At 43.7% G+C, this 248,881-nt stretch overlaps 1 protein-coding gene and 1 pseudogene across 2 annotated transcripts; both read left to right on the plus strand.

Annotated features, from left to right (window-relative positions):
- Positions 1–100,290: 100,290 nt before the first annotated feature.
- On the plus strand, positions 100,291–221,594 carry LOC132500635 (uncharacterized; annotated as a pseudogene).
- MYC (MYC proto-oncogene, bHLH transcription factor) lies at positions 221,054–226,213 on the plus strand. 2 transcript variants are annotated; one of them, XM_060116080.1, is made up of 3 exons: positions 221,054–221,590; positions 223,284–224,049; positions 225,266–226,213. In XM_060116080.1, the coding sequence occupies exons 2-3, from the start codon at positions 223,293–223,295 to the stop codon at positions 225,826–225,828; spliced, it is 1,320 nt and encodes a 439-aa protein (XP_059972063.1). In that variant the 5' UTR covers positions 221,054–221,590; positions 223,284–223,292; the 3' UTR covers positions 225,829–226,213. The 2 variants fall into 2 exon arrangements, with proteins under 2 accessions (XP_059972063.1, XP_059972065.1); XM_060116082.1 differs by having other exon boundaries at positions 221,567–221,590; positions 223,281–224,049.
- The last annotated feature ends 22,668 nt before the right edge of the window (positions 226,214–248,881 follow it).

Below are 248,881 nucleotides of genomic sequence, written 5' to 3' on the forward strand. Positions count from 1 at the left end.
GTGACCTCAGGAAAGATGCATATTTTCTCTACATCTCAGTTTTTACATCTGATAATTAGAGGAAAATAGTACCTGCCTCATAGGGAAGTTTATTCATTCTCTTTCAGCGTCTACTATGTTCCAAGCTCTGGGGATACAGTAATAAAACAAGATCCCTGCCCTAGTGGGGTTATGTTCTAGTGGCGGAGGGGAGTGCATAAAATAAAATATGTTGTGTATGAAGGTAATAAGTGCTAAGGAGGGTAAAATAGGGAAAGAGAGTAGGAAGTATTGGGGTAAGAGATTCAGTTCAAGACAAGATAGCCATAGAGCACGTCACTGAGAAAATGAGATTTAGTGAAGATCTCAAAAGGACAATGGAGCAAACCTTGTAAATAACTGGAAGAAGAGCTCTTCAGGCAGAGGGAACAGCAGGTGCAAAAAGGCCTGAGGCAAGAGGATGGAAGAGTGCCTTCATGATCCAGGGACAAGGAGTCCACGTGGCTGCACTGGGGTGAGCAAGGGAGAAAAAAAGTAGGAGACAAGATCAGAGATGTAACTGGAGATCCAGAGGGCAGGGCATAAATTATGTCATGTTTTATGGGGTCATTATAAAGACTTAGATGTTTTTCATCTAAAAGTAATTGGGAGCCACTGGGGGCCTTCACCAGAGAAGTACTATAATCTGACTTTAGTTGACCAGGATCATTCTAGCTACTGTGATCAGACTAGAGTGGAGGGGCCAGGAGTAGAAACAGGACAGACAGTGAGGAGGCTACTATGGGTAGCTGAAAAGAGAGCATGGTGGCTTGGACCAGAGTGGTGATGATGGAGGTGGAAAAAAATGGCAAAAATACATATTTATTTTGAAATAGAGCCAACAGGATTTGCTGATAGATTGTATGCGGGGTATGAAAGAAGGAGTCAAGAATGGAATGTCACCATTTCCTGGTCTGAGTCATTAGAAGGAAAGGGCTGCCTTTCACTGAGAAGGGAAGAGCAGCTCTGGAGAGTAAGGATGACTTGAGAAATGAATGTACATTTTCTCCAGGCACAGTGTCTGGCACAGAACATGTGTTCCATAGCAGTTAGATATTATTAACAGTCTTGAATCTGCCCCAACTGGTTAAATATTTCGGCCGACCTTTGCCCTACATCTAAGCATTCTCAGAAAATACATGGCCAGGCTATGTTCAACCAGTGAACTACAGAATCTTGGTAGCACAGTGGTTTTCAAAGCCCATTGGCCACCCAAAGCCCCTTTGACCCGTCAGGTATGCACTAAGCTCGCCACCAGTGCATCTTTGCATGTGCTGCTCTCTCTTCACTCCCATCTTCTTTCCTCCCATCTTCTCCATCAAGGCAAAGACATGGGATGTGAACAAAGGCAAGAGTTGGAAGTCAGAGCAGACTCGGGCTTTGGTTTTTTTCAGAGGACATCCCTTAGTGCTTGAAGAAAATCTAGCCCAGCCTCCTCACATTACAAGAGGAAGCTGAGGACTAGAAAGGTGACATGGCTTGCAGCTTTCTCATCTGTAAGATGAGAGAATTGCACAAAGTAATTTCTAAGGTTCCTCCCAACTTATGCTTTGAGTTCCTTGGCAAATGCAGGATACAATGAAAGGCAATTATAATAATAACCAAAAACTCAAGAGTCATTTTGATTTTTCTTTCCCTCATCACCCACGTCTAAGCTACCAGCAAATTTTGCTGACTTTACTGCCAAAATATGTCCCTTTCTGTCCTGCTCTTTCCAGGGCTAAGCTATCATCTCAGTACAAGCCATCACCATCTCTCAGTGAACAGCTAGAGTTGTTTCTAAGTGGTTTCTTCACTGTCACTTCTAGACCTCCTACTACCCATATGCATGTGACAGCTTGCATGATTTATTTACAGTTTGAACCAGATACATTTACTTCCCACCAATGATTTCCTATTATGCCTTACCTGGTCCTGTCAAGCCCTGCATGATCCGTCCCCCACCTCCCTCTTTGACCAGTTCTTGCACTGTTGTCTCCCTCACTCACTAAGCTCTAGCCTCTCTGGGCTTCTATCTGTGTCGTTAATATGCCAGGCTTCCTCTTCCCTGTTGTAGTCAGGCTTCTAAGATGTCCCCAGTGATCCCCCCCTACCCTCATATTCATGCCCTTGTATAATCCTCTCCCCTTGTGTGTAGTCTGGACCTGGCGACTTTCTTCTAAAGAACAGAACAAGGCAAAGGTGATGAGATGCCACAACCAGGACTGGGTTACAAAAGACTGTAACTTCCATCTAGCTAGCTCTCTCTCTCTCCTCACTTAGTGACTCTCAAGAAGCAAACTGCCACGTTGTGAGTTGCCCCATGGAGAGTCCATGTGGCTCTGGATGAAGGCCACCCTTCATCCAGAGCCAACAGCCAACAAGGAACCGAGGCCCTCAGTCCAACAGCCCAGGAGAATGTGGATTGTGCCAACGACCATGCAAGTGAGCTTGGAAGCAGATCAGTTCCCAGTTCAACCATACGACGACTACAGCCCTGGCCAACACCTTAATTGTAGCTTGGTAAGGGGCCCTGAGCCACAGGATCCAGATAAACCAGGCCCAGATTCCAGACCCATAAAAACTGTGAGATAATAAATGTTTATTGCTTTAACCATGAAGTTATGGAGCAATGTGTTACACGGCAATAAATAACTAAGACACCAACTCAGAGCATTTGCTTTTGCTGTTCCATCAGCTAGGAATTCTCTTTTCACCCAGATCTTCCAATCCTGGCTTCATTGTTCAGACTTTCAGCTCAGATGACGCCTTTTCAGAATTCTTTCCCTGGCTGTCCCAATACTTAGCCCATTACTCGATTTTATTATATTTATCCACTGTCAACTAGCTGTAAAATTTTATTTATTTACTGGTATGTCTGTTTTCCCCATCATAATAAAAACTCCATGAGAAGAGGGACCTCCTCTGATATGTCCATAGCTGAATCCCAGCTCCTAAAACAGAGCCTGACACTTAATGCCCTATCAATAAGTATGTGTTCAATGAATGAATGAATGAATGAATGATCAAGGAAGAGAAGTTGTGAAAGAAAGATGGAGGGAATGAAGAAGCACTAAAACATGATATTTTAAAGCTCTTGGCCAACCGGCCAGCATTTGTTCTCACGATTCATCCCATCTGTCTGCTCAAGACATTTAAATTTTGAAGGATCCCAGCATTGTTTGTTTCTTTCAAAAAATCACCCCACCACTTTAATTTCCCTACTTGAGTTTCCTGCAGATTTCAGCTGAATTTTAGGGTGGCAAAAACCCACATCCTCTTCCTTCTGGCTTCCCCTCTCTCTTTTCCTCCTCCATAACTCACCAACCAGTTTCAACATATCTCCCCTTTTAAGCAAAGAATGTTTAAAAGGTTGTAAAGCTTATTGAACTCTTACCACACCACATTTATGTTAGTTAAGTGCCAATGACTCAAAAACAGATTAGTCTTTCCCGAAATTCATGTGGTTTTACAAATTAGGGAGAAAGTTCTAGGCTCAGAGTAAATTGCCAAGTTGTAAAACCTTGTTATGCACCTTCTGAAAGGCTCTGTTTTCTTCCTTCCTACTCACATTTAGTCTGTAGCTTGAGGCAATGGAGTGAACTAAATCCCCATATCCTCACAGAAAACAGAGAATAAAAGATCATCCGTTTTTTAAGGGTATCTTGGAGAAAAACAACTTGGGGAATTTTTGTTTATTCTTGAATGCAAAATGTAAATGAGAACATGCATCCCTTAAACAGAAAAAACAGCTGAAACACATCTAGCAAAAGGCAAAGACTATCAAAATGGGTCAACAAAGCAAAATCCTCACTTTGCCATTTTTGAGATACATACCTATAACAAAATACACAAAATACAGTCAAGGATGTTTATCATGCGGTATTCATATTAACATAAAATTGGATCTGGTCAAAGTGGCCAACAAAAAAGAATTGTTTAAGTACATTTTGTTATACTGACATGATACAATACTATATACCCAATAAAAGTCATTCTCAAAGATTTAAGGAAAATGCTCCTGATATCTTGGTAAATGAATGTATTCAAAGTAGAGCATATAAACTGAGGCTTGTTTTTATGTGCTTATACCTTGTAAAGTAAATTTTGTCTTTTCTTACTCTCTTCTCACCCTCCCCCCAGCTTTCTATCTCCTGTCCTACTATTCCCTCCATTGCCCTCTGAGGGGAATCCCATTCTTCCCAGGCATGATTTCTGGCATTTTTGTGAGACAACATCAGGAGAAAGTATAGAGAACGACTGGGATGAAAATGTAGGGAAACGTTAGATATATTTCATTCTTTCTGGATATGGTTGCAGGTACTTCTCTTGTTGAGGTTCCAGGTAATGAGCAAAGAAAAGAGAAAAGTAAAAAGGATGCCCGAGAAGCTGCATCAGACTATATAAAAACCAGCTGCAAAGAGAAGTGGACAGGGATGTGGGAGAATCTCTAAGTTACTATGTAGATTTGGGGTATGGAAAAATAGGAGAATAATAGAAATGAAGGTTAAGGAAGTTTCACTGTGGGTTTTGAGTTGAAACCAGTTTAACACTATTTGAGAACCAGAGGTAAATCCTGTATTTTCCCTAATAATTATCTGTAGCTAATGGAATGGTGATTCTTTGAGTATGACATGAATTGAGACTGGACCACATGAAGCCCTGGATTATATTAGGTCTATAGAGGTAGAAACAGATAATCAGAAAGGATAGTCATGAAAATCCTAACCATGGTTATTTCTCTGCAATGGGGCTAGAATTAATTCATATTTTGTTCATTATCTTTTTCCTGATTTTTTTCCCCTCAAACTTCCTATACTGTGTATCATTATGTATATAGTGAGAAAAAATATATTATTAGGAAAAAAAAACTTCCAATGAGCATAGAGTTGTCCTTCGCAACTGAAGCTAGAGGATGTTGTTTTTTTTTCTTTTTTTCTTTTTTAACATCTTTTTTGGAATATAATTGCTTTACAATATTATGTTAGTAGCAGGAAGTTTGATAAGGAGGCAAAGGAGGCAGAGAGGGAGGGACTTCTGGGTATACAGTGTGGGGAGATGTGGGGAGAGACAGCCAGTGAATCCCCCTTACCATGGCTTTGGTCTTATTCACTGGAGGACATTTTGCCATAGGCAGTTTTATAGCAGACATTTTAAAAATTGCATTGGTAGAACAGCAGATTACAATAAAAGTAGTGATGGCAACCTACTTTACATATAATCAAGAGGCCTCTGCACAGAACTTTGTGTATATGCCGTATTTACAGAGAATTTGTTACTTAAGAACAGTGTTTACTTAGACAGTCTGTATTTTCATAGCATCTAGCCCAGCTACAAGGAGACCCTGGACTGGGGAAGGCAGAGAAACCCTCTGACCATCCCAGCCTCTCAGTCTAGCTTCACCAACTTGTTGCCATTGTTCTCTTCCTCTTGCCCTAGCCTAACACTTCCCCAAAGACTCTAGGGATTCTCAGGCTGCTGTAATTCTTCTCATACTTGCTCCTCTACTACAACACATCCTCCCCAGGGAGGAAATCTCAGCGGCCTCTGTAGAGCACAAGGCAGCAGAAGGATTTGACTCTGTTCTAATTTGATTAAAGGGCTGTGGTTGGAGTTGGGAGGTCAGACACTCAGAGATAACTGCCTTCCCAGAGCACACTCCTGTGGCTGCTGCCCAGGAAGGCAGCAGAATGTCCTGGAGAAAGAATAGACTTGGGTGCTTTGGAGTTAGGCAAGTCTGGATTTGAATCTCAGTTCTGTCCCTTACTGGCTGGATGACCCTAGTCAAGTTACTTTATGTTTTTTCCTCTGCTTCTCCATCAGTAATATAGAGGTAACTGAGCCCATCTCACCCAGCAGCCATGCACAGTAATGGAGAAATAAGATTGCATACTTAAAGCACCTAGCAGAACTGCAAGAAGTAATAGAACTGCAAGAAGTAATAGTAATGGTAACCTAGAGAAGGTTATCCCCCTTTCCACCCCGACTTACAGTGCCTGCCCTCCACATCTCTCCTGTCTCTGCCCCAAAGCTCTCAAAACATTGGAGGGGAAGGAGATTGAGATGGGGAACTGACTGAAAAGGTCATTTTCTCATGGAATAACCTACCCACCAAGCTCCTCCACCTATACTTGAATGTATTTTTCCTTTTGTACACAGACAGATGAAAAATAAGGAAAAACTCTTGGGACCAAACTGTGTTAGTGTATCATTTTCTGAAGTTAGAGACTATTTTTAAAAGAAACCATCCAGTGTCATTATTACATCAGTTCTCACACTCAGCGTTCCAGCAAGGATTCCAAAGCACTGGTGTGTCTAAAGATACACACTTTATCAAACAATCAAAAAATCATAATAACAAACGGATAGAATCTTTATGAAGGACTCGGAACTATTCTCAGGTTTTTACGTATATTAACTCTTCTAATCCTCCCAGGAATTCTGTAAAGTAAGTGCCATGATTATCTTCATTTTGCATATGAGGAAACTGAGGCACAAGTGAGACCAAAAAGACCTGACTGAGTTAATTCATCCAGCCAATGTCAGGGCTAGAATTGAGCTCAGATAACCTGGCTCTAGAGCAGAGTCAGCCAACTACAAATTGGTCTATGAGGCAAATCCCACCTTCTGGATTTTGTGTGGCTTATGAGTTTAAAATATTTTTCACATCTTTAAATGAATGTATATTAAATAGCCAAGTAAGTATTTACCAAAACTTCTCAGTGTTGCCTCTTAGCCCTCGAAATTTAAAATATGTACTATTTGGCCCTTTATAGAAAGAGTTTGTGGTTCCCTGCTCTTGAGTGTCTCAACCACTGTGAAATTGTTCCTCTCTAACTTTGAAACCATCACATGTGGCCACAAATACAATCTGCAACCTACAGCACTAAAATCATTTACTATCAAGTGGAACAATGACATCATCAAACTCTTCCACTGCTGCACTTGATTATGGGTAACATATTATGGGAAATATGTGTGGTGTAATGTGTGTGGTAGTATACACAGGATGGCCTGTCAATCAGGGCCATGAATGCCCTGGGCACTCAGAAGGCACCAACAACTAGGATAGGTGCTGAAGCAAATACAATGGTAGAAGATGCCATCTTCACCCTGGAGATTCACCACCGAATTTTCCTGAATAGTTCATCAAGAGCTATCCAAGTCTTTAGGTGGACTAAGTCCTCAAGAAAACCATTTTCTGGTAGATTATAAAGCCAACTAAAGAGGGTAAATCAGGCAGACACTTAATCCCTGTGAGACTTTGGGAAAAATGTTCACCTGCTCTGTGCCTCCATTTTCTTATCTGTACAGTGGGACTGACTATGGTATCAATGTCATAGGGTCACTGTGGAGTTTGATTGGGATAGTATATGTAAAGTACTTAAGTAAGTTAGCACCTTACCTGGCACATACTCTGCTCCAATAAATGGCTATATTACTATTATTTTTACCCCCAGAATACCTTAACTTTGGGACAAAAGAGCCCCCCTGTAGATGGGCTTCAGCAGGCTCAAGGACATCTAAAACTGCATGTAAATTTTAAATTTAATATGCATTTTTCTGGAGAGAGTTTCCTTAACATACTTCAGATGCTCTAATGGATCTGGGACTCAAAAATGTTAAGAACCACTGTGGCTCAAAATTATACCAACTGGGGCAAGTTCCAGAAAACTCTTAATAGAAGGACATGTGCACCCCTAGGGATACCCACGCCTGGGGCACCACGGGAGCATGTCAGCTGCTTCTTCTCTGTCCTCTTCACCCTCCACACACACATCCTCTTCCTACGCTCAACAATTCAGGGAAAGAGGAAGAGGCCAAGGTTGAGGGCTACAAATTTGACGTCACTGTTCTTGGGAAGCCTCCTCAGAGAGGCCGTGTCTCCCAGCCTTTCTTCCTCGATGCCCACTCATCATCACCCCTTACCCCCTGTAAATTTATTCCAGTGCTTTTGTTCACAGATATCTGAAATCACCCTATTTATGCATTTACTTATGTACTATCTCTGTCTACTACCTGCGTGTAAGTACCATGAGGACGACGATTTGGTCTATCTTGCTCATGGCTGAACCCTCAGCACTTGACTCAATACATATGTAATCAACTAGTAAAGGAACCCCAGTGGTCCTCAGGAAATTTCAATTCAGCCTGAATATAAACCTTAAAAGGTAGCTTGTGGCTCTTGACTGTACTAGGGCTGCCAAGCATCCTCCTTCAACAAGCTTGCCAAAATTCAGCTAAAGGATGCATCAGGACACACGTTATGCATATTTTATAGAGAAACAAGAAGAGTGAGGGTGTACCCATTATTACACTCGTGGGTACTGAGTGTATAACATCCAGGATGTTTTGATACCTGGGCTTCTTCCATCTGATTGCTGCTCCCCTCAGCTAGTACAAACCTTAGGGGTAGAGTGGCTATACTTTTGGAAGTAAAATCCTAGCTTAATGAAAGAATATCTAAATTGAGACTGTCTTTTAAAAAATCTTGGATTTCTTTTTGTTTTTTGTTCATTCAACAAATATTTATTGAGCATAACTATGCACCAGGCGCTGGGAACTGAGCTGTGAACAAGAGAGACAAATCCTTACACTTGTGATGTTTATATTCAAGAGGAAGACTTAATAGAACTCCCCCTCCCCCGGTGCCATTCCCTACAGCCCCTCATATCTGGTTTAATCAACTTCCCCCCAATACTTTTAGCATAAAAATTGTACACACATACATACTTATATACACACAGTGCACAAAACATCTTATGGCCTACAGCTGTGGTTCTTAACCAGCTGATTGATTTTGCCCTCCAGGGGACATTTGGTAGAGCCCAGAGATATTTTGGGAATCACAACAGGGGAGTGGTGCTGTTAGGTAGAGGTCAGGGAAACGGCTAAACAGTCTATAGCACACAGGACAGCTCTTAATAACAAAGAATTATCTGGCCTCAAATTTCAAGAGTGCTGAGGTTAAGAAACCCTGGTCTAATATATACACTACCAAACATAAAATAGATAGCTAGTGGGAAGCAGCCGCATAGCACAGGGAGATCAGCTCGGTGCTTTGTGACCACCTAGAGGGGTGGGATAGGGAGGGTGGGAGGGAGGGAGACGCAAGAGGGAAGAGATATGGGAACATATGTATATGTATAACTGATTCACTTTGTTATAAAGCAGAAACTAACACACTATTGTAAAGCAATTATACTCTAATAAAGATGTTAAAAAAAAAAATCCCTGGTCTACAGTCTAGGTCTAATAGCAGATCCAAGCAGCATTTCTAATTTCCTAATTTTTTTTCAATGTTATCCAGCATTAAAAATCTATAGTAAACACTTGGAGTTTCCCATGATTGAGAATGTCCCACATCTGTCCCATCCTCCCTTGCAATGTTCAACCTCAGCCCCACCAATCGCATGCCCCTAAGGGCTTCACTGAGAACCAAGAGATGAGAAAGCAGATCCTGTGTGGAAACCATTTTTGGCAAGAAATGTCTGACTTTCAAGAGCAGCAGAAGTGAGATTCCTGGCATTCTGAGCCCGGGAGGTGAGCTGTAGTCTCTGCACTCAATGGCAGTGATGTGGTCTCGGCTGGTACATTCTCATGATAATGGTTTGGAAGTGACCTTTGTCCATAGAGCCTCCAAGTGTGACTTTAGCCTCTCAGAGGGCCAGAAGACTATCGAATATAGTTTAGTAAGTTCAGTTTTTCCCCCTAGCTCCACTAAAATGATTCTGTTATCTATTTTCACTGTCTGATAATAGTGAACAGAAAAATGTTCATGGTCAATATATTATCCAAAAGGGATATTCTTGCATTCACTTAGATCTCATTCACAGGCTCACCCAATCATTTTATTTTGAGGTGAGAATCACCTTGACTGCGAACACAGTAAAACATCCTATTGTGCATTGCATGGGGGGGGGGGGCGAATACCACAGCAGAGATTTAATAACTTCATCAACAGCAAAAGAAGAAACCTTGTTCTCAGCTCTATAAAGTAGCCCACAGCTCCATCCAGCCAGGAATCTTCCCTAAATACAGCCTATGTGTTTATGTCTCTACTTTGCAAGCACAAGAAGTAGGAATTGTTAATGATCTATGCAACCTTTCATACCAAATTTAGAAAGGAGGGAGGGAAAGATAATGAAAGAGTGAGTGGAAAAAGAAAACCTCCATAAAGATTTTAAAGCCAGACTGTCTTTGAACTACCTTGACGTTTAGTTCAAGTGGCTTATAACCCCCAGCTCGCTGAGAAGCTGCCCTACCACAGGAAAGGAGGAGAGCCAACCCATGGAAGATGCACCACTTTCATTTGTCTTTGCTACTTTGGGGGAGGGCTGACATATCAATCTCCAGCTCATCTTCTGCTCACCTGTTCATCTTTTGCTAGAAGAGAGAATGGGAGTAGAATTCTGGTCATAGTCCATGCAGAACTAGGATAATCACAGAGGTTGTGGATCTGAGCAGTTAGTTTCACAGCAACACTCCAATCACCCAAGCAATAGGGTCTAAAATCACAGTTATACACAAAGCAATGGCAACCACTTATCTTATGCCTCATATGCACCTGATACTTTCCTTGCATTTTCTCTAATCTCCAATGGTAACCCGATAAGGTATAGCAGCACCATTTTATAGGTGAGGAAACTGGGGCTCTAGGAGGATACATGATTTGCCTAAGATCCCACAGCAATATCTTAGTAGAGTTTGTCTGAATTCACAGCCAATTATTCTTTTGCTATATCATGATTCATCTCTCTTCCTCCTAACTTCATCTACCAAATCCTCTCCTCACCCACTAAATGAAAGCATCACACTTTCAGTCAAAGAATCTAGACAATCATCTCTCTATCACCTCAGCAGTGACTACAAATGACAAGACTACAATGAAAGATCAGTATGGACTTGTCAACTGAGATCCAGTTTCTTGTCTTGGCCCTGGCACCAAACACAACCAAATACATATGTACTTTGTATACTCCAGTTTCCTAGGCTTTAATTTCCTCATCAGTAAAACAAGGGTATTGAAACAAAAGTCTTGAAGGGTCCCTTCAGATAGCTTATTTAAAGTTTATTTGTCTGATAAAATGCTTTTTACTAATTGTGTTGATATACTCCCCAAACACACACCCAAAGAAACACACATGTGCATACACACTAGCCTTACCTAATGGTTTTATCCATTAGCTCAATGTATAAAAACTTTCTCCTTCTGAAAAACTGGTACAAACATTCTGTCTGTAGACAAATGTTCATCATCTCCTTTGCCTAATCATAAGGCAATAGGGAAGAGCTAAGAGAGCCAAGAAAAGGGAACTGTGGCAAATTACATTTGTATTTTTTCCCAAGTATTTAGTCTCTCTTTCCTTTGTATACATAAGAGGATTATCCACCCCCACCCATTGACATGGGCTTGCGGTTGCTTCCCTGGGAGAATAATGGATTGGTCACATGTCTTGCTTTGACCAATAGAATGTGAGTGAGCATAATTTTGTGTGCATATCTGAGCAGAAGCCATAAAATAACTGCCTAGTTTAGATCTATCTCTGACAGGGAGCCGGCATGTTCTGGATAGAACATCAGACTTGACCCCATAGTGAGAAGGCACCTGAGGCAAAGCTACAGCTGACCTGCAGTTGACATATAGCATGAATAAGAAATAAAACTTTTAGATGGTAAGCCACTGAAATTTAGGAGTTGTTTGTTACTGTAGCATAACCTGTCGAAGCCTGCCTGATAAAGGAATTATATTTCAGATACAGTCAATCCTCATCATTCACAGTAGTTGTGTTCTGTAAAGTTGCTATGAACACTGAATTAGCAAATACTAGACAATTGCTCTTAGGGTAAATACTAGGTTGGGTTCCTTCGAGATTCTGGTCAAGACGTTTTCATCAACAAAATAATATATAAGCTTGCTTTATGTGTGTTTCTGTTTAAAGACACCTTATTTAATATATGTTGTTGATTCATTAACAGTGAATTCACAGATAACTGCAGGGTAACTCACGCCTGAATGAAGTTTATCTAACGTGTGTTTTCTCCATAAGGCACTTTACAGCCTTCTTGCACTTAGGAACACTAGACAGCACTTCTGCCCTGTGTGTTTTTAAACAGCAAAATCACCAGCAAGCATAAAAATGCAAAAACCATGACACTAAATAGACTGTCAAAGGGACACTTGTTCATAATGTGAGATTTAAAACAAGAAGGCAGAGGGTCTTCTTGTTTAACCTCAGTCAGGTGACTCAAAGTTTTCAACACTCTGTGCCTGTCCACAAATGACCGTGAAAGCACAGCTGGTATTGACCTGGGAGTTACAAGTCAATTTTAGTAAGGAGGCAAGTTCACAAAAATGAAATCCATGAATAATGAAGATCCACTGTACTGGTATGTGTTTCATCACCTAATTCTCATAACAACTCCATAAGGCAGGTATCTTTATTGCCATTTTACAAAAAATAAAAATTGAGATTCTGAAGGTGAAATAACATGCCCAAAGACATAACTAATTAGCGGTAAAGCCACGATTTAAACTCAGGTCAGCCTGTCTCCAAAGCCATGGTGCTGCTCTTTTTGAGTCACCACATTGCCTTTCAGAAGAACAAAAACCTATATGTGGCACCAGTTCTCAATTCCTCTCCCTAGATTTCAAGACCCTGAATGCTGATTGCTCATGCCCCTTTCCACCCTCTACTTTCTCCAGTCTTCACCAATGACCTCCTTCCTAGTGAAGAGATTCTCTCCTGTTTCTGATCTGCCACTATTATTAGTTCTTCTTCCACACCTAATATGCTCTTGGCAGGCATTTGGTTCACATTCTTAAGGATGCTTAGGAATTTGGGGATTATCTAGTCCAACCTCCTTGTTTTCAGATCAGATCCAGAGACCGTCATTGCTGTGACCATTGCTAATGAGAGTCAGAGTCAAGACTTGAACCCAGATCTTCTCACCATCAGGCAATTATCCCTGGGATTGCTTCACTCTTCCTGCCACCCCAAAAGCAATTACTTTCAACCTTAGAGCAAGGAACTGAAGTAGAGGAGGGGCAGGAAGCAAGAGGAAGCAAAGCAACACCACACTCAGAGGTGCCTTCAAATCATTTCAAAGGGCTGTTAGGAAGGAGAGAGCTAACGACTCTGTCTGTGGGTCAGGCGACCTCCTGCTCTAAAAGAATCCAACAAGCCACTGAAGAGTAATAACAGTGAGCTTCTATGCTTTGAATTTATACAGCACCTTTCATCTCTGAAGCTCAAGGCTCCTTCCAGACATTAGCTCATTCTTCTTTCCAGAACACCAACAGAGAATGTTTGCAAGCATCGTACCCATTTTGCTGAATTTTAGAAAAACTAAACCTCAAAGGCAGTAAGGGATTTTCTCAGAACTAGGCAAAGTAAGAACCTCATTCTGCAAAACAAGAGTCAAATCTTAAAACTAACGCCAAAGCATAGCCTTTTCAAATCCCATCCTAATGCACATAAACAATTATTTAGAAATGAGACAGAAGCAGCAGGACTAACGTTTGTTGCAGACCTGCTATGTGTCAAGTATCTTACGTATAAAGTAGCATTGATACTTGGCATCCATCCTGTGAAATAAGAATTGTTGTTTTCATTCTGCAGACAGGGAAACTGAAGTTGAAGGAAGATTAAGTGAGAAGTTGCTCAAAGTGGTAAGTTGCAGAGGCATGATTTCATCACAGCTTTCCATGACCTCAAAGCTGGCATAATTTATGAAAATCCACACAGTATCTGATATTTACGGAGCACTGTTCTAGACACAGGGGATATACAATGAAGCATGGGATGAACATGTAGCTAGAACATATTATGTGCCAGGCACCGGGGACCAAAAGAGAACTAGGACACCCTACAGAAGCTTACACTCTACTTAAAGAGAGAAGAGAAGCACGCAAGAAATAATTCAGAAAACACTCTTTCATTTATTCAGCAACTTTGTCCTGAGTGTTTCCTATGTGCCAGGCACTGGGTTTGATGCTAGTGATTCATCAAGAAGCAAAAATATAGTCCTTGCCTTCACATAGCTGGGCACACATGATTGCCAACATAAGCCTAGAAACACGACACATCCAACAATTCAGGGCAGTCACAGGAGAAAGAGGAGGACTTTGACTTCATGTGTTTTACCTCAAAATTCATGCAAATTTGTCATCCTACCCTATAACATATTGAGGCCCATTTTAAGATTGCTGTATATTTCCCTATAATTCAACAATTAAGTCCCTTGCCTTTTTTTCACCAATTTCTCAGAACAGTTGAGACTTTGAGATGAATAACTCCTAGCACACCAAACTATATCACAGGATATAAGCCCAATTTTAAATGCCTGATCCATAGTCACAGTTCATTTCCATCGAGGCTACTTTGATTGAGTGTCCTCAGTACCTTATTACGTGCTAAGCACTGGAGAAACAAAAACAAAGCATGGTATCATGGAGAAGACAAACTCAAATGATTTATATCCATTGAGGTAAGAGCCATGCCCAAAATCACCACAGGGGACCAAGGGAAGAAAAAGAGTGGATACCCAGCCCAGGTTAATAAGTTCTGGGTTCCTTTCATATTTGCACACAATAAGGACACAACAAATGTTTTTCACTGATAGGTTCACGTCAATTTTGCCATAAGCTTGTAGAATATTTGTTTCTTGCAAAGGACACGATTACAGCTAACCTTGCAGCTCAATGTAAAGACACAGGCATGGGAGGTCTGTTCTCTGGACCCAGGTGTCTGACTAATTGCTCCTCTGCAAGGCAGCCCAGTCTGCCATCTACCCCTCCCACCTGCACATCATGGACACGCCCTTTGGCAGCACAGTACAGGAGCCATCTCCCTCCTGCTCAAGCAAAGAACTTTTTTCACACTGTGATTGATAGATTTATCTGCTCTTGACTTCTCTGGTTGTTAATCCTATTACATCCTGGGTTGGACCAAGAGCTGCCGAAAAAGGATTTCCTCATGCCCCTGGGAAACAGATCCACTGGCTAGGGCCTCTTTCTACATTGCCATAGCCAGAGCAATTGAAAACACAGCGAATGAATCATCACATTGTATCTACATCCAAATCCTTTTTTTTTTTTCTTCCTGGTTATAAACTGGCCCCAAAACCTCAGTCTCCCTGCATTTTCTACCAACATGTATATTCATATTCAACGAACATTTATTGAGAACCGACTATATGTCTCTCATGTTTTCAAATATTATTTAATTGTATCCCCAGGTAGCCCCAGGAGGTAGATTATTGTTGTCATTTTACAGACAGGTCCCCTGAGGCTTAAAGAAAGTTACTATCCCAGTTACTAATCAGTGGCAGAGTCTCTGTGATTCCAACCCAAGCCTCCATACTCCAGTTCTAGGGTTCCTTTCTCAATGACGTTGACCAGACTTCTGGATGGCTCAATTGATCAATCGATAGATCGATAGATTAATAGATAGATAGAAATAGAGAGATAAATATTTTTTATTCTGGAGGCCCACCCCGAAACTACTGAATCAGAACCTCTAGAGAGTCTTAGGCAGCTATCCCAGCTGCTTCTGCCAACTGGAATTTACGAGCCACCACAGGGCAACACATGCAGGTTTTCTGAAACAAATTCTTCATTGCAAGCACATGGGGCGGGCAATGGCATGAGCAGTGTGCAGGAGAGACTGGCCTTGCCTAAAACTCTCTCTTCCCCGGCCTCCATTAGTATCTTTCACAAAGGCAGGAACCACGGGATGACAAACAGATATAACCTGCTACTCATAATTCAGTTTATTCAGTAAACATTCATTTATTCAGATGCATGCCAGACCCTGTTTTAGATGATGGAGCTACTTTTAAAAAGAGTTACAGTGCCTGCTCCAAGTAAAATAAAATAATAATGATGGCATTACAATTGGGGAGATATGTAAGAGGCACTATGGGAGAGAGGGAGAGTTTGAGAGAAAGAAATCTTTGGGGAATTTCTGTCTGTGTTCTTCAGAAGAGGGCCTGGAGACCCCAAAAGAGAATCTGAGTGGGAAAGAAATTCAAGTGAATGGCAGAAACTTTGCAGAATTCTTTGCATTGACTTTCCCTCATGCTTCTTCCCTGGCACAGGAAGACAAGAACTGGACAGAAGAGATTTCACAAAAGTGGTCAAGAAGTGTTTATTTTTATGCATGGAATTTTGAATGATGAGCTCTTTGTCCCTACCTTTTTCCACCCAAAGTCACTTTCCATCTCAAATTCAGCCCTGGTTAAACCAATTGACTTTTCCTCAGATATTCTAAAGTTACCTCACTGCAAAAGAATGGAACTGACACCAAGAAACTCACACCTTATTCCCAGAGGGCTAGGGTGAGTGCCCGTGGGAGGGGAGTATTAGGGTTGGCACCTCGAGGAAGTGGACCATCAGTCCTGCTACTCAGTGTTGACCCCAAATATTGTGAAGCAAAAATTTGCCTCCGTCTCACACTCAGGCCCTTCTGCAGGCTCCAGTAAGTTCCTGGTGCTTTCTCCTTAACCCCTGACTGTGGAGAGAGATCTGCATCCAGAAGCATCCTTCATCTTGCCATCTGACTCTGCCGTGCTCCTTGCCTCCCCACAGAAGTCCTCCACTCTCCCCCATCATTATTTCTCTAAGAGAGCTATCTCACATCTCTTCAACCCATCTGCCACCGGAGGCCTCATTCTAAATTGTGAGTCTCCCCTGTCTACCATCTTCCATCTGCATCCTTTGCTTGGCATGCTGTACAGCTTCAACTGCCAGTGACACTTGGGCTATGCACAATTCCCAGGGGGCTGCTGGTGGCAAGCCCATGCCTAGTTTAAGTTCGCCATGCTTTTATCCATGTCATTCTCTCTGCCCGGAATGGTATCCTTTCCATCAATACCGGGAGATCTACTGAACACAAAGCTCCATGACTGTGGCTGTCTTGTTCTGGCTGTGTCCCCAGGGACCAACTCTGTATCTAGCAAGTAAACAGGGGTTCAGGAATATATGTTGAATGAGTGAGGGAGCAAGAGAGAAGGAAGGAATCCTTGAAGAGCCAATACCTTCACTAGGAGCCACTCCTGGATCTCTAGGGGTAGTGCCACAATTGTTCCCCTGTGCTTCCACGTCAAATACCCCTCTGCTGTCACCTTATCACCCCACATGGCATTGGGTGCCAGCCTCCCTTCTTGGCGACAGTCTGTGCCATATTTCTGTATCAGCAACACATAATAACCATCCAATACATAATCATTAACAACTTGAATTTAGGCACCCATTTGTTCATCTACTTTTCTTACATTCCCTCACCTCTTTCTACAGCTTTGCCTGAGTCCCCACCTTTCACCTTATTTTTCTTACCTTCAGATGATTCCAGGCCTTACTCTCTTACTCTAGTATTACTGGCTGAAATGTCTTCCCCTGAACCCTTTCCTCTGCTCCTTTAAATCCTATACTCCTCACAGCTAACAGAAACTATCCCCCTGACCCTCCTCACCCTTCAGGAACATTCCTCCCAGGGCACATACAGGTCTCTTTGACAGTGATAAAGATAATCATCGTGGCTACAAGTTCTGAGTATGAATCACAGGTACTTTACATAGTACGTAAATATACGCATTTCTGTCATCTCCCACGCACAATTTGGAAAGACAAGCAACTGAGGCACAAACAGGTTAAATAGCTTTCTCAAAGTCAAGCAGGCGGTAAATAATAGAGCCAGTATTTGAACCTGGCCATGGTTCATTCATTCATTCACTGAACAAGTATTTATTGAGTACCTATGAGGTATTTCTTCCAGACTTTGACATTTTGGGGTGGAATCATTCATTTGGCAAACATACCAATTCTGCATTTAGACAAAATGAAGGCAGACTAAAGAGGGAAAACAGAAGGGATTACAGACTAATTGACTCAGAATCAAAGCAAGGCAGGAAAAGGGGAAGAGTGGGGGGGCAAGTTTCAGTTTCAGGTGAGAGCTCTGAAAAGAGGATAGTTCTTAGGGAGTAGCTTCCCTCCTCCGGGCCTCCTGGTTGAATGAATTCCCTGAACTGAGGAAAGAGTGTCGAGACTTGTTTTATTGGTATTTACAAAAGTAGGTTTTAAAGGATCAGCGATTTGCAGATTCCATTTGGATGCGTCACACCCATCTTTCATTCATCACACCAAAGAGAGCAGGGAAAAGTGAAGGCATAGACTTTGAAAGTCTAGAAATTGTGAAGGGGGTGATCTGGGATTCCAGTGAATGTTTTTTCCAGGACTATGTTTTGTCCAGGCAGCAGCAGTGCCCTGCACAGGGATTTCTTTCTCTCTCCTATCTTCCAGACTGTTAGGTGCTTGTCAGTTAACCCTTTCAGGCTGTACTCAGTCAGTATTAGTGCTGAACAAAGATCACCTGCACTTTTCACCTGTAAATCCTCTTCTTTGGTAGATGCCAACTCTTCAAAAACAGACTGCTCTGTTAATTTTTCACCTGCATCAGTGCCCAGCATGGCACCTAGCACCATGCTGATAAGAGTTTGTGGGAAACAAGGGAGGGAGGGAGAGAAGAAAAGGAGGGAAGGAGAAACAGAAACAAAGGGTATCTATTTGATATTTTATGAGGTAGTATTAATGGAACGCACTCAAGAGTTCTGGGTTCAAGTTTTGGCAGTACCTGTACCTCACAGAGCAGGTCACTCACACTCTAAGAGCCTCAATGTTTTATTCTGAGAAATGGAAATAATAGCACTTGTTTCATCAGGTTGTTTGGAGAATTAAATAAGATGCGTTAGATGACGTTTTGTAAAATTGTCCAACTATATAAGTTAAAATTGTTATTGAAAGATGGTCTGGTAAGAATGAAATCCTCTTCAAGACTTCAAGGAATTGCTGTCAGAAGTTAAAACCGGAGGCTTTACCAGGATGTTTCTGGCTTAGATGCACGATGTTTCTTTTCAAAACAACCTAGGTGACCAGTAAATTCGTTCCCTGCAAGGTGTGATATTTAAATCAGAGATGCTTGGAATGTGGATCAAAGAGAAAAACTGCAGCATACCACTGTCTACAGCAACACTGGTTGTGTTTGACAATGAGTGAATTCTGTCACTTCCACCAACATTGAGCATTTACTGTGTATGGGGCATTCAGAAGCCTACTGATAAGGAACAGAGAGCAAAGATAATTAAGATGCATCTCATCTCCTGTGATGCTCAGTCTACTTCCTCCCCTATGCCTGCTTTCTCCGTGTGCCAAATAAGAAGCTTGGAAGAGCAGTCTCCAAGATACTTTCTACCGTGAACTTTCTCATCTAATTCTCTAGTGCCAGGGTTCAAAGCGTAACTGTGATTACCTCCTTTGGAAGATTCTTCTGAGGTAAAGCTCTCTGCTAGGAATCCCAAACTGATGATACCCCGAAAACAATGGCATTTATACAATCCACAAAGCACTGTCTAATGCATTTGCTTACTGGACCCTCACTTCCACCCTGCACGATAATATCCTTAAACCCATTTACGAGAGAAATAATTGAGCCTTAAAAGGACAAAATTATTTGCCCAGGTCGCTGAGAAAGAAATTAGCTGGACCAGAGCATAAAACCAGATTTTCTATTTCTAAACATAAATGTTTCCATCCCCTCCACCCTCCAAGAGCAATTTTTGACCAAGAGACTGAGAAGCATAGGCTCAGGGAGGCTGAATTTAACCAAAGAAGCAGGTAGGAACACTCCCAAAGCCTGCAGATGCCCCTCAAGCACTCAGGAGCCCAGAGTGGGTTAAGTCTTCCTGGCTCGGTCCCAACAGACATTAAATTCACCTGTGCTTGCTCTGAAATAAATCAGTGTCCCTTTCTGCTGCTGCTGTTGTCTGGAAATAATGCAAATGCAATGGGCCTGCACTGACATTGTGCTTCCCTGGAAGGATACACATAATAAATTGTCCCTTAATACTGTTAAAGAGACATTTTCCTCTTACTCAAGAGCTTTTGAGGTTGGACTGGGCGACTCACCCAGGGAGGAAGAGGCAGTGGTGCCTTGTGAGTGGGCCCAGTTATTCCTGTGGCTTCTCATTGCTCTTTGGCTTGCTGTATTGCCAAGTTCAAGGATGCATCTCCCAGCCCCCTAGTTGAGTCACAGGACTTGCCTGTAACCTCAGCTGGTTTCACCATTTGTGATTTGAATTCATATTACTGTATTGGATGCAGTTATATATTTACTTATTCGGATGCTTGAAAGCTGAGGAAAACTGGCGCTCCTGGTCCACGCCATTCATCATTTAGAAAGATGCCAAGCTGTTTCAGCAGAGGACAGAAGGCATCGGTCTCCACTGCAGGAAGCCACTGCTGCTCCTTAATTGTTTGCTAGAGAAAGAATCAAGGGTAAAATTTAAAGTAAATGGCTGGCCGGGTTGAAGTAATTCATCAAAGCATGTTTCAAGTCGGTAGTCAGAACATGCTTCAGTCCCCAGCACCGTCACCTTCTAGGAGAGGGGAAAAGCCAGCAGACCTCCAAGCGGATGAAATCATTAGGAGGCGTTCAGCAGTGCTTGAAAAGCAAAGGGAGAGGAGGCGGTGATCTCTGTGCCCACTCCCTTTGGCCACATGGGGAAACACCAGTTGTCTGTGACCTAGTTATCTGGGAGAGGAAGCAGGGAAGGGAATTCACAAAACTGTTCACTGCACGGGAACCCCATCCTCCAAGGCACACTGCATGCTGAGAAAACAGTTAGAGCTTCCTAGTTTGACTCTTATGTTTTTTGCTTAGAGATTTTTTTGGTAGCATTAAAGACAAACACACTTAAGATCACTTAAGGAAAGGGATTTTACAAGGATACACCATGGACAGGAAGTTCATTAGAGATGGGAAGTGGGAACTGGAAAGCTTTCAGAAAATCATCAGCATCTCCTCTCTCTCTCTGTCTCCCTCTGTCTCATTACATGGTCTCTCGTCTGTGCATTGCTTCCCTATGAAGTCTTCTTGCTTTTAAGCATGATGTCATTGATTCATTCAGTAAATATTGAATCCTACCATGTGGCCGGCACTGTTCAGGATGCTGGGGATATAACAATGAAAACAATAGATAAAAATCCCTGCCCTTGTGGAATGTAGAATGCAGTGGGGAGCCAGACTCCAAACAAGATAAATAACTCCAGTGTGTTAGAAAGCAGTAAGTGCTTAGAAGATCGAGATGGGAAATGAAAGCCTGGGAAGGCAGTTGAAGTCTTCAATAGGATGGTCACAGGAGAAACCCACAGACAAGGTCATGTTTTAATAAAGACTTGAAGGAAGGAAGGGAAGTAGCCCCACAAATGACAGGCAGAACACACTGGGCAGAGGAAACCGCAGATGCAAATGGCCTGAGGTTGTTCAACGAGCAGCAAGAAGGCTCATGGATTAGGGGACCAATGAGTAGAGAAAGACTAGTGAGAGATGAAGCGAGAGGTCTGGGGGACAGATCGCAAAAGGCCTTGTAAATTAGAGTGAGGACTTCGGCTTTTACCTTGAGTGAGATGGGAAAATCCAGAAAGGCTAACTCAAGCTGCATTACTCCATGGCCCACCCGATCCAGTGGTCGTTTCTTTTCTTTTTTTTTTTTTTTTGCGGTACGTGGGCCTCTCACTGTTGTGGCCTCTCTCGTTGCGGAGCACAGGCTCTGGACATGCAGGCTCAGTGGCCATGGCTCACGGGCTCAGCTGCTCCGTGGCCTGTGGGATCTTCCCGGACCGGGGCACGAACCCGTGTCCCCTGCATCAGCAGGTGTACTCTCAACCACTGTGCCACCAGGGAAGCCCGCAGTGGTCGTTTCTTACTGATAACTTATTACAGAATCAAAATCTCTTTGTCTTCAAAAGAGAGACTCCAAGAGACAATGGCTCACATCCAGTCTGCCTCCAGAGTCATCCTGAGTTCTCAAGCCTTACCCAAATAGTCCCATTAAAGCCCCATCTGGGGATAGCCAGTGTCTGTATATGGGTGTGTCATTTCTGCCTATTCCTCTCCAGAATGCAGAGCAATGGGATCCTCTAGTCAGAGTTTGGGGATATGGAACTCCACATGGGGATATGGAGACCCAGCTATAGCTCTTCATCAGTCTCTCTCTCTCTGACTCTCTCTCTCATTCTACTTCTATCTTTCCTCTCCTCCACCTCCTCAGAATACTTGAGGAACAATGGAGCATATGGAAAAAGACTTCGTTTCTGAAAGAAAGTGCCCATGCCTGGCAAACACTGGGTCTCACAGAATCTTTGCTGAGGGAATGAGTTGGCAGGTGCTAGCGAGCACATCAGGACCTTAGGAAATGGAGCTCCCTTTGGAAAGTTCTGATATTCAGAAAGATTTTCACATCAGATCTTCACACAAAGACAAAATTAGAACATGTATACTCTCAGCAATCTCCTTATCCAGAGAGTCCTCAGATGTGGCAGAAGGACCCACAAGTGTTGTCACAAGCAGTTGTGAGGGGTGCCAGTCGTGTTACTATGAATAGATGCCATTCTGAAGTTGGACACATTTTTGAATAAATTAGAATTAATTAAATATTAACCCCCAAATATCATTATCCTCACTCCCTAGAATTCCAGTATGCTTTTTTGAATGAGAGGAAAATGGTGGGGCTACGGCTGGACTAGCAGAGCTGCACTTAACCCCAGGTGTGTGCCACACACAAACGTGCTCCCTCTTGTGACTTTTGGTGGAAAATAGTGTGAGAGCGACTTCCGTGGGGAACAAGATGGTGCAGGAGGGTACTTAGCTGCAGGATGACTGCCACTTCCTTCTCAGATGCCTGCCACAAGGACAGGCATGTTCTAGAACTTTCTTCTCCCTGCTTCTAAGAACACTGAACTCATGGAATGGCCAAAGAGACAATGATCTTTTCCTAAGATCAATTTCAAAATGGTTTATGGTGCAATTCTCGTAATGATATGCAAGAAAGTTACCATCTGTAGTTCAGCCGTGACTCTTCACATGGAAGAGGAAATGACTAAATATATATTTACATAGCTCTCATGAATATGCATTTTGTAAATGCACAAATATGTACAATTACTTGATAGACTGTTTTGGTTCCTATCTTTCGAATATTTAATACAACTATAAATGTTTAATGCATATTTACTGGGTTGATTGAACAGTTTCAAAATTATGCCAAGTCTTATTAGAAACAAGATTGAATGTTTCTAGCACATTTGTACAACAAGATTTGGCCAGTGGAATCCACACTGACTGGTTAAGTGATGGTATTCTTATAAAGTATATTGAATGAAGCTGCTGGTGAAAATTGATTTGCTGGTTCCGGCTTGGAGAAATGGCACTGGATTTACATTCCCCAGTGGCCTCCAGAGCCCCTTGTGAATTGGCCTCTGTTACCTCTTCGCAGCTCATCACTCAGCCACAAACAACCCATATTCCACCTGAGGTCCTCACCACCAGCTGACCCCTGTGCCCGGAATGCTCTCTGCACAGACATCAAGACTTTGCTGGCCCATCACTCTCTCCACGAGGCTTATCCTTACCAGTGCATTTAAATCGCAGGCACCAAAAGCTCCAACACCCCTAATGGCCTCTATGCGCCTCTATCTTCATTTTTCCTACAGCCCCCCATCTCTCACATACAATATCATTTACTTTTTTTTTTTTTTTGGCCACACCACAGGGCATGTGGGATCTTAGTTCCACGACCAGGGATTGAACCCAGGCAATGGCAGTGAAAGCACAGAGTCCTAACCACTGGACTGCCTGGGAATTCCCTCATTTACTAATTTTTAATGTTTATGAGTTAGGGTCTATCTTTGTCTCTCTGCACTAGAATGTAAAACCATAAGAGCAGAAATCTGTTTTGTTCACTAAAGGACCTGAAAGCCTGGAATGGAGCTAGCACTTCATAGGTGTTCCAGTGGAAAAAGGAAGGAATAAGTTCAAATCCAGCATGGGAAAGAGGCAAGGCCAGAGCAGAACAGCAGCAGAGATCTCCCCTGAGCGCAGGTGGAGACCATCTGGCTGACTCTCCATAGAGCTGGATCACACCTTGTTTAGGGGACAACTTCCGGCTGTACTGCCGGTGTAGAAGGGTTTTGTCATCATATCATGTACATGCAAAGTGGGAGTGGTAACATCTCTTTCCAAGAGTGATCTGAAAATTAAATGGGGTAAAGTAAATGAAAATGTACCCATATATCAGAGCAGAGGAGGAATTAAAAAAGAGCAGATTTCTCATTAAGTAGGGGATTATCTTTTAGGGTAATGCCCATCCATAAATTGTTCAATATTCAGCCAAGAGCCAGGAGAGGCTATAAAACATGGCCCATCACTGCAGTGCAGAGACCGGCACTTTAAAATGCAACTACTGCAGCAGATATATTTTGCAATAAAAGTATTAGGAAAAGCCACCTCTCCTTGGGGTAAAGTGTTGCACGTACCCAACAACAGCAAATAGAAGAAGTTATCACTGCAACTGTAGAATAAGACTAGATGAAGATGTTATATCCTAAAATGTGTATTTTCAGCAGTTTATGAAAGATTGCATCCTATTTGTGACAGAGTGACAATTAATCCAGTACCTCAAACCCAAAGCAAAATCAAGGCATCATTAAAATGTGGAATAGAAAGGTATATGCAATTGAATGGGACATTCAACAGAGAATAACAGAGGCAGAGGACAGAGAATAAAGATTATAAAGAGGGGGCCACCCCCCCCAAAAAAAAGAGGGGCCACCCCAGAACCAGCAGAGATAACCTCCCTAATTCTCCTGTCTATGAATGTCACCAAAGTTCTGGTGAAGAAAATTGGTGGTAATTACCATAACCACACACTCTAGTTATAAACAAATAACATTTATAGCTTGTCATACATGAGTGTGAATGTTTCAGAGGTGTTTAGTGAGCTGTAAATAGTGCGGGTTCTGTTCTACTCAGCTAATCCTATATGATGTAATTATAAAGCCTCAAGTAAATATAAGCCTTTCGATTATCAGGAAGAGGTATCTGAACCAAATGGAAACACCCAGCCAGAACAGCCAAACTCCTGTTACCCACAAGGGCAAGGGTATTTTCATACCCTCTTAGTGGCATTATAAACCGGGTAAAAGAAAGCACACTTCTGGGAAGTAATTTTGCAATTATTTCTCAAAAGCTGTAAAATTGTTCATAACATTTATCCCTTGACTCCTCTCTATCTACTCTCGCAATATAACTTCTGGGAATACAGTCTACAGAAATAATATAGGTCCCCGGAGAAATGAAAGTTATTTGCTCACAGGTATTTGTAACCACACTGTTTTGCATAGTAAAAAATGAAAAACAACATAAACATTTAATTATTATGGGTATAGTTAAGTGGTGTATGATGCTTCTTTTTTGTTTTTATTAAACAGAGTTTATGGAGGTAGAATTTACATGCTGTTTTATAAGTTTTGAAAAATGTATACAGTTGTGCAATCATCACCACTCTCCAGATATAGAACATTTCCATCACCTTAAAATGTCCCTTGAGTAGCCAATACCAACCCCCGTGATCCACTGATATGATTCTTTCCCTATAATTTTGCTTTTTCCAGATCATTATGTAAACAGAACCAGAGAGTGAATAAACTTTTGTGCATGCTTTCTTTCACTTAGCATCATGTATTTGAGATTCATCCAAGTTGTTGCTAAGTAGCAATTCATTATATGAATGCACTGAAATGTGTGTATTCATTCACTATCCATTTCATTTTTTTAACTTTTAAAAATTTTGAAATAATTGCAGATTCACAATCTATAATTATTAATTATCTATCAATACATTAAGGTCTGAAAAGGTCTCCTGTACCCTTCCCCCAGATTTCCCCCATGGTTACACCTTACATAATTATATCAAACTACATCAAAACCAGGAAAGTAGCAGCAGTGCAATGCATGTGTACAGCGTTCCGACAATGTGTGTGCCATGTTATCACACGTGTAGATCCCTGTAAGACCACTGCAATCAAGATACAGAACTATTCCATCACCACCATGACCTCCCTTCTGTTTCCCCTTCATAGTCACACACCGCCACCTTTACTTCCTTTTGCCCTCTCTTATCGATAAAACAATACTTTTTAACTATTTCCTGCTTTGACATCCTTGATAACCGCATCAGGCAGTATTACCATTTTTGTTTCAACCACCAAACATAATCTAGTAATCTCAGGAGAAAAAGGAAAGTCTTCTCATAGTTAGACATATTTTTACTTTTTCCATTATTTTTTCTTCCTTTTTAATTTTCCAAGATTCCTTTATTTATTTTTGTCTTTTACTTTCTGTTTAGAGGAATTCCTTTAGAGAATTTCTTTTGCTGGTAACAAATTTCCTTAGTAGTCTTTCACCTTAGAATATCTTATTTCAACTTCATTCTACGGAGACATTCTTTCTGGATATAGAATTCTGGATTAAGAGTTCTTGTCTTTCAGCACTTAAAAAATATTCTATTACTTCCTTCTGGCCATGGAGATGGTTTCTGATGAGATACGTGTTGTCATTCATATAGCTTTTTTCCCCTATAGGAAAATGTCATATCTCTCTCACTGATTTCAAGATTTTTTCTTTGTTTAGTTTTCAGAAGTTGTATTATGATGTATTTTGGTATGGGTTTCTCTGGGGTTGTCCTGTTCAAGATTTGTTCAGTTTCTTAAATCTGTAGGTTTTTCTTTTGTCAAATTTGGGAAACTTAGCCATTATTTCCTCAAAGGCTTCCTCAGCTTCACTCTCTTTCTCTTCTCCTTCTGGGACTCTTTCGACATAAATATTAGGCCTTTTATGTGAGTCTCACAGATCTCTGAGGTTCTGCTCATTTTTTTTTCATTCTATTTTCTTTCTGTTGTTCAGATAGGGCCATTTCTATCATTTTATCTGAAAGTTTCACTAATTTTTTGTCTATTCCTCTATTCTACTGTTGAGGGGTTTTTTATTATTATTTTAGATATATTTTTCTGTTCTAACCATCCTCTACATCTTTGATTTCTTTGCTGAGACCTTCTAGTTTTTAACTTTTTCCAAACATACTCATGATCGTTCATTGAAACACTTTTATAATGACTATGTTACACTCTTTGCCAGATAACCTAACATCTTTGTGCTCTAGGGGTGCTGACATCTCGTGATTGTCTTTCTCATTCAAGATTTTCCTGGTCCTTTGAATGATGAGTGATTTTTTTCTTATTGAATCCCAGACATTTAGGGTTCTGAAATTCTGGGTCTTATTTAAATTTTCTCTTTTAGCAGGCCTCCTCTGATACCAGGCCAGAGAGAAGACAGATGCCACCTCATTACTGACAGATGGAGGTGGAAATCTAAGTGCCCCACTTGGCCTCTGCTGACACTCAGGAAGGGGGAGCCCCCCTTGTTACTGCCAGCTGGGGGTGAGAGTTCAGTTCAGGCTCCCTCCAGGCCTCTACTGATACCACTCTGGCTGGCAGTGGGGAAAGGCCTAATTACCACCCAGCCCAGCAAGGATGAAAATTCCGGGTCCCTACTTTGCCTTCTCTAACCCCGCACCAGCTAGGGGGTTGGTGAGAGTGGAAGTTCAGCTCCCCACATAGCTTTGTTTAAAAAGTTATTATGGGGCTTTTTATTTTTCCTTGTGGTATATGGTGATCAATGTCTAAAAGTTTTCTTTCTTGCTATGCTGCCCTTTTCTGGTCCTCTGGCTAGAGAGCACACTCTTTAGTTGGGGCTGTTTTTTGGAGTGAACCACTGGCATTTCCAGAATGTTAGCTTCTCCAGCTCCCTAGGATACATGAAGCAAAAAGAAAATCCAGAGAACTCACTGCCAGTGAGTCCTTTCACTGAGTCTTGAGGTTCCTCCCAGTCTCTTCTTTTCTCCACCTTTTAGAGTCCTCTTATGTTTGTCTTATATATAATGTCCAGAGTTTTTATCTGTACTTACCCAGAGAATTAGGGGAAAGTGTCTACACATTTCATTTCAAAAGTTTTTTTTTTTATAAGACCATGTTGGAAGACAAGAAAACAAAGACATAACATCAAGAGAAGAAAAAAGATACCAGATTTTCTGCCTACTGTGGTTACTATTTTTTTTTTAAATTACATGTTCAAGAAAAAAGACTGAAAGGAAATATACCAAATGTCTATGGATAATGAGTTAGTGAAAGAGAATGAAAGAGAAGCTTTTCTCCTCTATTTTCCAATGTTCTATAGGATAGCAATATGACATTAAACATATAAGTTAAAAGAATAACAAAAATGATTCAGTCACCCAGACATGTAAAGCAGATACTCTTTTAAAATGGGACCTGCACAGAGCTCCTTTCCAGGGTGACTGTGTTACACATTTATGAAACTCCATTGTAAACCTCACCCTTTATGAAGTATATAAAAGACAGGTATGGCTTTAGGTTGCTTTATGCATGGCATAAAGCTACATAAAGACAGGTATGGCAGGTTGCTTTATGTTGAACAAATCAGCAGGTATTTGAATGAGGAGAGTAATATGGTCAGTGGAAAGCACTTGAACAGAATCAGCAGAGAAACAAGCATGTATTCTCTGGCACAAACCCACAATAAATTGAAATTGACACCAACAGTTGGCTCAGAAATAATCAACTACAAGTACGTTCAATACACAAGCATTCTCCCTGACAGAATCACAAGGCGTGCTCTGCATCGTTCCTAATAGCTCTATAGAAGTTACCAGATGCAGTTCAAGCTAAAATAACACAGTGAGGTACAAGTTAATTACATAGTTACCAGCAAAACCACACACATTTTTTGCAATAATAATGTGGCAAATAAATATCCGCTCACTCCGTGGGAAATGGTGGCAATTATCAAGAACACATGTTCACACCATCATATTGCTTACTGATAATTGTGCAATTAACAAATGGCAGCATGCTAAAATGGGTATTTATTCTTCTCTGAGCTTCACAAGCTATGTGGGATGCATGTGAAAAGCACATATGGGGAGTTTCAAGGGTGAACCTCAAGTGTGTGTGTGAGCACTTTTTGTGGTACATTCCAGTCCCCAAATATTCCCAGAAGGCAGCTTCTCCTTTTTAATAATGTACGTCTATTTTTAACCAATTGCCTAGGACACAGTTAATGCTCAATAAACTCTGTTAAATGAACTAATAAAAGTTAATAAAAGACTTGTGTGATGTGAGTAATCCAAAAGAAACAAATAAACCTGAAATATTTTTTGTTTGTGTCAGTGTTTCAGGGGGAGCTTTGCATTTGAAATCAGAAGTTCCTAATCTAAACATCAGGTCTACTGATGACTAATTAAGGAATTTCAAGCAAATTACTTCCAGTCTTTGAATTTCAGTTTTCTTAACTATAAAAAGGGAGTAATGTTATGTGGCTCAAATGAGATAATGTGTGTGCAAGCACTTGTAAACCAAACAGTATATATACGTAGAAATAGTCTTGGTAATGTGCTACTATTTCAACAGCAGCAAATACAGACCTATCTTCAAAGAAGTGTATGTTATCTAAGGACCCCTCATTGGTGGCAAGAGACAGAGGGTGAGAGAGTCAGCACAATTATTAATCAGGAAGGTGAGGAGGTAGTATAAAAGGGGTCCATAATGGGTGATCTGCAGAGTGAATGAGTCACAAAACAAATTTTGGACAAGGTGGCTCCAGTCCAGAACCAAGCCAATGGCAGGAAGTTCCGAAAAATATAAAAGCAGTGGGATTTCTGTGAATTTCCATACCCCTATGTCATACACATCAGCTCAGATAATCTATGTTTCTCATTTCAGTGAACTCATTGGGGAGAAACAATACACTTTCCAGATAATAAGGATAGAGGAAGAATAAACATTGGTGGACATTTATTGCTTACAAACCAACAATTTCTATACCTCTCTAAATTTCTACTTCATGCCATCAAGAACAACACACTGATCCTTAGGTTAATTGCAGTCAGAGAAAATGCACCACACCTAGAAGAGGTTTTGCAAACTAGAAAAATTCAGCAACTAAGTTTTCCTTATGTATTGCAATTAACCCACACAACAGAACCCTTTTATTCAATATGAATGCCTCCAAAAGTTGATCGGTTAATTGAAAAATTTGTCAAAATGGGTAAACATCTTGTATATGTTTTATTTCAGTTGAAAATACATAAATGTTCAAGCAGTCACCAATCTTTTAATTTAAGGGCCAAGTTTTCCCTCTATGGGTCTAGCGATTGGAGATTGAATTATGTTTCTTATGTAAAATATACTCATTATGCTTTGTCTACTAGTCTTAATCTTCCCCTGGATTGGAGGATACGTTAAAATACTTGGGAATAAATTTGAGTACAGACTTCTTGTAGGTTCCTTTATAGATTTGTATGGATTCTTTAATTAATTATTTACTGCTGTCTCAATTACACCTAATTCAATGGCAATTTTATCAGCAAACCTTGACTTTCCAGAACATTTAGCTTAAGTTTCACAGACACATCAACTCTCTTTTTACACTCGTATTTCATCAGTTTTTCTAATAACTAACTGATATAATAACAATAAATAGTACAGCTGACATAAACATATGTATGCACAAACACAACCAAGTACAGAATTAAGTCCCAAATCTCCACCTTGCCTTCTCTGACAAGCACAGAAGTACAGAATAAGAAGAGAGCCTTTCTTAAACTCCAGCAATCTGAACCAAATTTTAAACGTTCTTTCAATATCCACTACCCTCTATCAGAACATTTGCTATACAGTTCTTACCATCAACAAGGATGGAGTCTCTCTCTCTTCCACTCCCTTATATGAGGCATATAAGTTTACCTTGTTTCTCTGACAGCTGTGTGATATGCCTTTGAGTTGCTGTAATAGACACACTTTCCTATTGGTGGCTAGTTTTTGAAGACAGATTTTTATTTTATAACAGTCTCAGATTCACAGAAAAATCATGAGGATAGTAAAGAGTTCCCACATACCCCACACCATGTTCCCCCTATCGTTGCCATTTTCTGGCTTTCTGATGTAATATTGCAACATTTTATTTGAAACAGAAGACTTTCTCAATTTTTAGAAGCCAACAAAATGTGCAAAGTTTATTTTGTACTGCTATCATGCTTTTTTGTGTTCTTACCACCAATCCATGACGATAACTACCAAAGGTGTGTACACAGTAGATTGTTATGACTACCCAGCACCTTCTTCTAATGGGGTACAAGCAGCTGACTTCCACTATGGGGAACCACCTTGTCATCCTGGTGGGGTGACCCAGGCCTGGCTAATCAGAGTACCCCTCACTATGGCTTCAGCAATCAAGAAGCTGTCAGAGAACTGTTTTTACCTTGTGGGAGCAGCCTAACAGAGAAAGTAGTCAAAGAGCAACACAATGGAGGGGAGAGAGAGAGAGAGAGAGAGAGAGAGAGGAGAGAGAGAGAGAGAGGGCGGAGTCGGGGATGTTGACCAAGAGAGCATTCTGATGACATACTTTCCCTTTCATTGGGTCTATCTCAGTCTTTACCTGTTATTCTGATGTGATAATTGATGGGATTTTCTTTCATTCTCAAAAGTAGTAAATGACATAGTCAACCTAATGAGGGCCCTGGATTTAACTATGCATGAAGTCAGCTGCCTCCCTAGTTACAGGAACCAATAAATACTTTTCTGAAGGAGAAGATGGTTGGCTTAAAATAGTTTGATAAGCAAAGAGTGTCATTGTTCCTCACCACTCGTCCACGACCACAATTGCAAAGTCTTTCTGGTTGACCCTTCATCTATGCATAACCTGCATAGACACACTTGGAACATTTTTTAGAAGATGTACCTGCAAAGATTCGGAAGCAAAGACCTGGAGGGAACAATGTGTTTTGTGAATTAAAAGGAGATCAACAGGGTTGCAATGGAGAGAGAAGAGAAGTGAGGGGAAAGGCAGGAAGCAGGAAAGATGGGGACTGGCTAAGTTGCACTGGCTAAGGCTTGGATGAGATTCTGTGCTTTATTCTAAGGACATTGAGGAACCAGGAAAAGTCTCAATCCACAAGGAGCATCATGATTGCATGCTCATTTTGGAAAGATCACTCTACCTGTATAGGGAGAATGGAAGACAGATCTGAAGGCAGGAAGCTGACTCAGGAAGCAATGATGATGTTTTAGTTGGGGCCATGATAGTGGCAATATACCTGATGTATTGGAAATATATCTAGGTGGTTCCCACATGTTGAGCTTGGAGTCCTGTTGACAGAAATACTATCTGAGCTTGGTCTCCTTTCCCTGTTCACACCAAATCACTAGAGTTTGGAAAACATTCTTGCACAAATAAATACTTGTTTAATTAATGAAGCTCAAAGATTTGGTAGTTGAGAAGAATTGGAGAAACAAGTCACTTCAAAACTCAACAAAGAATTTTGTCTTGGTTCCCAGGGTAGTAATCAGGCATTACTGGAGGAAGTAATCAGTCATTATATGCTTCAGTATAGCCACCTCAATTTTCTTGAGTAAAAGCACTAAGATTTTCAAGTACCTTATCAAGGGTAAGTATGGATATATGAATATATTCTCTTGCCCTTCAAACAATATAGAATCAGTCTTTTCTCGGGTCCACTGATATTAGATAGAGCTATTGACTCTCTTTTATGGCACTATAAAGCATGTTGTACTGAAAGAAAGGTTTACTTTGCAACTGAGAATTCATGGGCAAGGCTTCCTGCTGACTTCTCAGAAACTTGGACAAGTGTGTCACGGCTTTTGTTGATGGAGGTATTTTTAGAATGAATTAACTATCCTTTCCAGAGGATTCTTTGCATCATAGTTAGCTTCCTCTGTTTCTGTTCTGTGTGTGTACACACACAGACACACACACACACACATACACACAAATGCACATGCTGGGGAAGAAAGAGAAAGTGTACCATGCATACATGAGAAATTGGATTTCTGCTAAATTAAAAGTTTGCTGAAGTTACAATCTGCACTTAGACAATCTGTTTCCATTCTGCTAACTTATGCTCAAAGCAACCGCTGACCATAAAACCATCTTGCTTTCTTATTCCACAGAGAAGTTTTTTTTTTTTTTATTCTGATGGCAGAAGGAACGTTTGTCAATTTTCTCTTGTGCCTGGAAAGAACAGACAGAAGAAAGAGAGCACTCAAATAAAAGATGTTTAGCCAAGGAACCTAAGCTCAAGAGGTTGACTTTGTGGTTCTTCATTCCTCTCACTAAAACCACAGCATTTGAGTTTCAATGTCATCAGATTGTGAAGCAAGAAGAGAATGTTGTGCTCATCTAGGCAGAGAGGTATCATGAAAAAGAGATGGGCTCTGGAGTCAGCAGTTCTAGGCTTGAGTTCTATCATGATCACTGCCTAGCTGTGTGGCTTTGGGCAAGATACTCTGTCTCCTTTGAGCCTCATTTTCCACATCTGTAAACTGGGGACAGCAAACGTTAAGGATAATATGCTACTTTCCCCACGGAATTGTATTGAAGATCGCGTGAGATGCAAAAAAAGTAGCTGTGAACTGTAAAGAACTACAGAAATGGATCTTGTTATTGGTACCCAGTTTCACCCCCTTCTTTCTAAAAAGGAAGAGGGACCCAGAGGAGGGGAAAGGACTCATCAAGTCAGCAACCTGACTACCATCTAGAGGTCTGCTCCCAGGTCAGGAATCTTTCACACAAAAGTGTGCAAAGAAACTTCCAATTATGCAAACCCCCTCCAATGGAACTATGCTCATCTAAGATGTCAAATTCAAGTCTTCGGGGCCAATCTCCTCAAGCCTAGCAGTCAACATCTAGATAGCTAACCTCGGAGTGTCCAGGCTTATGATTTTTTTACTTTAAACCAAATCATTTAACCAAAGAATTGGAGTATTTCTTTTCCCCAGCTTCTCATTCTCAGAATTACAGTTACTGTTATCACTCAAGTGACCAACTAGTTCCAGTTTGTCTAAGACTTTCCATCTTTTAACCCTGAAAGTTCCCAGGAAGCTTTTCAGCCCCAAGCAAACTGAGACAGTTAGTCACCCTAATCTCCACATTTCACTGAATGGCTATATTGTGCCAGACACTTTGCTGAGTTCTTATATTCTTCTTATTCATTCCAAAAAATCTGTGGGGTAGGTATGATTATTTCCACTTCACAAGATGAGGAAACCCAGTTCAGAGTGATCAAAATCACATGTCCCAAGTCACACAGACAACATGTGTTGGAGTCAGGACCCAGGGTGCTTTGAATCCAGAGTCTGTGCTTTGACCGGCACATGACTCCCAATATATCCTGAACATTCTCAGGAAGAGGAGGTGCAGACTGCTTTTAAACTGGATTGCTTTATGATCAGCCAGTCATCATGGCTCTGGACTGACTGGAAACAGTTGTAGTATTTAAACTTGGGTGTCAAGTGTGTTAGAGTAAAGACCAGGTAAGAAGGAGTCAAAATCTCAATTTGAGTTTCTACCGCCTTGCTTCCTGACTTTACCTCTTAAGGTCTTTTTTCCATATCATATGAAGTGGAGATAACAAAACCTGCATCAAAGTGATACTGTGAGACTCAAAGTAAGCGTTATAAAAATATTTTGTAACCTGAAAAACCTAATATTGTTACATTAGTAAAAAGAGGTTAATTTGTTCACATTAGTTTAAATATGGTGTCACTATAGAAAGCTAAATACTCTATCAGCCTCTGCTTTTTAATTTATTTCCCCAAATGTATCCCCACTGTTGGTATCTTTCAAAAACTCTGTATCAGACACCTGTGGTTGCCTACCCAGCAGGCATTCCTCCCTTCCTCATTTTAACAGGATCCTGATTTCCAAGTGGGACCATCACCCTTTCTAATTTTTTAATTACAGGCTTTAGCTAATAATTGTATGAGCCGATTAGAATGAATGAGATATTTGTCAGAGCTTCTGGGGAACAGAAGTGACCTTCACCTTCCCTGGCAAATTTTCTGCTTCCTTCTGGATGTGAGGATGGACAGCTGGAACCTCCAGAGCTAACAGAGGTCTTGGAAATAGCGAGTGGAGGAGAGAAGAAGAGCCCACGTGCCATGGAAGCAAAACCAAAAAATGGAAAGAGAAATGGGATATTGATCCTATCAGTTTAGCCTACAATCAAGTCAAATACAAATTCCCTATCTGCATTTTAATGGCTGAGTGAGCTTGGAAATGGCCATTAATTTCTCTGAGCTTTTGTTTCCTTGTCTGTACAACAGAGGTAGTTATATACTCCTCATAGTGTTGCGGTGAGTGCTCAATTAGACAAGAATTGTCAAACGCCTAGAATAGGAACTGACAATTAGTAAGTGCTCAGCTAATGAAGGCTTTCTCTCATTGCCCTATTCCTAGAGAAGGGGAGAGGGCAGCGATGTTACAAGGAAAGACTCAAAAATAAGATTCTCATTTGGAGTCTGATAAGAGTCAAAGGACTTTGCTCAGGCTACTTTGTGTAATATGACACCTCTGCAAAGTCAGGGAGGTGAGGTGTGCTAGGCTAAATTATTTCTTACTGTCTTATTTTCATATCTGTTTGCACAGTTCAATTTGCATTTTAATTTGCATATTAACTTCCCAAGAAGAGCCCTGGACCAAACCCAGATGCAGCATACGTTTCTGCCTATGCACGTGAGTGTGTAATGCAAGGTGTGTATTTGGGGAGAGGACAAACATGACCCTGATAAACAGCTGATCAGAAGGCACAGTTCCCTGTTATAGCCATCCTGAACCTCCTCATTTCCTATCTCTTTGACCATATACTAAAGCTCTGGTCTCAGTCTAGGACTGTCTAATCTTAACGTAAACCAGAGAGAGAGAGACAGAGAGATTATTATTAGGGGAGACTAGGTCTCCTAGGTCTTCTCTTGCTGTTCAGATGTGTCTTGGAAACCCAAGGGCCCAGCTGGCTTCTTTTCAGCAACAGCAGTAGATAAGGAAGCAACATGCCTGACCCACTGGAACATCATCCAAAAGGAAATCCTCTCTGCGCCTGCAGGAAACTCCAAGACTACATCTGGCAAGAGAATACAGGCAACAAGAGGCAGCTATATTTGAGGGCAGGAGCACAAAATCAGAAACTTACAGCCAGCTCTGCCCCAGCTCTGTATTTCTCCTTCCCCAGCCCCAGGTCCCTACCTGTAGAGTGGTCTCTCCTAAATAATGGAATAAGAAATGATGTCAACGTCAGGCCTGCTGCTTCCAGCACAAACCTGCAAGCATATGTATTAGACCCATAGGATAATAGAAGTGAACCCAGCAGGAGTATAATAAATACCCCAGTATTCCTTCCAAACTCCTCTTTTGTGTCACAGAATCTTTTCTTCCCAACAAAATCCTCCCTATCTCCCAACTCAAATGCTGTCTCTTCTGTGATAGCTTCACAGCACTCATGGTGTGGTGTTACCGAGGTAAACCCAGTCATTCTCTGCTCCTGGTCCCATAATTCTTGGAACATCCATAAGATCCTGGAAGAACCCAGTGTATGATTGTTTTCCATGCCTGTCTCCCCTGCCAGGTTGTGAGTCTTCAGCTGAATGTTTCAGAGTCTTCACCAAACCACCCAAGAATCAAGTTCAAAACAGACGTAAAGCACAGGAGTAGCAGAGAGATGGATCTTAGCCGTGAGCTGCCCCACTTCCTGCCTTTAGAGTAGATGGTTAGTCCTAGGACCTACTTTCCAGCCATGTTATGAACATGTGCTTGCCTTCTCCATCCCCCCGCTCCCCAAGAGGCACAACACACTTGCTGAAAGCTCCATTTGCCTCTTCAGTGCAGATCATTCCAGAGACCCATGTCCGGAGGGAGGGCACTGTCAGGAATATGACAAGAGCTGCAGTTGCATGCCCACAAAACCCCACAGCCATGATTATGTATCACGTGTAACCAGAATCTAAAGGAAAGCAAAGACCTAGAAGCTCCTCGTACAGTCACTTTGTGTCTCCATCACCAGCCTCTTCAATTTGCTACCATATTATATAAATAAACACATATCTGAAATCCCCAATACGTCTTCCATGGGGCCAAAGAGGATAGGAAGATGGGGCTGAGCATGGATGAATGAGAAGATAGAGACATGCAGATATACTCAGGGTGATTATTTCATAGTGACTTGCAGAGATTTTAAAAGTGATGGAATGTTGTAGACTCCATCAGTGCACGGAACAATGCTCGCCTTTGAAATAATGGTCTGGAGCCTCCTACTCCCATCTCTTCCACACGCCTTGCTCTGGTTTATTAACATGACTTTGTGCCAGCACTTTACAGTCTGAACCTCTGTAACTGAAAACAGCCATTCTTAGGACTGGGTTAGCATCAACAGAAATGACAATGTACAGAAAAGGAGCATGATTTCTCTGGACCACCCCTTTTGCCACTTTGCCCTGATGAAAAGCTATGAATATTCTTTGGCTTCTTTTCAGTAAATGTTGGCTCTCGCACCTCAAATGTATAGTCCTGCTTTTCTCCATATCCATGCTTAGTATTTGGGTCTAAGGTGCCAGTGTTCCCCACCTTTCTCCTGCACTTCGGCTCTCACCCTTGTCCCTATAGTCCATCATCCACCAGCAGTCAGAGTGCACTTACAGAAACAGGCAGGAGATAATCACGTCACTCTTCTATGTTAAAATATCTCAATGGCTTCCTGGGAACAAAATCGAAACTCTCTTCCAAGGACTACATGACTTGCCCTGCCTCCCTGACGTCCTCTTGAGCCACTCACCCCGTTTGCTGTGCTTCAGCCACATTGGTTGCAAACATACCCAGTTCCTTTCTACCTCAGGGACTTTGCACTGATGACTCCAGTGCCAAAAAGGCTCCCCACCCTACCTCCCAACCCTCGATCTTCTCTTATTTGACTCTTACTAAGCTTTCTGCTACAAATAGGTTTTCCCTGACCATCCAGTCACTCTCTGTCACATCAGCCAGTTCCATTCTCTGTATGATATTTATTACTAGCTTTTAAATGTATCATTTTATATTGCCTGTCTCCCTCCATAAGAAAACAAAACTCATAAGAGATCAAAAACCTTGACATCGTCATTTAAAGCTCTATCCCCAGAACCTACTACATTGCTTGGCAATGTCAATCCGTATTTCTTTAATGTATTCCTAAGTGAATGAATGAAAGGACAAAGTTCAAGCTTACATGAAAGTCAACATCCCATAGCTACTGTTCTTTAATCTATTACTGAGTGTAACATCCTCCTTATCCCAGATCATCAAATAGTGAAGAAAAACTTCTTAAAGAAGTGATTCTGAATCCCAGTCTCACCACTGATTCTACAATTCTGGACAAGTCTCTTAAATTTTCTGTGCCTCGATCATCGCTTCTAAAATAGAGGAAATAGAAGAAATAGAAATGCCTACCTTATAGAGTTTGATGCCGATGCGATAAATGCTTTGAACAGTACCTGGTACATAAGAAGTTTTATAGAGGTGGTGGTCAGTGTTATCATCACTGTAGTTATATTCTAACCACGTTGACGGCATTGCAGAATAGAAAAAGCTCTTAGTTCTGCCACTGGAAATAGCAGGATATACTACAAGGAGCAATCTGAGCACACGGAGACCAATAAAGAGACTAATGACTCCCATAGCTGTGTGCTAACGAGGCTGGACCAGGGGAGGGCCATTGTGAATGGAAATAAGCTGATGGATCAACAGGGCAATGTGGAAGTAGAATTCATAAGGATTGGGTGTTTCAGATATTGGAGGAGTCAAAGACAAGGATTCGAACCTGGTCATCAGTAGGAAGGATTCCTTGAGGAACTCGGGTTCCAACAGGGAAAACCAAGAGAGACAAAAAATGAGAAGTGATGAGTGTTATCCTGGAGATAGGAACAAAGGGCTGTGATTCACAGAATGGGGTCTGATCCCTACAGTCATGTAAGGTCTGATTGAGCATGGCAGAAAAAGTGACAGCTGCAACCTTTTCATCAAACCCTTACAGCATGTCCCAGAACGTTGGTGAGGATGCCAAAATTACAAAGAGAAGAATCAGGTTCTAAAAGGACAATTTTACTTAGGCAAACACCACATGCATCCTCTTGCTCTAAGCCCCATCTATCTCAGATCTAGCTTAGTCTCCTAAAGTGTCTGTTTTTGTCAGCAGAAGCTAGTTTACAATGCTAAAAGACTAAACTTGTCAGGGTGGATGACAAAACAAACCTCGCTAATCTTGGCTACTGAAAAGACTAAATCATAAATTATAGTCCTGGTTATATTAATTGATTCATTAGTGAACAGCCATTAATTCAGTTCCCTGCATTATGCTGAAAGCTAGTTATACACTTGGAGTAAGTAACTTCCCTGGCTTGGATTTTGTTCTTTTACCAAATCTTTAAGGTGTAAAGTTAATTGTATTCTTAAACATTTTAAAATCCTTCTCAATTGTACAAAACACTTCCTTGCCATCTTTTTTTTAAAGATTTTTTTTAATGTGAACCATTTTTAAAGTCTCTTTTGAATTTGTTACAATATTGCTTGTTTTATGTTTTGGTTTTTTGGCTGGGAGGCATGTGGGATCCCAGCTCCCCAAACAGGGATGGAACCCACACCCCCTGAACTGGAAGGAGAAGTCTTAACCACTGGACCACCAGGGAAGTCCCATCCTTGCCGTCTTAAGGAGAAGATGTGGTCATGATTTTACTTGATCTTAGTGATGCATCATTAAAAACATTAATTTTTCACTATATTTAAATACGGTGCAAGATTATCCTCTCTCAAAGGCCCGCACTGGCTGTGTGCTTACATCTGCTGTTTCAGCGTTTCTGTCATTTTTCACACTATTAGTCTGTCCACTGTCACTTCTCCCAAGGCTCCATGCACCTGCCCCTCAAAACTGGTTCCTTACCTCCAACTGTGCTGTTTCGCTTCTAATCTGATAGTGCTTAGACACTAGATAGGGGTGTTTATGAGAATTGTTTATCAAAGGCAGACGAAATGTCCTGGAATAATCATTAAGAGTTCCCTATCTTACTGTCAAAAGTGTCTAGGCTTGCACAATAAAATATAATCACCCAATGTATAAATAAAAGCTGAGAAGCGAAGAGAGAAGAACAGAGGTGGGAAGTAACTTTCCCAAGTTCATGAGAAGTGACAATCGATTTTCTTTCCTGGGATCTTTTTCAGTTTTGCAGTTATGCTGGAAATCGTCAGGTTGTAAAAGTGCTAAGCATTGGTTAGAAATAAGATTGTCCATAGTAATTTTCAGTACAGCAGGCTGGGAGATAAAATTCCATGTGCAGAACACTTGTTTGAAACTAGCCTACATTAGCCCACACACCCAAAATGAATACATTGACTTGTCTTCTACCCTTATCTGAAAGAGGTTTTTTTTTTTTTTTGATATTTTTCCCCTTCCTTCTGATGCATTTCCTGTTCTTCATCCACTTGTTCTGCCTTGATTGGGAGTCCTTTAACTCTTCTGGAAAGATATGACCCAGAGCCATTAAAAGACAAACCCAGCTACCCAAAAGCTGTCCACCCAAAATGGTAGCCAGCCTGTATCTAATATCTGAAGCATTCCCAGGCTCATTCCTGACTTGGTTCCATGGACTTGAACTTTCAGATTGTCCCTTTCAGGACATGGACTGCAGTGGACTGAAAGCTGGGATTGGAGTCAGACAGATGGAAGCTCTAGTTATAGCAACTTCGCTTGCTAGAGTTAAGACCTTGGGCAATGACACTACTTCTTTAAGCTTCACTTACCTAACTTGAAAAACTAAAATAATAATGCCAACCTAATTGGGTTTTTACCTGTATCCCCTGCCTCTCTTGGGATTCTTAGTCAAGGTGCTGGCTTACTGAACCCATGATTAGGTGCCAGGAGGCCCATGATGGGGTTAGGATTGCTATTGGATGCAGCTCAAGGGGTGAAGACTTGGAAGAGTGAGCTAATTCCAGATCTTTAGGGAAATTTTAGATTTCAGTGTTGGAAAGACCAAAAGGTCTTTAGGGGAACATTTTGTCCTCCTAATCATCCTCACATAGGCTCACCAAGCATCAGGCAGTTGATAAAGAAACACAGAGATCCTAGGAACCCAAAAGAAGGAGAGCCATGGACCCTTAGGATCAGCAAAGTCCTAAGATGCATCAAGAATGAAACCAGATACCTTAAAAGCTGCATTACCCACTCTAGGACTCCCAATACAGCTCAACACCATCCGTAGATGAGGATGCTCTTAAGCCAAGTGTTTGCAAGTCTGAGTTCTCCTGTGTGTAACTGGACAGAGTGGAGATATTCAGAAGTTAAACCCAAAGAAAGTCAGAGAAGGTTGAGTTCCACTGAGAACACTGGGAAGGCAGCGGACTCTGAGCCAACACATTGACATTCATGGGTAGGAAATGACCTCTTAAGGAGTCACAGTCGCTTCAGTTAAACCAACACTAATTTTGCAAAAAAAAAAAAAAAAAAAAGTCTCCGCCCTTAAGTAAGTTACCGTCTACTGGGGGAATGAAAGTCCAGAAGGAGTAACAAATTCAAATGCCTTCAGGGGCTCCAGTTGCAATAATATAAATTGTAACTAAGAAGTTGGGAGGACCTATGAAAAACCAGAGAGTGAACACCCTTTTTAAAGGTCCTCAATGTCAGAAATATTTAAAAATTCATGACTGGCAAATAAACACCATTTGGGTGGTGAATTTTCATAGCCTCACACAGACCTCCTTAGAACAGCGTTTCTCAGCCTGGGCCCTGCTGTCATTTGGGGCCAGATAATTCTTTGTTACAAGAGGCTGTTTCTTGTAGGACGTTTAGCAACATTCCTGGCCTTTATGCACCAAATGCCATAAACACCCCCATAACTGCGACAATCAAAATTGTCCCCAAACATTGCCAAATGTACCCTGGGGGGCAAAATAGGCCCCCGCTCACACCACCTGAGAAAGAAGTGCAAGATGTCACAATAGCAAAGAACAACCCAAGAGAACAGCACCCCCCCACACACCTACAACCCCCATCCCCACAGCAGCTGGGTCAGGAAAAAACAATTATACTCAATGAACAGATAAAGAAACAGGAGCAAAGCCAAGTTACAGTTGGATATGGCAGCATCACTATGTAAATCAAGCTTTTGTCACCCAAAGCTGTGTTTTAACCTGTCTGACATCATGCCTCAAGGAGAGGACGTTTCAAAGGATAGGATGATTGAGCTGAGACTGAGAGAGAGGACTGGTCTTTACGTCTGTGGGAACATCTCTCTAGCCTTTCTCTCTCTGTGCTATCGAAGATGAGCTGGAGAGGGGACACAGCAGTCCAGAGGCTACTGCAGTCATGTTGGTGATAAGTGACATGGCTCAGCACTTGACCACTGAGGGTAGGGATATAGATGATGATATGGAAAAGAGTTTGAAGACAAAATTGTCAGGATTGGTGATTGATTAAACTAGGACAAAAAGAAAAAAGAACGGAGAATCCTAGAATGATCCAGCATTAGTCGCGATAGTTAACAACAGCAGCTTTAACAAACATTCCAGATATCTCAGCAGCTTAACAAAGTCAAGGTTATTTCTCACTCACATCATAGTCCAATCAGGTGTTTGGCCAGAAGACTTAGATGTAGTAACTTGGGGATCCCAAGCCCTTGCATCCTGTGATGCCATCATCCTCTAGGTCAGAGGTCAGCAAACTACAGCCTATGGACCCAATCCAGCCATTGCCTGTTTTATAAATAAAGTTTTATTGGAACATAGTCACATTCATTTGTTTACATAACATCCATGGCTGATTTCACATACAATGGTAGTGTTAAGTAATGGCTACAGATACCATATGGCCAGCAAAACCTAAAATGTTTACTCACTGTCTTTTTACAGAAAAAAAGTTCTCCTTGGCATCTTCTACTGAATTCCCTTCAATCAACCAATGACTGATAAGAGAAAGTAAGAAAGATCACCCAAGAGATTTTATAGCCAGGCCTAGACATTGTGTAGAACATTTCTGGGGCCATATACCTTTTGGCCAGAACTTGTTACATGGCTGCCCTCCCATGCAAGGGAAGCTGGAAGATATGGAGAAGTCCACAGCTAAGTGTGGGAACTACCAGTCCATGCCATTGATCCAGGGCTCTGGAAAAACTTCCTCTTGCTTGATTATCATCCTGTGGTTTCCTTAGAATGGAAAACCCACATATTATTGCAAAGTGCTGTAAACAACCATATCTCACTGAGACACATTAATGACCAACATAAACTACTGAGCCCTCAGTTTAAACAAATGTATTATGTTAGTTGATAATAGTAGAATAAACATGACCCCAATTAATGAATTTTCTCAGAGCTATATACTCTTTATTAGTTCAAATAAGGGCATAAATGGAAATTCAGTGTAACTCAATAATATGAATGTCTACTTCATGGTCAGTGCTGTGCTAAGCAGAAAGGAAAATAAAGACATACCAGGTACCTGCCAGGACCTCATCTTAAGCATGACACAAATACAGAAATAACAAAAGAAGCATTATTTCTAAGTTCAAAAAGGGTAGAGGTTTATCTTTTCACCAGCCCAGAAAAAGAATATACCATGAGCACTGGGGTGGTTGAGATCCACTTTCTGGAGAAGAAAAAAAGCCATTATGATTTGTGTGATTTCCATAAAAATTAAAGTAAGAGTGAAAGTTGATAAAATTTGAAAAATGCTTTACAACTGAGAAGTCATTCTCACTATGTAATATCCTTTCATATTCATCAAAATCCTGTGAATTCGGTGTCATCAGGACTAACTCACTTTCACCGAGAACAAGTAAGTGGTTGGGACTTGCTCTGTGATACACAGCTTGTGAGGGGAACAGTAGGCCTGAAACAAGGATTAGATTTATCTTTTTCCTTTTTCTTTTATTTTTTTTCTTTTCCTGATTTCTAATCCTGGGCTCTTTTAACTCTACCACATTGCCATTAAAAATAAAAAAAAAGAGTGTCCTTTGAAAGACTTACACTGAGGTAGTCACAGAGAACTCATGATGCACTCCAAAGCAAACAGCAGTCGGGAGAAACCTTTCCACACAAAGACAGTAAAATTTCTATTGGCTCAAGGATAACCCAGCCAGGGGCAAGAGAAAGGAAGGCACAGGCTGAAAGGTTTCCCCAAGGATTGCTCCATTCAGTTCTCAGGTGGAAAGCAGCTTTGAAGTTAAAACACCACCATCCCGACAAGTAAAGGAAGTGAAACTGTGAGGGCTGTCAGTTCCATCAGGTTCAGTAAATGAATTAGACATAGAATAGATGACCAAGAATAGAGCGGCCCTTTGTGGATGGCTCGGAGGTATTTTGGCTCCTACCTGGGGTTATGTTCCCCGACTCCCAGGGCCCCTTCTATTTGTCATCTTGACTCATAGACAACTAAGACATTAAGCTCCTGAACAGCAGAAGATATCTGAGTATGTGACATATATGTATGTACACAGCCCACGCCTGCAGCGGGCTCTCCCAGGAGGTCAGTGGTGCAGAGAAACACCATGCCATGGTGGAATAAAGACCTGTTATGGCCAATTTGGCCAAGCATTTCCATAGGATGAACTACAGCAGTCACAAGGACCAGTTGGGCAAGATTCCTCTTTGGATGAGGCTACCAATGGAAATGGGAAACAGAATGAAGTCTAGTTTGCCTTGATCCTAAGGGATAAAGTCCACACCCTCATCATGACATACAGGCTTTCTTTGTCCTGGTCCCTGTCCACCTGAGAAATCTTTCTTTACCTTCTTCCTCCTTCTCCATGTTCCACCAATAGGAGCCTCTCAACACATCACTCACCATGTACCTGGGCTTGCACATGATCCCAGTTTCCACTCTTTGGTATGCCTCTCCCACTTCCTCCACCTGACAAACTCCTATCCATCTTCCATACTCAATGTTCAATCACAGTTCATCTATGATAATTTCTTCAACTTGTCCTTTCAGCCATCAGGAAGCCACTCCCTCCACTTTGCAACCACAGCACTTTATATGCCTCATTGGTATAGCACACATCACATTCCATTGAAATAATATGTGTTCTTGTCTGTCTCCCTCACTGGTCTGGAAAGTCAAACGGGAAGGCATGATGTCTAATTCTTCTCTGTTTTCTCCTCACACTTACCATACTGCCTGCTGTGTTGTAGACACTCAATAAATGTTTGTGGAAGATGGTAAATCCCAGACAAAAATCTGGCTGGAAAGAAACTGTGAGGAAGTGAAAGAAGCCTAGATCTGAAGCTTGAAGTATTCAGGACCCATCTAGACAGTGGGAGTATGTTGTCTATCTCATATAACTCAAGTCAAATTTAAATGATGAAAAGTTGGGGGGATTAGTTGGTTAATGTGTCAGTGGTGACCCAATAAGGACATGAAGGTAATTTCCAACATGTACTTTTAGCTGCACTAATCCATTGCTACAAAGTGATAAATCAAGAGGAAAAGAAGATGGTATCAACTGACAGGATAAGAGGAGGATCTCTCAGTCATTGAGCTGAGCAGTACATTCAGGTTTAGATCCAAATGGTCATTTGGTTCCAGAATGATGAAGACCAGAGAAACAAGAAGGCAGGGAACCAAGTGAATGAAATCATGGCCTCTCTGACTCTCCTTATGCTTCTGGATGCTGTTTAGTCACACCGTTTGTTGGTGCTCACTTTAGTTTATTAACATTTGTATTCACTCAAAGATGCACATGGTGCATTCTCTCAGCTCCAAGGTTGGCTCCTCTGTGGATGGGTTTTCTTTTCCCAACAAGCATTATTGCCTTAGAGTGGAGAGTGTTATGTCTGCTTTATTTACTAGCAATAGCAATGGTAGTGGTAGAAATCCGTGGCAAAGATTGTGCTATGGAAATTCACCTTTATTGAAAGCTCACTGGTGGCCAAGTACTGGGTAGTCATTCAACCCACAACCCACCCATAAGCAATTTACTATCTTTCATTCACCAAATACTCAATGAGATCTTCTAGGCACTGGGTGTATAGCAGTGAACATACTAGGCAAACTCACTGGTCTCTTATCAACTATTGCCTACTGATGTTAAAAGAAAGACAGACAAACAGTAATCACAGCAGATAATGAGTGAGAACTGAAAGGAGGCTTTATGTTAGGTAATAGAAAAATTATTAGTCTAATTTTACCAGTGAGGAAATACAGTCTTAGAGAAATTAAATAACTTGTCTGAGACCACACAGCTACACAATGAGAGAGCAAGGCCTTAAACCCAAGTCTATCTGAATCTAACTCAATGCAATAGCCCACACAACAGAATATAGACAAGAGATAAATGTACTAGTCTCTAGGCCTTTGTGTACTAACTTCTTAGAAATAAGACAAAACTCAGTGTTAGCTGAAATGGTTGTAGTTATCTTCATGAGGGAAGGAAAGGAGGTAGGAGTGAGGAACATAAATCAGGGAAGGCCTCTGAAGAGAAGGTGAAAAAGAAATAATATATGGCATTTTCAGAAAAGGTTTATAACAGGGATCAGCAAACTATAGCCCACAAGCGAAATCCAGACCACTGCCTGTTTTTATAAATAAAGTTTTATTAGAACATAGCCACGCCCACTCATTTAAGTCAAGTCTATGGATGCTTTCACCCTACAGTAGCAGAAATGTGGCAACAAAGACCATCTGGCCCATAAAGCCTAAAATATTAATTATGTAGCCTTTTACAGAAAAGCTTTGCCAACTTCTGGTTTACAGTAAAGGAGCATTGTGCTCTGGTCACTTGAGTAGCTCAAGATAGAAGTGAAATTCTTGATTGAAGCCAGAATCTTGAAACCTTGCAGAGGAGTTTGAACTTTTTTCTACAGGCAATGGAGACGTATCCAAATAACCTAAAGTACAAAACTCTGCTCTACATAAGCATCATTCAAAGTCACCCAAAGAGCTCAACCACTTCAATCAGCGTGGTATTACGATAAGAAGAGTCATCACATGTTTAATCAGCAGAGTTCTGTTCCGATCTCAGTTCATTAAGACTTAGGAACTGTATGCTGGCCACCAGTCTGCCATTTTAGAGCACCACTTCTCTGACCTTTAGTGTTCTCATGTCCAAAATGAAGGAAATAATCTCACCCCCCAGGCTTGTTGAGAAGAATGATGTTAGAAAATAGAGGGAAAAAAATGTGAAATGAGTAAAATCCCTTGCAAATATCAGAGATTATTCATTCATTTGCTCAACCAAAAAGTGTATTGTGTGAACGGGGGTTCAGAAACAAGTGAGGTTAAGATATGATCCACAGTCTAGAAGGAAAGGTGACATGCAAACAAGAGTGCCAGAGCACTGTCATGAGTTCACATATAATACAAAGTAGGGAGAAACCAACTCTGCTTGGGGTGAAGTGGGCTATCCAGAAAGGGTCACAAGGAGGGGTTTCTAACAAGGAGAAAAAATTCACCACAGTGAAGGAGATAAAAAAAACACGTGCAATCGCTGATGACTGTGACATCCTTTGCTTACTAATATGGGAGGCAATACTCCATTTATCAGTTCCTTCTCTTGGTTCGAAATTTGACCAATATTTGGGAGACATTTCATGACCGATTTTTATCCCACAGCTCTGGGAGGCTCATCCCAGGTCAGGTGAAAATTCTTGTTGATATGCCACTTCAGGTGTTAATTTCCGGCAGAGGGAGAGCTGGTGAACCCTGAGGGAACTCAGGAAGAAAAAGAATACCTGCCATCTAGCAGCCATCAGACTGCAGCCATTCCCTAGGTGAGCCATGAGGAAACACAGGATACTGGCCCCAGACAGTTGAGGTGCACATCAAAGGAATGATTTCAGTGAGTGCACTCTTGCATCTTCCCATACATAGAAAAGCGCTGATTTCCTTAACTTGACATATCTGGTTTTCTTTAATTAACAATAATCTTTTGATGTTCAGACTACCTGCCCTTTGTTGCAAAACTCTTATATATCCTGGCTCCCCGCCTTGCCTCCTGGAAACAGTTGTCTCAGGTTTACTTGAGATGCTGCATGCTGGGCTTGAAGTCCTAAAAATTCCCACCAAATAAAACATAACTCTCCAAAAAAAAAAAGCACGTGCAAAGGCCCAGTGTGGTTTGACATGAGCGGCACCTAGGAGCTGACTGTGGATGCAAACAGAAATGAGGCAGAAAAATGCAGTTGGATGTAACAGGTTCTTATATGCTGTGATAAGGAACTTGGACTTGATCCATAGTAAGTGGGGAGCCATTGAAGGATATGGTATCCGGAAAGAACTTGGTCAGAGTTGGGGCTTGAATGCCTCAATGGATCAGGCTATTAGGTGAGTTTCCAGCTGTTCTTTTGTGTAAGAATGAGGTACTGCAGTGTGACAATGGCCCATGGAAGAGCTTCCAGTGGCCTCTTTGTCCCAGGCAAGCCAAGATCACCACTCACAGTCATGGTCCTTGCAGCCAATGCAGAAAAAGCAACTGGACCAGAGACAAGAATAATAGCACACGAAAGACCCTGGAATAATCCCCCTAATGTGACCGCTGACCTTGGGACACCCGCCTATGAGAAAAAACCATGCCTACATCAGTGCCATGTCTCACATTCCCCAAGCCTGGATCCTCTCCAAACACGATATGTGCAGCCAATATATGTCAAGCAGAAGAAGAGATAATCAAGTTATTCAGGAGAGGATGGAAAGAGAAAGATAATTTTCCGATGTGGGCTTACACAGTGGGTCAGGGTTTGTGTTGTTTTCTCACTTCCCAAAACCTCCGTGGTATCTACTTCACCTTAAGAAAAAGGGGATTAGGAGGTGATTAATATAGAAAGAATTGCTGTGGGAAGGTTGTCTTCTGAGACCATGCCAAACTCACTTCCTGATTAATCCCTCTGCTAATGGGACCTCTTGACCAAGGAGGGCAGTTTCCTACTTTTGTTCCTGAAACCTCCAAGTGTCATGGAGGAGGGAACAGAACTGGGCTTCAGTTTGACATGCACAGAAGTCCAAGGAGGACTCATTGCCACTCAGAGGCTGCGTCCTCAAATAGGAAAGTGTGGATCTCACGGGTAGACAGACGGGGATCCAAAACTAGATCTCAAGCCCCACTTCCTGTGTGACCTTAGCCCACTTGCCAAACTTTCTTAAGCCTCACTTTCCCCATCTATAAAATGAGGATAATAATTCTTATGTTTATACAATGTTATAAAGTTAAGTAATATATTTTAAGTGCACAGCACGGTATTTAGCATGTGCCCAGCATATTATACTTATTATTGAAATTAGGCCTCCACCTGAAAGTTTGATGCACAAGATGAGTTCCCAGGTTCCCAACTTGATCAAGTATGATATACTTTAAAAAATAAAAATAAAAACCCTGCAACCTGAAAATCTTAGTGTACTGCAAGAAGTGTTTGAGGAGATAGTTATCCTATTAGTATTCAAGATTTTCCCCAGATTCCCTGATTGGCATCTAATAGGTGCTCAGGACATTTTGTTGAATGATTAGATAACTAAATTTGTTAAGAAATTTAATACACGACACAGGTAGATGTTAAGAATACAAGCCTGCATAAAACAAGTTGTAACGTATAGGAAGTATGTATATAGTGGTAAGACTGCAATAGTGAAATTGCCAAAGGATTGAAAGAACAACTCAGAGAAGAGGAATTTTGAAATCCCCAAAAGTATATGAACAAAACAATGTTCAATGCACCCACAGTTCTATGAACATAAACACAGACTAAAAGCACTATTCACCATCAAATTGGAAATGATTTTTAAACTGATAGCATTCTATGATGGATTGGGTATGGCAAAATGAGGCAATTCATTCACAGTTGGTCAGAATGTACATGTGTTAAGCTTTCTGAAAGGCCATTTATCAGTACAATTAAAAGCCCTAGAAGTACCTCTACATTCTGGCCCACTAATTCTACTCCTAGAAATCTACAATACAGAAACATTAGAGCCATAGACAAAGATGTCTCTGTAGGAATGTTCATCACACTATTATTTATATACTAGCAAAAGAAGAGGAGGAGAAGGAGGAGAGCAGAGTAGAGATGGACGAGATAGAATTAAGACACAGCGTAGCTATGACAAAGGAGTTGGATGGGAATTTATCAGAATTAAAGTGTTATATATTTTTATGTTCTAGGGTAGAGTAAAGATACTAAATTGCGACTTTGTTAACATCACGTTTGTTTTAAAAGAGCTAGGTGACTATTAAAATTACAGTCATAGAGCATATAACTGCAAAATGAGTAGAGGAAAAAATGGAAAGAGAAAAAGAAAAGTAATTGAATCAATCACAATAAACTCAAGATTTTAAAAAGTGAAACATAAAAGACAGGACAATTTGCAAGTGGACAACCAAATTATAAACATAAATCTAAAGATATCAGTGTCTTAGTTGGCTCTGGGTGCCATAATAAAATACCATAGACCAAGTGGCTTTCTAAACAGTAGAAATTAATTTGTTACAATTCTCTATGTTTAGTATCATGTCATCTGCAAACAGTGACAGTTTTACTTCTTCTTTTCCGATTTGGATTCCTTTTATTTCCTTTTCTTCTCTGATTGCCATGGCTAAAACTTCCAAAACTATATTGAATAATAGTGGTGAGAGTGGGCATCCTTGTCGTGTTTCTGATCTTAGCAGAAATGGTTTCAGTTTTTCAGCATTGAGAACAATATTGACTGTGGGTGTGTCATATATGGCCCTTATTATGTTGAGGTAAGTTCCCTCTATGCCTACTTTCTGGAGGGTTTTTATCATAAATGGTGTTGAATTCTGTTGAAAGCTTTTTCTGCATCTATTGAGATATGGTTTTTCTCCATCAGTTTGTTAATATGGTTTATCACATTGATTGATTAACGTGTATTGAAGAATCCTTGCATTCCTGGGATAAACCCCACTTGATCATGGTGTATGATCCTCTTACTGTGCTGTTGGATTCTGTTTGCTAGTATTTTGTTGAGTATTTTTGCATCTATGTTCATCAGTGATATTGGCCTGTGGTTTTCTTTTTTTGTGACACCTTTGGCTTAGACCAATTTAAATGGGCAATCATGTACACTTAAATTCTGGGATCTCAAAATAAAAATTTAGGGTGGTTCCTTTCCCCTTTGGAAGAAAAACAGCAGACGATATCTAAGGAGAAAGGACAAAGATTGTTGTAACCTACTGCCTTCGAAAGCAAGATCAGTTTCGCACTTACACTGAGCAACGTGTCTAATTCCAGTGAGGTCATATCCTTGTCTTATGAAATAGGAGGGGGAAATGGAGGGAGGATGAAGTGCTGTAGATGCTTATCTATATTCCTAGCAAGTCCTATTGTAGAACTCTTTCTTTTTTTTTTTTTTTTTTTGCGGTATGCGGACCTCTCACTGTTGTGGCCTCTCCCGTTGCGGAGCACAGGCTCCGGACACGCAGGCTCAGCGGCCATGGCTCACGGGCCCAGCCACTCCGTGGCATGTGGGATCTTCCCAGACCAGGGCACAAACCCGTGTCCCCTGCATCAGCAGGCGGAAGCTCAACCACTGCACCACCAGGGAAGCCCCTAGAACTCTTTCTTTAGAATAAAATCCACAATACAATAAAATCCAAACTATAGGGGGAAATCTGCACAGAAATATTCATTGCAGAATGACTTATAACGAAAAAAGGAAGGAAGCAGGGGAATAAGTCATATGTGGAATAATTGATGAATTGTGAATACCCATTGTGTGCCAGCCACTGTCCTGGGCATTTTACATATATTTTCTCATACAGTCTTCACACTTACCCTATGAGACACTTATATTCATCCCCATTTTACAGAGGAGGAAACTGAGGCTCTGAGACAGTTAGTCTCAAGTGAAGTGTCTAAGGATGCATGTCTAGACTAAGTCTATCTAACTCACTCCACTATGAATTCTTGCCATATTCCCCAGAGTGTAGGCTTAGGAGAGGGGTCATAGGTGAGACTACCTGTAGTTAGATGATGTGATGGTATCTTCTGTGTGCCCTTTCACCTCCACTCAACCTCCTTCTCTACCTGTTCTCAGCCCATGAGGCTTTCCTATGTGGGCTGCATCAATGGATCTCTTGCCATCTGGCTACCAGGCAGCAAGAGATCAGAAGGAGGAGATAGTGAAGTGAGCACATTGGGTTAAGTGCTGGCTGCATCCAGCAGCTCCTGTCTGGAGATGCTCTCTCTCCATGTCCTAAAAGTACATCTCACTTGTTCAGGCCATGGGATAACACGGCCCCACTGTGCTAGCTCAGGATGCTGCACAGGTATACTGTGGCTTCACACATTTATATAAATAATCCCTTTCTGGAACTCTCTCCAATTACAGAATTAGCACATGCCACTGGGTACTTGTACAGACCCTTAAAGATACAAGTGACAGGAAAATCCAAATAGAAGATGGGCAGAGATCAGAGTAGAACCAGAGCTGGGTGAGGACCTAAGACAGCACCAGGGATCTCCCATGTGGTTTTTGTTTAGCCAAGTCAATACCACACAGATTTATTGATTCTGTATGCTCTAGTCTAAAAGGGGTGTGTTATGTAAGGAGCTCACAGTCTTATGATGGAGACAGAGATGTCATAAACAGGCAATGCAGGACTGTGACAGGGACCACAACTGTGGAAATAACAAAGTAGTGAGAGGGCCATGGGAGAGAGAGAATTTAATTCCACCTTAAAGCAAAGACTTCAGAGAAGATGACATTTGAGGGATGAGGAGAATTTTGCAGGCAGAGTGAAATAGCATCTAACTAGTATGTAGCAGCAAGGATTGATTGCCACCTGGGATCTCATATCTAGGTAGATTCAGACTAGCCTTTTCCAGCTCCCTTTCAAGGAGACATTTAAGTCTCCAGACTTCATGGGTTGACTATGACAGCCTTGTTCTCACTCCTTGGCCCAGGACTACAGGAGGCTAGTTTCTCTGCACAGTGAGATTTATTTGCCTGGCAGTCTCCCTCCCCAGCTGGGAACAGAATCCTAGCAAATGTATTTTATATAGCTTTGAGTCATAAAGACAAGATTCTGTCGTATAACCTGTCTTGTGACCAAAACTCTAGAATTCCGCATTAACTAACACATTAAACTACTTAACGTATACATGCTTCATTAATGTTCAGATATGCAAATTCCACGCAGGGCAAGTCATACTGCCTTCTCTCAAACACAACTCCAGATCGTGAATGAAGATTACAAAGCCAGCTCAATCTTCCAACACATTGAAGTTTCTGCCTCTTCCTCTCTACGCGGTGGTGTGTAACTTTGTGTGCTTCAAAAGCAAAGTGGTCTTGGTTTCCTACATGTCCAGAAAGCTGACCCTCTCTGGAGGATAAAAATGGACACTGATGACTGTGGTTGAGGATTTCTTGAGTTGGTGTGATTTCATTCCCACAATCCCTACTCCAGAAGCTTAAGCAAAACAGTAGGCCTGGTGACCTGTTTTGCAGAGAGACAGAGGTTTCTTTCCTATGGACCTCACAGTGATACAGATGCTGTCATTTGGCTACATTTAATCCCTTAATTTTTACCCAGGGAATGGTAATATTAGTCTAATGAACATGGCAGATGTTTGGAGCCAAGAACAGGATTATGGCTTGTATGTAGCCTGGGAGTCCAACAGATGTCAGCTCGGTTCCCTGACTCACCAGCTGACCTTGGGCAATCCACTTAGCAAATCCATTCCTCAGTTTCTCCAGTCATAAAATGAGGATAATCATAGTTCCCACTAGAGATACTTTTTGTCAGGACCTTTGATGTCAGTTTCCACAGACAAAGGGCTGTTAATAATTATCCTGGGTGCAATAATGAGGAAGGGGAAAAGCCAGACTGATTTTTATAAGACTTCTCAGGTACCAGTTTCCAGCTACTGTTTGTGAGTCATAATGGACCGTGGATCCGCCTTTCATGTAGTGAAGCAGACTCATACTGGTGGGGAACAGAGTGGAAGCTGGGGGATGTTTTTTTCAAGCTTCATGGTTTGAGGGGCTGTGATGATTGAATGGAGCCTGACAGTCATGCATTCATATCTCTTTTCTGTTGCTTATTTTTTCTATGACCTTGAAAAAATCACTTAAATTTTCTGAGCCTAAAATCCTTAATCTGCTACTCAAGGCTTTTGAAAGGATCAATGGAGTAGTATGTGCAAAGTGCCCACCACAATAACTGAAACACTGTAGGTACAAAAATGTTAATTTCTTCTCTTTTTAAAAAAAAAGAGACAATTTTTGAGGAGTTTTAGGTTCACAGCAAAATTAAGTGAAAAGTACAGAAGGCTCCCATATACTCCAGGCCCGATACACCCACGTCCTCCTCCTTATCAACTTCCCACACCAGAGGGGTACATTGTTACAATCTATGAACTTACACGGACACATCTTTCTCACCCAAAGTCCATAGTTTACACTAAGGTTTACTCTCAGTATTACACTTCCATTGTTTTGGAAAATGTATAATGACATGTATCCATCATTATAGTATCACACAGAATAGTTTCACTGCCCTAAATTTCCTCTGTGTTCCATGTATTCATCCTTCCCTCCCCCCCAACTCTTGGCAACCATTGATCTTTTTACTGTCTTCATAATTTTACTTTTTCCAGAATGTCATATAGTTAGAATCATTCAGTATGTAGCCTTTTCAGATTTGCTTCTTTCACTTAGCAATATGCATTGAAAGTCCCCCTCATGTATTTCTGTGCCTTGGTAGCTCATTTCTCGATAGTACTGAATAATGTTCCATTGTCTGGAGGTACCACAGTCTATCCATCCACATGTTAAAGGACTTCTTATTTGCTTCCAAGTCTTGGCAATAATGAATAAAGCTGCTGTAAACATCCTTCTGCAGGTTTTGTATGGACATATATTTTCAACTCTTTTGTGTAAATACCAAGGAGCAAAATTGCTGGATTGCATAGTAAGAGTATGTTTAGCTTTATAAGAAACTGTGCAACTGTCTTCCAATGTGGCTGCACCAATTGACACACCCAACAGTGATGAATGAGAGGTCCTGTTGCTCTACATCCTCACCAGCATTTGGTGTTGTCAGTGTTTTGGATTTTTGGCATTCTAATGGGTGTGTACATTCCCTTTTTAGGAATCACAAATACAAGGAGATCAACCTGAGAATCTCAAACAGACTGGCATTAAGCTAAGAGATAGAGGGCAGAAATACTCCCAAATATTAATAAACCCCTGACCTCTAAATTTTACAGAGTAAATAACCAACTGATATTTATCTCACCTTCTAACCAGTCTGTGTCGATGGCATTGTAATTCCACTCTAGCCACAGAATCCTTGTCCAGTATCAGCAGGCACACTCTGTCTGACCATGCGCAGAGCCAAAAATTGAGCAAAAGTTAGAATTACACAGCCACCTACTTTCCATTTATTTCATCTGAGAGACACTCAGAGTAAGAGTCAGATTCGGATTGGACAAGGGTGGAAGTGTTTCCGTTTGGAGAAAGTCACATAAGCCAAGACACTGAGAAAGGCTTGCTCTTGGGACAAGAAGATGAGGAATGAGAATGTCAAAGAAGACTCTAGCTTGTCTAGTCTGAAATTAGATCATGACTAACACAATCTAACTGGATCAGAGTCCACATGGTTGATCAAAGATAGTTGAGAGGAAAGATCTGTGCTTTGGTCAATACACTTTGCATAAGGACACCTGCTGAGATCTCATGGAACACACTTTAATCTCATTTCCCATGGTGCATTGCTTCCATTAGCCTGCGGCGACTGCATTTTAGAGCTTATTTAAATAAAATGGAAAGCAGAGTTATGTCTATGCAATTTAAGTAAAATAGAGGCCAATTTGGGTGGCCAGCCATTTAAAATATTTGACACACTCTGATTTTCTTTCTTTGTGTCTTTTGTTTGTTGTTTTGTATTTCTCCAAAATGAGGACATCGGGGAGAACAAACTCTTAAGTCCTTATTATTCTATGCATATATGATTTTGTCTTAAGATAGGATAAAATAATTTATCTCATTTGACTACCCAGTTATTTTGGGTGTCATCTGAACTAGCAATTCAGATTAGCGTATGACTCAAGGTCATGAAGGAAGCTCATGACGTAAGCTAGGACAAAGACATGGGTCAAGCTCTTTGTCCAGGTTATTTGCCATATTGAGTATTACTGGCAAAAATGAACAAGTTATAATAGGAAAGATAACTGATTTTGACTGAAAAAAAAGAGATGACTGAAATTCATCTTTCCTCAGACCATGAGAGTAATTTGCCAAGCTTTATTAATGGGCATCTTCACATTCTTAGTAACCTTAATTGCTAATTAATTAAGAGATGATTGGATAAACAATAGATTGTACTACAAAATGAAGATAGTTAAATTTACTGTCATGGTGCCTAATGAATGTTCTTTATCCTATTGCCCTATTAATCTTTCAGCGCCTTGATTTCTGAAGTAAAGAAACCCAAGAGCCATTTTCTGAAAATTAGAGTTAAATCAGATCAACATTAAAGGACTTCTGGGTCAATCATAATTTAATTAAATCAGAATAGGAAAAAAAATCACAGCAAGTGAAACAGTCTGCAATAGTGACAAGAGCCTTGGTCTTAAAATCAGAATACCTATGTCTGAAACATTTATTATTATGGACATTGTTGACAGATACTTTGATTTCCCTGAGCCTCACTTTTCTCCTCTGTAAAATGGAGATGATCAGTTCAGCTGAAAGTGACAGAGACACAAAAATAAGAGTGGTCTATACAAGACAGAAGTTTGTTTCTCTAATTTGTAAAAGATCCAGAGGTAGACAGTTGAGGACTGATGGCAGCTCAGCTCCACAGAAATTTCCAAGCCTCGGTTCATTCTATCTTTTTTGTTTCCATGCAATGAGCCTCTAATTCCAAGACTGCCTCGTAGTCTAAAAAGGCTGCTCCAACACCAGCCTTCATACCCACATTCAATCCAATGGAAATAAGTGCGTAAAGAAAAAGAAGCAAAGCCTCTACACCAGATCTCTATTAAGGAAGCTTCTAGACAGCACTCCAGCTCACATCCCATTGGCCAGAACTTCGTCATGTGGCCACATACATCTGCAAGGGAGGCTGGAAAATTTAGTGTTATTCTGGACAGGATGGGAGGCTTTACCACTGCATGAAAATGGAGAGTGGAAATTGGAGGATACCTAGCTATCTCTAATCCAAGATATAGCTCAAAGGGTTGTTATGGAAGGCCAGTGAAGTAATGGATGTAACATAGCTAGCAAAATGTCTGGCTCATAAAATGTGTTTGGTAACTGCTGACTGAATCTGATGGACAAAAAGAGAAAGTTCCTGAGAATCTTGAACCCTCTAAAGAGTAATGGGGGGGCTTCCCTGGTGGCGCAGTGGTTGAGAGTCCGCCTGCCGATGCAGGGGACACGGGTTTGTGCCCCGGTCCGGGAAGATCCCACATGCCACGGAGCAGCTGGGCCCGTGAGCCATGGCCGCTGAGCCTGCACGTCCGGAGCCTGTGTTCCACAACGGGAGAGGCCACAGCAGTGAGAGGCCCGCGTACCGAGAAGAAAAAAAAAAAAAGAGTAATGGGAGTGTGCTCCCCTAGAACCCACATATGCAAAGGGATCCAGATTCCCCAGGGGCACTGATGAGCCAGGGAATGGCCTGTCTTTGAACCAAGCTTCTGTTCAAGCCTTTAAGGGACCAGGAAGTGCTAACTGCCTTCTGCATCCCGTTCCTCCTCATCTCTGATGGTACAATTTTCTCTTTCCAAAATCTTGTCTTGCTCCCTCTTCACCTTGCCAAGATTCAATTCAAATACCACTTTCTGCAAGAATACTTCCTAACATCCCTGGCTGTGTTAGGTACCTTTTGCTGAATTATCATAAGAATTCGTGCATACTGCTGTCATAGAACTATATGATGGCCACAAGATGCCAATAGCACCCCCCCCACACACATACACATACCCACACACATATTGTGACAATCAGAACTGTCCTCAAAAGTTTCCAAATGTCCCCTGGGGGATAAAATTCTCCCCTATCCCCACCACACATGAATACAGTTGGGAACAACTGTTATAGAACAAGAAGGAAGTGGATTTAAATAAAAGAATACCATAAAATCAGTGAAGACCCCTTGACAGAGACAGACAAAGTTACTAGTTATGGAAAACAATCTACTTCCAAAGTTAAAGTTTCTTTTCTCTCTCAGTCTCGTTTTTTCCCCTAAAAATAAGATAGTGGGTTTTAGAAACTAGTCTGAAACAACTAGCGATCAGCCATGCAAAAAAAAAGTGTGAAAGTTGGAGTACACAAGGAGGAAGGAAAAAAACCTTAGTCATGAGCATAGAAATATCTCAGTATAAGGCAACTACATGATGATTCTGACATAAACACTAATTTGATCTCCACTTAGTTTAGTAAAAGCAAATAATCCAGAAAGAGGGAGGTGATCATTGTATTTTGTGCTATACTCATCAGAGCACACCAGGGAATATTGGATTCAGTTCTGGTAACCTCATTTCAAGAGTAACAGGGGCAAAGGAGAGCAGTCAGAATGGGGTCCACTCCATTCTCCAATAATCCAAGAAATATAACAGGACGCCTGCTATGGCCCATGCATGTGGACACAGAGCTAAATGGGACATTGACCCCTGTTTTTAGAAATTGACATTCTGGTGAAGGGAGCAAATGTGTTAACAATATCACAAAACATAAAGTGTTATTTTGAATAGCAGGTCTGTGTTGTAGGAGGTTTAGGGAATCACAAAATAAAAAGTATAAAGGGGTGACTCCTGAGTTAGGAGTGCTGTTCTGGGCCTCCATAGAGTTATGGTTTAGAAAGATGACCCTGATGGCAGAAGTGGTAAGATCGTGAACTAAAGCAGTGGTAACGGAAATGGAGGGGAGGGATGTGTTAAGAACCAGTTGGAAGGTAGAATCATGAGAAGTCGGTGATTGGATAAATATGACAGAGGAAGGGGAGAGAAAGACATCCAGGATAATCCTAGTTTAAAACGTGAGAAATGGTTGAGATAACATGGGAAGTTTGGCTTCAGAAAGAAGACTTCGGGGAGGGAAGCCTGTTCTTTCCATGTATAAAGGACTTTATCCCGTGAAAAAAGTGCTGGGTATGTTTTGTGTGGTACCAAAGGTTAACTCTAGGACCAGGGTTGGAAGTTAAGAAAAAATTTTCTTGTATGGCAGGAAGAATTTTCTGAGATGCATTGCTATCCAAAAACTACCATGAGTGTTCTGCACGAGGTGGTGAGCTCATCGAGACAGCAACCAGGGTGACACTGGGTGGCTAGCCTAGAGGACATCTATAGAGGTTGACTGCCCCCCTCATCTCACTTCTTCGGGTAGCGTCCTGCTTGTCTTTGGTTAACCACTCCTTCTGCCTCTTGTCCATGGGATTCAGATAAGATGCTCCATCACTCCTGCTCCAAGGGTGGTCCGCGGTCCAAGTCTGCACCGTGGAGAGTCTCAGAAATGGCCGCGAACCTCACCAGTGGGAAGCAGCTGCATAGCACAGGGAGATCAGCTCAGTGCTCTGTGACCACCTAGAGGGGTGGGATAGGGAGGGTGGGAGGGAGGGAGATGCAAGAGGGAGGGGATATGGGGATATGTGTGTTTGCGTATGGCTGATTTGCTTTGTTGTGCAGCGGAAACTAACACAGTACTGTAAGGCAGTTTTACTCCAATTAAGATGTTAAGAAAAAAAAAAAAAAGAAATGGCCATCAAGTGAGCACATACTCCAATCCAGGCATATAAGGGTCTTCATCAGAATCTGTGCAGGAATCATAAGGAAGATTTGCACTCTTCCTGTGGAACAGCTATTGTGGTAGACAGAAAATAAGTGTGGAGGCACCCCGGTGGCCACCCAGCTACAACCTAGGGAAAGTGTCCTGGAAATGAATGCAACACACAGGAAAGCCAAGTGGAGGGGAGGAGAGAGAGACAGAAAGAAAGAGAAGGAGAGAGTGAGACAAAGAGAAAGAGAGATTAGAGATTCAGAGAGAGAGAGGTTAAGAGAGAGGGAGAGAAAGAAATAGAGGGAGGGGAGAGAGAGAGGAAGAGAGAGAGAGAAAAATCCAAAGACCTTTTTCAAGAGAACCCTGTGTATAGCTATCCCTCAGACTGGTTGTACCCCAAGAGTTCACCTCTGTATCTAAAAAGAAAAAAACATTTTTTTAATCTTTAGCCAGCCAGTTTGAGTTAGGTTTATTGTCATTTGCCCTCCAAAGAATCCTTATCATGGACATTGTATAGGAAATTCAAGCATAAAATGAGAGGTGGTTTCCAGACAAAAGAGCAATGTCAATGAAGCTTTGAGACCAGTCTATTTTTATAACAATTGGACATCTTTAGGTTAAAAAAAATAAAAAAATAATATTTGACATGCTAAAAAGATTAAAATAAACCTGGACAATAATAGTAACAAAGAAACCTTTCATCATACTTAGAGAATTTAGCAAGCACCTCCCCAGGCATCAAAGGGGAACACATTTCTCTACTGGTTCCGGTGATTATTTTTAAAAATTATAGTACTTCCTTTCAGGAATACACTAACAAAAAAAGAAAAAGAAAAAAGAGACAGTAAAAAAGTTTCCAAATCTGGAACAACTGAATTGGAAATAGATATGTATATATATACAATGCCTTTCAATGCCTTTTAGCACCTCCCCGCAAGATCAAGAGCATACTAAGTAGAACTGAAATGTTCATTATTACACTACTGGATCCCTTTTAATAGGGGATATAATCTCATTACAAGCTCTAGTAGTCATCCAGATTACAATCTTAATTGCCAGTATAGGTAAAAGTGTAATAATATATGCTTTTTTTTTTGTAACAGCATAATTAAGAAGAAATTTTTTCTGTAAGCAAAACTTTTTGGCCTCAGGTTATGAAGACTTTTCTCCACATTTAAACGTGGAACTTATGTGGCATCAATTCTTGGGAAACTATACAATATTTTAAGGATTTTCTTACATTTTAGCAAAGTCATAAAGTGGACCACTCGCTCCCCTCCCAAATTATCTTTTTCCTCCCTTCTCTTCAAATGTTGCTGTGTAAACAACATTAGAGAATGAACTTTGGAAACAGAAGCTCTGTGCTCACGTGTTGAGGTTTCATCACTTTCTACTTCTGTTGACTTTAAGTAAATCAGTCAGTGTCTCTGAGACTCAGTCTTCATCCATGATACGGGACTGTAAATGCCTACTATACATGTGGACCAAATGGAAAAAAAGTGTGTACATGTTTTAAAACTGTACACTATTATACCATTTTTAAATGACTTATCAAGGGCTTGCTATGAGTAGTGCATTGAGGTGACAAGTGTTGTCTATTTTTCACTCTTCTAATACAGAACCTCAGAGTTGGATCTTAAGTATTCCTGAATACCAGGTACATTCCTTGGAGTTAAGTAGCCATCCTCTTTCAGTATCCTCTTTACAGCAGGTGCCAAGCTGCCATGGAGGAATGGACTTGAGCATGTAGCTAGGAGTAGTATGGCCAGGAATGGAAGCCAACTTTAGAGTCTTAAACAAGAAGGTATTAACAGGTATGAATGAGGGTCAGAGGTGCAGCACACATGAGCTGATGATGGAAATCAGATCAAGATGGAGGAATGAACATACACTCCATACAGAGTATGAGGCTGATAACCCGGAGCTAGGAATGCGTTACAACCAGGGATCACTAGATGACAAGAGACACCATGAATCTGGATGGGAGAGGAAAGTCCTCAAGACTTGGTAAAGTTTTGGAACCTATCTGAGTTATTAAACCTTTGGATACTGAGGGCCGTCAGGTGACTAAGAACAAGTTCTCAGAGTCATTACTACTTTCTGTAGATCCCTAGCTCAGGAAAGATCCATGAGACTCAATATAAATGACTGCATGAACAATTAGTAGCATGATTGCCTATAACTTCAAATTTCTCTAATTTTAACAGCTCTTCTTGCCCTTCCCTCTCTCTGACTGTGATACTCAGTGCAGAGTCAGGATTAAGCACAGCCCCCGTCAGAAGGTTAATAAATGTAAACTTAGATCTGTCGTGTGCCATGCACTGAGCTTGGCAAGGGAAATATGAACTGAAAAGATGGGAATAGTCCCTACCCTCACAGAACTTCTGGCTGGCTGTGAAGACAGGCACTTACAAGTAATTCTTCAAAGCACTGCTGTTGGTAAAGCACTGGGAGTGAAGGGAGAGTGGACACAAAGAGGAGACAATTCACTGGGATGGGACTGATGGACACAGAGGCAGCAGCTGGAGGGAGAGCCTGGTTAGATGCATTCTCTCTACCATTTGAAGAACACTTCCTCTTCCTTCTCTCTATATCCATGTGGTTTTTGATAGGGTTACCCTCCACCTCTTGGCTCCAAAAGATGTCACCTGCCCCAGATCAGGCTAATGTGTAACACTGTATATATACTCTTTGTCTATGACCTATGCCAGGCCAGTTAATGTCCATCGTAACCTTTTCCTAGAAAATCAGACATCATGTTTGTCCCTGGTTACTCAGGTGGCATATGGTAAATTGGAGTTGCTGGTTGCTGGTGGACTTATTAGCCATCAACTGGGGATACTCTGGCTGAGAATTAGGTCGAGACAGATTCCTGATGATCTGATGTGAACAACTTGATCCAGGTGGGCTTGAACATCTACTCTTGATCCTTTCATTATGTGGGTTGATAATTTTCCACTTTTGACATAAGCCTATTTGAATCAGATTTCATCTCGCATAGTCAAAAGACTGTTCACTAATATACAAGTGAATGAATTATCTGCTCCTTACTCTTCAAGTAAGAAAACTTAAAGGAAACAAGCATGGCTTCTCCCCTTGCCCTTGAAATTATTGAGAAGGATATGGTGACAACTGAAAGCACTGATTTGTTTGTCTAAAAATACTTTTCCCCAAATATGCTCCGCAGAATATTAAATTTTCCCATATTCCTACAAGTTTAGGGTAAAACTGTTAAAAGGGTTCTATAGTGCAAAATTTCTCAAACCTTAAGTGGATCAGTAAGAACTGTAGATCTTTCACAAAAGCTGAAATATACTGTATTTTCCCAACTTATTTAAGTACAGGACTCTTTTTGATCCTACATCTCATGGAACTAGAGTGTTGGTGGAAGTGTCGTTCAAGCTGCAACCTAAAGAATGTTCTTCTGTCTGCCTGGAATACGTCCCCGCATGCTCACTTCCAAGCCTGTCCAATTACCACTCAGCCATCATGCCTCAGGTTAAATATTGTTTTTTCCAGAAAGTCTTTAACAGAACCACTACTGTCACTGCCCTCCAACCCCTATAAGAAAGTTATTTATTATTTGTTCTCTTAAACTCTATACTTCCTCTTTTATGGTATTTAACACAGAGAGTTATAATAGTTATCCATACATTTCCCACTTAGAATACATGGAGGCCATTCTACAATATGGCCCCCAGTGACCCTCACCTACTGATGTTCATGTCCTTCTGTAGCACCTCCTGCATTGAAAAATGGTTGGTCCAATAAAATATGGCAGAAGTGAAAATATGTGACTCCCAAAGTTAGCCCATAAAAGGCTTTGGGTCTTCCTCCTTAGGTTCTTGAATTGCTCCCTCTGGGAAAAGCCAGCCACCATGCTATGAGGACACTCAAGCATCCTTGCAGAGAGGCATTAAGGTGCCTGGCCAACAACCAGCACCAACTTGACAGCCCTGTGAGAGTGCCAACATGGACGGAGATCCTCCAGTTAAGACTTCTGAAGAATGAAGCTCCAGCCAGCATCTGACTACAATCCAGTGGGAGACTACAAAAGAGGTCTGTCCAGCTGAGTCTTTCCCAAATTTCTAACCTACAGAAACCATGAGATTCTAAATTCCTGAAAACTGAATTGCTTGGTATTGTGTCACACTCTCCTCAACACACAGGCATTGGGCAAGCACACACACACACGCACACACAGACACACACACACATGCACATGCTCACACAAAATACAAGGATCCTAATTACAGTGCCGGAAACATAGAAGGCCCTCAACATTATAAAATGGATAACTAGTAAACTAATGAATAATATAAATTCTCTCTCTCTCTGTATATATATATGTACATAAATATATACAGATGTAGGGGCTGGCAGATAATTTGGATTATGAAATAAGAGTGGAGAAACACTCCTAAGTTATTCAATACTTAAATCCTTATAAGCCTCTCAAGTAAGAATTCAAATATCTCACTGTGACAATGGCCCCAAACTGGGAAATTTGGGAGCCCTGATGTTAGCATTAGAGCAGCACAGTTTTAGGCAAGTGTCAAAACCTCCTTTGATCTCAGCCTACTGTGTAGGAAACAAAAGAGTTAGACTAAGGTATTTTCAAAGTTCTTGTCAACTCTAACTTCCAATGATGCCAAGATGGTGAGCTTGGTGAAGGTCTGGTACAAACAGAGCAAGGTGGGAATTTAACTCAGCTTGGCTTACCCAGGGGCCTTTTGTGATAGAACCGAGGAAGGAAGACTATGTCGCCTGCTGAAGTCCTGTCTTGGACTGGATTTCATTCTCGGATTGGGCAGAGCTGATAGGTCTCCAGTCTTTAGGGAGCAAGTAGAAGCTGTCAGGACAATCGTCAGAGCTCTGGAGTACGCCACCATCCCAGGATTGTTTTGGTGGTGGTGTGGGTGTTTGGTCATGGAGATGGTGGTGGTATGGTCATCCACAGTCTCTGGAGCCTTAAGTCTCGGGGTCAGTCCTCAAAGAAAGGCTTCTGCCAATCGTCTCACATAGTCAGCTCTTAACAGATACAACAGCTGCTTTCTAAGAACACAGTGTAGATTTTAGGCAGTCTGCCTAGAAATTCTTTTGCACTGAATTCCTGGAAGAGGCTCCTTGATTTTCTCCACGCCCAAGACTCAGAGGAGCCCAGTTGGCCAGAAAGCCAAGAACAACCACACGCTGCACCCGAGGTGATGGCATCTGTACGACCCAGGCTCTTATGGGAGCAGAAGGGGCAGTTCTGCAAGGACCTAGTGAATGCAACCAAGGGAAGGAGAGACCACTATTCTGGCTTCATATTACGCTGGGAGAGTACAGTGGGGACTGCAGTTGGGGATATAATGTTTGCTGAGTACTTGCCTTTTATCAGGCATGTTTCACCTGTATCTCATTTAATTCTTCTAAGAGTCCTGAAAGGTATGCATATTTTTAATTCATTTTATGATCCACAGAACATTGGGTCGAGTACCCAGAATGGTCTTGTCCCAGTCCAAGTCCTCCTTCACCAGTAGGCTATCTTGCTTCCTAAACAGAGTCGCTGAGGGTGTGAGTGCATGTGTGTGTATACATGTGTCATAGAGGAAAGGGTAGAAAAGTAAATACATCCTAGAGCAGGGGCTGGCAAACTATGGCCCATGGGCCAAATCCAACATGCCACCTGATTTTGTAAAGTTTTATTAGAACACTGCCATGCTCATTGATTTACATATTGTCTATGGCTGCTTCCACACTACCGTACTTGAATCAAGTAGTGTAACAGAGACCATATGGTCTGCAAAGCCTAAACTATTGACCATCGTGCCCTTTAGAGGAAAAGTTTGCAGGCTCCTGCGCTATAAGGCCATGGTAATATAAGGTATTAATGCAACTGCAGGTATGAGACTAGAAATATATAATTAACTTTTCTAGAGAGCCTTGCTAAAATACTAAAAAGAATTTGAAAGCTACCAAATAATATTCACAATTAACATCGATTTTCAGGACAAATAGGGCTGCCATAGTTCCTGTATTTGGGAAACAACGAATAGAGCTGAAGCTATGAGTAAACTAAAACCAGACATTAAGTGGAAAGCCATCGTGAGTAAAGTGACTCTCTGAAGGGTTAAGTCTCACACCAAGACCTGAAGGAATCAGTGGCATATTAATTCAAAAGAGCTGCCCCCAACCCATTCTGTGTGGCGATTGAACCAGTCACTAAGGCAAGAAAAAATGCTGATGAGGCTGAATCAGTGGTAAGTATCCCACTGCCCAATCACCCTCCTTCTCACAACCAGCCTGCAAGCTTGGAGCAGGAAGCCTATCATTAGAATTCTTGAGATCAAAATGCAAGGGAAGAGGGGATATCAAAGTTTGGAGCTACTGAAGGACTCCAGAGATCAACATCATTCAGCAGAAACAGAAGCTCTGAGAAGGTGAGTGACTTGCCCAAAATCATGTGGCCATGATGGCACAGAAGTTATCACCCACGTCCCCAGAGCCCAGAGCAGATCTTGCTCCAGTGTGAGTCTGAGCAGCGAGCGAACAAGAGACTTCTCACTGGCACCCTGATCTCTGCCCTAAAAGGACAATACAGGCCTGGATCAGTGTTTCCCAACCTTCAGACATTTCTGAAGCACCTTTACAATTTTGACGGGTCTGTGACCTGCACATACTAGCATTGACTTCATATATTTAATTGAGTCACTTTTGTTTTAATTTACTGTACAAAGAAACTATACCATTTCCATAAATGGAAAATCAGTATCAGCTACCCTAAATAGAAACTACTATGTGACTATAACAATGTTATTCAATTCGAGGTAGACAACACAGTTCGCCCCGTTCCTGAACCCTCTTCTTTCTTCCTGTAGAAAGAATGGAGCAAATGTTGGAAAGGTTTTAGGAACAACACCAAACTGAGGCTCTCTCCAGAAGGATAGAAAGAGAATTTTTAAAAGAGTAACTTTCTCACAATCTCATACCATTAGTAGTAGTCTCCCCAGATATTTGGGAAACACTAAAACCAGAAAATCTGGTTTCATGAGAATTACAAAGCCAGCCAAAGAGTTGGGCATAGGGGGTAGAAAATAAGAAAGAAAGATTCCCTTCCTAAAATGGATTAAATCCCTGTAGTTTCCTTGTTGGAGTCTCATGCATAGCAGACACATGATCGATATTTGTTAGCCCCAATGGAAATGGCACTGTATATACTTGAGTTGGATATCAGAGTCAGACCTGAATTTGGGTCCTGATTACCATTTTTTGACTGCATGACTTTGGGTGGGTTATGTATCCTCTCTGAGTCTGTTTTCTTGTGTATTAAAAGAATAGGCAGATTTTCAGCAACATGGATGGACCTAGAGATTATCATCCTAGTGAAGTCAGTCAGACAGAGAAAGAAAAGTATCATATGATATCACTTATATGTGAAGTCTAAAAAAATGATACAAATGAACTTATTTATAAAACAGAAACAGACTCACAGACATAGAAAGCAAACTTATGGTCACCAAAGGGGAACAAGGAGGGAGGGATAAATTAGGAATTTAGGACTGACATTTTCACACCACTATATATAAAATAGATAAAGAACAAGGACCTACTGTATAGCACAGGGAATTCTATTCAATATTCTACAGTTACCTATATGGGAAAAGAATCTGAAAAACAATAGATATATGTATATGTATAACTGAATCACATTGCTGTACACCTGAAACTAACGCAACACTGTAAATCAACTATACTCCAATATAAAATTAAATTTTAAAAAATAATTAAAAAAAAGAAAAAACAGGCAGGAGTAATTAACGATAGCTATTAGACAGAATTAAATAGATAGCATATGAGAAAGTGCCTGATATATAGGTGGCACCCAGTAAGGTAATTTTCCTTCCTTCTCCCTTGTGCTTTCCCAGCCAGAATTGATTTCTCCTGTTTTTGAACTCCTTCAATACTATCTTTCCTTACCTGTTCTTAGAGCCCTTAACAAATGAGACATGTTCTAATTTTGAAAATGCTTTAGCTATTTTCTGAGACAAGCAAAAACATCCAAAAACCCTCTCCCTACAAGTTCCACAAGCTGTCCAGTTATGAGACTGGGTTCTGTAGTTTGGGTCTGAGGATCCCTGACTGCTACTGACCACCCCACAGTGCCCACCCTCATGGAATTCTAAGGGACTGAAAGAGAATACTTCTTTTCATCTTTAGTGTAGGCCAAGCTCAGCTCTAGGGACTATATATATCCTGTATTATTTAATACTCAAGATAACTTTCAACAATAAGGTTGAAACTTCATTCCCATTTTAGAGATGGAGAAAACAAGGCCCAGACATATTAAGTAATTTACTCAGGGTCACAGACTTTGCAGTGGGCTGTGTAGAGTTTGGACAGAAGTGTATTTGATGTCACAGCTCTCTTCTTCCTTCTCTACCACAGAATAGCTGAATTTTGTCTCCTTCACAATCCCAATTGTCCTGTCAGAGATCAAGCCCCTGCTTCCTGGCTAATGAGAATAATTGGTCCTCATCCCCTTCAGCACATCCTTTCATGTGTCTGAGCACCTCACCTGGCTCAGCCTTTTCTGCAGACCCATGAGGCCCATCTTTCTCAACCTCCTCACATAAATCCAACTCCCCAAACCTTTTATCACTCTCTACTGCTCTCCTTTTAACTGGTTCCAATCTCTCAGCGTCTGCCAGGGTGTCCAGGACCAAAGACAGTCTTCCAGGAGATCCGAAGCCATGCCAGCTTTGAGTTGAGCTGTTACCTGGTGCATCATGAACACGTGTCTCACTGATTCCAGCAATGAGAAGGTGTCAATGAATGGTTCAAGGTAAAAAGAGAGAGCATGTGGGAGACCTTGAAGAAGTGAAGAGTGCCACTCAAGCAGTGGCAAGAAAGGTAGAAAAAAGTAAGCTGTCTTGGGCACAAGTGTGAACATGGAACTCAAACCCATGCAACAAAAGCATCGAATGCTGAGTAAGCAGAAGGCATGTCCCAGGCACAAATATGAGCAGAATTGAGATATAAAGAATAGAAGACCTATCCCTTCCCTTAAGGAACTCACTGTCCAGCTCTCCACCGGCCAGCAAGGAAGCCACTTGCCACAGGTGGTTAGGAGTACCTAAAATGTGGCTGGTTGAAATTGAGATGTGCTGTAAAATATACACCAAAGTTTGAAGACTTAAGATGAAAAAAATATGTGAAATACCACAGTAATAATTTTTACATTGATTACTGGTTGAACTGATTCTTTTTTTTTTTTTTTTTTTTGTGGTACGCGGGCCTCTCACTGTTGTGGCCTCCCGTTGCAGAGCACAGGCTCAGCAGCCATGGCTCACAGGCCTAGCCGCTCCACAGCATGTGGGGTCCTCCTGGACCAGGGCACGAACCCATGTCCCCTGCATCAGCAGGCAGACTCTCAACCACTGCACCACCAGGGAAGCCCAGAACTGATTCATATTTTTAACATATTGGGTTAAATTTAAAATATTATTAAAATTAATTTCATCTATTTCTTTTTACTTTTTTTATATGAGGCTACTAGAGAATCTCAAATTGCATGTGTGGCCTACATTTTATTCCTCTTGGACAGTACTCGTCGATTCAGCAAGGTGGGCATGGAGTCAACACACAAAGCTAGTCAAATGATGACACATATTGAACTAGACACAATTCCCTATCATGGGGGCAGGGGCAGCATTCCAAGTGGGGAAAGTACAGCCATCACTTATTTACACAGTTCACATCGTTTCCACAACATCCATTTCCTGCCAAGTTTTTTTAACCCTTTTCTATTTCCCTTACATATGGTTAGATCAGAGAATAAATTCTTTGTGCACAAGATGACATTGTCTCCCATTTTCCAGTCACCCACCACCACCTCCTAGAAGTTATTACAATCCTAGGCACAGAAGGAATGCCTGTAGAAGTGGATGAATCCAACACGTGTTTATCTAGATCCTATTCCACATGAGCCAGTTTCTGTGTGGACAAGTATCAGAATAGTAGAGAAAGCTTATTGATCTCAATGTAGAAGGAATAGAAACAGGGATATTATCAAAGAGAGAGGCAGGAACATTTACTGCTTACTATACATCAGGCTCTTAGCTGGGTGCTTAATGTATAATAGCTGACATGAACTTTAAAATAAACCCTTTAAGAAAGCTAATCTTATCCTATTTTACAGATGAGGAAACTGAGGTTCTAGAGGTTACATAACTGCCCTAAGTTAATGCAGTTAATAAGAGAGCAGGGCTGAGAAGAGATCGTGTCTGCCTGACTTCAAAGCTCAGAAATTTTCCATGATGGGACACTCCACACAAGGATTTCAGCTTCTACTTTGGATAATACTTCTGACTATTGTACAGAGCAATTTGTCTGAGTGTTAGGGGGATAGGTGTTGTATAAGTACCCACATCCTCTCTATAGAGGGAAAATCCAGAGGGATGCAGGCTGGATGACTCTGCACCCTTCTGGGTCCAATTGCCAAAAAGCAGACTTCCTTTGTGACTCCAAATTCAGTCTTATGCCATAGGTTCATGCTGTTTAGACTCCCAAGCCCATAACCCAAGACTTGGAAACCAGCCAGTGGAGGAGGGAGGAAAAGAATATTTTTGTAATTGTTACAAGAACTTTCCAAGAGCTATTTCGGGAGGTAGGGGGTGTTGACACCAGGCTGTCAGAGAGAGAACAGGGAAGAACTGTAATTTGGAAACATTTTACACAGTGTGCTTGACAATGCATGCTAGGTGTCAAAAAAAACAACAGTGACAGAGGCTCAGACCGGGTAACTGAATACGGACTGGTTCATTGGTGGCCTGGTTAGCACAATAATCCCACATAACAAAAGGTGATGTGGGGGATTGGTTGGTGGGATTGAAACCCCAGCTTTGCCACTTGCTACCCAAGTGACTTTGAATAAATCAAGCTCTGTGTACCTCATTTCCTCATCTAGGAAACGTGGGCAGTAATGATCTCTGTCTCATGGAGTCATTATGAGATTTAATTCAAGTTCATATACACAATGCCTGGTCAACAGTCGAAGTGGTAGCTATTAATCTTATCATCATTTTTAGTGGGCTATCTCAGCAGGTAGCTCTGTTACAGTATATGCAACAAAGACAGGGTAAAACTAGGGTAACGCTATTCAAAAACACATTCTCTTCCCACCAATGTATGAAAGTGATGAGATTTTGTTCTTATGTCTACAGTAAGGAAAGAAGTAGAAAATGTTGGTAGACTATGAAGAAGGCCAACGAAGGCATGAAGGGACAAGAAACCAAAGAAAGGAGTTATTAAGAATGTAAACTGTGGGCTTCCCTGGTGGCGCAGTGGTTAAGAATCCACCTGCCAATGCAGGGGACAGGGGTTCGAGCCCTGGTCTGGGAAGACCCCACATGCTGTGGAGCAACTAAACCCATGTGCCACAACTACTGAGCCCATGGGCTGCAACTATTGAAGCCTGCAAGCCTAGAGTCCATGCTCTGCAACAAAAGAAGCCACTGCAATGAGAAACCCATGCACTGCCAAGAAGACCCAACACAGCCAAAAATAAAATAAATTAATTTAAAAAAAAAGAATGTAAACTTTACATACGAAGGGGTCTCACATTTTCTAAGTTAGTGTGATCACAATCTTTCCCCATCTCCGTAACCCTTTTGGTTCTTTTTTCCCCTATACACCATACTTTGAAATGATGTATCCAATAAACCCTTATTAAGTAATAATTACAGACCTCAATATCATGTGTTGTTTAGAGATGGGACTAACTGCCCAACAGAGCTCCTGAAAAGATTGAAAGCACCATGTCATCTCGAATTGATAGAATTCTCTTCTGAAGGATAGTGCAATAGTGTGAACGGGACAAAATGCTCAGTGGGTTCTTCAAGAATCTGAAGCTGATTAAATCCATCATGAATAGCATATGGGGAGGGGGAAGTGTAAGCTGTGACAAAACAAAAGAGAGGCATGGACATGTATACACTACCAAACGTGAGGTAGATAGATAGTGGGAAGCAGCCGCAGAGCACGGGGAGATCAGCTCGGTGCTTTGTGACCGCCTGGAGGGGTGGGATGGGGAGGGTGGGAGGGAGGGAGATGCATGAGGGAAGGGATGTGGGAATGGATGTATATGTATGACTTATTCACTTTGTTATAAAGCAGAAACTAATTAAAAAAATTTAAAAAAAGAGTATCAGGAACCACCATATCTGGAGGTATTTCTCTTTCCCTGTTTTGTCAGAAAGAGCTCAGACGTAAAGCTCAGAGTAACTGCAGAGCTGGACCACAATTTTCAGATTGATGGTGCTTGGGCCCTAAGCTATAGCTATTTAGCAGGCAATATCTGCACTGAACAGCTATTTTCTTATAAAGTAATTTTATATTACATCTTGCTTGTTTTTAGCACTTATAAGAAAGATAAACAGAGGAGGGAACAAAAAAGAAATCACACTCTCATGACTGTTCCCTCCAAGGACGTGTAAGCCTCTTCTGCATGATTGGGGCTCAGTGGACAAATGGGAATTTCTTCAATGCAGTACCACCACGGCCACTCATCACAGCGTGGCCATAAAATGTTCCATTTCACCATGTGTAAAATGAGGCTAAAAGCACTCGCTCTTGTTATAAGGTTTGTGGATCAGGTCTGCACCTCCAATATGTGCTTATTCTTTCCCTCTCTGAGAGCTACAACTAAACAAACAAACAAACAACAAAGCAATCCTGGTTGAGATCATGAGTTTTAAAGCCAACTTTGAGGTCTGGATCCCGGCTCCATCATCTCATAACTCTGTCACCCTGGGGAAGTTCCTTCTCTGAGTTCCCTCATCTGTAAGGCAGTTGTCATGAGGACTTCAGGAGATGCTAAGTGATGGGCACATGTCTGACAAATAGTGAGCAGTAAATTCGTATCAGCTATATGCTCATTTTTATCTGATGAATGAAGCTCTGAAAAGGTCAACACGTCTCTCATGGGTGTCAGTAGAGAGAATGAACCAAAGTATTTGAGGCATTGTGTCCTAGAGCCCAAGGCAACAGCCCATCAGGCGAAGCCCTTGATAAAAATTCTGCCTTTGAATGTCACAGGTCACCAGGCTATGTGATTAAAGCACAGGCAAGCCAACAGCCTGGCTCGTCTTGTTTGAACTTACCCCATCCCCGCACCGCTGCTCAGGGCACATGGAAGAGGAAAGTCACTCCCAGCTCTGTCTGGACCTCCAAATATGCATGTTGGGAGGAGGGAGAGGTCTCACTTGCTCATCCCTACCTCACTGCAGCCTCTTCCCACAGGACCTGACATCGCCAAGAACCTGATCTCTGATCATCCACACCCACTTTCTTGCTTGAAGGAAGTTGGCAAAGACACTTTTTATCATACAAAGGGGCTCACACCAAAAGAGAGACCTGCATTAGGCTTGGGAGGCTGATTTTTCTTTTTTTTACTTTTTATTTTATATTGGAGTATAGCTGATTAACAACGTTGTGATAGTTTCAGGTACACAGCAAAGGGACTCAGCCATAGATATACATATATCCACTGGGAGGCTGATTTTATTATCTAATTATGGAAGTGCTAGATGCAAAGGAGGCCAGCACGGTTGAGGATGCCAGTGGATTCACCAAGCCAACAGTGGAAACAACTCAAAAACCTCAGGCCTGACCCTGGTGGCCCTCATGCTTTGCATCCACTAATCCAGGATAATCTCCCCACATCTCAAGATCCTTAACTTAATCACATCTGCAAATGCTCTTTTTTCCATGTAAGGTTACATACCCACAGGTTACAGGGAGTAAGATGTGGACATCTTTGTGGGGCCGTTTCTCTGCCCACTACAATTATTGATTACAATCCAGGAGATAAATGAGATCATCTAGAGGGGATGTTTGGATCTAAAAGAGACATGAGTTGAAAACAGAGCTTAAAGAAAGCATATAAATGAAGGGTTAGCAGAGAAAGAAAAAGAAGTTGCAGAAAAGCCAAGTGGGAGTTCTATCCCAGAAGCCTTCAAAGAGAGAATTTCCAAACTCTTAAGGCACAGAGTCAAATTCTCAGAACTTAGGAGAGGGCAAAGGGATGCCATGTCATGTGGGAGCCCACCAGCGACCTTAGCAAGAGGGAGGGTTGGGCAGGGGGTGATGGCAGAAGCCACACTGCATGGTCTGGCTCAGCCCAAACCCACTGCTCAGGGGAAACCTCCCCACTACCTCTTACCTCCACCCATCCCTCCAGCCAGTGAACTCAGCTCATCAGGACACAAAGAGCATGCAGCTGTCTCTTAGATATAATTTGAAGAGTCAGGAGTTAGCCTTTGGAAAAGTTGCTTCAGACAGCAAGAATATTTTAGCTCAGGGAGAAACATATTCATCAGACGAAAGGGGTGGGGACCAGGAGTGGGAGGGAAGCAAGATTCCCTCGGTACCTCCTGGAGCTTCTGCATCCATCGTTTTATTTTATGTGGCATCACTGTCATCTTCTGCCACGAATGGCATGACTGTTCAATGAATATTTAATCACAGAGGGGTTCTCTTCCCTGCCATGCCTTCAGTCCCCTGGCTCAGGTCTTTCTAAAGTCAAAACTCTACTTTTCAAATACCAAAAATGACACCTTCCCATCTCCATGCTGGGACCATGGCACAGACTTTAGTTTGGGCTCTGAGCAACAGATGCCTGGTTAGGCAGCAAAGGACAGTTCTCAAAGATACGAATTGATGGAGGCCTAGATTACCCCCGAGAGGACCATTAAACCCCAGAAGCCATTTGGCGGTTCTGTTGAGGCACCTGTATGCAGAGGCCGCTGCCAACAAAAGCGTCTCAATTAGGTTCACACACAGTGATTTCTCCTTGCTGCACTCACTGACCTGCTGGAAATGCCGGAGAGAAGAGCTCGAGCACCCAATGAGTGACGGAGAGAGAAGCGAGTCTGGGGAGATAACAGGGGAATTCTTTCCTCCACTTCCACTTGGGTGGGAGAGAGGAATGCAACGCCCCTCTTCGTAGGAAGGTGGGAAGGATCACTAACAACAGGCAACTGGCATCATTCTAGCCCTTACTGCACAGCATCCCATGCCAAACCCACCCGGAGATGTTGGGCTACTTTTATCCCATTGTTAGGTAGGTGGAAATTCAGCCTTAGATAGGTTAAGCAAGTCCCTGAGGTCCCAAGAATAATGAGCAACAGCACTGAGGTTCAAGGCTCAAGCCACTTCTGTCTGACTCCAGGGTTGATGTGGGTACTCACCACAGTGCATTGGTCCTTGTAGGGCCAGACTTCCAGATCCTTAAGCACAAGGGCTCTGTCCTGTCTTGCTTGTCATTTTATCTGACAAACTCCCCATCCACCCACCAGTCAAGCAGTGGGCCAGGCACAATGGGCAAGTTTCTTCTCCACTTTGAGCCACCAGTTCTTCATCTGGAAAATGGAGTTAAAAACACCCACCACAGGATGCCATAAATTCCATTCTGTTTCCACGAGAGAAGACAAGGCCTGCACATCTATGCCACAAGGGCTGAGTGAGCATAGCTGTGGGTGCTAGGCTATGCGCGGTGCACAGACAATTAGGGAGATGCAAATAATTAGAGGCTCAGCAAGAAGACGCGCAGCAGTGCTTCTAAGCCCTACTAAGTGTTTTTACCGTGCTTGCTGCTGTGTTAATTGCTTTGCATGCATTATCTCATTTAATAGGTGTTTGTGCGTGTGTGTGTGAAAGAGAAAGAGAGCGAGAGAAAGAGAGAGACAGAGAGGGAACATTCCTGCTGGGTAGACAGCAGGAACAAATGTTCTGAGGTAGGAACGTGCAATGCATGTAAAGAGGACTGAATACGTTCAGAACATTCTTTCACTTCCTTGCTTAACAAATATTTACTGACATCGTCTATGTATCAGGCAGAAGGGAAAGGGCAAAGAATCAGAAACGGTCCAGGAGGGAGCTTGGTAACAAACACTTTGATATCACAATAACTGTGATAAAATTACAAAGTTAGTGAGCAAGAACACAAGATCGTGGCGACGTAGGGGGCTCGCCTTGTCTGGAAGGATGGGGAAAGCTTCTTTGAAATAGAATCTGTGGGAATGACAGTGAGTATGAAAATAGGGCTTCTCCCCTCCTGGATACGGGGTAAACATTAGTTTAGCAATCAGCTCCTGAGGGAGGTTAGTCTTGGAATCAAGCCGCCCCAGCACCGGGATGAAATCAAAAGCAGGAACTAGCCTGCAGCTTCATTTGTAGCCAGAAGATGTGGCATCAATCAAGTGAGACTCAAAACAGGGCTGCGGCTGGAAATCTCAGACCAGGGCCAAGAACACAGAACTCCCAGGAGGGTGCCAGGCTCGGGGAAGAAGCACCGTGCATTTGTGTAGCTCCAGTACCTTTTCCAGACACTCTAACTACGGATGTTTAACATGCATTATCTCATCTGAGCCTCATGACAAACAACAGGGAGGTGGGAGTGGCCAGAAATATCCTCACCTGACCCAGAGGGGCCGGACAGGAGGGCTCTCCCAGACGGACCCAGATCCTGGGATTAGACATGGGACTTTCCACCCTCAACCAAGGCCCCAGACACAGACCATGACCATCAAGCTGCTACCGAAACTCACCTGCTACTTATTTTTCAGTTAATAATAACCATATAAAGAATGCTTGCCTCGTGTTTCATTTTTATTTTCCAAAGCACTCTCCTTTCCATTATCTCATTGAAGCATTCTCAACAACTCTGTTATAAAAACCAAAAAAAAACAACGACAACAACATAACCCCACAAGGCTCAGACATGTCGTTTGCCCAAAGCTACTCAGGTAAAACAATGGAGGAACAAAATCACAAAGTCAGGCGTGCTTCCGGAGAACCCCTTCCTCTCTTTGATACACCCCATCACATTATCCCTTAGTCCATTTATTCAACAAATATTTACTGAGCAACTCCTATGTGCCAAGCACTGTTCCAAGAACTGGAGATGCAATTCTTTTAAGGAATTCACAGCAGCAAACACCCTGACTCATTCTTGAACCACATGGTCTGGGCTATAACCAGGGTGGCAGCAAAATGCTAAGGGTTGGGGTACTCCAAGGAAGCAGCAACAAAGGCTGGGTGATGGGGGTATAGGAAAATGGGGAGGTTCCCTAAAAGAGTTGGCACTGGGGCTAAGACATGACGGAGAGGAGGAGTTTTCCAGGCCAACCAAGAAGCACAAATATTTGAGGCAGAAGGAACAAGAGCACAGATGTGGCCAGGCTTGACAATTCCAGGGAATGTGGCTAGGAGCAGGGACAGGGGACAGATGAGAGAGGAAGCTGGGAAGGAGGTAGCTGGACTTGACAACAGAAGCAAAGGACAGCCAGGGAAGTGTTTCCAGCAAGGGGCTGCCACATTCCGCTTTGCGATTTGAGGAGACAGGCCATGTGGAATTTGGAATAAAAAATGGGGAAGGAGTCTGGAAACTGAAAACTCAGGTAAATGATGAGAGCAACAGTGCAGAAAGGATATTGCTTCTGAGAGAAATCTGAGGCTGCAATGAACAGAATTTAGTGACGAATTGGATGAGGTTATATGAGGTGACAGCAAGCCTTCTACCTTGAGAGGCTGGGAAAACAGTAGGGTCATTGAGAACACCCAATTTCTCAAACACCCAAGCACACACACACAATGCAATAATACGAGACAGACGGAAACATACTCTCGTGTTAGCTGTACTTAGCCTTGAATGACAAAATACTTTCCAGAAATTTCCAAATGTTCTAAAATGAACATGTATCAATATTATAATCAGAAATGGTAACATTTTAAAATTACTACCTATAATAATAGTTGCATTTTTGAACAACTGCTACATCCTCACATTTTTATAAGGTAAGGACGTTATCCCCATTTTACAGCGGAAAACCTGAGGCTCAGAGAAGTGAAGTAACCTTCTCGACCACATACATCTATTAAGCAGCCAAGTCATGATTTGAGCCCATCATCTGTTTGACTCAGACACTAAGGTCTGACTGAGTACCCAGTGCTGCCATAAAAAGGACCTGAAAGTCGCTGAAGAAAGTTTGAAGCAACCGGCAGACAACTGGAGAGGTCAGATGGGCAGGTTAAATTTTGGAACTAGAGGAAATTCCTCACTAAATTCAGGAATTGTCCCCACAACGAAGGGAACAGGAAGCCATCCAGGAATAATGTATGAACAGAGAAGACTAAGAAACTGCCCAAGACCACTCAGTAAGAAAAGAGAAGTAGCAAGGAAGACACAGGTAGCCTGGAAGCTGAGGGGAAGAAGAATTTCGGTGAGCTGAGAGGGAACAAGTGGAATGGAGTGGCCTTTGGGTGGAGTCTTGTGATGAACTTGACAGAGAATGCCCTGTAGCATGAGCCAGACTGTACCGGGTCAAGGTGGGAAGGAAGGAAAGTCCTTTCAAGAATGGAGTTGATAAAGAATAGTGAGGGAAAGACTAGTAGCCTGCCAAAATGGTGGAGACAAGAGAAGGGCTTTTTCCCCTTGGAAATGCCTCAACTAGGCTTGGAGGCTGAGTAAGAGTGAGTGAGAGCATCAGGAAAGGGAGGAAACAAACCCGGGGACAAATTCCTGGAGGAAGTGGGCAGAGACAGAGCCCATGCACCCTGAGGGGTTTCCCTGAAGTGCTTCTCAAACAGAAATACTTGATATCCCAGTGATAGATTCAATTGCTGCAAAAAGAAGCTGCTCCAAATGTAAAATGCACTGCAGAACCACAGGCATGGTATTATGCTCCCTGCTTCTGTGGGTCAGGATTCTGACAGACCACAGAGTGGGTAGCTTGTCTCTGTTCCATAGTGTCTGGGGTCTTATTTGAGATGACTCCAATAGCTAAGGGTGACTCAAGAAGCCAGGGACTGGAATCACTTGGGGGCCTTTTTACCCGAGTGGCTGGTACCTGGGCGGGACTCAGCTGGGATGGTCCACAGAGCATCATATCTTCATACCCCTTGGCTGCCCCTCCAGCATAGTGGCAGAGTTCTGAGAGGGGATGATAATCCTCTGGGTGTCATCACTCCTGTTTTGCTGAAAAAAAACCTAAGCTCAGGAAGTCTAAGCCATTTTCTCAGTTCTACAGAGTTTTACAGCACAATCTCAATTTCATGTAAAAAAATACATTCACACCACATACAGAACAACATCTAGAAGAATACATTTCGAAGTCTTAGAAGTAGTTGTCTTTGAATAGTGTGATTTTTAACTTCTATTAGATTATCCGTATGCTTTGATTTCATCTTATGCATTGCTGATACATTAAAACTATTTTTTTAATAAAGCTTTCTCAAAGCACCTTAATAAGCCCTTGGACATGACCTTTTTCAGGACAAGCCCAGGGGTGTCATCTCCTGGATGGAAGCACAAATCAAATATCTGCCAGGTACGTACCAAGGGTTGCATACTTGGCATGACCTTGTCTGAGAGATGAGATTCCCACACTGTGGGGTTGAATCAGACATCATGCCAAGCAGAGGAACTGACATTGTCTGAGAAGGTCCTGGATATGCCACATCACAGGTGGGGGCATGAAGAGGCCAGGATATCACTGAGCATCATGCCTTGGCATTTGGTGTACAGAACTGTGACCACAAGCCCCAGGTCAAAAATACTGCCTACCTCTTTTGACATAAGAAACTTGATGCTGGTCAAAGGTCCTTTCTATCTTCTGAAACTCCTCTAAGACTTTCATAAACCAATTCATACTTTAAACACATTAAGGGTCTCTTAGAATACAATAGCATCTCTCCTGAGATCACACCCCTAGCTTATGAAGTTTTAAATTGGAGTTTTTATTAATGGAAAGGGAAATGCAATCATCTTAATGCAAGTTGAAATGTTTAAATAGCAGGTCTTGAATTTGCTTTCAAGGAAACATAAATAAAATGTAGGTTCAAGTTCAGCTAACCCTTACTGAGAACAGTGCCTGGCACTGTGCCTAGCTCTTTGCCATAAATATGCATTTCTGTCTTCCCAGTACTCACCCTGCCTTCCTCTGTCAACCACAAACCAGGCGGAGCCAGACAGCGTTGTCTGAACTCAACGGCCAAGTTCACCCAAAATCTAGTTGACCTAGGTTGTGCTGTGTATTGGGGTCACAAGTCAGGAGAATAACTAGCAGAGCGTCTTGGGACCAGCCTCCACTTAGCCACCCATAACACCAGGAGAAGAGGCTGAGGAATGGGACTAGGCACCTCTAAGACCCTTGCAGCCATAAACGTCTGTGTTTCTTCAAGTCACAGATACAGACATGTCCCTTGTTACATCAGAACTGCCCTTCATCTGTCAACAGACAGCCACACACCCACACATTACCCACCGGGAGACACACAAACACACCTTCACATACACATGCTGAGCCCACAGCCCTGCAGCAAATGGCCCCACCCAGGCTCCCACACCAGGAGAAACCAGCAGCATCGGTGTCAGACCCCAGCAGCTCCCAAGTGGTGGCTGCTCTCAGCTCTTCCAGACAGTTTCAGAGATATATTCCCCTCGCTGAAATTTCCTTCTCATAAAAAGAGGGTTGACGCCTCCTCCACTCGTTGCCTCCTCTCTATCTGGAATTTAACCCTATTTATTTTAATTGCCTATTTACTTACTTATATATTCCACCAGATTGTGGAGAAGAGCTGTGTGTCATTTCATTTCGTGTTTCGGCTCCAGTAACTAGCTTGGAGCCGGGTGTAAAGGAGTGTGTGCTGGGCATCCACATCACCTCTCCAGGACCACTCTTGTTGTTGATGAAAGACGGCCCCGTATTCTGAGACTTCTCCCATTGAGCGGGGGGGCAGGCTATGTCCCCTTCCCTTCAGTCTGGGCAGGCAGATGCCATTCTGGTTATTCCTAGTTTATAGAGAAGAAACCGAGGGTCGGAGATGTGAAGGAACTTGCCCAAGGTCACTCAGCTATCAGGTGGCAGAGCCAAGATTTGAGCCAAGTCTGTCTAACTCCAAAGTCCAAGCTCTCCATAACCACTTGTGTATCTCTCCTCCTAAACAAAAGTGCTGAGGGTGCAAGTACATGTGACATGGAGGGAAGTGTAGAAAAAATATATACCTCCTACGGCAAGGGTTAGTGAAGTACAGCCCACCGGCCAAATCCAGCCTGCATTTATAGATAACATTTTATTGAGATGCAGTCAAGCTCATTTCTTTACGTGTTGCCTGTGGCTATTCTCACATGACCGTGGCCAGGTTGAGTAGTTGCGACAGAGACCACGTGCTCGCAAAGTCCGAAGTATTCACTATCTGGTCCTTCATTGAAAGTTTGCTGATGCCTGTTCTCGAGGACCAGGGTAAAGTATCACTGATATCCCAGACTCAAGGACACTACAGACCTCATTTTTTTCCCACCCCAGTGCATGATTTAAGGTGACCAACTTGTCCCAGTTTGCCTGGAACTTCCCTGGTTTTTTCAGGGAAGCCCCCTTTCCTGCCCAGTTCTGGGCAAGCCAGGACAGCTGGCCACCCTAGTTCTAGATCATGCAGCACAGACTCCAGGTGAGGAAACAACCCCGCCCCACATGGAAATGCCCTACACACAGCTTCCCTAAATGCCGATGGGGAACCGGAGGCTTCAGTTGTTGTGGTTCATGGGCTCAGTAGTTGTGGCTCACAGGCTCTAGAGCACAGGCTCCGTAGTTGTGGTGCACGGGCTTAGTTGCTCTGAAGTCTTCATCTTGAAGGAGGCAAAGAAGCTGCCTCTCAGGTGAGTGGATGGGTGGGGGGAGAAATACGGACGACCAAGACGAACACAGGCCTGAGACACAACTCACCTTTAATCAGTGAACAATGGGAATCAAAAGCAGAAGGTAGGGGCTTTTCTGGTGGCGCAGTGGTTAAGAATCCACCTGCCAATGCAGGGGACACAGGTTAGAGTCCTGGTCTGGGAAGATCCCACATGCCTCGGAGCAACTAAGCCTGTGTGCCACTACTACTGAGCCTATATGCCACAACTACTGAAGCCCACGCGCTTAGAGCCCATGCTCTGCAACAAGAGAAGCCACCACAATGAGAAGCCCATGCACTGCAATGAAGAGTAGTCCCTGCTCGCCACAATTGGAGAAAGCCTGTGCACAGCAATGAAGACCTGATGCAGCCAAAAATAAATAAATTTATAAAAAATAAATAAATAAAGTAGAATGTACAAACAGGAGAAGAGAAGTCAACAAAAGCAGAAAGAGACATTAAAAAAATACTCCATGCAAGCCCTTCATTTTATAGAAGGGGAGAAGGAAAATAGGAGAGAATTTGCCCAAAATTATCCAGGCAGTCAGAATGAGATGTTGAAACCACCACATCATCAACCCCAAGAGATGGGAGTTGGTGGCCTGCTGCAGAAACTGAGCCAGAAGACAATTCACTAGCAGGAATGAGCTTTGGCCAGCGGATTCCAGTTCCACTTGGGCAAAGTAGGAGATAATCCCTGAGTCAGAGGCCAAACTGAGACGGATCCACTGCCCTTATTTCCCCAAATTTCCAGGAGATAAAATAAATTTAGTATTTGACCAGTGGAATAATATTTGTGAAATAAATTGTATATATAAAACTGTGATCTGTTTGGAAAGGAAATGTTATGAGAAGGACCCAACTTCAGAGCCCACTGTTTGCAGTTAGAACCCGAGAGCCACTTACCCTCTCTGTGCAAGTTGTACTTTCTTCTCCAGTTTTTTTTTTTATTGAAATATAGTTGATTCTCTTTCCTTCTTAATGCTCAGTAGTATTCCAAGGCATGAGTGTGTGCCCATGTGTTTATCCATTCCCTGTATGAAGGACATTTGAGTTTCATTTCGTTTTTGGCAATTATGGAGAAAGCTGCTATAAAAATCTTGCTCATTTTTTTTGTTTGTTTGTTTTTTCTTTTGTCCACTCCACGTGGCTTATGGGATCTTTGTTCCCTGACCAGGGATTGAACCCGGTCCCTTGACATTGAGAGCGTGGGGTCCTAACCACTGGACCACCAAGGAATTCCCTTTCCTTCTCCAGTTTTGATTGACCAGAGAATCGGAGAGTGGAGGACAGAGAAGAGAGCCGTGTGCAGAGGTTACCAACCCCAGAGCAAGCATCAGTTATGCATCGGGCTCCCTGGGTGCACTGTCATCTCTCATCCTGATTAGGATCCTGACAGGCAAAATGATTCCCATTTTACTCATGTGGAAACTGAGGCTGAGGTTGACTGTACAACCACCCAGTCATGCATCTAGAAAGAACAAGCTCCAGATGCCTCCGCACTGGAGGAGGGTTACAGTGGGTAAATACAGAAAGGACTTCTTTCTCCTGGACCAACTGGATTCCTCTTAGCTTGAAAGACATGGCCAAATCTTGCCTCCCTGGCAGAATGTCCTCAGGACATCTTCTGTCTAGCTCTGATGGCTGAAACCAGATTACTAGCGGGAGCCTTTGGCCCTGGAGAGTTTATGCTCAACAGAGGCAGATAAAAGTCCCATAATTGCCATCAGATGACCCAGATTCCTACTTGAGGTCAAATGTCACCACAAATGTCTTTTTGATACAAGCTCAAGGAGCTGATAATGTAAACCTTAATAACCCAGGCAGGGCACTTTTCATCTCCCTGTGAGCGAGGACACTCATCCTAGGATGAAATGGGCCGCAGGGAAGGGTTTGCAACTCACAGCTCCAAAGGTTCCCGAAAGATAAGCCCACACCTTGTGCAAAGTTATGACAGGAAGCCCCACCAGGCCCTTGCGATAAGCTCTCCAGGCCCATGGCCGGGGACTGACAATTGTTTGGCAAAGGGGTGGTGTCCACTGCTTCAACTGTGACTTTGGACCAGAGAGCTGTAACAGACATAGGTGCCTCAGGCCGGTAACAACAATCTATCTGATGTTAGGGCCAGGCTGAGATTGTTTCAAGAGGGAAATAGATACTATTAAATCCCTACTTGGTGTGAGTGACAACCTAGTGGCAGGTGACAGCCCTGGATACATGTCAGAGGGATGAAGGGACACCCACTGAATTGGCTGTGTTTGAGTTCTGGGTTGGGGCGCCTCCACTTTGAGCTCTATAACCAGCCTTCCACAGAGATTCGGTTCCGGCTTTCCTATTCTACATAACAAATGACTCCCTGCAACTCCTGATATTTGGCTGTGGGTCTAACCATTCCAGAAAACAACTGGGCATGCATTCGACCTGACAGACTGTGGAATCCTATTTTGTTGCCTTCTGGAAAGGAGTTACATTGCGCACAACAGAGAAATGTTGAAGACCCTGCATTGCAGATTGTGGGAGTCTGCCTAGCCCATTTCTAGAAGGCTGTCATAGCTGATCTCGAGGGTTTTGTTCTATGCTCCAAGAGCACCAAGCTGCTAGGAGTTCCCACACGTACATAGCATGTCCCTGGGCCTTTGCACGTGCTGTGCTCTCTGTCCAAAACTCTGTTTCCCTGCTTGTCCACTTGCCTATCGCTTACTCCTCCATAACTTGGCTCACACATCATCTCTAAGCCAACCTTCTCCTGAATCTTCTGGGTGAGCTTGTAACCCTCTTCTGTGCTCTTGCAGCCCCTCCACCATGATCTCTGTTTCTCAGTACTTCTCCTCTGGAACTAAACTGCTTCAGACCAGTCTTCACCACCAGCCAAGCTCGCTGAGAGCAGAGGCCTTGTCTTTACCATCCTTATAGCTGCATGGCAGGCACTTAGCCACAGGAGATGTTCAATAAATGCTTCCCTAATTAAACAACGTGCAGAAATGAACTGAATCTACAGACCAGATCCAGAGCAGTCCCTTTTAGAAATCTCTTCCCTCATTTGTTTAGCAAATGTTTTTGCACACCTGAGAGGTGTGCAGAGAAACAACACAGGGAACACAGTGGTGAGCAAAGCAGGCCTTGTTCCTGCCCTCAGGACGATTATGTGCAGGCAAATCAAACAAGCAACGGCACAGCTACTTACTTCAATGGAGCTGTGATTAGTGCCACCAAAGAGCAGGGCCAAGATGAGGGGGAAGCAAGAGGTACATTTGCCTGGGCTGCAAAATTTAAGGAGTTGCCAAAAAAAAAAGCTACTTCAATGCAATATTTTTAAATCAAAATTGATACAAAAAAATCTATGCACAACAAAATATCCAAAATGTAAACATAGACCATGTCATGCCAAGCAAGGTTAGAACATAAGAGAAAAGCAAAATGTGTAGCCCTGTGCCCATATTCTAGCATATTTTAATGGTTATTTTTTCCATAGAACATTAGTTGAAAACTACTGAAAATTTTAAAAGTGGGTGTATTAAAACTCACAACATTATTTTATGTTTAAATACTTTATGTATTCCAAAACAGTATATATTGTCATTTTACTTCAGCTTGCATTAATTAAAAATCATTAAGATTGTCACTTGGTCACAAGAAGTTGCCAACAATCCTTTCCAATGACAGCAAGAGAAACAAAGAAATAGACACTAAAAATATTATGGAGAGTTTTACGTTCTTTTTTTTTAAGATTTTTATTTTTGATGTGGACCATTTTTAAAGTCTTTATTGAATTTGTTTCAGTATTGCTTCTGTTTTATGTTTCGGTTTTTTGGCTGCGAGGCATGTGGGATCTTAGCTCCCTGACTGGGGATGGAACCCGCACACCCTGCATTGGAAAGCGAAGTCTTAACCACTGGACAGCCAGCGAAGTTCCAGAAAGTTTTACTTTCAACAAAGCCAGGAGCACACATTTTCCCTCTGGCTTCAGGCATCAGCTGGGCTCAGCACAAAATAGACCTTTATTTAGAACTTGCTATTTTGTTCACCGTGGATTGTTTTGTGTTAATTTTGGCATCTTAATGTGTTGCATTAGAATATTATTTATCTCGATTACTGAGGGGTTTGGGGGGGCTCTCACTTATATTTTGTACACAAAGCGGGTGCCTCACTCACACTACCCTAATCCCAGCCTTGCCAAAGAAGATTAGAGGAGCCAGTCTTAGGCTGGGGGTTAAGTAAGTCTCCCCTGAGAATGTGACTTTGAACCTAAGACCTGTAGAGGGAGTGAGACCGTGAGGTCTGGAGAGGGTCCTGCCTGCGGTTAAGGCGTGATCTGGGAAGAATCTCATTAAAGCATAACAACAATAATGGCAAATATATATAAGCCTAATAGTCAGAGCACTGTGCTCGGTGAAATAGACACTCATTTCATCCCCACCACAAACCCTACAAGGTAGTTATTATTGTCTTCATTTTAAAGATTAAAAGCTAGGAAACAGATTAAGCCACTTGTTTAAGGTCACACAACCACGAAGGGAGAGAGCTAGAATGTGAACCCAGGCAATCTCATGCCCACTCCATTATGGAAATCCTTCAGCGTTCTCACCCAGGAAGAAGTTACTTTGGCTGGAGTGGAGTGAGCCATCAGGAGGCTAACGTGAAGGAGGAGAGAGATATGGGGCCAGAGGTTCGAGCCTTGTGAAGGTCTCTGTAGGAATTTCAGAGCCTTGAAGCGGGATAAATGGTGCTGGGTTAAAGCTCTGTTTAGTTTGCCTCTTTGCTCCCACCCTCATCTTTACAAGTGTCTTGTGCCTTCATCTTCGAAATCTGGGACCATTCTGCTCAAGTGGTCCCTGGAAAGAAGTAGAGGAATGGCATTTTATCATAATTTGATTTATAATTCAAACGAGAGATGTCTCAGGCGAGCCAGAGTGGATCCCACACACTGGCAATGCCAGGACCTGCCCATACAGCTGTGAGGCCAAGGGCTCTGCCACAAGTAGGAACCTCAGCATCTTCAGTCACTGACAGCATCCCGTGAGCTCTGATTGCATGTGATGATGGAGAGGTGTGGTCAAGGGTACAGATTCTGGCATCAGACCATGTTTTCAGTCTTGATTTTGTGACCTTGGGTGAATTACTTAAAACCTTTAAACCTCAGTTTTCTCACCTTTAAAATGAGATATCACTACAGAGACTGGTTTAACTGGTCAAAACCCCCTTTTCTCCCCTCCTGACACATAGCTAGACTACATTACACAGCCTCCCTTGCAATCAGGTGCGGCTGTGGCTAAGAATTGGTCGATAGAATGTGGGAAGAAGCAGTGGGTGCCACTTCCAGGCCTGACTCATCACCCTCCATCCCCATCCTCCACTGTCTCGCCTTCCTAGTCTGCTGGCAGGATGTTGAGACCCGGGGTGACTTCGGAAGGTCTGTGTTGAACACAGAGCCTCCATCACCTGGAATTCCTGATCACCTGTGTGCATCAGAGAGCTCCTGTCTTGGGTCAAGTTCCCTTGAAGGAGAGCCTGAGACAGAGGTTAGAGTGTATATGATTCCCTAAAGAAGGGATCTCAGGGGAAGAGGAACAGGGAAAAGCAGGCTAGGACAGGGAAAGGACATAGACAAGGATGAGGTTTCAGCAGGGGACTAACCTTGGCCTGATTGTATGGGGGCCTCTAAAGCATGAATTACCCCACAGATCTGGTCCCGTCTTGGGGGATGTGGGTTGGGTGGTGTGGCCTTTGTACCTGTCATCGACCGAGGATAGCTGCCAGCACCCTAGGAGGTGGGGAGTATAAAGTCCCAGGCAAGGAAGCCTCTTCTCCCCTCCCCCACCATTCTGCAGAAGTCAATTTACTGGAAAAGAGGGCAACCATGAGTCATTTGCAGCCAGCACAGCAGCAGGGGATGGGCATGGAGTGGGAACCAGTAGCACCTACAGCAGACCCCATCTCCCAGTCAGGAATTCCTCCAGAACTTTATGTGAGCAACTGTTAACTTCTTCCTTGTTAAGCCACTGAGATTCCTGGGTTTCTATGCTTCACCGTAATGAACATAAGAAACAATATCTCCCTCTGGGAGTTGTGTGATGATTGAATGAGATGCTATTTGATTGTGGTAATGGTATCACAGATATATGCATATGTCTAAACTCATCTAATTATATACATTAAATATGTGCAGCTTATTCCATAATGATCTATATGGGAAAAGAATCTGAAAAAGAATGAATATACGTATATGTATAACTGAACCACTTTTCTGTACACCTGAAACTAACACAGCATTGTAAATCAACTATACCTCAATATAAAATAAATATTAAAAAAATTGTACAGCTTTTTTGGCTATCAATTCTGCTGCCAATAAAGCTGCAAAAGATCTTTTGGAGAGTAAGTGATCAGAATATTACAATTCATAAAAGCTTTCATTTAAAAATTTTTTTAAACCAGCTGTTGAAAGAGACCCATGTGCCTGGGAAAAATAGACCCAAGACAGCCAAGATAGCAACGTCCTAATAAATCTATTGTTTTACAAGAAAAAGAAAATAAATTATTTGAGCACTTCCCCCCAAAAAAAGAGACGCCATACTCAAACTGTTTAGCACCCAGTATGTGCCCAAGGACCGTCAGCCATTATTAGTGATTATCACTCATGGCAGGTGCTAGAGATGCAGAAATGGCCCCTCTGCCCTGCTCTGAAGGGCTTCACGGTCTTGAGGGCAGAAGACAGATGGAAATAGCTGATTTCAGAAGCACAGGAAGGGCTGTGTCTAAAATCTGTGCAGGGAAGCTCACACCTGAACCTACCTGGGGATGGAATAAAATGCTTCAAGGTGGAAGTGAAGCTTGAGTTGACTTTTCAAGGATGAGCAGGTGCTCCCAAACAGACAAAGAGGAGAGAAGCATTCCCAGCAGAGAGGCTGTGCTTTTGCCATAAGGGCAGGCACGTTTCCTCTGGGCTCCAGAGGTCTCTGCATGTATTTACACAAGTATTCGTATTACTTGTTGTATCGGTGACATCCAGAGTTTGAAGTCCCAATTGCCACTTGGCTGCATGGCCTGGGACAAGTCATGAGACCTTTCAAACATCGGGGTTTGCAGTTGTCATGGGGAAGTGAAGGCACCTCGGGGTGAGAGTTTGACTTCGGGACGGGGCAGCACGATACCTGGTCATAGTGGATGCTGGATTCCTGTCAGCCCTCCCTCATCCCCTGCATCACCCCCTCCAACCTACCCCAGGGCTCCCCTTGCAGAGAAGCAGCCTCAGGAACCCTCACTGGGACCAAAAGCTCCTACCTCCCAGCCTTCTTGAACTGCACCCATTCCACCCAGACGAGAGCCTGAGCTGCTTGCTGTGGGCCAGGCACTCCTGTCAGCACCCCAACTGTTCCCCCACCAAGCCCCGCTCACAGCCCCTTCCACTTCCCCTCCCCCTCCCGCCCTCTCCCTCCATCAGCAGAAGTTTGAGGAAGTATTTATGTGTCAGATACAAAGTGGGTTCCAGTCCTCCGGCGGCCTGCCTCATTTTTAGCCATCCTCCAGCCTCCTGCATGCCTCTCCCGAGTTCCTTGGCTGCCAGGTCTTTTCAACAAAAACAGGCAAGTGTCTGGATACAAATAAGATATGCACTCTGAGTCCCCTTTACCTAAATATTTGAAGCTCCCAGACAGCAAGTCCAACAGTCCAGCCTTCTCTCCGTGAGCTGGTTTCTTCTTCCCTACTCCCCAAGCCCTGTCTTTCCCTAGTTTTGGTTCACAGCCAGCAACGATCATTTCCCTTTCCCTAGAAACCAGCAGGGAGAAGCTCCCCTCTCCAGATAGAGGGACACTGGAGCGGGAGGGGCTGGAGGACCATATTAGGCGAATCAGCTCAGATACTCTCGTGCAGGACCAGGGAAAACTAAGAGAAGAAAACCCACACACACAGGAGAGAAGGTTTAAGACTTGAAAGATAAAAATTTTGCTAAGAAACACCAACTTAGGGCTTGAGTAGTATAAGTCACCACAACCCATCAAGTTCGATAGCCATGGCTAAAAGCAGGGGAGCTGAGATCTGACCTTCCTGAACCCCAAATACAACAGCCAAGCAGTGCCGCTCCCCATAGAACATGTAAGGAAGCCCTGGCTCGGGAGTACATGCCAGACTTGGGTTCAAGTTTCTCAATCTCTCTCTGAGCCTCACTTTCCTCATCCACAAAATGGGATTATTAATGATGCCATCCTCATAGTGTTACTGTGGGCCTTCAGTGAGGTAATGTATGAACGTGCTCATCTCTGATCACTGCCCAGCTCACTAGCAACGCTCCATAAGCGGTTGCTATTATGATTCTCATTTTTGTTTCTTGTTTTTTTTCGGTACGCGGGCCTCTCACTACTGTGGCCTCTCCCGTTGCGGAGCACAGGCTCTGGACGCGCAGGCTCAGTGGCCATGGCTCACGGGCCCAGCTGCTCTGCGGCATGTGGGATCTTCCCGGACCGGGGCACGAACCTGTGTCCCCTGCATCGGCAGACGGACTCTCAACCACTGCGCCACCAGGGAAGCCCCTGATTTTCGTTTTTGACGCTCATCTGCACAGCTATTCTCTGAGCTTCTCTCCAAGAAATGGGAGCTCCCGAAAGGCAAGATTGGTTTCTGATTTCTTTGCAGTCCCAGCACCTCACATTGTAGCACCCACTCAATGTCAACTGAAGATGAAAAGGTAGCTGGAATCACCCCTGTCATCACAACTGCCAGGTTCTGAGGAATAAAGTGACCCCAGTTTGTCTGCCTCCAGCCCATGACTTTTCACTAAGCCACAGCTATCCTAAGCTGCCTCATTTCCAGAAATGATTTAGAGGGACAGGTAAAGTCATGGCAGGCTTTCATCTGAGGGGTGAAGAGGGCTGAGTATGTTTACATTACTGAGCAGGTCCAGGCAGGTGGACATGGTACCCTGTCATCATCTGAGGTGCCCACATCACCAGCCCTAACCTTTGGAATATCTTCGCTGGTGGTTCATCTATTCATCCATTCATTCATTCATTCATTCATTCATTCATCAAGGATTGATTGCAAACCCTGGCACAGAGGAGACAAAAAGTAAAGAGATTCAGGCTCTGCTTTCTTGAAGCTCACAGTCTACCAGTCAACATGGACCTATAAATAAATAATCCTGGTATAAAGCAATGCAGGTTTTAAAGGAGATTTGTCCAAGATCTCCCTGGGAGATAATGAAGCGAGAGGTCTTCACTACTTTGGGAGCAAGAAGAGGTATCAGAGGGAACTTCCTCCAGAAGGAAAGGCTGCAGCTGGGCTGGACTTCACTCGGTGAACAAGGAAGGAAAGGGCGTCCACAGGAGAGGGAAGAGAAGCAGCCCCAGAGGCACGGCTGAGCAGGAAGCGTTAAGACCAGTGATGGTGGACCTAGGAAAAGAGCTGGGAGCAGTGAGCCTAGAGGAGGCACAGGGGCCAGTCTGAGCAAGCCTTGTGGGCAGTTTGCTTCATCCTGAGGACAACTGTGGACACGGAAGAATTTTAGGCAGGGCTGTGATACGATTAGTTTTGTGTTTTAGGAACAGGTTGAGCATTTCTGATCCAAGCGTGAGCTCATTACACCCACTCAAATGAAGCTGTGCTCTGTATCCTTGTTCTCAACAGCATTTGTCACTGGAGGCCACCTCTCCTTCTTTGCTCTTGCTCTGGGGCTGAGCACAAGCTTGACAATCACCTTCTCCCATGACTGTGTCTTCTCTGCTTTCTCAGTTTCTCTTTCTCCTGGAATTTCTGAACATAAATGTCTCCCAAGTTTCTGCTAAAAGCCAATTGCCTTCCTTTTCTCTCTACTCTATCTCTTGGGGATCTCATCCACATCTTAAGCTTCAATATTTAAACACCTTGAGGGGGAACCCTGGACTCAAACTCCAACAGTTTTTTAAAAATGGTAGGCAGGGGCTTCCCTGGTGGTGCAGTGGTTGGGAATCTGCCTGCCGATGCAGGGGACACGGGTTCGAGCCTTGGTCTGGGGAGATCCCACATGCCGTGGAGTAACTAAGCCCGTGAGCCACAACTACTGAGTCTGCGCATCTGGAGCCTGTGCTCCATAACGGGAGAGGCCATGACAGTGAGAGGCCTGCGCACCGCGATGAAGAGTGGCCCCCACTCGCCACAACTGGAGAAAGCCCTCGTACAGAAAGGAAGACCCAACACAGCCATAAATAAATAAATAAATAAATAAATAAATTTATTTTAAAAATAAATAAATAAATAAAATAAAAATAAAATAAGCAGCCGCATAGCACAGGGAGATCATCTCGGTGCTTTGTGACCGCATGGAGGGGTGGGATAAGGAGGGTGGGAGGGAGATGCAAAAGGGAGGGGATATGGGAACATATGTATATGTATAACTGATTAAATTTGTTATAAAAAAATAAAATAAAATAAAAAAGAAAAAGACAAAAAAATAAATAAAATAAAATAAAAATGGTAAGCAGAGCCCCACAATCCTGCTAAATAGCCTAAAGTTATTGGTCATAAAACTATTCTAGAAGACCAGATTTGTCATCCTCCAAGGAAGTTTAGCTAAGTCCTAATTTCTGTTAAGATTTCCACAGGTTTATAGGCAAAATGTTGCACCTTTAGATGCTATTTTACACAGCAAATGAACTCTTAGCCCTTTTTAGCAAATGTTTGCTGGGAGTCTATTCAATATCCAACTCTGTGCCAGACACTGCAGAAAATACAAGGTCAGCCTTCAATCCTGTCCTTTACTTTAAGCATGTCCACCTCAGTGGGCACAGCACAGGGGACAATAGGACACCATGACCAAGCATACAAGCTTTGGCTTTGACAAACTTAATTTTGCATCCTTGTTCCTTGCATGTGTGATCTCAAGGAAGTTATTCCACCTCTCTCTCAACCTCAGTTTCTCCATCTGTAAAATGGAGACCATAATGCGTTCCTCATAGGCTTGTTGCAAAGATCCAGCTTAATAAGTCTTCAAGTATACTGTGTGGCATGTTATAAGGACTCAATTTAAGTGGTTAAGAAAAAATTCAACCACTGTGGAAAAGAGTTTGGTAGTTCCTCAAAAAGGTAAACATAGAGTTAGCAGTTACCATATGACCCAGCAAGTCCACCCCTACATATATACCAAAGAGAAATGAAAACATGTGAACACAAAAACTTGGACATGGGTGTTCATAGCAGCATATTCCCAACAGCCAAAAAGTGGCCCAACCATTCATCAACAATGAACGGATAAACAAACTGTGGTCTATCTATACAATGGGATATTATTTAGCCATAATAAGGAATGAAATATTGACACATGTACCGTAACATGGATGAACCTTGAGAACAATAGGCTAAGTGAAAGGAACCAGATACAAAAGGCCACATGTTCTAGGATTCCATTAATTTGAAATATCCAGAATAACTAAATCAATAGAGACAAAACACACATTGGAGGTTCCTGGGGGTGCAGGAGTGGAGAATGAGGGGCAAATGCTTAATGGGTACAGGGTTTCCTTTTGGGAAAATGCTCTGGATAGAGATGGTGGCTGAACAACTTTGTGAATGTACTCAATATCACTGGATTTTTCACTTTAAAATGGTTTATTTTATGTGAATTTTTCATAAATCAGGTTTCACTTCTTTTCCTGGCCCTGGTTGGCTTGAAATTAGTCCTAGAAACCACAGTGCCAGGCAGGAGTCCTGGGCACCTGTATAGCCTTCAGTTTCCAGCAGAAATACAGAAAACAGTTCCTACCCTGTGAAGTTCACAGATAGTCACAGTACTCCCAAATTCTAGAACTAGCTTCTCTGGGTGTGCATCTTGTGCCACTGTGATCACTGAGAAACACATTCAAAATCTCGAGCATCAGAATCCTCTCCATTGAAATGGAAAGAATAATAGTGCCAACCTCAGAGTCGTTGTGAGGATTCAAGGGAGATGCATTCATTTCCTAGGGATGCCATAACACATTACCACAAACCAGGTGGCTTAGGACAACAGAACTTTATTCCCTCACAGCCTGGAGACCAGAAATCTGAAATCAAGGTATTGGCAAGCTCGTGCTCCCTCTAGAAGCCATAGGGAAGGGTCCTTCCTTGCCTCTCCAGTTTCTATCGGCTCCAGACGTTCCTCCTCTTGTGGCTGCATCACCTCAATCTCTGCCTCTCTCTTCACATGGTCCTCTCCTAGTCCTTCTCTGTCTCAACTTGCGTCTGCCTTTTGCTTATAAGCACATTTGTCATTGGAGTTAGGGCCCAGTTGGGTAATCCAGGATGATCTTCCCTTAATTATAGCTGCAAAGACTCTTTTTCCAAATAAGGTCACATCCACAGGTTCTGGGAATTACAACGTGAACATAGCTTTTGAGGGGTCATCATTCAACTTAGTGCAGGGGATAATCCAGGTAGATTTCTTTTTTGGCACTTAGTAAATGTCAGATATTTCATGATCATCATCGTCGTCATCCTTGTCATGGCTTTCCTCCTTATTATCAGCTAGGCCATGTCCTAGGACAGTAGGACAGCAGCCCGTTAAAATCTTCAACTCACCAGAGCTCCTTTCAGGCCACAAACATTCCACCTCCTTTTTTTTTCCCCACATATTTTACTGTATTTATTATGTATTTTGTTTGTTTGTTTGTTTGTTTTGGCGGCACCGCACAGCATGCAGAACTTTCCTGACCAGGGATCAAACCCATGCCCCCTGCAGTGGAAGCACAGAATCTTAACCACTGGACCTCCAGGGAAATCCTATTATCTTTTTTTTTTTTTTAATACATTCAGTAGCATTTATTTTTTTTAAATTTTTATTGGAGTATAGTTGATTTTCAATGTCGTGTTAATTTCAGGTGTACAGCAAAGTGAATCAGTTGTACATATACATATATCCACTCTTTTTTAGATTCTTTTCCCATATAGGCCACTACAGAGTATTGAGTAGAGTTCCCTGTGCTATACAGTAGGTCCTTATTATACTTATTGAATAAATGAATGTTTGAACATGTCTGATATTCCACTGGGCACTGGGGAAAAGAGGTGGGGGAAAAGGAGATGGGGAAAAGATAGTAAAGATGCCTCTCCCTTTACTATCTCACAGGAGGACTGTAATAGGATTATTTGCAAATTGCTACAAGAAGGATGAACAGGTAGAAAGTGCAAAGGAAAGGCCTTTACATATAGCAGTGTGTACATGTCAATCCCAATCTCCTGATTTATCTCTCCCCCTCCCTTACCCACTGGTGGCCACCTCCACTGTGAGGAGGCTGGAGCTCCCCTGGTGTGCCCTGTCCTCTCCACTCCCATTCCTAACTGGATTCTCACTGGCCCTTTGCAGCTCTTCTCCTTCATCACCACCAGCCGCTTGAAGCCTCCCATTTCTGGGCCCCACCAACTATTGAGATATTAGACCTGGGGTCCTGATCCTGTTTCATCCCTTGGACCCCATGTCCTAGACCACCCTGATGCCCTTACAGAGCTGACCCTCTGCAGCCCCACAGCTTCCTCTGTCCCCTTCCTTCCACTAGGCTCCCGCTTTTCTCCTGGTTGCAGTTGAGGGGCCAGCATGCCTCCAATCCTTAACAATAGGGCTTATAAAAATATAAGGTCCAGGCTGCATCCCCAAGCCAATTAAATCAGAATTTCTTAGGCGTAAAGCCTAGACATTCTACTGTAGGGCATAAGTACTCAAGAATGGCATTGCCCCATCCACAAGCACTTGAAATCCTCAAGATCATCCATAGGGCTCAATCCACTGTGCAGACATTATAAGAAAAGGACTGTTTGGTGCTTTGCGACCACTTAGAGGGGCGGGATAAGGAGAGTGGGAGGGAGGGGATATGGGGATATACATATACATATAGCTGATTCACTTTGTTGTACAGCAGAAACTAACACAACATTGTAAAGCAATTATACTCCAATAAAGATGTTAATAAATAAATAAATAAATAAATATGTATGCACCACTGCCCACTCCCCCCCCAAAACAAAAGAAATGAAAAGGTCTGTGATCACTGGACAGTCCTGGACCAGAAAGAGATATAATGAGAAAAGCCTGGATTTTGATGATCGTCTTGGGATCAAATCTTGCCACTTACTAAATTGTATAGTCTTGGCCATGACCCTTAACCTCTCTGAAGCTCTGAATTCTTGTGTTTAAAACGGAGATAGTAATACTTATCTTAGAACTGGTGTGTGTAAGTAATGGATATTAACATCTAGCAGAGTCTCTGGACACTAATAGGAGCGATCAAAAGCCCTTCTCCTTCCCCTCCCTCCTGGAAATTGCAGCAAGTTTAAATCTAGTTGCAGGAACCAAAACTGTACCTTCTATCAGTGGCTCCTTGGCCCTGGAAAGGGGTTAACTGTTTACCTTAGATTCTTTAACACGCGTTCACTAGTTTAGGGGCAGTTCTGGAAATCTACTCCTGGATGATTGAAATAGGGTTGGGGAACAGTGGGGCTGATTTGGCTATGGCTTCCAGCCACTTGGTGGTAATTTGACTAAGTTAACACAGGCTGCAGCACACAGAGATCTGGCCCTGTGACAGGCTACAACAGCTGCTGATGTTCTGAGTCTTGAGCTCCTTGGCAAAACCCTCGTTTTCCTGCCAAAGCAGAGAAACGGGAGACTCTGGTTCTAAGCTGCTTGATCTTCCCGAGGGGCCTCAGAGTCCCTGCTTCTGACCATCCAGGGGTTTTTTTGTGGTTGTCCCTATGAATTGGAAGGCAAACTCCATTGGGAAACCAGGAGCCAGAACCCATTAGCCTGGGAAGTGAAGAAATCAGATTCTCCAAATGGTCCCAGGGCTGTCTCTGCATTTTGCCTTCCCCGTGAGCACCTTGTGGAATCCTGCTGCTCGAACAAAAACTCAAACCAAAGGCCTTTCCTTTGCACTTTCTACCTGTTCATCCTTCTTGTAGCAATTTGCAAATAATCCTATTACAGTCCTCCTGTGAGATAGTAAAGGGAGAGGCATCTTTACTATCTTTTCCCCATCTCCTTTTCCCCCACCTCTTTTCCCCAGTGCCCAGTGGAATATCAGACATGTTCAAACATTTATTTATTCAATAAGTATTTATGGAGCACCTGCTGTGTGCCAGACACAGCCCTTTACCCTCTGTGCATGCTTAGAAACTGACACACAGAAGATGATCCACCAAGTAATTGTTGAAGTGAATTAAACCTATTTAGAACCCAGCCACACTAATGAAGTGGTTGACAGACAGTATGTTAGCAAAATTCCTTTGGGTCATAACCTTCTCATATGTCCTGAGCAAAATGTGTGATCCCACAGGGAAGCTCACATTGGTACTTTACATCTTCCTCATGAAAGGAACTTAGTCCATTGGATTCCAACTCTGGATCTCCTGGTGATTCTGATGTACCACCAGGGTTGAAAACCACTCATCTAGTCCAAGCTCTCATCCAAAAAACATGTCCCTGATGTGGCTCTCCATGGCCCTTTTTATAAAGTACCCACCTGCCTTGCCATGGTCTACAAGTGCCCTATGTGATCTGCCCCCTGACTTCACCTCCTACTGCCCCGTCCCTCTGCTCTCTAAGCCAACCACACTGGCCTCTTTTCATCCCTGAGCCCATCAGTCTGGGCCTTTGATCTTGCTGGTCCTTTTGGTCACTCAGGATTTGCCTCAAAGTTTATCTCCTCAGGGACACCTTCTCTGACCACCTGATATAAAGTACGATGCACTCCATACACACAAGCACACACATGCACAGACTAACACAGGCACAGTTGTTCTCATACACCCCCTTCTTTTATTGCTTATAACACCCATCACTAACTGCAACTATCTTCATATCTATTTTTCACTTCTTTCTTGACTGTCTCCAGCACGAGAATAGAAGCTGCGTGAAAGCAAGGATCTTGTGATGTCTTTTCCAGCACTGCATCCGTATACCAACCACACAGAAGATGCTTAATACATACTAGCTAAGAGGATGGATCAATCAACAAATCATTCCTTGAGCTGGTGGGAGGGGATCCTTGAGCGCCTCCTTGAACACTTCTAGTGGTGGAGGGAAGCATTCCTCTCCCGCCCAGGGGAACCTGGTTCCCTTGTTGACCGTGGAGATTGTTAGGAAAGTTTTCCCAGCACCAGGCTGACACCGACCTCCCTCCTGCCTCTTGCCACTTGACAGTCTTTCAAATATTTGAAGACTGTTAATTTTCCTCACAGACTGCTATTGTCCAGATGAATGGCTTCTGGGAGATGTCATCAAGAAACGTGGCTGTGTTTGTCCTCAATGACTGTGCCTGTAAAACACTTCAGTTTCCTGCATCGGTCACCAGCCTGTGTCTTTATTTTTCAGAACAGCTGCCAATACACTGCCAGGGTGAGGCCGGCACTTGCATGTTCCCATCTCTGAACTGTCACTGGTAAGGGTCCAAGTGTCCTCTTTACACGTCCCTGAGAAATATGCCTCTGGCTGTATCAATTCCTATGAGAGGTTTTGTGGGACTTCTAACAGAGAAAGAGAAAGGTGTGGGGCAGGGAGGTCCCTTCAGGAGCGCAGCCCACTGCAGTGTGGGTGTGATGAAAGAAGTATAGGATTCGTGCTCCTCCAAATTCCGTCTTTATCTTCTCCACCAGCCTTCCCCATCTTCCTTCCCAAAACAGCACAAACACCCCACCACTACCTGCCATTCACCAGCACTTCCTATCCAGGTCCAAAGCTTTATTTTCCTTACAGCACATGGATCTGTTTACCTCTTTAGTCTCTTGTTTACTGTCTGTTCCCTTCACTAGAATAGAAGCTTTGTGAGGACAGGGACCTTGCCTGTTTTGTGGAGTGTGATATCACCAGGGCTGAAATGGTGCCCTGGTGCAATGTCAGTGCTTAATAAGCAATGAGAGAATGAATGAAAGAATAAGTAAGTGGTTGTGAGAACTTAGACACATCACCTAACTTCTCTGAGCCTTGCTGTTCTCTTCTGTAAAATGGGGAGAAGGGACAATAATTCCCTCCTCACCAGGCTGTTGTAAGGGTCAACTCAGATGACGTCTGTGGAAGTACGTCACCAGCTAATAACTTCATCAAATGCTCATGGTTATTGGGCCATAACACTCCCACAGGGCTGGTCCTGCAAGCAGAGAAAGTCGGTGGCTGCCCCTTGAGTGTGATTTGAAGAGCCCGATTGCCCAGAGAGATTCTCCCTTACTGTATGACTGTCTAAAAATTCCACCATTAGACATTCCTTTCAGTAAAGGCATCGTGTTTCCACTAAAACAGAAATGCTTCCCTCGGTGTGAAGACAGGAGGGTAGAGATAACGCAGGAGAAGATAGCTTTCTTTCTCTTCTGCTCAGTTTCCTTCCTTTCAGCCCCCAAGTCCTGTTAATTTTTGCAACACTTCAGATGCAGGATCCTGGATTACTTTCATGGCCATCTATTCTTTAAGTGGAACGATGGCCTTCACTGTCATCCACCTATCTTTCCAGGCTGGCTCAGGACTTTGGAGGCTTTTTCCATCTGGCTCTCAGTCCCCACACAACACACATTCCATGTGAGAAGAGCCTCACTGTGCACGTGTTTCCTGCTGCAGTCCTGCCAAAAGAAAACTAGACTCCAAAGTTGAGACTCAAGGCAAAGCTTTGGCCTAGACTGGCCGAGCAGTATTATCACTGTCTGGAAGCAGAGGCGGGGTATCCCCTGTGCCTTTAGCAGTGGTGGGAAGAAGGAAATGTGGAAGAAGCATTATACCAGCTCCCTACCGTGACACCCACACTCCAGTCAACCCAACTGCCTGCCCGTCCAGCTGCCGCCCTGCCTTCTCCTACCTTCTGACCTCGGTGTGGTCCAAACGTCCAAATCCAGCTAGTTATTTAACAAGCAAGGGTTCAGCTTCTGCTCTGAGCTAGGAACGTATGTGATCGTGTCCTCCAAGACCTCAGAGTCAAGTAAGAGAAACAAGAAAATAGCAAGCAGGAAGCAGGGTGATGCAGCTCTTCCTGGGGTACCGAGGTGCTCAGAGGAGGAAAACTGAGGAGGGTCATGCAGGAAGGTCTCAGAAGGTCCAGGGATGCATGTGACGGGAGGGGGTGAACTGAGTCTTAAGAACAAGTGTGCGTTAACCCAGGACAAAAGGGAAGAAGGGCGCTGCAACCCCAGAGAATAGAATGAGCTAAATGAGAGTAGGGCATCTTCAGGGAAGTGAAGGAGGTTGCTTTGGCTGAGGGAAGGGTGGGTATGAGGCCACAGCCAAGGAGGGCTGGGAAAATCGAATGGGGTCAGACAAGGAAAGCCTAGAAGGGCATACTGAAGGGCTGGGGCTGAAATCATAAAACAAAGGGGCATATCCCCTAGATCCTAAAAAGGGAGCCACGCAAGGACTTTAAAAGTGATAAGGGTTGCATTTAAATGCATTTAAATTAAACAGCTAAATTACTCAGCTGTAGTTTGGAGGATGGATTCTGGAGAAGGAGGTTTGATGGAAGATTGGAGAACAAGGAGGGAGCTGTAATAAAACCCACCTAAATGATGGTGACACCTGGAATAAGGTAGTGCTGCTGAGGGAAGGCAGCAGAGCTTAGCTAAGAGCATCTTTGGAGTCGGATGGACCTGGATCCTTATCCTGGCAGCGCTCTGCCTACTGGTGTGGCCCTGGGCAAGGCAACCAGCTTTGAACCCTGGCACTTTATCTGGAGAAAGACCATAATGCCCAGCTTGCCAGATTGTGAGGGTTTGAGGTACAAATGTCAAATGTCCAGTACAGAGTCAGGCACACAGGACATCCTCCACACACAATTGCTTTTTTTTCTAATTGGGGTATAGCTGTTTGACAATGTTGTGTTAGTTTCTACTGTACAGCGAAGTGAAGTAGAGTTCCCTGTGCTATACAGCGGGTTCTCATTAGTTATCTATTCTATACATATTAGTGTACATATGTCAATCCCAATCTCCCAATTCATCCCACCGTCCCTTTCCCCCCTTGGTGTCCCTATGTTTGTTCTCTACGTCTGTGCCTCTATTTCTGCCTTACACACAGGTTCATCTGAACCATTTTTCTAGATTCCATGTATATGCACAATGGCTTTTATGTTTATCCCTATTGTTGAAGAATAGAAGACCAAGATGCCGCATCTGCTAATCATCTGCATTGGCAATGCCAAGTCCAGGGGCTATGGGCTACCCAACATGGTGAAAGACTTGGAACATCATACATCCTCCTCGTCAGGTGAGGGCAGTTTATAAATAGTGGCATTGACTTAATAAGGAGAAAAACCAACAGGAACCTGAACAACAATCAACACATAGGTATTTGGCGGTTGCCTTCTGCCTGCCTAGCCCTGCATCAGAAAGGATGGAGGCCCAAAGAAGAACACAACAAAGTGTTGGATGCAGCTCTTGACCTCAAGAAGTTTCCGGTCTGGTTGGGGAGATAAATCAGAAACCCATGAAACCATTGAAGAACAATACCTCTTTTCATTTCTTATCTTAGACTTCTTTATAGCTTTTGCCCCTAGTGACCTTGCCCTCCTTCCTGAAACTCACCTAACCCTTAATTTCCAGGGAACCACTCTTTATGCTGATGCGTTTTTTTCCACCCTCTTTTCCTGGTTGTTCTTCCATCTGCCTTTAACTGTTGGTTTTCCCCAGGGTCCTTTGGTCCTCTTTTCTTCTCACTGCACATAGCTCCTTATCCACAACTCCAAGTCTATGGGCAGCTACCTGGACCTCCATACTGAGGTTAGAATGGAACTTCCACTCCACCTTCCAGGCGACAATGCTTCGGTGCCCTACCCACATGCCAGACACAATATCTCCAAGGCTGAATCCATTGTTTTTCCTTCAAACCCACTCCTCCTTCAGGCCATACCAAGGTTCATGACTTCACTGTCCATTTAGCTGCTCAAGTTTTCTTAACCAAGTGGTAGAGAGCACAAACTTGTGTTTAACTTGGTTAAAACACAAGTGCTAGCAACGGGCCTATCTCGGTTTAGTTCCCAGTTCTCCTCCTGATTTGCTCTGTGATGTGTAAATTAGTAAACATCTCTGTGCCTCAGTTTTCTCACCTATAAAATGACTACTTTAGTAGGACCTATCTTATAAATTTGTTGGGAGGGTGAAACAAGTTAACATCCATACAAAGTGCATCAAACAGTGTCTGGAACACAGGGAGTGCTATATAAGGGTTTGCAATTATTATTATCTTAGATCCCTCCTACTCCCTCAAACCCCTACAAATGATTGGCCCTCAACTCCAGCAAATTCATCCTGTTTGGATTCTAGCTTCTGCATTCCAGTTGCTGCTCTCTGTGTTCAGGCCTTCATTTTCTACGGCAGATGTTCTCAAAGCAGCTGCACCTCATTCCACACCCACCCAGTGAAGGTCCTCAGGGCTTGAGGCCCAGTTGTCATCTGGGTGATACTCACGAAGCTGTTGCCAAGACCTTCTAACTCTGAGGTTCTCTGGTTCTAGAATGCTGGTGTCCAATCCAGGTCAGCATGGGTTAGCGTAAGGTCAGAAAAGCCCCCTCCACACTCCCCCAAAATCCACTCTCCCGTCAGCATTCTTCCTACTTTGCTTTTCTTCCTTCTGTCCTTCCTTATTCCCGGGTCCTGTTCAATCTAATGATGGGTGGGAGAAAGAACGCAATCTGGTCTTTTAATTCCCCCTTCCTCTCCCCTAGGCACCCCTCCTTCTGGATTGATAAGGGTGAGAACATTCAAGCCACAGATAAGGTCTCAGCTCCCCAGATCCTGTCCCTCCACTCCCTCTGGCTCAGCTTTGAAGTTCCCCAAACTCTGCCTCTGTAATGTGATTGTGTTATCTTTGCAGTCAAGGTGAGAGAGTGTAGAATGACTTTATGGCTTCCCGTAAGTAGCCTTCCCCAAAGCCATGATTTCTTATGATGCAAGAGAAAGAAAGTAGGGGTCTAGGATTGGGTAGGGAAGACCAGCGGCTTCCTAACAATTAGTGTACTGTTTGGTATGGAGTGGGGCCCCATGCAGGTTTCGAGAATGGAAGACGAGGCACAAAGCAGGTACTCATTGTGAGTTCAGAGCCGTGGTTTTCAACACAGGTGATTTGTTCCCCAGGGGACATTCGGCAAAGTCTGGAGAAATTTCTGATTGCTACAGTTTGGGGGAGAGAGGCCACTGGCATCTGGTGGGTAGAAGCCAAGGGATTCTTCTAAACATCCCACAATGTACAGGACAGCACCCTGCATCCAAGACTTCTCTGGCTCAAAATGGAAGAGTGCCGAGGTTCAGAAACCCAGCTTTAGAGAATAGAGGAAAAAGAAAAGGAAAGAGAGATCTTTCTACAAATAAAGGGCAAGTTATCATGACATTTTTGTCCTGCTACTTTTTAATCTTCAAGTATCTGCATTCCTAAGAGGTCCCAAATCCCACTCTGTTTCTATAGAGGGTACAGGAAAAGTGAGGTCTATGTATTTCCTGTTCCACAGGAGCTGACACACTCGTGTGGGAGAGGACACATGTTCATGATGTCTAGAGACCTCATGCCTTCTTGGCTCTGCCCAGTTAACCAGCACTGTTTGGGCAAGTCACCTCCATTGGCTTTTCTGAAAAAGAAGGAAAGGGGCTCAGGGGTCCCCCGGGGATGCTGAGGTCTCTAGTTCCAGAGCAGAGGGAGTGCTGCTGCCAGTGAGAGCTGGAGTACCTCCAAGGGGGTCAGGCCGGTGGACTGGGAAGTATACAAGGAGTCAAGGAGCAGAGGCACCTGAGCTGGACCTAGGACAGGAGAGGGTGGGCATGATTTGACACATTGAGAAGGAAAAGAGGGTTTTAAGTAGCAAGGACCTCACACGTGAAGATTTGGAGTGGAGATGAAATATGTGCCTGACCCACTGCAGTTGCTCACACGTGCTGGCTCTTCCCCCTTAAGAAAAACGAGGTGCATAGATGAAGCTAAATAGACAGGGACCCTCCTCAGGTCGCCCAACAGCCACTGTATTTATAGATAGCAGCCTTACAGGTTTTAGTAAGGCCTCAGGATGGGAGAGCTGGGAGAGGTCTCCAAGACCATCTACTTCAGTGATTCACCAACTTTCCAGATATGAGAACCCCATTTAACATAGTCTCCTCATAATATTGCTTTTCTTTATATTGTCACTTTATTGGTACATTATGGCAATTTTTTTAATCGTGTAAAGTATAAATGAATTTGTGGTTTTGTCATCACAATGTCCTTTTTTGTCTTTCTTTCTTTCCTTCTTTTAATGGACTTTAGTTTTACAGAAGTTTAAGGTTCACAGCAAAATTAAGAGGAAGTTAAGTTGATACAGCCAGTATGGAGAACAGTATGGAGGTTCCTTAAAAATCTAAAAATAGAACTGCCATATAAGCCAGCAATCCCACTACTGGGCATATACCTTGAGAAAACCATAATTCAAAAAGAGACATGTACCCCATTGTTCATTGCAGCACTATTGACAATAGCCAGGACATGGAAACAACCTAAGTGTCCATCGACAGATGAATAGATAAAGAAGATGTGGCACATATATTCAATGGAATATTACTCAGCTGTTCAAAAAAATGAAATAAATTACTCGTAGTGAGGTGGATGGACCTAGAGTCTGTCATACAGAGTGAAGTAAGTCAGAAAGAGAAAAACAAATACCATATGCTAACACACATATATGGAATCTAAAAAAAAAAAGTTCTGATGAGCCTAGGGGCAGGACAGGAATAAAGATGCAGACGAAGAAAATGGACTTGAGGACACGGGGAGGGGGAAGCGTAAGCTGGGACGAAGTGAGAGAGTGGCATGGACGTATATACACTACCAAATGTAAAATAGCTAGCTAGTGGGAAGCAGCTGCATAGCACAGGGAGATCAGCTCAGTGCTTTGTGACCACCTAGAGGGGTGGCATAGGGAGGGTGCGAGGGAGATGCAAGAGGGAGGAGATATGGGGATACATGTGTACATATAACTGATTCATTTTGTTATACAGCAGAAACTAACACACCATTGTAAAGCAATTATACTCCAATAAAGATGTTTAAAAAAAATGACATATGGGCTAACCAAGGCTAAAATATAATTATAGTAATAATATATATTTTAATAATATATTATAACTTACTTATAACGTATTATAGACATAGACTATGTCATATTATGTATATATTTCTATATTATATATAATAGTATAGTATACTATAATTTATAGATGTGTGAGTGTATAAATTATTAAGTGTATATACACACACACATACACACACAGAAGTAAAGTCAGAGTGCATACATAATTAACGATAAAGTTTTCAACATAGCCCTGACACCCTGAAAGATGACCCCAACACACATGAGGAGGACCCTTGAGAGTTTAATCAACAAAGGGGAAAAGATGGGGGCGGTAATTGTCTTTCTCTGTTCTTCCAAACAGGCAAGCTAGCAGGGGGTGCAGGATAGAGATTTGGGAATGAATGAGAGGAGAATGCAACATGGAGAGAAAAAAAAATCAGGTTTTCTCCTTTACTTCCTTAAAGATTTCTCAGTTTGCGTAATTATTTCTCGCTGCTTAACAAACATCCCCCAAATCTCAACGCCTTTACACAAGAGAAGTTTATTTTTTCTTCAATGAAACAATTCAATGCAAGGATTCAGTGGACAGCTATTGACACTGTGATTCGGGGACCCAGGACCTTCCCATCTTGTGGCTCCACAACGCTCAGCCCATCTTCTCACCCCCTCCACACCCACACAGAGCCTTCCAGTCCTCTGTGCCTAGCATATGCAAATGGAGACAGGGAGAATGGGGAGGACTACACAGGAGGTTCGGGCAGGACTGGGAGTGACACACGTCACTTGTGCTTATAGTCCATTGGCCTGAATTAGGCACCTGGCCACACCAAACTGCCCAGAACCTGGAACATGTAATCTAGCTGTGTGCTCCAAAGAAAGAGCAAATGCATTGTCATGAGGATATAGCAGGTTCTGTCCCTGGAGAAATTGAAGTTTCTGGTCAGGAGGACCAGGGGCTTGGTGTTCTGGTCCTTGACTTTCAGAGTGGCTCAGTGAGAGTCTGCCAAATGCTCTAAGCAGGCTTGAGAGGACTCCTGGCTGGCCCAGCCAGGATTCTGGCCAGTAGATGGAGGTCAAGGTTAGATTCCATAAGGCTGGTACTGGGAGCCAGAAGAACAACCAAGCCAAAGGCTACTGGATGAGGGACAGCTGAAATTGAATCCCCAAAAGACCAGAGTCCAGAGGGAGGAATTTGTGAGTTGAGTTACAAAGCCAGAAAATCAAAAAACAGGAAGAAGGAGGAGGACTCAGTGGTGGTGTGGGGGGGGGGTAAAGGAGGAGAAGCAGAAGGAAAAGAGGAAGGGTAGTGGTTGGGAGAAGAAATGAGAGCCATTCAGAAGGGAAAAGCGGGAAGGGCGCAAGCACAATTGGCCCAAATCCTAATGGAGGTTCCTGGGCCATCGTTAGAGGCCAGTGGCTGTGTAGTGTGGACACAGTTCAGATTGGCTCAAAAATCTAGGAAGAAGAACTTTTCGGAAGAGTAACAAGAGGAGAACATAGTTGACTTTTATGGGCTGAATTGTAGCTTCCCCCCAAATTTGCATATTTAGGTCCTAACCGCCAGTCCCTCAGATTGTGACCTTGTTTGGATATAGGGTCATTGCACGTGTATTAGTTAATTTAAGATGAGGTCACAGTGCAGTAGGGTGGACCCCTAGTGCAATGTGACTGGTGTCCTTATAGAAAGGGGAAATCTGAATTCAGACACACTTGTAGGAAGAAATGCCGTGTAAAGATGAAGGCAGAGATCAGGATGAGGCTTCTACAAGGGCAAGAAATGCCATTAACTGCCAGCAAATTGCCAGAGGCTAGGTGAGAGGCATGGAGCAGAGTCTCCCTCACAACCTCAGGAGGAACCAAGCCTGGTGACACCCTGATCCTGGACTTTTAGCCTCCAGACCTGTGAGACAAAAATTTTCTGGTGTTTCAACCACCTGGTTTGCAGTATTTTGTTCCAGCAGCCCCAGCAAACAAAGGCCCTATGATGCTGCAGAAATAACATCAAGAGAGTCAGTTCAGAGGAGGTCAGCTCTACGCAGGGTGGACACCATCTCTAGCCATCCTGCGACAGGTGAGGGGCGAAGAATGCTAGGAAAGGGCCAAAGCAGCGCTACCTACAACCACTGACCATGTTTGTTATACTCTGTTTTCTACCAATTCAGCTTCATAATAAACTGTGCTAACTGGATGTGCCTGGCTCCCAGGGTATGAGGAAAGAACACAGCTGGTCCTATGACATCATTGTCCCAGGTGCATCCCCAATGAAGGAAAAATGGTATATTCATAAAAGTTTTCATCAGGACCCCTGAGTCGGCCGTAGTTGTCAGGAGGACCAGTAACAAACATAAAGTAGGGCTAAGTGAGCAGTAGAGGAGATCAGAGGAGAGAGAGCTGGCTGTGACCAAGGCTGGAAGAAGTGGGAATTGACCTGAGCCTTGAAGGTTGAGTTCATTCAGGAAAGCAGAGAATAGAGAGAAAATTCCAGGCAGCTAAAATAGTGCTGTGCACGGCTCTGTAATACTCCTGCCATGGGTGGCAGTTTCCTCCTCTACCTCTGTGGCAGCTATAACATGGATGCTGAGCAAGCTGGCTTCATGGGGTGCAAGCAGAAAGCAACTTCACTAGGCTCTCACTGTCGCTTTAAAACGTATTCAGCTGGGGAAGGTACTCACGCCCTAGGAGAAAAACGTATACGATCCAGTGAGTTTTCTGATCACTCTTAGTTTGTAAAAGCTGATGTCCCTTTACACCACCAGAGTCTGCCTTCAGTTATTAGAATGCCTCTTCATACAATAATCCTTGCTCCAAATTTGACTCCAGGTTAAATCATTTCTCCTTCCCTAGGAAAGGCTTGTGCTAAATGAGAAGCCTGGACCTGGGGCTTCTCTTCCGTCAACTCGCTCAGTGGTTTCTGCCACACAGCCCCTACCCGGTGTCAGAGAAAGAGGAGGGAGGAAGGTCAGAGGTACGTGAGAGTTCTTGCTTGTTTGGTATTTCTATAAGCTGGCTTCATGCTCTCCGAGCACAGCCGGCATTTAAAGCTGACTTGTTTTCTTAAGGGATGCTTTGGTGAGTCCTTTGGAGACCTCTCCCCAGTTGCCGAGGAGCTCTGGCCCCCAGCTCTCTGGATGCAGGGGATGGAGTGCTTCAGTTCTCACTGATGTTTTACTCCTTCCACATGTCCCGGGAATGTGGCCATAGTGCCAACTGAGGTCTGTGTTCAGCTCTAGGCAGCCCTCTGGAACAGAGTCAGTTACGGTCCCACACCAGCTGTATTGCACATGTATCCCTGTCTGGTCCATGAGAATAGTCATGCACCCTTATCCCTGACAAACTCCCAGAAGACAGGCTGCCAATGCAGCCACCTTTCCTTTGCATCAGCCATCAGCGGCTGGCCGGCCCATCTCTAACCATGCAAATATCCCAGATGGTAGTCCGACTTGGGTCCAATGCAACCTCTAACTTCTTTTTTTTTTTTTTTAACATTTTTATTGGAGTATAATTGCTTTACAATGGTGTGTTAATTTCTGCTGTAGAACAAAGTGAATCAGCTATACATACACATATATCCCCATATCTCCTCTCTCCTGCGTCTCCCTCCCACCCTCCCTATCCCACCCCTCCAGGCGGTCACAAAGCACCGAGCTGATCTCCCTGTGCTTTGCGGCTGCTTCCCACTAGCTATTTATTTTACATTTGGTAGTATATATAAGACCACGCCACTCTCTCACTTTGTCCCAGCTTACCCTTACCCTTCCCTATGTCCTCAAGTCCATTCTCTAGTAGGTCTGCATCTTTATTCCTGTCCTGCCCCTAGGTTCTTCAGAACCTTTTTTTTTTTTTTTTAGTTTCCGTATATATGTGTTAGCATACAGTATTTGTTTTTCTCTTTCTGACTTATTTCATTCTGTATGACAGACTCTAGGTCCATCCACCTCACTACAAATAATTCATTTCATTTTTTTAACAGCTGAGTAATATTCCATTGAATATATGTGCCACATCTTCTTTATCCATTCATCTGTCGATGGACACTTAGGTTGCTTCCATGTCCTGGCTACTGTAAATAGAGTTGCAATGAACATTGTGGTACATAGGTTGCTTCCATGTCCTGGCTATTGTAAATAGAGCTGCAATGAACATTGTGGTACATGACTCTTTTTGAATTATGGTTTTCTCAGGGTATATGCCCAGCAGTGGGATTGCTGGGTCATATGGTAGTTGTATTTTTAGTTTTATGAGGAGCCTCCATATTGTTCTTCATAGTAGCTATATCAATTTACATTCCCACCAACAGTGCAAGAGGGTTCCCTTTTCTCCACACCCTCTCCAGCATTTATTGTTTGTAGACTTTTGATGATGGCCATTCTGACCGGTGTGATGTGATACCTCATTGTAATTTTGATTTACATTTCTCTAATGATTAATGATGCAACCTCTAACTTCTAACCACTGTCCTGGTGGCCCTGCTAAAGCTCTTCTCCAAAGACATAAGGTGAAGGGAAGCACCTCACCCCATCACTTCGGAGCATCATAGCGCACAGCACACAAGCTGCTTCTGCCAGGAAGTCCTCTTCCCACTAAATCATCTCTTCTTCCAACACTTTCACATCCTGATGTGTGGTCAGGGGCTTAAGAGATAGCTAACTGACTCTTTACTGCATAATTTTTACAAATTCCTCTGGGCAGTCCATCTCCTAGAACATTATGATGTATCGTAACCAAAGCCAAGACATCCGTGTTAATGTCCTTCTATATAACTTTTTACACTTCTGTAAATTCCCCACAAGCAAAGTCCCAACCTTTTCAACTTTGTAGCCCAGCCCCAGACACACAGTTCAAGAGTTGTTGGTTGAATGAACGAACGAATGAACTGATAGATAGTGGAGAATTCTATACAAAGCATGTTCCTCAAACATTAAGACATCAACCTGGCTGGAGAAGAGAATTTGTTTAGGGAAGGATTGAGAGCTAAGTTAGGAAGAAATACTCAAAAATATTTGGAGCACAGAGAACTATAGACTGGAAACTGAGGAGCAAAGCTGAAACAGCATGAACATCAGGGACTTATGGATGCAGGTGGACCCAGCTCTGCCACTTGGGTTAACTGTAGACCAGAGGCAAGTTACTTAACCTCTGTGACTCTCAGCATTCTTGTTGCAAAATAAATACTATCATTCCTATCCGGTAAGGTTGATATGAAGTTTCATGGAAACAGTGGGTACAAAGCACCTGCTACGGGGCTTATCAGAGTCAATGATTGACATATTGTCACAGTAACAATTTAAAAACCATCTTTGAGTGCTTGCTAGGGGTCAGAGACTGTGTCAAATGCTTTCTAGGCGTCATTTCATTTAATCTATACAAAGCCCACAAGACAGGGAGCAAGTGAGCCTGATTGTAGCACAAGGAACTGAAGTTAAGTGGCTTGTTCAAAGTCACCAAGCTATCGAGAGAAAGAGCTGGGATTTAGAAGCACCTCTCTCTTTCGGCAGAGCTTGCTGTCTGTCAGCCTAACATCCTCATGCATCTTTAATGAAGGATCATTGCATGTCTTCCATTTAGAGACTCTAGGAAACAAATGAGAAATGGTGCCAGATCTCTAGGAGCAAACACACTTTAGCCCCCATGCTAAAAGCAATTAGGAATTCTCTTTTCTTGACTAAAAACAAATCAGTGATGTTGGGATCAAAATATTTGTTGAAAATCTCTTAAGAAATGGGAAAATAGTAGTACGATTGGACCACATCCTGTGGATAGTGGCCCTTGGAGAGTAACAGATGAGCACATGGGTGTGAATGCTTAGAAATCTGGAAAGTGCTTTTAAAAGGCGGGTGGGGTGAGGCAGAAGTTTTCCAAAAGACTCGGGAGAGCCAGGTCACCCCCCCCCCCCGCAGGCTCAAGTCCCTTTCTCCCATCAAGATGTTCCTCCTGCTGAATGCTAATTGATGCAGCCACTATGGAGAACAGTCTGGAGGTTCCTCAAAAAACTAAAAATAGAATTACTATATGACCCAGCAATCCCACTACTGGGCATATACCCTGAGAAAACCATAATTCAAAAAGATACATGTACCACAATATTCATTGCAGCTCTATTTACAATAGCCAGGACACGGAAGCAACCTAAGTGTCCATCAACAGATGAATGGATAAAGAAGATGTGGCACATATATACAATGGAATATTACTCAGCCATAAAAAGAAACGAAATTGAGTTATTTGTAGTGAGGTGGATGGACCTAGAGTCTGTCATACAGAGTGAAGTAAGTCAGAAAGAGAAAAACAAATACCATATGCTAACACATATATATGGAATCTAAAAAAAAATGGTTCTGAAGAACCTAGGGGCAGGACAGGAGTAAAGACGCAGATGTAGAGAATGGACTTGAGGACATGGGGAGGGGGAAGGGTAAGCTGTGACAAAGTGAGAGAGTGGCATGGACATATATACACTACCAAATGTAAAATAGATAGCTAGTGGGAAGCAGCCGCATAGCACAGGGAGATCAGCTCAGTGCTTTGTGACCACCTAGAGGGGAGGGATAGGGAGGGTGGGAGGGAGATGCAAGAAGGAGGAGATATGGGAATGTATGTATACGTACAGCTGATTCACTTTGTTCTACAGCAGAAACTAACACACCACTGTAAAGCAATTATACTCCAATAGAGATGTTAAAAAAAAAAGAGCTTCCTCCCACTGAAAGTAGAACAAGAACACTAAGGAGAGAATGAAAGGCCAGAAGAGAAGAGGATATTGTGGGACAGCATCCCCCTAACTTTACAAAGCCCAAACCTCAAAGAAATAACAACCCCTGACCTGGAAAAGCAAACAGAGAAGGGCTGGAGTAGGCTTTGAGGTGACTCAAGTCCTGTTTCATCTGACACTAGGACCAAAAGCAAGAGAGACCTGGATACTAAATTCTAGCAACATTCCAGAATACATTATTAAAAGTAGATTGTTGACATTGAAGAATACTGATGACAGGTATTAGGCTGCCCAGGTCTAATCCACGAGGCCAGGATGGATGGGCAAACCCAAGTGCTGGACATCTTTGGGGCAGGCTGGGAGAAGAGCTCCCAAGGGTCTGCTGGAGCCAATGGGGCAGGTGATATCCTCAAGCCCCTCCACTGGGGCCTCAGAGCTTCAAACAGACCCATAGCGTACTTAGCTAATAACAACAAAGATGATAATAATAGCAACAGCAATAATAGCTGCTGTGTGGGTGCACTCAGAGTGTGTCAGGCGCTATACAGAGTACTTTTCATATGTGAGTCACCTTAATCCTTATCACAATCAGAGTGAATATTTTAATCACCAGTAGATGAAGTTAGGGAAAACAAGACACGGAAGCATTAAATGACTTGCCCAAGGTCATGCAGCTAACAGTGGTAGAACCTGAATTGGAACTCCTGTGTCCAATTCCTAAGTCCATATTCGTAATCATTATGATACTCTGCACATATTAGAGGGTCAAGAGCTAAACTGGAAGCCAAGATGAAGATATGAATAGAGAGTGGGTGGACAACAGTCAAAAAAAAGAAAAGATATTAGGATCTGGAAGCAGAGTGCCCCAGCTCTGTTCCTTGTTAACTAAGTGACCTTCAGCTGGTTACTTCATGCTCCTGTCCCTTAGTTTTCTCATCCATAAAATGGGAATAAAAATACAAAGTACTTCCTAAAGTTGTTGTAAGGAATCTATGAGTGAATAGAGTGTGAAGTACTTTCAACAGTATCTGGCATTCCCCAGTGCTATTTTAGCTACTGGCATTACTAAGGTGGGTGGGCTAGGCTAGGTGTTTATCACTCCCTTACTGAGTGTCAAGACTCATGAGGAACTTCTTCAAGGAGCCATGGCGATTTGGAAGATGATAATATTGGTTTACCTACAGTAAGGCTTGGAAATACATGGATTTCCTTTTCTTAACAGGGTTTCAAACTGGGAATGTTCTAAGCATAGCAAACAAAGCTTTGAGGTTTCCTATGATATTCTGGTAGCAACGGGAAGCACTGTGATCTGGACAAGTGTTGCAGGTGGTGGATTCACAACAGGTAGAAGGATGCACCTGTAGAAGTCCATTGATGGATCCATGTGCTCATCATCTACTGGCCTGGCTGGGGCTTTAAACCAGCCATCGGCTTTCTTACTAATTCAGGAGGAGATAAAGAAGGCATGCTCGTCCAGTAGGCAGGTGACTCAAAACTAGGAGAGAAAGCCAATATATGGGATGATCGACAGATAAATGCTCAAAAGGACATAACTTTTCAGATCGGGAAAGAGGGACAAACTTAAAGGATAGAATGTTCAGGAATCAAAGTCCTGCACACAGATTTTGAAAGTGGAGACTGGGGAATGTCTGGATGAAAGGGCTTAACAGCAATTTTCACTGAGAAAGAGGAATAAGAAGTAGGAGGAGGGAGAAAAGGAGAGTTGGGGAAGCTCAAGTGTGTGCCCGGTGCACGTCAACCACGTGACACAAAAGCTCTGAAACTGAATGAATGTCAATGATATTTATTAGACGTACAAGCCCTTAACAAGAAAGGCAGGAGCCCTGAGCTCTGCGGCAATCAGGTCAAGACTTGAGTGCTGTGTTCGCTTCTGGGGAGTGATTATATGGAGGAAAACAATAACAAACTCAGCTGTATTCAGGAGAGAGGTCAGGGTCTCAGAATCATGTCACATCTGGAGTAGCTGATGGGATGAGAGGTGTTTTCCTTAGAGAACTGAATCCGAAAAGGATCAGGCCAGCTATCTTCAATATTCGAAGGGTTGTCATGAGAACAAGGTATTCAATTAGTGCTCTGTGGCTCCTGATGCAGAGTTAGGATCAAAAAATAGAAGTGACAGGGTAGCAGATTTCAACCCAAAATATAAGAATAAAAGGAACTGAGCTGCTAAAAAGGGTGGGGGATGGACTTCCTGGTGGTCGTGCAGTTTTCGGAGATTTTTTGGATCTGCAGAGCCATTTTAAAGAGTTACACTAGGTAACCTCTCAGACTGCTTTCAAATCTAAGACCCCATCATCCTTTGACATGGTGACATGGGCTTTTGTCAGTAGGCAGCAGGAAAAACTATCAGAATTTGCAAAGTTTTTTTGCAGTTTACACGTCTCTTTCATATATTATCTCCAAGAATACTCTGCAAACCTGGACTTTTGCAAAAAGGAATCTTTTCATTGATTGACTTATTTACTCATTCAACAGATTCCCCTTGCATGCCTGCTATGTTTCAGTCGCTGTTCTAGCCGCAGAGGATACAGCTATTTTTTAAAAAGCACTCTCTGCCTCAGGGGGTTTATAATATAGTGGCTGCAGATACGTAATAAATACATATGTCAGGTTCTGTTAATCTCTGCGAAAAAAGAATAAAGCCATGAAAAGACACAGAAGAATCTTAAATGCATGTTACTGAGTGTAAAAAGCCAGTCTGAAAAGGCTAAATACTGTATGATTCCAACTATATGCCGTTCTGGGAAAGGCAAAACTATGGAGACAGTAAAGAGATTAGTGGTTGCCAGAGGTTGGGAGTAAAGGGAGGGATAAATAGGTGGAGCATAGGTGATTCTTAGGATAGTGAAACTACTCTGTATGATACCATGATGGTACATACATGTCATTATATATTTGTCCAGACTCACAGAATATATGACTTGAAGAGTGAATCCTACTGTAAACTTGGACTTTGGGTGATAATGATGTGTCATGTAGGTTCATAAGTTGTAATAAATGTACCACTCTGACAAGGGATATTGATAATGGGGGAGGCTGTGTGTGAATGGGAAATCTCTGTACCCCACTCTTAATTTTACATGAACCTAAAACTGCTCTAAAATAGATGATAGATAGATAGATGATAGATAGATAAATAGATAGTAGATGGATGGATGGGTAGATAATAGTTGGATGGATAGATAGGTAGATAGAACGTAGATAACAGGTGGAAAAAAAAGAATGAAACAGCACTAAGAAAATAATAATAAAATAAAATAAATTTACATCCATTAACTTATGTAAGACATACAATAGCCAGGGGATGTAGATAACTGTTGCCCCTTTTCTACAGCTGTGTAACTATCAAGCCCCCATGTAGGGATAAGACCACAACTATTTTATCACACAATGAGAATCTGTGGGTCACACACACAGGGCACAGTGTGGGGTGGCTTGTCTCTGCTCTGTGATGTCTGTTGGGCCTCAGTTGAGAAAATGCAAATGGCTGGGAGCAACTCAAAGAGCTGGAGACTACACTCATCTGCAGGCTTATTCATTCACATGTCTGGCTCCTGGAATGGCATGACTTGAAGGCTGTGGACCAGAGGCCTGGCCAAACTTGTGTTCTCATCATTCTTGGTAGTTAGTTTTCTTATATGCATCTCAGAGCTCCACGAACAAAAATACCAGCAAATGAGGCCGAGGTTGCCTGGCCTTTTATGACCCCATCTCAGAAGTCACCACGTCACTTCTGTTGCACTATGTTGGCCAAAGCAGTCACATTGAATTCATCCAAATTCAATTCACCCAATTCAATTCAATTCCATGCAAATTCAAGGGAGACATGGACCTCTCAAAGAACTTGCAGCCATGTTTAGAAACCACCACACTATTTTTGCAGAGGGAGGAAAATTAACACAAAGTGGGTAAGTAACTTGCCCAAGGTCACACAGCTAGGTGGTGAAGAAAGTCTGTCATAACTACTCACATTACTCCTTCCTGACCACTTGTATAAAATAGCAATCCCATTCCCCTTCCCAAGACTTCTCATCCTGGTTGCATGACTTTATTTTCTCCATAGTACTGATAGCCCCTGACATGACCCATGATCACTGAGACTGTCTCATTCACTCTTATGTTCCTACTCACCAGGGCAGTGCCTGGCATGTAATAGATGCTTTTAAAAAATGCCAAATGAAAAACAACCTCTCCTTTGACCAATACCAAATATTTAAAGAAACTCTAGGCTGAGTCCAAAGAGTAAAACACAGAATGAGATCTATGAAATAACACTGTTTATGTAAATTAAGTTCTGTGCATGCAAAGCACTGTATATCATACCAGAACACCTACAAGCAGAAAGATAAATGTCAAATACATTAGAATGTTGCCCATGGGGAGAGGAGGATGGGCATCAAAAGGAAAAGCAAATAAAAACATAAATAGATGCAAAGATAAATGAGAGCGGCTTTGCAGGAGCCAATGGTGTTAGGAAGACGACAGTGTGCAGTTAACTAAAGAGTTTAATTAACTCGACCATCTGCATCTGAGGATCAGGTTAAAAAGAAAAGTAGCACACATGCTCTTTGGAGATTTGGGGGGGAAAGACCTCAAATTCTTTGACACCCCTTCCAATGACTCAGCAGAAGTGATGCTACGTGACTTTAGAAGCACTAGGCCATCAAAGGGATTTCCCCTCCCAGAACACTCCCTCTGAGAACCCAGCTGTCATGCCATGAAAAAGGAAGCCCAAGCCACAAGAGATGCAGCATGGAGTTGCTGGGTCAACAGTCTCCCTGCTGAGCCCCACCTTCAAGCCATCCCTGACCAAGGACCAAACATGTGAGTAAAGAAGCCAAGTTGGAAGTGGACCTCCAACCACAGCTCTGCCAGCCCCCAGATGTTAGAACTACCTCCAGGTCAGACTCCAGACATCAAGGAGCGAAGACAAGCCATCCCCTCTGTGTCCCTATTCAAATTCCTGACCTGCAAAATCTCTGAGCCTAATGAGATGATTAATTTATGTCACTACGTTTGCACACAATTTATAACTCAGTTTACAAACAACAAAAACATGCTACTACTACTCAACTCCCTCTGTTTCCCCCAATGAAAAGGGTGCCTAGATTAGCTGAATATTCTATGTTTTCAAAAGAACTGAAAAAAATTTCCAAAATTTTTCTTCTGATTTTTAAAATTTAGTAACTATCTAAAACTTTTTCTAAAATACAGTGGAGGAGGAATAAATCCCATCTGTGTTTCCCAATTGGCCCATGAGTCACCGATTTGCAAATTAAACTGTAATTGAGTACTGTCTGTCGTTCCCCCAGAGGTCTGTAAGATCATGTATGTTTATCTCCATGTCCCTCACACTTTACAGCCTGAAGATGAGACTAACCAGGGACTTGATCTCCCAGCACTGGGTTAGGTCAGGAAATTACCACTAACTGGCAGCCCAACCTTGGGCTTCACCTCACTTCCCTTCACTGACAAATGGGGGCACCAGTAACTACCTTAGCTGCTTCATGGGCTGCTGTGAGGCTAGTTTCAAACAAGCGTGTATGTAAAGAAGCAATTTGTAAAGGATGATGCAGTGTGTACTTTTAATGGGCCATAGGATGGCTCCCAAAAAGATATGTCCATGTCCTAATCCCAAGAACCTGTGAACGTGAGCTTGCTTGGATAAAGCGTTTTTGCAGAAGAGACCAGGCGGGCCCTAAACCTAATGACGAATGTCCTTATGAGAGACACAAAGGGAAACATACACGCACGGAGGAAAAGACCATGTGAAGATGACAGCAGAGATTGAAGAGATGCAACCACAAGCCAAGGAATGACAGGCACCACCAGAAGCTGGAAGAGACAAGGAATGAAACCACCCCCTGGAGTTTCTAGAGGGATCGTGGACCTGCTGACACCTTGATTTCAAACATCTGGGCTCCAGAGCTGTGAGAAAGTAAACTGCTGTTATTTTAAGTCACTCAGTTTGTGGTCATTGTTACTTCATCCACAGGACACTAATACAGTACATAGCGGAACGGTCATGGCCGCACTATGGATTCCTTTGAGAGTTGCATATTGTGGGCACTTTGTAATCCATTGGTCATCTGTCTGGCCACTCTAGTTTGAGGAGTCTCCTCCCTGAAATCACCCATCTGGTCACTAATCAGTAATGCCTTGTGAAATCACATCCATTCTTGGAGGAATTATTCAAATCTTGCATTGTTGTTCAATATTCTCTTTTCTTTCCTGGTGAGAAGCTCCTGGAGGTGGTGAGCCACTGAACAGAGCAGACATCCTGGAAGGGTGGTCCCCAAACCACCCTCATCAGAACCACCTAGAACAGGTCCTAGAAATGCTAAATCTCAGACTCTGTCTTAGGCTTAGTGAGTCAACTGCCAGAGGTGGGAAGGATAAGAGGGGATTGAGAATCAGTTTTCTGTTGGGTTTTTTTGTGTGTGTGTGGTACGCAGGCCTCTCACTGTTGTGGCCTCTCCCGTTGCGGAGCACAGGCTCCGGACGCGCAGGCTCAGCAGCCATGGCTCATGGGTCCAGCCGCTCCGTGGCATGTGGGATCTTCCCGGACCGGGGCACGAACCCGTGTCCCCTGCATCGGCAGGCGGACTCTCAACCACTGCACCACCAGGGAAGCCCGAGAATAAGTACTTTGAACAAGCTCCTTAGATATCTGCTACGCTCACTAAAATTTGAAAAACACTAACATAGGAAAGAACTATCGTGGCCTTGAGTCAGACAACCTGGGGCTGGTTTCCAGTCCTGCTCCTCACTATCCGTTAAAAGTTTAAGTTCTCTAAGGGCCAGTTTCCTCCTCTGTTAAATGGAGAAAACAAGGATGGCCCATCAAAGGGTTGTGCTAAGAGAGGGCTTGCACGAGATCATGCATGCAAATAGCCTAGTGCAGTTGCTTAATAAATTCCAGTTAATGTTAACATGATGGGGATGGTGATGATGACCCTGCCCCGCTAAGAACATAGGCCCAGGCCACCCATATTCAGTACCACATGAGGCTCCTGAGTGGTCCCCCCAGTTCAAATCCATCATTCTCCATCATGAGTCACTCACTGCAAAATTCTAATCTGATTATTATTAACTGATGAAATCCATATCACGTTCTCCAAGAAAGAGGACGAATATAGTGATGACTCAAATCTCTCTCTTTATTTACGTCTTCTAAGACTATTGGAAGACTTTGGTATATGTTCTTCTTAAAGGAAAAAGAAAAAGACAATCCTGACTTTGTCAGTCCTTTGCTTAAAGTCATTTGCCTAGCACGGCGCACAGTAGCCCGTGTGATCTCCTTCAAACCGCCCCTCCCATCACACCTCCCTCAGCCTTCTTCCCTTAAACATTTGCAGTTTGTAAAAAGCCTGGTACCATTTCAATCCCCTATGCCTTTCTACATGCTCTTCCCTCTGCCTCTGATGCTCTTCTCCGTCCCTAGCCCATGCCCATTCATCCGTAGCATTCAGATTCATCCTGCAGGACTCAGCTGAACCACTACCCCCTCTGTGAAGCCTTTCCTGATTCTTTTGTCTCACCCCAATTATCCCTATAGCTGAGCTCTTCACCCCCTTCTCTGTGCCCCCCTCTCCCCATCACGTACCCTACATAACATAGGACCTAGGGTCCCAGGCTAGGACAACAGACTCCCTGTGTTTAAAGCCCAGGACCATGACTTATTCGTTGTGTGATCTAATCTTTCTGGGCCTCCATTCCCTTATCTATACAATCTGAATTGTTATAAACCTTCAATGAAGTGATTCTTGTTAAGTATTAAACATGGTGCCTGACACATGGTAAGCAACTAGAAATGTTTGCCACTATGGTTATTATTCTTCAGCATAGTCTAAAAATACAAGTAAGGTCACCTCTTTATTTTGTTTTCCAGACATCCACAGAAAAAATTTAAAGACCATCAGTGAATCATAGAAGCCCAGGCTTAGGAGGAACCTCAGAGATCATTTGCTCCAACTCACGTTTAACCACAATAGGTCAACATAGTTGTCACTCAGGGTAGAAGCCAGAGGGCTCTGTTTTTGTGACCGACGGACCCAAGACAAAACAAAACACTTTGCAAAAGTCATTCTCACAACTTCCTTGAGAAACAGGTGTGAAGCAAGGACTCAGAGCCTCAGTTTTTAGATGAGGAAACTGAGTCACAGAGGTAGTGTGAAATGCAAAAGGTCACACTGTCAGCCAAGAGGGCCAGTTCCTAGATAGCTTCCTCCATCCATCAGTTGACAATCTCAAGACCAGGAAGTTGTTTGGGTCACAAATAATGTTCTTGTGGGAAATGAATGTGAGGAGATAAACATGAGGTTATGAGAGCCAGAGCAATGAGGTAATGTTCAGGTTTTTGTTGTTGTTCTTACTGAACATTTGTTTTCTTTAATTCCAGAAAAGCCTTGTAATGAGAATAGGTGATGAAGCATCTGGGGAAGCAGCATGGCCTCAGAGAAAGCAGGGAGGAGATGTAATCAGACGGAGCTATGCTTAAATCCCCTGCCTGTCACTGGATGGAAATTTGGACCCATCCTGCAGGCTCTGACAACTTCATCTTCATCTGTAAGATGGAGGTAATGGTAATGCCTCCCTTATGGAGTTCTCAATAGAATCTTGGATGATGTATCTAGAATCCTTGACACATAAACTCACTCTATAAATAGCTACTATTGTGGTGATTGGAGCTGTTAGGACAACTGTAAATGTAAGCTCTTTAGAAGGAGGTGGAAAGCGTTTGAAAAGATTGGCTTGAGTGTTAAGGAGTTAGTGCCTAAAGGAAGTAAATATTTGTTGAACACCTGCTATGTGCCAGGCACTATTCTAGAACTCTACAAATGTGCTCTCATCTTTGTCTGCTCCACCCCAGGCACAGCACCTAGGAAGCATTCAATAAATATTTGTTATTTATTGTATAAGTTGAAGTTATAAATTGAATGAATCATTCATTCATTGAATCCCCACAGATATGCCAAATAAATATTATCATTTTCACCTTATAAATGAAAAGAACAGAAGCCTGGAGTGAGGAAACCCCGCCTCCAAAGTCACATAGTAAGTAGAGGAATCAGCCAACCAGGCAAGGCCCCTTTTGAAAGTGTTTTTAGCTAAAACACAAAAGATGGGATGGATATAGCTGAGGCAAGAGCACAGGGAAGAGAAATCTAGGTCGAGGAAATAGGCCATGTGAAGGCTGTGAGGTTGGGTGGAGACCAGTATGTTGGAAGAACCAAGGAAAGGCCAGTGTGGCCTGAGCACATGGACTGTGGTCTCAGATGAACTTGAGGAGCACATGAGGGTCAGAGCAAGTCGCAGATTATGAGCTTCAGTCAAGATTTTGGATTTTATTCCAGGCACAAAGGGAAGCCTTTGAAGCATTTTAAGCAGAGAAGGGACATGATTCAAATCTCATCTTGGTGCTGTTTTGAGAATGGCCAGGAAGAGTGACAGGAGTAGAATCCAAGAAGCTATCGTAGAAGAAGCCCAGGCAAGAATTGCTGTGGCTGGGTCCCAGGTCGAGGGCAGTAGAGAGGGGGTAAGGTGGAGAGTCTAGAGGAAGTTTTGGTTAGTAGACCCGCTAGACCATGCTGAAGGTTGATGTGGAAGGTTATAAAAATGTGAAAAATGAAACAGTCCTCTGGCCTAAGCCGTTTCCTGGGGCTTTAAGCTCTAGATGAAAAGCAGGTGGAAAGAAGATTTAAAGCCTTATTGGGGCATTTTAAGGTTGAAAGCCTTGTGAGACATCCAAGTGGAGGTGTTGGGATGAGACCTAAAGGCTAGCTGGAGACCTGCCTTAGAAAGTTCTTCATGTAAGGATGGTATTTAAAGCTTCAGCAATGTATGAAATCACCTTGGTTTGGAGTGGAGGACAGGGGAGTTCAATATAACATAAGAAGTGGACCAAACCCTGAGGAACACTAATACTTAGAGGCTGGGAGGAGGAAGAGAAGGAGGAGGAGAACAGTAAGAAGCAATTAGTCACCAAGGAGGAAAACCAGGAGAGTTTGGGATGTTTCAGAAACCAGGACCAGTCAGAATGGCCATCATCAAAAAGTATACAAATAAATGCTGGAGACGGTGTGGAGAAAAGGGAACCCTCCTACACTGTTGGTGGGAATGTAAATTGGTGCAGCCACTATGGAAAACAGTCTGGAGATTCCTTAAAAAAACTAAAAATAGAGTTACCAAATGATCCAGCAATCCCACTCCTGGGCATCTAACCAGAAAAGACAAAAAAACTCTAATTCGAAAAGATGCATGCACCCCAATGTTCATAGCAGCACTATTTACAATTGCCAAGATATGGAAGCAACCTAAATGTCCATCAACAGATCAATGGATAAAGAAGATATGGTATATATATGCAATGGAATATTAATCATAAAAAAATGAAATATTGCCTTTTGCAGCAAAATGGATGGACTTAGAAAACATCGTACTAAGTGAAGTAAGTCAGACAGAGAAAGACAAATATTATATGATATCACTTATATATGGAATCTAAAAAAATAATACAAATGAACTTATTTACAAAATAGAAACAGACTCAGAGACATAGAAAACAAACTTATGGTTACCAAAGGGGAAAGAGTGGGGGGATAAATCAGGAGTATGACATTAACAAGAGAAAAAAAAAAGAAACAAGGAGAAGAAACTGTCATTGACTCAAAGGACATAGAAATCTAGAATTAGAAGGTCAAGCCAACTTGTTCAACTGCCTTGTTTTCATATGCGAATCTGCAGCCCAGATAGGGGAAGTGGCTTACCCAAGATCACACAATAGATAACCTCAGAAGAACTTTCTAACAATGAGAACTATCGCCCAGGAGTGAAATAGACTCTCCTTAGGCAGTGGACACTTTGCCACAAAGAGAAGCTGGATGGGACAACTGGATGCTAGAGGACAGTCCTGTGTGTCATCAGGATGATCGGGAGGGGTAGGGGGTGGGGGGATGACAGTGGAGGAGATTTCTCTCAATTCTAAGGTTGTAAAATAGGTGACTCTCAAATATAACTAGAACACTTTGGATCTCAGGACCCCAGCGGTCTCTTTCATGAATGAAAACATCAAGATCCATAAATACAAATAAATGACCCTGTTGATGAGCAATAGAATATTTGCACAAATCCGTTTACAAAAGCATGCATCACAGAAATTTCTTGCTGATGCTCTCTAACAATGCCAGGAAAGAGATAAATTGTATTAGCGAGCTTCCATCTGGCTCCCAACCCTGTTGGGGAACCTCTGTATCTGTACTGTGACTGAAAAGTATCAAGAGCTTAGAGATGGAAGATTCTGCATCTCCAATGTCCCATGAACTCAAGATGTGAATCCCAGATCCCACCACTCGCGGGAGCCCAGGTCCACGGCCCCCTCCAGTATTTGCGGGCTGGGGCCTCTGTGCAGGCATCTGCAGAACAGAGCACACGGCCTCCTATAAATATTATCTTCATAACTTCTCTATGAGATAAGTGGGTGAAGCAACTCATCCCCAACGCTTGGGGGGAAGCGGGGAAAGATAAGGCCACTGAAAGAGACCTCAGAAGTAAACCCAAAAAAACCTTTAGAACATTCAGGGGTGGGGCTAAGTAGCTCTTTCACTTTTCTTCCCTTTGTCACCACTTCTATCTTCCTATGTGTTTTCTCCTTTTCTTGTTCTCTTCCTCTCCTTCCTTCCCTTCCCTTCTCTTAGGCCCAAGTGCCCATGTCATCTGGTCACTTTATTTAGTCCCAGATGCTAGGAGTAGTATAATTTCTAACATGACAAAGATCATTTGGTCCCTAAAACATAAAAGAAGGAGGTAAAGGTGAGTATGAATGAAGATAAATTTTTACCTGTACAGAGGATGAAAGAACGAGATGGAAATCACACTATGGGGCAATGATTCTACTTTCTCCCAAAATAACAATACGGGGTGAGGGGCATTAGGAAACTGAGGAAGAGCTGCGGAGTGGAATAAGAGAGAGAGCTGGCCAAGGGCCACCAGGAGGAATATTAGATGGCACTGGGCATCAGTGGAGTTGAGATGCTGTGAAATCATGGTGACACCAACCAGCCCAGCTGTATGTTTTGCTCCAGTAGTGCTCAGAGGCCAGGGTACAGGAAGAGAGAGCTGTGGAACTGAACAGATTGGGGGTTTTGGTGAATGATTGTGGCAGACCACCAAGGAGGCAAAGGCATTATCAAGAGAATCCTTCTGATAATCAACCAAGAGCCCAGGTTGATTAGGGACACAGTCAAGGTGAGAGCCACTGACTGACCAAGAGGGAAATAGATGGGAAAACATGAAGGGCCCAGACATTTGGAAGCCAGAGTCAGAGGAGGAGAGACTGAAGGTGAAAGTTTCAGAAGTGGAGGTATTTGGTGTTGACAGAGTATGACTATGGGGTTGGGATGGAGCAGAGGTGAAGACCACTGGGGTCAAAAAGGTCAAAGAATGAAGAAGCAATGATGCTGAATGCATTGTTCTCATGGACACTGAGTTCAGTCATGAGGATGGAAAAAGTGAAGTGAAAGGAAAGACCCCGAGCCAGGACCAGTCTCCAGTGAATGGTGGGGAAGGAAGAACAGCAGTTAAAGGATGGTGTGAGCCCCCAAGGAGAAGGCAGCATGGTAGGAGGCGGGAGCAACAAATGTCTGAAAGTACCAATGGGAAGTTATGAGGGAGCTGATCCGCCACTGTGGATCCACCCAGGCCATGGGTTCATGCAGGTTCATGATGCTATTAGTCTCTCTAGTTTTGAATAAGTTGGAAGGCTTCCATAAAAAAAGTTGGTGGAGGGCTTCCCTGGTGGCGCAGTGGTTGAGAGTCCGCCTGCCAATACAGGGGACACGGGTTCGTGCCCCAGTCCGGGAGGATTCCACATGCCATGGAGTGGCTGGATCCTTGAGCCAAGGCCGCTGAGCCTGCATGTCCGGAGCCTGTGCTCCGCAATGGGAGAGGCCACAACAGTGAGAAGCCCACGTACCACCAAAAAAAAAAAAAAAAAAAAAAGTTGGTGGAAAATGGACTTTGATGGGATAAGACCAACAAGAAGATATTTTCATGGGCATACATAAATCCTAGATTTGAGCTCAAAATGGGGGAGGGAAACTAGGTGTCAAGAATTCCTATGAAAATGGTCTGGGAATTTAGTTGGCCCCAAGAGCAATGGGCCAGCAAAGTGAGGCATCTGCTATAAAAGTCAATCCAAATTTTGACCAAGATCCCAACAGGATCCTCTGTGTCTAGGTTTGCTAAGGCATGTCTGGGGTAGTTTGCTCATTTCTAGGCCTAGAATTTACAGGGGACATTGTCGAACCCTACTTACTGCCAAGTTCAGCCTAGAGAAAATAAGACTCAGTTAAGGATACAGAAGGACACGGTGATGAACCTTCCAGGGAGGCAGTTTGTGCTAAATAAAGGGATTTTCTCCACATCAGGAAGTAGCCTGGAACATCACACTGCTTCTCGACATTTTTCACTCTATCACCCCTAAGAATAAAGGAGGAGGATAAATATATCCCTTGAGGTATCAGCACAGACTAGAAATGTCTCATAAATATGTCTGGTCTTTAAAAACCGTGTGGATTTGCACTCTATTCAATGATACCTTGAGCTGGCAAAGATGATGATCTAGAACCTTGCATTCACCTTGCAGCTAGTCTGCCACTAGCTCACTATCCCATATTGGGGTGTAAGAGGTGACTTACCCCAGGGTTAGACTCATAAACATGTAGATAGAGCTCTTGCCACTTCCTAGCTCTGTTCTTGAGCAAGTGAGTTAACCTCTGAGTCTCTGTTTTACTCATCTGCAGAATGGGATTCTTTATATGAACTTTACTGTGTTTAATGAATGGATGAGATACTCTACATAACAATTACAACTATCATTCATTGAACATTTACTGTGAATTCTGTATAGTCAGTTCTGTAACGCTTATTTGGAAACATGAATTTGTCTCAACACAATTGATGTATTCGAGAACCATTGGAGCATAATGCAAAGTCTGTGTTTGCTTATGAGAGATTTCACCTACGAGAAACACTGGATGCACCCAGCTGAACCAAACTATGTAGGAGTGTGCAAAACACCCTTCAAACATCTGCCAGCGATCAGTTGCAAACACAGGGTGTATGTGATGAGCTTCACCTGTGCACATCTGATATAACGACTTTCCAAGTGATTTCAAAAAAGCCTCCTACCACTACTTCACAATAACTCACAAGCTGCAGCTCTTCCGACACCCACTTACCCAAGGAAACTTTAGCTCTCTCTTATGATAAAGTACCATATTTATTATAGTATTTATGCACTGCTTAACCATTTAATGTGTAAAACTGTATTACTGTTTTTTTTTCAAAGATTCTTTACTGAAGCAACATGTTTTCTGAAAAAAGCAAAGTATGAAGCAAATAATTTCAATGTTGCTAAAAAAGATACATATGCATTGCATAAACCATATCTTGGGAAGAAACCGATGAATGTGCTCAACACTTGCTATCTTGGGCTGATGGGATTATGAGTGAATTTATGGTAAATTTTCCATGTATACAAGGATGTATACATCTTTTGTATACATCTGTGTACCAAAAATGCACACAAAATGTTGTATCACCATTTTGTTAGGTTTCTATATCTATCTGTCTCACTTGTGACATTTTTAAGTGTTTTTCCCCAATCCCCTTTTTCCCATAAGCCCTGTGGTTTTTATTGTGTGATTTTTTGCATAGTACCGTGATTTTTAGGAACACATATATTTTGTTCTAACAGACCTGGCTGTACCAAGCAATTTACATGCTTTCCGTTTTCACTAACTCAGTGAGTTGGATGCTAATATTGTCCTCATGTTTTAGGTACTCAGTAAATGACAGCTGTTGCTGTTACTAATAATAACATGAAGTAAGTCCAGGATTGTAAGAAGGGCCCTTGTCAGCACTGCCCCTTATTGATGGTCAAGCACTTGAATGATCAATGATGGGTTTTTTTTGGGTGGTGGGGGCCCTTCCATTGCTCACAGTCTCCAGTCTAGAGCTCTCTGGCCAAGGAGACCTAATCAGAGGCCTTGCTGAGCCAGCCCCCTGGCTGCCATTCACCCAACAGACAGGTCAAGCAAGCCCATGGCTTGGCAGTTCCCTCCTGTTCAGACCTGTGGGAGGTCTTCTTGATTTATCCCTTCCTCTGTGACTCAGTGACTTCACTAAAAGATCAACTGATCGATTTGCTGAAGAAGTGTATTATTCCAACTCAGCCAAATACTTTCCATAGAATCTACGTAATTACTTATGGCCCAGATGTCTGCAACATCTGCCACTTCCTGTCCTGTGTTCTCCCTGAAATGAAGACCCAGAGTGAGTCACTGGAAGATTCATGCAATGGATTGGGATTTGCTCCAGATGACCACCCAGCTCCCTGTAATTCCCAGTGTCTATTTCTACAAACCTTCCTTTTGGATTGCTTTTTTGGAATAAGTGACCTCTTGAAATCAAAAGCTAAGAAGCTCATTTGTTCATCAGTCAACACATTTAACTGAGAGCCTCCTTCATGCTAGGCTCAGTGCAGGGTACTGGGAATAGAGCTGGAAGCAGCACAGCTGACATCATCTACCTACATGGAGCATACAGTCTAACGAGTTCATAGAAATAATATAACACAGTCTACATATTTTAGGCATGTTTTCAAATTAAATTGTGGGAAATGTGCCCACAATTTTTCTGTTCATCGGATTTCTAGGGCAAAAAAAAGTGGCAAGTTAAAAATTTCAGCTTTGTTGCTTTCCAGATTTATCACCTTGAATAGTTTGGTTACACTCTGTAAAAGCCTCCATTTTCTCATCTATGAATGGGGATCATGCCTATATTGAAGCGCTGCTATTTGAATTACAAAGTATATGGCACATAAAGCATCCAGCACAGTGTTAGATGACATTGAAAACATGTTAGTTGTTTGAAACATGTTAGATGCCTCCCCTTTCAACTCAACTAGCACTCATCCTTTAGGGTAGCAGGCACTTAACACAGCGGCCTCCAAGCCAGTGTTTCCTGAATGTTCATCCATGAAGGAGGGCTTCCCTTATGCTTGGGATTCTCACTCCAGCCCAGGTCCTTGTGGGTTGGGATTCAGAAGACTGGGAAGTGTTAGCCTTGGGCTAAGTTTAGGAGAAACAATTGACAAAACATCTTGGCATGAGATAGCCTCACCCCTCTGCAGCCCTCTACCTGGGCCCCAGGAAGAGCCTCCAGTGTTCTGGGTGTGATGAAAACCAATCAGTCACTTGGATGGGAAAAGAAGCAACAGAGGAAAATTCCCTGGTGGTCCAGTGGTTAGGACTCTGTGCTTCCACTGCAGGGGGCATGGGTTCAATCCCTGGTTGGGGAACTAAGATCCCACATGCTGAGCAGCAGAGCCAAAAAAAGAGTTTCTTGATGGTGACAGCAGAACATTAAATCAAGTGTGGGACTTCTTTAAAAAAAAAAAGAAGAAGAAGCAACAGAAGCCATGGCTCTCCCCCATCCACACCTGCTTTGCTCCTCTGAAACTGAGTTTTCTTTATCTCTCTTAAATGGTCATTTTAATCCATAAATCCCCGTCTCGACTGTGTGCGAGAGAAACATTTCATTGCTGATTCATTTTTCTCCAGGGGCTAAGGAGGGAATGATTCTGATATCCATCAAATTCACAAAATTTTTTAATTTCATTATGAAATAAATGATAGCTTATTTTCCCGGCACTGTCAGGAAATGAGTTGTGAGAAACCAACATGTATTACTTGCAAGCTGCAGCTTTAGTTTTGGGTCTAGGTATATCAACATGCGAGAGAATTCCAACTGCAGTATCATCTCACTTCAGTCACGTTTCCTGAGGACTTACCAGAACTGCATTAAAAGATGTTGAGTACACTATGTACTAGGAACTTTAAATACAGTATCTCTAACCTCTCGACAATCCTGGAAAATAAGAGTGATTATTCTCAGCTTACAAATAAGGAAATTGAGGTCCAGAGAGGTTGAGACCAAAAACATGCTTACTAACACATTTCTTGGGATGAGTCAGGAAATGGATGGCCTTTCTTGACTCTTCTGTGTCCCCAAGGAATTCGGGGCCAGAGCACCCAACTATGTTCATATAATTAAACTCATCGAAATTGTGTTCAACAATCCATTTCATTTTTTGTTAAGTGCTCACTTTCCCCCTGGTCAGCAAAGTCCACATGGGTAAGGATGGCATTTGTTTTGCTCATTTGGTCAACAACTAGGTGAGTCCCCTGGATGCCAAGCTCCAGTCTCACTGCTGGAGACTCGGTGGTGATCATGGTGGCATTAGGTCCTCGAGACATTACAGTACAGCACTGAATGCTGCAGCCCCAGCTGCCAGCTCAGGACCTGGCACACAGCAGGCATTCAGTAAATACCATTCACTCCATTAATGCCTGGAAGTCAGGTTCCCTGCTCCTGAGTCCTCATGTGCCCACGCCTCCACCACAGTGCCTCTTGGTGTGTCCTTCACAAGGTCTTTTGTGATCTGGCTACTTCCTCCTACTTCGTTCTCACCCTTTACAACCCAGTGGTGCCAAACCAAACAAACAGTAATCAAACAATGCTCTCTCAGATCTCCCTGACTTTGACCTTGCCATTCCCTTCGCCTGCATTGGAAAGCCCATCTGATTCAAAACTCCACCCAAAGCTACCTCCTCTCCAAAGCCTTCCTTGACCCTAACTGCAGACCTAGCTCCCTCCCCTATGACCTCCTGAAGCATCTGGTTTATACCTGCATTCAGGCATGTATCACAATGTGCTGACATTAATTATTGCCTTGCTGCTTTTGCAACTAAGTTGTGAGTTTTGGTGGATAGATAGGCTCCATGTGTCCCTCACTTGCTTCATCTTGTATGTATTAGGAAACTTCCAGCTGTAATAGCCAACCCAACTAAATGGCCAGAAGAGTAAAGACATTTCACAAAATAAGAAGCCTTGGAATAAAGAGACTCCAGGACGGCTTAATTCAAAACCTTAATGAACCCTTCGGGGTCCTCTCCATAATTCTTTCTGCCCTCCCTGTTAGCAATACCTCTCCTTATCCTTACAAGATGGCAGCCACAGGTGCGGACATCACACGTGGACACAGCAATGCCAGCAAAGGCAAAATGTGGAGAATGGAGGAACACCCCTTTTCTGATATCTCTTTTTAAGATTGAAAAACCCTTTCTCAGTCATCCAAGCAGATTCTCCCTTACTTATGGGCCAGAAATATGTCACATATCCATAACTAAACCAATCTTGGGCAAGAAGAACAAGACCATCTTGATGGCTGAAACTAATTCTTTTTTCTCCCTCCTAAAGACATAGCTTCAGAGGTAGGTGAACAAAATCAGGGCTCTGTTAACAAGGAAGAAGGGTTGGAAATGGATTAACTTGACACACCAGTAAGTGTCTGCTATACCTCTTGTGACTTTTTATTACACAGATTCACCATTCTCCTAAATAACACAGTTTCACTGGCTACAGTGAAACTCTTGCTTATAGTAGACCTAGGTAAAAACTGGCTGGTTTATTGGAGGAAGTTACCAGGTCTCCTCTAGCTGGTTTCCACTATGCAGGACCAGCTCCACCCAGGTCCTACTGCTTGCTCTGGATTAGTGCTGTGAACTTATTCATTCACTAAGCAGAAATGTGTTGCGTTCCATCCTGTGACAACTCATGAACAAGGTGCTGGGGACAAAGAAAATAAGCCACAGACCTCATCCTCAGGTAGCTTAGTCTACTGCTCAGTCTCATTTGATTTTTTCCACCAAAATATGAGACAGGCAGGGAAGACATTCCCCTTTTACAGATTAGGAGATCGAGTACAAATTAGCAATGTAATACTCTTCCCAACACAGAAGCTCTTCTTCAGCAGAAATGATCAGACATGCAACCAGCCAATTATAGATCCAATCCTTGATTCTGCTCAATTTACAGACAATGACTCTATCTGAGATCTACTCCATGAGATAAAGTGGAAGATAAAGCATCTCATCCTATGAGATGTTCCTGGCAAGAAAATGGTTCTAGGGTCAAGTAATTTTATGACATGCAGTCTACTAGCCCTACTGTCCCTTGAAGATTCACAAATCACTTTAATGCACTTAAGGCTCTGAGAAGCCCTTCAATAAATAAGCTAGTTCAGCTCAGTTGGTCAAAATTGTATTTGCTCACAGAGCACTTTCTCATTTCATAACCCCTCCTAATATTATTCATGCATTAAATAAATAGTTATTGAGCATCTACTGTGTGACATGCACTACATACTTTTGAGCAAAACAAACATGCCTTCATGGAGTTCATAAAGTAATGGAACAAAATTCCACACTACCAAGAACAGAGCTTACTGTGGTAATAAATATCCATATGGAATTTTATGGTTTACTAAGTATTTTTATAACTAATTATTTAAATTGATCCCCACAGGTATTATTATCAATCCAAGGTGGCACAGATGAGAATCAAATCCAGGATTATCTCCCTGAGAGATTATTATCTACATCATCCATGTGCTCCAGAATATCCTTGGACATATTAGTCAGATGTAGGTACAGTAACAAGAAGCACCAAAATCTTGGTAGTTCAAAAAAACAAGAAACCTAGAGGGGTGGGATTGGGAGGGTGGGAGGGAGACGCAAGAGGGAGGAGACATGGGGATATATATATATATATGTATAGCTGATTCACTTTGTTATAAAGCAGAAACTAACACACAATTGTAAAGCAATTATACTCCAAGATGTTAAAAAAAAACAAGAAAAACATATTTCTAGATCATGTTGCATATTCATGGCTGAAGGACAGCAGTGGTAGATCTGTGTAATGGACTAAATGTTAAGTCCCCCACAGTTCATGTGTTGAAACCTAATGCTCAGGTTGATGGTATTTGGAGTTGGGGGCCTTTGGGAGGTGATTAGGTCATAAGGGTGGAGCACTCATGAATGGGATTAGTACCCTTATAAAGGAGGGTCCAGGGAGATCACTCATCCCTTCCATCATGTGAGGACACAGCAAGAAGACAGCACCCTATGAACCAGGAAGCAGACTCTCACTGGACACTGAATCTGCCAGCACCTTGATCATGGACTTCCCAGTCCCCAGAACTATGAGAATAAATTTCTGTTGTTTATAAGCTACCAAGTCTATGGTATTTCTGTTACGCAGCCTGAACAGTCTAAGACACCCTGCTCCATGTGTCTTGGCATGTTGGGATCAAGGAACAGCCTTTATGTGTGTTGTGCTACTCTCATGGCAGAGGGAAAAGGCAAGAGAGCTCACAGAAGCTTGTAATGATTCATGAAGACTTCTGCTCAGACATGGCATGTGTTACATCTGCTCACAAGCTGCTGGCCAAACACAAAGTCAGTCAAGAAGGCAGGGAGTTGTCCTCCTTCCTCCTGTGGGAGACACTGCTGGCCACACGGCATTGAGGAGGAGGGGCACGTACAGTCTTTTTACAGGGAAGGGTCAGGGAGTGAGTAATTGTGGATGACAACACAATGACATGGAAGAGAGAAGAACAGTAGTGTATAGGGTTATAAAGATGGACTCTGAAGCCAGATCAACCTGAATCTGAGTTCAGTTCTGTCAGCGATTAGCTGGGGGGTCTTGAGGGTGGAAGATAAACTTCAATCCTCAGTTGTTTCATTTATAAAATGGGAATAATGGTGTCTACCTCATCAGGTTCTGGCAAAGATTTAATGAGAAAACTCTTAGGTTCTTAGCACAATGCCTGTTATAGTAAAATCCCTGGTGAATGGCACACATAATCATACCAGAGTTTCCTTTGCATCTACATCAGTGGTTTGCAAACGAAATCACATGAGTGCTTACAATTCTTACTCCTCCATGTGCCATTCTGACCCTCTCTTGGCAAGTCGGCATCTCCCAGCCTAGAAGAGGCCACTGGGTCCACAGTGAAGTGAAGGAAGAAAAACAAAGAAAAAGATAATGTGACAGGTGTGACAAGCTGTTCCTTTAGAAGCTGCTTAATCATAGACAAGTCAACCCTAGTGACATATGCAAATGACATGCCCAGGAACAAGTAAATATACCTTGGACTCCTGGTATCCAAATCTGGCTTTGGAAGGAGAAGAAAATTTTCTCAGGAATGAAAAAATGAGTAAGTGAAGGCTTGCAGGAGGAAGGTTAGTGTGGAAAGCCCCAGACTCTCTACTACCAGCCTGGGTTACCAGGAGGACCAGCCATTCTCACCCTCTCTACTCAAGGAGGAAAACAGCCCTTTTCCCACAAGTTCTAACTGTTAGGGGCACAGGCTAGGTACACCTCTTTCCTCTTTGATAAGGGGGGCTGGTTTCAGCAACATGAACTCATACCCTTTCAAACCACATCAAGGTCATTAGCAATGGAGAGGTTGCCTCACCATTTTCAGTGATGACCCATTGAATCTTTGGGGTAAGATGTAGTGTAAGAAGCATCTCAGGGAACCCTGGGACTCCTCCCCTGTTCTGTCAGAGAGAGAGCAGCAGTCTCAGAGTAGCTTCTCTGCTTCTTATGAGAGTGTCTGCAGAGGTTCTGAGAGTCAGGAGTCTTACACCAGCTCTGCAGCCTCTGCAGAGCCCAGTAGCTATGAACGTAGACTCTTGCATCGGCCAACCTGGCTCAAACCCTAGCTGTGTGACCTTGGGCAAGTTTCATAACGTATTGAATTTTGGTTTTTCCATCAGTAAAAATGGGGATGTTCATAGAAGTTATTTTTTCTCCTCATCTTTGAATCATCCTCACAACTCTCATTACCACCATCAGACAGGTGACTGATAAATCATCCCCTGAATTAATCTATAAACTGGAATAATTTCTCAAATGAAACAGCAGGATATCAGAGACTTACTTTTTTTTCTATTTTTTTCCAGCTTTTTTGCGATACTGTTGACATATAACGTATGTAGGTTTAAGGTATACAATGTTATGGTTTGATACAGGTATGTATTACAAAATGATGACCAAAATAATGTTAGTCAAAGGCTCCATCCTCTCACATTACCATTTTTTTCTTTTTTGTGGTGATAACATTGGAGATCTACTCTCTTAAGAACTTTCAAGTTTGTTTTTTTTTCTCAATTAATGTTTGTGTCTTGAAAGACAACATTTTTTAAAATTAAATTGTAGTTGATTTACTATAGTAGTTTCAGGTGTATAGTGATTCAATATTTTTATAGATTATACTCCATTTAAAGTAATTGTAAAATATTGGCTGATATTCCCTGTGCTGTACAATATACCCTCATATCTTATTTTATACATAATAGTTTGTATCTCTTAATCTCCTACCTCTATCTTGCCCCTCTCCCCTCCCTCTCCCCACTGGTAACCACTAGCTTGTTCTCTATATCTGTGAGTCTGTTTCTGTTTTGTTATATTCATTCGTTTTATTTTTTAGATTCCACCTAAAAGTGATAACGTACAGTATTTGTCTTTCTCTGTCTGACTTATTTCACTAAGTATAATATCCTTCATGTCTGCTCATGTTGTTGCAAATGGCAAAATTTCATTCTTTTTTATGGCTGAGTAATATTCCATTGTATATATATATATATACCACATCTTCTTTATCCATTCCTCTGTTGATGGACACTCAGGTTGCTTCCATATCTTGGCTATCATAAATAATGCTACTATGACATAGAGGTGCATATATCTTTTTGAATGAGTGTTTTCATTTTCAAGTATTGCTAATTATAGTTACCATGCTGTGCATCAGATTCCCAGAACTTTTTCATCTTCTAACTGGAAGTTTGTATCCTTTGACCAACATCTCCCCATTCCCTCCACCCCCAACCCCTAGCAGCCATCATTCCACTTTCTGTTTCTATGAGTTTGACTTTTTAAAAAATTCCTCATATAAGTGAGAACATACAATACTTGTCCTTCTTTTTCTGACTTACTTCACCTGGTATAAGGGCCCTCAAGATCTACCCACATTGGTGAAAATGGCATTTTATGGCCCAATAATGTATATATTTTAGGCTAAAAAGGGACATTAGACCCAGTAGTCAGGCTGGAACCAGGAAGTTTGAATGGATGACACACTTATTGCCCAAACTATTCACATCCTCTTAACACTACCACCACCATCACTCAGGTCCTGCCCAGGGAAGGACCAGCCGCAGACTGAGTTGCACAGCTCAGCCCACTGGTACCTCAAACTAGGCCCATCCCAAACTAGCTTCTTAATCTTCTTCCCCAAACCTACCCCTTCACCTGCATTTACTGTCTTGGTAAGGGCACCACTCTGCCCAGGCACCCAACTCATAGACCTGGGGATTATCTCAGCTTCTTCCCTTACTTCCCAGACCTAGTTAGTCACCAAGTCCAACTGATGTGTGAGATTTCTCTTCATTCCCTGGCTCTCCTGACCTCATCTCCTCTCACCTGGATGTCAGCAGGTGTTCTCTCCATCCCGGCTCCCTGGATGCTCTAAAACACGGCTGCTGTTGGACTTTAAAAATAAACAAATCATACACCGGTACACAAACAGTCATCTTCCCTGATTTCAAAGGTTGGAGGGGGTAGACTTTAGATTTTATCTGGCTCTATGTTTTTCAAACTTGTTTAATCATAAGAATTACCTTAGGCACTTATTAAAAATACTGGTTCCTGGGCTCCACCCTCAACCTACTTACTAGGAATCTCCTAGGGAGGCGCCTGGGAATCTCTTTTTAATAAATGCCTCTTATGATTAGGCAAGGTTAGGAAACACTGACATAGCCTACTAGTTAGAATGAGATTCAGCTGGACTGGCTATAGGTCCAGAATCTTGACATAGAGAGGCTTAAATAATATAAAGATTTCGTCATCTTACACAACAGAAAGACTGGAGGTAAGTCATTCTGGGTTTAGTTCAGCAGCAGAGTAACATCACTACACTAGGTCAGCATCTTTGCAATTTTCTTGGGCTTTCCCTCGTGGTTACAGAATGGCTGCCACCACTCCATATATCAATCTCACATGACAGTATCCCAAAAAGGGAAAAGAAATAAAGAGAGAGAAGGCACAAAAGAAGCTTTCTTTCTGCCATTTTTTCCTTTTATCAAGGAGAGAGATTTTTTTTCCCAGAAGTCCACAAGCAGGGTACTGGTCAGAGCGGGGTCACGCCTTCACCTCTAGTCTAGACCAACAACAGGAAAAGAGAAATGGAATTGCTACAATTACGTTAAAGCAATGGTGACTTTTCCCTGTGGCTTGGCACACTGCCACCCTAATAAAAACAGGGTTCTGTTGGCAAGGAAGAAAGGGAAATAGCTGTTGGAGGCTCTGGGAATCATCAGTGCTGTTCACCAAGTATCTCCAGTTCTCCACCCATTCAAGATACATGGTGGGGTTGCCCTTCGCATCTCCGTCCAGGGAAATGTGAGCAAGAGTAATCTGTGTCATTTCTGGAAATAGCTTTAGGAGCCAGTACAAGATTTACCACATTCCCTTTTCCTATCTTGAAATTCATAGAACTGAATTCAAGGAGCTGGGTCCCTGAATGACAATATGAGAATCCCCTGCCAACCCCCAGTGGACAAGTAAATAAGTAAGAAATAAACATGTGCTGTTATAAACCACTAATACACAGGGGTTATTTGTTACTGCAGCATAGCCTGGCTGGAAAGAGAGCCTTGTAGCCCACACAATCTGGGAAGTACAGCATGGAAACACCCGCTGGGAAGACTGCCCAGAAGCACCTGCAAGAAAATTTCACTTGTGGCAGAAGACATTTCTCCCTTTGAAAGAAGAAAGTGGTACCCATGGAGAAGATGTGGTCATTTTTCTTCCTCTTCCCTGCTAATTCTGCCAAAACCCAGAAGGCAAGTAATCCCTGCAACAGAAGCACTTTACTAAGTGCTTGCTATGTGCAGAGGCCTTCAAGTCTATTGTCCACCAGCAACCCCATGAGATTGATGTTATCACTCCCCTTTTCCAAATAAGGAAATCAACATTTAAAGAGTTGAAGTAACTTGCTCTGGAATGTATAGATAGTGAGTGTCAAAGGTATGATTCAAAGCCAGTCCATTTGACTCCTCTCATGCTTGTTATATGACAAGAACCTGTGTCCTGGGGCCAAGGAGAGCACCAGCTGTGAAATCTGAGAAGATGTGGAAGATGCCTCTCTTCCCCAGGGACCAGGTAAGTCCATGATCGGAACATAGCCCAGCAGGTCATGTGGTTCATATGAAGTGCACCAAATCACCAGCAAATGGGACAGATGGAAGTAGAAGCAGCATCCTCCCAAGTCATCCTCATGCCCACACTATTTGTCATCTTCTCTCAGTTTCACCTCTATCCCCCACCAGCAGCTACAGGATGATACCATAACAGCAACAGCATCTATCAAGATTATTTAGTCAGGCCCCGGGCTGACCCAAATCATAAGGAATACAGAATCTCAGGTTCTAGAAAGGGCAGGAGGGGTGGAATCTAGACAAACAAATGCAACAAGGCTCACAAGGCAAAAGATAACCCTATAGTTGCCATTCACCATCCCAATCTCTATAACTTGACATATGAAATTTTGTCCATATGGGATGTTCTTTCCAACTCCCTTTTACTACACTATACCTCTAGCTCCCCCATTGGACTGAAAAAGTGTGAATCACAGGGAGTATGTTTTATTCATTTTCACATCCCTTGAACCCAACCCATTGCTTGGTACCCAGTGAATGCTCTGTGAATACACAAATGAATACTATAGCTCAGTGGGGTCCTGGATCTTCATGTTTCTACAGCACTTTACTGCCTACAAAATGCTTTAACTTGTGCTTCTCAACAACTCTCTGAGTCAAGCAAGGCAGATTGTATCCCCCTTTTACAGAGGAAAAATCAAGCCTCTAAAATATCAAGTGACTTGGCCAAGATCACCAGTAAGTAAGGGGTACAGCCAAAAAGCAGACCTTGTTAAACACACAGCAGGAGCAAAATAAATACTTATTGAGGAGACAGGAAGAGAGGAGGAGAAATCAAGAGAGAGAGGAAAGACAGAGGTGATTTGGGTCCAACTCCAGTTCAATAGTCTGACCACCTGCTCATGATAATCTGGTGATACCCATGTTGAGAGACTGAATCAATGATTTTTTTATAGCCAGAAATAAGTGGACACATTTTCACTTTGACAGATTATCAAACAGCAATTTGAGTAATGTTGTTAGACTGTAGTAGAGATAGAATGCAATTTAGATATGCATATCCTCTTCCTAATCGTCATTTATCCATCAGCTTTGGAGGTCAAGTTGAGTTTAATCTTCCTCAATGGCTGTACTTTTGGTTTCAGTCTTCCCATAGTCACTCTGACTCCTGTAACTTCCATTCCAGCACATAATGGGAAAGGCACATGTCCAGAGTCTGGGAAGGTAGGGTGATTCTTTTTTGTTAAAACAAGACAGGGAAGGTTTGTTGTAACATTGGTTTGCCTCAGATACCCAGCCTTGTCCACACCTCCACAAACATACCCTCCTGAATACACTGTTGTAGAGTTTAGGAAACTCCTTATGGCTCTGCAAACAGAGATGGCTGTTTGCATGGAGTTTTTCGGCAGCCTTAGCAAGCGTGATGTTTGAATCTTTGGAATCATCTATTTTTTATGTGTAAATAAACAGTGGGAGGAAAGGAGAAGGCATCCATACAATCTTTTTTTTTTTTTTTTCCGGTACGCGGGCCTCTCACCGTCGTGGTCTCTCCCATTTTGGAGCACAGGCTCCTGACGTGCAGGCCCAGCGGCCATGGCTCACGGGCCCAGCCACTCCACGGCATGTGGGATCTTCCCAGACCGGGGCACGAACCGGGGTCCCCTGCATCGGCAGGTGGACTCTCAACCACTGTGCCACCAGGGAAATCCCATCCATACAATCTTAATGAACAAGATCCCCATTGGTCACCAAAAGACAGCTTAATGGGCACAAGGAAGCTATTTTTCTAGTAATTTTTCTGCTCAGCTCTCCTGGGAAGAGGAGTGGCTTCTAAATTAAAAAGGAAAAAATGATGCTCTGAGTATATTTTTTTCTGTCATTTCATTGTCTTTGATCTTGCATTTCCTAAGAAAGAAGCACTTAACCTCAAGTGTCAGATCAATGTGGAAATGTATGCTTTATTTCAAGATCTTTTTCTAGTGAATAAAAACTCTGTGAATCAGGCCAAATCTGTATCTTCACCTATGAACTTAAACAGAATCAAACAGTGGGTGGCATTCAAACAACCAATATGCTTCAAAGCAATTGGCTGAATTCAGGCATATCACTGGATTTTCCATCTACTCTTAATGAATTATTTTTGAGATAGCAACTATTTTCCAAATAAAATGTATTTAAATTTAACCATTCATAATGTTTTAAAACCAGTTTACATATGGATACTAAACAACTGGAGTCTCCCTTCACCAGTTGGTGGATTCTCCACCAATTTCTCCTGAAGGGAGGTGAAAGTCCCCTCCAGTTGCTCAAGCAGTCTATCATTGATCTGTTTGAATTCCCTTTTCAAGTGAATGAAGTGTATTATGTTGCCATAAGGATACTCCATCATCTATAATAAATATTCATCTGCATGTATCGTACACTTGAGCTGCATGACTGATGAAGTCCAGCTCCGGAAATGAATGGGAAACTCACTAAGACAAATGTCACTTTTCAGTACTGTTCTTACAGATAAATTGCAGTTCAATTTAAACAAAGTCAGTAATTTCATGCTTTCCAACTGGTACCTGATTCAGTTCAACTCCAAACTCTCTATATAACAATGTTAACACCCATTTTGATTGGTTGGGTTTTGGCAAGTTCTACCAGGGAACAGTCAACAATTTCTACTCAGTGGTCTTATTACTGAAATACAATTATGCTAAGTACACTTGCCCAGGTATTTATGCAATTTGGCCAATTTAAAATTTGGGCAGGTTCACTCATGGTTGGTAGGAATATACAAAGGTACAGCTCTTGGGGAAAGCAATTTGGCCACTATGCTATTAAATTGCATTCACTCTTTGACTCAGGAATCCTCCATGGCATTAATCCAAACTATTTGGAAGGGGTTTATTTATCCCCCAGTCCTCTGGGGGATTTTTATGGAGGGAAAATTCTGCACCCTAGAAGAGTCAGAATCCACTGCAGGGGGCGTGGGTTGGATCCCTGGTCGGGGAACTAAGATCCCACATGTTGTGCGGTATGGCCAAAAAAAAAAAAAAAGTGTTATTCATGGTCTTCATTTATTCCTCTAGTGTGCCTTTTCACAATTTTCCACAGAAATATTGATCTGGGGGATTATGGGGTGTCACCCCAGACCCCTCTGGTAGTATTATGTAATATTCAGCATCCATACCTGGGTAGCTTTCTAAAGCCCAAAGAATTCTAAATTCTGAATTCTAAATTCTGAATTCGTCTCTCATGCTGTTCCAAATGGGAGAGGAAGACTCTTCTGATGGGTGCATTTGAGAGAGTGGGTCCAACAACAGCCTTCTCACATGTCAGCCTCTCTTTCTCCAGGTTGCCTTCCAGGAGGTTTGTTTTGTTCTACGTTGAGCAAGAAGAGATGTGAAGTTCAATTCAGGGGAAAATGTATTAGGAAATCCATATGGCTGATGTCTTATTTGCTGTCCATCCAACCCTAGCATCTCTCTCTCATTGTATTGGATCTTGTGAGAGGAAGAGAAAGGTTTCATATATTAGCCTTCATCAAACATCAGCAAGTACTAGACTCAACGATATCCATTGTGGAGTTATTTATTACCCAATAATGGGAGAAAGTGTAGGAGCATGATCCACTCTACATACTGTGCAATGTTAGGCAGCCGTTACAAATAATGTAAATACAATGTGTGGAATTTGCTCGAAAATAATGAAGCAAAACAATGAAGGGACAGATAAAACAATACTGGTAAATATCAATAATTTTTGAAGCCACGTGACAAAAAATTTTGGTGCTCATCATACTGACATCTCTCTAAAACTAATCAGAAAACAAATGAGACGTGTGTCACACTCATTTAACTTCTATGAAAACGATTTGAATATTTATTTTATATAAATTTTTATTTATTTTTCATATACGATAATAAATGGTGCTTGTTATCTGCAGAGAAAGTTTTATAACTTGTAGCAGGGCAGAATGGGCAAAGTTTACTGATGTGACCTAGTTCAAAACAGTGTGTACTGAAACATTTAGATCTGGAAAGTGCTATGGAGTATACACGCCAAGGTGTTCCCTTTATTTACTGTTTTGAAGAAGTAGGAATTGATACCTTCACTCCTAGGCACCTCCCATTCTGCCCCCATTGAAATGTTTCAGATGCAATTTTCTTGCATAAGTTTGTAGAGAACTCTTAAAAATAAAGTGTATCTAGACTTAACAAATATAAAAGCAAAAACTCTAACACACAATCCAACAGTTGTGCTCCTTGTTATCTACCCACGTGAGTTGAAACCTAATGCTCAGAAAAGCCTGCATGCAAATATTTATAAGCTTTATTCATAATTACCAAAGCATGGACGCAACCAAGATGTCCTTCAATAGTTGAGTGGGTAAATACTCTGTGGTACATCCAGACAATGGAATATTATTCAGTGATAAAAAAAATTGAGCTATCAAATCATGAAAAGACATAGATGAACCTCAAAATACTGTATTATTCCAACTATATGATATACTGGAAAAGGCAAAATTGTGGAGAACTAAAAGATCAGTGGTATTGCCAGGGATGCAAGGGGAGGAAGGAAGGGATGATTAGGTGGACCACACAGGATTTTTCGGGCAGTGAAATTATTCTCTTTGATACTTTAATAGTGGATACATGTCATTTGTTTGTCAAAACCATGGAATGTACAAGGCAAAGAGTGAACCCCAATGTAAACTGTGAATTTCAGTTAATAATAATGTATCAGTATCAGTTCATCAATTGTAACAAATATACCATACTAGTGCAAGAAGTTAATAATAAAATAGAGAGTGGGAGTTGGGAGATATAAGGAACTCTACTTTCTGCAGAGTTCAGTAGACCTAAAACTGCTCTTGAAAATGGCCTATTAATTTTTAAAAACTGATCATTCTAACACGATGGCTGCAATATCATCTCTGCAACCAAATACACAGAGATAGCATCAAAAGTGGTTAAGAGGTCAGTGGAGTCAGCCAACATGATTATCAGAGCATCACTTCTCTAACACATTCTTTTCATGGCCAAGGCCAAAAGAAGTCCTCAGTGACATCTGAGACTGCTTCCTTGGATTCTGCCAGCACCTGCAGTTCCTTTACCTCTGGGAAAACTTAACATAGTTGGGAATGAGTCAGTGGGTAAAGCGTTTGAAAGACTTAAAGCCAGACAACTCATACATTCAACAGCAACATCTAATCTATGATACTAATAGTATTTATTAAGACTAAGCAGCGGGCTTCCCTGGTGGCACAGTGGTTGAGAGTCCGCCTGCCGCTGCAGGAGACACGGGTTCGTGCCCCGTGTCGGGTGGGTTCGTGGAAGATCCCACATGCCGCGGAGTGACTGGGCCCGTGAGCCATGGCCACTGAGCCTGCGTGTCCGGAGCCTGTGCTCCTCCAGGAGAGAGGCCACAACAGTGAGAGGCCCGTGTACCGCAAAAAAAAAAAAAAAAAAGACTAAGCAGGAAAATCAAAATGATTACATAGTGCTGAATTCATAAAGGGAAACACAAGGATGCAAAATCTTGTAGGAATGAAACAATGATGAGAGTGTGTTCTGAATTGAGTGTTATGATTAATATCTGATTCTGGACACCTGTGGTCCTAAAAAAATTCATTATGTGTGAAATTTGATTGCAATGACAGATAAAACTGCACTTGAAAATGTAACAGGAAAAAAAAGAAGACAGGCAGAAAAATTCAAAGAGAGAGTTGTGATGTCAAGATGCTGCGATGTGTGTGATTATAACATGTCTATACAACTTTCACCATTTAAGTACATTTTTTAGGGAAGTTGATCATCAGTCATTTGATTGTTAAACAATGATTCTATGTAAGTACTATGCATTCTTAGGAATTGAATCCTTGGGTATGGAAAACATCTTTTATGTCTCAGGCTCAAATATAAAATGAGGAAATTAAGCCCAGAAATTTGCTGAAGTCCTCTCATTAGTAGAACCAGGACTAAAATGCAAAGCTTGGATCTTAATTCTTTTCTTGGGGAAACATTTCTAACACGGACTGTACCAGCCCTTATTGAAATTCTTGTCTACAGACCCCACTAGATTGTGAGAAATGTTCTTCTGATTCATTTCTGTCACCAGTACTCAACCTGGTCCCTGATACATAACAGGTGCCCAATAAACGAACAAATGATTTCTATTCAATAGTGCCCAGGCTTGTCTTTGAGTTGATCCCTCACCAAAAATTGTCAATTCTTTGACATCCAGCCTGATCTCATCTTACATTCTTTTAGCATCTTTCTGAACACACAATATAAGGCTAGGTAAACTGTCAAAGACTTGATTGATGTCTGAAGAGAAATTTTAAATCTGACCAATTTACCAATTCATTTGGCCTCATTGTGGTTCATTGCCCTTGAGCATTTTAAACCTTACAGAGTTATACTAATGCTTCACATTCTATGTTCCAGAGACTGTATGGGGCATTTTATGTACAATTTCTTAGTCATCACAGTTCCATGCAGTAAGTATTGCTTATGCACTTATTTTCTAGTTGAGTAAAATGAGGTACAGAACAACTAAGTCCAAAGTCCACTAAGAAGTAAAGCAGGAATTCAAACCCAGACCCCAGAGCCCAAGTTCATAGGCATCACTTTGTCACGCCGGTTCCTTACAAGTAAGGTCTTCTCCGGCAGAATTTTCAGGACAGGAGTAAGAATTGTATCCACAAGGATCCTGGTTTGTTTTCGTGATTACCAAGTAAATCTAACTGGCGTTATAGTGTATTTATCCTTGTCTCCATACAGCATAAAGTCCGCCAACGTGCTGCCATACTATTTGACTTAACATTGACACAAGGAGATGAGAAGTCAGATCACGGAGGTAACACTGTCTCGATTTCCAAACAGATGAAGTGTGGCAAACAACATATTTTCCCACTCGACACTGACTACGACCCAAAAAATTTCTGAAGCTGGCAGGAAACTGGCAAACCACAATATAAACATTGTCAGTGCTTTTAATAAATGATAGTTAATAAAACCTGAAAAGATTATAGCTCAGAAACTTCACTTCCTGTGTTTCCCATTATTTAATAATTTATTATATGAAATCCATTGACCTTTCAGCGGGCTTTTTCTTTAGAGGAAGCTTGAGCCTGAATTATGGTTTAGTTACTTTACGGAGCAACATTAGCATACAAATAGGACATCAATAACCAATTACAATCTCCATCTTGGCAAAGCAGTTCTCTTCCAGAGCCTCTGTGACTGCTAACTCAGCCACTTAAAGGTCTCAGAGCTTAATGATGGTGGCATTCAAGGCTCTTCTCAATCAACCTCCAGGGGGTCTCTCCAACCTGATGTTTCCAATATCCTGTTCCTCCCTCTGGCCCAGCCGGTCCCCCTGCTGCATCCAAGCAGAGTCCACGTCCACTTGCCAGTGTTCCTTATCTCACGCTAAACTTCTTCACCCAATCTCTGGCCCTTTGATTGTGGGTTCCGTGTACCCACCTCCCATTCTTCGTTTTTTCAGCAGATGCTTATTGGATCCTGGCTAATACCAGTCACTGGGTGACTTTGGGGAAACACCCCAGGGTCCAGGTAGACATGATCCCTCCCTCTTGAAGCTACAGGCTAGTGCAAGGGTCAGCAAACTTTCTCTCTAAAGAGCTAGGTATTGAATATTGTAGTTGTTGCAAGGCCATACGTTGTCTGTCCCAGCTACTCAGTTGTGCTGTGGTGGTGGAAAGCGGCCATTGACAATACAGAAATTAATGGATATGGCTATGTTCCAGTGAAGCTTTAATTACAGAAAACAGACAGGATTATGGACTTGGCCCGTAGGACACAGTTTTCCAACCTCTGGCTTAGAGCCTGGACTCTGGAGTCAGAGACAACTGGGTTAGAAGTCCAGCTACCCTTGCTTACCACTGTGTGGACTTCTTCAAGTTACACTGTTTCTCTGCATCTCAGTTTCCTCATCTATGAACTGGGATAATAAAACAATCCATAGGGAAGGCCTTGAACAATTTATCTCTCACTGATCTCTCCTAACCCCTTTGTAACCTGTCTCCCATTCCTGACTCCATTTCTGCTGTGTTGATCTGCTTTCCCATCCCAGTATCATCATAGTGATGCAGTCCCCAATGTCCGGGACTCTCTCCCTCCTACTTGTCACGTGCTCAGCTCCCATCCATCAGGGTCCAATTCCAGACTTGGTTTCCTCTAAGGGGCCTGCTATGCCCATCCCATCTAAAGGCCCCCCATGCACACAGGGAAATATGTCACTGGTCCTCCTCTGTCTCTGCCCCTCATTTCTTTTTATTGGAGCACTTAACGCAACTTGCATTTGTTTAATTCTTTATCTTATATGCCTCCACTAAAATATCAGTACCCTGAGTGCAGAGACTTCACCATTGTGGCTCCAACGTCTAGCCCAGTGCTTGCCATGAATTGTCAGTCAATAGATATTTGTGTTGTTAATAAATAAATCAATAAACATCAGTAGGTGAATGCATCTCGGTCAAGTAAATGACCTGGTGTTTTCTCTCTCCCACTGTTACATCAAGTGTGGTAGACCGCGACTCACGTTTCTTCGCAGACTCCATTTCCTTTAATATTAATTCTACCTTAGAGCGTGGCTATATTGTGATTTCTGGAAGGATTAAATCACTGACTTGCATCATTTAATTAGAGTGTGTCCCCAATGTCCCATGCTGAGCTACCTCTAGGCTTCCTAGGGCTATCTTCTTATTTCTGGTGAGATTCGCTTCCTTCTATGGCAGAACTTCTTGAGACCAAGGACCAGAAGGACCAAGGTAAGAAAAGCTGAGAGGCCTGGGTTCTGGTCCCAGCTCTCTCCAACTAGCTGTGTGACCCTGGACTATCCAAGTAACCTCTCTGAACTTGGTTTCTTCTACTCTAAAGGAAGACTATGAACAGTTTTAGTAGCAACAATCTAATACTCTTTGAAGCACTCCCCAGCTGTTGAGCCACTGGTGTGGGCAGATAAAAGTGAATAAGAAAAATATTTGAACACACTTGCTTCATAGGAACAAACCGCTTCAAAACACATACTCCAATGCTATCCACTCTTGTAGAGCTCTTAGCCAGAATGGACTTTCCGAGGCCAAGCCAGTCTCTGAAATGATTAATTATTGTAACAGCAGAAAGGTAGATGAAGCGACAGATGGCCGATGCGAAATAGTCTAGAATCACCTGCTATGAAATTAATTCCACATCTTGGAGGCTCGGGGCTCAGAACACCATGCAAAAAAAAATGACTGTTGATAAATCGTGTGTGTTTGCGTGTCAGCCTCTCTGCAAACACCTAAATAATATATGTCGTGTCATGTTTTCTTTCCTCCATCTCGTTTTAATACATTATCATTTATAGAAAACTGTGGGGAACTGTGGACCATCAATCAAGCCATTAATTACTGAGATTATGCTAATGAGGTGCCTGGAGTGTTTGTTTCCCGGAATAGCTGCTCCCTCCCAGGGAAGGATGCTCTCAGCTCTCCCCAGCTCAGCCCTCCCTGCTTAGATCAGGAACCGGTGCCGTGGTGTTCTTCTTAAAAGGGCACCCTGCACGTCGGCACTGGCAAGGGGAAGATTTACCCAGCCAGAGAGCAAAGGCCAACAGCTACTCTGGCAAACTGCAGATGAAATGGGAACATTTGAAACACAAAGGGGAGAACCCAGCTAAATGAGCTTAGAAGGCCTCTGCCAGTTGTCGCTCCCGCCAGGGAGCAAAGTGGTGGAGGAAAACAAAAATGAAAGAAAGCCTCCCAAATAAGATACTCTGTCAGCTGGGATGGCAAGAGGGGGCCAGAACAGCCGTGATTTCTATTCGTGCGGAAGAAAATGAGGGTAAAGAGGTTGGTGCCAAAGGAGAAAACCTCGATTATAGTAACTACCACTCACGAGGCATTTGTTGGCCACTGTACCACAAGGCTGCTCATCGTCGCAAGGAGGTCACCCCTGTTTTTATCAATAGAGATTGGAGAGGTGACTCAAGGTTGTATGGCTGTGAGGGGCTGTGCCCCACCTCATATTCAGGGGTGCTGGAGTCCAGAGTTTGTGTTCATTCTGCTTTGTATACACATTAAAACTCTGTGGACTTAAAGTCAGTCTTTTGAAGTCCTCCAGAGAAACAGAAAATAGGTGTAGCGGTCCATATCTTCAAGATGCTTCAAAATGAAAAGCGCAGACTAGCTATGGGTAGCACAAGGGAGGCTTATGGTGATGGGGCTGTTCTGTATCTTGACTGTGGTGGTGATTGATTAATAGAATCTATATATGTGATACAATTGCATAGAACTACACACACACACACACACACACACACACACACACTCAGGAACGCAAGTACAACTGGTAGCCAGAGTAGGCTGCTGAGTAGCTATTAAATGGGAGGCAAGATGAAGAAGCCATGTATTGGCCAATGTCCATGCTGGATGATTTCCAGAGGTTATCTTGTTCAACATAAGATCATTTTCCCTCCTTACCGAGATGTGGAGGCTGAGTTCTAAGGAAGGCAGCTCAACAATTTCCTGGTTGTAAGTAATGGGTCCAGGGTTCAAACCCAGGCCAGCTGGACCCCAGAAATCACCATCCTTCATCCCTTGTCACCTCATTGCCTTTCCTTAAGGTAAATTCTTTTGCAAGCAACCTATTCATTTGTACTTTTGTTGGTGATATTTTGAACCATGAACCCAGATTCAGGGCTGGCTGGGAGCACCCACTCACCTGAGTTTAGCAGCAAGACTAGCTGGGGGGTAGGAGCAGGGTCTTAGGAGACAGATGGATTGAGTTGTCTTTGGAAAGGCTCTAAAACTCTCTGAGCCTCAGTTTCCTAGGCTACAAAATGGGGATAAAAGCAATAGTACTCATCTTGTAGGATGAAAAGAGAGAGTACCGTGGGTCCAAATGTTTGTCTGGCATTTAATGGTGGCAAGAATTAACTTGCTATGCGACCTTAGGCAAATCTTCTTCTGTCACAAACTAATCCAAGCCAACTTGCTCATTTATTAACTATATTATATTAATAAATATTCACTTATTAATTTTAAAAAAGAAAAGAGATAGTACTTATAGCAGGCCCAGCCTGGTTCCTGGGACAAGGCAAGAACTCCATAAGAGTTAAATATTATAAGTACTTTATGTGCATCCATCTTCTTTCTCCAACTAGATTCTAAGTTCTTACTGGATGACAAGTTAACTCCTATTCATTTTGCATTCTGTGCAATGCCTAGAACAATATTTTCTAACTGTTACAGGTTAATCCACAGTGCATTCCCCCAAAACAGTCTTTTACTGGGACTGCAAACTCTGGGAGTGCCCTTTCTATTACCTGTGGCTTTCCATTCAGGACTCTTGGAAAACTTCAGCCCCAGAACAAATATTAGGATAGGCCAACCTGAGCAGCGTTGTCACCAAAAGCTGGAAATTGTGTACATATCAGAATTAAATGGCACATCTTTTAGGTGCTGTTTGGTTTAAGGTGGTTGGTTCACCTTGTGTTTATCCAGGAAAGACTTTCCCTCCTAAATTTCAAAATCCTAATAACCCATTTTTTAATAATTGGAAAACATATACCTGAAAGCACACCTTAAAATATAGAATGTGAAGTCTTTTGAGAAACAAGTTGCAAAGGTGGCCAGTTTTTATGGTTATTATGTCACAGTCAATTCACCAAGGGATATCAGACAGAAAAATGCCAGCAACAAAAGCACCCCACATTTGTCTGGCTCCAGCACAATACAATGTTTCACTTGACCATAACTATACCACCAGTGAAGGTCATTGTTAGACCCACTGTACAGAAGGGAGAAAGTAAGATATCCAGAGGAATAGTCACATGACAAGATACAGAACCATGAGAGGGAAGAAGCAGAATGTAAACTCAAGGCTACTGATTCTAAACCAAGTTTCGTTCCTTAAGACTTATTACAGTGACTTCATTGCCAAAAGAACCTCTCCTTTCTGATCAAAGATCTTTTTCACTTTTTACAGTTCAAACAGCTGATTCATTAGTAAGTTTCAACTTTTGCTTGCACTCGAGCAATGACTTTTCCTCTTCTTTTTTATTTATTTTTGTTTGTTTGTTTGTTTGTTTTTGCGGTACGCGGGCCTCTCACTGTTGTGGCCTCTCCCGTTGCAGAGCACAGGCTCCGGACGCGCAGGCTCAGCGGCCATGGCTCACGGGCCCAGCCGCTCCGCGACATGTGGGATCTTCCCGGACCGGGGCACGAACCCGTGTCCCCTGCATCGGCAGGCGGACTCTCAACCTCTGTGCCACCAGGGAAGCCCCAACTTTTCCCCTTCTTGACAGCAGTATTCAGCCTTGCCCACCTAGCAAACAAGATGCTTTTTTCTCTAGACCGATAGAACAAACACACCAGTTAAGAGGTAGGCACTGTAGACTCCAGTCGGAGCTCTCCCATTAATCTGCTGTACAGCTCGCTGTGCTCTGTGTTAGTTCTCCAAATGGGAACTCCAGCCGTTAACCATTTCATTGGGTTGTTGTGAAGAGAATCTGAGATAACATATGTAAAGCATTTTGTAAATGTTGCAAGCACTATACAGATTTAGGCATCATTATTACAAAGGCAATAAAAGGATTGATCCCACTGATAAATGGTGAGCATGTTTTCGTGCCTGCGTAGTTTCCAAGAAAGACAATAATTGCACTTGGCAGATAAATCCGCGGCAGTTAACCAAAGCCGAGAGTATTGGAGAAAGGCACAACTTGGCCACATCCAAATGATTTTAAAAGGCTCTATAAAAATAAACACGTATTCCAATGTAATTAATTCCAGTTCCGTCAGTCCTTCCTGCTACTTGGAGCAATGTACTTGCTATGAAGCAATTATCCTTTGAATCCTTTCAATCCCTGCTGACCATTTTCAGTTTTAATTGTCTTGCCGGGTTTGAATGTTATAGTTCAAATGCAGCCAATTAGCACAGGCCCGGCCATCTCGTGATGATCCCTGTGCAAAGAACACTCCTTGAAATCCCTGGTGGACTTTGTTCCAGATTATCCCAGTAGCCACAGTTTATACCCTCAGGTGCTATTTGGGGGAGGTAGGGCCAGCAGAGGCTCAGAGAAAGCCACATTCACCAGGGCTCAACAAAAATGTATAAAATTCTTATAATGCTAGTGTCCAGGATATCTGGGCAGGACGCAAGCCCTTGTCACTGGAGATGTTTAAGCAGATGACACAGCAGGGATCTGAGCATCTGGGTGAGGGTGTGGAGAGGCAGGAAGGTGGCCTTTATGATCACAAAGATTTCTTCCTTCTCTTAGGGTTTACGATCCAATATGAATTGGTAAGTGAGAAAACAAATATGGTGGAGAAAAAATGGCTTAAGAGTGTCAGCTTTGGATCCAGGATACGCAAATTCAAGTCCCAGTTTTGCCATCCACTAACTGAAAACTGTAAGATTCAGAGCAAGAGGGCACATCTCTTCAAGGCTTGTTCCATTATGATAGGAACAATTGGTATTTAAGTTCTCTGTGCCTCAGTTTCCTCATCTGGAAAGTGATGATAACAGTAGAATTCACTTCGTAAAATTGTTCTGAATATTGAATGAATGAGCATGTGGAATACATTTAGCACAGTACCTAGCACTTAAGTGCTCAGTCCTGAAGCCATCTCATCACCATCAACTTTATTCTCTGTTTCTCACTGGTTATATAACTGCTGTTCCTACCTCCTGCCTGGCCCCCTGCCCCCTGCTCCTCTGCCCTCTACCCTCCACATTGCTGTTGGATGCCCTCTCTAAATATAAGTCTAATCATGTTCTTCATTTGAATAAAGCCCTTCTGTTTTTCCAGCACCTACCAGATAAAGCCCATGTTCCTCAGCCCAGTGGATAATGCCCTTCAGAGCCAGTTCTGCCCTCTCTCTCTCATCATCATTCCTTCCCCCATTCCTCCCGTCTCCCTTGCAGCTTTTTTCCCAACCTCTCATTGTTCTTCAGGTCCCCAGTGCCTGCTGCACAGTAGGTGCTTAATACATATTAGCTATCCGTTTTTTAGGTCAATGATCTTGGTATATCATTCAGATATTTACGGAGGGAGTTTAAAGTATTGGGAGAGGGCTTCCCTGGTGGCGCAATGGTTGAGTGTCCGCCTGCCAATGCAGGGGACACGGGTTCGTGCCCCGGTCTGGGAAGATCCCACATGCCGCGGAGCGGCTGGACCCGTGAGCCATGGCTGCTGAGCCTGCGTGTCCCGAGTCTGTGATCCGCAACCGGAGAGGCCACAAGAGTGAGAGGCCCGCGTACCGCAAAAAAAAAAATAATAATAAATAAAGTATTGGGAGAAGTTTGAGTCCAAATCTCAATTCTGCTGGGTGGCATTGGGAAAGTGTCTTAACCGCTCTGAGCCTCCATTTCCTCATCCATAACAGATGGGAATAATAATTCCTTTGTCTTAGATTAATGATAAAGAATGATAACCTGTGTGTTGCTTCTCCCGCAATGCTTGGCACACAGTGGGAGCTCTAGAATCTCTGGCTTTCCTCCTTTCATTGAAATCTTCCCTGGAGCCAATAAACAGAGCATCACCAGGAAAGACTTAAACACCCAGAGCAGGCTTTACTTGGCAACAGATTTGGCTGTAAAAATACTCAGTGGTCAATGACTGACACAGGCAGTGTGCTTGTTGCTGGGGACACAGAGGAGGAGCACAGACAGTGTTCCCATTCTCGGGAAGATTAGTTTCACTTGAAAGACCTCAAACCAGACCTGCGGGAATTCACTTAGTGAAGCAGGTTATAAGGCAAAGAGGAAATGCTGCTCACTGGCAGATTCTGAGAGGGCATAAGTTTGAGAACCTAGTCCTTCCCCAAGTTGGGGGTAATTAGTCAAGCTTGTCATTTCCCTCATTAAAAGGCCACCAAGAATGAGGGAATAATGTCAGAGACCCCTTCAGGGACTTCCTGATGAGTGGAGAAGTCCAAGCCACATTGACAAAGGCCATGTTATAAGGCTTCACCCTACACAGCTATGTTATTCAAATCTGAACTAAGTAGCAAAATTATAGAAAGACTATTTGTCTCAGACTTTTGGGATCACTCCAGGTAGGTGGAATCCAAGGGTGATACATCTTCTGAATCTGTCATCAGCCAAAACCCACCTTCACCATTGGGTCCACCTACTATCCCATCATCTTCCCTCCCACTGTATGTTCGGTGGATTTCTTTCCCCTTCAAGGTTGATTTTGATATACATTTCATTTCACCTGGTTATAAATATAGGGGAAAGCATGATGCATGACTTATTTGTCTACGTTACTATGCTCCTGGGGGATTATCTGGTGCCTGGACTCCCATATCCTTTCCTTAGAAAAGCCTGGGATTTGGGAAAATGGAAGAGAGAATGGGGGAGAGAGTTAGGAAGAAGAAGAAAGGAAGAAAAAGAAAGGGATGAAGGAGGGAGGGAAGAAGGGGGAGGAAGGAAGCGGGGGAGGAATTTACCAAATTTTGACCCTGAGGCAAGCACTACCACATGCATGTATCTCATTGGAAGCTCTTAGTAATGGAAGTTCTAGTAACAGTATTTGACTTTTATAAACAATGGCGTACATGAATTGAATTAAACAAATATATGGTTTTAAGTGCCCAGAAATGACCAGGCACCCATTTACAGATGAGGACACTAAGACAAAGATTCAGCAACTTTCCCAACACTTCACCATCGGATGGAGAAAAAGGGAATTAAACCCAAGTCTTCTGAGATCAAGTTTTTAGCTCTTACCCCACCAAGAAGGGGGTATTTGGTGACCTCTCTTTTATTGATGTGTTGCCTTGCTCCCAGAAGGATTTAAGGCACCTTCCATGACTCTTTTCAGTTTCAAAATCCCAGATTTTCCTATTGCATCATCCCTGCAAGAGCAAGCCCAGACCAGGTGACTGCACTTGTGGTCAAGACCACTTGATCCCTGTGTGGAAGAAGCACCCCTTGCTTTGGTCAAGGTTGCCACCCTCAGACATTGAATGGGACCCATGTTAATATGACCATGAACATCAAAGTTTGGGGTAGTATTTCCTGAGTCCCTTTCTGAGCTATTTCCTCGCTGATACTGGTCCATCTGGAGTCGCCCTGAAGGGTTTCCTCTCAAAAGTTAAGACTAAAATTTGGAAGAAAAATAAATAGGGAGAGGTTATTCAAAAATCTATACTGGTACTTCTGAAACTCTAATATCCATACAAATTACCTGACATCTTGATAAAATATAGGTTCTCATTCAGCAGGTCTGGGGTAAGGCCTGAGATGCTGCATTTCTAATAAGCTTCTAGAGCTTGATGCTGAGCTGTGAACTAAAATTTGAAAAGCAAGAGTCTACACAACTCATTATTATTTTAACTCAAAGAGGCCCAGTAGACTCCCATTTTTGTCCAGGGACCAGATTTACCTTCCAACCTTAAGTTAAAAATAAATTTTAGACAAAGCAATAATTTTCAAGACGCTGGATCTCAGGTGGTAGACAGTGATCCCTGGGAAGTGGAAAACAAACAAGACGAGCCCTATAATTGCCCCAGCTTATTGCCTGGAGAGAGCTCCCAGGTCCTAGCATGGGGAGGGGCAAGCAAGGTGGAGCGTGGCACACCTCCAGATTTGAGGAGCTGGAGCTGAGTATCCAGAGAGAACAGGGTGACTAGACTTTGTAGGGCTGGGGAGGAATGATTTGCACAGAGAAGGAAACCTAAAGAACTACACAGGGTTCCCTTCAAGTAGTCAGCAGAATACAATTCAGCTCCTGTTTGAGGAGCCTACCCAAGTCCAGGGGAAGAGCCACCTGCAAAGATTAGAAGGAACACCCTACAGTACACAGCACTCTTACAGAATCAGAAAAAGTACCTGTTGGCACCAGCCAAACTAGAAAACTCTATAACGCACAGGCTGTGATATGGAATGCTCAGAAGGGTATTGCTTCAGTAGGGGAACATTAGCCCTTTACTAAACACAGCTCTAGTCCCACCTAAAAATGCTTAAAAGTGAGAAGAGACCTGAAAGGATAAAATTATTTCCAAGGAACTTAACTGCATCCCATAACCACACTCAAGAATACTTGTAATAATACAAAAATATCCAGCACATAACAAGGTAATGCTACATTCACAATGTCTGGCATGCAATCAAATATCAGTCAAATTACCACACAAAAAGAAGCAGGAAAATATGACCTCTACTGAGGAGAGAAAGCATTCAATCAAAGTAGAACCCAAACTGACACAGATATTAGAATTAGCAAACAAGTTATAATAACTGTACCCCATAAGTTAAAAAAATATGTAGAGACATGGAAGGTTTAAAAGGAGCCAACTGAGCCTCTAGAGAGGAAAATTACAATGTTTGAGATGAAAAATACACTGGATAGGACTAACAGTAGATTAGATATTATAGAAGAAAAGACACAGCAATAGAAACTATCCAAATGAAGCATAGAAAATAAAAAGGAATTGAAAAAAAATTAACACAGCATCAAGGAGCTGTGATAAAACTTCAAATAGCCAAATATACATATAGTTTGAGTCCCCAAAGAAGAAGAGAAAGAAAAGGTGGCAGAATATTATTTGAAGGAATAATGACTGAAAATATTCCAAATTGATAAACACTACAAAACCTACCTGCCCAAGAAGCTCAAAAAAAAAAACATAAAAAATAAACAGACAAGCAAAAAAAAAAAAAAAACCCAAGTTCAATAAACACAAAGGAACCCATATCCAGCACATCATAATCAAACTGCTTAAAACCAGTGATAAAGAGAAAATATTAAAACAACCAGAGAAATTGACATTTTAAAAGAATACAATTTACAATAGCATTAAAATAGAAAATACTTAGAAATAAATCAGACAAAATATGTGCAAAAACTAAACAATGAAAATTATAAAACGTTACTGAGAGAAATTAAAGAAAACCTAAATAAATGGAGAGTTATATTATGTTCATGAGTCAGAAAACTCACTCTTATTAAGATGGCAATTCTCCTTGGCAATCCCAATTAAAATCCCAATAAGCATTTTTGAAAAAATTGACAAGACAATTCTAAAATTCATATGGAAATGCAAATGAGCTAGGATTTATAAAACAAGAATAAAGTTGGAGGGCTAATATTATCTGATTTCAAAATCAGATAATACAGAATAATCAATAGTAAAGCTACAGAATCAGAACAGTATGATATTTGTATGAACAAATATCAATGGAACAAGAGTCCAGAAATAAACCTACACATATATAGACAATAATTTTGACAAATATGGAAAGGCAACAATGAAAAAGGATAGACTTTTGAACAAATGATGCTAAAACAAATGGATTTTGACATTGAAAAGAAAAAAAACAAACACATTGGTCTATACTTTACTTCATATACAAGAGTTAACTTAAAATGGATTATAGACTTAAATGTAAAACCTAAAACTATAAAACCTATAGAAAAAAAATTAAGAGAAAAACCTTCATGACCTTGGTTTTGGCAAAGATGTCTTACATATGACCCAAAAGCACAATCCATAAAAGAATAGAATGATCAATCAAACTTCATAAAAACTAAGCATGTCTGCTCTTCAAAAGACACAGGCACAGACTTGAAGAAAATCTTTGCAAATCACGGATCTGACAAAGGACTTATATTCAGAATATATAAAGAACTCTCAAAATTCAACAATAAGAAAACAAAAAAGAAAAACAAAAAGAGACTGGAACAGACACTTTAAAGAAGATCTGTGAATGGTCAATAAGCACATGAACATATGTTTGTCTCCTTTAATCATTAGGAAATGCAAATTAAAACCACATCAAGATGCCACCACACATCGATTAGAAAAGCTACAATTTAAAAATCTGATCATATCAAGTGTAGGTGAGGATGTGGAACAATTAGACCTCATAAATTGCTGGTCAGAATATAAAATAGTACAATCACTTTGGAAAACAGTTTGGAAGTTTTTTTTAAAGTTAAATATATACCTACTGGGCTTCCCTGGTGGCGCAGTGGTTACAAATCTGCCTGCCAATGCAGGAGACATGGGTTCGAGCCCTGGTCCGGGAAGATCCCACATGCCATGGAGCAACTAAGCCCGTGCACCACAACTACTGATCCTGTGCTCTAGAGCCCATGATCCGCAACTACTGAGCCCACATGCCACAACTACTGAAGCCCACGGGCCTAGAGCCTGTGCTCCACAACAAGAGAAGTCACCGCAATGAGAAGCCTGCGCACTGCAATGAAGAGCAACCCCTGCTCGCTGCAACTAGAGAAAGCCAGCGCACAGCAATGAAGACCCAATGTGGCCATAAATAAATAAATAAATAAATAAATAAATATATATATATATATATATATATATATATATATATATATATATATACCTACCACCTGATCCAGACATCCTTCTTCTAGATATTTATCCAAGAAAAATGAAAAGATATGTCTGTACAAAGACTTTTATGTAAATGTTTATAGAAACTTTATTAATAATATCTGAAAACTAAAAGCAACCACATGTCCACCCATAATGAATGGATAAACAAATTGTGATATATCCATACAATAGAATACTATTCAGCAATAAAAATGAATATAACTGCATCAATATGGATGAATCTCAAAATAATTATGCTGAGTAATAAAGCTAGACCAGGGACTTCCCTGGTGGTCCAGTGGTTATGACTCCACGCTCCCAATGCAGGGGGCCAAGGTTCGATCCCTGGTCAGGGAACTAGATCCTGCGTGCCGCAACTAAGAGTCCACATGCTGCAATGAAGACCCAGTGCAGCCAAATAAGTAAATAAAATATATATATTAAAAAAAAAAGCTAGGGCTTCCCGGGTGGTGCAGTGGTTGGGAATCTGCCTGCCACTGCAGGGGACACGGGTTCGAGCCGTGGTCTGGGAAGATCCCACATGCCGCGGAGCAGCTAGCCCCGTGAGCCACAATTACTGAGCCTGCATGTCTGGAGCCTGTGCTCCGCAACAAGAGAGGCTGCGATAGTGAGAGGCCCGCGCACCGCGATGAGGAGTGGCCCCCACTTGCCGCAACTAGAGAAAGCCCTCACACAGAAACGAAGACACAACACAGCCATAAATAAATAAATAAAAATTAAAAAGAAAAGCTAGACCAAAAAAAAGAGTACACAATATTATTCCATTTATGTAAATTTTTAGAAAATGCAAACAAACATCTAGTAGGGAAGGGGGCAAAAAGAGAAGGAGAGATTACAAGGGGATTCAGGATGCTTTGGGAAGTGATGGGTGTGTTCATTATCATATTTGTGATGATGGCTTCATGGATTTGTACATGTGAAAATTTAACAAATGGGTCACTTTAAATGGGTCAATGTATTGTGCGTCAGTTATCAGCTCAATAGAGCTGATTCAAAAAGAAAAGATGCCTGATATACTGAAAAAAATTTCAGATGAGAAAGGAAGCAATAGCAAAGAAATAAATAAGAGGGCGTTAGGGGGAAACCTGAATCTTAGGGGCAGAATCATGCTCCCCAAACACTTTATTGCCAGAAATGGACTTTGGTCTCCCAGAGTTCAGCAGATACAAAGTAGACTGAGAAAAATACTGAGAACAGATCAATATGCTACAGCCTCGGGTAAAATCCAAAGTATTCGGGCAGAGCTGGGCTCCTCAGAGATGTGTTTGACTGAAAAAATTGGGTGACTTATTTAGAAAGAAGCACATACATACACACACACACATACACACACACCATACACACACAGAGAAGCTTAAAAACAGTGCCAGTAACCAGTGAGAGAAGATGAGAATACATTTAAAACCAACTAATCATTCTGAACTTCTGATATTGCTGATGTGTCAGATAGTAGCAGCTGGAAGATAGGAATGTGAGTTGAGAAACCAGAGAGGTCTTAGTGAGACAAAGGTTCACACCAGAAAGAGGACAGGAGAGGAGGACAAGCAGAGGGGCAGCAAGGGGCATGACAAAGCAGACCTGTGTTCATTTCACTGTCGAGAGGCGCTGCTGAAATGACCAATGGACAAGCATCAGCTTTTTAGCGTTTGCTACTAGTTGACACAAGTTAAGAAAGGCTGAAAGGGTTCACCTGAATGCACCCCTCATTTGGGGAATAAAGAAGCTGAAGCCCTGAGGGGAGAAGTGATTTTCCCCTTAAAATCGAGCCTGTCATGACTATACACCACGCTGAGCTCATCTTTTTTTTTTTTTTTTTAATTTATTTTTGGCTGTGTTGGGTCTCTGTTGCTGTACGTGGATTTTCTCTAGTTGCAGAAAGCAGGGGCTACTCTTCATTACGGTGCACAGACTTCTCATTGTGGTGGCTTCTCTTGTTGCAGAGCACAAGCTCTAGGTACGCGGGCTTCAGTATTTGCAGGACACGGGCTTAGTAGTTGTGGCTTGTGGGCTGTAGAGCACAGGCTCAGTAGTTGTGGCGCACGGGCTTAGTTGCTCCAAGGCATGTGGGATCTTCATGGACCAGGGCTCGAACCCGTGTCTCCTGCATTGGCAGGCAGATTCTTAACAACTGCGCCACGAGGGAAGTCACTGAGCTTGTCTTAAAAAGAATCTGAGAGGCAGAAGCAGTAGATGCTAAAGCCAGACAGCTTGGCCTTTTGTCCTCTCTCCCCCCACTTCCAGGGAGTTTGACATGTTATTAAGCCTCAGTTTCTCCATTTGTAAAATGGAGCAAACTGATAATACCACCTTGCTGGGGCTGTATTATCAGGGTTCTTCAGAGAAACAGGACCAATAGGATGTGTCTGTGGAGATAGATTGAGAGAAAGAAATTTTAAGGAGGAATTGGCTCACATGATTGTGGAAACTGGCAAATCTAAAATCTGCAGAGTAGGCTGGTAGGCTGAGACCCAGGGAAGAGTTGCAGCTTAAGTCTGAAGGCAGTCTGCTGGTGAAATTCCTTCCTCCTTCAGAGAGGAGAGTAAACACACTCAACCAAGCAGATCAGCTTAATCCAACTTGGAGTCCAAGGAGACACGTGGATTCAAATTTTACCCATATAGGACGAGTAGTAATAAGAACTATCATTAATTGCGTGTACTGCCAGACCTAACGTTCAGTTTGCATGACCTCAAGTCCTTACGACTCTAAGAAGCAGATCTTTTCATCCCCAGGTTAAAGATGAGGAGACTGGGACTCACAAATCTCTTTTTTTTTTTTTTTTGCCACACCGCGCGGCTTGTGGGATCTTAATTCCCCGACCAGGGATTGAACCTGGGCCCCCAGCAGTGGAAGCACTGAGTCCTAATGACTGCACCACCAGGGAATTCCTTGGGGCTCACAAATGGTAAGCAATGTGACCTGGCCTGTCCAATTAAGAATAATAAGGGTATGATTTGCAAAGCATTTTCACATCCATCATGTCATTTGATCTTCAAATCATCTTAACATGCTTCATTTTTCTCAGAACACTGATTTTTTCTCTACCACTTTACTAAGGTATATATTTCACAGATAAGGAAACAGAGGCACCAAGAGCTTTTGGGGTGTCTTAGCCCAGGTGACATACCTGGTTAGCTGCAGAACCAGGATTTGTGCCCCATTTTCCCATGACAGCTCTTCCTTGCCTTCACTTATATATGACCCCGTCTTTCCACTCACTGCCTTCCCAGAAAGCTGAACTGCTGGTATCTGCCACTTTACCAGGGTGGATGAATATTGGAGTAATTGCTCAACTTAAAATAACCCCTTTAACTTTCTCCACCACCTCCCATCCAAACAATGGGCTCGCACCAACCATATTTGACAATATAATACCTTATCCCTGCCTTGGTGAATTAGACCAGCAATGGGCCTCTGGCTCAAGCTGAGATGATCAGATTCTCTGCCTCAAGAATTTGGAATTACACTGAGAGAACATCTCTTTCTCCATGTGGCCAGTACTGTCATGTGTTTACTTGGAAGCTTAGTCGTAATAATAATGTGGAAATCATTAGTGATGTTTGCCAGATATTTCCAGCTCCCTGCTTTCTGGGCATGTGGTAGGATTGCATTTTCTAGGTCCCTTGTGATTGGGTGGGTCCCTGTGCCTAGTGCTTGCCAACGAGTCGTGAGTGGATCTGCTACGTGTATTCCTGTGCAGGCTCATTTAATTGTTGCTGCAAGACCTTCCAAAGTTCTCTCTACTTCTCCCTCAGAGGCCAGGAATATTTGGCTGCTTTATCAGCCTGGGTTCAAAACGCGGAATTATTGAGTGGAGTTCCCAGCCAACTTGCAGTGGATATGTAGTGTGAGCAAATACAAAACCCTTCTTTGGATAAACTGCTAAAGCTTTGGAGCTGTTTGTTAATGCAGCATAACCTAGCCAATTCTGATGGATAATTATAGAAATAAGAGTAAACCCATACAAACCACTGAGGTTTGGGGATTGTAACTGCAGCATAACCTAGACCAAGGGTTGGCCAAGTATAGCCTATGGGCTGTAGTTTTAGAAATAAAGTTTATTGGACCGCAGCCATGCTGATTTATTTACATATTGTCTATGGCTTCCTTCACGATATAACAAAAGGACTGAGTAATTGCAAAACAGGCCTAATGGCATGAAAAGCCCAACAAAATTTACTGTCTGGTTCTATCTAGAAAAAGTTGGCTGACCCTTGACTTAGACCATCCTGATTAAAACAGCAATAGCAAAAAATTATATAAGGGACTTCCCTGGTGGCGCAGTGGTTGGGAGTGTGCCTGCCAATGCAGGGGACATGGGTTCAAGCCCTGGTCTGGGAAGATCTCATGTGCTGCAGAGCAACTGAGCCCATGCTCCACAACTACTGAGCCTGCACTCTGGAGCCTGTGAGCCACAACTACTGAGCCCGTGCGCCACAACTACTGAGGCTGTGCTGTGGAGCCTGCGAGCCACAGCTACTGAAGCCCACACACCTAGTGCCCATGCGCCGCGACAAGAGAGGCCTGCGCACTGCAGTGAAGAGTGGCCCCTGCTTGTCGCAACTAGAGAGAGCCTGCGTGTGGCAACAAAGACCCAACTCAGCCAAAAATAAATAAATTATTTTAAAAAATTATATAATAGTGTGACTGTGACAGGTGCTATTCTATGTGTTTGACATGAATTAATTCACTCAGTCCACACACTGACTCTGGTCTCCCTGTCTCCATGTTTGCTTCCCCTGGTCTCCTTAAATCTGTCATCCACACAGGAAAATCAAACCACGTGGGTTTAAAATTATTCAGTGCCTTTCCATCACTACCTCCCACCTGCTATTAAGAAAAAAAAAATCCAAACTCTTTCCATGACATACAAGGCCCTTCATAGCCTCATTTCTCTCTCGAGCCTCACTTTCACCACTCTTGCTATTAATTTTACCCTCAACACATTTTGCCAATGATGTGCCCTCCACCTGGTGTATCCTTCCCCTCCTTCTTGGCATAATTAGCTCTTCAAGTCTTGATCAGGTTCTATCTTCTCAGCAACGATTCCCTAGAACCTTCCACCCTGACCCCTCCAAACCTGGCCATGTGTCCACATTCTGGGCCCACACACTGTTCTGTATTTATCTCCATCTTGATCACTTATCACATTCTTTGACAAGACTAGTTCTTTATCTAGCAATCCATTGGTGGACCATGAGCCCCCTGAGGGCTGGGGCTATGTCTTGTTCACATTTATCCCCTCAGGCCAAGCATAGTTACTAGGGAGGAAGTACATATTAGACACTTGTTGAAATAATATCAATTTTCTTAGAACCTGTGTTGATATTTATTTCCATGATTATTGACTTGGGGAGGAGTGGGAAGGTGCTTCCTCTCCTAAGTTCAGAACCAATGGAGAAATAAGACACAGAAGACCCAGATGGAGATCAAACTATCTTCCAGATGGAGATGTGTTACTGAGAAATTTAATTGGAGAATTGAGCTTTAGAGCTGTAGAGTGACAAGATGGTGTGCTGCTTTAGCACCCTGAGTTAGTCAGACCGACCACCCGCCCTGGCTGAGCTGGAAAATGTGGGGTGTCCCCAGGGCAGGCAGAGCCTGCCCCAGTGAGCTTGAAGAGTGGAGCGTGGAGAAGGTGTGTATCCTAGGCAGGCTGCCCCCAGCTAGAGGGAAGGGTGCCAAGACAATGCTGCTCAGTCCTTCTCCCAAACTGCCCTCCTTAGAGAGGGCAGGAGAGGCACTAGAAAGGTTGCACTCCACAGAATCCCCTCCTCACGCAAACAGGAAGCCTGGGAAATGGGGAACTCCAATGTTATTTTTTGCATCCACAGAGAACTTTGCAAGTAATTAAGTGCTATGAAATACACGATCTCGCCTGTTCTCCAATAGTATAAACTGGGACGTGCCTGTAAGTGGATTCAACATACTTCTTCTTCCAGCCACTGATGGGTTAGCTGAGGGTTGGTTGTAGCTCCTATGTTGCCTCCTGGCATGGATTTGTCAGACTTTTCCAAAGGCGGCAGTGCTGTCAGTTGACATTCTAGCCCTCAGCATGACCAGGGCCGGAGCGAGCAGGCACGGGCATTTGCATCCATGCCCCTCCACCCCACCACCATGAGATCTGGACAAGATCCTCAAAGGCTGAGGAGCGGAGGGGTGGAATTTTGGAGCATGAGAGACCCAAGATTATGTCATGGCACTGCCTTTACTGGTTGTGTGTCCCTGGGCAATTGACATACTCTCTCTCTGAATCAGTTTTATTTTTAGCCAAACCATTTCATAGGCTACCACAATTGTTTAAGGCAGGGGTAGTGGACATCAGACAAGGGTTGTGAGGAGGAAGAGGGAAAAAGTTCAAAAAATACTTCCAAGCTAATTCTGCAAGATTCTGGGGGTGATGATGAAGGGGAGGGAGGAATACAGACTTTAAATTGGGGGTATTGGATGGAGGGCGACTCTGATTTATTAACATTAACAGATAGAATCAAACTGGGGGAAGAAGACACAATGAAGACTATTAATTCAGTTTGGGACATGTGGAGTTTAAGGTGTCTGAGGACACCCAGGGAAAGGTGTCCAACAGACAGATGACTCTAAGGCTTAGGGAAAGAGGACCAGGCTGCAGATGGACGTGGGCATCATAATCACCATGTGGGATTTACAACAATGAGTTGAGTTTCATTGGACCTTCCCTCTTAGGGAAAGAGGACCAGGCTGCAGATGGACGTGGGCATCATAATCACCATGTGGGATTTACAACAATGAGTTGAGTTTCATTGAATTATTTAAATAGTAATATTTTCATACAGTCATCTCTCCCCCAGACCCCATTTTATTGTCTTCATAGCAGCTATTATCATTGATAGACTATATATTTTGAGTGTGTTATGGCTTGCCTGTCTCCACTATAGGATGTGACTTTCATGAGAGCAAAGATTTTTGCCCACATTGTTCACTGCTCTATCTTAGTGTCTAGAGAGTTACCTGGCACATAGTAGATGCTCAAAACTTTGTTGAATGAATAAATAAATGACCCTACCATAGAAGTTCACCACTGTGTTAGTTCAGGAATGTAACAATGCTAGTTGCTGTAACAATTCTCAATATCTCAGTGATACTATTGACATTTGCATCCATACGTTATTTGAGTTGTGGGGACTCTCTCATGCCCTGTAGGATGTTTAGTGGTATTCCTAGACTTTACAACCTGGCTGCCAGTAGTATGCCCCATCCCCCACTTGGACACCATAAATGTCTCCAGAGATTGCCAAGGGACATGGTTTATTTTTCACTCACATCACAGTTCATTGTGTATGGTCCAGTGGCCTCCAACGTACTTATTCAAGGATGAAGTCTCTTTCCGTCCTGAGGCTCTGCCATTTTCTAGGGCCTCAGAGAGGATCATGTGAGAGCCTAGTCTAGAAGCAGCATCCATCATTCCACCCACATGCTCCATCTAACTGCGAAGAAAGCTGGGAAATGTAGTCTACCTCTGTGTCCAGAATGAAAAGAAATGAAGTTGAGTGAAGAACCCTTATACACTGTTCGTGGGAATGTAAATTGGTGACGCCACTATGGAAAACAGTATGGGGATTCCTCAAAAAATTAGGAATAGAACGACAATATGATCTAGCCATTCTACTTCTGGCTACTCATCCAAAGAACACAAAAACACTAATTGGAAAAGATATATGCCCCCTTATGTTCATTGCAGCATTATTTACAATGGCCAAGACATGAAAACAACCTAAGTGCCCATCAATGGATGAATGAATAAAGATGTGATGTATGTGTGTACACACACACACACACACACACACACACATAATGGAATAAGATGAAATCTTGCCACTTGTGACAACATATATGGACCTTAAGGGTGTGATGCTAAGTGAAATAAGTCAGACAGGGAAAGACAAATACCATATGATTTCATTCACGTGTGGAATATAAAAAACAAACAATAAATAAACCAACCAAAAAAAATAAACATGTAGATAACAGAGATCAGAGTAGTCGTTACCTGAGGAGATCAGGGGGAGAGCAAAATGGGTAAAAGGGGTCAACATACGGTGATGGATGGAAACTAAAGTTTTGTGGTGAGCACACTGTAGTGTATACAGAAGTAGAAATATAATGATGTTTACCTGAAACTCATATCATGTTATAAACCAGTGCCACCTCAATCAATTAATCTATCTGTCTGTCTCTCAGATACTTGTTGCTGGGAGAACTCAACAAACACAATCCAAGGGATTCCTGAAGCCAGCCACTGTGCTAGGCAAGGAGGCCGTTCTCTCCCTCGAAGTACTCAGTCATTCTCTCCCTAAGTCCAGTGCAGGCTCTTCCTGAATTAAGGTGGATCATAAACATAGAAGACCTACCTCAAAGCTCATTGTTGGATTACCACCCAGCAACAAGGGAGGAAACTTCCTGGTTAAAATGATCAGGTTTGCCCCACCTGAGAATCTCCGGGGTTTTACAGTTTACCTCTTGCAACTATCTCCTCACCATCCCAGAGGTACTATCGGACTCACCTTCAGAACCCTGTTACTTCCTTCCCCAAATCCCTTTTCATCTAACAAGTGAGAATATTCATAGTGCTGTGTAATGCCAGTCCATAGTAGAGGCTCAATAAATATGTACTGCATAAATGAATGTTTATTTTTCTCATGCTTGATTCTGACTTCTGGGAACGGTGCTAGGGGTATCTCCTACCTCAGTCCCCAAATAAATTCCATCTTCATTTGCTTCCCTGGCCACATGAATGCCACTGGGCAATTCCCTCTGAAGCCATTCCCACTGCTAGGATGATATGAAGGAGGTCGTTCCATTCACTATGTGGTGGCTGCTGTGTCATTTTTAAGCAATGTATATTTTGAATTTCAAAGGAAATGTGTTATATAAAAAGGGACATTGTTTGTGAATTTCCTCCAATGTTATCTTATTTACCTTTGAACTATGCTTATATGTTTAAACTTGCCTCTGGAGTCTTAGTCACTCAAAACACAAACACATACCTTGTAGAGAGAGCTTGCCACCCATAAGATCCACGGGGCAGAGGCGTTTGATGATTTTTTTCTTTTTTTTCTTTCTTTTTTTTTTTTACATGCACTTTCCCCTTCTGTCACTCTGAGCTTAGCTTAACTGTACCTACTCTCCCTTTTGAAATGCTATCTATCTCTGTGGATCTTGTCTTGCTCATTCTCTTAAGCTGCTGTCTTTCAAGAAGTATTTCAAGGGAAATACACCCTGAACAGTCTCATCAAACCTCAGTAATGTCTTTTGACTATACATGTTTGATCAATACAGACTCCATTTCTCTCTTCTGCTTTCCTCATCACAATAACTACAGTCCCTCCCAGACATCGTCAACACGCCAGCCCCATAAGGGCCATAATGAGGAGTTCTTTCAGGAGATTAGAGTGCACATCTCTAATTGGTCCAAATTTCATTACAAAAAGCAGAGGAGAGGAGATAGTCTAGGAGGCTGAAAGCGCCCAGGACTCCTCTGAACACCAGTCTGGAGCATCTCTAGGAACAGAGAAAGGCTGGCTGGAGCATGTGGAGTCCCTGCCCAAAGCGCTATCCCTGTTATTGCCACCTCTAACCCACTTCGATGTATGTTCATTCCCAAAGATCAATCCAGAAGTTAAGAATCTAAAATTCCCCATTCTTGATAATACTCTGCATAGCGCTCATGCTCCAGCCATGATGACTTTTTGCAATGCTTCTGTCATGGGTTGAACTGCATCCCTGCCGAAAGATACACTGAAGTCCTACCCCCTGAAACATATGAATGTGATCTTATTTGGAAAGAGGGTCTTTGCAGGTGTAATCAAATTAAGATGAGGTCACACTGTAGTAGGGTGTCCTTATAAGAAGAGGAGATGTGACACAGAGACATGCGGGGAGGGTGCCATGTAAGGACGGAAGCAGAGATTTGAAGTGATGCATCTCCAAGCCAAGGAATGCCAAGGATTGTCAGCAACACTAGAAGCTAGGAGAAAGACATTGAACAGAGTCTCCCCTAGAGCCTTCAGAAAGAACATGGCCCTGGAAACACCTTGATTTCTGACTTCTACCTTCCAGAAGGATAAACAAATTAATTTCTGTTGTTTTAAGCCACCCAGTTAGTGATACTTTGTTATGGCAGCTCTAAAAAACTAAAACAGCCTCCAACCTTCTCCCTCCTGCCTCTTTTCCTCTGTATGGGACATTCCCTCTGCCAACACGAGCGCACCATCCCCTTGAACCTGCCCCAGGCCCTGGAAGGTTGCCCTTGGTCTTTCATAGCCTCTGCTTCCACACCCTAGCACTTTCCAGGGTGCATTCTGATGGTCTCTCTGTGCCCACATGTCTGTGTCTTGGTCAACTTTGAATGCTCTGCACAGAACCCATTGCTTAGTGGACATTCAATAAAGGGTGAAAGAGGAGAAAAGTAAGGGAAGCTGCCAGATGGAGGAGGTGGGTCATGTCTGAGGTCAAAAGTGAAAAGGTTCAAACGAAGGACGTGGCTTAAAAATCAGGGTACAAATGACAAAGGTCATCATTTAGTAAACAAAAGTTTTATACAGTTCTAAAACTAGCAGAGGCAGGTGGAGTTTGGGAACAGTAGGTTAAGGGAAAGTCCAATTCAAAATGCAAAAGCAGAGTTAGAGAAGCCAATGAAAGCTGGTGAACACGAGTCGTCTGGACAGAGACAGGAGCTAAAACAAGGAACTCAGGGGCGAAGTTGACAGTGATATCCAAAAGGAGCTTTGAATTGTGAAGAAACATATATTGCTGGCATGGGACACTTACCTTCCAGTTTCGGCCTTGGACCCATCTTAAAGACAGTGCCCATATGTGACCAGCATAAACATGGATTCATTTACCAAATCCCAGCAGGCTCACCCTGGGGGACAGCAGCAGATGATTCATCTAGGAAACTTGGGAGGATGGCTCTTAGCATGAACCTCCTGAAATGACTAGTAGTGGGTTTATGGGACTCGTACCCCATAGGATAACTGTTACAAACAGGTGTACAGTGATAGGGCGTCAAGGGCCTCCTGTGGGCCTCCATAAAATTATTTCATTTAGACCTCACCTCCACCAGGTGAGGTAGGTGTCATTATCCCCATTTAATAGATAGGAAGGTTGAGACTCCGACAGGTTAAGTGGCTTCCCGAAGATCACCTACCTAATGAGTGGTCACCCCATTACCTCTTGCCCTATGTCCTCCCAGGCTACCTGCGATGAATGATGTGTGAGAAAACACTTTGATATTTGTTGAATGCCTTACAAACAGAAACAATAATTACTATTCAGAACTCTATTGGCCAGAGGTGTTCCATAGTGAAAATGGCTGCCTCCAAAAGTTGTATATTTGCCCACCCCTCACTGAAAGGTCACGATAGAGAATATCAGCTCCATAGGTAGAGCAGGTGCCCTGAGAAACCCACGTCGCTCTCATGTTCCGTCCTGAACGATTTGTTTTCGCCTGTTGTTCCTTGTTGCTCCCCTCTTCTTTGCCAAAGCTCACTTATTTCTTCATTCTCTCTTCTGAGCCCCTCCACTTTCCATCACTCTGCCTGGAACCTCCCCTGCCCAACTCCTCCATGTATCCTTCTGGACTCAGCTCAGAAGTCCCAGAACTCACTGTGGCTTCCACCTATGGTTTTACACCTCATCTGCTACACTGGTCTGTTGGCATATCTCTGTCCTCTACTGGGCGGTGAGACCCTGGAAGCCAGGGCTGCATCTCACTGATGTATCCCTAGTGCCCAGAACAGAGCCTGGCACGACAAGACTGGCATGTTGATTCTACACTGAATGCACAATTACAGACAGAACTGCGGCAGTCCACATGCACCCCTCCCCCCCAACTCTGCAATTCCACCCACAGACTTACTGATAAAGATGACGCCAATGGCAAACTGCAGACCTCTTCTTCTTGTCTGCCATTCTTCTAGAAGAGTTCACCATCTACAAAGCCCAATTTGCAGAGTGTTAGAGAGGGGGAGAGTCATGGCCAATCCCTAGAGCATTGGAAGGATCTGATGGAGCCTGAGGGGGGTGGTTGGGTTCTCTTTTCTTCCTTAAATAGAATTTTTTTGGCTGAGGTCTCCAGCAGGGCACTGGTTTGGTGAGGCATCTCCCGGATTTCCCCTGGTCCCAGGGCCACTGTGAGATTACATGTCCAGTCTGCTTGTACAGTTCTGGATAACTTCAGTCAAAAATGAGGAAAATGATGGCCTTCCCTGGTGGTGCAGTGGTTACAAATCTGCATGCCAATGCAGGGGACATGGGTTCGAGACCTGGTCCGGGAAGATCCCACATGCCGCGGAGCAACTAAGCCTTTGCACCACAATTATTGGGCCTGCGCTCTAGAGCCCGTGAGCCACAACTACTGAGTCCATGTGCCACAACTACTGAGCCTGTGCACCTAGAACCCGTGCTCCACAATAAGAGAAGCCACTGCAATGAGAAGCCTGTGCACCGCAACAAAGAGTAGCCCCCACTCACCGCAACTAGAGAAAGCCCGCGTGCAGCAACAAAGACCCAACACAGCCAAAAATAAAATAAAAAATAAAATAAATTAAATTTATTTTTTTAAATGAGGAAAATGAAGCAAATTGGAGAATCCTTCAAAGGGGCTTAGCCAAATAATTAGAAAGGTTGGTCTGGAAAGACTTTGAAAAATTTGACCTGTATATTATTGGAACAAGTAAGAAGGATCCAGACTTCTGACCCAGAGAACATTCCCAAAAGCCCACATATGGAACACGGGTTGTGGGTTCAGGATTCCACTTGGGAACAGACACACGAGGAAAAACCACGAGTTTATTTCACATTTATAAAATAAGATGACAGGCACGGGCTGGCTTTGGAAGATACCGAGAGAAGAAACTGTCCTTTCCCTGGAGGAATCATAGTAATTTTGGAAGAGGAAAGTCAGAAGAATTACCCAGCTCAACATCCTAACTCTATGCCCGATATACTCTTTCCAATTCGCATGCTTATCAGATGTTCATTCATGCAGGGCCTTTCAAATTTTTCACACTGTGGACCACTTCATGGCAGGCAAAGACCATGTACCCCATCAACAGAGCTATAGGAGGAAAACTTACTAAGAGGTCTAGGATAAATTTGCTTGCAATGCTAGTGAATGCTTTCTTCTTTGTATTAATGTTACAGTTGAATTAATCATTGATACTCAAAAGCAGTATGACAAGAGACCAAGCCTGAGATCACCAAATAGACCACAGTTGGAGAACATTCATTCCTATTTATCCTTCCAGACTCATGTAGGATTTCATTTCTTATAGGAAGCCTTCCCCCATTCCCTGTTTTATTCAACAGGATAAATTCCTCCTTACCCTTTGCCTTCAGTGTATCATGCTGCACCATCATTTCTCTGTGTTTATTTGTGTGTAAGTCCAGCCTTGGACCATGGGCCAACTTCCCAAGGGTAGGACTGAGTGTCTGCCCTTGCCAGCTCCCCAGGATTTATCACTCTGACTAATGTCATCAATGAGGCCTAGTAATGGTCTGTTGAATCAAATTGACATGAGTGTAGAAGAGAAACCCAGTTCACAGGCTGTCAGGTCTTATATGTTAACCGTTTGAAAGCCTTAACCTCATCCTCAGCAAAGTAAATGTGCCTTGGAAAGCCCATCAATCTGAAAATCATAGGCCAACTAGAGGGATACGTTGCCTTGCAGAGACACCAACCAAAATGACAGCAGGCTTTCACTGCTTTGAAGTCACCTACCTGTGTGAAACTAAATTCTCCACCAATAACATGGAAAAGTCTACTGAGTCATTCTTGACCAAAACGTGGTTTCCAGTTACCTAAACTTCTCCAACAAAGAGATAATCCATTACCTACACAGGGTCCTAATTCTCTCAGGGGAGTTTAATAGACTGGCTATTGGCCAGATAAATCATCCAATTAACCTTCCCTTCTTGGACTCAGCCCAGATGTCCCTCCTCCTGCTGCAGGGGCTGATTCACGCCCTATGACACCTGCCAGCGGGGCCCCTGACCTGGTTCCCAGGGGAGGACAGGGCAGCCTAAGAGAGCAAGGCAGAGAGGCAGGGGGGTGGGGCTTGGGGGGCACAGCCCATGGTCCTCGGGGAGGGAGGCTTCCCCAGAAGACAGTAGTAAGCAGGGCTCCAGGCACACATAGCGCCTGTTTACCTGGGAGCCTGACACTCCGCATTGCGAGAGTTCCTTCATGGACAGATTGCAGCCTGCAGATTACTCAGCAGCAGCACGGGTGAGCCCAAGGGGAAGCAACAGCCTTCACAAGGAAACCGGCCCACGCCCAGGTTGCATCTTTTCCCCGGGAAATTTGCCTGGGGCCAATTCCTATGCCCGCTGCCAAGAGAAGCCAGGATGGACTGTGCTTGGGGAGGTGAGGTTTGCTGGCGGAGCTACTGCAGGTTGGGGACTTGCTTCTCATCCCTTCTCCATTCTCCCTCCACTTGTCTGACGTTTCCTATGTATTCTAGGGCCTCCCCTCCTGAGGGCCCAGGATGAACCAGTAGAGAGAAGCACGGAGATCCCAAAGAAGGTATTACCAAGGGAAGATGGCAGTGGATGCTCACAACGGCTTTGACTGCCCTCTCCCTCAGCTACTGTCTTGCATCAACTGCTCCATCCTCCACAAAGCTCCAGAGTGAATGCCTTAGAAGGCTCATCAAAACCTCTCACTCACCTTCAAGAACCCCTTCAAAACCTCCTTGCTTGCACTCATCAGAACTCATTAAGAAGACAGACACAGCCTCGCCTCTGCCTTCAGTCTCCCCAGACTTGCCTCCAAGGTCCAGGGTAGCACCAAGGAGTGATGGGGAGGTGTGACCCCCATCACCTCCATTAGTTGCACCCTATGACACGTTGGTCTTTCCACCATCTCATGTAGAGGGCTGTGCCCACACAACTTCACGGTCCTCTCAATTACCACCCCCCCAACCATGTCGAATACAGAGAATTCAGAGCTATCATGCCGAAAATGCCTAATCACATTTTAGGCTCCAGAGTAAAGCCAACTTGCATTTTCCCAAACACACCATGCTGGTTTTTATCCGTCAAATAGCAATATTTGTGGAGCCAGACACTGGCAACGCCATCAGGGACCACAGTCAGACCCAGAGTTCTGAGTCCCCTGAAGAGAAGATGAAACTGAATAAGCAACTATGCCTTTGCACGGGCTGTTCCCTCTGTCAGGGATGCCCTTTCTCCTCTGCTTCCTGGCCCGGTAGCAAACTCCCACTCCCTCTTCAAGACTCAGCCCAAATACCATTTTGTCTGTCGGGCCATTCTCAGCCTTTTCCCAGTGATATACCCTCTGGGTTCCCATCCTATCTTGGTCCATTTCGCTGTGTGTCTCTCCCCATAAGGATACAACCTCCCTGGGGACAGGAATCACATGATCTCATTTCTGCAGTCTCATGATATGTGCCCAATAAATATTGGTGGGTTGACAGAGCGTCATCTCATAGCCTTTTGGATCGCCTTCAAAGTAGAGCCCCTATCTGACTAGCTCACCGCTCCACCGCCCCTGCTAGGGTCCAACGCCCCCTGGACCTCCACAGCAACCACCCTGGTCTCCTGGCTTCCAATCTTTCTCCCTGCACAGTTCTCCATTCAGCGGCTCGTAGACCCCTTACAGCATAAATCCCATTACATTGTTCCCAGTTCAAAATCCTCCACACTCAGTCTTACCCCAAGTCCCTGCCACTGCCCATAAGGCCCTATGTGAATGGGTCCCAGGTAATTCGGGTACCTCCCTTCATTTTACCCCCACTTCCTGTACCTCATGGCAGCCACAATGACCTGCTTCTGAAACCCACCAAACATGCTCCCACCTCCCAGCCTTTGCCCTGCCGCTCCCTCTTCCCAGACACGTTTCCTTCGACACCATCACGCCTCACTACTTCCCTTCCCCAGTTCTCTGCGGGCTTCCCTGGCTTCTATCTGAAACAGCATCCTCCATGACCCAGCCTCCCCTTTCCGGCTTCATTGCTATGTTTCTAGCACTTCTCCTCATTAGCACTGGCCTTGTGAGATGTGCTCATAGACTTGTTATTGGCTGTTGCCCACACTCTGTGCCCTCAGGGGCCTGAGGTTTGCCCCAGGCCATATGTGCCAGAAGTCTCTCCTGAGTAAGATGCTCTGGAAGCCCCATTTCCCACTCCTGGGGGCAGACACTAGGGGATCTTGGTGGGGGGTGAGACCACCTTCTCCTCCCCTGTTCTGGGGTGGAGCCGTGATCATGGAGTTCCTGGAGCAACAGTGGGGCTGGAGGACCCACTCACAGCTCGGCACTGATGAAAGGCCTGTTTGTGGGCCCTCTCTCACCGCAAGGGCTGGCTCAGGAGGGTGGAGTGTAACCCAGATACCATCGTGCTTTGGCAAAATCACACTCCTCAAACCATTTCCTGGCAGAATATGGGGCAACTCGAGCAGCGAGGACTGCACAGATTCACCAGTGTGTCTATACTGCAGCCAGGGACATAATCTGGTCACAATCTTCCTCTTCTTGACAGCCCTGAAGGTCCCTCCTTCGCTTCTTTTCTGGGGTTTCCTGGAGCTGACAAGACTTTCCAGATGTGGCCCCTGACTTTCTGTCCACGCCCGACTCTCTGCGCAGTCAGGAACTCTCCCCACTCCGGACATTCAGCACTTCCTACTCTTTGCTCCAGCTTTCCTAAACACTGCGGTTCCCCCGAGATGCCATGCTCTCTCAAGCCTCTGCACCTCGGCTTAAGCTGGTCCTCCTGCCTGGACCACCCTTTCCTCTGTCTTTGGTGAATACAACCCATTCATCTTTCAAGCCTCACTTCAAAGACACCACCTCCATGAAGTACTGCCTGACACCTCCTCAGGATTTGCCCCCAACCAGACACAAATGCTCTCCTGGCTGCCCTCCTGGAGCTGCCTCAGAGCAAGATCAGCCGAGCAAATACTTTGCAACCAAGAATAGGCATCGTTGGCGACTTCCGCATAGCTAAAGATTGAAATGCTGTGGGTTTTTTATAAGCAGATTCAATTTAGTTCAACAAGCATTTATTATGTAACTGTTTAAGCCAAACACATTCACAAATACCTCCTGAATTATAGTAGTTCCCTACACTTGTTACCTGGATAACCAAAAATTGACTGTTTTTAAGGTTCATGACTTTTTTTTAAATATTCCTAAGCTACTACAATCTTAGCCATATTATCAGAGTCTCACTGTCAGAAGCATTTGATGCTTGTTCCGAAAAAGGAAGACTAACAGACTTTTCTGGAGTCAGTGCACAAATGAGCTAACGTGAATATTGTTTGAATATAGTTAATGTTGAATTCAAGGCTGCAACGTTAAGCACATAAGAAGATGAAAAGAAATTAAGGAAGAATCCATCCAGCGCTATGGTCAACACAGCCACTGATGCTTAAAAAAAGTGTGGGTTTTCACTGAGGTTACAGAATCCATTCAAAATATGAGCTAAATGGACTACATCCACCATCACCACCCTGATCCCAGTCATCACACATATAAATTATTGCCATAATTTTTCAACTGTTCCGCTGGCTTTTCTCTTGACCCCCAATCTACTCTCCACACACCATCCAAGGTGACACTTTTCAAAATGTCAGATCACATCGTTCCTTTGCTCAAAAACTTCCAATGGTGTCCTAGAAGCATTGCTGTCCTGACCCTGTGCCCTCTGCCTTCACCTGTGCCAACCAAAGACATTCACCTGCAACTCTCTGCCTCAGAGCCTTTTTTTGTGGATGGGAAAGCTCACATAGCCAAGCACAGGGCAAGTAGAACATGCCAGATAGTTAATGCCCTTGAACACAGCCCTCAATTATCAATGGCTGGGGAACAGTGGACCATGACAGCATGAAGGCATCCTCTACACTGGTCCCCAGAGCTCCCAGGAGGACCAAGCTCTAGCTGCTCACAGCTTGATGATGCCCTGGTTTCCTTTTCTTCCCTGTCTCACTTCTCCACCCCTCTCCTGATATTTCCTGGAACCACTTCCCACATAGACCACCCAGATGCTAGTCTCAGGATATGCATCCAGGGGACCCTACACAAGACAAGTGGCTTTACTGCCTCGAGAGTAAGGGCCAGAGTCTGTGCTGTGGCCCACGAGGGCCTCCACGTGCTGCCCCTGCATACATTCTCCCCCCCCACCCCGTTCGCTCCATTCCAGCCACTTTGGCTTCCTGGCTGTTTCTAGAACATTCTAAGCACGTGTTCAACTTCGAGGCTTTTCTGCTACTTCCTTTTCCTGGAGGACTTGCTTATCTGTTTATAAGTTTTGTGTTTATATATTTATGGTCACCACCACCATCTCTCCAAGTAGAACATAATCCCAAGGAGGGGAGTGACTTCCTCTGTTTTGTTCACTGTACCATCTTCAGTGATTAGAATAGTGCTGGACACATGGTAGATGCTCGAGAGATATTTGTTAAATGGCTGAATTCACAATGACATGAGTGAAACCTGATTAAGATCAGTGAAAATCCTCGTGAAACACCTGCAGGCCCCTAGCTACTAGTATTGGAACCACTGCAAGGAAGGTTTCATTTCATCATGAATAATCCTGTCCTTTTACTTCTTATGTGATGAGGGCCAGAGACGGTGAGCACAGTATCTAACATCGCACAATTCCTCAGCAGCAAAGCCAAGAGAAAATTTCAGCTCCTCCTGGGTTGTGGAGGGAAGCGAACCAGTCAGGCTACATGTAATCTCGGGCACATCACTTGAAAGCTTTGTGACTTTAATAAATAACAAGGGCAAGTTTATTAACCTTTCTGTGTAGATTTTTTTCTTCAGTAAAAGAGGATGGTACAGCTATTTCAACAAATTCAGGTGATTACAGACAATAACAAGTATAAAAAGTGTGGCACATAGTATTAAATAGATGTTCATCAAACCTTAAGAAACACTAAGAGACGCTCAGTAAAGACAGCATGCTGACAATGATAACAGTCATACTTTGTTGGGGTGTCCCAGGCACAGTGCTGGGACACTTCACCTGCACTATTTCATTTAATCCTTACAACATCCCCTGAGGTCGGTACTGATTCTATTCCATTCTATAGCTGAAGAAACTGAGGCTCATAGAGGTTTCCTAGGACTTCCCTGGTGGCGCAGTGGTTAGGAATCCACCTGCCAATTCAGGGGACATGGGTTCGAGCCCTGGTCTGGGAAGAGCCCACATGCTGCAGAGCAACTAAGCCTGTGCACCACAACTACTGAGCCCACACGCCACAACTACTGAACCCCACACGATCTAGGGCCCATGCTCCACAACAAGAGAAGCCACCGCAATGAGAAGCCCGCGCACCGCATTGAAGAGTAGCCCCCGCTCGCCACAACTAGAGAAAGCCCGCACACAGCAACAAAGACCCAACGCAGCCAAAAATAAAAATTAAAAAAAAAAAAAGAGAGAGAGAGAGAGGTTTCCTAGCTTGCCCAAGATCACAAAGATGAACTCCCATTGGTCTGACCCTGGACGCTGGGCCCTCAACCATTATGCTGTACTGCTTGAAGAGCATGGCCGTTATGTCTTTGGAGATCTCTTTAATATCAAAGACTTGTGACATAGAGAGGACACACTTTGCTCCCAGCAGGACCAGGCTAAAGGCATTTCCCAAATCTGAGAATAGCTAACCCTTTGAAATCGCGGTAGACGGAAACTCTTTGAGCTGCATTAGCCATATATTCCAGGGCCTCCCAGTTCTAAAATCGGGAATCCAATTTGCTATCGTTTAATCCCATCTTTACCCTAGGTAGGAAACGTTCCTTCAGAAAGTAAAGTCACTGCTTGTGTGTGTCTGTGTGTGTGTGTATGTGTGTGTCTTTGTCTCTATCTCTCTCTGGTCTCTCTTTCTCTCTGTCTCTGTCACTGTCTCTCTCACATACACACACACACACACACACACACACACACACACACACACACACACACACACTGTATCTCTCTCTCACCTTAATTCACTGATCTCTCTAGCCCAGTGATTCTCAAAGTGTAGTCCGTGGACTCACAGCATCAGCATCATCTGGGAAGTCACTGGACATGCAGCATCTCAGGCCCTACCCCAGACCTACAGAGTCAGACCCTCTGGACTCTTTTTTTTTTTTTTTTTTTTTTTTTTTTTTTTTTTTGTGGTACGCAGGCCTCTCACCGCCGTGGCCTCTCCTGCTGCGGAGCACAGGCTCCGGACGCACAGGCCCAGAGGCCATGGCTCACGGGCCCAGCCGCTCCGCGGCATGTGGGATCCTCCCGGACCAGGGCACGAACCCACGTCCCCTGCATCGGCAGGCGGACTCTCAACCGCTGCGCCACCAGGGAAGCCCCCTCTGGACTCTTTGTCTCAATGAGCCCTTCAGGTGATTCTTACATATACTAAAGTCTGAGAAGCATGCGTTAGCCGGCAAAAAGCAATCTCTCCATTCTCCCCGCCCCCTTCTCCCAACTGAGCTTAAGAATAAATCACGGCTCTTCTTGGCCTTTAAATGTCAAGGATCCTGAGCTCAGAGAACAAGGACTCTGCTGGAAAGGCCAAGCCGAAGTCCTGGTCTGGGAGGGTCAGGGCTCCAGCCTCAACCAGAGCTGCATTTTCAGCCCACTCAGAAATCACAGCTTCTCAGAAAGGCGCCTCCCTTTCACGCAGAAAGACAATAAAATCCACAGTTGGAAGGACAATATAAAAACGGACCTGGTAGGGAAGCAGCAACCTCCGAATGGAAGGAGCTGGCTTCAGAGAGGGGAGGAGGGGCTGAGATGAAGGGGCCCCTGGGGCCTGGCAGCCTCTCCAAAGTTACCGCTTCACACTTCCTCGGCTCAGCCACCCAGATGGCCTCGTTCGGTGCGGCCCCACTTCAGTCACATAAAGAGCGATAAAGGAAGACAAGGGCGGAATAACCTCTAAATAAAAGATGAGGTAATTTTGAAGGCACATTAGGGTTTTATGTGTATTATGGCTCGTGGTTTTTTATTCAAACCCAGGGAGAGGCAGCTGCTCAACCGCGCGGGGCTGTCGCCCTCATAAAGCACCAAGGCCGGCCATGCAAATGGTGTAGGGCTGGGCTCTGCGGCCCCGATGGCTTGGGGAAGGATGGGAAAAATAGGGAGAAGACATTTTCCATCCTCTCAGCCTGGATTTCATTGCGACAGGCATTGCCACCGCAAGAATAAAAATGAAGTATTCTGGGCTTTGCCCTTCCTCTCGGGTTTGTGTCTCCCAGAAGGGAGGGTCGCCGGGAACCCTCCATAGTACAATAGAGACCGGTCCTGAAATGATGAGCTGGCTGACAGTAATACTTGACAATTCAGAGAGCATTGCTTTTGCAGAATCGAAACATCCATATATCCCAGAAGCCTGGAAGAGGACAGCAAACACCTTTTCAAAGGGGCCAAGAAGATTCTGAGTAGGAAAACGTGGGAAGACAAAGTAGATGATGCAGGGTATTTCACCATTTATTTTTAGGCCCCTCAAGACAAGAAGGAAGTCGAGCTTTCCCAGAGGACAATAACCCTAAAACCAACCACGGGCTTCTTTGCTCCCTGTTTATCACGTATGAAACTGGGATCGTGCCACAAAGTCATAGCTTAATCATGATCGCCATGAACACCATTAAGACCAAGGGTGTTCCCTGAGCACTTCTTTGTGTCTGCCTGAAACTAGGGGCTTTACAGGCATATCTTCAGCCCCCATAGGGTAGAAAATTTATCCCCACTTTACAGATGTAAAAAGAGGTGCAGTAACTCACCCAAGACACAGCAGAGGAGCTAGGACTCAAATCTGGGTCTCCTTGACTCCCAGTATATGCAGCAAATGGTTTGAGGATATTACGTCTATGTTGATAATGTTAGGGGTAGTTAACACTAGTGGAATACTGACCAAGGGCCAAGCACTCTTCTAAATTTAATCCTCACAACAGTAGGGAATTGAGGCCCAGAGAGGCAAATTGAAGAGTGAAGTTCTCCCAGCTAAGAAGCCAAACATCCAGGCCACAAACCACAAGGGAATGTACACAGGAGTCACATTATGTTCACCACTTTTTACGTTATTAATGTGTTTGCAGCACCTCCTAGGTACCAAGCACCATGGCAGGCACTTGGAGTGGACAGAAGCCCACAAAGATGTGTCAGATGTGGTCCCTGCCTTCAGAGCAGCTTCTAATCTTGTGAAAGGGAGACTGAGACATGCCGACGGGGAATGAAAGGAGCAGGGTGAGTTCACACTCGGATCTTCCGTAAACGTGAGGTCTTCTGTTGACAGTGAGGTCTCCTACACCTGGCCTCCTAGACGGTTTCGCTGGATTTGTTCCCATAGATACATGTAGACACAAGCAAGCTTTGAAAGTCCCCAGTGTCAGCCAGCCTAACTCCCTGAGTTAGCAACAGCCAAATACAGATGCTTCCGCAATCCTTTCAAGGACTAGCTAGCCCAGTGTTTTCCAAATCCTGGAAAGGGCATCCAGGTCTCCACCCTCACCCCTGAGATGCAAGAACTGTACTGTTTTGAGACTGCCTTGGCTGTTTGTTGGTACCCCCTACCCTGGCCTGAATTCCACTTACCCTAGCAGAAAGGGGCATGGTGAAGGAAGGAAGGGAGAAAGGAAGGGAGGAAGGGAGCAAGGGAGACAAACTACAGGATCATAAATTTGGGAAGAACTGGGATTCCTCCTACCCAGAACTTCTACTCCAGAGCTATATGATCTTAGGCAAGTAGTTTAACCTCTGTGCACAGCTATTTATTTTTCCATAAAATAGAGATAATAGTTGCAGTCCCCTATAGCGAGGTTGTGAGGAATAAACGGGTTAATGCATGGAAAGCTCTTAGAAGAGGGCTACTATGTGGAAAGCACTGCATAAGCATTGCTCATTGCTTTCAATTTACAAATATTTATTGAGGACCAGCGAGGGTTAGGACAACTGATGTGCGCATGGCTCATACAGAGCACGGTGTCAGACATATTCCAGCTTTTGCGGCAGCCCTGGGGTGAGGAATCCCGGGATCTCCTCAAGCAGAGAGTTCCAGCAGAAAGAGGCCAGGGCTTTCTTAGCAGGGCTCAGCTGTCTGTGGGCTCCAGACAGACTAGGACCAAGTCCTGATCCCTCACTTACCAGCTATGAGAACTTGGATGACCCAGTTATCTGTTTCTTCATCTATAAAGGGAAGGATAATGACATTGCTGCCTCCTGGGGTGTGTTGCAAAGAGATAATCCATGAAAAGCACATACTACAGGGCACAGAGAAAATGCTCAAAAATGGGAGCTATTATGATTATGTTATTATCATCTGACCCATCTTTTCCAACCCAGCTTAAATGGCACCTCTTCCAGGCAGCCTTCCAAGCTCTCTCCTGTTAAAAGCTCTAATCCCTTCTATTGATCTCTACCTCTCTCTAGGGGAATTTATGACTTTTTATTTGATTTAAATTATTTATCTTTTATTTTATCCACCCTACTGGACTATGGGCTTCTTGAGGGCAGGGATTTTGTCGATTTGTTACAATATGCTCTGACCAGTTTCTGGCAAGTAGCAGGTACCCAATACGTTTTGGTGAATAAATGCATGAAGAAATGACTGAATGAGGGAGGTGATTAGGCTCTGCCTAGGAGGAGAGGTAGGGTCAAGGCAGGTGGGAACTGGGGTAAGAGTCAAGGTTTACAGGAGCTTAGAACATGTGGGGAAAGGCATGAAGACACGTTTTTGTGTTTTGCTTTGAACTGACGCTTTGCATCAGAAACTTGTCTAAGAGTTTTACGTGTATTGAACCATTGACCCCTCTCAAGAACCTGTTGAGGCGGTTTCTATTGTCATCGTCATTTTGCAGATGAGGAAACTGAGAATAAAAGGGTAATTTGCCCTCGGCTACGCAGCCAGCAGGAGACTGAGATGGGATTTGAACCCAGACATTCGGGCTATGGGTAGTACCATTCAGGTTGAGTGTCATAGGACACGACGACCTGTGAAATGGGCTGCTCAACACCTCCCAGGTGGCAACCCCTCACTGCAGCTCTAGCTCCTTCCTTCTCTGGCCCCGGGGGATCCAGCCCTTCCTGTCACCACCTCCTCTTCCCATTGCCAGGGTCAAGAGCCCTCTTCAAAGGTCTCCCCCCAGCAAGCCCCATCCAGGGCCAGCCTCTCAGCAGGTACAGTCCTGCAGCAAATTTTGCAGACCTGTCCCAGGTTGGAAAAGGTGAGGGAATAGCAAGCTTGGGGTTGCCAGATGAGTGAGTGTGGTGGGAACACCTATTGTGCCAGCTGAGTTGAGCTCTGCACACCTGGCCACTGGCAGCCCTGGGACATCTGGAATCCTGTAAATGGGGCCTCCATTCCATCCAGACAGAAACTCCTTCTCCTTATTTGGGGCCTCTGCTCAGCTGAGGCCAAACCTACCTCTGGGTAGGGCAGAGGGTGGAGGGGCAGGGTCACCGCACAGCCAACATGCCTACCTGGGAGCTCAGGAAGGAGAACCGGCGTTTCATCCCTTCCCCTTAGCCAGACTGTCCTGGTGGATATCCCACTCAAGTACCTTCTAACCATCCAGCCCCAAATCTGTGAGCCCCTCTCCAGCCTCTGCCTGCACCCCATTATGCGCCCAGGAAGCCCAGGTTCTCATCAGAGGCTGTCCATTGCCTTGAACCTCAAGCCAATCAACCAGCCAGCAAATGTGCAATGAAGACTCCCACGAGCCGGGGCCTCTGTTAGACACTGGGGACCAGCCCCCAGCTTCTGGTCTGACAAGCATGAAACCAATATTCACAAATAATGAATTACTATGTGATGAGTGTTTCAAGACACAAGGCACAAAGGGAGAGTGAAGGGGAAAAGGCATTTGAAAGCGGAGGCCCGGCTGGGAATCATTAGCTGAACGCTGCTATGTGCTGGGAGGCCTTTCCATCCCTTTGAAAGGCTTGCCAGGTGGTGTCTGTGGACACAGTTTCCTGAACAGCCCTGCGTGACCCACATGTCGTGCAAGGCACAGGAGATATGGCCTCTGCCCTCCAGGCACTCGCCTTTGATTGCTCGTTAACCAATGCAAAGATGGCAAATGAAGGCTACCAGGAGGTTCCCGTCCATGTATCCAGGGGAGCTAGTCAGTGTTCACCCAGTGCTTCTGGAAAGGAGCCAGGATGCTTAATCCCCGGCAGCCCAGCGCACCGGGAACAGAGGCGTTTAGTGCATGATTGTCCAATAATTGAATGAGTGCATGATTCAGAAGAAAGTGAGGACAGAAGGAAGAATCGGAATCCAATTAGCGAGAGGGATGGCTCGTGGGTAGGATGACTATATATCCCGGCTTGCCAGGGACAATCCCAGCACATACCTGTTATCCTAATGTAATTATGAATCACACCCCCTTTCACTCTCAGAAGTGTCCTGGGTTACATGATCTATTAGATGGTCACCCAGTTTAGAGTACCTTTTGTAACGAAATGCAGCTCTGTTCTTATTCAGATAGTAACTGCAGATGCAGGTAAACGTTACCTAGTACAGGTGAGCTGGAGAGAGGTCAGCCAATGGTGGCTTGTGTTGAGGGTCTGGGGTGTGCACCGGAATCTAATCTTCAGCTGTGAACTTTGAAAAACTCCAAGGAGGATGGAGATTTGGGTAAAACAACTCACAGGAAGCAAGTTCTAAATGGATGGACCCAGGAGTCAGGCCCTTTAAGGTATCAACAGTGGGCATTATATCTCACAAAAAGCAAATCATTCATGTATTTACCTTTCTTGAGCTTCAAATTCCTGGTCTTTGAAGTGTGATAGGGCTTCCCTGGTGGCGCAGTGGTTGAGAGTCCGCCTGCCGATGCAGGGGACATGGGTTCGTGCCCCAGTCCGGGAGGATCCCACATGCCGTGGAGCGGCTGGGCCCGTGAGCCATGGCCGCTGAGCCTGCGCGTCCGGAGCCTATGCTCCGCAATGGGAGGGGCCACAACAATGAGAGGCCCGCGTACGGCAAAAAAAAAAATGTAAGTGATAGTACTTGTTCCACCTCCTTGCAGAGCTGTTGTGACTAACGATGAGTTAATGCATATGCTTTCTAAGCTGGGAAGTGCTAAATAGCACAAGGTGTTATTGGTTATCATTAGTTAATTAGATATCATTAAGTCTGAACTGTTCAATTATATCAGCTTTCACATACGCAGCTCACACCCACTGACTTCTCCTCCCCTATGGAAGGCATGAGAACCAGATCACACTCTTTTTGTTTTTTCACTGCCAGCATCTGACCTTCCTCTTTGCAATTCGTCTCCTCCTTTATCACAGGCAAAGCCTGGTGCTTGCACCTTACAGATGCTCAATAATTTTGCTGACAAATAAATAAAAGAAATCCCAGCTCCCATGTCACCTCTAGGAAACCTGCCTCAACCTCTCCAGGCAGAGTTATTCCCCAAAGCCTCTGACAGATTCTATCTTCTTTCCTACATTTGTTCTCCAGCTGGCCTCCAGTGTGAGAACTGAATTAACATCACCTGAATCCTGCTTCTCCGGGGCCTGTGGAGAAGCTTCTCACCTGTGCCTCTCTCTTCTCCCGGTGCCTGGAATCCTTTCCAAACAAGGCACTTAGTAATGGGTGTTAAGTGGATGCTTTTGCATCTCTTTAGTTTGGTGTGTTTCTGCACATGCTGTTCCCTCTGGTGGTAACCTCTTCCCTCTCTCCATCACTTGTTTATCTCCTATCGCCCTCTGGATCCCAGCTGGAGCATCACTTCCCCTGAAGAGCCCTTGATGCTTTCCCAGATTTGGAGGAATCCTGGTCTCTTAACCCCCTTGGGAGCATCACAGATCTCTAGTGCTCACCTCAGCAGGAACATTACATTACGGGATACTTTTTTTAATGTTTGGCTCCTGAACTGGACTGTAAGAAGCCAGAGGGGAACCAGAGACCATAGCTCATGCCTGTTTTGTGCACTGTCATATTCCCAAAACCTAACAGAGCACGTAAAGGGCAATATACTGGTCAAATAAATGAATCAATGTGATGGGAGGACACTCTAGTGGAAATGTCCAGAAGACACTCCAAAGACCAGGGTGGGCATTCTGCCAGCTCCACCAAAGTCACCATTGTGGCCACCTCTGATCAAGTGCCTCCAATGAGTCTGGTCCTGAGATTTGTGCATATATATATATATATATATATATATATATATATATATATATATACACACTCATTTAATCCTCCCAACAGCACACAGAGGAAAGATTCTTATTTTACCGATAAGAAATATGACACACAGCTCCTAAATCTGAATTATGTCACAGAAACACTCAACTGAACAATTTTCTCAACCACGTTGCCCACAAGTCCTTAAAAACTATGAAGAGAGTCATACACTTGAGAATATATTAAAGGGCCTTAGAAAATTCTAAGAAATATTATTTAATGATGACTTTTACTTTTTTGTCCTAGTTTTTGTTTCTTGTACATATGGGGGTGTAGGAGGGAGAAAGCAAAGTGATCTGATTTTGTTTTCCTGCTTTCTCCTAAAACTGCATTCTAGCTCTGTTCTGAGAATCCTGAAGGAGGATGGAAAGGACACCCACCTAGGCGTCGTCCTGGGCAAATCTCTTCTCTCTGTGACTGAGTTTCCCCACCTACAAAAGGTGGATAAATAATACTTACCTCACTAGGCGTTTGGAGATTTAATTAATGCTTGCAAAGCACTTTGAGATTGGAGATGAAAGAGCCTTCTTAGGGAACTGTTAGTATCAGCATCTAAGAGAACTCGGTCTCTGAGGAAATGTAATCAGGATGAGGGATGCAGTGCAGGCCCCTCCTGGGCCACCCTTTCCTCCTTAAGAAGCCATATTGGGCTTTTCCCTGTCTCTTAACCCTGGCATTCTTGCCACCAGGTCCCTGTCCATACCATTTCCCTGCCCACAATTCCCTCCCTCCCCTTCACATATTTAAACTCTCTAGGAATACCTCAGGTCCCATGTGCTCTGCAGTCTTCCCTAACCAGTCACTCATTCATTCATTCATTCCTTCAACAAGGCTTGGTTGAGTGTCTACTGTAGCACTGGAAACACTGTTAATTAAAGATTCTTGTCCCCATACAACAGAAGTGGAGACTGAGTCTCAGACAAGTTATACAATCCATCCAAGGTCACACGGTGAGTTAGTGACTGAATCAGGATTGAAACTCACATTTCCCAGGCTCCGAAACCCACAACATTTCATTTACTTTGTGCCACCTTCTGCCACATATCATGGTATGTGGTCCAACAGGGAAAGAATTCTGACTCACCTGATTATAATTTGCAAGCTCTGTACAAACTAGGTGGCTAAATCTCATACATGAGTTGTCCTTGAAATTCCTTTCATAACTAGGACCCTTTCAATAGTGTCGCCAAGGGAGTGACTTGAAGTTGGAGTGAGAGGAAAGCAAAACACTTCATTCTAAGGAAAAAACAAACAAAGAAACAAAAACACTTCTCACTCTACAAGCTCCACTTCACAAGTCCTGTGGCCAACGCTGCTTCAAATCAGTCTTCACCTCTCAAATGAAAACTCCAAGCATCTCACACTCTCTTGTTTTTGATGCCAGGGAAAAAACTACAGGGGAGTAGATAGTAATGTGGGTTTTGAACAGACCAATAAGAGATTTCTGCCCTGCCTCTTACTGACAACAAGATCTTGGGCAAATCAGTAAAATTCCCTGGCACTCAGTGTCCTCATCTGTAAAATGGACACAATGATGGAGATTGGCACCCTCCCATGGCCACACACCAGTATCTCAAAAAGTCATACAAAGTAGCCAGGCCTGGAGTCTAACTATAGGCATTGTCTTCAGAATTGCACACAGGGATTACGGTCCACAGTATTCAACTACCTTATGTTCTGCAATTTTGCTCTGACGCTTCTGCCATAAGAGTAGTAGGCAACAGACGGCTTTGCCGAGGTGCTGTGGAATTCTGCACATGGACTCATTCTGACTTCCTTTCCTCTTACTGGAGCTCGGTGGAGCTTGGCTGTTATCAAGACAGTTAATCATTGCACCAGTCCCATGGGACTCAGGCTAACCAGAAGGCAGAGGACAAAGTTTTGTGGTCAGCACACAAGAGAAGCTAAGTTTCCCCCAGGCTCATAAAGAGCTCCTGAATGAGAGGCTGCAAGTGGGGTGCATTTGGCCACTGAGAAGTTTGGGTCGGCCACCCTTTGAAAATTAGATTTTATAATTAAAATTCAATTTCTGGCTTCTCTTGACACATTAGAAAAAACTGGCAAAATTGGGCCTATATTCTGGCATGGCAGCAATCAGCTGGGGCTGAGGGACCTGGGCTGTCCACTTCTCCCTGACTCCACCCCTCAGGCACAGCATGCCACACTGGAAACCACCTGCTTCACTCATTTGCATTACTTGCCTAGGCTTGGCAGGCATTTGTTTTCTATCCCTAACTGAACAATATCCAGGACTTAGAACATATTGTTGCTTCTGCCTGGAAGGGCCTTACTACCCCAACGCTCTTTCTCTGCCACACTGACTCTTACTTAGGATTCCTACTCATCCTTCAAGACAAGCTCATGGGGCTTCCCTGGTGGCGCAGTGGTTGGGAGTCCGCCTGCTGATGCAGGGGACACGGGTTCGTGCCCCAGTCCTGGAGGATCCCACATGCCGCGGGGTGGCTAGGCCCGTGAGCCATGGCCGCTGAGCCTGCGCGTCCGGAGCCTGTGCTCCACAACGGGAGAGGCCACAACAGTGAGAGGCCCGCGTACCATAAAAAAAAAAAAGACAAGCTCATGTATCACCTCCTCCAGGAAGCCTTCCCTGATGGCCAACTCCACCCTTCCCTGACTGGCTTCCTGAGTGTTTCCGTTATCTACTGCTGCCTAACAAATTACTTGAAACAATTTACTTGAAACAATAATAAATTAGTACCAGCCTTTGAGAGGAGGTGTCAGTTCCTCACCACATGGAACTTTCTATAGGGCTGTGTAAGCGTCCTCATGATGTGGTAGCTGATTTCTCCTAGAGAGAGTGATTCCCAAAAAAGGGCGGAAGCCACAACGTTTTTTCTGACCTCGCCTTGTAAGTAAGTCATGCACCATCACGTCTGCAGTATCCTCTTTTCTACGTGGGTCAGCCCTATTCATGGGAGAGGGGACCACCTACATAAGGGCATCAAATATGAGGGTCACTGGGGGTCGTCATGGAGACTGGATACCACATTGAGTTCCAATCGGCCTCCAACCTCTGTCCTGGCACTTTTCATGCTGTATTAAAGTTATTGTCTTACCTATCTCTCTCACCAAAACTATGACTTATTTGGGGATTGTCTCTTTGATCCTGATATTCCCGATGCTGGCAAATAGTGACTGTAAGCTCCCTGAGGGGACAAATCTTTGTCCATCTTATTTCCTGATAAAGCTCTAGCACCTAGAACACTGTAGGTGCTCAAAAACTAATCGTTGATGTAAATGAATGGGTGAACCAGTTTACTGGTACCTCCTGGTCTAGATGTCAGAAAATTTGCTGTATTATTTTAAATCACAGATTAAGAAAATTCAAGATTATCTTTTGGTTTACAGAGAAGGTTCTAGAGATGCTCAGAGGTGGATCAACATATGAGCATTTGTTCAGGACACAAAATGAGATCATGGGCCAGAGGCTTAGCCCTGTGCTCAGCATGCAGTGGGCACCCATCCAGGCTCAGATCTTTTCTGTCACCTGTCACCTCTTGATATCCCTTCACCCAGCCTCATCAATCCCCATCACTCCTACAGCATGATGCTAAAGTGCATGAACTCACTGAGGATGAACTCAATCCCCACCTCTTCATTAGCTAAAGGAGCTTCAGCAAATCACTGAGCCTCTCTGTGCCTCAAGTTTCTCATCTGTAAAATGAGAGTTAAAACAGATGCTTTCTCGCATGTTTGTGGTGAGGACTGAATGAGATCATGAGATCGTGTGATCATGTGTTTCCCTTAGCACTGTGCCTGTCCCGTCTATAAGAAGCATTTAATAAATGCTAAATATCATCATTATGCAGCACTGAAGCCACAAGCCTTTACTTCCGTTGGAATTCAGAGTCCCATAGTCATTGAAGAAATCGCAGTTGGTCTGACTTCTAGCACTTTCCGGATGACAAAGGCTTATCCTGTGTTGTTATTTCATTTGCTCATACGACCACTCAGGTATGTGTGTCAGCCCCAATATACAGATGGCAACACTGAGGACTTGTGAGACAAAGTAGTTTGCCCCAGGCCATGTGGTTAATAAGAAGTAAATCATGAGGCCAAACCATGTTTATCCACGCTGGACCTTGTGGTGTGGCAGAGTGGTTAGGTGTGTGACCCCTAGAGCTGGCCTGCCTGGGATCAAATTTGAGCTCTTCCCTAGAGCCACCTCATCTCTACAATGGGCACAATGCTAACAGTGCCTGTCTAATAGGGTTACTGTGAAAATAAAAGAAGGAAATGAATACATGTGGCTCACACATAGTAAGTTCATATGAAGACTTCCCAGCTGTGACCATCTATGACCCACTGAGACGGGGACTGCTACTTGGCCCCCTTCTTCCAATAATAAAACCCCAGTTTTCCAGCCTTCCAGACAGCAAAGTGTAGATATAAGCTAAGTTCTGCCCAAAGGGATATAAGTGGAAGTGGGGTATCTTCCAGGAAATGTCCTTTGGGTCAGGAGAGGCCCATTTCTCTGCCCCTCCTCTTGGCTGTGGTTTACTGGGCACATGCTCTTGAGAGAACCCTAGAAGGAGAAGATGGAAAGGAGAAAGCAGGGGAAGAGCTAAGCAAAGGGGTGACAAGCTGAAATCTAGTCTCAGCCTCATCCCACAGGGAGCCCTAGGATGTGAATAACACCATAGATCCACCATTGGCTGTGAACCACCCATGAAGAAGGGATGTGCCCACCTGTGGTCAGAGAGGGTACCTCCCAGGCATCTCAGGGAGAGGGGGCTTGTATTGGTAGAGGACAATTCCTCAGTGAAGGGTGCAGTTGTTGGCCTTAGGGACCACCCACCCCAGCAGCTGGATCCAACAAAGGAACTCTGGGTGAGGCTCCATCAGCATCCTCTGTGTTACTACAAGTAACCAAATGCCACTTCCTTCACAAGGTCTGTCCATTCTCCCAACTAGAGGTCATCTCCAAACCCCCATATCATTTTTACTTCACCATTCTTATAGAACTTAATTTTTTAACCTTGTATTGTAGCCATTCTTTATGTGTATTCTCTCCCTATCCCATCCTCATCCCTACAAGAGTCCCATGAGAGCTAAGATGGAATTGTCCATCAAGCCTACCACTGTATCCTCAGTAGCTAGCACAGTGGTTGGCACATGCTAGGCACTCAACAAACTTGAGTGCTACCTTAGACATCCCAAGATGCTGATTATACAATGCCAGCTCTTGGAAATCTGTGGAAGAAAAGATTAATATTGAAATTTGAAAGCCTGATGCCAATAAAAACTATCTTGTGCAAAGAGTGTAGAGGGAGTGTCTGGTGTTTTCAGTAACTCAGGGTGTCTAACAGGATGACCTTGGAGTAAAAGCACCTCTTTAATTTTTTGTCTTATGCACCTCACTCACATCACCCTTGTCCCAGCCCCAGTGCCCCAAATCATAAGATTGGTGTCCAGTACATTCCCTGGGAGCGGCATTAAATAATGTACTTGCCAATGACTTATCCCCAGGCCAAGCACTAAGGTCATGAACTGAGAAACACAGTCATTTTCTCAAGGAGTTCCCAGAGAAGGATAAAAACATGAATAAAGACAATTTCAACACAAGAGAAGAGGCATCAAGATGGAAAGAGCTACAAACAACAGCCCTGAACTCTGCATGGGTGGAAGTGATCATGGAAGGCTTCACAGAAGAGGTGATGTTCAAGCTATGTCTTGAAGGTTGAGGAAGAATTTGACACAAAAAGACAATGTGCCGGTTGTTTGATTAAAAAGGACAACGTTGAGGTGAGAGAAGGGGCAACGTGGATGCAAAGGGCAGAATGATTCAGAATGGTCAAATTTTCTGGGTCAGAAAATGGTCATCTCAGATTCCTGCAAAGAAATATTCATCAAGGAGATTTCAAGTTGGTGAACACATCAAGGTGCTGGGAGGGTGACGCACCTGGAGAGGGCATGAACGCCCTGGGCCACCACCCCCATAACTTGTCCTATGCATCTCTTCCATTTGGCTGTTGCTGGGCCATATCCTTTATAGTAAACCAGTAAATGCAAAAGAAAAAAAAGAAAGACAGAAAGAAAAAGAAACATTTATTTATTTATTTATTTATTTATTTAATTTTTTTTGTGGTACGCGGGCCTCTCACTGTTGTGGCCTCTCCCGTTGCGGAACACAGGCTCCGGACGCGCAGGCTCAGCGGCCATGGCTCACAGGCCCAGCCGCTCCGTGGCATGTGGGATCTTCCCAGACCGGGGCACGAACCCGTGTCCCCTGCATCGGCAGGCGGACTCTCAACCACTGCGCCACCAGGGAAGCCCAAAACATTTATTTTAAAAACATTTTTATTGGAGTATAATTGCTTTACAATGTTGTGTTAGTTTCTGCTGTATCACAAAGTGAATCAGCTATACATATACATTTATCCCCATATCCCCTCCCTCTTATGTCTTCCTCCCACCCTCCCTCTCCCACCCTTCTAGGTGGTCACAGAGCACGGAGCTGATCTCCCTGTGCTATGCGGCTGCTTCCCACTAGCTATCTATTTTACGTTTGGTAGTGTATACATGTCCATGCTATTCTCTCACTTCGTCCCAGCTTACCCTTCCTCCTCCCCGTGTCCTCAAGTCCATTCTCTACATCTGTGTCTTTATTCCTGTCCTGCCCCTAGGTCATCAGAACCTTTTTTTTTTTAGGTTCCATATATATGTGTTAACATACGGTATTTGTTTTTCTCTTTCTGACTTACTTCACTCTGTATAACAGACTAATAAGTGAATGGATGAAAGAAGGGAGAAAGAAGGGGAGGAGCAAAAGAAGGGTGGAAAGAAAGAAAAGAGGGGACATGGCTGCTCAAGTAGATAGTAACATTATAATATTATAATAATAATAATCATGTGTTGAGAGTCAACATTTCAGAAACTTTACATCCATTCCTTATCTCATTTAATCTTCACCAGGATCCTGTAAGATAAGAATTAGAACCCCAAGTTTGACAGGTGAGGACCTCCAGGGGTTAAGCGACAACCCAGCATCCTCTAGCTGGTTGGAGGCATTGCTTGGGTCCACATTTGGGTCTTTCTGACTCTCTCCAAAGAGAGCTAGCTGCTACCCACTGGTATTGACCTTGGTGTTTGAAATCTGTACATCTGTACCTGAAAGGGTTTATAAAAGTTGGTCGAATCCCCTGAATTTCTGAACAGTCTTCTTCCGAGTTGATTGTTAATCCCTTAAATATTTTCCCTACCTTAAAATGATGACAGGTTCATTAAGCTATGAGACAGTATCCGCTCATTAATGCATGCTAAATTGCCATGCAATTTCTATAGAATTAAATTACATATTCAATGAATAAGCAAATAATTCATCAAGACTAATGTTACTGTTATGAATGCCAAAGTAAGATTTGGGCCATTTACTTATCAAATGCTGATTTTTAAAAACTCACAATGAAATAGTAAGTAAATCATCAACTCAAAAGTTTAATTTGGTATTCTGGCTCAATCAGGAAAATATGCATAGTACCAGGTACCCTCCTTGGTTTCCAAATAAGGTGGCACTCAGAAATATGAGCCCAGGAGCTTCCCTGGTGGCACAGTGGTTGAGAATCCGCCGGCCGATGCAGGGGACATGGGTTTGTGCCCTGGTCCGGGAAGACCCCATATGCCACGGAGCGGCTGGGCCCGTGAGCCATGGCCTCTGAGCCTGCGCGTCCAGAGCCTGTGCTCTGCAACAGGAGAGGCCACAACAGTGAGAGGCCCACGTACCGCAAAAAAAAAAGAAAGAAAGAAATATGAGCCCATTCATTTTCATTCAGCTGTGTGATTACAGGTTAAGGCTGTACGGCCAAAATACACACACACACAAGCTCACTCACACACACATAACCAAGCATAGCATCTGTGATACTTGATAGGAGCCATATGCAAAGGCAGTAAAAATAATTAAAGCAAATGTGATATTTTATGGGCTCTGCCTGACCCTGAGCACCAGCAGTTTGAGATATAGAAGAGAATCACCGCCCTGCTCTAAAATTCTTGAAGTATAGTCCCTAGACCTGCAGCATCAACATCACCTGGGAACTTATTAGAAATGCACATCTCAGGTTCCACCCTAGACCTTCTGACTCAGAAACTCTGTGGGCGGGGGGGTGGGGGCATTAGGAGAGGTGATTCCTCCAGGTGATTCTGATGCAGCAAATGTTTGCACCACTAGTCGAGCTGTAAAGAATAGCAAAAGAGCTTGGGATTATCCCTTACATAGAACCAGGTTTGAATCCTGATGGCTAAATACCAGTTGTATAACCCTAAAATTTAAATTTTCTGAGCTTTGCTTTTATCATTTTTTTTAAAAAAGGTTAAAAGATGAATGTGACCTCCTTCCTAACATTGCTCATGGGTTCACAGAGACGACATGGGCATTGCTAGCACAGGGAGAGCCCTAAAGTTAGTTGCCTTCTCCCTTGCATTGGATTGTGTTGAAGATTCAGCATCATCCCTCTCCCTTATAAGTTCACCTCCTCATTGCACAAAGGAAACAGGGCTCATTTCCCAGGATGCCTTTCCCTGTGTGGTTCCCAGTAAGAGTTGACCAGTAAGAGAACTCAGGCTGATCTGGAATACACGGGGCGGGGTGGGGGGGGGGCACCATTTGCTTGGGAAGCAGTATCAGCCAGGCTGTGAGCTTCACAGCAGCTTCCCAGAGGGTTTCTGAGAATACCAGCTTTCCTGACATAGTCCAAGAACTTTGGATGGTGGCTTCCCAGACATTCTTGGGAATGAGAGCTCATGAGAACCTGTTTGGCTGCTTCAGGCTGAGACCAACCATGGTAGTTTCCCTGATCTTTCCTCCTCCAGCTATTCCAATAGTCCTACATGCCCCTAATGCCTTTTAATAAAACACTTATTCCCTGAAATCTACAGAGGAGCTCTTGTTCTCCCAACAAAACCCTGACTTATTCACATCTATTTACCTCCCTTACTGGGAAAAATATTCTTCCCATAATAAACTGAAGGATTTCACTTCCTTTAGAATTGGGAGACTCTCCTGGTTACCTAAGGGCACCCCCAGAAAATGTGCAGTTCTCACCACACACGGAGCGTTCTTCCAAGAATCCAGTATGTTCACTGGCATGTTATACTCATATTTCTGGCCTATTTTTGCTATGTTACATAACTGCTTAAAGATTTTCTATGCTTCTGAGTGTGATTTCACATTGTTGCAAATCCCCTGCCCCCATGGAAACCAATCATCATTCTTTATGAAAATCGATGGGGAAATATGATTCAATTAACAGAAACTTGTTTAACAATCATCAGGCAATGACTCTTTTTTTGTCCTTTTATTTTATTTATTTTTATACAGCAGGTTCTTATTAGTTATCTATTTTATACATATTAGTGTATACATGTCAATCCCAATCGCCCAATTCATCCCACCACCACCACCCCCGCCACTTTCCCACCTTGGTGTCCATACGTTTGTTCTCTACATCTGTGTCTCAATTTCTGCCCTGCAAACTGGTTCATCTGAACCATTTTTCTAGGTTCCATATATACACGTTAATATACGATATTTGTTTTTCTCTTTCTGACTTACTTCACTCTGTATGACAGTCTCTAGATCCATCCACGTCTCAACAAATGAGCCAATTTAGTTCCTTTTTATGGCTGAGTAATATTCCATTGTATATATGTACCACATCTTCTTTATCCATTCGTCTGTCGATGGGCATTTAGGTTGCTTCCATGACCTGGCTATTGTAAATAGTGCTGCAATGAACATTGGGGTGCATGTGTCTTTTTGAATTGTGGTTTTCTCTGGGTATATGCCCAGTAGTGGGATTGCTGGATCATATGGTAGTTCTACTTTTAGTTTTTTTAAGGAACCTCCATACTGTTCTCCATAGTGTTTTTATTTGACTTTTAATGTTCCTATAATGTCATATAAGCCATTTTTCTCCCCTCTTCCAGAAAACGATTCTAAATATAAGAGGCAAAATAAAAATGAAGCCTCCAATAGGTAAAGCATTGACAGCACTTCAAAGCCCTGTGATATTTTATCTCTGGTCATCAGGTAGTCTCAGATTGATACAGAGGAAGAGACTGAGGCACAGAGAAGGCATGAATGTTACATCAGGTCACAGAGATTGTGAGAGGAAGAATGATAACAAGTACTTTAGTTCCCCCAAATGCCCCAATAAATCCCAGGTCCCTGTTGCTTGGAAATGTCTGTGATTAGATGCTAAATAAATTCTCTGCTCCTTAGGAGTAAATTCCTTATTAGCAGAATCAGGTCAGAACCGCAGAAGTGGCACTCTCTCTCTCTCTCTCTCTCTCTCAGAAGAGACTTTTTGGAATTTTACTCATGCAAATCTGAACAGGGATTTGAGTACTTTGGCTAAAAGGTCTTTTCCAGAATATGGGCAGGTTTCCAAACTTTTATTTTCTAAGGAAAATTCCTACTGTTTTGGACGTCTTGGTTTTCCAAGGCCATGGTTACCCAATCTAGCTGTGGTAGGAATGTCGTTACAGCAAATCAATTAAGTTCTGCAATGCAGAATTTTTCCCAAAACCAATTCATGGAGATGGTATCATTGAGGATATGGAGGAGGGGAGTGTCCTAACCAAGACATTGGTCCCATCGATTTTCAAGCTGGATACAGAAAATATATGGAAGTTGTGGAATATTCGAAAATGAGGTCTTTAAACAAGATGCAAAAGATCATCAAAATAAATGGCAAAGATCTGTACATAACTTGTTCAAATCTCTCATACAAAATTGAGTGTATAGTGCTTCCCTGGTGGCGCAGTGGTTGAGAGTCCGCCTGCCGATGCAGGTGACATGGGTTTGTGCCCCAGTCCGGGAAGATCCCACATGCCACGGAGCAGCTGGGCCCGTGAGCCATGGCCGCTGAGCCTGTGCTCCGCAACGGGAGAGGCCACAACAGTGAGAGGCCCATGTACTGAAAAAAAAAAAAAAATTGAGTGTATAGAAAGAATCCATGCCGCCCAGAAAATGACAGCTTTTCTCTTCTAGAATGAGTTGATCCCTCCAGGTCACCCTCTTGATCAGGACCTAAAATGATCCCACAGATAGTTTCTCCCCATGGTCCATAGGAGGTGTAGAGACTGACAGAGGATACTGGGAGATTTCTTTCAAGAGAGCTATTCCCCCATCCAAAGGGAGGTTTGCTTCCCTGTATTAGTTATCCTTTGCTGCATATCACACCCCCCAAAGCTTAGGCCTCAAAATGACAATAATGGTTGGTGACTGCTCATGGTCAGCTCTGGCTTGGGCTCTCCTGAGGTGCAGTCAAATGTCATCCAGGGCTGCATCATCCAAAATCTCGACTGGGGCTAAAGGATCCACTCCGAGGTGGCTCACTCACACGGCTGGCAAGTTGGTGCTGGCTTTTGGCCAGGTCTTCTGTATGATGTAATCACCATAGGGCATCTTGAGTGTCCTGACAGCATGGCAGCTGGCTTCCCCGGAGAGAGAAAATCAAGGGATCAAAGACCTACCCTCGGAAGTCACACCCGCGGCTTCTGCAGTATTCTATTAGTCACACAAGTTAGCCCTAATTGTACAAGAGAGCATGAGAAACAAGAAGCTAGGATCCTAGAGCCATCTTGAAGGTGGCTAGCATTCAGCACACTGCGTGTGACTTATGCTGAGAAATCTAAAAGGGAAAAGGCTGACTGAAGCAGTAGAGTCAGCAAGTGCAGGGCAAAGGGTGTGGGTTTCCCATGGACCAGATACAAACCTCTCTGGGAAAGAGCCCTGCTGTGGAGTCATCTTAAATTAGACACAAGGTGAATGTGATGGGCTAGAGACAGGGCCGGCTTCACACACGCTTCTCAGACCTGGGTTTAATGCTCAGCTACTGCCATTTTGAAATTCTTCATACTTTTTGAACAAAGAGCCCGATGTTTTCATTTTGCACTGGGCCACACAATTTATGTAGCCAGTCCTGGCTAGAGGCTAAGGAAGAAGATAATCATCCATGGAAATAAAGGTGCCATTGCCCTGTCCAGGAAGAATGGGTGAGAGATCCCCAGTGATGGGGTTCCCTGAAGAACCCATGAACGCACCTCCAAGAGAGCCATCCTTAAACCACTGAGAAATCTGAAAAGGTATCTAATTCCTAGATTTCTCTTTTAGCCTGGTTCCTCCAAAATGCATAGCTTTAGACGAGGTCTTGCAGGCAGGTAGTCTGTTTTGGGAAATGACCACTAGATACAGGATTGGGAGTTCAGGAAGAGCACAGCGTGGGGAGGAGGGAAAGCGGGTCCATGGTTGCTTCATTGAGCTCATTTTTCTGTGGGTGTCCCGGGCTCCATCTCACTGGGAACCGTCTGGGAGGTTTGTAGGACGCCTCTCAGGATTAACCTTCTGAGACATGGGAAAGGGGAGCATGTGTCTTTCAGGTGCCACCCCCGCTGGCCAACTGTTGCCCCACGGGGTTCTGATCCCCTGTGCAGACATCAGAAAGGCTGAGTTGGTTCCATTGGCATCCTGCAGAGTGACAGCAAAGAAACCCTGGGACAGGAAGCAAAGAATACGCTTCTGTTTCCGAGTTGCTCCTGTTTGCTACCGGTTGTGGAAGCAAGAGGTGGCATAAACTGTCAGGCTAAGAGGATGTGAGGGGCTCATGTGGCAGTGCCATCTCCGTGCCAGCGTCAGCAGAGTGAAAACCTTCCTGCTCCTCCCTGAATTCCAACGCTGGAGGGCTCAGAAGCCTTGGGTGGCGAGATGGGGAGAGAAAGACCAGCAAAGGGTTGGAGAAGCCAGCTCTCTACCCCTTCCCCGACTGCTGGCTTCCCTCCTGAGCTGGAGGAAGGCCAAAATCTCAACCGTAATCAACTTAGAATAATATGCTATGAGACATTTTAATTCCTCCATCGAGATGCTGTTTGATGATAAAGGGGAGAGGAAACAGGACCCTCCTGGGGCCTGAGTTTTCTTCTAGGACCATGAGGATTAATAGGCCCCCAGAGTGGACTTAAAGGGATGGGGGGCAGGCCACATAAAGCTCCTTTCAGCTCACCCCCTAAATCCCCAACAACTAATGCTTGTTCAGCCTAACAGAATATATTCGAAATATCCAGACTGTACTTGGGTAGAACAAGAAGATGATGCTAAGGGGAGCGAAATGTGTTGTTGTCGGAATCCTCTTCACAGCACTGAGATGGAAGCCAGAACCAGGTCCCTTTCACAACTTCTTGCTTTTCCATAGGTTGCTTATTCTGCCTAAAACCTCCTCTTCGCCATCCAATTCACCTCCCCCCATCATGTGTCAGCTCAAAGGTCTCTTTCTGACAGAGAGGGGAGGTGTGTTATTATTTATTGTTGTCGTTGTTATTATTACACCATATTTTTTCTGCCTATAGCAAAAATATCCAAGGGAATTTAAAAATTAGAGCAAACAATGACATAAATTAAAAGGCTCTGAAAAGGAAAGACAGAAACTTAAGAAAGGCTAGGAAATTACAACAGCATCTAGAATGACTGTCTGTAGCTCTATGCATGCCTTCAGTTACTGACAGGTGCTACAGGGGAGCTGAAACTTTGGTTCTAATCCCATCAGCAGCTGATCTGAAAAGGGGCACCCGATCCCGTCCAGTTAAGGCAAAGCTGAACCATTTCTCGGGAAAAAGAGATTCGTTCCTGATGCTGAGGCCAGTTGGGTGATTGCTCTCCCAGCCTTCTCCTAAAGAGGACACACAATGTCCACATGTTAAATACCATTCTCCAGGGCATCTTTTCACCAATACATTTTTATAAGGTCTCTCCACCTGTGACAAAAGCATCACAGCCAGAAAAGGATCCCCTAGAGCCAGGTTGGTCGCCGACAGCTTCGGGCCACCCTAACGCCCCTGCAGAGTACTTACCATTTCCTGTTGTAATCGTGTCTACATGTGTCTTTCTCTCTTTTAGTCTGGAGTATTTTGACATCTCACACACCCCTGTGCCAACCCTGGCAAACATTTTGCTTGGTATACATACCAGGAGTTCTGCCTAAGTGGGAGAATCACAGATTAACGTTGTTATACTATATGAGGCAACATTCAGAGCAGGAGACAAATGATGAATAGGTGTCATTTAGTCTGGGGTTCTGGAGAAATAGAAATCATATAGTCACTGGATCAGCTGGCCTCTAAGATGCAAGAAGCCAAGTAGGAGGGAATAGTCTGAGTGGGAGAATCAGAACACAAAATGCAGAGATCGTGGCTGCAAAATTTCTCAAGACTTGTGTCAGTACCCATGTTGGTTATTTATTTCTCCTGGTCATTTCCGCATAGGGGTGAGTGATAAAATTCTTTCAAAATAAAAATATCGTTTATGTTAATCTTGAGGCAACAGAGAAGGAAAAATTATCCCACGGTCTGCATCCCTCTTCAGGTTGAGTGGATCTGTCTAACCAGAATTTCTAATACTGTATATAGAATGCGCAAGCCAATGGTATCTGATCTCCATTCCTTCAACAGTCATTAACTGAACCCTACTGTGCTTGGTACAGAAGACAAAATGATGAACAAGGCACAGCCTTTGTCCCCAAAGACTATTTGTCCATTTGAGTCTTTTTAACGATGAACTAGGTTTCTTCAAATCCTAGTTTGGTCTTTTGTTTACCAAAAAAAAATACAATGTACCGCACACCTAAGTCAAAACCCACACCAAGACTTAACACACTGCAATCTGGTCAAGAAGCCTCGTCTGGAGTGAAAACCAGAGATGGTATGAATCCTCAGAAGAGGGTAGCAGCCTACCCTGCAGCTTTGTGGTTTCCTGCTCAAACCCTGTATCTTCCCACAGCTCCATGGGATAAGCCTTCAATGCCCCTCTTGGGTGATCATGTTCTGGAGGATTCCTGAGATACGGAACGAAAGAACTAAGAACGAGTTATAACAGATTCCTCCTACTCGACTTTAATTACAGAAAAAGCAAATCCACTGCTCCCGTCACTCAGATGGGACAGAATTCTCTTCCATGATGTCACAGTGTTACCTCCTTACTCACATGAGTCCAAAGGTGAAGTACAATTTTCAGAGAGAAAGTTGACCAACATGTCCAATCTCAACACAAACGTATGTTATTAAATATACACTAAGCAGGACCCCAAACCAAACCTAAATGTTCTTTAAAAAATATTGCTGGGCTGGCTTAAAATATTCTGAGACCCCCTTCCAGAACACTGGGGAAAATATTATTACACAAAGTCTCATTTCTGGCCAGTGAATACCTGAACAACATTTCTCACTCTGAACATAATTTGAGAAGGGCAACTCTCTTCTAAACCCCTATTTTTGGTTCACTCAAAAAAATATTTCTTTCAGCCTTAAGTTTCTCTGCCTTGGTCTCTAGTCTGAGGACCATATCCTTTTTGAAGATTTTGGCAATTTCTGTGGAGCCATGTTTAAATTGGGTGAGTGAAAAACTAACTCTCTCTAATAAAAGTGGCATTGTTTTGCAGTCAGGTAATTCCAAGTGGGCTCACTTTTTACTTTCCATGGGAATAGTCCTTGAGGAAGAAAGGGCCTTTGTTGAATTTTGTTTTGTTTTGAGAACAGTCAATTGGTTCTTTCTACCCTTGCTTCTGGGGTGCCAATCTCTCTGAGAAAAACCACAAAGTTCAAGCAGAAGCAGTGAAAAAAGAAAAAAGGAAAGAATCTGTACTGTATGTAAACCCAATTTGTCATTATCTGAGGTTGTTTTGTGTTATTCTTGCCCCCCACGCATAGACCCCAGCCTGCACCTTGCACACAGAGAACCCCCAGCCCAAAACTCTTTGTTTTGTCCCTACTTCTGCATATAAAGACATGTGGAGGTGAAATTTTGTTATAAATGTCCTCTTTCTGAAGGAATCCTGCTTTCTGAGTTTCTGTATAAGTGACTTCTTACCTTCAGACTTACAGAAGTTGTTCTTGTTTGGCTTCAGATAAGTGGTTGCAATATTAATTATTCTCAATTGGTCCGTTTATCAGTGCAACTGTTTCAGTTTCTTCAAGACAAATGATTAAGTCCTCCAGTCTTTATCAGTGTGTTTAAGTATGTTCTTCAGGTGTGGACTTAACTTTGCCCTCCACTTCCGGCAGCCGTTTCCTTTCCATAACTAGGGTGTAGATAGTTTGAACACACACACACACACATTTGTTCTGAGTTATTTTGGAAAGTTTATTATCTACCAGTGACACCAAACCAACCACAAAAGAGTCGATGTTTTCTCAAAAAGGAAGCAATATTCTATATCTGAGTATGGGTTGGGAATGGAGAAAAACGAAAGAAATGAATAAAATAGAGAGTGATAGGAAAAACTAGGAGATCTCAATGGCTGAGAAAAAAATAGAGAATAAACTATATGAAGTGCCTACACTAGACCAAGCACAGGAATAGATTCTTTATATTTTCTAATTTAATCCTTGGGACAGACTTGAGAAATAGGGAACATTACTATCTCTTCTACAGCTGCAGAAATTGAAGTTCAGAGAGATGAGTTGCTTGCTGAATGTCATATAGGCAATAAGTGGTGGAACCTTGCAATAAGCCCAGTCACTTTCAACTTTTTATCAATGAACTAACAGAGGTTCAGAGATGTAAAGCAACTTGCCCAAAGTTATCCAGTGAATCAGTGGCAGAGCTGGGAGTCAAGCTAGGTCTGTTCCTTCAAAATAAAGTAATTTCAAGGCAAAGCCCAAAAAACAAGAAATGAAAGTTATATAGATATATAAAATAAGACAAAAAAATAAATAAATAAAATAATAATAAAGAAGGAGAAAAAAAAAATAAGATAATCTTGCCCGCATTTAAATACATATCAGCCAGCAACCATCCTAGGAGTCTACTGGAGGAGAAATATAGGTGTTTGTTAATCAGGATAGGCTAAGGTATGCTGCAGTAACAAATAAACCGTGAAGTCTCAGTGGCTTAACCTAACAGATGTTTGATTCTTACTCAACGGCCACTTCAGGTCATGCAATTCTTTGCAGCTTTCTTTGGCGATTCCAGGATCCAAGCTTCTGCCATCTTGTGGTTCCACCATCTCATTAGAGCTATTCCATGGTCAGCCTAAAAAGAAAGAGAAAAGGGTAAGTGTGGTGCTCTTAATTGCCTGGTCTTGGAAGTAACACATATTACTGTCACTCACAGTTCAGTGGCCAGAACAAATCACTGGCCTGACCTTCCTGATGGGGAAGCTGGGAGACCATCTTGTGTGCACTAATGGTCTATGCAGTATGTCCCATCTTTCCTCAGCACCATTCTTGAGTTTTGAGTATCCCTGTAAAAAATGAACACTACTGAATTCCCTTATAGGCCCATTTGGAGAAGCAACAGGTTAACTGCACAATGCTTTGCAAATTAGCAGCAGAAAGCTGAGTGATGATGGTGCTCTTTAGAGGCTCTAGATATTCCTGAGAAATCTGGAGATTACTATTGCAACCATCAATGCATAGTTAAGGAAATGCTGGGGGACCCTCCCACCTCTACTTTGAAGACGAGCTGATGACACCTACATTTTCAAACACATTATGACTGGTTATCCTCAGAACAAAAGAAATATTCTACATTCAGCTTCTTTAAAACAAATGGAGTGTTTAACATGTCAGACCTTTTGATTCCCACTGGAAGAAGTACCAGGAAAGCTTATATTGTTAAATGAGATATGTTTAGGGAAGGATCTCTTTAAATAGTCACAGGACTCGATCTTAATGGAGAGGTAATCAGTGCAATCGATCCAAGCTAGCAGGGGATTCAGATTCTTCATCCAGGCCTCATCTTCTTTATTCATCACATATATCTACAGCGTGCCACACTCTGATTAGGTGAAAGAGTATTAGTCAGCTCCTTTTATTTTTCACAAGTGACAGAAACCCAACTCAAACTGGCTTAAGAATAAGAAGGGAATGTCTTGGCTCATACAACTAAAAAGTGCCACATGGGAGAGACTGCCTGGGAATGAAGCCAACACAGAAGAAAGCAGGCCCAAGAGAAGGAGAGGGTAGAGTTTTGATGAGTTGGCCAAACCCCTTGATCCAACTGTGCCTGAAGGAAACATGCAGTTAGGTAAACAATAAATTTGGGGTTTTTTTAAATGTAGTGTATATTGTTTTGTTTGTCTAGACTCATTAGATATTCGTTTCTAGTGTTTACAACTGAAAGAGCCCTGACCAGTAAACATGCTGAAGTATTTGGGTGTGGTTTATAGGCCATGGGGAGGTATGGAAGGATAGGATTAGGAACAAGAGCACACAATCAAGTTTTCCTGTTACAAAAGCCACTGATCTGATCTCATGGTCCTTCCTGAATCAGCATTCACCTATGTATCCCATTGATATTTATTAAACACCGACTAAATGTCAGCCTCTGTTCTAGGTGTTTTATATAGACCTGAAGAGGGCAGCCAAGTCTCTGCCATCGAGAATTTTATATTTTAGTAGGAGAAGCAGACAACAAACAAATGTGTAGAATGACCGTCTTTGGTCAAGTGGGAAGGTTTGATGAGAACTGCTTTAATTCCAGGGAAAACTTATATGTGGAATCTAAAAAAAGGGTACAAATTAACTTATTTACAAAACAGAAATAGAGTCACAGATGTAGAAAACAACCAGGGGGTAAGGGTGGAGGGAGGGATAAATTGGGAGATTGTGATGTACATATACACACTACTATATATAAAATAGATAACTAATAAGGACCTACTTAGCACAAGGAACTCTACTCAGTACTCTGTAATGGCCTATATGGGAAAAGAATCTAAAAAAGAGTGGATACTTGTATATGTATAACTGATTCACTTTGCTGTATACCTGAAACTAACATGACATTGTAAATCAACTATACTCCAATAAAATTTTTTTAATAATAAAGGAAATAATAATTTTTTTTTAAATTCCAGGGAAGTCTCAATTCCAGGGAGACCAACTGATCCCATATCGACCCTGGAGGAAGAACTATTTTAGGGTAAATGTCATTCCAACTTCCCTTCCTCACCCCTGAGATAGTAAATTTCCTCTTCTTTTGAGTGCTGTTATAGCCATTCCTTTTCATTAGCCAAGAGAGCAGTGGGACATATGGAAAGAACCTCAAGCTATATGTTCCTGGACCTGCAGTGGAGTCCCAGCTCTGTACCTCCAGTGCCTCTCTTTCATAGTTTAACAATAGAATGGATTGGACAAGACAAACCCTGCTTTCTGTGGCTCCAAGAGCAATGTGAGAGATTCTATTGTAGACGTCTACCATGTTTCCTAGTTCATGGCACATGCACAATAAATATTTACTGAATTAGTTCTTGACTGACGGATTACTGAGGTGCATGGGAAGATAACAATCTAACACCTGCAACATGAGAACGTGGATATCAGAGAAGACCACAGTTACATAATCCTCTCCAAATTATTTGGCTACAGGGTTTATTGTGTAATTCCCTCCTGGCAAGTTTCCTGAGAGCAGGGATTTTGTCTGGTTCATGGCTGTGGCCCAAGACCTAGAAGAGTGTCTGGCACATAGATGGTGCTCAATAAAATGAATAAATGAGTGAATGAATACACTAAGGGTTTACAGAGTGAATCCGGGAAGGTTTATGAAGGCAGCAGCATTTGACCAGAACCTAGAAAGAGTCTTAGAATTTCAAAAGTGAAATTAAAACTTGGCTTTAGCGCTAGCAATGCAGGAGCAGTATTACGATGGATTGTTCACCAAAAGACTAAAATTGGAAAATGGTCCAGGAAATAGGTTGGAAGAGCCAGATTTGGAGAAGCATGAATGGGACAAGGAGGTAATACATAACGGTATCTACTGCTGCACACGAGCCACCCAAAATGTAGCGCCTTAGGAAAAAAGAGTAACTTTATGGTTAAGAAACCTGGCAAGCACTCCTTTAACCAAGTGTCAAAGTTAACGTCACCAGTGCTGTCAATTGGATCGCATGATAAGGACAATTCACTCCTGTGGTATTTAAAAAAAAAAAAACCCATAACACTGGCCTAATCATGAAAAAAAAAGTCAGACATACCCAAATTAAGGGACACTCTATGAAATATCCAACTAGTACCCTTCCCAACCTCGAAGTCATGAAAACAAGGAAGACTGAAAAACTGTCACAGATTGGAGAAGACTAAGGAAACACATTAACAAAATGAATTTTGGTGTCTTGGTTTGAATCCTAGAATAGAAAAAGGGTATTAGTGGAAACACTTGTAAGATCTGAATGATATCTACAGTCTTGTTCGTAGTAATATACCAATGTTGGTGTCTTAGTTTTGACAAATGTACCACAATAATGGATAAGATGGTAACATCAGGGGTAATTGAAGCTGGGTGACAGGTATATTACCTTTTCAACTCTTTCATCAATTTTAAATTGTCCCAGAATAAAAAGTTTATTTTAAACATGAAAAGCTTTCAAATGACAACCATTCATTTAGTACACAGTCAGGTGGGTAGGTGGTTTAGACTGGGCTCACTGGCTGGCTTCACTCATGCACACACAGTTCACTGTGGCTCAGCAAGGCAGCTCCGCCTCTGGGGCTTGGCTGGCCTCGAGCAGGTGCACCTTGGCTCTGCCCCACCTAGTCTCTCATCCTCCAGCATTGTAGCCTGAGTTTGTCTTCATGGCGTCTGGGCAGGTTTTCCAAGAAAGAATAAACAGTAGTACACAAAGCTTCTTGAGACCTAGAGTTGAAACTGGCACGCCATCAACTTCATCTTGTTTTAATGGCCAAAGCAGGTCACAAGGCTGGCCCAGATCCATGGGAGAAGAAACAGATATACCTCTTGATCAGGAGCTACACCAGCATGTTACAAGGGGCACAAATTCTTATCATTTCTTCAATCTGTCTTTCATGTGGTGTCATTTAATCCCATTTTCCTTGATCCTTAGAGCAGTTATGTGTGGCCAAGAGAAGTTCAGTGGAACAGTTTCTCATCATCTGTTTGCAGCCATTGGTAAGTAGAGTCTTGGGGTAGGGAAATCAAGCATCAGCAGTTCTCATTAGGACTCCTGGTATCTGCAGAAGAACACAGACCCTGCAGACATAAATCTGAATCCAAGCTCTTTCACTTATCAACTCTGTCATCTTTGCCAAATTTTACCTCTCTGCACCTCAGTGTCCTCCTTTATAATATGGGGATAACAGTAACAATGTTAAAGTGTCCTTATAAGGATAGAATGTATATAAGGCAGTGCCTGGCCCCTCTTTCCAGCATAGACTTGACTGTAGGAGAGGAAAACATCACCATGCAAATCTCACTGAATAATTTGCAAGCTCAGTGAGACATCACAGCTCTGCCAGAAGGGGCAACTCAGAGCAGCTTCTGGTTCTGCCTGGTCTCTTGAAGGACTGGATCATCTTCTGTAGAGTCTGAATTGAACAACAGTTAACTAGACACCAAACTTCAGGTTAAGACACCCAGTTAAGACGTTGCTACCATTCTCCCTTTATGGAAAGCCAGGAATGGAGAGTTTGTCGCATAGCTATGGAGTGAGAGAATAAGGATTAGAACCAGACTGCTAGACCCCAAGCCCAAAGCTGGCAACTACAGTTATTGTCCCCACCCCTAGCTGTGTTATCCTCCAACACCCAACCCCCGCTCAACTACAGGCTCAGTTCCAAACACAGTATAGTCCTTGATGGAGACTGTGGTGCTCTAGCGACAAACTCGGAGCAGCGTTTGGTCACTAAGGTTCTACGTTTAAAACTCCAAGTACCCTTTACTTTCCCCAGCGGAACTATTTCCAACATTGTCATTCCAACTGCCCTTCCCCCTCCCCCAAGAACTACAGTTTGTTTAGAAGCAAAACATTAGGGAGTGGGTTTCCCTGGTGGCACAGTGGTTGGGAATCTGCCTGCCAATGCAGGGGACACGGGTTCAAGCCCTGGTCCGGGAAGATCTCACATACCGCGGAACAACTAACCCCGTGCGCCACAACTACTGAGCCTGCACTCTAGAACCCGTGACCCACAACTAGTGAGCCCGTGTGCCACAACTACTGAAGCCCACACACCTAGAGCCCATGCTCTGCAACAAGAGAAGCCACCGCAATGAGAAGCCCACGCACTGCAACGAAGAGTAGCCCCCACTCGCCACAACTAGAGAAAGCTTGCACACACCAATGAAGACCCAACGCAGCCAAAAATAAATAAATAAATTTATTTTTTAAAAAAAACCCAAAACATTAGGGAGTAAGATAATGAGAGTTTGAAATTACCAACACGATTCAACCCCAAAGCTCAAATGGAAGCACTTAGAGATTCCTGTCCTCCCCCACTGATAGTCAGTGTCTCTAAGTCACCACTGAGGAACCAGGAGAGGTGTGAAGATGCAAAATCCTACACCTGCTGAGCTGGAAAGGAGCTAGTCCATTGCATCGCTAGTCCAGTGCTTTTATTGCACAGATGCAGAAAGATAAGCCCAGGGAGACCAAGTGACTTGTCCACAAGGTTAAGTGGAAATGTGAGAAATCCAAAGTGCTTTTCTGCCCAGGACGGCCTTTGACCAGGACAGGATGAGGCAGTAGAACACATAATGTTATTTTGCAGAAAAGAGAACGAGCTAGCAGGTCAAGGGCATCCGGAGTGTCTGGGCAAAAGCTGGGAATAGGACTGCCTTCTAACTCCTAGTGCAGCATGTAGACAATGAAGACTCTGTCTTGTCTTGACTCGGACTCTTTACTGTTTGTCTTTAGGTAAATCATGACTTCTCTGAACCTCAGTTTTCTCATCTGTAAAATAGGGATAAGTACAGTCATACCACAGAGCTGCTGGAGGGATTAAAATGAAAGAATGGTAATCATGCTTCCTGATATTTACCCAAAGGAGCTAAAAACATATGTGCACACAACAGCCTGCACACAGGTGTTTATAGCAGCTTTATTCATAATTGTCAAAACATGGAAGCAACCAAGATGTCCTTCTGTAGGTGGATGGATAAATAGAGTGTGTGGTACCTCCAGACGTGTCTGTTATTCAGTACTAAAGAGAAATGAGCTAAGAATGCATGAAAAGACATGGCAGAAACTTAAATGCGTATTACTAAGTGAAGGAAACTAATCCAAAAAATGTTATGGACTGTATGATTCACATAGTTGTGACATTCTGGAAAAAGCAAAACTATGAAGATAGTAAAAATATCATTGGTTGCAGAGCAGGGGATTGGGGGAGAGGATGAATAGATGGAACACAGAGAATTTTTAGGGCAGTGAAAATACTCTGGATGATACAATAATGATGGATACGTGTCATTACACATTTGTCCAAACCATGGAAGTACAACACCAAGAGTGAACCCCAAGGTAAACCATGAACTTTGGGTGATTATTATGTATCAGTGTAGATTAATCCTTGGTAGAAGTGTACCATTCTGGGGAGTGTTGTTGATAATGAGGGAAGCCACGCATGAGTGGTGGCAAGGAGTACATGGAAAATCTCTGCATCTTCCTCACAATTACGTTGTGAGCCTAAAACTTCTCTTAAAAAAATCTGAAAAAGATAGATAGATAGATAGATAGATAGATAGATAGATAGATAGATAATGTATAACTGAATCACTTTGTTTTACACCTGAAACTAACACAACATTGTAAATCAACTATACTTCAATAAAAATAAATTTTAAAAAATATTATGCTTTACCTGGGGTTTTTAAAAGGTTTTGATTGGCTCCCTGGCCTCCATTCAACTCTTTTTCTTTTTCCACAGAAAAAGTAATTTAAAGTGTCACTTTAAACACACAGAACTTTTGTTTGAGCTCTGATATAATACCTAGATGATTTATTCACAGAAGGTAATCTGCTAATTCAGGCACCTTGTTTTATGGCCCAAACTCTTTCCAAGTCATACAACTCAGCTTTAGCCACTTCCCCAGAGACAAAATCTAAATGCTGCTGTCTGTGACGGAGATCCCCATTTTGATCCTAAGTAGCAGAAAAGCACTAGGTTTTGTTTTGTTTTGTCTTGTTTTGTTTTGTTCTTCCAAGGCAGCCTAAAGGAACACAATTCACAATCCATGTGGGAAAGCTTTACCTCTGGGTGTGTCTGAGTCTGTGTTCCCAGTAGACCTTGGGTCCACTCCCTTTCTCCTGATCTATCGCTATGCTTAAATAAGTTATGCAGTCCTATCACTCAAAAATTCTCACCCATCAACACATTTCACAGCAAGAGGCTTTGTACCTAAAACCTTTGACCTCAGAATTTTATCTTATCCCCTTCCTGGGTCATCCAAGACATTTCTACCAACCCAAAGGAGTACAGGTGAGGCTAAACAAATATGTGTTGAAAGAAAGAATGACTAAATATTAACAGGTAACATTTATTGAGTATTTATGATGTGCCAGCAATAGAAGCACATTGTATGCATTATCTGATTTATTCCTCCCAAGAACTCTATGAGGTAGATACCATTATTATTCCCATTTTAAAGATAAGAGGACTGAGGCTCAGATTTTTGACCCAATTTAAAGAGCAGGGACAACAGGATTTGAACCTGAGGGCTTCTTTTCTCTGACCACTCACTGCCCACTTCATGAATTATGAACATGAGAATAAACAAGCTAATGGATTATTGATAAGAATGTCCCAGTTCTTTCTTCAGGTTCTTGGCCCTCAAATGGCTATGCATGGGTCTGTTCATCTTCCCTGACATCCTATTTCAACTGTTTGATTTAACTGATATCTTTCAGGAAGCCAAGGTTGGCTAATCCCATTTGCCAGGAAAATTTAGCTTTTTTTTTTTTCTAAATCAGGAAATCTACCACAGTGGATCACATTTTCCCAGTGACTTAATCATAATTTTTGCTCTCCAATTTGGAAGTCTCTATTCTGCCTTCTTCACACTGCCTGAGTTTGAATCCCAGCTTCATTGTTTACTAACTGTTTGATCCTAGGCAGAAGATTTAACCTTCTCATGTAGTAGTCACCTCTTCTGCAAGGTATAAATAGGAATGATATGCATCTGAAGGGGTTGCTGTGAGGTCTAAGTGATGAATACACGTCAGTGCTTAGAGGAAAGTCTAAAGATGGAAATCTTCTCTCCGTCCTCTCAGTGTGTCTCTGGAATTGCATTTGTAACCTCATCTGGAGACAAGGGTCAACATCTCCTTGTGAACGAGGGAATGGACCAAGTGGGCCTCCTGCTTCCTCCTCCCACTCCCCATCCTGGGTTCCATGTTGAGATATCCCAAAGAAATAAAATATCCCCCTGGTAAATTAAACTAAAATAAAATGCTTGAAGACTCTTAACCTCCCAGGGTTTGCCAAGGCTCTCCCAATCACATTTTCCATCTTAAGTCCCATCACACACTCCAGGAGCAGCCTCCAGCAGCTCTGACTGTCTACCTGCAGTGTGCAGATCTTTTCATTGCACTGTCAAGTGTAGCCCGTCATTTACAGGGGAACAGACCTCTATTCTGATAAGGTGTAAAAAATGAGCTACAGAGTAATAGTCCAGTGTATGTCCTTCTGCTTTATCTGCAAATCCCCTTATCAGCAGTTTTATTGACGCTGTTCAGGCCACCTCACTCTCTTATCCTCACCAACAAATGCCCTCATTCAGTTTTTCTTGGGCTCCTGCAAGAAAATGCACCAATAATGTAGTATCTGCTTTCTTAAATTGGCGTATCAATTAAGATGTGCTTCCATTGTTTGTGTAATTATTAGATTTGTCCCCACTGTTAATCAAAGAAATGCAGATTAAAGCAAAGCTTTTCTTAGAATGATAATATACCCAGTGCTGACACTGTCATCTACATTGGGGGCAGTCTAAATCACTACAGTATCTTCTCTCTGCTAGTACTTTAGCAATACACATCAAGGGCCTTGCAAATGCCTCTGAGTCAGTAATTCCACTTTTGTGACTCCACCCTGAGGAAATAATCCTAAACACAGAAAAAAAACCTTTGTGCCCCAAGATGTTCAAATCAGTGTTATTTACCATAGCAAAAACAATGAAACAATGTAAACATTTTTTTTTAAAAAGGAAATTGTTACATGAGTTATTTTATAATCACTTCACAGAATACTTTGTAGTCATTTAAAATTATACTTTCAATTACACTGACAATTTTGTAATATCATGTGAAATGGGGAAAAAAGCAGAATACAAATGTACATATACAGCCTAATTATAAGCATACAAAACAAAACCTTTTGTTTAAAAGAAAAATGAGAAAATATAAAGACACTAATAAATGAATGTTTTTATGGTAATGGTTCAGAGTGCTGTGAGAGTGAATAAGTGTTCAGATTTAGACTGGAGGGTCAGGGAAACCTCTCAGAGAATCTAGAAGTTAGCCAGGGAAAAGGACTACTCGAGGCAGAGGAAAGAGCATGTGAAAAGGTGCTGAGTCAGGAAAAACACAACAAATAGGAGTTACTGAGGCACTGACTACTGGGTGCTAACTACGCATCTGAGTCTTCTTTTCAGATTTGCACCTCTATCCAGAACTGGGAACTAAAATTTCCTTGTATATAATAAGGGCTAATGTCATCCTCTGAAAAGAAAGCTTACAACTAAAAGTCTGACCTTGGCATGTCACGGGGAAGTGTGGTAGAAACAGCGCTTATCTCACGCAGTTGTCATGAAGCTAAGGATTCCTCCACTTAAGCACTTAAAACAGGGCTGGCAAATGGCCAACAAGCACATGAAAAGATGCTCACTATTACTAGCCATCAGGGAAATGCAAATCAAAACCACAATGAGGGGCCTCCCTGGTGGCGCAAGTGGTTAAGAGTCCGCCTGCCGATGCAGGGGATACGGGTTCGTGCCCCGGTCTGGGAGGATCCCATATGCCGCGGAGCGGCTGGGCCCGTGAGCCATGGCCGCTGGGCCTGCGCATCCGGAGCCTGTGCTCCGCAACGGGAGAGGCCACAACAGTGAGAGGCCCACATACCGCAAAAAGAAAAAAAAAAAAAAAAACCACAATGAGATACCGCTTCACACCAACTAACATGACTATAATAAAAAAGACAGATAACAACAAGGGTTGGTGAGGTTATGGAGAAATCAGAATCTTCATATACTGCCAGTAGGAATAAAAACTGGTGCAGCCACTTTGGAAAACAGTTTGGAAGTTCCTCAAATGGCTAAACATAGAGTTACCATATGACCCAGCATTTTCATCCCCAAGAGAAATGAAAACCCATGTCTACACAAAAATGTGCATAGGAAAGTTCATAGCAGCATTATTCATAATAGTAAGAAGTAGAAACAACCCAAATGTCCCTCAACAACCCAATGGATGAAGAGATAACAAAAATGTGATATATCCATACCATGGAATATTATTCATTAATAAAAAGAAATGAAATATTGATAGATGTTACAACATGAATATTGGAAACATTATGCTAAATGAAAGAGACCGTCACAAAGGACCACATATTGTCTGATTCCATGAACATGTAATGGCCAAAATAAACAAATCCGTGGAGACAGAAAGTAGAGTACTCAATGCCTGGGGCTGGGGTGTTGATGGGAAATGGAGAGTAGCTGCCAATAAGTACAGGGTCACTTTTGAGGGTGATGAAAATGTTCCAAAATTGATTGTGGTGATAGTTGCATAACCCTGTGAATATACTAAAAACCATTGAACCATGCACTTTTTTTCTTCGGCCACTGCCTCACAGCTTGCAGGATCTTCGTTCCCTGACCAGGGGTTGAACCCGCACCCTCAGCAGTGAAAACATGGATCCCTAATCATGGGACAACCAGGGAATTCCCTGAACCATGCACTTTAAATAGGTGAATTGTATGATATGTGAATTTTATCTCAATAGAATTGTTATCAAAAAATAGGGTCAGACAGATGGGCACATGGTATGTGCTTAATGTTGGCTAATATCATCATTATTCAATAAATATTTCTTAAATACCTCTTTTCTCAGGATGAAATTTTTCCTTATAATGAGAGCTATGAATCGACCAGGAAATTTTATAAATCAGGGATCATAAACTCAAAGGCCCACAAAGACCAGGCAGAAGCCAGAAAGAGGTCATAAATAAAGTGAGGGTGGCCAGCATAAGGGAGTGGTAGAGACTGAGGCAAAATGAAGAACCCAAGGCCCTTCTGAAACAGTTGACTGCTTCTCACCTCCATCCACATGGGAATCTAGGCCCCAAATTACCAAAGCTGACTTATCAAGGGAAGGCAGACATTCAGATTTTTATGTGAAACCTATCGACTTCTAAGTATTGGCACCTGTTTTAATATGTTATAAATACCGAGAAGGTCAAAACTTATATCTGAGGCAACATAACAGCAGGCAAATTTTGGTCTTCAAGCCAATTTGCTGTCTCTGCTCGAAGTACTTTAGCGTGATTCCCAAGATGGTCCCCTACCCTCCTCCTTCCTCCCTGAATTCTGGTTAACCCTTCACCTCCTCTGTCAACATCTATCCAAGCTACAAAGAGAGACAGAAGAATGCATACATAAATAAAGAGTCTCAAAACATTCTGGTAGATGCCAAAGTAAGGGTAGGGTAGTGAGGAGAGGGGTTGGGGGCACATAGGTTTTGATCCCTAATCCAATTAGAGAATACTACAACAAAGTTTTGTTTTTTGTTTTTTGTTTTTTTCTACAACAAAGTTTTTGTTCAAAGACCAAACTTAATTTGCAGTCGTTTATCTCCAGTGAAGCCAGTTTTCATTAATTTCCAACACAACATTCAGGTATACTGGCCGGAACGTCAATATGTTCTTCTTTAGTGTTTAATCCTTTAATGCATGAAAACAAATTATTTCAGTTTTATACCACACTGTCTGCAGCAAGCATCCAAACAGGGTACCCCCTGCCTCTCCTCCCACCCAGTCACTCAGAGAGGTGTCAATATAATTATTTAAGGAGTTGAAAGGTAAAGAGCAAGGAGTAGGAAGGGAATTGAGCCCGCAGTTATGCACTAATGCTTCGACAGGGAAGCAGATGGCATGCCTTGTATAAATTGTTATTTATCCACGGAATTCCCCTCTGCCTATTACCAAATCAACCCTTTTAAAAAATTCTTTGTTGGGCCTGTGAGGTCCCCTGGCCAGTTTCCAACATCGACTCCATCTCCCATATCCCTCCCTGCAGAGATGCAGGGAGGGTGAGAATTCCAAGATGGTCCGCAGGCAGCAGGCAAGGGTTTCTGAAGGCACTAATGTTGTAAATATGTTTGGACTGAGGTCACAGAGAGGAGTCCACTTTCTTTTGCAGACCGAAGGCGGGGGGCAGTGACCACCTGTGTGTGCAAGCAGAAAACAATGAGCAGGTCACCCAGCCTCTGCTTCCCCCTCAGTAAGAAGACCTACTGCGTATAGGCACCCACCAAGATGCCAGCTCAGGCAACACGGCTTGGAACTTACTATGCACGCTGTCACAGAATCTTTGCATAAGCCCCCGAGGTAAGCAATAGCACTCCTATCTGGAAAAAATGAAGAAACCGGAAGGTGGGAGATAAAGAATTCTGCTAATCCTAACGATAACAAAACAGCTATGATTTTTGAGGACAGCTTGTATTCTCAGTTAACCTTCAGGACAGCTCTGGGGAGCAATTATGATTGTCACCGTTTTCTACAGATGGGGATACTGAGGCTCAGTTCAATGAAGTCATCTCTCGAAGGCTCCACACCCAAAGCCAATGCAAGAATTGACTTACCGGGACTTACAGGGATTCCTAGGACGGCCAAGCTGTGTTCTTTCCTCTGTGCACTACAACTGCCTCTTCCTCTGCCCTCATCCCCTCACCAACACAGGAGTCTACTTCCCAACACAGATATGAGCTGCCTCATGAAATTTTCCAGCAGAGAGAGAACGAAGCCCCTTGCAGGACAAGGACTCATCTATTTCTCTGTATCCATTGTCTTGACACTCATGTTGCCCTTGAGCCCTTGCCATTCTACACCAGGAAAAGGGTAGCAGTGAGAAGTAAAGTGTTCTATTTGACTCCTCCAGCATTTTCTAAAGAAAATTGGCCCTGGTCAGCAGAGACATGGCAAGTGCTGGGCATCAGGGTTGACTGGGGCTTGTGGTGGAGCAGATTCAGCCAAGGCTGTGGAATCAAAAGGATTTGGGTGAGGAATTCCACCTCTACCACTCACTGTGTGAGTTTGAACAAGTTCCTACAAGACCTCAGTTTTACCCATCTGTAAAATGGAATATTAATCTACACCTCATAGGATTACTATGGAGATATAATGAGATAATGCAGCAGCTTTCTCACATTTTTAACTGACAGAGATGCATTGCATCTCACATTATAACCAAGTTCATACAGAGAAAGAGAGAGAGGATTCATAAAACCATACTTAGTAACATTCTTTGAATGCTTTAATATTTTCTATGCTAGTCTACTTTTGTAAACTACCACACCACCACCAATTAAATTGACTTCATGACCCAGCAAAGGGTCATCACTTTCCCTGTGAAAAGTCTGACACGAGTTTCTCCCTGGCCCAGCTCCTATGACCATGTTCCCACACCCTACACCTCCCTTCCTCTCTTCAATTCTGGCAGGGTTTTCCTCTGGGTGGGATTGTAAAATTGTGAGGAAAGAGGCCTGCAGGGGGTGCTGTTTTAAGCTGTTGTGAACTTTGGTTTAGTTTTTATTTTCTTGCTTTTGTTTTTTGGTCAGTGAGTCCAGTTCTACTCATCTGGATGACTTCCGTCTTCATCCTGTTCCCCAAACATCTCGGGGCCTCACCTATCATCAAGCACACACGAACAAGGCCTACCCATCAGTGGAATGGAAGCAAGGAAAAATTCTCAAAGCTTCTCTCTCTCTTTGGATTAAAACTGGGCTGGGCTGGGTATGTCTTCCTCTTGGGAGCCCCCCTTAACAGTGTTCATTCAGTAAGCATTTACGGAGGGTCCACCATGTGTCAGGCACTGTGCTAGGCCCTGGAGATCACAGACTCCATGAATGGCAGCCCTGGGCTTGTGCAACGTGGAGACTTTCTTGGTGGATGCCAATGTGAATAAGACACAATCCATCCTAGGCTTTCCTGGTGGTCCAGTGGTTGGGACTCTGCACTTGCAATGGGGAGGTGTGGGTTCGATCCCTTATCAGGGAACTAAGATCCCACATGCCGTGCAGCACAGCCACAAAAAAAAAAAAAAAAAAAAAAAAAAAAACACAATCCATCCTGGCCAGAAGCTTCTGAGCCAGGAGTCACAAAAACCCATAAGAGCAGTAAACTTTTAGATTTTCTATCACAAAAGAATGAGGGAACAGTTGAGAATCTCAAGGGAAGGGGAAAGTCATCAGGAAAAGCTCCTAGAAGGACATTCTTTAGCTGGCTTACTCACACCTAAAAGCAGAGATCTCAGACAGGCAGCCTGAGGGCTGAATCTATCCCACAGACAGGTTTTGCTTCTACATATAATTTTTTAAGTGAGTTGCCAACATTTGAACACCTGAAATTCCACCTTCCCTGAAAAACTGGACACGTTTCCACCCAAGGGCCCATATGGAAGGGCAATACCCCATAGATGCTGAGTAGCTGCTGCCAGCTTCACACAGGCAAAATGTTCTCCCATTTTTCACAGTCCCCACCACTCCCTATTGCTTCCTCATCAACATTCCCTGCTGGGCCCCTGTAATCATCCTAGTTTGCAAACCTTGATCTAAAACATGATGGGGGAAATGTGGGTTCGAAGTTAGAAAGAGTTTCTAAATCTGGGGGTTAGGCTGTGCTTTAAAGGAGAAGCTTTTTCAATGTCCGGGTCAGCTCACCAGGACAAGAAAACAGATGCAGATTCCAGCAGAAGCCTTATCCGGCCAGGAACCAAAATACTTCCTTGTGTTCTGGGGCTCCCAGGACCACACCCTGATGATCAACCACTGGACAGCACATGAATTCAGTCAAAGGAGGGAAATTCTAACATAATGCCTGGATTTGTATTAAATAAGAACAATGCATAATTCAACCTTTCAGATCTTCCAGAATTTTGCTTTTTCTGGATGAAGGGGTCTATAAAATGGCATACGCTTGGAATGGTCAGTCAGTCTTGCAGCAGATGGAGACAGGAGAGGGGTGGGTTAGGAATTAGTCACCAAACATTATGTAATCTCTTTGGGAGGAGAGACTTCAGGTTCTCAACTGTCCAAAGTCAGGCTTGTATTCATCCACCATCTTTCATGCTTGATGAAGTGTTAGGGGACAAAAATGTCACAGAACTCTCTGGGGAGCACCATGAAATACTGATACATTAAACTTAAAAGAGCTCAATCCATAATTTTCTGCTAAATCAGGGATCCATTCTAACAATTGCTAGCATTTCTGAGTGTACGTCAGGCACCAGGCTCTGTATCAAATGCATTATCTCATTTAATCCTTACAACATCCTCAGTAAGAAAGACGTTCTAATGACCGGTAGTCCCATTTTACCGATGAGAAAAGTGAGGTTCAGAGAGATCACGCAACTTGTCAGATTTAGCAATGAATGAATGAGTGAGCAAGATTAAACGGACACTAGGAACTGTTAGGAACCCACCGCAAGCCGATTCTAGCAGCTACCTGTAGTAGGTGAAAGAGGAAGGAGAGGCAACAGGGGAAACGGAAGAAGCAACTGGAAATGTGGCAATAACATCCGGAGAAGGTGGAGTTACCCTGGGATTCTCACCTTGACATATCAGGGCTGATGCCTTTCTGTTGCGGGGCTGTCCTGGGCACTGTAGGACATTTAGCAGCATCCCTGGCCTGGCCGCTACCCAGTGTATGCCAGCAGTCCCACCCCTTTGTAACAACCCCAAATGTCTCCAGACATTTTCAAATGTCCCCTGGGGGCAAAATTGCCTTCAGTGGAGAACCACTGATCTACAAAAGAAGCAATTCTTTCCAACAGCCATCAGTTTCCCTGGCAGCAGCAAAGTCAAAAAGGAAAATGGGAAAGGGCCATTGGCTTTGGTGATCCACGGTCTCTAGGTACGTTCAAGAAATTTCCTTCTGTAACAAAGTCCATTTAAAAGTAGTTACGGAGGGAACAGAATTTAAAAATAAGAGCAACCAAGGGTGAGCTACTCTCAGAAAGCCAGAAGCTTTGGTTTGGGATCTCCACAAGCCCGGAAAAAGGAACAGGCTCCTAGCCCCCTGGCTTCCAGACGCAAGTTGAAAAGCAAAAGTTTCCCCCTGTGAGTCTCCTTTTCAGTCATCTCCACCTCCAACCCAGCGAGGGTCCATCCTGGAGACAGATGTTGCCCAAAAGGACCATAGCGAAGACAGGCCAAGTGAGCGAAGTGTGGAAACTTCTGAGATTTGCTTGGGTTTGGCACTTACGGAACAATAAACCGAGCCTTTGAAGAGGCTAAACAAAGGAACCATTTGTCTACTCTAGCAGCTACAAAGTAAGGCAGGATTACAGCGAAGCACTAAGGAATAAAAGAAGAATGCCAAGCTAGAGAGGAGACGAGTTTACTGAGTCCAGCTAGGACCCTCCGCCAGAATCTAAGGTCAGTGGGTAAGAAAGCAACTGAACACACTCAACGCGACACAGGAAATGTAGGGTCTAGAGCTTTATGTTAAAAATACTTGCTAATTTTTTTCCTTCTTGGCTGCTTTAATTTATGCAGTATGCTAGAAGCGAGAGTAGGTGGGGCAACATTGAAAAACATGCATTTTAAAAAAGATTTTCTTCACTGTCATTTTTGATATCATTCTTATGAATTAATGATGCCGGATTTTATTTGCTTGTCTGCTGGAGAGCTTTCCTGTACTCCTCTCATCGGGACACATGGTCGGCATTAAAATGCTTGTGAGACTTGCTATTCCTCTAACATTCCCTGGCTAGCTTGGGTTTTAATCTAACAGCCGTTCTTTCCAAATAATCTTTCTGCTGGAGCTACGTATTTATCATTCTCCCCCCATCCCTTCCTTGACAGGCCTCAATGACTTGAAGAGTTTTTGAAATAACATGCCAACCACCTCTGAGGGGCTTTCTGTCTCATCTCCAGGTTGGAGCTAGCTTTTTGATCACCGGGGTCCAGTTTCTTTCCACTACGCTTATCTGTGGAAGACCCATAGGAAAGTTTCTGAGGGGTGGGAGAAGAGATAGTCAAAGAAGGGGTGGGGTACAGGGAGGAGACGTGTTATGTCCTACAAGTCACACATTCTGAATCTCTCCATTGTGTGTCTGCAAAGAAAGGAGAAAGGCTGGTCAAGTTGCTCATTCTTTCTGTACTTCATTTCTCCTAAGTATGAAAGGGACACACGACTGTCACTGTGAGAATATGCAGTTGTGAGAATGAATGACTCTTAGTTATACCATCTAGAGGAAAAAATGTTTCCTGTGGTGACACAATGTTCTCTTCTGTGAGGCAATCTTACTGGACTGTTTACCTGGAGTCCCAACCCTGTGGGTGATAACAGACCTGCCTCTTCTTAGAAACCCAGCAGCACCCGAAAAAGGAAGGAGAGACACAGCCTTAGAATCTCCTTAGACCAGCAAACCAGGAATATTCACTCAATCAATAGACACTTTCTACTGACTTCCAAAAGGAAGTGATAGAAAGACTGAGGCTGTCCGTAAAAAGTTTTCTTAAAAGACAAACTTCATCAGCTGTCTCCAGGTGATCTCAGGTTCAGAAACTCTTTACCTTTTTTAAATTTCTTTTTCTACTTATAATGTTTGTTTTACAATAGCATACATCCCTTTGGTAATCTTGAATGATATGATTAGTTTTTATCTCCCCTGCCGTTTCTCAACCTAGCAAATGTCTCTTCTAGGTCAAATGGTTCTTTAAAATTACTAAAAGAAAGATACTGAAGTCCCTTAAGTCAAGCCTTGTTGAGATGTGACTTTCCATTTCCTCGGCTGTAAAATGGGATGGCTCCTACCTTATTTGGAAGTACAAAATAACTCCAGGCTGGGGCTTCCCTGGTGGCGCAGTGGTTGAGAGTCCGCCTGCCAATGCAGGGGACACGGGTTCGTGCCCCGGTCCGGGAAGATCCCACATGCTGCGGAGCGGTGGGCCCGTGAGCCATGGGCGCTGAGTCTGCACGTCCAGAGCCTGTGCTCCGCAACGGGAGAGGCCACAGCAGTGAGAGGCCCACGTACCGCAAAATAAATAAATAAATAAATAAATAACTCCAGGCTGTTACTAGAAAATAACACCCCAGGTGATATCACCAGGCTGGGAGAGAAGAAGGATGAGTCCTGAACCCAGCAACAGCATCTCTGCCTGGGGTTCACGTCTCCTACACCTGGCTGCAATTGTCTGGTAGTCAGACCTTAAGAAAGAGTATATCTGCCATCTTTAGCAATTTTCAAAAACTACCCTCTGCAGTCAAACTAGACCTACATTTTTTTGCTGTTGTTTGATTGATTGGTTTTGTGTTTTTGTGGGTTGCTTTTTAGTTTTGGGGTTTTTTTTTCTGCCCCAATAGAGAGCAGTCATTCAGCCTCCAGCACAGTAATGCCCAAAGTGCCAGATTCCTGGAGAGCCACCCTAAGAGACCTCTTCTAGGAAGGATCCCCTGTTGCCAAATTTCCTGAGGATATATCTAGGTGATCAGACACTGTCAAACATCCTTCTCATCATAAAAACCCTCTTGAAGGGGACTTCCCTGGCGGTCCAGTGGTTAAGACTTCACCTTCCAATGCAGGGTGTGAGGGTTCGATCCCTGTTTGGCCAAAAAACCAAAACATAAAAAAAGAAACAATATTGTAACAAATTCAATAAAGATGTTAAAAATTGTTCACATGAAAAAAAATCTTAAAAAAAAACCCACTTGAAATATTCACACCCATTAAGCATGCTATGTAAATTTACCTCACATTTCTTCGACCTTTATTGCTCAGTTGTTTTGGTATGAAAACTTTTTATTAAAGTGGTCCTTTACACTTTTTTTCAATGGAATCTCAAACCCTCTCCCATCATTATGAAAAGATCTGGCTATTCACCATTTATTTTTCATTTAAAAAAATAATAAATCTAGTGTCTTTCTCTAAAACGTGGTGGTTAGATGATGGCTTTCTAAGATGTGTAGACTAAAGTGTGTTTTGCTGCCTTAGAATTTTGCTGGAAATTTTTTTCGTGTCTGTACTTGTTAATTATTTCACGTTTCTCATAAATAGCATCAGTTCTCTATAGGGTGATGCTCGTTGTCCATAAGTAGTGATGGATCAATTTTCACCACCACTTATGCGGTTGAAGAGGCGCCTCTGAACCACTTTTCTCTCCAGCGATTCCTCTTCTTCCGCCTCTCCGCAGTCAGCCTGAAGGAATCTGAAAAAGGTGGCTGGAAACTCATTTTAAAGAACCGCCCCATCCTTCGCCCTGCTGGGTACCCTGCACTCCGGCCGCCCCTGCCCCCTCCCGACCCGCACGCCCTCGGGTGGCAACCGGACGCAGCGTTCGAGGCTGCCAGTAGAGGGCACACTTACTTTACTTTCGCAAACCCCGGGCTCGGGTGCAGCCCTGGGAGGGGGCAGGGAAGGACGCTTTGCAGCAAAGCCCCGACCAGGGATTGGTCACTCCCCGCGTTTGCGGCAAAGGCCTTGGAGGCTGGAGTAATCTGCAATCCTTAAAACTGAATAGAGCTGTGTACCTGATTTGGAGGAAGTCACTACTCATTTAACAATTGAACGCCGAGCAGCAAACTCAACGGGTAATAATCTATCTCGAACACAAACATGTTATACGCGAGCCCCTCCCTGCCCCGAATTTTTTCTCTTTTGGAATGAGGGGGAGGGGGGGTGGAAAAGTTTACTTAAAATGCCTTTGGGTGAGGGGCCAGGGCTGGGGAAGATTGCCTCTGTTTTTAAGGCCCTAGTGTAATGCAGAATAGCAAATCCCGAGGGAATACGTATTGTATATTAAATATAGATTCACTGAGGGAGCGAACAAGTCATGTGCCGTGTTGGGCAAAATTCTAGGTCGACGTGTACGTGAAATGTACATAGATGTACGTGGATTAGGCATACGCACTTCACTATGGTATTCAGAAAAAAATTTATAGTCAGTGAACTAGGAAATCAATGCCTGAAATTCGGCCAATTTTTAATTGGCTTTTTTAATTGGCGCAAGACACCTCCCCCTCCAGAAAAAAAGACACGGAAGTAATACTTGGCCCCTCTCCTTAGATCAGAATCGATGTTGGGTTTTTTTTTTTTTTTGGTTTTTTGGTTTTTTGTCCAATAATAAAGAGGAAAGCAGACCCAGAAAGGAAGTCAACGTCCTATTTGTCCGAGGAGGAAAGAGTTAACGGTTTTCTTCACCAGGGACTCTGCTGACTCCCCAGGGTGGATCCGCCAGCTCGCCTCCTTCCCTCTTCTGGGGAGTCTGGTCCCACGGCTCGCGCCCACCCCCTCCCCAGTCAGTATCCTTCCGTCTAGCGCCTTTGATTTTCCCCAAACCTGGGAGCCCCAGAGTGGTGCAAACCGACACCACGGGGCGCAAAGAAGATTCGTCTCTTTTCTGAAACCCGGCTGCGGAATTGGGAACTCGGAGTGAGAGGCGCGGGGGTGGGCTGGGGGTGCAGCCGAGAGCGGGCGGCCGAGAGCGGGCGGGGGAGGGGCCCCGCGGCGCGCACCCGCAGGCGCGCTCCTGCCTTACTCCAGCTCCGGAACCCGCAGAAGGATCTCAGGGATTAGCGCGTACTGGGGTGGGGGGCGGGAAAGCGGGCTCTCGCGGAGATCCATGTAGGTCTGCGCGGGCGGGGCCGGGGGTGGGGGTGGGGGGTCGTCTGCGGCTTTGGCAGCGCTTTGGGGTATTCATTCTGGGTGGAAGGTACCCAGCTGAGATAGCTGCACACACACAGAATGCATAACACCCCCCAACAAATACAGTGGGTGTTTATTCATAACGCGTCCTCCAAGTATACGTGGCAGTGCGTTGCTGAATTATTTTAATAATTCCAGGCACCAATTTCCTCCCTATATCTCTGATCGTTTGTCCCCATCGACACTCAGTGCCCCACACACTCAGAGCGCGCGCCAGCCAATACCCCCTTCCTTCCTCCTCTCTTCGTAGGACTTATTTTCCAAATGCTACCCTTTCCCCGGCCTTAGGGAGGCGCCCGTCCGCCCGGGACGTGCGTGGCGTGGCCGTGGGTACACAGTGTATGCTCAGCGCGAAGAGTTCAGCTGTTCTGCCCGCGATGATTGAAGCACAGAGGACAAGTATGCTGTTTGTCAAACAGAGCGCTGCCCCAGAGGAGCCAGCAGCAGAGAAAGAGAGAAGGTTTGAGCGGGAGCAAAAGAAAATGGTAGGCGCGCGCAGTTAATTCATGCGGCGCTGTTAACTGTGTTTACATCCGAGAGCTCGGCGCACTGAAGTGCCAGGCTCAAAGGGCTGAGTCTCCTCCCCTCCGGCCCTCCCTCCCCACCAGCGCCCCTCCCGGGTTCCCAAAGCTGAGGGCGGGGGAGAAAGAAGAAAGACCCTCTCCTGTGAATCCCCGCCCACCGGCCTTTTATAGGAGAGGGTCTGCGCGGCCAAGGACCCCCGGGCTGCGCATCTCGCGGCTGCCCCTGCTGCCGCCGCGCCCCGGCCGCCGCCTGGCTCCCCAACTGCCTCTGGAAGGGCAGGGCTATTCAGAGGCTTGGCGGGAAAAAGAGAACAGAGGGGAGGGGCCGTGCCTTAGCAGTATAAAAGCCGGTTTTCTGGGCTTTATCTGACTCGCTGTAGTAATTCCAGCGAGAGGCAGAGGGAGCGAGCGGGCGGGCCCTTGAGGGTGGAAGAGCAGAGCCAGCCGAGCGAGCGGAGTCGCGCTCCGGGCGCCCGGGGAAGGGAGATCCGGAGTGAAAGGGGGGCTTCTGCGCCTCGGGCCCGGCCGCCCCCACCCCACCCTTCCCGCCGACTCCCGCCAGCGGCCCGCCACCCGCGCCGCATCCGCGAAACTTTGCCCACTGCCCGCTGGAACTTACAACACCCGAGCGACAACGCGACTCTCCGGACGCGGAGAGGCTCTTCTGCCTATTGGGGGAGTCACTTTTCCCCCGCTGCCCACGACCCGCGCCTCTGAAAGGCGCTCCTCGCCGCTTTTTGGACGCTGGATTTCCTTCGGAGAGTGGAAAACCTGGTGAGCACCCGGACCTATTGGCCTTTTAATTTATTTTTGCTACCACAGTAATGCCGCGATGAGTCGAATGCCCGGATCGGTGTGTCTTTTCTCCCATTCCAGCGCTATTGACACTTTTCTCAGAGTAGTTGTGGTTGGTCGGGGTGGAGTGAAGACGAACCAGAACTGGGTCGGGGTACAGTGACTTGTCAAGATGGGAGAGGGGAAGGCAGAGGGAAAACAGGGTACGTTTTTGAAAGTAGCCTTGAGAGGTTTTTGCTTATGTAGATGGACGCTGACCCCGGCCGGTTGGACATTCTTCCTTTATTGCATTAATTGCTTTTGGCCTTTTGGGAGGAGAAGAGAAGGGTATGCTTCTCGGTGGCAGAAAACCCTTTACATCCTGAGCTCCTTGGAGTAAGAATTACATATTGCGTGGTGAGCGAGAGAGCTCCGCAGCCTCTGACTTTTCCCCGTCTCGGAAAGGGCATTTAAATTTCGGCTTACCGCATTTCTGACAGCCGGAGACAGACACACTGCGGCTCGTCCCGCCCGCCGATCCCCGCGGCGTTTTCAGTTCGCCCCCGGCTCCTTTGAGAAGTTGGCATTTGGCTTTTAAAAAGGATAATAAAATTAAAGATCTTGGTCTACAGAGAGGTTAGGATTTGGTGTTGGCGAGGCGCGGGGAGCGGGGGGAGAAAGGGAGGCTGGGGCCAAGATGTGTCCGATTCTCCTGGAATTATTGACTCGGGGGGAAACGAGGACAAGCCTCTGCACCCAGCCGTGGCTCCCAGGCCGCCTCTGGTGTCCCCGCGCGGGTGTCCCTGCGCCCCTGAGATGCGGAGGACGGCAAGGAGCGGGGCTCGGGGCTTTTCCAGAACAGCTGCTACCCTCGGCGGGCGAGGGGAAGACGCCTGGCTCCGGGCGCGGAATCGTAGCAGGGTCTCTGGCGCAGTTGCGGCGCCGTATTGGGTGTTGAAGGGAGGTGTCCCTGTTATTATTTAACACTCCCCTTTTATGTATTGGCGGGGCGGGGCGGGGGGGGTGTTAAGGCTCGAAGCTGAGCTTGCTACTCCAGCCCGCGAGGGAAAAGAAGAAAAGCCGGCAGAGGAAGGAAGGGGGGCGCGCTGGGGGTAGGGATGCAGGAGGCGGAGAAGGGAGGCTGGGAGGGGCGGTGGCGCCGGCGGGGGAAGGAGCGCGGCAAGGGCGCGAGTGGGAACGGGCGCGGCGCGAGGGGCCCCGGCGCGGGAGGGGGCCGCGCGCAGCCGCTCCCGCCGCGGCGCCTCTCGCAGCCTCCTTCAGGTGGCGCAAAACTTTGCGCCTCGGCGTTTGGAAGATCGTATTCCCCCCACCCCACCCCAACCCGCGCCACCTCCCCCGGCCTGTTAAGGAGGCCAAAGCCGATTTCGATTGCTCGGCGGTCGCCGGGCCGACTCCCGGTCTTGGCGCTCCGGGCTCCCGGGGGACGGAAGCTACGCGGGCGCTACGGAGCTGCTTCGCCAAGTGTGTGTCTGAGATAGTAGAGGGTCACCCAGAGGGGGTAAAAGGGTGCCGTTTTGTTTTGTTTTGTCCCCCCCCCCGCCGGCCCCATTTGGGAATAGCGCTGGAAGGGGAGTGGTTCTGGATTGTGGCGCGCGCTGCGCGGGATTTCGGCACCAACCAAGACCCCCTTAACTGAAGACTTGCCCCCGCCTTTGTGTGCCCCCTCCAGCAGGCTGCCGCGATGCCCCTCAACGTCAGCTTCGCCAACAGGAACTATGACCTCGACTACGACTCGGTGCAGCCTTATTTCTACTGCGACGAGGAGGAGAACTTCTACCAGCAGCAGCAGCAGAGCGAGCTGCAGCCGCCTGCGCCCAGCGAGGATATCTGGAAGAAATTCGAGCTGCTGCCCACCCCGCCCCTGTCCCCGAGCCGCCGCTCCGGGCTCTGCTCGCCCTCGTACGTCACGGTCGCGTCCTTCTCCCCCAGGGGAGACGACGACGGCGGCGGCGGCAGCTTCTCCTCGGCGGACCAGCTGGAGATGGTGACCGAGCTGCTGGGAGGAGACATGGTGAACCAGAGCTTCATCTGCGACCCCGACGACGAGACCTTCATCAAAAACATCATCATCCAGGACTGTATGTGGAGCGGGTTCTCGGCCGCCGCCAAGCTCGTCTCGGAGAAGCTGGCCTCTTACCAGGCTGCGCGCAAAGACAGCGGCAGCCCGAGCCCCGCCCGCGGGCACGGCGGCTGCTCCACCTCCAGCTTGTACCTGCAGGACCTGAGCGCCGCCGCCTCCGAGTGCATCGACCCCTCGGTGGTCTTCCCCTACCCGCTCAACGACAGCAGCTCGCCCAAGCCCTGCGCCTCCCCCGACTCCGCCGCCTTCTCGCCGTCCTCGGACTCTCTGCTCTCCTCCGCCGCGTCCTCCCCGCGGGCCAGTCCCGAGCCCCTGGCGCTCCACGAGGAGACACCACCCACCACCAGCAGCGACTCTGGTAAGCGGGGACCCTCCAGGCCCGTCAGAGGGGGTGGCTGGCTGTCTTTCCTGTTCTCACTGGCGGCCACTTCAGTTGACCCTGCCTTTTCTCTTTTCTTGTATTTGGAAAAGAAATGGCAGGCCTGGAAGGGTCTGGGAGCTCATCATCCCTGAAACACTGGGCTTTAGTGTGCCTCCCATTCCTTCCCCTAAGATCGCCCTAGTGGCCATCCCCCTCCTTTCCCCTCCCTCCCCTTAGGAATTTCATTTGGGTTTTTAAATCTTCTAGCTTATCTAGCAACTCTATCCGCTCCCTCTTACCCCTCTTAAGCATTTTAATTGCCCTGGGGGGTGGGGGGATCGTGATGAGGTTGAGAGGATTGATCTCTTCGAGAGTGAATGAATTACCTCCCTTAACTTCTGAGAAGCTGTTGGAATTTAATGGACTACAGATCCACAAAAATGAAGAGGGGCAGTGGACAGGATCTGGGCAGCCACCCACCTGAGTGCTCTAAGCCAGTGAAAGTGCCTTAAAAATGTATGGACTGAGGAGTTGGGATCTTTTCGGCCTCTTTTGAACACTTAAAAGCAAGTCCTTTCCAAAATTGTACTCCTTTTTTCCATCCCCCACCCCCTAGGACTTTTGGCAAAGCTGCAAGACTTTTTTTTTTTTTTTTCCACTTCCAGTAAAATAGGGATTGCTAAAGTCATACCAAAGATTTGCAGCTATCATTTGCAACACCTGAAGGGTTCTTGGTAAAGTCCCTTGCAAAGAGGAGGTGCTTGGGAATGTGCATTGTTTGGGTGTGTCCAGCACCTCATTAAGTCTTAGGTAAGAATTTGAATCAATGTTGTATCCTGGTAAATTGTAATTTTCTTGTCTGTGCCATAAACCCAGCTGTCATTTTCCTCCCTGAGACTGTCTCTTCATGAGAAGAAGAGCAGAGACGATTGGTTAGTTCTCTGGTGATAACTTTTGTGCCAGGGTCCTTTTTTTTTTTTTTTTTTCTGGCCGTGCCACACAGTGTGTGAATCTCAGTTCCCAAACCAGAGATGGAACCTGCACCCCCTGCATTGGAAGCATGGAGTCTCAACCCCTCGACTGCTAGGGAAGTCCTCGGGGTCCTTTCTTCCCTAATAATGACTTGTATTTGCACAGTATTGATTTAATCTGGTCATTGATTGCTTTAAGGAAACCGTGGCTAACTGGGCGATTTCTTTTTCTTTTCTTACAGAGGAAGAACAAGAGGATGAGGAAGAAATTGATGTTGTTTCTGTGGAAAAGAGACAGCCCCCTGCCAAAAGGTCAGAATCGGGGTCACCCTCTGCCGGAGGCCACAGCAAACCTCCTCACAGCCCATTGGTCCTTAAGAGATGCCACGTGTCCACCCATCAGCACAATTATGCAGCGCCCCCCTCCACTAGGAAGGACTGTCCTGCCGCCAAGAGGGCTAAGTTGGACAGTGGCAGGGTCCTGAAACAGATCAGCAACAATCGCAAATGTGCCAGCCCCAGGTCTTCGGACACCGAGGAGAATGACAAGAGGCGGACACACAACGTCTTGGAACGCCAGAGGAGAAACGAGCTGAAACGCAGCTTTTTTGCCCTTCGTGACCAGATCCCGGAGTTAGAAAACAATGAAAAGGCCCCCAAGGTAGTTATCCTTAAAAAAGCCACAGCATACATCCTGTCCATCCAAGCAGAGGAGCAAAAGCTCGTTTCAGAAAAAGACGAGTTGCGGAAGAGGCGAGAACAGTTGAAACTCAAACTTGAACAGCTACGGAACTCTTGCGCATAAATTGACCTATTGGAGGGAGGAACTGGAATGAATCCCTCATGAAATTCTCATTTGTTACTAAGGGAAAGTGAGGAAAAAGATTCCTTCTGACAGAACTCCCTACGGGTGAACTTTTTGCATATGCATGATCAACCTCACAACCTTGGCTGGATCTTAAGACTGAAAGGTTTAGCCATAATATAAACTGCCTCAAATGGGACTTTGGGCATAAAAGAACTTTTTTTATGCTTACCATCTTTTTTTTTTTCCCCTTTAACAGATTTGTATTTAAGAATTGTTTTTACGAAATCCTGAACTTTATCCAATTTTCCTTTGTAAATATAGCCATTAAATGTAAATAACTTTAATAAAACCTTTATAGCAGTTATACCATAATTTTTTTATTTAAGTACATTTTCCTTTTTAAAGTTGATTTTTTTCTATTGTTTTTAGAAAAAAATAAAATGCCTGGCAAATATATAATTGAGCCAGATCTTAAGTTGTGAGTGTTTTGTTTCTTTTCTTTTTTTTTTTTTCCTTCCTCATTCTCTTTTCATCAATTACAAATTAACAGAATTTGGCCCTTAAGGGAGTGAGCTTTAGAAGATGGGAAAAGAAGTTATTTAAGAAAGGGTGAGGGCTTTCCTTTGTTCTAATGGGTCTGGGGCCTTAAGGTCTTTAAGTTCTCAGGGTTATAAGATGCTTCCTGGAGATTTGTGATAAGGGCTAGAGTTGATACTTCAAAGAATGAAAGGGCAGTAGGCTGGTGAGAGGGTTAGAGGTAGGCAAAAGGGTTAAAGATAACAGTTAAGAACACAAAGGGGGGTGAGGACTGGGGGTTGGGAGGAAGATGAAGGAAAAACTCTGGAGTTTCCATGCCATTCCCCAGCTCCATTGCAGTCCAAGGGGTCCTGCCCATTGAAACAGTTGATGGGGGATGAGCAGGGACCAACTTTTTTGCTGCTTGCCTGCTCTTACCAGGTGCTCTGGGAGGCACGTTATTAACCCTATTTTACAAACAAGGGAATATAGAAGCTCAGAGTGGTTATATAACTTCTCAGCCACACAGTAAAAGGCTGAATCCAGGTCCCATGTTTGTTGAAAAACACTTATCACTTTGCTATCATGCTTTAGCTCATCCTGTGTCTGCAGTACAAGAATGCTTTTGGTTTGGGGCCTGATGGACCGACCCAAGGGGTAACTATTTAAGCGCCAGGCATTTTTCTATGCATTTTCCTTATGATAACTCCCCAGCAACCGTATGAAGGAGGTACTGTTGATTTCCCCATAATAGGGAAACTGAGGCACAGCAAGGCTTATCCATGTGCCCAAGGTCCACTGATAATGAAGGGTAGAGCAAGGATTCCAACCCAGGCTTAACCTGTGCTAGACCACCTCTCAGACAAGCCAGTAGCAATAAACTGGCCGGTCACGAGGACAGGAGTCACCAATCAAGTGGAATACGTGACTTAGACTTAAGTTTCAGTATTTAGGGCTGCTGGGACCTCGGTTCCTCTTTTTTCGTTTTGTTTTTTTGTTTGTTTTTATTTTGTTGTTCATTGCTTAATTATTCCTTTCACAATGAGAAACCCACGGCTCATCCACTCGTACCTTAGCCATTTGTTAAATGAGATTCACCGGTTGCTCCTGGGAAGTGGCCAATATGGAAATGCTACTGTTCAGATCATAAAATAAAACATAGTTACTCTTTGTCATGTGAGTCATTATTTTGGAAACAACAAACTCCCCTTCCTCCAACCTCCTTCACACAGGGACATGCATGACACATGCTCATCACTAGAACATGAAAAGGCTTTTTTTTTTTTTTTTTTTGTGGTACACGGGTCTCTCACTGTTGTGGTCGCTCCCGTTGCGGAGCACAGGCTCCGGACGCGCAGGTTCAACAGCCATGGCTCACGGGCCCAGTTGTTCCGCGGCATGTGGGATCGTCCCGGACTGGGGCACGAACCCGCGTCCCCTGCATCGGCAGGCGGACTCTCAACCACTGTGCCACCAGGGAAGCCCTGAAAAGGCATTTTTTTTTTTTTTTTCCGGTATGCGGGCCTCTCACTGTTGTGGCCTCCCCCGTTGCGGAGCACAGGCTCTGGACGCGCAGGCTCAGCGGCCATGGCTCAGGGGCCCAGCCGCTCTGCGGCATATGGGATCCTCCCAGACCGGGGCACGAACCCGTATCCCCTGCATCGGCAGGCGGACTCTCAACCACTTGCGCCACCAGGGAGGCCCTGAAAAGGCATTTTTGAATGTTGTTATTATTAATTTTAAGCCTTTGAAAACCCCAAGGTCCAAACCAGAAACTAGAACACTGACTACATAGGCAAATGGAAGTTACTATCGCTGTTCTAATTATCTCATCGTCTCAGTGTCAGAGTAGATCTTCAGATCCCTGTACTCGCTTGGGGATTTAAATCCACCACGACCCATAAATCAATAAATAATTACTGTCTTTGGCTTTGACCCCTAGAATAATTTATTCAAGTCCTTAATGTCTTTTTCTTGATCCTTTATTCTGGATCCTAAGTCCTACCCTAATAGCTTCAAGCTGTCACACCCTACATCCTAAATTCAAAGGGGGATACAATCCACAGAAGTTGAGTAGCTCAAAGTGTTACAAAAGTGGGGGCCATCTTAAACGATTCACTCTTTGCCCCTTTGTGGCTGGAGTACAGCCTGGAGTGACTCACCTGGGAACAGGGAAGGTGTTAGTTTGAATCACGAAGTCCCGGCAAGCCTGAGGAATAGGAGAGAGTGTTCCTCACTAGAAAAACAACTCCCCATTCCAAATTATCAGGAAACAACTTTCGGGATGCAGAGCTTGGCTGTGGAGATGAAAGGGAACCACGCCAACTACCTATCAGGCCCTCTCTTAGCTTTAGGAAGCCAGGGAATGTTCTGAAAACAGAATAGATGCCAACTTCTTTCCAGAAAATCAGGCTGACCTTGACCTCAACACAAATTGGCCCTCATAGCCAATCCAGAGAGTCCCCAGGGTTTATGCCATTGTGTAATGTATTTTGTAGATAACAATGATCAAGAATTGGAGATGGAGGGGCGGAGCTTATGATTTGGTCAGGAATATACAGGAAGGAATAAGTTAATATTAACTATGCGTTTTACCCAGGAGACTGTCTAGGAATTAATGCCTTCCCCAGGGGATTCCTGGCGTGGTTTTGTTTAGGGATGGAATGTATAAAGAGGAAGGAAGTGTTACTTTATGCTGCCATTTGGAAGCAACAAAGAAGATCCACATTATAAAAACAATCAATCAAATTTTTAAATGCACAAAGTTCTCACAACCCCAGCTTCATAAGTAGGTTACTCACAGCTAGGATGTGTAAGTAGAGTTCTCTGCTGGTCTTTAAGACAAAGCTTGGTAAAGATGACAAAACAATTGTGTTAGGGGGTTTTCTGTGGCTTGATTGCAATAGCTGTTGAGAATTTGTTAGTATACACGCTAAGGGCCTCTGAAATATTTCTTCCCGGCAATGTATACCCTTAGGTTAAAAGAGGCTGAAGGGTGTCCCCTGACAATATCTATAAATGCACTAGTAGCTTTACAAGTTTCCTCTTTTAAGGTTGTAGACCATTACACACCTATTTCAAAGGAGAAGGAGTGTAGACACAAGCCAATAGGATAAGAACAGGGACCTGTTTAAAAAAAAACTAAGAAGACTCTACCACCCACCACGAAAGCTGTAGCAATAACCTTTCTCTAGTCTAGATCCTTTGGCGGAGAATCTAGACTAATTCCATTTGTTTATTTTTGTTTTTATTTTCATCACTCTAGAGACTAATTCCAAATGTAGAAGAAACACCCAAGAATGTTCACTTTGCCAAACTGGTTTGAGGTGATTTACAATGACTCTGAGCTGATTTCTCATTTTGTTTTAAATTTTATTTCTTTCAGTATTAGTCTACACTAAGCTCTTTGGGAAGACACAGTTGAGGGGAAGTGTTAACGGGTTGTAGATCTTCTGAGGTTAAAAGGAATGTGCTTTGTTTTTACACAATGCCTAGGAGCAGCTCAGCTACAGTCCCCAACACTTTCTTCCCCTGTCCCCCCATCAGCCCATCTAGGGATAAAAGAGGCCAGTGCAGTCAGGGGTCTCTAGGGGCAGGGAATGGGAGAACTCAGGGAGAGAGAATTAACCTTCTTTATACACCTCGTATCTGCCAGACCCTCCTTCTCACTGGACCCTCCCAGCAGCCCAGCGGGAGAGCAATTTCTGAATGTGACGACACTGATAAAGTTTAGACAAGTTCAATAGTTCTCCCAAAGTCACACAAGCGCCAACAATAAAAACCAAACAACAACAATAGTAGTCAATCTTTACTAGGTGCTAAATACTTTACAGGCATCTATCTTATTTCATCCCCAAAGCAACTCTTAGAAGGTAAATTCAATTCCTAATCCCCAATTTACATATAAGGGGATTGAAAACTTTGAGAGATTAAGTAATTTGCCTGCATTCACAGAGTGGGCAAAATGGTGAGAGCAGGAATTATTCGTTTGTTCATAAATATTTATTGAGCACCTACTGTATGCCCACAGTGTGCTGGGGGTGTGAAGAGATGCTAAGATAAATGAGATAGATAAGGTCCTAGCCCTGAGTCACCTATGGATTACTGGAGAACAAAGGAAACCAAGGCAATTAGACTCTAAGTTATTTCACAAACACTTTTTGAGTGTACTATGTAGGAGGAAGGGGTTAAAGCTCTGGGAGCTGCTGAAGACCACCCTCCACCGCCCAGGGAAAATGGAATCAAGGAAAGAGCTCAGGAAATGCTGAAAGAGAAGCAAAGGAGAAGACACTTTTTTTTTTTTTTTAGGAGGGAGACAACTCTAGGAAGAAGCTCTTCTATCAAAAGTATCAGAGAGGGGCTTCCCTGGTGGCGCAGTGGTTGAGAGTCCGCCTGCCGATGCAGGGGACGTGGGTTCGTGCCCCGGTCCAGGAGGATCCCACACGCCATGGAGCGGCTGGGCCTGTGAGCCGTGGCCGCTGAGCCTGCGCGTCTGGAGCCTGTGCTCCTCAGCGGGAGAGGCCACAGCAGTGAGAGGCCCGCGTACCACAAAAAAAAAAAAAAGTGTCAGGGGCAGCAAGAGGGGCAGCATGATGTGCAGAGAATGGTCCACTGGACTTAGCAACGTGGAAGCATCTTCTTGACCACACCTCCTCCCCAGTGGGACAGCAGCCCATCCACCCAAGATCCTTCCTCTCCTTCTTTCCTTCCATTCAATCCATCACTTGAAACATCTGCCTAACCATTCTCCCAGCACCCTGCCCTCCTGTAATACCTTCTCCAGGAGTTTCCAAAGTGTGATTCCTGGACCATCAACACCAACGTGGCCTGTGAATTTGTTGCAAATGCAAACACATTGTCCCCTGAATTAGAATCTCAGGAGATGGGCCCCAGGAAGCTGTGTTTTAGCAAGTTGCTCTAGGTCTTGAAAAAGTTGAGAACCACTCACTGGCTTCTCCATCATTGCCACCCCCAAGATCTCTCTAAATCACAAATATGATTATGCCCCTCCCTTGCTTAAATCCCTTCAGAGGGTTCCTGCTACCCTCCAGATGACGTCCAAAGCTGTCCTACACCTCCAAGTCCTCCACACATTGGCTTTCACTGACTCAAAGATCTCATCTCTCTGGTTTCCCAATCAGATGCTTTGTCCCCTTTGCTCAAAACACTGTTGACCCACCATCCACCCATCCACCAACACAACGCCCACAAGCCTGGCATGCTCTTATTCATCCTTCATGGCTCACCTCCTAGTATTCTCTGACCACTAGACAAGGTTCCCTAGGAGACCACAACTGACTACCCAAATACTCCCCACTCTTTATAGAGATCGTTTGTCTTGCCTTGAGGAGTGGAATCACATCGGTCCTGTTCACCAATGAATCTTCACTCAGTGCCAACATAAATGCCTGGCATTGAACAGCGACTCAACAATGTCTTGGTGAATGGCTGAATGAAGGGCCTTTTTCATGGTGTTGTGGGCATTAAAAAATGAATAGGAGGCAAAGTAGAAACAGATTCTCAACAACCTTTTCAAGAAGCCAGCTCTCAAGATAAGGAAAGAGATGGATTTATCAAATGAAGACAAGGATTTGTATTTGGTTTGATTTGCTTGATTGATCTCGATTTTATCTTCTTGAAGATAAAGAGATCATTAGTTTGTAGCCTGATGGGATGAAGTTGTGAGGGGGAGAAATGAAGATACAGGAGAAAAGGAATGATGGAGCTAAATGTATCTCAAGGGTAGCTTCCATCTTTGCCTGGTGCCAAGTACGTTGCCTGGAACTCTAAAGGGGAATATAAGTGGACCAGGTGAGAGGGGGATGCCTTCTTGAACATGGCCACTCCTACAGAGTGACTCTTCCCAGTCGCAATGTCAAAGTCAAGGCCAAGTCTCTTCCTCTAGGCTCCCAGAGCCCTCTGCTCTTGCTCTATCACAGCACACGTTCATCTGTATAGAAATAACCTGTTTAATTCTCTCTCTCTCTCTTGCTAGACTCTAAACTCCTTGAGGATACGTACTATGACTTTCTCCATCACTGTACACCATAGGGCGGGCATAGTATCTAGCATATAAGATTGTGCTAAATGAATGAATGAGTGTATCAACAAATGAATGAATGTATTTGCCATATACTTTAAGTTTCTACATCCTGGAGTTGTCCATCTTTTTTACCCTGTTCAATCCAATGCTCTGTGCTCAGCTCATGCCAAATCTATTCCCCTCTGTGATGTCTACCTAATTCATTCCAGATGGCAGAAGCCTCAGCAAAAGTGTCTCTTGAGTCTCAGTCAGGATCTATAAGTTGCAAGCAACAGAAATTCAGCTTTAACTGGTAGACGCTGGGTGGGGGACAAAAGGTATATAATTAGTTTATGTAACTGAAAAAGCCCAAGGGTGACTGGATCTAGGGGCTCAAACAAACAGTGGCTTCAGGATTCTTTCCATATCTTCATCTCAGTCAGGATCTCCCCACCTGGGGCAAAGATGGCTGCCAGCAGCAATAGGCTAACACAGGCTCCTCAAAGAAAGCGGGTCCCTCTTTCCCCCTCAAGGAAAAGCCTCAGAAAGGATTCTGATCAGTCCCCTGGTGTCACATGTCCACCCTGAGGCTGGTTGATCAGCTTGGTTCCCAGCCCTCCTCCTTTGGTGGAGTTGGGGCTGCACATGTGATTGAAAGCCCCATCCAGCAGGGGAAAGACAATTCCTGAAATGCAAAGGTTTGTGTACAAAAAGAACGGCTGTTCCCTAGACTGGGTAACGGTAGTGCATGGAAGAGGCCAGATGTTTTAAAAGCCTGACGAATTCTCAAAATCACCTGAGGATCTTTTTACAAAAGATCTGCCTCGGAGCTACTAAACCAGAATGTCCAGAAGGGTGGGTTCTAGGATCCGTATGTTTTTTTTAAAGTTCCACAAGTGATGGGGATCAAGAAATAAATTTGGGAACTAATGGTCACCGCTGAAGACACCGTAAGTTTCAGTCTGGCTGTGCCACCTGCTGGCTGTGTGACCCAGAGCAAAGGACTTTGCTGCTCTGAGCCTGACTTTCCCAATTTGCAGGGAGAAAAGGAAATAAAGGGGAGGCTGGGAGTATAGGGGAATCATACCTCTCTGCCAGGGCTGTTGAGAGAATTTAATGAAGTTGTATATGAGAAAGGGTCCAGCACTGGTTCAGTAAATGAGAATTTCCTCTTCCTCTTCTCCCTCTCTCCTCCTCCATTTCTAACACATCGGCAAGTCCTTTAGATCCTACCTCCTCACTTCCTCTCAGCTCTGTCCCCGTGTCTCCTTGCTGATTGCCCCCACTCTCTGCTCACCACCACCTCGTGCCTAAGTCTCCACAGTAGCTTCTCACTGCCCCTAATCTGGTCTCCTCAAAGCAACAGGAGTGGTCTTTGATCAGATCCCTCCCTGACATACAAGAATTTAGGAGCCCTCCTTACTCTGACTATAAAGTACAAATATCTTTGTACCTCTTCATGACCTGCCCTAGCTTACCTGTCCAGCCTGCTGCTGTATCACTCCTTACAATTTTATTGAGGCAATTTGCATTCTTTCTCAAATGCCAGGCACATTCCCTCCTCTGGATCTCAGTTCTTCGACCTGAATAGTGTTCATCACACACAATCCATGTCTCATTTTGAATGTCACCTCTTCAGGGAAGCCCCCTCTAACCGGAGGAAAGGGAACCCCTTTCCTACACTTTTGTTCATAGTAGCTAATAAGAGTTAAGCACTGTGACAATCATTCAGCAGGTTATTTGCCTGTTTTAGTTTATCTCACAACATCCCCATGAGATCAAAACACTTGCTTCCTTATCATACACTTTAGGGTCCTGAGATTCAGAGTCATCAGGTAACTTTCTCAAGGTCATATAGCAAGGCAGTGTCAGAGCAGCGATTCAGCCCTAGGTCACCTGATTCCACATCACCAGGTTTCTCAACTTCCTGCTGTTTTCCATCTAAAAACTCCACTGGAATGGCCCAGGTTCTCCTCCTGCTTCCCTGTTGGAATTGGATCTGCTTGCTGACGTGTCTCCGTATCCCCAATGCTAAGGCATATAGAAGGTGCTCAATTAATGTTGCAAAATAAATGCAGCCAGTGAGCTCTTGTACTAAGATCCATGGCCAGAAATAGGCAATAAGTTGATGTTTAAAGGAGTTTGTTCCTGCCATGCTCCTTGAGGGACACGTGACATAGAGCTGGAGACAATCTTAGCCTTGGCTTTCTAGAAGGCCCTAGAGAAGCTGTAATCTTCCCAAGGACCCTCTACTCATTTTTGGCTGACTTCGTTCAAGATCTCAGGTCTTTCGAGATAAAGGATTTGTTTCCTTGGCTATGTGAATCCAGTATAATCTCCTAAACTAGGGACCGCTTACCACTGGGATGGATCTTCCAAACTGGCTCAGTTCCAAGGCCACACCAGGTCTTATCCCCACACCCAGACTGCCCGGGTCAACAAATATTTATTGTATACCTCCTGCATACAAAGTAGGCACCAGTGTGGAAGAAATAGTTTCAACGATCTAGTGAAGAATCGTGATATTAAACAAGTATTTACACAAGTAATTAACTAAATAAATTCAAGAACCCAACAGAATGGCGTGAGGAAGAACAGAATGTCATGGGGGTGTCTGATAGCCGAGGGGTTCGGGGAAGGTGTTCAGCCAAGACACGGAAGATGGGTATGAGTTAGTCAAGCCAAATATTCCGAGAGAGGAAGAACCTAGAGGAACACAGAGCACACAAGAATGGAAGAAGCAGGCAGCACAAGGAGAAGAACATCCCTGGATGGTGCTCAAGGGGTGGACTCCAAGCCGGGTCACCCAGGGCCCTGTGAAGGGATTGGGACTGTTGTCTCGGGACAGACTCTGCAGTGGGGGAGGTCATATCATTCCTACTATGTTTGTCTGGATCCTCTCTGGTCTTGGTGGCACCATCCCTGTGGCCTTGGGTTGTGGTCAAGTTGAAAGTCATGATGCTGAGAGCCAGGACACTGGATTTTCCTCATGGCCATTTTCGGAATGCATTGTATTCCGTACCTTTGTCTGTAACGTGGATCAGTAAGCTCAGACCAGATAATCATAAATATGACATTCTTTCCAACTGGGACATAAAAATAATAATCCAAATAATAATAACAGCACTAACATTTATCAAGTGTTTTCTACGGGACCAGTACTGAGAAAGCACTTCACACGCATTTTCTCCTTGAATCTTCACAACAAACACACAAATAGGAGACTGTGATTATGCCGATTTTACAGACTAGAAGAAAGACGCAAAGAAAATTGAAGAAAATAGCCCTAAGGCCCTCAATGAAGAAGCAGAAGAGGTGGGATTCAAGCCCAGGTCTGCTCCACTCCTCAGCCTGACTTCCTAACCGGCCACTTCATACAGCTACCATCCTTCAGAAAGTCCTGAAGCCTCAAGCACCTCAAGCATGATGGCATGTGCCAGTCTAAACTTTTTTACGGCTGCTTTGGATTTTTGACAAAGTACCCTGTGTGATGCTGGAAGGTCCCAGACGAAGCACTACAGAAGCCTTCCGTGAGGGCTGCGAGCCAAGGCCGGTAGAACCACAGTTGAAGAATCTGGAGTCAGACAAGAACCACATCTTTGCCTCTTAGGTCCCGAACCATCACCAGATTAACCCAGGCCCGACAGGCATCCAGGGGCTGTTTCTCCAGGAGACGGGCAGGTCCCTGTCTCTCTTTTTAAAAAACCTAAGCTGTCATTTCTCTCTCCTCACAAATCTCCCTCCCAGGCACGGAGACTTCTGCCTTTTCCACAGGAAAATTGAAAAATTATCATGGAATGCTTCCCAGGCTGGCCCGGGGGATTTCACCAGCAGGCTTCTCCCTGGCAACAGGCTCCTCAGAAATGGGCCTCTGACCTGAAGAAGTCAGGACTGTGAGCTCAGGGGTGGGGGGATTAGACCCAAGGAAATGGGAGGTCAGAGCAGTGGGAGCTGCCAGGGGGCTGGGAATATTCTGGATGGGAAGCCTCCAATATCACACGAGCTGAACATCTCCTTTTGCAAAGGAAAAACTGAGGTGCAGGCAGGGGAAGGGCTGTGTCCGGAGCACAGCGAGTTCCAGGAGCAGGTTGGGAGAGCGACTCATGAGTTTCCTAGGCCTGCTTTTAGGAGCCCTTGAGCCGCTGGGGCTGCAGGCATCCTCCCCTCTTCTTTGGATAAAGTAGCCACATCCACTTTTGGAATTTCCTCTTACCCAATGTAGGTGATCTGGGCAGGTCCAAGGGAGTGCCCTGACCTCTTCCAGCCGTGGAGGTGACCAGGGGAGACCAAGCAGATTTTTTTTTTTTTTCTCCCAGGACTTTGAGTCTTGAGTGAACCAAGAACAGAACAGAGAGGTTGGAGCACATTCTTTCTGGTCGCTCCCTGTCCCCGGGGAGACTGTAGGTGTTTGGCATTGCCTGCATGAAGCCTGTCTCAGCCCTGGCTTCCCAGGTCTCCATCAGTTCTGGGAACTCTCCAAGGTCCTTCTAGAAAATTCTATTTAGGATTAAATAACTCAGTAGGAGTTTCTATCTCTTGCAGCTAAAAAGCTCTGTATGACGAAGCATTCTTCAAGTTTTCCCCACGATAGCCAAAAAATAAAAATAAAAATAAAATAAATAAAAATGCAGTGAGACGGGGAACTGAAAGCCATAACAAAGGGTAAATACAACCAAATCCTGGGGCTTACCATCTTCTGAGTCTTGTCTCTTTGGCTGCCTATTTTGTTCTTTGATTATCTACAATTAAGGATAATTTGTACTGGGGTCCAGGCCCACAGATACAGCCGACACCAGGCCATCTGGATGCTGTAGTGTCTTTACTCTTACTGTCTAGACTTCTTCCTCCGAGCAAACCTGAATAAACCCTGCACAGTTTAAGTGTGATTCTTTTTTTTTTTTTTTAACTTCCATTTAAGAAATAATTATTTTGTTTTGTGACAGGTATTATGCTAAGGGTTTTACATATACCATTTAATCATCTTAACAATTCTAGGAATTATGCACTGTTATTAGCTCCATTGCATTAAGGAAAAAACTAGTCCTCTGAGATTGGGGAGAGGAATGGTAAATGAATTGCCAAGGTCACATAGCTAATAAGCTGTAGACCTTAGAGGTAAACCCAATTTGGTCCAATTCCAGAAGCTTTGCTCTAAAACCCTAAGCTAAATTGTCTGGGAATGAACCAAAGACACCTCATTCAAGCGGTTCTCAGTCAGGAAACCTGAATATCAGAATCTCCAGGGAAGTTGATGTTTGAAAAGCATATGATATTATTATTTCATTTTTGAAAAGTAGAAAATAAAAGCAATCCCAAAGTTCTGTTTGTTTGCTTGGTTTTTATTTTATTTTATTTTGTTTTATGGCCACGCCACTGGGCATGTGGGATCTCAGTTCCCCAACCAGGACCAAGGATTGAACCTGCACCCCTTGCAGTGGAAGTGTGGAGTCTTAACCACTGGACCTCTAGGGCCAGGGAAGTCCCTTTTTTTTTTTTTTTTTGGTTTGGTTTGGTTGGTTTTCAATACAAACCAGGGCACCACTGAGAGTGAAAGGGGCTGCTGTGAAGGATCAGGTCTGGGTTCCCTCAGATGTACCCCGATTTGTGATCACCATTTCACAGGTGAGGAAACTTAGCTTCAGGTAAAGAAGATCTCACAGCAAGTAAGTGGTAGAGTCAGAATTGGAACCCTGAAAGAAATAAGGGAGGCCCCCAACATTCCCCTAGGTGACTTTTCTGAGAGCCTGTTCTTCTAATCTTTCAAAATTCACTTATATCAGGAAGGCCTTCCTGAATCACCACAGTTGATTCTTCTACAACTCACCTTGTCCTGCTCTTTATTAATTTTCTCTTGATTATAAGCTATTTGTGCTTTCCCAGGTTGGGGGGCAGTGCTGTGTATAGACAGTCGTTGCTTTGCACGGTTCCACGTTAACTGAAACCGGACCTCAGTTACCACAGAACCTGCAAAGTGAGGACACGATTCTAATATGCACAAGTTTCAGTTAATACGGTACCTTGCAAAGTGAGGAGTGCCAGCATTCTGTTTTCCTCTTACAATGGTATATCAGATTCTTGGGGCTGCCATAACAACTTACCCCAAACTGTATGGCTGAGTGAACAGAAATTTACTCACACAGGTGTCAGCAGGGCCGTGCTCCTTCTGAAGGCTCTAGGGGAGAATCCTTACTGGCCTCTTCCTAGTTTCTGGTGGATTCCAGCAATCCTGGACATGCCTTGGCTTGTAGCTGCATCACTCCAGTCTCTGCCTCTGTCTTCACGTGGCCTCTCCCCTGCATCTATCTCTGCGTCTCCTCTCTTCTTATTATAAGGATAGTCGTTGGACTGGGGGCCCGCTCTAATCCAGTATGAGCTCATCTTAACTAATTACATCTGCAGAGATGCGATTGCCAAACAAGGTCACATTCTGAGATTCCTGGTGGATATGAATTCTGGGGGGGACACGATTCAGCCCCACGAGTCAGTGCAAGTGGGTAAGCCCCTCCAGGGCTGGATTTGTGGCACCGATCAACTCCACTCTCAGTGCCCAAATGAGAATCAGGTCAAGCACGGGGTAGGCCCTCCACGAGCCTGGTTGGACCCACTGATGTGGGCAGAGCTGGGGGAGGGCAACCAGGAACTCAGTTCACTGGAGGCGGTTTCCTCTCGACTCCAGCACTCTGCCCAGCAAACCACTCCCAAGCCCCCTTCCGTCCTTTTTCTGCATGGCTTTCTCTTTCTGCTTCCTACCCACCCTCACCTCCTTTGCTCTGTCCTTCCTCCTCCCAGCCACGAAAGGCTGAACCCCCAGGGGGAGGTGTGTGTGCACCACTTTCCTGAGATGAGAACTCCCTCTCCGTTCTGTGCCTCTGTTCTCCGCATTTTGAGCTCCCTCACTCACCCAAGCATTTCTTTACTCTGCGCTCTGAGGCTGCACAGCCATTCGTGTCCCCCCAGAAAGCCCAAGGAAGTTCTCGGCCCTTAGTCAAATAGCCTCTCTCGGCCACACACCCTGCTGATTTTTTTTCTCCAGAAGCCCCAAGTGAAAAGTTTCCTCTTGGCAAGCTCCGCAGGTGTCTTCCTCTTTCTTTAGTTTCTGGATACCAGTTCACTTTTTCTTCTTAAAAATGATTAGCATGTTGTCACTTAATGAGCTTTTACTCTGTGTCAAGCAGTGTGCCACACACATCACACCTATCATGTCACTTACTCTTTTTTTTGTATGTTGATTTTTTTCTTTATTATTTTTTTATTGAGGTATAGTTGATGTACAAAATTATATGTTTCAGATGTACAACATAGTGAGTCACAATTTTTAAAGGTCCATTATAGTTATTATAAAATATTGGCTATATTCCCCGTGTTTTACAATGTATCCTTGTAGCTTATTTATTTATTTTTATTTCTTATTGAAGTATAGTTGATGTATAATATTATATAAGTTCCAGGTGTACAATATAGTGATTCACAATTTTTAAACGTTATACTCCACTCATAATTATTATAAAATATTGCCTGTATTCCCCTGCTGTACCATATATCCTGTAGCTGACTTTATACATGAGAGTTTGTACCTCTTCATCCCTTACCCCTGCATGGCACTTATTCTTTTTTTTTTTTTTTGGCATTTATTCTTGACCTGATTCTCATCGCACAGATGAGATGAGGTCTTGAGCAACTGTGTAGTTTGCCCAAGGTCAGGCAGCCAGCTCAAGATGGAGTCAGAATTTGAACCCACATTCATCAGATTCCACAGCACTTTCTCTTCCTCACACTAGGGTTAGGAAAGGAATTGTTGCAGATTATCTTCCTTCACAATGCTTGCCAGCCAAGCTTCCGGAAAACATATGAGACCATTGAGTGTGATCTGTTGCTTTCTTTAAAGAATTAGGCAGACTCTTCCCATTTCCCCTCTCCTCTGCAATCATTTGGGGGCGGAGTTGCTATTAAAAGGGAACCCTGCAGACAAAGTGACAGCCTGCAGATCTTTATCAAAGGTTCTCTTGGAATCAGTTTTTCTCAGAGCAGCTGCTTTGGGCTTCTGGGTGCAATAACTTAAGCCCTAAAATGCAAACTTCTCACAATTTCAAAAAGCTTGTTGGCAGGTTTCCACTGAGCTTGATTCAGCATGCTCTTCGTGCTGGGGACAGCCAGCCAGTGACTCGTCAAATCAGAGTCAGCTAACAGCCTCACATATCCAACATCCCAATCCTGGTAAATTTCTTGCAGTTTCACAGGCAAACCAGTTCACTCCTGTTTCTTTGCACCTGTTGGTCCCTCTGTCGAACACCTCCCCCTGAACCCAATTGGCTGGGAAGTTTATCCTTCAAGACACCATACCACCCAGGAAGGCATTTCTCCACCCTACCCCACCCTAAAGTAGTCCTCATCTGAACCCTAAAGGGTTAGTCTCAGGGTAGTAGCGGGGAGGGGCTTTAACACCTGGGCCTTGCCCCAAATCTGCTAAGTCAGAATCTCTAAGGTGAAGCCTGGGAAATACACATCTTAACTAGTTCTCCAGGCTCTTAGGAAGATGTCCTAGGCTGGGCTTCCCAGCTTCCCAGAGTCATTCAAAATTTTTACCCTGTACTTAAAAAAAAATTAACAAACACTTACACTGGGCTTACTGTGTTCCAGACACTGTGTGCATTTCACGTGATCAACTCACATGAGAGTCAGAACAACCCTAGTGAGGAAGATACCCTATTATTCCTATTTTGCAGATAAGGAAACTGAGGCACAAAGAGATTAAGAAACTAGTTCGAGGTTACCCATGGAATAAGTGGCAGAACTGGCTTATCTGTGGATTTCTTTCTTTAGATCATCTCATGTTTTAATAAGTTATTTGAATTTGATGTGAAATCTATGAAGACCAAGATTTTTGGCTGTTTGTTCACTTCTGGACTCTCAGGGGCTAGAATAGCACCAGGCACAGAGTAACCATCACTACATATTTGTTAAACGAATGAATGAATGAGTAAATGAATAAAAATGGAAGCATTTAACATGGGATTTTTTTCATTTTTTATAGACTTATTTTTTAAAAATTTTTATTGGAGTCTAGTTGATTTACAATGTTGTGTTAGTTTCAGGTGTACAGCAAAGTGAATCAGTTATACATATACATATATCCACTCTTTTTAAGATTCTTTTCCCATATAGGTCATTACAGAGTACTGAGTAGAGTTCCCTGTGCTACACAGTAGGTCCTTATTAGTTATCTGTTTTATATCTCGTAGTGTGTATATGTACATCCCAATCTCCCAATTTATCCCTCTCTCCCCTTACTCCCCTTACTCCACTATAAGTTTGTGCTCTACATCTGTAACTCTATTTCTGTTTTGTAGACAAATTCATTTGTACCCTTTTAAAAAATTCCACATATAAGCAATATCGTGTGATATTTGTCTTTTCCTGTCTGACTTCACTCAGTATGACAATCTCTAGGTCCATCCATTAACATGGGACTGAGGTGTTGGATATATATTTTTTTCTCATTCTTACTCAATGTATACTGGCATAATTATTGCTATTAAAAAAGTGTGGGGCTTCCCTGGTGGCGCAGTGGTTGAGAGTCCGCCTGCCGATGCAGGGGACACGGGTTTGTGCCCCGATCCCGGAAGATCCCACATGCCGTGGAGCGGCTGGGCCCGCGAGCCATGGCCGCGGAGCCTGTGTGTCCGGAGCCTGTGCTCCGCAACGGGAGAGGCCACAGCAGTGAGAGGCCCACGTACAGCAAAAAAAAAAAAAAAAAAAAAAAAAAAGTGTGTACCACCTAAAATCATGTCATATTTCTATACTGGGATCTCTACCTCAGCTTGGGAAGCCCGGTGCTCCAGTTTTCCCCTATCGTCATTATACTGACCACAGTTGATTGTAATTCTCTCTCCTATACTGTGAGCTCCTGGAAATAGGAACTGGATTTATTCAACTTTGCATCCCTGTGCCTGGGGTAAAAGTCAGCTACTGCATTCTGCATTCTTGCCAGAGGGAACTAATTTTAGATTTGAAATCTAAATCCTTTCAAATCCTTTAAGATCAGAAAAGAAGCAATAGGATTGAATGGATGGCAAAGAATAATTAGCAGTCTAAGGAAGCCAGGAATACTGCCCCCAAAGGGAGGATGCTATTGGGATCAGGAGACCTGAACTCTGGCTGATTCTTCGTACCCCGGAGACTGTCTTCTTTGAGCTGGTGGCCTTTCTCAGGCTGTAGATTCCTTGCAAATAAGGATTTGTCCTTCTTGTTTCTCCCCACTCATTGTGTCTTCAGAACCTGCTTAGTGCCTGGCAGATAGAAGACACTCAATAAAAACTGTGAGTTGAATGAATAAATGAATGAGAAATTATTACATATGTTCTCATGAGAAACATATAACATGCCTTCCCACTCATTTCCTTGTTTCCACAGTCTCCTGTGGCTCTAATATTTCCATGTAAAATGCCTTTGTGGTAGGCAATTTGGTTGGAAAGGCTGACTTGAAGTTGTCTGAGAAGAGCATTTTACAGAAGCTGGAAAAATAATAACATAAAAGGGGGGGAACACTAGAGACTGCCAAGGAGAAGATTCTATGTCCAGTCCCACCCCAAGCCCCACTAGGTTCCTGAACTCCATTCTCTTGACTGTCAAATTCTGGGGTTGGTGCAGTGACCTCACCAGATGGCATGAGCTCTGGCTCATTACTCAGAATATTGGCTCTGCTTGGGACAAGATGCCAATGAGAATATCATAAGCCAATGGCAGGGAGGCAGGCAGGCAGGAAGTCAGTGGTAATTAAACTTTCCTTGGTTCACAGCAGCCAAGTTCAGAGCACACAGGAAAGATACAGGGCAGAAGCTGCCAAGACCTGAGTAATGAGGAGAGTATGAAGAAGCAGAACTGAAGAAAGCACCGAGGGCCCCATCTTTGCAAGGAATACCCAATTTTAGAGAATATCCTGATTGGCTGGGGAGACAGCCAGGCCAATGGGAGAAAGAAAAAGAAGGCTGACAGTCACACATCAGATCAGTAGAAAGATTAGATGATTTGTTAAGTTCTCTCCAACCCTGAGACCCCTGATAGAATGATGAGTGCCTCTAATAACATTTACCCAACAGCTTGCCAGTTCCTTTGCATTAACAAAGAGAGTCATCATCTTCTAATATAACAAAGGGTCGAAGGAGGGGAAAGGAAGAGAGAGAGACGACAAACGAGAAATGGAGGCTTGGAGAGTGTTTTTTTTTTTTTTTTTTTTTTTTGCGGTACGTGGGCCTCTCACTGTTGTGGCCTCTCCCGCTGCGGAGCACAGGCTCCGGACGCGCAGGCTCAGCGGCCATGGCTCATGGGCCTAGCCACTCCGCGGCATGTGGGATCTTCCCGGACCGGGGCACGAACCCGTACCCCCTGCATCGGCAGGCGGACTCTCAACCACTGCACCACCAGGGAAGCCCTTGGAGAGTGTTTAATACCAGCCAGGCCAGCCATGTTCATATGTATAAGGGAATATTAAACTATAGCCCCCAGTGAGGTGCATACTATTACAATTACCCTCTTGTGTATAAGGAAGCTCAGGTGGGTTAAGTTGCCTGCCCAAGGTCACCCAATCAGTGGGCGGTAGAATTGGGATTTGACAGCAGTCTGACTCCACACCCCATTGTGGTAGGTAGCCTCTAAATGGCTCTCACTAGTCCTCATCTCCTGGTATTCTGACCCATGTGTAATTCCTCTCCCCAAGTGTGAACTGGACCTAGAGTGACTCACCTATGACAAATATATAATATGGCAAAAGTGATGGGATGTCACCTCTGAAGTTAGGTCATAAAAAGACTGTGGCCCCATCTTAGGCTCTTTCTTGTGCTCTCTTAGATCACTCCCTTCACTCTGGGGAAGCCAGCTGCCATACCATGCAGCTGCACTATGGAGGGGCTTCCTTGGTGAGGAATTGATGTCTCCAGTCAACAGGGAGGACCTGAAACCTGTCAAAAGCCACAAGAGTGACCCTGGAAGGGAATTCATTCCCAGTCCAGCCTTGAAATGACGGCAGCTCTGACCAGTCCCTTGAGTGCAGCCTCAAGAGAAAACCTGAACCAGAACCACCAAATAAACTGAGCCTGGGTTCCTGTCCCAATGAAACTCTGAGATAATAAACATCTCTTGTTTTCATTCACTGACTTTGGGGATCATTTGTTACACAGCAACAGATGAATAATACACCTATTTTTAAAAATTACTCCATCAGAATAGTCATTAGTTCTGTTCACCAAATTTTTCTAGTTCTTCCTTCTTCTGGGAAGATGACAGGATTAACTGTCCTATCCCTTGAGTTGGCTGTGGCCAAATGACCTGCTTCAGCCAAAAAAAAAAAGTGAGTGGAAATGACATCTGCCATCTCTGGGAAAACATTTTAAGAGACAATATGGAAGTCACTAGGTTGCTTTTTTCCCGTGCGGCAATCCTGGAAATAAGGAGATAGAGCCTCCTCATCTGGGATCCTGGCTGAGGATGACACAGAGCACAACCACCCAGTAACCTAGGAGGGACGTGTCCTGTGAGTAAAGAAAAACCTTTGTTGTGGCAAATCTCTGAGATTTTGCATTTACTTGTCACTCCAAATAACAAATATAGGTGTCATTACCTAGCCTATTTTGACTAATACAACCCACACTGTCTCCTTGAGAATTATAACTTAACTCAACCTTCAGTTCATCAATAGACCACATTATCATTTTGCCCACCTGAGTTGTTAACAATATTTGCATCTTAAGCAAAACTTACCTCTAGGGCTTCCCTGGTGGCGCAGTGGTTGAGAGTCCGCCTGCTGATGCAGGGGACGCGGGTTCATCCCCCGGTCCAGGAAGATCCCACATGCCACGGAGAGGCTGGGCTCGTGAGCCATGGCCACTGAGCCTGCAAGTCCGGAGCCTGTGCTCCGCAACGGGAGAGGCCACAAAAGTGAGAGGCCTGCATACCGCAAAAAAAAAAAAAAAAAAAAAAAAAAAAAAAAAAAAAAAAAAAAACTTACCTCTAGTCACATGATATCACAAAGTAGGCATGTCAGTAAGCACTGATTCACCATACTCATCTTTATAAGGATCCATAAGAGAAACTTCTCTTCTGTCTCAGTACCAAGATAGCTCTTTGTTTTGGAGACAGAGATTATAATCTTAATTTTTAAAATCTTTATTTTAAGTTCTGGACGCATTAGGAAAAATAACTGATGCTATTTCTTGCTTTACCTTGGCTGCTAGGAACTCAGAGTCAAATTAATGTCCATCTGTAGCAAGTATGCAAGACTTTATGGCACTTATTTTCAGTATTAACCTTGTTCTTGGCTTTATTTTATTTTTCTTATCATTATTTTTCCCTTTCTTACTTTCCTTACCCTGATTTCTTTACTTTTTCTTTCCCTTGGTATAATAAATATCCGTAAGGTATGTAACATCCATTTTGAAATGAAGGAAGAAAACCAAAATACAAGGAGCATCACTTGGGAACATTTGTGACAGAACAAGCTTATGCATTGGCATTAGAAAAAAATTGGGGTTTCAATCTCCGTTTGACCACCTTAGTAGCTCTAGAACTTGCAAGTAGAACTTGCAAGAGTTACTCTGCCTCCGTTTCTTTTTTTTAGAAGAGCTTGGGGCAAGGGGAGTACTAATAATACCTCCCTTGAAACTTTGTGTTGAGGATTATATTGGGAAAAGTGCTTGGCCCTTCATAAGTGCTCTTACCAAATTTTAGTTCCTTCCTTCCTCGACTCAAAACCCCTTGAACAGCTATTTGCTCTTGAACTTGCTCAGTCAAGTTCCTGGGTGACCTGGTGAGCTCAGAAATATCTGTTGCTGAGGAAATGGATTTTAGCTGTGTCAGGAGAAACTTTGGTCAGAAGGAAGCTGGGGAGAAAGGGCTGGATAAGAGGAAATCACGGCCGTCCGGTGCTTGCAAAGGAAGTTAACATAAATGAGCTCATAGAATCACAGTGGGAGAGAGGGCAGAAATTCAAGGCTGGGAGACACTGCAGTGTGTCCTAAGGACAGCTGTGGGGCTGCCTCTGAGTGGCTTCCTGAAAAAGAACCTCTATAGTGTGGACCTCCTCGAGAGTAGGGGATGGTTTTACCAGTGAATGTTTAAAAAATATTCTCCATGCATGTAATTGTGTATGATACACAGAGAGAAGAGCTCTACTGACATTTTGGGCTGGATGATTCTCTGTTTGGGGCAGGGGTGGTGGTGTATTGTAGAACGTTTGCAGTATCTCTGGCTTCTACCAACTAGATGCCAGTATCCCCGCCTCACCCGAGGTTAAGACAATCAAAAATGCCTCTAGACATTGCCAAACACCCCTTGGGGGCAAAATCGCTCCCTCGCCTCCTCTGAGAACCACTGGTGTAGACTAACAAAGCATCTGACACTTTTCAGTGTCTACTAAGCAAGGAGTCTGGGGAGACAAAAATGCCTACCATGTGGTCTCAGTCCTCACGCAATTTGTAGCCCACGTTCCAGGTGGGGAGATGGACAAGTACACACATAATCTGTGTTAAGTCTGACCAGCACAATAGCAGAGCAATAAACTAGGAATGAGGTACAAATTGGGCTCAAAGGAAGAGTGACCAGCTCTTCTGAGAGTAGAGAGTAAGCTTTCCTAAGAGTGGAATCTTGACCTGGAACCACTGGTCCCCTCTCTCCCCTCCTCCCACCTTTGTGATTCTTTTTTTCAGCACTCTGTATGCTTCCTTCAGAGCAATGACTATAATTTGTAATTGATTTTTTTGGTTTGTTTCCTTGTGATTTCATTTGTTTACCTCCTTCACCAGACTATAAACTCTATGACGACAAGGATCTTACGTCTTGTCTACTCTAGAAATCCTGGCCCCTGGCACAGGGCAGAGCCCAAAGCAGAGACTCAACAACGCTTTACAGAGGAAGAGAACTAGAAAGGAAGGGAAAAAGGGAGGAAGGAAGGGAAGAAAAGAAAGAAGGAGAGAAGAAGTAGGGATTTCCCAGGCAGGTGAGATGGGAAAAGCACTCCAGTCAGGGAACAGCATATGCAAAGGCACAGAGCGGTCAACAGGCCTGGCTGCATTATATGTAGGGCTCAGTGCAAAATGAAAACGCAGGGCCCCTTATTCAAATGTTGTTATGACTTTCAAGACAGTAATAAGAGAGCATCAAACCAAATGTGGGCCCCTCTACATTCAAGGCCCTGTGCGACTGCCCGGGTCGTCGGCCCACAGAGCATGCTCTGGGAGATAAACATCGTGGGTCATCATCTGTGTGGTTTGTCTCTCACATTGGTCCCATGAAGTCGTCAGTGTGACCTCTAGCCACCACACCATGTTATTTCTAGCAGCGAAAGCTGTTTTCTTAGAAGAGAACAGAGCCCAGCTAAGTGTGTTCTTCCAAATTCGATGTTGATATTGAGAAATACTGCAGGACCTGGGAGCTCGGCACAGGTTCTACAAAGTGCTGCTTGGTGGAAAGCTCGAGAAACCCTCAGCAAGCCCCAAACAAAGCCGCAGTGTGTGGAGCTCTGGATCCAAGCCTGGGAGCTGAAGGAGGAAAGTGGACTGAGTTTCTACTTAACGAGGCTCATTCAGAGTCTAGTCAGGTCCTCCTTGACTCTGAGCCTGGAGAAAACGACAATTTGTTATCAGCCCCGAGAGTGAGCTGTAGATAAACGCCCTCTGATCCTGTCTTTGGTGAAACTATAATTTACAGGCTATCTGAAGGGATAACTTTAATTAGGATGTACGTGCTGTGTTTTACTTCCAGCTGTGATTACCTAAGTCACTTGCTCAGATCCATCTAAAGGGCACTGTCACGGGAGCAGGTGACTGCGCTGTGTGTTGTGTGAGTGGGTGTGGGTGGACGTGAGGGTGTGTGAGTGTGTGTTCATGCACACACGCATGCCCTCTCACAAGATTTGTACATATAGGATTATGAAAAGTGTAACTACTTTTACCTTGTCTCCTGTAAGCCTAGAGAAAGCTGGTAATCCAAGAACCCTTAGAAATTACATTTTCACAGGTCACATAGAATATAACCTGATTATTAAGATCTCCTTCAGGAATGGAAAGGAAAAGGAAAGAAAGTCTCATTCCCTGGGCACTTGCCTGCCACGTGTCAGGCTCTTTCATTTACCTGATTTAATGAACTTTCACAAGAACCCATTTTACGGATGAGAAAACAAAAACTCAGGATTTTGGTGATATCTTCAACTCTAACACCACATCGGGATTCTAACCCAGGACTTTAAAGCCCATGTTCTTGCCATGAAACCACATTGCCTCTCAAAGAAGGTGAAAAAGGGATGGAAGAGAAGTGGCAAGTTAATTTCTTTTCCTTGAGTATAAAGAAAAAAAGCATCCTTAATATGGCCCCATGACTTAGTCATTATTAGCCTAGACCTAACACCCTACTTAACTGGCACTGAATGTTCCATCTTTTTCTACGTGTTCAACTTCAGAGAGGCAGTGGGAAATCAGTTAGGCATCATGGGTGATTATAATCCATAGTAATGGAAAATCCAAAAGA

Source organism: Mesoplodon densirostris, chromosome 13 (genome assembly GCF_025265405.1).
Source record: "Mesoplodon densirostris isolate mMesDen1 chromosome 13, mMesDen1 primary haplotype, whole genome shotgun sequence".
Taxonomy (NCBI): Eukaryota; Metazoa; Chordata; class Mammalia; order Artiodactyla; family Ziphiidae; genus Mesoplodon; species Mesoplodon densirostris.

Coding starts and splice junctions, on each gene's coding strand:
- MYC (XM_060116080.1), top strand. CDS start 223,293: ATGCCCCTCAACGTCAGCTTCGCCAACAGGAACTATGACCTCGACTAC. Junction 224,050..225,265: donor CACCACCAGCAGCGACTCTG/GTAAGCGGGGAC, acceptor CTTTTCTTACAG/AGGAAGAACAAGAGGATGAG.